The following is a 288358-nucleotide window of genomic DNA, read 5'->3' as shown; positions in this document are numbered from 1 at the left end:
CATCATTACTTTAAGAAATGAAGGTCAGTCAGTCCGGAAAATTGCAAAAACTTTAAATGTGTCCCCAAGTGGAGTCGCAAAAACCATCAAGCGCTACAACGAAACTGGCACACATGAGGACCGACCCAGGAAAGGAAGACCAAGAGTCACCTCTGCTTCTGAGGATAAGTTCATCCGAGTCACCAGCCTCAGAAATCGCAAGTTAACAGCAGCTCAGATCAGAGACCAGATGAATGCCACACAGAGTTCTAGCAGCAGACCCATCTCTAGAACAACTGTTAAGAGGAGACTGCGCCAATCAGGCCTTCATGGTCAAATAGCTGCTAGGAAACCACTGCTAAGGAGAGGCAACAAGCAGAAGAGATTTGTTTGGGCCAAGAAACACAAGGAATGGACATTAGACCAGTGGAAATCTGTGCTTTGGTCTGATGAGTCCAAATTTGAGATCTTTGGTTCCAACCGCCGTGTCTTTGTGAGACGCAGAAAAGGTGAACGGATGGATTCCACATGCCTGGTTCCCACTGTGAAGCATGGAGGAGGAGGTGTGATGGTGTGGGGGTGTTTTGCTGGTGACACTGTTGGGGATTTATTCAGAATTGAAGGCACACTGAACCAGCATGGCTACTACAGCATCCTGCAGCGACAAGCCATCCCATCCGGTTTGCGTTTAGTTGGACGATCGTTTATTTTTCAACAGGACAATGACCCCAAACACACCTCCAGGCTGTGTAAGGGCTATTTGACCAAGAAGGAGAGTGATGGAGTGCTGCGGCAGATGACCTGGCCTCCACAGTCACCGGACCTGAACCCAATCGAGATGGTTTGGGGTGAGCAGGGGCCAACAAGTGCTAAACACCTCTGGGAACTCCTTCAAGACTGTTGGAAAACCATTTCAGGTGACTACCTCTTGAAGCTCATCGAAAGAATGCCAAGAGTGTGCAAAGCAGTAATCAGAGCAAAGGGTGGCTATTTTGAAGAAACTAGAATATAAAACATGTTTTCAGTTATTTCACCTTTTTTTGTTAAGTACATAACTCCACATGTGTTCATTCATAGTTTTGATACCTTCAGTGAGAATCTACAATGTAAATAGTCATGAAAATAAAGAAAACGCATTGAATGAGAAGGTGTGTCCAAACTTTTGGCCTGTACTGTATGTAACATCCTAACACATGTCTGAAATAAAAGAACAACTAAAGTCATTAGCCAAGATATTGTCATCGGTCAGTAGAATAATTTTATTGTTCCAGGCTTTCTAACTGGTTTTAAAACAAATCGTCTAGCAAATGGAAAAAATACTGTCAACACTAAAAACATAAAGATGATTTTAGCTGCATTTTAATTGTGCTAAGTTTAGTTTATCCCCAGAGTGATAGCTGAGAGTGTGGCTGATTTTACACACTGATAACATCACAGCAGCTCAGAACCGCATGTGACACGTGTCTGATGATAATTGGAAATATAAAGCAAAGAATGTATATTATTAGAAATTTAATGTATATGCTGTTAATTGGCTTTTGTGAATAAAAATGCAACATTGAGGTGATTCATTTATAGTTCAGATTGTGTTGCTCCTAATTGATAACCTTGCCTATTTCACTTTAATGTGCTCGTGGCTGAGTAGGCACAGTTGACTGAGCAAGTTGTTAACAAGCTGCGTAATAGCAGTAATCTAGATGGCCAGTTTTAGAGTTATCATGGGTATGTTGAACTTGCTTCATAGTACCAGTCTTAGAACCCACTGGCTATTATGTGATAACAGTAAAGCCTATAGAGAGCTCCAGGGATGCCAGGGATTCTTGTGTAGGCCAACGCAAAAGTTAGCGTCACCCTGCTTCCCTCACCAAAAATTCTAGAGGATTTTTCCACTGGATTTTAGATTATTGCAGAAAAAAGCTCTGTAGTAGGCCTTAACAAATGTTTATGATACTTACACTTGTCCAAAAAGATGATTTTCACAAATGAACACCACTTTTGTGATTTTTGAAGCCTAAATTCAATCATCAGAAGTGAGAAGCTAATATTAGGCTTTAAACAAACTACACCACAGTTATATGACTTAACGTAACCCATTGACTTCAAGATGAGAGAAATGGGAGTGGCAAAAGGTTAACTCATTTCCAGGCTTTAGGACACCCCTGGGGCACAGTATGGGGGCGAGGGCCAATATTTCACTCTGATCCAGTGTATCTGGCCAAGTCTTCCCCTTCCATGTGCCAGTCATTTTGGCTAAACTCTGTAAACAGATATCTGCACATGAATGCAGATAAATTAAAAACAACAACAAAAAAACAAAAAACAAAAAAAGAATCTAAATTGTCATCAGACTTCAGCCGATAGGTTCCGAGACTGCATTTTAGCCAATGAGTTCCTTCTTCTTCACAAGAATGGTTACAGTTTACCTGATTGTTAAGACACGTGAATGAACCAAATCACTCAGACTACAAACGGACTACAAATGGGAACCAGAACTCTTCTGATACATGAATCTTGTTCTGTTGTGTGTTTATGGAAATTATCGTATTACAGGCCTTGGGTCATACGAATGGTACAAGGGTTCAGACTTTGGCATGTCTAGGCTCTCAAAGTAAAAGCTCTTAAAGGCCCAAGACCTTCCAAATGTGAGGAATATGTCCTATTAGTGACATCTACTTTCTGTGTGTGTGTGTGTGTGTGTGGCTTGGCTGTGAGTGTGAAAGTGCATCATTGGATGAGGCTTGCTGACCACGTCTGCTGTTTCTGTTTGGAAATCCGTTTGTTTGAGTCCAAGCGTAAGTACACAAAATGATGCAAAAGAATGTCACTGAACCGCTTTTCATTTTCAGCCTGTGGTGAGTCACACTCTGGAAAACCATCAAAGTGAATGCATCCGATGAGAAGAAAGAGAGAGAGAGGACTATTTATTTTGTGTGTCTGAGAAAGAAACCTCTTCCTCTCTTCGCCAAGTAGCGTTCAGAGTGCCAGGAGGACCTTGGGCTGTTACTTGATATAATCAATGGCAAAGCAAAGCTGTATACACACTCTCTTACTCACAGATGGCAAAACCAGATCTGTACAGTAGATTAAATACTTCACTCAGGCTGCACAAACACATGCATTTTATCACTGGCATACTGCATTACAGTAGTTCAGGCCAGAGGTGCACCAGTACAGTGGCTTTCCAATGTATAGTGAGATATTGGCCTTGTATAGTTAACCAGCCATTGTAGAGGCCACGATAAGATAAACACTTTAGATATATGATTATGTAACATTTTGAGAGTTTCTAATATATTTAGCATGCCTACATTATCCTTACAAACTCACCTGAATTGTTACAGGTGTCATAAATTTGTAAATTGTTTACAAAGATTAGTTCACCCAAGAAAAAACCTGTAGTAGCTTTGATAATAGGTTTTCATTGGAATGTCTGTATATCAGAAGAAAAAGTAAAAACTGTTGATGTGTTGTGTTCATTGTGTCTATAAAGGGTATGTTGTTGAAATTTCAAATCATTGATCACCAAATTCTATTCACATCGGTTGTGTTTGGGTGAGAGCAAAAATCTTGTAGATCTCTAGACCTGGACAAATGAAACCGATGCTACTTCCCAATATGAATAAAACTCTTAAGACCCACAAACACCAAACTGACTCTGGACAACCAGCAGCAATGAAAGCTGACTGCTTTGAAGCCTCACATTGCCCTTGTTTTGGCCAAAAAGTTGCTCATGAACACAGTGCACAGACTGCAGTGTCTGTAGTAACTCAGTAACTCAATAAACGGTCCGTGAAAAAAATATTTTTTCCAGCGGATATCTTAGTTACAACATGATTGAGCTAGCAAAGCAGTTTTGTGTTGCTATGTGTGGTATTTATTCAGTTTTGGGAAATCACGATGTCTAGAAAGCATCAGTGGCTGCAGCTGACAGGGACAGTTAACGTTAACACTAGCAGCAAAGCTAACATCAGGACGTCATCTGTTAAAAGCCTCCCGTTGTCGGATACGACATGAAACTACTCCAGTTAGCTCAATCATGTTGTAACTAAGACATCCGCTGGAAAAAATATTTTTTTCACGTTGACGAGACGGCGTTTTGGGTGGAGCGGTCGCCATGGATGCGGAGCTTGCTGTTTCTGTAGGTACACATTTCCTGGGGACACCTGCACGTCTTGGCCCCACCCCCTCCATTGTGATTGGCTAACGCGCAGCATCGTTCAAATTCAAAGCCCCCCTCCCCCGTAGTTGTCTTTCACACAGGGCTGTCGACAGATTCTACAATGTAAATTACAGAATCTGTCTTAAGAGATTATTGTTTGGCTGACTGTCTGGACCCATGTGACTAAGAACCGTAAAAAACACAACATAGTTCTTTCATTTTAAAAATTATGTACACTGTTTTCACCAGGTTTTCTTAAGTTAGCCAAGCTGTAAATAAGACAGTTCACATAATTCACTATGGAATCAAGGATCAATCAAGTGCTACTGTTCATCAGCCTGTGTCAGTTACCCGGCACATCAAATGAATTCTTCAGCTGCTTTAACTGTCAAAAACAACACTTGATGGAACCTTCCCACTCCCACAAACACAAACACATAAACACACACATCCCCCAACTTATGGATCCTCCATCTTTTCTACTTCATCCACATAAAAGACCCTCTATTGAATCTATTGGACAAAATCCGTCTGTCAGATGTGCTGGATGTGATTTTCTCATTTCATTGTGGTTCTGGAGCGTGATGTGGGATCGTTTCACTGAATGAATGGTTTCTGTTGGAAATGTCCAGGGCTGGTTTGACATTCATATAAAAGTGGGGAAAATTAACTGGAGAAAACACACACACACACACACACACACGGGGCAGAGAATAGTCCGACCACAGAAGAAACTGTAACGCTAACCAGGAAATGTTGGACGATGATGACAGTTTCTGGAAAACACATTTTCTGACTGGCCATGCATCTTCTTACATAATTCTCCCACAGACCTATTGTGTATTGTAATGAGCATCACTTTGAGTGTGTGAGTGACCGAGTTAAACAACACTTTAACTCTTTGGCTGTGTTTCTTATTGGCTTTAAGCAGGCGGGCAGAGCCTCATGGTTTCCTGCCAAGCACAGCCTAATCAGTCTTATAATTGGTTTGAGCCGTCAACAGTGGATAATACAGTCAACTCTAAGTCTGCTCTCTTTTTCTCCAGCCCTCATACACACTCAGATCAGTGAGCATAAACACACAAACACGTCCTGGACAGATGCAACCATATGCAACCATGTGTGTGCACAGCGTTTCTCTCACTGCAGGATTCGTAGCATGTGGTAGTGTTTAAAGCTCTGTCTTCAAGACAAAACTCAGGCACACTTTACACTCAAACAACGCTCTCTCTTCTCCCTCTGTGTATGTGTGTGTGTTTCTACCTCTCTCTTGGCTCTCTTGGATGCCCGACTCTAAAGTCTTCACAAGGTCTCAATTTCTGCACATTCCTGCGTAACAGAGAAAGCAGATATCCCAGGGGAGGTACTGCTTTATAACAAACACTATCCCGGGCCTCAATATTGAAAGCACTGCTCCCAGTAAAAAGACATATGAACCCCGATGCAAGAAGCGTCTGCATGGCAGACAAATACTTCTGCAAACAGACACAGGGGAAGAAAGTGTGAAACTCAAAGTTAAATCCTTCCTCTCCTGCTCCTGTGTATCAGTTGTGTACCCTGTGACATTAGAGTTTCAAAACATTTGAACAGACGGTTTGATACACTTGGCACTGTGTACTGCACTTGAACTGCCTGTTATGTTGGTTGAATTCTCTTAATAATCCACTCAAAGTATCCCATAATGCAGTGCAAAAGTAGCAAATAAGACACCATCACAAATCAGTGAGTTTTGCTTGTTTACTACTTGTTTTTACTTGCTTGTTTATAACTTACGTATAATACTTATCCCACAGTATGATCATTAGTATATCAATTACTCACCACGTATTAACTTGAATCGGTAAAGAAAGCTTTGTTTTTCTTGCATGTGTCCATGGTGAACAGAGCATCCAAAAAAGCTGTGCTCAGTTCTTCCCACAGACATGCATTTTCAACTTGGTCTCACTCCAGAGTCACCAAAATCCGGCGCTTGTGCAGTGACGTGCAGCATCAGGCACAGGCAAAAAAAGCTGTCCTTTAACCTCGGCATGATACACGGGTGTCCACTGGCACCACCGGAAAATGTGGCGGGACAAGAACGACAGTTAAAGTCAGATTGGGGTAGGTGGGAGGGGTGGTGGATGGATCCAACAAACAACGACTTTCACCCAGGAGAGTGGTGTTTGCATCCTCTAAGTCTGTAGAGCCAAATCTTGTTCTTTTCCCTAAACCCAACCATGTGCTTTTGTTGGCTAAATGTAACCTAGTGCGTTTGTTGTTGAAGGACAAAAATGTCTATTTACGGTTGTACCGATGTAGTGCATTTATTTTTGAAAGAGACTGTATGTAAACTGTAAATTTTATGCATATAACATCCCAGAACATCAACAACCATATATGGACATGGAAAGTCCATGACTAAACACTGATATGTGACGAGGTTGGACTGACAATATGTTGGCATTTTTGCTAAAACCTTACAATTTAAAACACTTCTACATACAAGTAGTGCATCTGGGCAAGCATGTGTGCCAGTATATTACAAGGAGCAGACTGCGCTACTCGTCCATGTGTGATTTTTATGCAGAAGAATTTTCTCTGTTTTTGGATTCTTCGCTCAATGGGGAGGCATGCAAGAGGATTTCTTAACCAATGCAGTTAACACATGGTGAGTAATGATATACAAATGATCATGTGGGGCTGATGTATTCCTTGCGGCCTGGTTACACCGAAAATTAGCAACTCATTGACATAGCTGACACCACTGTAGCAGAGGAGCTACCTGCTAACACGCCTGCCAGCCAGGAAAGTGCCAGCACTATTTAGTCCTAAAAGCACAGTTTATTCAAAATAATTATTTGTACCAGCAACTCCTGTCACATTCTGTTTGCAGGCCAGGCCTCAGCTCAGCTAATGAGTTACAATAGCTTCATCTGTTTTGGACTCTTTGGCTCCCTGTTCCTTCAAAGGTCAACACTGTCAGAATGATTTGACCTGAAGTTGATGCAAAAGATTTTCAGAGATTTACTCACCTCCTGAATCTGGTGATTGTGAAGTTTTAATAGAATGGATTGAGTAAGCGTTTGAAGCACTGTGGAAAATTAGAATTTTTTTCCAACAACCAACTGACTGGCCCTGTGTGCTGCTAGTTTGATGTGAGGATGTTACTGTTTGTTTCTCATGAGTGCGTTCTGTTTCCCTGATGGGCTGGGGGGATTTGACTCACCCGTGTGATGTGACGATCTCTTGTAAGGCTGGCGGTGATAGCAGCCGTTCCAGCTGACGAGTCTCTTTCTGGCTTTTGCTCCTAATCTTGCTCTTCTCTTGCTGTTAGCAATTCAAGTTTCATTTCATGGGTGACAGGTTCTGTGGGTGGATGACAAAATCCTAAATTCTACACAGTTCCAAGTAACAAATCAAGTGTGGTGCATCTTCACCAGTGCTCTCCTGTGCACCAGTGCATCCCACAGGTGTGTCTCATCAGTGGCTAATTAGCAGTCAGACCGATCCCCACATGTGTGACATCACTCTTGAACCTCTGACTTGTTATTAATAATGGTTCCACTTTTTTCAATATTTCTATTTTTATTAAATAAAATAAATAAATAAAATAAATCTCTTTTATCCATCCCACGTGATTTGAATGCAGCATAAAACTCATCTTTAATGTTTGAAGAAATGAGGGGTTGTAATGTTCACAGTTTCAGTTACCACAATACATTGCACATGGACTCACAGGTGTCAGATGTAATTTTGTTGTGAAACAGACCTTCCCTATATGTATAAGAGAGTAAGAATGTGTTTTAGTCATTGACACATGTTTGATCCAGGTTTCCCGGCTAGGTGACAGGCTTCATAACCAGCTGACAACCTTGTTGCTGATGCCCAGAATGCAAGATGGGCTGCAGACTTCCTTCTGGTGAAGGCCCAATGATGGAAAGAGTAGCTACTACTGAAATACTAAATTTGAGTCTCTGGCTATTTTTCATCCAGGCTCTTGGCTGTGAAACATTTTTGGAGCCCTTGCTCCGCACCCTTAAAATGGACATCCAGTAAATAAAGTTAAATAAGAGTCTGTCTGCTGGATGGAGCTGCTAATGGACCCAGATTAATGGTCGAGACAAAGCTCTCAAAGCTCTGCTTGAGGCAGGCAGGGAGGAGAGGCAGTATGGCTGCTTCTTGCTCCCTTTAATCAGACTGATTTCCCCCAGAAGCCAAACCCTGAAAGGAAACAACCAGTCACTTTACCCAGAGCTAAAAATCCTAAAGCCTCCATTAACACTCAGCACCAGTATTTTTTTTAAAACTTGAATAACTCCATTGATGTGTTTATGGATATTAATAAGACTTTGGAAAGTGGGCTCACAGATGAATACATTTTGTAGAAATAAATTATAAAGCCACATGAAGGACGCAGTTTGTTTCTATCATAGAACTGAAGTAATTTATGTTATTTGTCTTGTATGTAAGTTCTGAGCGGGTTCGGGATTGGACCTCTCTGGAAGGAGTCAGGCTGGGAGTAGGAGACATGATGAGATTGCCTATCTGTTACAGTGAACGCACCGAAAGCCCATCCAATTCAAACAAACACTTTACACAAAAAAAAGATTCAATTTGATCTGGTGAATGGGCTGAGTGTGTGAGTGTGTGGCCAGTCCAAAGGACTCGGCTAACATGACAGATAGATCAAAAGATAATAGCTGCAAGAGAGAAGAGAATCGAGAGATGGAGTAAGAAAGGGATGACTGTGTGTCTGTTTATGTGTCCAGATAACAGACACGGTTATCCACTTTATTTTTGTACCTTAAGGATGCTCTGTTTGAGGCCGCAGGAGCCCTGAACTGACATCTGAAGTGGGATTCGTACCAGGCTAACAGCCGATACAAAGTACCGCTGTGTGTCTGCCAGGTTTCTGACTGTGTGTGTAATGTCAGAGTCGCAGTATCTGATTTGGACAGCATAGAGGAAATGAAGCCCAATTACAGGTCTAAGATTGGCGCTATCTAAGATCCAAAGCGATTCATTCAAATCATGTGTTTATAGGTCATACTGTATGCAAATCAAATGCATGTGATTACAAGTGTTTGCATGTTTGCATATGACTGTACGCAGACCAAAATTTACAGAGAAGTATCACACCAGAGCACATTCACACTGGCCTCCCAAAGACCTTTTAGTACAGGAAAATAAATCACCTACTGCTGAACATGTTGGTCAAAACAGAGTAGAAAAGCTACAGTAAAAGCTCCACCAGTGGCTTATAAATGCTGCTATATACGTAAAACAGCTTCAGGTTGAGATATTTAGTTTCCAGGTCCTGCGTGGTACGGAGTCAGTGCCAATGGCAGTAATAATGAATCGGCTCGTGTTTGTTAGTCAACTGGGCACTGGGCTGAGAAGGCTGGCAGAGCGGGCTGGAAATGTGGCTGAGGAGGTCACAGGTTCAAATCTCAGGTTAATGAGAAACTGGTATGATGGAGAACACACGCACACACAGTTATAAAGACAGCAGGAGGCAAAGTCTTTTTTGTAGGCCTTCTGGCAGCTCAAATGTAAGATAGGTGCCTTATCAACCCCTCATTCCTTCAAAGTTCCCAGCTGGTTTGAGATCATTTCAGTGCATTTCAGACCTTTCTATTAACCCATCTCACTACACACAATAAAGAGGTCACACCAACCTAATCAATCTAATAATTTTAATATTGCATGTTTCTGCAAACCATGGATATGTTACATTTGTATATTATGTATACGTTTTATGTTTCTTTATGCTTTAACAATGCTGTGATTAATATGTGGTTTGATGGTACTATCTCCACTGGAAACTCAGGGATGGCTTGGTAAGAATTAACTGCTTTTCATGGCACTATAGCTGCTTGAAACACAGGGATGGCTTGGTAAAAAAAACAATCACTTTCTGCGGCACTATTCCCAGCAGGAAATGCAGAAATGTCTCAGTAAAAAACAACCACTTCTTGTGGCACTTTCCCCGCTGGAAATGCAGGAATGTCTCGGCAAAAAGAATCACTTTCATTTCTGCTGGAAACTCAGGGGTGTCTTAGTAAAAATCAAATGCTTTTAGTGGCACTATCCATGCTGAAAATGAAGGGATGTCATGGTGGATAAACAATCCCTTTATATGGCACTATTCCCAGAAGGAAATGCAGGGATGTCATGGTAAAAAAAATAACCACTTTTTGTGGCACTATTCCATCAGAAAAAAAAGCAGTGATGTCCATGTAAAAAAAAAAAAAGTAACCCCTTTATGTGGCATTATCCCCGCTAGAATTACAGGGATGTCCTGTTAAGAAAAAAGTGCTTTCGGTGGCACTGTCCCGTCAGGAAACACGATAATATCTCAGTAAAAAATGACTGCTTATCATGGCACTATATCAGCAGGAAATGAAGGGATATCTTGGAAAAAATAAACAGCTTTTCATGGCACTATCCCTGCTGGAAATGCAGGGATGTCTCGATAACAAACAGCTGCTTTCGGTGGCACTGTCCCATTAGGAAACACAATGATGTCTCAGTAAAAATCAACTGCTTGTTATGGCACTATATCTGTTGGAAATGCAGGGATGTCCTGGTAAAATAAATTGCTTTTAGTGGCACTATCCCTGCTGGAAATGCAGGGATGTCTTGATAAGAAACAACTGCTTTTCGTGGCTCTGTCCCATCAGGAAATGAAATGATGTCTCAGTAAGAACAACTGCTTATCATGGCACTACACTGGAAGGAAATTAAGGGATGTCTTGGAAAAAATAAACGGCTTTCCATGGCACTATCCTGGCAGAAAATATGTGATATCTTGGTAAAAAACAACTTCTTTTCGCAGCACTATCAAGGGGAAACACAGTGATGGGTCACTAAAAATCACATACATTTGGGGGCTAAAACGCTGGAAACACAGCAATGACTTGCTTCAAAACAGTCAGCTTTGTTGTTTGTCTGCCTCAAACAGTGGTCTTGACTGCTGTCTTGCAAAGCTGTCATTGCCATCCTCGACTCCCTCCACTTCCCAGTACTACATCACTTTGGAGCTATTGATATTCATACGTATGAAATGTACAAATGTAACACATTTGTGTTTCACAGAAATGCTTAATGCCAATATTTTTGTCCTGCAGTTGGGCTGCTCATACAGTTTGTGCTAGTGCTGATCCATTTTTCTTCCCCAAAATGCACCAGTAAATTGAATCCTTGAGTCAATCCCCTGCTGTGCACCACTGGAGACAGATATATTCAATTTTAAGTCCCCAGTTTATTTTGAAAGTGTAATGTAATTGCTGTAGAAAAGTGATACTATCATTAGGAAAAACTGCTTTATTCAGTTGTATTGCTCTGTGTGTTCACACTTCTGTGATGTGAAATGTGCAAAATGTGCTGAACTGACATGGGGGAAAAAGAACATAACAGGAAAACAGCTGCTTGTATCCTACTTTTTCACAGTTGAACAAATATGTTGTAGATCAGCAACATTAACTGACGCTGTATTTGAATGTACTTTGTTTATTTAGACTTAATCACGTAGTTTGAGATCTCTTGTCCAAGCGAGACCCAAGGACAAGAAACATCCATTATCAGACAACCAGAATGGCCGAAGAATTAATAAAATCAATTACAAGTGCCATAAAAGACATCATAAAGCTTTAAAATCACTAAGGGGGAGGAACAAATCTAGCTTAAGGGCTGTTTGCAGTTCACACAAAAGGTGCATTGTATCTGAAACCAGGATTAGCGTCTACGTGTGAAATATATAGAGCAGTTATTGGATCGTGTACCATAGTTAAAAGATTTAAACAGGAAGAGTTGTGAGGTAGTTTGGAAGCTGGAACAATCGATTACAGTATTATTTCCTCACGATTATAGTATTCCTTTGTCCTCTCAGAAAGCAAGTCCATCCAACCTTATGATGCAGGGAGAAATGATGAGTACAAAATGTGTCCAAGTGCTGGAAAAAATGGATATTATTCACCTTTGTGTAGCATCATTAGCCTGAAGCCAAAATGGTTTGTTAGTATTACCGCACTTGATTGCTCGCTCCAGGTATGCTGATATATTTGGTGCCAAAACAATCACAAATTAGTCACTGGAGTTACATGAAATACACTTCACATCTTGGACAGGCAAGCACTTGTCAATTGCCTCATTTCCGCTGCATAGTTTGGCTCTACTCGACTTACTATTGGTACCAGGTGCTTTTTCAGGCAGTCAGCTTGAATTTGCTGCTGTACTCACATGACACTGAAGCATACAGTGTATCCAGTGCACTCCTCACATTAGTGTGGTGTACTTAAGCCATTAGAGCCCTGCTCACTTTATTGGCTGTATTCCTGCTGCCACGTCGCTCACCTGAACGCTACATTATGCTGTTCATATAGCAAGCCGCACCTCCATCCTGGCATCCACTTGAGGACTCTAGCCCCTTTCACACATGCACTGCAAACCTGAAATTATTTAGGCGTTACCTGGAGGAGTTGTATGTGAGAACGCAAATGCCTGAATCAGTTAGATTGGACAATAAATGGACTTTACCCTGTCAGCTCCCTAGTACAAAGTCTTGTGAGTTCTATGAGTTCTGTATTGATTAAGTTTCTATCATGCCACTTGCCTGAAACTGAAAAAAACCCAAACATCCGAGGGTGAAGAGGAGGGGATATTTACACGAAGACTGCAACAAAAATGTCTAACTAGAAAGATTACAATAGTCAGGAACTTCTGTTAGAATAGAATAGAATAGAATAGAAAAGACTTTATTGTCATTGTGCATTGCACAACGAAATTACGTGTAGTACCCTCGGCAAGATAACAACACAATAAAAAGGACAGACTGTATATAAATATAAATACAAAAAGACGTCAGTAAGGTATAAAAACAATAAAGTGCGAAGAAACATCTGAAGCCAAATTTGTCACGGAACAGCTAGAGACACTTGTTTATGACCAAAGTACGAACTGGCTATGTGATGGTGGTGTAGTCGGTGTCATGTCCTACCTTTTGCATGCTCTACCGAGGTGCCGAACGTGTCTCACATGAACAGTCTCCTGTTTCGTGCTACAACAATGTCCGGACCTAATTCTCCGGACATGGTCCAGAGTTCGTACAACAAAATGGCTTCTTAGTCTTTGCTCTTAGTTAGTACTGTCACTCCCTGCACCCAGCTCCAGCACCAAGCTATGTTGGTGGGGAGTGAGAGTCGAGCCAAGACACCAAATATCAGCACTTTCTACATCACATAATAATCCATTGCACAAGTCTGCTAACTCAACTCACTATTAGTCCAGTCAAAATGACTTATCATGGGGGAAGAGAGTGCCATTTGAGTGACTGTTAAACTTTACTTTGGTCTCTAATGAATGTGTCATAAAAACAAAACTTGCTTTTTGACACAAGTTTATTCCAATGTAATAATTTAGTTTTATTATTCAGTGACAAATGAGCCTTTTGTGCAAGAGGACCGTGGGGAAGGGAAAGTGTCAAAGTGACATTGCAAAGATGTGACTTTCTGCCACTTTTTACTTGAAAAAGAAATTGGCCAAGCTTAAATGGAGGTTTCTCATTAAAATTTTCCCTTGTAATATACTGTATATTGCCAATGCATTTTATGATCTTAGAAAGACATTTTTGCTCCGTGTGGCCCCTGTTAATTTCTCACCCAGAAAGAAGAACAAAACCATGTCGGTTTATAGCTTTCCAGTTTTGGCAAAGTGGAACAGTGCATAGTAAAAACTCAGGAATTTGGGTGTGTGTGCTCATTCCTAGAATGCGTGGAGATATTGGCAACCATTGTGCAAAATTACCAGTCAGCGCAGAATCACACCCAAGTGTCAGAGCTGTGTTTTATATCTCAATCTGATGCTCGCCAGCGTTGTTACACTGTTCTATTTCTGCATCAATTCAAAACGCTGGGTTCACAAAGTCCTTTTCACTCAAAGATAATCTTTCCTCTATTCGTTTTACAGCAGAACAGCTATTATCTGAGCTCCAAGAAGCATTTGGGAAATCATGGGCCCCAAGTCGGTAACTTTCCAAGCCTGGCTCAGTGCTTGTACTGCACTGCAAGGAATGCAGTGGTTGTTTTAACATTACAATGGCTTGGCAGGACTATGCTGTGGTCAACCACTTGGTCCCAGACACCCTCAGACATGCCCTGCAGGGTGCCTCCAAAAGTAAGCCTCAGAAACTGGAGGCAATCAGAGATGTACAATAAGATATGTTTGAAAAGGTCCTGAGAGCAGATTCTGTGGAGAATAAATCCATAAAGCACAGCAGGGCATCCCACAACCTGTGATAGCTCAGTGATTAATTAGAGCTATTTACTGTACATACACCTTCTTACATTCCCTGTCAAATGGTAAATGCACTCAGACACTGCAGGGCACTGGGTGACTGATTTTTAGGGCTGCCTACTTATGATGAGCACATATTAAATTGATATCACAAAGCAGAAACTTGCATCATTGACCTCCATAGATGACTCTGATGCAAAGACTCCTACATTAGAGTGGATCAGATTGAAATTATATCTTATGCTTATGATTGTATCTTTATTCATTTAATGGTATTTTGATTTCCTCTTTATTGACCACGAACAACAGAGACCAAAACCAACAATGTGTTAGTTCATGTTGTGGAGAAACACTGGACTTGACTTATGAGCAAGGAAAGTAAAGTAAAGTAAAGTGTAAAGGTAAGGTTCCACTGATTGTCACACACCTGAGTGTGTGAAATTTGTTCTCCGCATTTGACCCATCCCCTGAGGGAGCGGTGAGCAGCAGCGGTGCCGCGCTCGGGAATCATGTGGTGATCTAAGCCCCCAATTCCAACCCCTGATGCTGAGTGCCAAGCAGGGAGGCAATGGGTCCCATTTTTATAGTCTTTGGTATGACCCGGCCGGGGATCAAACCCACGACCTCCCAGTCTCAGGGCGGACACTCTACCACAAGGCCACTGAGCTGGTCAGAAGCAAGCAGCAAGTTTCATTCAGAGCAGAAAGTTATTTTTAAAGGCAGCATAGTCAAATGTTGAATGTGTGTGTGGTTTTAGCTCTGCAAACCAACCAAACTTACCAAACTTAATAAACCAAAACATCAACAAATATTGTGCAATAATGAGGCAAATTAAGTATTAAAGGAAATGGAGCTCTAGCCAAAGTTCAGTCAGGAAAATGATGCTTGTGCACTGGCCTGCAGTTTATTTCTCATACCATCTGCCATCCACTCCTTGCATGCATGCTAACTCACAATTGACCTATGGCTAAACCTCGCCCTCAAACGCCATGAGCCAATCACCGTGCGTATAGTCATTCCCATACACTCGGACATTCTCTACCTGGACGTCCACTGAAATGCATTACAGAAAGTCAGTTTTGTTCAGTTTTCTGAGCTTTTCCTGAGATTTGAAGTTTAAAAATGGTCAAACGGTGTGGATGGGGTACACAAGGTATCCTGAGAGGCTGGGCGATGGGGTGTATTTTTTACACTTTAAACGACATCTCAACAGAGAAAAGTGTCTCCTTTGGATGAAGTTGTGTGGTAACGTTAGACCACAACATCAACTCAACATGAATAAGGGCCTGTGTCCACATAGCGCCTTTTCTGGCAGAAAGGTGCTGGAAGGGCGCTGCGGAGCGCTGGGATGAAGACGCTCACGAGGGTTTTCGTTTCTATGACAACAATATCTTGACAATTCCTGTAGCTGCGCAGTTTTGCAGCATCGCCTCTTTTTTTTTTATCTATAGTTTGACATTTCTTTCACAATGAGCACCAACCGGAAGATGCTTGCGCTCATATTATGTTTGGATGAGCTTAATAGTGATGTCCCTGCTGTCACTGCTCAATCTGACAGACGTACACGTAGAGCAAGGAGGATGTGGGTGCATGACACAAACCGTTGGAGGCATCAATATGGTGAATACCACCGCCTCGTCCAATAGCTGCGGTTAGATGAAGACCGGTTCCAGGCATGGCATATAGGTCCACAGTAGCTTATTATCATTATTATTATTATTATTGTTATTATTGGGTCTTATAAGAGTGGGCTACAATGAGTACCGGGCCATCAAATCACAGCATCCGCGGTGAGAGGACACGGAATTGTGTGCGCTTTTACGCACGCGGGTGTAGGTGATCACGGATCTTTGATGTGGGAAAGATGTAGCCAGATGTATTACCTGTTTTAGATACGTGGTTGTCTGTCCGTCCGTCCGTAGCACGAGTCATGTGCGCCACTTCACCACCGACCTGTGCGTAAAAGCGCAAACAGTCCCTCAGCAGGCAGGGCTGTCCCTCCTTGAGGCAATGAATGAGGAAATAATCGCCCAGGCGATATAACGAAATATTAAGTCGTTATCACGAGATAACAGTGCACACACACAAAAAAAATACATGGCCGTTCTCGTCTTCCGTATGATACATATACTGTGTTAATCTTTTAATGCTACAGCTGGTGAAGTCATCATCATGTTTTATTAGTAGGATTTGTGTTAATGTACTTAGTAACTTTGCCACCACTGTATGGGTTAGAATTGATTACATGTGTGTTGCTGTAAAATCTCTCAATTTATATAGGCCTATTGCTGGAAAAATAATTAATTTAACTAAGCTACTATTATATACATATATATATATATATATATATACATATATATATATATATATGTATATATATAAAATTCCACGATATGATTGGTTGCCTGGAAAAAGCGCCGGTGACGACACCAGCGCCCCTCTGAAAAGTTCAGAGATTTTCAACTCAAAGCGGCCGCACAAAAAAGGAGGAGTGGCCGGCAAAACGACGCTAGGCGCAGCGCCTTTTCCCTAGGCGGCCGCATGCGGCCGCAGACGCTCTCTCCTCATTGGGAACAATTGAAAAAAGACATTGGCTTCTTCTGGCACTCAGAAAAAGGCGCTATGTGGACACAGGGCCTAAGGTTAACAATGATGTCTACATCTGTTTTAAGGTAAGTCAACATCGTGTTTGAGGCAACATATTGTCACTTTGCTGGAAAGAAATATAAAGTTATCTTTAACATCTCTAGCTAACGTTAGCTCAAGTTAGCCTAACGTTAGCTCCTAGCTGCGTTGTTCATCATGTCACCTTGTTTGCTGGGAGTTCATTAGCCTATTTTGTTCTAGTTTTGTACTTTGGTGATCGTACATCATTGTTAGCTGTTGTCCAAAGGGCTCTAGTTAAGCTAACGTTAACTTCTGGAGCTTAGCTTCATTAACTTATCTGTAATCGCAGAGATAACAAAGGTTGGCAAACGTTATGCTGAATGATTCAGTGTAAATACTGTAGCAGCAAACTAACGGAGAGACACTCTTGGTAAAGACGGTAAAATGGCCGTTATCCTTTTCTCATATTCTGAGCCAAAAACCTTAACTTCAGAGGCACTTTAACTTGTTGTCTTTGATGGCGACAGCAACCACATGCGGTTCACAAGCGTACACGGTGACCTGTAAATTTTGGCTTGTAATTTAAGCTTTTCATCAACCTTCTCAACAATAAAATGATGAATATATCCCTCCAATGCGTAGTTTAGGTCCTTTTGGTTACTTCTCAATGACATTTGATCGTTATGTCCCCAAAAATCATCAATTGCCTCCTGCGAATGCCGTGTACTGTGACACCTGCCATAGCGCTGGTCACTGAATGTTGATAGTTTGTCCGAGTGAGTGGAGGGGGCGTGGCTTAGCCATAAGTCAATTCTTGCTGTAGCACAGCCCAATAGCACAGCAACAGACCTTCATAGTTAGCCTATCATCTTGCTGCAGTCTTATCAATATGATTCTCTTTACGCATTTAGTTCATTCATGCTGCAGTTGTGTGCACCCTCCACCTCCCACTTACCACCTAGTTATCGTAGACTCGTCAGCCTTATCAGCTTCATCATCCCATCGGTCTCAGCAGAGTCACCAGCCACCACCACCACCACCACCACCAGTGTCTGGACTCAATGAGGGGACTGATCTTGCTGCCTATGGCAAGCAGCCCTCGTCTACAAAACAGTCTATGTGTCAAAAGGCTTTCTGTCAAATCTTAATCATCACAAATTATCTGTTAATCTGGACACCTGTAATCTGTATTAAACATTTACCTTTACTTCATTGACCTGTGTCTTCTGATTGAAATTAACTTACAGCACAAACACATTGTGGCTGCAGTACAAAAGAATGACTAAACTAACTAACTAACTATAACTAAAGTGGTGGTACCTGAGGGAGGCAGTTCTTTTCCAGACAAGAATGTTGTTTTGTCCTCCTTTCCTCAGGTGGGTCAGGTGATCTCTTTCTGGGGACTTTTACCAGTTCATCTCTCCATACTTTTTGACTTCCCCAGCCTGTCTGTGGCCCACAGCTCCAAGTTGAGGGCCTTTTCCTACTTCCTACCGTTTTGCCTCCAGCCCCCTTACTCTGATAACACGTCTTTCAAGTTGGCCTTAATTTTGATCTCAGCTACACAGCTGTAAAGTTTCATAACTGCATCTTGCATGCTTGTGACATTATCACGTTGACGAAATCTTTTTTCAGAAATGTGACTCAAACAGAACCGAATGGTTAATTTGTTGGGGACTAATTTCAGCAGTGGATGAATCCATGTTTGGTGCTCTATTTCCAGCAGCAGGACAGTGTGTGTGGGATTGAGTTGATATGACCTACAGTGTGTTTGTACATAGTAATGAAAGAACACGTCAACCAGTGCAATTCTATAGCACATTGGTGTGTTTTCATATAGTTTTTGGACAACAATGAGTATAAGGTTGGGCTATGCTCAAAACAAATTTGAAACTTATTTTGAAGGCATTTATAGTGTAGCACTTGGTTGGAAGTACAAAAAGCTAATTTTCACTGTAAGCTCTGCTAAATTTTTGCTAAGTTTATGCTACATTTATGCTCTTATGTCTAGTTTGCAAGTCGCTGGTTCTTTCTGTGGGTGGTGTTGGACCATGGATGTGTGTGGCTTCGATCATCAGAATGAGAAAATCAGCTCACCAGTGTGTAAACCCTTCTCTCCTGTGACCATGCTAGCTGGCTAGGTCAAGATTTTCAAATGTAAACAGCAGTAAACGTTTATGAAAAGTCAGAGAGTATGGGCAACAGCCGAACTAGCATCCTGCAAGCCATTGTATAAGCATTGGGTAATAAACAGGATGACCTCCTTGCTGCATCGATTTCTGGCTGGACTCTGGTGTGAGGGGTCCATGTCATTGGTTCGACAACCCATTGGTTCAACATCCCATTAGTCCGACTGTCCGCGGTGCTGAACGGCTTGCGGCGGGCGTATGGTGCACCGCGACCGGCTTGAGGCAGAGCAGGCTCATGGCTTATGTGTTTATCACTTTCTTTTTCATTTTAACCCACACCATGATCTTTTCCTGACCCTAACCAAGTGGTTTTTGTGCCTAAACCTAACCAGACCTTAACCACAGGGCATCATGATGATTTCAGAACGGACTTCGGAACAATGAGTTTAATATGGTCGGAACAATGGGATGTCTAACCAATGGGCTGTCGAACCAATGGGCAGTTCCCGGTGTGAGAAGGTGAGGAGGCATGTGCATTATGGTGAATGAGGACTGGTGTGGGAATGTGAGGTGCTGCTCCATTCATACTCACCTTGCGCCACAGGTTGAAGACCACGTTTGGAAGTAGTGACCACACGGACACCTTGTTGGGATCAGGATATGTAATCAAACTATGATGCATGCCCCGGGGATGGGAGAGATGGAGCCAATCAGAGTCTGGCGCATGTTCCAAGAGACCATTATTGATGTCACCAATGACTTCAGTGGATTCACTGAGTCTGTGGTGGATTTAACATGAAAAACAACTAAAGCAACTGTATCCAGAACTACAGTTAAATCACAGCACAACCAGAAACCATGGATTGCCGGAACCATCCGGGATGCCATAAACAGACACACTGGAGCCAGTCTGAAAACATGGACAATTATAAAGCAGCAGCCTACAATGTAAAAAGAGGCAAAAAAGGAGTAAATTACAATGCACAAGCTGAAGAAGCTGACAGGATCATATTTCACTGGAGTTGTACCATGTATGACCTCATGTGACAAATAAATGGTTGACTGATTAGTTACTGATTGATTGGCATTGGGAAGGTGTGTTGAGAGGGTGTTTCAGATGCAGTTCCATCATCCAACAAGCACTTTAGTTAAAACATACCGATGCCTTTATAAAACTCTGAACACAATGCATCATGTACACTTAGTAGACGAGGCAGTCTGTCAAGTCAGTCAACAAAAAAATGGTGCTAACCTCCAAGAAGCAGAAACCCACTGTAGTATTTGTGAGCACACTTGTCAAAATACATTTTCAGTTTCATTTCTTTTTTCATTCCAGCAGGTCTCAGGGATATTTACTGACCTTGCTTTGTCTTAAGCGGCATGGGATTCCTGGCACTCGTGGCCTGCAGGACATTCTGCAGATGCCATCACTGCCCAAAGCATTTCCGACCCAAAAAAAAAAAGACTATGATGAGACGCAGCAAAACACAAAGACTAGAAAAAAGCAGTAGCCGGTCTTATAAAAGGGTTTCCTCAGCAGTTTTATGAAAGCTCCTCTTTATGAGCACTCACTCTGAACATGTTTTTTTTTCTGTGCTGTTTCTTTAGTTTATTCATATGCCCCCCCTCCTCCATCCATTCCTCCCCAGCCACAATACAAGTCTGTTTACCCTTCAGACAAGTCATAGATGTTCAGAAGTCTCAGTCTTTCAGATTTCAGCACAGATGATACAGTGCCTTTTGAGAAAAACAAAATCAACTAAAACTGAGAGTAATGGCTCTGCCTCTCATTCCCACTCCCTGTGCCGTGGTGTTGCATTTATGGCGTCTGTTACAAAATACAGAGCTGATGAATGATTGATGAAACCCTGACAAGGGAAACACAGTAACCAATGGACTGCATTTCGAAACATCTTTTAGAACAATTAATGCCAGAAAGCGCTGTGGGTAAACCATGTCTAGACAAACAATGTTGATATGACAAACTGGCAGCAGATTGGCTCTTTAGTTGTGTAATCAGGAGCCAGAGATAATCTCATTTGTTAAGGGAAAACAACAAAGCACAGAGTAACGGTTTCATGGTATAAATTAACCCATTATCCTCCTTTAGTAGGACAAAAACACACTACTTGGTTAAGATTAGGGAAGTCAAAGAGACTGGAGACAAGACACAAATCTTGGTCTGTGGTGTTATACAGACAGATTGTCTATTGTTTAATTCACCTTGACCATTTTCCTTACACTGTTTTCACACCACATGCACAAGGTTATATAGTTTGAATGATGCAGAGCACAGTATGAAGAACAATCACAAAATTAATTTCCACAAGGATCCACCTTGGGTCCACTTCTTTTTTCTGTTTTTATTAATGATTTACCTTACGTATGTTCAAACTGTCACACCCATTTTTATGCTAATGTTAGTGACATTTCCAACTCCAATATATCACAAATCTAGGATTCTTTACAGTTTGATTTTAACTTGGTCCAAAATTGGTTTCATAATAACAAACTTGTATTGAATAAAAAGTCCTGCAGCATGTTCACTTTATTGATCAATTAATTGTTTTAAATGTTAGGTCAGAAAATGAATAATTTCACAGTTGATATTACTTATTATTGATTATGCTGACATCGTCTATCAAAATACATCTGACACTCATCTTAGACCTCTTAATGTAGTATGTATTTCTCTATGTAGATTTGTTTTTAAGTGTCCATATTGAACCCACCATTGCTTCATGTATGAATCACTGCATTGATTGTGGCTGAAATCTAGAAGGCAATTTCATTGGGTTCAATTCATTATCAGATGTGTTCATTTCAGTTTCCCCTCCTATTTGAAACAGTTTTTGACTCCATGTATTTCCTCATATCCACTTAGACATGCAACATCCCTTTTTTTCTTTGTCCCCAGGATTTTCAGAAAAGTTGGACGAAGGTCATTCCAGTACAAAGCTCCATCTAATTGGAATAATCATCCTCATTTCTTGAGATCTGTTACCTCTTTCTGCTGCTTCACATCTCAAAACAATTCTAATGCTAATGTTTTTAAGTTGTCCCATTGAAAACTGTTATGTAACTATTCGAGGTCACGGTATCCAACTGTAATTTTTCTTGTACAACAGCTGAGGGCAGGGGGTGTAGGTGGGAGATGGTAAGTGAGTATCTGTGTATTGTAGTCTGTATTTGTTTGTCATGTAATGCAGTTTTGTCTGTATGCTTTTGTTTTATATTTGTGTCTAGAGGACCCCCTTGGAAATGATATAAAGACACAGAAAAATCTGCAGTCTGGAAACATAGCCAAGAACTTCAGCATCCCTTGTGAGACAAACTGTCCCCTCATTTACTGTCACCTCTCTTACTGCTAGTGTTTAAAAAAGACAGAAAAATGCTCTAATTATAATAACAACAAAAACAATCCCAGTGACAATGCAAGGAAACATCATTTCTGAAGGACAGGGCTGAACTAAACACCAGTCTTTTACAGGTTTTGTGAACGCGTGACCGATGCTGGTGGACAGTCTGCTATATAGCCACTTAAACAAATATTGATGTCTGCAGTTCAGATGTGAGCGGGCATGTTCAATCCATAATGTGTTTGGTGGGAACTCATTTGAAGGCTGTTATTTGGTTTGAAGAACACGAAGTAATAAAAATAACTCATAACATTTTAATGCTCCATGTCAAGAGCAGCCTCAGCTCTAAAGAAACACACCATCATATAGTGTTCGTGCAGGTTCCAGTAAATGTACACTTCAGCGTGTGTGTGTGTGTGTGTGTGTGTGTGTGTGTGTGTGTGTGTGTGTGGCAAGTGTGGCATGTGCGTAACCAGACTGCACATCTGTTAAACTGTAACAGATATTGGTGAATGTTGAAATCAGCCAGACTGCCCTCATAATCCAAGGCTTGCCAGATGGAATCATCTGTTGGACTATGATCTTTCCCTGCTTCCTCTGATACACAGTTTAGGGTACAAAAAATAGGTATCAAAGGTAGCAGAATTACATGAGAAACAAAAATATCAATCTATGTTAGTAAATCAGTCTTATTTCACTTATTTTCTTAATTTCATGTCTTGCCTTGGTATTTGTTCTCTTTCTTTCTCAGGTGTGTTAAAATCTTAACATACAGTGCGCTTGCATATTTGAATGTGTGTTTGATTGTTTATATGGCAGGAGCAGCACTTCAGCAGATCGAGACAGAAAAGCTGAGAAAACTAATAATGAAAGTATCTTTTGTTCTTTGCTGAATGAAGTATCCACAGTTTCCTCAGCTTTTTTCTTCTTCTCTGTGGTGGATGCCAGCAGAGGATAGAGGCATTACAGTGTTGTCATTCTTCTTCCTCTGGTTTCTCACACACACACACACACACTGCAATGAAGTATTGAATAGAAACCATAGAAAATACAGAAACAAAGGAGGAAAAAGCTCGGCTGACAGGAACCACAATCACCATCTTCTCCACACAACACAAATGGAAACCAGATGCTGAATGTATACGGTATAATAATGGCAGGATCTCTGTATGAAAAGCAGAAATCAAAAAAATGTGTGTTGCTGTTATGGCAGCCAGTCAGGATGTAATTTACTGTTGCTTTATTTTTAATGACTGGAATCGCTGGCCTTGTGCGCTGCTGCAACTGAGCCCAAACTCTGTTTAGAACACGGAGGTGATGACTTTGTAATCAGTCCCAGTCAGCACTTTGATTTGGGCTGGATGTGTAGTTGCCTGGACGTTTATGTAGCTAGTGATTCAGTTCAATGTACTGCAGTGTTCCTAGGATTTGCAGCTTGACATTTCGCTGCCTTACAATCAGTTGTTTGTTCTGTGGGTGGCTGTAAAGGAGCAGTTTACATGGTTAGTAAAAATTAAGAGGGTTTGTGCCTGTGAGAGAATGTGCTCAGATGTGTAAAATGAACCCTTTGGCTTGAGGGTGGCAAAAGAGGAAATGTGTGTCAGAAGTTAAGAGACATCATTCTGTGAGGGCCTGTTCTCATTCCCAGGTGTCAAATACTGACTGACTGCTCCAGGCTTTCTCCTAACTCCAGTGTAAACGCAATACTTGATGTCCAGAGCAAATGATGTTGTATAAAGTGCGAGAAAGTCTGTGCAGAATGGATTGGCCAACAAAACCCAGACTTTCACGCAGGAGATCAGTTTGTGTCCCGTTTGAAACCAAAAGTCAATGTTGTTTTCATGTAACGTCATGTAACTAATGTATTTACATCCCGTGTGAAACCAAAGGTAACCACTGTATTAACGGGGCGGCAGTAGCTCAGTCCATAGGGACTTGGGTTGGGAACCGGAGGGTCGCCTGTTCAAGTCCCCGTCCGCACCAAAATATGGAGCGTGGACTGGTAGCTGGAGAGGTGCCAGTTCACCTCCTGGGCACTGCCGAGGTGCCCCTGAACAAGGCACCGAACCCCCCAACCGCTCGGAGCGCCTGTCATGGGCAGCCCACTCTGACATCTCTCCACTTTGTGCATGTATAGGTCCAGTTTGTGCATGTGTGTGTGTTCGGACCTGTGTGTTACTGACAAACAGAGTGAAAATTTGAATTTCCTCTCGGGGATTAATAAAGTATATAAAATTTAAAAAAAAAATTAAATTAAAAATTAATTAAAATTAACATAATGTAATTTGTGTACAGTCGCTGTGCAATGAAGTCACTCACATTACATGCTTATTTTAACTCAAAACATGATCCTTTTATGAAACCTAACCAAATAGTTTTGTTGCCTAAACCTAACCATGACTGTTCCCCAACATTAACCACATGTTACAGTTTCTTTCAGGTGTGCGTGACTAAGAGACACGAAACAGCGCCTTGTGTGTTGCTATCAGATGTTGAAGGGTGTGACAAAGCGTCAATATCTGACAACCTGGGAATGAAAAAAGGTTTGTCCATAATGACCATAAATGCACTTACTGAGTTTTGTCGCAATCTGCCTTTTACATTTTAATAATTCTTGTACACAAATGGGAATATCTGGACACATGGCAACATGAAGGGAAATGTCTAGGGTGACCAGAAACTTAAGGGTTCATCAGCAACTTACACTTAAGTGATTCGCATGTTTGATTTGGCATGGGTTTTACGTCGGATGCCCTTCCTGACACAACCCTCTGCATTTATCAGGGCTTGGGACCGGCCCAATGAGAACACTGGCTTGTGTCCCTTGGGGCTGCATAAGCAATTTATACTGAAATCCAGCCATTATTTTTGAGATACCTTGTCTTGAACCCAAAGTATTTGTCAGTGGGAAATTTGGACCCTCCAATGACAACATTCATCCTCAGGACAACATGACTAAGAATACAGAATTGTATGTTATTCAGGCCCCTAGTGCCTGAATAACATACAATTAAAAACATATAAATGCAACCAGGGCGACCATATTAAAGGGATAGTGCACCCAAAAATGAAAATTCAGCTATTATCTACTCACCCATATGCCGAGGGAGGCTCAGGTGAAGTTTTAGAGTCCTCACAACACTTGCGGAGGTCCAAGGGGAGAGGAGGTAGCAACACAACTCAACCTAATGGAGGCTTACTGCGCCCCAGATTCAAACGTCCAAAAACACATAACTGAAACAACAAAATATCTCCATACTGCTTGTCTGTAGTGATCCAAGTGTCCTGAAGCCCCAACATAAAAAGTTGTTTGGAAAAATGTTATTTGAACTCTGTTTTTAGCCTCACTGTAGCCTGTAGCTCTGACTGCCTCTCTGTGCACTACAATCTCTCTGTGTACGATTTGAACCTTGGGGTAGGGGAGCCCTTCTATATGGAGTTTGCATGTTCTCCCCATGTCAGCGTAGGTTTTCACCAGGTACTCCAGCTTCCTCCCACAGTCCAAAGACATGCAGGTTAGGTTAATTGGTGACTCTAAATTGTCCGTAGGTGTGAATGTGAGTGTGAATGGTTGTCCGTCTCTGTGTGTCAGCCTTGTGATAGTCTGGCGACCTGTTCAGGGTGTACCCCGCCTCTCGCCCAGTGTCAGCTGGGACAAGCTCCAGCCCCTTCGAGTCCTTCCAGTACGCTCCTCAGAAATCCTGCTTTACCTTTTGTTCACACTATATCAAGTCAGTTCATGTCTTCATAAACCATTCTTTGCAGTAGTCTCGCCTGACTCTGCTCTCCTGTTTTCCTATGAAAAGTTATTCACCAAAATTCATACATGTCCAACAAAATGATGAGCCATAACTCATGCATAGTGCTTGTGTTTTGGAAAGCTGGAATCAAGTGACTAATGAACTGATGATTAAGCTAAGAAGACAGCAGTCCCAAGCGTTCTGCTTAGAAGACAAGTTGGGCTGGTGGATGGCTCACAAAACAGGATTTTCCTCAGAAACCATGTGAAATTTGAGTCGTCACTGTATTTCTCTTCCTTACCCTAACCTCAGTAATTTTACTTCCCTAAACCTAACCTCTGTTACTTAACATAGATTATGTAACTTAACGCTAAGGATGTAGCATCATTCATGGGGCTCTAATTCGTAGGATATCACGCAAACTGTTGCGTATGCAAGGTATGTGAGGATACGTTGAAAGGTAATACTTGTTTACTTTAATGTGTTTGTACGACAGCGTCTTAATACTTCCTCCATCACTGAAACTGACTGACTGACCTCAACACTCCTGCAGCAGTTAGTGGAACAAGTCCATGTGATCCTGAGTGAAGTGTAGCAGGTAAAATAAATCCATCTAGAGGGAAATTGCACATGTACACAAGAAGAAAAAATTATTCATAAAATGTATTTGTAATGTGTGGATGCACTTGAGCTGATAATGACAGTGACATTCAAAGTATAGCCAATCCACAGAGCGAGTCCACTGACAGCATTCATCAGAAGACATTAGCTACACTATGCAATGCATGTGTTTATGTTTATGTTTATCATTGCTAATTTCAGTGGTTGAAATAATATATTGCAGGTAGTCAGTAAACTGTAATGACATTTGGGATCAGGCACCATCCTAGTTCAGCAATCATATCATCAACACAAAAGTGCACATCTTTCCTTGGGCCATTGTGTGTATATGTGTGTTATGGTATTTTAACTGCAGGGTGGAGCTGTTTGGCCAAACGTCAAATTCAGTCTATTAAAATCAACCTGGGAGGCCCTCTGCTGTAAACCGAAAAAGTCAACTATTAACCTGAAGCAGAGAATAGAGTCCAAATCCTGTTTGGGGGATTTATGGACACGGCGGGATGTCGGCGACACACTCTGTGAATGCTGGACCATTGATATGGCCATAACCCTGCACACACATACACACACACACACACACATACACATACACACACAAAACCAACTACAACTTGCGGGGTTTAGGTGCAACAACATTGTTGGAGATAATGTCATGTACAGTGTGTGTGTGTGTGTGTGCATCCAGCCAAATAAGTACACCGCAGTGGAGTAGATTGCGATACTGATAACTAAATTGCTGGGCATGTTGATGCATAATGCTGCATTGAGCAATTCTTTGACTGTAGAACACTATAATCCATGTCAGCTGTATGTAAAACACATTGAATTTTTTTGGTCTCCTGAATTATTGTTACAGTATGCTATTAGTAGATCCTCCCACATGCTTGTCTCTGCAATATACCACTTGGAAAATAAAGACTTGACACTAATCATAAATGAGTGTACTTTTGAGTTTTACAGTAGACCCAAGTGTCTCCACTGTTGTAATAAAAACCTATGATAATGGACCCAAAGCCACAAAGCCTCTGTGTAAAAGTGCTGCAACCTATTTACTCTCTCATTCCTCTAAACCTGCTGTGAGACATGCACATATATAGTGTTCACTATGCTGAGAATGTTTCATCTTCAAGAACACGCTTTTATGAGGGTTTTAAACTTTGGTACACACGCACTATCTTAGTTAAATGATACTGTTGAACTACAGCTGTAGATTCAGTGAGGTACTCGGTACATACAGGCAGAACATGTGACTTCACATGTTGAAGAAGGATCTATACACACATATCCAAAACTCAGAGAGGACTCTAGGCCAACAATAATAGCTCAATTATCTCTTAGGAAAGCTATTTCCACAAGCGTCAGCCCTGGTTGCCAAATCTATTACAGTATGTGATTTACTGTTTCATTCCAGTGTAACATGTATATAACCTTTGATAAATAATACAAAAATGGAAAGGAAATATTGATGATGGAACAGAGAATGTGCTTTTTGATGATACTATGGTTGTCTTCATGGTTCTGGGAAATGCAACATGCCCTCATACCTAAATAACAGAACAGGTCATTTGTCAAAGACTCCCAGAACAACTTACATGACCGTTGGAGAGCACCAGCAAATGGCACATGCACTATTAATGGTTGCTATTTTAAACATGTGGTAAGGTTGTGAAATGGTTGCAGTTAGGCACCAAAACTACTCGGTTAAGTTTGGAAAAAAGATCATGGTTTGGGTTAAAATACGGCCATTTACTTCTAGTACATGACGTAAGTATGTAACTTGACGCAGAACAACCACCACTCCACCCAGCTTGGTCTTGGCAAGATACTGGAAACATCAATAAGTCCAAACTGGTAGAAAAGCATTGATGTAAGTGTGTGGAAATCTTTTCTACCAGCAAGTCCATAACTTGAAATAAGGGATCTTTTACATCAGATCCAACGACACCTGAACCCAAAGTCAAGTTTGTTGACTAGTGTAAAAACTGTGTAGCGTATCTAGACATGGTACACCAATGGAAACTCAAGTCCACCGGTTTTAACCTTTTATAAAACAGTCTCAATCTAATACTGATGTCGATATATCAGATGGCAGCGTAGCCTGCTGCAGATAGACATGTGTTCATGTTGTCTTCGCTGAGGATGGTCCCTGGAGCAGCAGTGTCTCTCTGCGGCACCCTTTTCCACACTGTAGCACAACAAAAATGTTGCATAGATGATGTCGCAACTTGGATACTGGACAACACTGCTAAAGTGAAAGCTGAGCGGCAGGGGAGTGGGAAGGGGGCCAATCCTTCTCAGGCAACAAATCAGTCGTAACTTACATGAAAACTTTGTCAATGTTGACTTTTGGTTTCACAAACCGGACTAAGACAGTGATCTCCTGAGTCGAAGTCGTGAGTTTGTTTGACCCATCTGTCCCAGCCCGACCTGGCCTCTATGAAGATTTTGATGCTCTTTAAATACCTCACCTGACGTCCTTTTTTGCTTCCATCATAATTACTATGGCTACCAGAGGTCGCCACCTAGCAATAAACATATATATGATGCTTGCACAGATGACATATACATCTTTTTTGGGGGGGGTTCCCGCAGGATAGTCTGTCAAAATGACATGAAATCAGATGAAATAAGATAATATTTTAACAAAGAAGACTGAAGAAATTATTCAATGTGATGAGTTAAGACAAAAAAAATGGAGATTAGATGTAAGAAGATGACATACGACTCAGTTTGGTAGAGTGATAAGGCAAGAGGAATGGTTGTTTGAGATAGTAAACATAAGATTTACAGGGATAAGATGTGATAATATTACATTAAGCATGAAGAAATCACATTCATTGAGAGAAAGTGATATGTTGAATTTCCCTTTGGGGATGAATAAAGTTCTTTCTATCCTCTAATTTTATATATACAGTATATATAAAGATACAGTAAGATAAGACGAAATGAACTCAGATGCTGTGGGATGTGGTCTGAAAAGTGATGAAAGGATATGAACGTTCATGACATTTCCTCTTCCATATTTAAATATGATTAATATGTTCACTGTGTATATTGGCAGGCTTTTCAAATGGCAACGAGAATGAGTTTTCTTTTGTTTCATCAGTAATTGGCTGTATCTCCCCCGGCCTGGCCCGAGTCCTGCTTTGTTCCTGGCTGGATGACAGTGTCACTGACCTGGTGGAAACACTGCTGAGCCTGCCAGCCGGACCACACGCACACACACACACACACACACACACACACACACACGCTTGCTTTATCAGATGACTGTCAGTATCTTGGCCCGTGCTCTGTCAGGTCATCACCACCTAGCTGACACCAACACCAACACACACACAGACACACACACACGCATACATACACACACTGCTTGATGGTCATTGCTCGCTGCTAGGATTAGAGCCTTGGGTTTAGCATCAGCCAACAGTTACATCAAATGAAAAAGAACTTTTTTTATTTATTAACAGCGGACCATTTTACTCATTTACAGAATTATAAGAACCAAATACAATTTTTTTTCTGAAAAATGTGTCAGTAAAGGATCATGTTAATTAGTGTTTTTACCTCTTAAAAATGCTTTACTACAAAGTAGGTATAGTTGGTTCAAGTTTGTAAGTTTAAGGATTCTCTGGTCTCTTGGATCTGACGGATCCATCTGGTCCTCAAGATGAGTGGCTGTATCAATGGGATCCAGATGAAATAACATGAACAGCACTGATAATTTAATTGTTTACCTACGGTCAAGAGTTTATCAAAAATGTTGTAAATCATCTTGGTTGTCCTCCAAGCAGAAAGTGAAGGGGATCCAGAGACTCTTTGTATCACAAAAAAAGCCTTGTTGACCAACTCATTCTCATCCTGACCTTGTCACATATTGACACATGGTCATGGACTTTCCACATCAACATATGACGTGCAAGGTACCCTGGGTGCGTTTGTTGGTGTCGTTCTGGCACTCTTGCCAACTTCAGCCTGTTACTTCCATTGCGTGTTTTCAAAATACAACTATACATACAGTCTCTTTCAAAATCAACACATTACGTCAGTACAACTAAATTGTTTATTTCCTTCAACAACAAAAGCACATGGTAATGTTTAGCCAACACATGCACGTGGTTGGGTTTAGTCAACAAAAGCACATTGTTAGGTTTAGACAGAAATAGCAGGGTTTGGCTCTACATTCATATGAGAAGCGAACATCGGCCTCCTGGGTGAAAGTTGGTGGTTGCTGGACCCATAACCCAACCTTCCCACCCACCATAATCGGACTTTTCACCCCCTTAACTTACGTTGTTGTCCTGCCACATTTCCTCCTGGCGCCACCGGGCACTGTTACACAATAACCGGCCGGATATCATGTAGATGTAAAAAGGTAGCTTTTTTCATCTGTCTGTGATGCCTGGTGTCACTACCCAAACGCCGCTATTCGATGACTTCGGAATGAGACTGGGTTGTGTTGACTGTGACATGCTTTCAGTGCCCTGATGGAATAGCTGAGTCAGTAATGTCTTGCACGTGTAAATGTTATGTTGAGCCCTGTCAAAGGGGAATTTCTGGTACCATTTGGTTCAGACAATAAAGTATCTATTCTATTCTATTCTATTCTATACAGCTTGCAGCATCATATCTACTAGACACAGGAAGGATTCTTGTGCTTCATATGTTGAGCTGCTGAAAGCTGCTGATACTAAATAATTTAAGCCCATCAATTTCTGCAAGATGTAGCTTGGACCGAGCCTTGCCAAGACCGAGATTAGCCCTGACCAAGCAGTAACCTCTGGGGCAGAAAAATGAAGCCAGTCCAAAAACTGCAGTTCCTCTTATGGCCACTTGTGTCTGGCTCCAAAAGTGAGTCAGTCCTCATAGACTCCCATATAACCATGTTGACGGCCTGGTACAAAAAACAGTTTTGGTCTTTGTAGCTAATTTCCTTCTGCATGACAACATTTTTATATGACTCACCCATTTAAATGTTATGTTAAGTTATACATACTTAAGGATGTGGCTGCGATAAGTAATTGGTAGGTGGTATCCTTTGACAAGCTACCACAGCAACAACGTTGGTTAGGTAAGCTAACAGTGGTGTAACCCCAGATTTACAGAGTGTAGGTGTAGCTGTTGCTATTTCAGTATGTTTTCAGTTCATGAACCTTAATTTTAACATTCTGGCCACCTAAAAAAATGTCTCTGACCCTCTAGTCCACTCACTCGTTCAAATACAGTCACCTCTGGCTCCAAAAATCCAAAATAGTGATGGCTGCATGCCAGGTTACAAAACCAGTGGGTGACTTCACTGTGGCTATGTCCATCATTTTATACAGTCTATGGCCCTGACACAAGATGCTTTGGCAATCTTTTGTTGTATTAGTTAATAGTTCCATCTATTTTTGTCCAACTTATTTCCTACAGCAGGCCTCTGAATTGATTCATGAGGCAACATAAAAAATACAATTGTACTAAATGTTATCTGACTAAACTGGGCCAACATTGCCCCTGCATTTTGTGGATAGTGCTAGTGTATATTTGGACAGTCCCTGCTTAGGTAGGTGACTTGGCCTTTGGGAAACACAGCCACTTGCATTTGTTCCCTTTACTGTCATTTAAAAAAAAAAAAAGAAAAAAAAAAAAGACACCACTCATACTTTTGAATTTGCAGCAAATCATGAAAACATGTCTTGCTTAGGTCCGTAGCTGCATGAATGCAATCAGTGTCAACCATTATCCAGCTCCTTTCTTTTTAACAATGTGCTGCTGATGGTATGGCTGTAGATGAATGTGAGAAATGATCATTGTGTGAATGCATCAAGATCTCCCAGGAAGAGCTGGAGGATGCGGTGGGTAAAAGGATGTCTGGGCTACCTTGCTAAGCCTGAATGCCCAAAATCCGATGCGGATTGGTGGATTCACAGAGTCCTGAACACAACTATTTTGATCTTACAGCAGTTAATATATAAAAGTCATCTGTCTCTGAGTAAAGTCACTGGTGAGGGGTAAGAAGAAACTCAAGCTCCTTCAGGTAACTCACTTTCTCATTAAATCACTTTAAACCTTGATGCTGTGCAGTAAACACGGAAGCCTTTATTTACCTGCCACCATCACAGTGTGCTTTTGTGTCAGGGAATTTGTGTGCCCATGAATTCTTACCTTCTTGGTATATTTAGATTACTACTGTATGTGTATGTGTCCAGCCAGCCCATGGCCTCCTGATGGGTTATGAGAACTGACTGAATGTGAGATCCAAATAATGACCTTCATTATTGCAATTTTAAATAATTCTTCTCCATTTGGGCCAAATGACTACCAATAAACACCTCAATTATGGCCTGTCCACTCATGGGACACAACCAACCGCAAGAGTCTCCTTACAAATCTGTCTTTAGTTCTATGGGTGTGGTCTCGCTCTTACCCAGGCGCAGTGTTAAAGAGACTATTGAAGTTTTGACTGGTTTCACTGTCATTGGGTTGAGTGGTCAAAAAAAAGAGGCCTAAGCTGTGTCATTATGCCTATGCAGCATGAAAACATGAAGGGTTTTGCGAGACCGGAGGGCATGCCTTTGCAAAAATAAGTGTTGCTGTAGTGAGCTGTGTGAGTAATTTTCTCCATAACAACAGACATGCAATGACTAATTTACAGTGGTTAGATTTTTATATTAACAGTGTATTACATGACCCATCACTCATAGTAATTTTACCACTCTCATCAGTGTTGATTTGGGTTCTAAAACCCACTATAATCTACCTGCACAGAAGGGACGGAGTCACATGTTGTAAACACTGGGGGCTCAGCCCAAACCTAGGGGTGTGGGGGCATGGTCATTGGGAGGATGTTTTTTCCCCCATTTATAGCACCTCATAAGCACTATTTTTTAAGCAATTTGAAAAAAAGAAATGCAAAAAAAATCTGGACATCATTTGAGAAAAACATGTAGGGAAAAAACAATTATCCATAGAGTCTACATCCTATTTCTGTACCAAATTGTTCTCCAACAATCTTCTTCATTTTGAAGCCATAACACAATGTATGTTGAGGATGACTGACTTACTCCTGCCATCTAAAGAGAGGCAACTGACATTACTATTTTCAAGTTACATAACATAGGTATGGTAGGAGTTTGGAGTAAACACCATTACTAATATTGAAACCTATTTTTTTCATAATATGCTGGGGCAAAATTCAGAAAATGAATATTTAGCTGACAAATCTGCTACTTTTGTATCCAAGCCATAATAAGTAGAAGCCCGAGGATGAGATGACAGATGAGTAGCGTTAGCGGCAATGCTAAAAACAAGCTAGCTAGTGCTAAATCAGGCTAATGTTAGCTGGCTAATTAGCGCAGGGCATAAGCTAGTTGTGAAAACTTGGGATCTATTGGTCCGATTGCAACAGTGATCACGTGGAGAGATCGTGTAAAGGGTAGAGACAGTTTACCAAGAGTATGCCAGTTAAAAGTTGATAAAAAATGTTAAAGAAGGCAATTTTCTGGGAGCCGATCCGACAGAGTTTCGCTAGACGCCGTGAATGCGTACACAACGCTTGATAAATGTAGAGGACAAGTGTTTTTATTTTTATTTGTTTATTTTTATTTGTTAATAAAAAAGGGAAAGTGGAAGACACTGACCATGTGTACATGAACAATAACAAACTATGAACCGGTTCGCTAAAGAGCTCAATGACAAGTCGTGCAACAAATATAACAAGTCCTTTGAGTTGTTTGTCATTGCCACTTCTCCTCTTGATTTTATTCACCAATGGGCTCCACTGTCTCTGACAGCAACTCAACATGCTGAATTGGCCCCATATAAAGCTGACAAGGGCCGATTAGTGACAACAGTGCGGGACACACTGCAAAAGACTACCACCGATAGCCAGACACTGATGACCAACCATTGTCTTTGTGTATCAGGGCCCTAAAACCAAAAATATTTAGGACTTTGAGAATCGGTTGAAGCCCTAGAACCAAGCTGTTCAACACTGGAAGGCCTTTCCTTGGAAAAATCCTCTGGTGACAATACTGAAATCAGAAAGTATTATTATCTATCAAAGAAAACCTGTTCTGCTACAGCAACTCAGAATTATTCAATGGATGACATAACTGCCTGGTAACTGATAAGTAATCTCTGTGATGTGTATTTAAGAACAAAGACTACAAACACAACATGTTCTGAGAAAGTCAAAACAGGGACGGTGATCCAGAGGGGACAGCGAGAAAGATTGAAAAAAGATATCAATGCATGAAAGAAGCTCTCTTAAGGCCAAAACCGGCGGCGTCATATGACGGCGGCGTCATTGACGTGAGTCAAGTGCCGCCTCCAACACACACAAAAAGCGCCACGCTGCGGGGCGTCAACCGGATTTCTATTGCACACTCCAGTCTGCTAGGCTGGGAAGTACAAAATAGTGCTTTTTCAAGGGCGGCGACGCTGGAAAAATAGGACAATAGCGTAAAGTGCCGCGGCGCGGCGCGTCGAGCCGCCGCCGGTGTGGGTTTGTAAATAGAAAATAATGGGGGCGGCTGTTTTGACGCACGTTATACGCCACCGGTGTGTTTTGGCCTTAAGATCACGTCTTTGATGTTTGTTTTGATGAGATGTTAGATGTCAGAGGCAGCTTGCCCCTGCTCATCAGTATGACTCACTCACCACATGCTGTTGTTGTTGTTGTTGTTGCCCCGGGGTTGTTTCTCACGTCGCTTTACAAAAAGTGAGCAAACTTGTAACAACTATGGATTATCTGTTGACATGTATAATATCAGACAAGTCGCTTTTCTGCTTTGGCAGCATACTCCATGTGTCTCCTCTGTCATGCTCCTTAATCAGGAACCACAAAACACCAGCACTTGTCATGTATTCCTTTGAATCTGTAGGGAAGCATGTAATCCTCCCTTCAAAGTTAAGACATAAAAAAATCACCAAAAGAGGTTTTTACAATGTTTTCACAGAGAGAGGAAGAGAGAGTACCAATGAGGTAAGACAGTTCCCATTAAACTCTTCAATTAGCCTCATGCTGTGGCCCACAGGCATTATTTGGAGCCAGAACATTACATTTCATAGCAGCAAACCATTTAACAGAGTTCCCATTTCTTTTATCTCTCAGTCCTTTGCTGAATTCGGCACACTGCATCAGAGGGATTCATTGTAAGCAGCAGCTCGAGACGATCCGCTGTGTGGGCTCTGTGCTGTGGAGTAAATCTGGAGTCATGCACTGTGGAGCAATAAATGGAGCAAAAAACGTAATAACATTTTTTTTGCTTTTGTATCTTCTTCACACACTGGCTGTTACGCAGGCTGCGTTTACTACGGTGCCAGCATTTCTGGTGTCTAAATAAAGACACAGGGTCTGAGTTGTCCTGTGATTCCTGACATTTCTAAAATCCCATGGAACCAAACTGTTCAGGAAACCTGTGCTAAATTTCTATGTAACTCCACTGAGTTACAGTAAATGAGGTAATTTGAGTAGCGGAACAAAGTTGACCAGATGAGATTTATTAGGTAAAAACGCTCCCTTCCTTTAACCCCCCCACGTGTGTATGTGTATGTGTGTGTATAAATATACTGCATACTGCCTACTGAGAATTTCACCCACCACCACACATGCATGAAGACACAGCTTTCTCTCTTTGTCCCACACACACACACACACACACACAGGAAAAGTAAACTTCCCAAGGTGTTCTATGAAAGAGGCTTGTGTTTTGACTTTATTTTCCACCACACTCGGTGAACTCAGTGAACACAAGCCAGCACTCATGGAAACAAGTATGCCAGGAAGTTGAAGGGAAAACGTACCCCAAAAAACAGATTTTGCAAAACTTCATTTATCCCTGAAGGATGATTATCTTCTCTCTGTCTCTCACTCTTGAACGGACATCAGAGGTCAGCTAAAGAAAAGCATACCTGGAGCTGCTAGGAATGTAGTGTTATACACAGACTGCGTAACCACGCCAACCTCTGATGCTGTATTTGCTTACCTTAAGCCACATTAAAGCAGAACTGTCAAAACTATATTGGCAGCATCTTTTAGTGCTGCGCCACTGCCAGTGTATGGGGAGTTTATTTGAGATTTTGCATCAAATTGGACTCAAAGGGATAGTTCTGATTTGTTTAGTGGGGTTGTATGAGGTACGTATCCATAATTCTACAGTAGATGTCATTCGGCACGACCGTTTGGAGAAGCAGGCTGGGGTCAGCTGGAAAGCTACGCACCATACTGCTGTGGAAGGTTCAACAACACAAGGTATTTTAGCCACCTAAAAAATCAATATTAGTTTGAAGGTACGCTACATTTAGAATATTTTCATAGCTTTACCTCTCCGTCAGACAGCGATCTGTGACGTGGAACTGAAGCCGTTATATCGCTTTCTTCAAAGCCAGACTCCATTAAGAAAAACAGTGATTTTAAGATTGCACAATACAGGAACTGCTGGTGTACCGCTGCCTCAATCAGTTATTTTGTTTTTTTAAAGTGGTTAGTTCAGAATCACCAAAGTCAACCCAAACTTACTGATCAAGACAGCGGTAGACCAGCACCTCCCATGATCAGCTAGCCAAAATTACTGTTTTTGTGATTGGAGTCTGGTGGTTTTGACAGGAGCACAGATGGGGAGCAGAACCCGTTAACAGCTTCCCCCATCAGAAGGGGCTGTCTGACGGGCTGAGGTAAAGATTGAAAATACTGTCAATATAATGTACACATAAAGTGATAGTGATTTTTTTAGGTGGGATTCCTTTAGTGGCTAAAAATACGTTTTGCTGCTACCCTCTGTCCGCAACAGTGCATTGTTCAGCTTTTGTGTTGGCACTTCTGATGCTTCTCCAAACAGCTTAGGCCTCCAGACAGACATCTGCTGTGTATAACACACTGACCATGGATAAGTACCCCATACAACCCCACTTAAAGAAATCCAAACTATCCCTTTAGTGTCACTCCAGTGTAAACAAGTTAGAGCCAGAGGTGTGTGAAACTCATCTGCTGTCTCTGGGTCTGTAAGATCAATGTCTCCTTAACTGTCAGTGGAGAAGCTATGTGGGTAAGTTTTATGTGTCTCGTGGTAAACTGGTTGATTGGGAGTGAAATCTGGTATTGAAGTTTAGATTTAGTGTTTTATGTCTTTAATGTGGTTGAAAGGAATAAAAACATATTTTTTGAAAATTCAAGTGGGAATGTAAAAGCGAAAAAAGATGTCTTTTGGTTTCAAACTAAGATTTAAAGTGTTTGTTATTCCTGATCTGCCATGTGCCCCTCCAGCCACATTTTCTTTTTCGAAACCCTTTTCTCCTTCACACTGTGAACTTGAGATTGTCTTCAGTTAAACTCTGCTGACTGTATTGTACCTCCTCACGCCATTTACTGATGCCTGTTGCACACAGGTAAGTGGGATTTATACTTCTGCATCTAACTGACACCGTACCTGTTGCGTAGGTTCGGCATCAATGCAGAGCCTACACCATAACCTACTCTGTGGCTTGACGTGCACCTCCCCAGAAATGTAACTACACATCACAGCGACAGAGACCTCCTGTCTGTTTTTGTAAGCTGAAACCATTTCCCTCAGTGGAAACAAAGCTTTTATTCGACAGATCAGAAACAACAAACTGTGAAGATAATAAAGCCTCCACAAAATAGCATTTTAAGACTTGTGTGTGATTTATCCTGGCTTCATATCAGCCGAGGAAATCTCCCCTAGCCACTGGGCTAATTTATAGAATGTTAAATGCCATAGACTTGTGCTAATAATGTTAGCATGTTATATTTGTTTGGAACGTGTTTAATATAAGACAGTTGTTTTGCTGGTGAACCTTGTGAGCTGTAATGGAACCGAATTTTGTAACATTACCTAAATGTTGCTGTTGTCCCTGGCTTTATATGAATAGAGGAAATCTCACCTAGTTGCGAGGCTACTTTATACAATGTAAAGTGTCACAGGCTTGTGCTAATAACATTAGCATGTTGTATTTGTGGGGAAAATGTGTGCAGCAAAAGACAAGTGCTTTGTCTATGAATTCTGCACATTAAAGTGAAGCCGATTTGTGTACTTGTGTTTGAAATTGTCTCTGTTGAGCCATGTTTAATGTGTGTTTTGGGTGCGATTTGAATCAACTAAACTTGACAGCACTTCATAGAAACCCCATCACTGACGAGTGTTTTGGAGGTGTAACAGCAGAGTGACACAGACACACTGCCACACAAGTATAAATGCTTGCAATGGCGTAGGCCCCATGTTTAGGCTATGGCGAAGGCTCTGCAAAGAGCTGATCTTTGTATCTTTCTGTCCAAACCTAGCCCAAGCCTGAAAGAGTAGTAACTGAGCCCAACCCGAACCCAACACACATTCTGTTTTTTATATCCAAACCCGACCCGAACCCAACACTGTAATGTAGTGTATCACTGAGTTTGTCCCTGTCGGGCTATTGTTGTAACCATGGTTACAGCTTGCCCGCATAGAGTAATTACACATATTGCACCATCAATGATCATCAAAAGGCATTGTTTAATATAGAGTATAAGTAAGTGTTGCGTTCATGTGTTATCATTATACCGATGGATTCAGAGTTTGCAGTGACGCCAATTATGTTCCGCCTCGTTAGTTCACCGCACGGACCGTTTAACCTGGCAACAACTGCAGCCGGCTCAAACGTGATTGGTCAATATCACACGGACTACAAACAGCCTACAACCGGAAACCAGGGCTCTTCCGCTCTTCTTCCGGAGACAGATCTCCGGGGTTTGCCTACAGACTCTACATTCACTGAATGTAGAGGCTGTATATAGAGACTAAGGGATTGAGTACACTCTGTTGTGTAGGGCCATGAAGCAAATTTGGTGAAAGTTTTCTGGAGAATTAATGTGCATCAACAACATGCTGCTGTTGTGTGTGATGTTGCATAGAAAACAATAGATGTGGCTAGGAGAAAATGGCAAACCACTTTCAGTGAGTTAAAGTGAGTTCACTTTGGACAAAGTTAGGTTAACTCAGTTGAACAGAAACATTCAAGTAACTGGCAAAGTGACTCATCTTAGATTGGATAACAAACACTGATAAGGCTCTGTGATTTGCCTCTCCACACCCCGACCCGACCCTGACTCATCACAAATCATGCAGGTGCCATGTTATTATTGAAAATGACAAATTTTGTTCTGACAAATCCCTCATAAGACAAAACTGTATTTGCAGTGTGTGACTCTTGGTCTAACAGACGTTAGTTTGTGTTACAACGTGCTAGGCAGAACCAGATGATGAAAGCGCTAATGGGTTTTCTTAAAAGGTCTCCCGTTGTGTGTAAGTGTGTGTGCTTCTGCATATTTGTGCATTATTTTTTGTGGGGTTTTTTTTGTGCGTTAACTTACAAAACCATAAGTGTCTATGTTCCTGTGTAGTGTGAGTTTGGTTAAAAAGCCGCCTGCTGGGTGCACGTGTGTGATTGAATGTGTGTCACACATCTCTCCATCTGCACAACAGCAGACGCAGCGCGAGCAAACAGCTTTTCCCCCCCACCTCTTGCTGTGAATTCCTTACATTCACAAGACCTGAGGGCAAGTCGGAATGAGAGCGCTCGGCACAAGTGTGTTATGTTTCTCCTGCTCTCGTTTTTACAGCGCTCTCCTGTGCCTTTCAAAAGTGTGTGTGTGTGTGTGTGTGTGTGTGTGCCTCGAATTCATGGCTTCTTTTCTTAAAGTGCTGTTAGAGTGAGTGTAAATAAGTATAATGTAGCCGCAGCGCTCCTCTGTAGCCGTAAATAACGTGTGGTAAAAGGTGGTAAGGGTGGGAGGGTGGTGAATGTATTGCTTTTTATATGGCTCCCATGTGCAGGACTATGCCAAGCCACACATAAGCACACACGTACACATATACATGATTACATAAGAGTGAGTGTGTGTGTGTTGAGGTTAGGGGTCCTTGCTCTCACTGTGGCTACTTGAGACACTGCAGGTACATGCTGACAAAATTAACCCTCCCTACAACCCCCAAACAACTCAGATTTCGTACTTTTCCTAAACACAACTTCCTTTGTCTCTTTCTCTCTCTGGCTCCTGCTCTTCCCATATCATCTCCTCTCCTCATGGATATTACAGACATAGGAAATGAAGCAGTTCATGTTTATAGTTGACATTTTCAAGTCTGAACTAAGTTCCCAGTCCTAAAAATTAACTAGCTTATGTTAATTTCTTTCATTTTGCAGATATTTCTCAAGACTTCAAACTGTGGTTTCAAATTTGTTGCTGATGTGGCTGACGTTTGGACTTGTTTTTTCAGACCCGGCGGGCACAATTTGTATAAAAATGTGACTTCTTTTTTTTTTGTTGGAATCAAGCTGTGTTGTCTGAATTTCCAGTTGCACTAGCCATGCCGGTGTTACTCACTTCTGTGGCTTTGTGTGGGTGAACATAAAATGATGCAGCTCTCGGTGTTGCTACCTTTGCTGAAAGAAAAAGAAAGAATCATTCCAACAGATATTTTTGATAGCTGTCATCAACACTGAAAGGAACTGGACCTGCATGCGAAAAATAGCCTGCAAACACTGACCTGAAACCAGACATTAATATTAACACACACTCACTAAACATTGAACTGTAATGTTACTCTGTTTAACTGGGAGAACACTACACATTAATCAATAACAGTTTTTATGGTTTAACGCTAACTGAGTTAAATAAACTCAATTTCATCTGCAAGCTTTTGAACCAATAGCACACCAAGACACCTAATGTGTTAGCCACCGCATTATTGCAGCTATGCTGAGCACACACCACACACTTTAACATTTACTTACACATGCTAACGTTAACTTCAGCTAACGCTACAGTAACATTACAAGGTTAACGTTACTTCTCTTATATGTAATATTTGCCGATGCAGACCAGAGCATGTGAGCGGAGCGGGGAGCGGGAGGATTTTGTGTTGAGCGAGGAGTGGCTATTTTTTTTAAAGGTGGAGCGGAGCCTTATCTCTCGCTCCAATTTCGCTCCAGTTGCTCATGCCCCACCCAGAATACATCTTTGCACCTGCACACACCCACACTATTTTCTTTCAAAACTATGGAGTTTACTGTGTACTTAAGAAAAAAACTGAGAAGAGAAGCAGCAGTACCTTGGAGAACGGTCCCTAACTGCGGGGAGAGGCGAGAGGGCTTCCCCGGAGGTCGGCCGCTTAACCTGGTCCGTCTCCTCTACACTTTGACTTATTTCCACCCTGCCAGCGGTACCGTGTAGAACGGTCCCTAACTGCGGGGAGAGGGCTTTCCCGGAGAATCTACCAACCAAGCTCATGTTTTACTGGTGCCGCAGCATTGTTCCGACCTCTCATTAGTCCGACGTCCCGTTGTTCCAATATGTGATTATTACTGTATTTGTGTGCCATAGAGAATCAGCAACGCAACAAAAGTAGGCTACTGGTCGAGATACAAGTGTCATAGAGAGGAGAGAGTGAAACACCATAACCTCGTGTTATTAACTCTGGGGTCAGGGTTGTGTGGGGAACTCTCCGCGCTGCTGAACGGCTCCCGGCAGGCGTATTTCTGCCTTGGTGGTGCGCCGCGACCGGCTCTGGGTCAGCTGGGAAAGGCTTGAGGCGAAGCAGGCTCACAGCTTATGTGTTTGCCACTTTCTTTTTCATTTTAACCCACACCATGATCTTTTCCTGACCCTAACCAAGTGGTTTTTGTGCCTAAACCTAACCAGACCTTAACCACAGGGCATCATGATGATTTCGGAACAACGGGACTTCGGAACAATGGGTTTAATATGGTCAGAACAATGGGATGTCGGAAAAATGGGCAGACCCCATTTTTTTATTTGTGAATAGAAGATTACAGGTTAGGGTAGTACGACGCAGTTTTTTTGAGCGGAGTGGTGAGCGAGTGGAGCGGGATAAAATTTATGATGGAGCAGAGCGAAGAATGCGCAGAACCAGGCGGAGGGGACGAGCGGCGCAAAGTGACAGGTCTGCGAGCGAGGAGCGGAAATTTTCACCCGCTCCGCTCACATGCTCTGATGTAGACATGTATGTAATTAGCTAACATCACTAAAATTACTTTAATACTTCCCTCTAAAGTTTACCTTGATTTATGAAAGCTAACTTTGTTAGCGGCGATTTAGCACGGCAAAACCAGGTGCAATGTTCAGTCAGGCTGCCAGTGTAGGTGAGCGTGCTCAGTGTCCTCTGGCTCCACCCCTCGCTCACCAAATATTTGCATGTCTGGTTCCAGAATTTCAAGATGGCTACGGCCAAAATGACGAACTAGAGGCTTCAAAACAGCAGTCCACAAAGCAATGGGTGATGTCACGGTGGCTACGTCCAATTTTTACAGACTATGGTTGAAGTCTGTTTCCCATCTGATAGTGTTTCCTTGCTGTTAATATACGTAGCACCCTCTCAGTGATGTGTAAATGGAAAGGTTTGGTTCAGATTAAGATATGGAGAAACACATATCGACAGGGAAACAGTCTTTGTCACAACACCACCATACCACCATTGTTAACTCGTTCTCGAAAATGGATTAGATCAGTTTACCATTCAGTTGGCATGTTCATGAACAACCCTGCACTATTTTCTGAAATGTTTAAGTGTTTTACAGACAAATGTTTAATTGATGTGGGGACATCCCTTGACATCACGAAAATCTTTGAGGATGCAACCCACTGTTGAACAACAGGTAAAAGAATTGATGTTTTGACTTTTCTCCTATGGTAACATTATTAAGGTACAGAGCACTGAGGTCACAAATGGGGCAAGTCACTATAAACCCTGACAGGTACTTTTAATGGATTAGTTTGTACAAAGTATCATCCAAAGACGTCCAAACTAACAACAAAAGTGCTTATAGCTGTTCCCAGTGGCTGTGTTTGAATAGACTGTATAAATAATGCACTGGGCACCCACTGGTTTGTGGACTGCCATTTTGAAGCCTTCAGTAGAGTTCAGCATTTTGGCCCTTACATTCACCCCTGTACAGTTGTCATTAATGTTAAGATTAGCTATAGAGACCAAATCTGTTTTCTGTACCAGGCATGTTTATTTCTGCTGTAAAGTTTGGCATTTTAACATGAGGTCTATGGGGATTTACTCTGCACCCCAAGTGGCCATTCAAGGAACTGCAGTGTTTGGCACTTCCACATTGGTTTTATTTTTAGCCTCAGAGGTTGCTGCTTGGTTTGAAAGCATCTAAATAAATGGACAGTCTCACATTAAAGGCATTTGTGGAATTGCACTTGGTTATACATACAAAAAGTGGAATAACTAATTGTATGAGAAATATGAAATAAGAGCTCTAAAGAAAGATCAGATCCTGCCCACTTTGCTTCCACAGACCTGGAAAATTTCTGTGTGAAGTCTTTGTGCTTGTTTCAGAAAGTTAAATAAACGGATAGATGCTCAGTACCTTCGTCAGAAAGATTGCAGGGGTGGGCCACACTGGTGTTTTAACAGTAGTGACACTTTGAAAATATGTAAATCAATTTACTCAGAGGTCTAAGAAAACACTCCATGGTGGAAGTTTTAGTTTTGTTGACTGTGACTAAAACACACAGAAACATATTTTTCTCTTGCTCTCTGCTTCTTTCTTTTCTTGGAAATCCAAATTTAAAGGCAGGACCTCTAGCAACAGGACCAGGCTTCCTCTTACATGATGCCTAAGATTCTTTTTCATGCGTCATGGGTTTAATTACGCTTCCATATCAATGGCCCGCAGGCATAACTCAGTTCTTCAAAACATTCTTGTTTGTTCCTCCAAAGAATTTATTAAAGTGATACAGCCTTCCCTTTGGTCTGTTCACGATACATTTATGACACATCAGAGAAATTATATTGTACAATTGACACAATAAGCCCTATAGGACTGAGGTGAAAGAAAAACGAGTGCAGCAGGTTGATTAAAGTGCTTCTTCTACAGCACAAGTAGACAAGCCAGAAACACTACTGGAAGCTAACATACTGACGCCATATAGGTTGAAGGTCTGTCGTGTCTTCCCTACATAAAGAGGACACCACTTGCCTTGGCACTGAACATTGCATTGGACGTAATAATGAAAGATGCAGACTCATCTGATATGGATAGAATTCTTATAGATGCTGGGCTGGTGCAACACTACTGGTAGAAGTATTGGACAAATTCTCCAAATTCTAGATTACTTCCAATGCCAATGCATTTTAACATCCACTGGGAAAAAAGGTTAAGATAATTTATTTCTTCAAAATCTCTGGTAACTTTGGTATCATCAAGGTTAGGCAACTTAAGGTGACCTGACTGGTTTCTTGAGTGAAGGCTGGACATATAACACTGAATCACAGTAATTATTTACAATTTGTGGGCACTGAGCAAATGCTGCCTCAATCAGTTTTTAGCAACCTTAGAAGCCACCAAAAAAAAATCAATATCAGTTTAGCTGTATGGAATATATAGAACATTTTCATTGCTTTACCTTGCTTTCAGACAGCTTTTCTAGCAAGAAACTGAGACTGTAAAGACAGTAATTTAATTTAGCAGAACACTGAGTTGCTGGTGTACCATGGCTTCAATTGGTTAGTGTGTAAAGTAAAGCAGAGCAAATATTCAAATATAGCATGCACTTACACTGATATTGATTTTTTAGGCAACTAAAATACATTTTGCTGCAGCCCTGTCTGCAGCAGAACATTGCGTAACTTCTATGCCGGTAAATTTGGTTTATTAAATATGATAGCAAAGCAGCAAAGTACATTAAATTAGCACAACAGAAGCGTCAGATAGGTTGCACCAGTGTTAAACTATTTATCTTGAAAGTTACAGCTGAGAATGAAAACAAAAATCAACAATTTTGCTGACTTTACATGTCTGCAGTTGAAATCAATTGAAAGTTGGCCAAATTACTCAAAAAATGTAATATATTACATATTACTAGTTACCTTCATTTGAAAGTAATGTTACTTTACACTATTACTTTCTGTGTAGAGTAAGAAGGTATTTATTACACTAGTTTTGCGTTACTTTCACCAAATTGACCTCAGAAGAAATGGATGAGGGTCATGTTGTCTCACAGCAGGTAATCAAAGCACAGAAGCTCCAGTTTATTACAGTTCATTTCAAATCCAGTGCTGCACAGCTCTGACCCATTTGTGCATTCACATACAGTGGTTACTACTTTGTATTAAAATCCCCTGCCTGTATAAATAATAGTGTGATAATGTAGAACACTTAAATAGCCTATAGCCAATTAAAATAAATGAACAGCCTTAGACACAGGGAGGGTCAGGCTGGGGATCACAGTCTCATAATTATGAGATATGGATCAATATTTGTGGGTCAGTGATATGAAACATAATAAACAAATATTGAGGTAAGCAGAATAAACGGAATGGCGTGCAATCAACTCACTATGACGAGCACAGAAGAACCACCTCCCGGTTCACAGTGCACGGTCTGCTACAGCAGCACCGCAGAGAGAGCTGTGTATCAGAACAGGACTGTGTGCCGGCATTGTTCTGCAGTTGTATGGGATGTGGATAGAAACACATCCAGGATATACTAATATCATCCATGTCGATCACTGAGACAAGTTAAAACCAAACCAGAGGCCAGCTCCTTATCCCCGCTGCTTTCAGGCAGCTTTAGGGTGCAAAAGCAAAACAGAATATGGTGTATGTATGGACGGAAACACAGTGCACATAATAACGCACACGATCACTGGCATCCTTCTATAAGGTGACACAAATGACATGACAATACACAACAACGCTTGGGGGATGTTTTTTCCTGGTGGTACACTGGTGGAAGTGGAGTGATATGGATGAATGAAAAATTAAAGTAATCAACAGTTTATTTCAGGTGGTAACACGTTAGGTGACATTGATATTACCCAAAATCCTGTTGGTAATGCATTATATTACTTTGTTACTGCTAAAAAGTGATATATTACTTTGACACGTTACTTTTGTAGCACTTTACCCCCGACACTGCCTGTTGTTGTTGTTGTTCGCTCAAAGTCACGGTGATTCGGTTTATATATGTGCGTATGCAACACCCCAACCTTCACACCTTCACTTTTGCTTTTGTTTCAGTAAACAAGGGTCAAACAGCAACCTCTAGGGCTGAAAAACTAGCCAACACAGAAGTGCAAAAAACTGCAGTTCCTCTTATGGCCACTTGAGGCTGGCTCCAAAAGCAAGTCATTACGCATAGACCCCCATGTTAAAATGACCAGCTATACAGCAGAAATAAACATGTTTACAGCCTGGTTCAAACACATTGTTCTGATCTCTATGGCTAATTTTCAACTTTGTTACAAATGTTCAGAGGGTAATTTTTTTTTATGACTCACCCAGGCTTAAAGTTATGTATGATAGGCTGTCTGTAGATAGCTCCACACTCTCATCCAAATCTGGTCACTTCTTGCTCCAAAAATCCAAAATGGCGACAGCTTAAATGTCAAACTTGAGGCTTTAAAACAGTCCACAACCCAATGAGTGACGTCACAGTGGCTATGTCCATCATTTTTATAGTGTCTGTGATAAGAGCACACATTGTATTGGCCTTAAACTGAAAGCTGCCGTCCAATATGACTATAATTCCTACTGGGCTGCTTGAAGGTCAACAGTATCACTTTCTTTTTCTTTCCCTCACTATTGCCATTCTTGTATCCCACACTGACTATAATATCTACATGTCAAAACATTTGAAACTGCTGAACAAGAAACTGCTTTTATGTGGGCTGCTTTGGAAGATTTAATCACTTTACAGAGGCAATAATAAGTGGAAAAGCAACAGAGAGAAACTAAATCACACACTGGATCAGAAACGCATTAAAAAGGTGTCAGTGTTAAAGTGCTATTTGAAACTTAATTGTGGCAAACACATACGCAATGTTTTGAAAGGGGTTCACACTGGAGGTGAGGATTTCTGCTCTGCCAGTGACAGAGACACAAGAACTGATAATATTATACAGGCCTGCTGGCAGACACACAGACATATATGCACTCACAGACACACAAAAACTTTCACTGACTGAACTCCCACCTCCAGACACACACACACTGCTCTCAGGCAGCAGAATGTGTGTCTTTGCAGTTTCTGTTGTGGATAGATTTTGGTCATCATGGCCTACCCTCAGGGGGTATGACTCATTAGATAAACACATAATGAAGCTAGTGCTCACATTGACACTTTACATCACAGCCTGTTATATGTTCGCCAGAAGAGACTACTGGAGACACAGATAATGATATCAGTATTTGTGACTAATGGACCAAACTCCTCCAAGAGTCCCTTTAACAGCTTCTTTCCTTGCTCAGTGTGAAATTACCACACAGTAAACTGAGAGGTTAACTGTTTGAAGGTGTATGGTTTTCACCTTTCCATAGAACAAAAATGAAAGCAAGAATGTCTGGTGATTTGAAGCTGTGAAAGGAATAACAATTTAGCTATTCATTCTTTCCAAACAAAAGCGAAATCTCTGAAAAGTGAGTTGACAAAAAAAAAAAGGTTTTTGACATTTCTACAGCACAAGGCTATTAATCATTTTTGACAGATAACCTTCACAGAGTTAGGTACGATCACACTGAAAGCATTTAAGCAGCTGGAGGCTGATTTTTGTAATGGTTTTCAATGAAAATGAAGCTTCTTGCTCGTGGTTTTGCGTGCGATGCACCTCACGGTTTTTGCACTCTAGGTGCCTGCCGTTTTTGCTGGAGCACTCTGAAGTCGGATGATTTGAGAGACTGGCCTTCTGTGGTGGTAAACAAGTTTACAGTTGGTAAACAATGGAGGAGAAACTGGTGGTAGCAGTTGCTGGATACCCAGAGCTATACGGCCTGACGATAGACAGCAGGGTGTCAAACTGCCCCTGAGTCATCCTAAAAATATGCCTGTAAATGGCCATTATGGAGGCAAAGCTGGTTGTACTCCCTGTGATCCACCCTCTTTTTTAGGGTCTCATATACCCACACAGATTCACATCAGAATTTTGGGGAGATTTGCAAGTACGAGTTTTATGGGGTGTAACAAAAAAGTTATGTAACGAGTGTGATAAATCACTGTTGGCAGAGAGAAATAAGTAAAATAATATTATTACTTTTAAAAAGAGTAACGAGTAATGCATTACATTTTTGGAGTTACGAGCCCAACAATGATGCTGGTATAAAAAAAAAAAAGCAATATTCAATATTCTGAGGATTTTCCTTCTTAACACATACAACATCTTACCAATGGAGCGTACTGATGTCTTCTTCACAGTCTAAAGGATTTAAAAAAAACTCTGACTGTCCTGGGCTGACACGCTGAAGTAGAGTCACTGCACAGTTACCTGTCACAAATCTCTTTGAATCATTACTCACCCTCTCTGTGTGGGACGCCATTTTCTGCTTACATTACACAGTTGGTCTCATCAACAAGTGGAATGTAGTCGCTAGCAATGTAGCATCTAATCTGATGTGCAGCCTGGGCCTAACTGGAAATCCAAACTTAACAACGACTTTGAGAGCACTTGTTGCGCTTGCCAATTGGCAAGCTTGGACAACTGATTTGCTGATTTTATTTCGTTGTGAAAAAATAACAAAAATGCTAAAGGGAAATGTATTGGAATTCTACATTTTATTTAAGAAATGTAGTGGAGTAGAAGTGAAAGATGATAGAAATATAGAAAATCAAGTAAAGTCCAGATACTCCCAAAGTATTACTACTTTGTTACATACACCACTGTGTGCAAGACAGGTTAAAGGGGCTAGATGCTAGCGAAAAACAGAAGCTCTACACTGGCAAAAATATGACTTCGGGACATGAGATGGACAGTGCTGCGGGCATGCTTTGAAATGTTTTAATGGCAGATACTTTTTTTCGCCATGACTCTAGGTAAGCATTTGGATCCAGCGAACCAGCTGTGGATTCAAGCTAACGGCTGTTGTGTGCGCAGGGGAAGTCAACAACATTTTGAAAACTGCTATGTCAAAAGGGTCACTCAGGGTGACTTTTCACAGAGTCAGCTGCTGAAGTTTGTTAATATTTTGGAGCGCAGGTATTTCTGTCAGGTGTGTCACCAGAAACATGACAGGAGAATGCTAATGCTACTCTGTATCTGCTGGATGGTTACATAGGCAAAGTCACCATATTGGCTCAAGAGATACTGGGCTCTAGTTTCGCAGACTGGGCAAGGCAGGGGTGCAGCTCACCTGCGCTTCGCCAACTGGGTGTGGCCAGGTGGATTTTACAAGTTTGACACACCGTGCGCCTGGCGCAGCTACTTCTCTTTCCCACCTCCGTCCCTCTTACCTGCGCAAGTCGGAAGGAGGGAGGAGAGAAGATGTGGAGTGGGTTTTACACACATCACACCAATCAAATGAGCCCCTCTCCTCGCCCTTAAATGCGCCGCGCGAAGGCGTAATGAGAGTTTACTCAATTCACCATGGCAGAAGAGAGCAGCAGCGTCAGACAGCCAAACGTCTCCCAGGAGGAAACTGATGTTTTGGTCCGGGAGGTCCAAGCTCGCAGTGTCCGAATATACGGAACTGCAAGCAGACCTCCATGGGCTGATGATGCAAAGGTAGCCTGGGAGGAGGTCACCACAATTGTAAATCAATGTTGTGTTTCTCTCGCGCGTGTGCGCTCTCTCTTTCTCTCTCGCAGTCTCACTCTGTTTCTTTTCTTTTGACTTTTCTAAGATGACAGATGCTGAATATATACTCCCTATCTGATGCTGTGGCTGTTTGTGGCTGTCTGAGAGCAGCTGTGTTAATCAAATTAGGTTAGGTTTCCATTACGCGTGCCAAACGGTGCCAATCCCCTTTGATCTGACATCAGATGTGACGGGACAGTTGATATAAAGATACATTTATGTGCTGATTGCAGATAGTTGCATTGAATAGTGTTTTTTTGGGTATTTATTGCATCGTTAATGTGCCTGATATTCTGGAAAACTGCCTGTGAGGTTTTGGTGACGTGTGCGCACTGTCCGCTGGTCAGCCAAACTTCGGCTTACACCGGCTGCGCTCCGCCTGCGCTCCGCCTGCGCTCCGCCTGCGCTCCGCCTGCGCTGACAGTAGACCTGGTTTCAGCTGGCGAGCTTTTAGCGCACCTTCGGCGAAGCCTTTTGGCATGAAACTGTCACTGCGCCAAGCTGGATCTGTCGACACCTCCTCCTGCTGCGCCGCCACACCCATCTCAGCGCACCTCGGTCTGCCAAACTACCAAACTGAGCGCGGCTCTAGTTGCACTGCTCGAAACTAGCTCTGCGCGGGGTTCGCCACCCTGCGCGACCCTGCACTGCGCCGGGAAACTAGAGCCCAATATATGTCAATGTTGTCCCCAAGTAGCAAACCAAATTTATTGTAGGTGTAAGTTAAAGCATTTCATATGGTATTTAAATTCACGGCTGCTAATCAGGTAATTAGCTTTGGGCTAGCTTTCATTAGCTTAAAGTAAAACTGCAATTTATGCTCCCCTGTGATGCCACCGCAGTACGTCACACCAGCTCTAAATGCTTTAAAAGTCTGTATCTGGCGGTCACGCTCCAATCCCAACCTCATGAGTGCCTGGCCTTCTGGCCCTCTGCCCAACAACTCTAGACAGCAAGAGGTGATTTTAATGAAGCAGAACAAACGGGAAGAGAGAGAGGCAGAGAAATGGGAAAAGAAGGGAAGAAGAAAAATGATTGATTTTTCCTCTCTGCCTTCGTTGTAAGTCACCAGTCAAATGTAAAACATATGTTATTGTGGACGGATAGGAAAAGGAAGGGAAGAAAAATATAAAGAAAGAAGTTGAGACGAAAAATGGTCACAGCTGTTGTAACTGAAAATTGCATATATTGCATATTGCATGGAGGCAGTGATGTATCCAGGAGATTAGCCTACCATTCAGTGGGTGGGTGTTTGTCTGTGTGTGTGGGTCACCCTGACTAAAAGAGCTGCTAAATTCATCAGTCTGCATGGGTTTTTAGGTTTGAGTGACATGATGGTCTAAATACTGTTTTAGAGAGATTAATTATATATGAAACAAATGGAGAGGGCAGAGAAAGTGAAGGAGGAGAGCTCGTCTGCAAGGTGAGTTGAGGGCTTGGCATGCTGCCTGAGGGTGATGAATGCTTAAACACTGACAGTCCACTCCTTTGCATACCACACTCCTTTTCAACTGCTTTGAACTGCAGGTTTCACTGACTTCATCGCTCTCACAGTAGGTTTGTGTCAATCATCTCAGTGACAGATTGTCCCCATGCTCAGCTACCTCATGTAGAGGTAATGTTGGATCAGCAAGTCAGAAACATGCTCTTGCAAAGTTTTTTGTAGCCTGCTGCTGCAGAAGAATGGTGGCATAGAAAAGGGAATAAGCAGGGATGAAAGGGGGAACAAAATGGAAAAGGAGAAGAAAAGAAGTCCAATGCATTTCCTTTTCTCAACACAGAGAAAAGGAAATGCATTATTACAGAAGACATTTTGTGTCAGATTTATCGTGATTTATTATGTTTACAAAATCTCCAAAAAGACACTGCAGTTCAAGGCTGGATTACAATCCTGAAAATAACAGGATCACAGCAGGGCCCTTTTTAGAACCATAGACTGTATATAAGGATGGACAACATGATAGCTCCCCAAAAGTGAAGCCAAAACATCTCAATTGCTCCCTGATGCCTGGCTGCGGTATAAGTCATAAACTCCATGTTAGTGGATGGGACATGGGCCAAACTGAAAACTCCAAGTACATGTCAAATAAACTTTTCCCAAAGATGGTTTCTGTAATTTTAGGTAGTTTTTATCACACTGTTTGTTCAAGTGTTCCTTTTTCCTTCAAGAGATAACAAGTAATTTGATGTAAAAAAGAAAGGGGGGTGGGGGTGGGCGGTGGTCTTGATGCCGATAGAGATTGCTACTCCGCAGACCCTGGCTCCAAATGACGTCATCATAGCAAGATAGCAGCAGCCGTAACCGGAATATTTTGGCTTCATTTTTGTACAGTGGGGGTAAGTGAAGATGAAGAAGTGTTGTCCATCTTTATTTCCAGTCTTTAGTTGGAACAGCACCACAGTTAGCATTAACCTCTTCTTCTAAAATAAGTAAGTCTCTCACATGTACTGGTCCAGAGATACTGAACATCAGTAACATTGTGTCAAGTATGACATTGTCAACCCTGGTACTCACAGGATGCACACACAATGGTGAGTGTGGCAACATGGTGAAAATCCCTGGACCATAGGAAAGTACAGGTAAGCTGACTGGAAAAGTCACACTAGCATTGTCGAATGTTAACACCAAGTGGCCACTGGCAAACAAGAAACAAGGATGCAGAAGCACGTCTCGTGGTCAGGGACAGAAGGCTGAGGCATTTATCAGGAATCACACAAAGCAGGCAGGTCAGAGGCAGACGGGGTTGGCAATGGGAATTCAGTCCAGAATAAAGTGCTGAAGCATCTTGCATGAATGGCCAAAAGAATATGGCAACTAGTAACTGAGAGGCCGGGGTATATGTACTGACTGAGAGTAATGAGGAACAGGTGAACTGAGTTGGCTTGATGAGGTGGGCATGGTGGACAAGTAGGAGTGGGAAAAGTATCTGGTGACTGGTTGGAAAGTAGGAGTAGCAGAGAGGTGGCATAAGTGGAAAATAACTGACTAAGGTGCTGAGTGACTGTGCATGTAGAAAAGAGCAGGTGACCAGGATTGCCACAGTGACAGTGGGTGTGCTCCAAGGTAGATGGGTAGGTAACCAACAAGGAAGTGGGTATACTCTCCTATTACAATGGCTTTTTGGCTGATAGTTGGGTTTACAGTAAACAGCTAGAAATAGAGGAGGGTATTACCCTGTATATCCGCATATACCCTCCACTACACCACTGGGCATTACACTTGCCTGAACACAGAGTTTACTTGCTCTGTACAAGCATTAACATTAAGCCTTGGCTCCTTCTGTACCTTCTGTCATTTTGCTTTTTTTTTTTTTTCCCCATTACACCCCATAAAATTGGTAGTTGCGTATCTCCTCAAAATTCAGATGTGTGCCTCTGTGTGAATGTCAGGGTAATCACTGGAATGTGTAGCTAAGGCTAGATAGTATGCAAATAATTTTTTTTTGTTGTTACTGTGACCGATATTTTCCCAAGGTTTTGCCTGGAAAACAGAGAATCACTTGTAGAGCGACATTTCATTCACAATATATCCAGCCACAGGCTTCATTACTTCTTTGTAGCCTGCAGCTGCCCACAATTAAAATCCAGTTTGGTTGTTTAGCTAATTTCGGGCAACAGCTGATGTCCATGGCTAAGGCGGGCTCACCTTTGGTGGGGTGTATTTCCTGGATCTTCACATTGTTGTGCTGTCAGTCATAGTGCGTCAGACCGAAGGTTTGGGGACGTGTTTTGCAGTGGAAAATGTTTTAGTGCGACTACCTGGAGCAACACTGTTCTTGTCTTCTTTCCTCACAACAAAATTAAAGTAACATATTTCCAGTAAGCGTTCTCATCTTCAAAACTAGCTTGCTGCTTCATGCTGGTGTGTCTGCACAGTGCGACAATCCCCAAAACGAGTCTACTGATCTGATGTTGTATTTCACACCAGTAGTGATGTGATAACAAAAGTAACAATGTAAGACATTATTTGGTTTTGGGGTAACTGTAATATTATTACTGGCATTTTATTCATAATTAGTTATACTACTACACTACCCAAACTATTTACACTAACCATTTAATTAATTTCCTCTCAACCAGCTTGAGCATTAAAATACTGCCTGTTATATTACAATAAGTAATAAGATATAATACTAACATGAGGGATTCTACTGCATAGTTTGCTGACAGTACTACTGTACTTATACTCTGGTAGCATTTTCAGTGCAGAACTTCTACTTGTAATTGAGTTGTTTTTTTTAATTGCACACATCTGATCAAACACAGTGGCCTGTTATTAATCCATAGACCTTGCTCTCAACAGTTTTTATTGAAGTATGATTGCTACTAGTCTCAATGGAAACTTTTTTCAGATAAGCAAGCCAAAACTTTTACTGAGGGCTGATGGTTATGTGGCTCCTGATAATCACTTAAACATTCCCCTAAGGCAATTTTCCATGTCTTAACTGCATGAAGTGTAATGCTGTAACACAGAGGCATGTTTTTGATTGAGATCATTTTGTACATAAACAAGCACATAATTTGTGATAAGCTGTGACCGGCTTGGTGCTAAATTGGCTCACTTGGGATCACAGCCCAAACTTGTGTGCAGTGAAGCTTTTCTCCAGTGCAAATGATGATGAGTGTCTCTTTTTACACTGAGCGCTGGCTGCTGCTAATAAACCTGTAAGAGACTGTGACACATAAGACAATACACAGGCAAAGCACAGATACCGCAAAAAAAGGGAGCTGCAGAGTTGAAGTCAGTCATGAAAATGCCACAGCAAGATTCCTGTCAGCTGCAGAGGTTCCATCCTCAGGAAGGTTCTTTGTGTCCACTCATTACGTAGTGTCCTGTGGGAATTATGTAAGACATGTGGGCTCTTTCAAACACATGAATAGCCAAATTGCTGGAGAGTGGACTCCATCACCTCCTTCTGTCATAAATTTGGCTCTCAGTTGCCTGGTTAGCTTCCCATTGTGGACATACAGGAGTATTCCTCCACGTGAGTGTGTATGTGTGTGTGCCTGTGTACAGTATGTAAATACTTACCAACCTACACATTTCCTATGCCTGCTGTACAACATGCAACCTGGTGAGTTTTGTGTCTGTTGAGTGTGTTTCTTCATCTATGTGTGTATTAGAGAGTTTCTCCTGCTTGCGCCCCTGTGTGTAAATGAAGTACCAGTCCCATTGTTGCAGTCTAATGAAATGAACTGTGCTGGCATTTCGCTGGACCTTAGAGACCCATATCAGCACACTATATGGCTATATATGTGCACCAGCTGCCTAGACAATCAGAAGAAAAGAACACTGTGTGCCTGAGACCCAGCTGACATATGTAAAAAACACTTTTTTCTACTGCCTTGAATTATTTTTTCATCATGAAATGCACATATCTGACATGCTTTAGGTGAAAAAAATCCAATGTGTAAAAAAAATATTAAAACAGATGTTACATTTCCTTTGACTGTCAACACTACGTTTCTAGGCTCCTAACCACTTCCTGTAATTCACTTTATGTGCATTTTACACTTACTATAACACCATATAAATCTGTTACATTCTTGAAATGTAAATAAAAAATATAGGGTGGCAACCTCAGTCAATTAATGTGGGAAATTATGTATGAAGTGGAATTTAAACAGATCTACTGTGTAGAATTAAAGCCATATTTGCTGTGCTTTAAGCTAAATGTGAACATCAATAGTATCAGTAGGCTTACATGCTCACAATGACAATGCTAACATGCTGATGTTAGGCAGATATAATGTTTACCATGTTCACCAACTTAGTTAAGTGGTCATGTGGTTCAGCATGGCCAAAAAAGATATTTCCCATAGTCTTAGAGTCGAAAGATTTAATTATTTCATTCCCTTTTAAGTTATTGGAGGGCTAAAGGCCAAATAACACCTGCTAGACAAGCGTCAGCACTCCTGGATGCGCCAGCTGGTTCCAGCCTTGGTTGCCCAAGAATTAAAAGGATTTTCCCCACTCGTTCTCTGCTGGTACATACCAGCTCCCATAGCAACTCTTCTTCTCTGCTCCCGTGGCAGCTCTATTCCTCTCCTCACCATGGATGCATAAAGAGAACTCTGTTGCTGTTTATGTCTCGTGTGTGGTGAAGAATGGATGATGAGTGACTCGAGGTCGAGAAATATCCCAAGCTAAATTACCCTCGATCTCGTCATTATAAAGTCAGTGGCCAAAATGATATTGCCTGGTGAGTCATAACTCTGGAGATCGGCTCTTCAGGTGAGAAATCAAGTTTAATCAGGGGCTCTCCACACATGGTTTTAAGCTAACGCAGAGGTGGAAGAAGTACAGATCTTTAAGCTGCAGTGCAACACATCCACTGTGTGCTAAGGGTGGCACTTGATGTGTGTTACATGCTCCCTTGCCGGGGGGTCATCCCTATGTCTCCCGGGTTCTATGTTCCCCGCTCAACCAAAAAGGGTTCTATGTTTCCCGCTTGGTTGAGCGGGAAACATAGAACCCGGGAAACATAGAACCTTTTTTGTGTAAGCGGGGGACATAGAACCTTTTTTGCGGGGTTAAGTGGGGAACATAGAACCCGGGAAACATAGATACTCTCCCCCTGTTCAATGGCCAACATAGTGCGAAAGCAGTGCCGACCATCCAGGTAATTTTGTAGGAATTTATGGGGCCCCACTTTAAAGGTTGTATCCAGTTGTTTTTATACATGCATGGTTTAGCCTGTTAGCATACTAACATATGCTAATTAGGACTGAACATAAAACAGAAAGTAAACAAAACAAAGCTAAGACTTGGTATTTGGTCATAAAACAAAGCAGACAAATTACAACCTGATGACAGGGCTAGATGAAAAGGTGTCATCAAAATTGTAACAACTGACCCTAATGGGGTAAATTAATGTTGAAAATTGATTAAACAGGACAGTTTCATGGCAATCCAACCAGTTTTAAATGCCCTTCACCCAAAGCCACAAACCACAGTGCAACAAGAAAAGAATGGGATCACAAAAGTAGGATTCATCCTCTAGAACCCATGCCAGTTGTGGCAGTCCAGTAGATGTTGTAATATTTCACAACATAAGTTCAAACTTTGACCCACACAGTGTACTGCTGAGGCAACCAAATTTCCCATCAGTTGACTCAATAAATTTATCTTATCATGTCTTAGGTTTTACAGGTATTTAATCAGAAACCAGTTGGATGAATTGACAAACCCAATACTGGCGCTAAAGACAAGTCTGGGGATCACTAAAGTCAGCAGAATACATCCTACGGAGACCATGAATGCCTGTGTAAAATTGACAGTTCATTCAATAGTTGTTGTGATGTTATAATCTGGACCTATGTGGTAGAGCAACCTACCAACTTAATAAATTGTATTCGTAAATCAATACTATTGTCATGGCCAACAATATGTATTCAAGCACATTCAATGGACTACAACCATGCAATTTTGAGCATGCGAGGTGTCCATGAAACATAACAGTGAGGGGGATAATGGGAAAATAATTATGTTGAATCTGAACTGAAACAAACTAGGCTATCGAATAGAAGACTTGCCTGTCTCAGAACCATCCGTATAGAACATAATGGCAGGATCCATTAAACAACACACAGAAAACAAAAATACAGCTTTTGGAATGATGTATATTGGAACAATATATATGTCCAACCTGCCTTTTACTTTTAAATGCTGCTTGTAGTACAGACAGCACATGTAACAAAGTTATAATTGTCTCAAAGGAAAACCTCAAGTGTTGCCATGTGAGAAAGTACAGGCAGGCTGTGAGGGTAACACACACACACACACACACACTTTTCTCTCTTTTGCTGACAGAATCTGACAGTGAGATTTCACCGCTGTTGCAATGCTCTTCTTACATGTGTTCCCTTTTGTTCTGTCATTCGCATGTTACTCCTTTCTCTCTCAAACACACACATGAGCATTCATTCACACACTGGGTCTGAACTTGGCTGAGAGTTGTAAGCAGTTACATAACAGTTATCATCAGATCCCACATGTCAAATCAGCACATGGTCTGTTGTAGTTTGCTGCAGGGTAACTGGCGTCTGACCTTCAGATTTGTGTACAGTGTCTGTTTCTCCTGCTCCCTCAAATACATTGACACACAGCGTGAAGAGTACACACAGCTGTTGGTCTGCAACTTTGGAGGACGCTGTTTATTTATATTTAAAAATAATGGATAAAGAAATACATTTTATGTAGTCAAAAAATGTCTATTCAAGGCATTCTTAACACAGATTACCAAGCTAACATTTGATGTAAAAAGGGGCAATGTTGAAGGCATTCAGAGGACAAAATGACAGTTTATCATTGCTCAAAAACCATCAGATGTTAAAGCTGCATTAGTCAGTGTTTGGCCACTAGGACGCAGAATATCACAAGGTCAAGCTGACAGATACAAAGCCCTGACATCCTCCCCAGCTGATACACGTCTTTAAAGCTAACATGTTAGCTCAGTTAGACTCAGAGCCACATTATCATCCCATTTGAGTCATTAAATCCTGAGGGATATCTGAATGTAAAACTACTAGTTATGTTCACCAGTCTTTGTCAGTTTTTTGAGCATACAGTAGGTTAATCCTTAGCATCTGATTAGCAACGTGCATCAAAAATCACATTATGTTAATGGAACCAGAACACACAGATGTCATAAACCTACAGCTGGAATTTTAGAAATGTACTGGGGATGTTGCTGTCATTACTTTAGCTGTGGTTTAATGTTTGACACAGGTGTAAACCTGTGTTGTCTCCTGTAAATCACATGATCACTTAAACCCCATTGCTGTGCCCTCAGAAGCTGTAGTTTAAAGGTTGAGTGTGTAGGATTTAGTGCCATCTAGCGGTGAGGTTGCAGATTGCAACCAACTGAACTACGGTGGCCGACACAAAAATGTGAATAAGCCCTATTTAGAACCTGTGTTTTGTTTGTCCGTTTTGGGCTACTATGAAGCAACATGGCGGACTCTGAGAAAAAGGACCTTCTCTGTATGAAGACAAACAGCTCATTCTAAGGTAATGAAAACACAACTATTCCTAATTTCAGGTACACTAATGAAAACATAGGTGTTGATATATATATTCCATTTCTGCCAATAGATGCCCATCAATCCAACACACTGGACCTTTAAACTGCACCTGCAGATTAGTCTGGACACAGTGTCTGTGTCCTGTGCAAATCAAGTAAACTGCTGCAGCTGAAGTTTAACTTTAACCTGCAGCAGACCTGAAGTTTAAAGTTCAGTATGAGGACAGATTCATACAGCTCAGATCATTTTTTCATTGCTCAAATTTCAAATCTTTTACCATGATTTGAATGCAACAAGTGACCAACCTCACTTATGAAGCCAGAAACAGGGTAACTGTTTATCTGACACGCATACAGTAGTAGAAGTAGTAGACTTTTTCTTCTGTATCAAGTTGCTTGTACATACCCAGTTACTGCACAGAGAGCAACTGCTAGTGGCTACCACAGTATTGCAATCCATGATTGGTTAGCCAAAATGTAAGCAACTTTAAACTAAAGGCAGTTCTGATGTAGCCTGAAGCTAACTCACTGACTCCAAAGTTACACATCCTGTGTGCATGACAGGAATTGTACATATTAATCGCAAATCAGATAACATAATATAAAACAGTGGGTCCCTTTTAACAGTGGTGGGTTGTGGGTCCTTTCTATATGCACTGCACGCGACTCTCCAATGTATCAAGTTTGTAAAAAAAAAGCACACCTTATTTTGAAGTACAGTGAATTTCCGTCACAGAGCTTTTATTTCCAAGTGCCTTTTCCTGCTGTAGAGTGAACAACTAACACACAGCTACTTGACAGAGACAACAAACTAGCTTGACAACGGGTCCATGTCATTGGTCCGACAGCCCATTGGTCCTACATCCCATTAGTCCAACGGTCTGCGGTGCTGAACGGCTCCCGGCGGGTGGATTTCTACCTTGATGGTGCGCCACGACCGGCTCTGGGTCAGCTGGGAAAGGCTTGAGGCGAAGCAGGCTCACAGCTTATGTGTTTGCCACTTTCTTTTTCATTTTAACCCACACCATGATCTTTTCCTGACCCTAACCAAGTGGTTTTTGTGCCTAAACCTAACCAGACCTTAACCACAGGGCATCATAATGATTTTGGAACAACGGGACTTCAGAACAATGGGTTTAATATGGTCGGAACAATGGGATGTCGGACCAATGGGCTGTCGGACCAATGGGCTGTCGGACCAATGGGCAGTTCCCCTTGACAACATGTTCAAATGCAAGTATGATGCTGAATATATTAAACTCTGTGCTACTGGAACTAACGACTAAAGAGAAATCTGGACCCTGTGGCTGGACCAGATGGGAACCACTGATGTAAACCACAGAGTGACAACATCTATGAAAAATTGCCTTTTTTTTAACCATCAATACATTTCAAATTGTTAATCAGTGCTTGTTTGCTGTAAACAAGTGCAGCGGTTAATGAAAGTGGCTGAGACTAAACCACAAGTAGCCTCCTTGTTTCTCTCTAGAAATGCAACTCTGGCTTGAACAACAAACAGCAGGAAACTGAATAACTGGTTTATTTATGTATGTCTCCAGTAACTGTCTGACTTATAATCACTATAGGTGTAACCCAAATCTCATTTATCCTGTTGTAGGATCAGTGTTTCCCAAACACATTTCTTGCCTGTGTTTTTTGTTTCGAATAGTAAGGTTTTGGTGAAAATCCATGTGCTTGGTAAGTACTGAGCATACAGCTGGATAACTGAGACTTGGATTATACTGCACGACTTGTGTGAGCATTTTTAAATGGATGTTTTGATTTAGTTTCGCTGTCGTTAAACGTGGACCCTCCTTTACTTTCTCAGTTTCTGGATTCTTTGTTCACTAGAAGCATGAGAGAAAAACAAAGTTTTCCTTGTGAATTCAACGTCACACAGGGTGAGTAATTGATACACAGTGGGTCATCTGGGAGGTTAGTATTCTTTTAAGTTGCCAGCGTGGTATGAGACTAATTTGAGTCTGCTGTTGTATATTCATACATGCTCAGTATGGCAGTGTTTAAGTACGCCTGTTGTAGGTAATTGGTTTCTAGTAATATAAGTAACCTGAGTTTTTTTTGTCTCTCAGATAAAGACCCACAGACATCAACAGAAAAAAGAAGCATCGATGCTAAACCTGTAGACGAGCAGCCAACAGAGTGCAGTTCAGATCCAGATGTGTTGAATTAAATCCTCCTGTTGCATCCCAGAATGCCTCTGAGGCTGCACTCACTCATAAATCAACATGATCTATACCCACAACAGGCACTGCACAGACACATACACAGCTTGCTCCGGCTGTTAGCTGCTACCTCTTTCTTAGCTGCTACCTCTGTGCTTTTTACACAATGACTCAGCAAACACGCTCAGAGGCAGAAAACATTCTTTAAAGTGTTGTGAAGGAGGGGGAGTAATGGTGGGAAGAAAATGAAAGAGTCTGGATGAGGGGAGAGCAAAAAAATGGGGGTGTAATTTCCATGCAAATTTGCCATGTGGTACAAATCTTACATCGACATTTCTCACGTTTCCCAGCTTTATGTTCCTTATGCAACCTTACGGGAAAGACTGTTTCTCTCCCCCCCTGAGCTATATGTGGAAAAAAGTAGACGGACCAAATATTTGAATGAGTCACTTAACCTTACCTTTATACATAGGATTTTATTTTGACCTTTAAAATATATACCAGAAAAGATAATGAAAAACATTTCTACTTTTATGATGTAAGTGACAGATGACTTTATATTAAAAGCCAAGTGAAGGTAATATCTCAGTTCCATAGTAACTTAACGCTGCAATATTTGCGTCATCACTGGCAGGTGTAGAGTTACACAACGTCAGTTTCTGCATCTATAAAATGCAACACTTTGCATTGTGGGATTGTAAGCAGAATGTAGTGTACATGCCATGAAAACAACTTTTTTTTCCTTTCGTGACGGCATTACATAGTGCATAAACACTCAAATAAAATGAAGGAGGGTAAATACAGTGCACTTTCACTAAATAGGGAGTGATTACAGACACATCATTATTACATTATAAAGTTGGCGTGGCTCAAATTTAAGTAAACAGTTGCCTATTTACACAGGAGATAGAAGTGGACTGTCTAGAGCCAGACATGTTACATCACTGGGATTTACTTAATGTTCGGGGCTGTGCTCTTGCCAGTGCTGTTGTATACACTGTGTGTTTCTGGGTAATGTATGCTGTCATATCAGTGGTGTATTCACAACATAATCATTAAAACATCTAATTTTAAAGGATGTGAGGGGGACTCATTTTACAGGCAGTGTTCACCACTGACAACACAGTCAGTAGATTCTCACAGTGGTGCTGTGGCTTAGTTGTGTAAGTGTCAGGCAGTAGATCACAGGTTCAAATCCTTGCGGTTTCTGTTGATCCTCTAATTACAGAGTTTACTGTATCCATTGTGAAATCTTGATATTATTATTTGTAGCACTTACTGTAGTAGTAGTCACTGTATGTAGTGCAAGAGATCTTTCACAGTTATTTAGTTCCAATCAGAGTAAACAGAGAGGTTAAATATATTCACATTAAGCCAGTCTATGCAACTTTGGAAAGAGGACAGCACATTCATTCTTCTTTGCTCAATTCAATACACGTGGCTAAACCTGGTCTGGTGTGACCCATTTCAGTCACCAAAAGAAAGTGTTGGCATACTATGTTTCTGGAAACCATGCAGATTTCATGCGTATCATATCAATGTTTCTAAAGTGCCGTAGTTCTGATTACTTGAATATGAGCTGACTTTGTCTTCAGGAGGTGGAGGGTATGGTGGATGGACTGACACCTTGGTGAGAAGACTGTAGACTACTTTCTGAGACCAACAAAAGCCCGGTTTCCACCAAAGGCATTTGGTATAGTACCTTTGGAAACAAAAGTGACCCCTCAGACGTGGTACCTAGACCCTAGGTAGAGCTTAGATCGGGCCCAAAAAATCCAGCCCGACCCCACCCAAGCCCGTGCATGTTCTGTCCGAGCCCGGTTAAACCCGACATTTTTTTAAGGATACGAACGTGGCTGACTCTCTTCTTTCTATCCATGGCAAACCTTCGTCATGTCCCTCTTAAGTGTCAAGGTCCCCGTCTTTTTGCTGTCATATACCGGTATCGTGCTGCACTTGGTACACTCAACGAAGCTGACACACACGTTGTTACCGTCGACAACTCACATGTGTGCGGCCAGTGCCCACACCCCCACCCCAAGTGTGATAATCAGTTGGTTCCATAGTCTAGGTCTATTATGAGGAGCCCGACCCGTCCTAGCCCAAGGATAGTGGCGGGAAATTAAGGTTGGGTTCGGGCTCGGGCAGAGAATCTAAGCTCTAACCCTAGGTCCACTTAGTGTCCATTTAGTCCTTGTCAGGTAAGTGCAGGGGTTTAGTGTTGACGTTATTTTTCAACGCTTTCAGATCTACTCATTACTAAAAGTGTATGTCATCCAAAAGAGACAATAAAAACTAATGAAATGGTCAGAGTTGTCATATTGAAATTAAAGGTGTGTTGATGGATTTATGTCGTCAGTCAGATCATGCATTCAGTAACATTATGAGTAAATGTTCCACCTTAAAAGTTGCCAGCAGTCGGCCCAGTGAGTGAAGTTATTTTTTGTGAAGAAAGGTGAAGTTTTAGCATATTAGCATATTTCTCACATACTAACGTACAAATATTACATATCCCTGGTTTGCAGAAATGTACAATGCCAACATTTAATCTGGTGACTGGGTTGTTATGACCATTAGTTTATGGTGGCTACTGTTGACTTAAGACAGATGCTCTGCTACTAAGTCAGTTTGCTGACTTTGTGACTCATCTTTACTTGTGCTATTGTTCCGCAACATTTCAGCACTTACTGTTATCCCAGAATTCTCACGTATGGCAGCTGTGGCCACTGTTCAGCTAAAGTTAGTTTCATTTTAATAAATGTATTAATGTATTTTGGTGGTCTGAAGTGCTTGATGTGGTTTGTAGAGAAAAGTGATAGCAGTTGCCTTTCATGTCATCTTTTATGTTAACATCTAATCAACATCTAATTGCTGTTCATTTTTATTGCAGATTAATCTTGCCCAGGCCTGGCTTGAATTGAACATGTTTCCTGAGCCAACTAGAATAACTGAGTTCTGCTGAAGTGAAGGAAGAATCAGGACACTGATGTAAAAAAAGAGACTAAGGGATACTACAATAATAATACAACAACAACAGAAAACAAGTCTTTGGTTTTGGGATTTTATTGTAAATGTGTTTTACGTAAGAACAAAAGCAAAAATATAACATTTTAAGCAACTCTTTCTTTGTAAAGTGTTTACAGAGCACACTACTCATCACGTTTCACAATACTTGCAGCTGTATTGCAATTTGCACCTGATGAAGTGGCTGTGCAAGTCGAGAAAATGTCTGTGAAGGTATTATGAAACATTTCATGAGCCTTTTAATGTGTTGTGTAAAAACCTGACAAAAAAGTAAGTTGCCACATTTTTCACTATATATTTGAATTATCACGTTATGTACTCTTTCTTTACATATTCTTTAAAAAATCTTTCACAATCACAGAAATCACTAGAAGAATATTTCAGTACTCCTTTCAAATGCATATACAGTATTTACATACATTCATGGGCTCACGAATGACGCCCATTCAGAAAAGCGTTTCTTCTGACTGTATGGAAGGAATGCCTGACATCGATAATACACTTCCCCCATATGGCATCTCGTTCCGCTGCTGCGTACTGAACACTTGTTTCAGCAAATCAAACACTTCCAAAAAACATCTTGATTCCAGTTCAAACTTTGACATTTCTTTCTTTAAACAGTTTCAATACTGAATGTTGTCAATTGATCCTCAACTTTATGGCACAGGAGATCACGTCTGAACTCTGTGCAGCAGGCATTTTGCATCCCTCCCATCACACATTTGGTTTAATTCAACTGAGATGCAGATTGACACACACTAAAGCAATCTATACAGGTAAATGTGATATGACAAAAAAAGCAAAACAGTCACTGTTCCCCTACAGTACAAGACAAAGGCATCTCATTTCTTGGCAAGAGATTTGATATGTTCAAGACCAGGGAGAGATTTTAATGTGTCTTTTAAATGCTCTTCAATTTTCTATTTACCTTTGACGAATATGCTGTAACACGTAATAAGACCAGAGAAACTGAAAAGGATTCATAAAGATTTCCTCTAAATTTGTTATTTGATGCTGTAACAGCACATAATTCCAGTCTCAACAAATGGGCAACAAGAAATCCAGTTACATTTAATATGCAGATCGATTCATTTTTCATTTTATGAAATTCATTTGTAGAAGGGAAAGGAAAAAGAAAACTTGATTTGGCAAGAAAACAGGCTTCAGTGTGAGAAAACAGAGAGCCATTGACTTGATGCCCCTTTAAGAAAGCTCCAATATAGTCCTTATATTAAAGCAAGTCTACGTAACTTTTGAAAGAAGACATAGCATATTCATTCTTTTCTAAATTGAAAGCTTAATTTAAAAGCAGTACAACAGTCCCTTTTTAAATTCAACACACTTGGGCATTTGGCTGCTACAGCCTTACTTGGTCTGCTATGACTGCTAGCTTATGGTGGCTAATGTTTAACACAGCCGCACAGACAAAGATGAAATGTACCTCTTAACAATGCATTACATGGTGGTGGGCACGAAACATGTTAAAATGATGTGCTGGCGACACGAAAACAATGCTAATTCAAAGTCCATTATGATCAGTCGCAGTTTGGTTTAGGTCAGGGGTTGCCATTTTTGGCCAAAAAAGCAAAAAAATAAAATAAAATAAAATAAATAAATAAAATTTGCCTAAGCACCATTAAATTCTATTTTTCCCCTGAGACTTTTCCCTTTTGGATTTGGAATCCACAACTAGCCTTGCTAGGAAGACCCAAGACTACTACCAAGAGAAAAAAACCCCAACTGGTTACCTTTAGGATAAGATTAGGGTTATGGTTAAAATAATTACGTATGGGACGTAAGTTACATAAACTTATGTGCTCTGCATAGTTATGTAAAGTACCTATGTAAAGTACTTTGCACAGTTACATTAGTCCATAAAGTCATGTAACTATGTTGACTTCTGGTTGCACACGGGACACAAACGGTAGTCTCCTGGTTGAAAGTCCATGTTTGCTCTTTATTCTTAATTTGTGTGTCCACCATTACAAAATATCCTCAATGATTTTGCAATAGAATTGTTTTTGTGTTGCCAGCATATTATTTCATATCACCAAATATGTCATGCGCTGTTAAGACTTTATGTCCATTCGTCATATTTCTATGAGACCGGGCTGCAATGTTAGCTATGACTCTGTGCCTCTCCTGTATTTATGTTATATTCTTTGTTTTATTCCATTCTCAACAAATGGAAAGAAAATAAATCCTGCTTAAATTTGATATGTAAATAATTTCATTTCATTTGAGATGTAAAATTAGTTTGTATTGAAATTGATCTATGGAGAAAAGAGTGGAAAAGAGACTTGATTTGGCAGGAGAGGAGAAAAGAAATATGATGTGTTCAAGAGCAGCATGCAGCATCCTTTCCTTGTGCCTTTATCGTCTTCTATTATTTTTTCGTATTTTTTGACAGCAGTGGCATGAAGTCAATAAAGTGACATAAAGTAATGATATGGCATCACAACACCAGAAAACACATGTTATGATATAGGTATGATTCTGTAAATAATTTTCAACCTTGGCTTAAAAAATTTGAAGGATAATCAGTGGATGTAGCTGCAAACCAATTTGTTTGATCCAAACAGGCCATTAAACATTCTGCTAAATGGTCTTTCAACCTGATGAGACCAAAAAAGTTTTAAAGAGCAGTGAGTCAAGCCAAACCACAACACAACTACATAAAGTACTTGTGTCGTGTGGGCAGAAAACTAGAAATTTCATGTGTGCCAGTGCAAATTACACAGTGACATGATTTTTGTTTGTGAGCCGTAATTTAACAAGAGCATGAGCATTGTTCTTGTATTTGTGGTAACTACAGTGTTTTTTCCTCTTCCTGTAACGGGGACTCAAAGGCAACAAAGACACGTAATAAAAGCTACAGGAATGTTGATGCATCATTTACTCTGCCATCTATTGAGGAAGAATTAAACCAAGGCCCCAGTAGTTCCCAGTGTCCAGTAAGCTCTTGCTGTTGGGCAACAAATTCAATTTAAGCCATTAAGCGATGCATTTTTGCTATTACTTGGCTCCAGGAAGGTAAAAAAAATGGGGTTTTTAAATAGTAGCAGACCCCTTAGTAATGCATTTTCATTTATATAAGGCTTTTGATTCCAGCAATAACAATAACACACACCTCAAAGTGTAAAAATACTCTGAGTAGCAAATCTGTCTTCAAATTAGATTAGCTAAAAGATTTGAGTGAGACAAAAAAAAAGTTGTAATATACAAGAAGCTTATTCCACCTGTGAGGGTGTGTCAAGTAACAGTTTTCTGTTTTAGTTTAGTTTTTACAGTCTTTTCCTCGCCACCCAATAAATTATAACAGTACCATGAATGTACGTCATGCGTACATATTTGAACATAAACACACACGAGCTCAAGGGTCCTGCACAGACTCCTTTAAAAGGTGTTTGGACTTCCACCCCCCTCTCCCTCCACTGTCTTTCGTCACACACAAGTACACACACACATACAGGAACGCAGCCCCCCTGCTGCCTCCCCCCCCCACCCCTCTCTCCGCTGAGTGTCAGTCTGTCAGAGTGGGGTCAGCAGAGTCAGTTTGCAGAGCGTCCTGTCCTGCTGCTTCGTGGAAAGCGGTGGACTTTGAGGTGTTTCGACAGGTGATCGCTGCGGGCAAACTTCTTCTCGCAGACGATGCACTGGTATGGTTTCACTCCCGAGTGGGAGCGGCGGTGTCGGGACAGCTCGTCGGACCGGGAGAACCTGTCAGAAGGAAAATCAGGATGTGATTTATGGAGTTAAACTTTTTTTTTCTTAACGTTAAGCATCTCTTAAACAATAACTTCCCAGTTGTTTCTTCCAAGTTTTGTGTTTCATTCCCTAATCACAGTTGTCAGTCACTCAACACTACGAAAAATTAACAATTTTACTCTCATTTCGACCTCTTTGCGTAAATTAACTGTATTAACTGACTGTATAGAGCACTTCCTGTATAAAAATAACGGACGCAGTCATGCTTCAAACGGCAAAATAACATAAAAGCCAAGTCAAGCTGTTTTATATGAGGGTAATCTGAGACGTGTGACGCTATACAGTACATGTGCATTGCCCTGCGTCTTCTCCGTGAAGGTAAAGAGCCGTCCCATATTTAGCTCAACACATGAGCGCTGCAAATCTCAGCCAAGTCTATTCCTGGCCTGCTCTGCTCTCGTCTCTATGAGCTCCAACAAGGTTGGATATCATGGCAGTGAAGGGTTAAGTGGATGTATATGAGTGTGCGTATATCTGTGTGTCTATCTGTATATATTATTAAAGCTGGTAAGATCAGATTAATCTGTACCATGGATTTACTTCCAGTAGCAGCAGCAGCAGCAGCAGGCCGAAGGCATGAAGGTGATAATTCACAGAGATATAAAGACGTCACTCACAGTTATTTCAAACCATTTCCACTCTACACATGGATTACACAACCGGCCTATTCATCATTTTAATGGCCCAATAAAAGGAAGATAACTGACAGAGATTATAAAGCTAAACTGTGGAATCTTAAAGGCTTAGAAACTCAAAACAAACACTCAGACTCGATGACTCATTTGGTTAATTGTTTGGCATTGAATTCTTTTTTATCTGGGTGTTGGCTTGGGCTATAGTCAGGTAACTAGAGAATATCTGCCTTTATTCCAATTTATTCACAATTAGACTTGAATATATTAGTTTATAGTTGGCAGCCCTGCATCTATTTGCCTTTCATACTTTCAGGTTGTGTTTTTATCACAGTGGCTCATAATACTTGAAGTACAGATAATTAGTCACCAGAGTGCTGCAGGCATGACCTTTTTTTTGGAAATTAGTTTCGCCTTGGTTCCCTTGTCAAAACTTCTATGGAATTATCCCATTGGATTTTGGATTGTTGCAGAAATTAAGCTCTGGGGCATTCAAAAGTTTACGATATTGACACATCGTTCAGCAAGATAACCTTCATAAATGAACACCACTTTTATGACTTTTGAGGTGTAAATGTAGTCACCAGAAGTAAAAAGCTAACGTTATGCTATGAACAAGCTACACTATAGTTACATGACCTGGTGTCGCCACCACAACAAGGCTGTAAAGACATGTTTGTGGTGATTTTCTATAGTTTCATTTAGCCTGGGGTTTTTACTGATGCATATTATGTTGTAGAACAGAACGTGAAAGTCTCTTAAGTTTGTGTCAAACACAGACCCTATTTCACCCATTCAAAAAATCTACTGTCTTCGAACCAGGAACCAGGAGAGCAAAAATGCTAACTCATTTCTGGGTTTTAGGACTCATTTCTGCAGTACTCTGTGAAAACAAGACTTTGAGTCTACAGCCATGCCAAGCGGCCTAATGAGACTGCACTTAAACACAGTGGTGCTTTGAGTTAAATGCTAATGCCAGCATGCTAACCTGCTGATGCTAAGCAGGTCTAATATTTCCTGTGTTCATGTTAATTTTCTATGTGAGAATGCTAACAAACAAAATACAAAATACACACCAATTTTTTTGTTACAAATTACAGCCTGCTGATGATGCCAGATGAAAAGTTAAGTGATCACCAAAGTTACCTTGTTGTGAGCAGTTTCACTGAGGAACTATTTTCTTCCTACTGAACAACATCCGGCAGCCATATCACAGCGAAATGTAAACATCAATGGCGTCCCCCTTGGCTGAGCTGTAACAGTAGCTAGCTCAGTGGTGCTAGGTGAGCTAGTAGTAGGTGCATGCTTCCTTCAGCACAGTGACACGGTTGGAGGGTGTAGTTTGGTGGAAAGAAAATAGTTCCTACATGGAGCTGCTCACAACAAGGTCTGTGGATTATCTTGAGTAACTGGATTATGATTTTTGGAAAGAGACATTTCTGTTGAGTTCTTCAAATGTATTTTGTTGGCACCACAAGCCGAGTGCCATCTAGTTCCATTATGTTAGAGAGAAGGCAGACATCTCTACGACCAATATCTCCAACTCTTGGCAACTCACACCAAAACAATCTAGGCTGATAAATAGCATTACAGGTCAGAGGAAAAAATATGTATTTAGATTTTGTAGTGAACTGTCCCTTTAATGCTCCATACAGCTGAGGGGAACTGCAGTTAAATGATAATTCTCTTTGGGTTCGCCACTTCAAGTGACCCGTTTTACATTCATAGTCACTTGATCAATTCTAATAATAAATCTAAATCTAAATTGATTAGTTCAGCTTTGACAAAAACAAATGCTTTCCACAAGTGATAAAGCCTCCAGACAAAATGACTTTGTGTTGACTTGCCTGTCATGAGAGTTTTTACAGATGTTAAAGGGATTAGACGGGTTTCCTAATCTACACCAAGAGGCATGTGGTTATTAAGATACAGATCTGAAACCACATCAGCTTTTTTATGCTCTGTACTTTGTGTGACTACACATTTGTTCTTTATGGTAATCTGTGTGTGACGCGCATGCACACATTACACCCTAAAGCGGTTTATTATATCAGCTTCAAGCTGGGGCATGATAGAAACCATGTACAGCTATTCTACTGACTCAAACTGGGCTGGGGCCCAACTATAACATACTGCACCAACGGGGGGATCTTTCAACACGACATGCGTTTAGGACTTACGCAAATAGACAGACTGATTGTTCTTCAAATCCACATCTTTTTTTTTTTTTTTTTGAAAGACCTGATGGTATGCCAGTTCTCTCTCATACCCTCACCACCTGTCTCTCTCATACTTCTATTGCTATAACTCTTCCTCTATTTCTTTATTCCTCCCCCTCCTAATGTAACTTCCTAAAGTTTCCCAGCTCCTTATACTCTAGAGATGGTGGACAAGGTCTCCAGGTTCAAAACTCCACTGTGTTTTTTACTAGCAACTTAAGTCCTTGGGGCAGCTTGGCGTGGCTGTGGCACGACACATAGTATACATATTAGTGTGGGCGCTGTGGGAAACACATACGCAGGCTTTGTTCTGGCTTGTTCCTAAACTCTGCTCTGCAGCCGACGGAGCATAGTGAAAACAGTGAAGGTGGGGCTGTCAGGCTGGTTACACACCTGGAAAATTACAGTAACAGAGATATTGGCAAGCACATGTACTGTACGGAGTTTTATCTGTCATCTTTGTCTCTTCTTGTTTTGTTTATTCTGTCAGCTCAAAGCTCTTTATGTCTCTTGTCACTGTGTTTATGAGTGGCTCACTTTCAACTCTGTTTAAGCTGGAAGGGAAATCACATTAATGCATGACAGCACTAATCAGTGACATAAGTTTGCAAAGCTATATACAAGCAACCATAAAACCTCTTTTGACTGGTTCTCCAGATGGATTTTCTTAAAGCAGAGAAGTTGGATTCAATTCCTCAATTTGTTCTTTAGCTTTCTAGCTCAGTTTCTGGACGACCCCAGTCTCACTGTTCCCCAGTCAATAACATCTCATAATTGACTGACTGTAAAAAAGTACTTTATCTTTACATATGAGGCGAGCTCACAGTGTCCACATCTGATGCTGAATCAATCTGTCACAGCTCCATCACTACCCAACAACACTGTTTTGTTGTAACGATGAATGCATCAGCTGACAAGGACAACAAGCCAGTGCCCTGATGACAGCTGCCGAGTACACACACGTCACAGTGTTATTACAGCAAACTGTTTGGGTTTGAGCCCAGCCGTCCAAACCTCACACGAGAGTCTCCATGCAGGTCCGAGCTGAAAATACAGCGTGCCCCTGTGTGTGTTGCCTGCATGTGTTCCTATAAGCGTTTACATGTGACTCTGTCGGTGCATCCAGAACTTCATGAGCGTAACCATAAACTACAGCCAAAGAAAGAGAGGGAAGAACATCCAGAAAGCTTTAAAAAGTTTGGCAAAGGAAGAAATATAACTTCCACTGAGTTATATAAAGGAGTCCAGCCAATGAAATACCTCTTCTCTCCACTTCAAAGGGGGCAAACACATGGATCTGTTCTAAGGTTACAGAGGGTAAGAGTTGCCTGACTTCTTGGCCCAGAGGGAGCAGAGCGAGGAAAGGGCAACTGTAGAACACAGTATATTTCTGCTGTCATGTAAACACGGCAGAAGTGTATTTGGAGAGGACAGAGGGCATAATGTTTTAGTTCATGTAAAGAAATGCATGGCTCTCAACAGGGCTGTCACAGTGGGGGGGAAAGTGAGACTGATTACCCAGGGCCCCAGTGGGAGGGGGGCCCGTGAAAAGCCTGGAAAAAAATTTTTCCAGTGTTTTTTATTTCTAAGTAATAAGTGCCATAACTAAATTAAAATAAGCCAAATAAATCAGATAAAAGACTGAACTTTGTGGAAAACAATTGTGTAAACTCTCTGAGGCCCCTTTCACCCCTTAAAGGTGCAAAATGGTTTAGTCCACCCCTGTACTACGTATATGTGTGTATGTATGTCTGTATGCATGTATGTTAACATCATGACGTTTTGCAGATGTTGGGTGTTGGTCCCTATTTCTCCCCACTTAATATTGTTATTCTATGTCAAGAGGACGTTGGCATAAAACCTTTGAAGCACATTGGAATTTGGTTACTTGACAACACAACTTAAAACCAATAAAATATCAGTGTCTAACAATGCTGGTGGCCAGCTGGGTCTAAATGGAGATAGAGCCAAGTGAGTGACTGCTAATGCTGCTGGAGCACCAACGTACATCATCATGAAAAATTTTCATAAAGTGCATGAGAGAGACATAGATCAAGACAGGAAGGGTGGGGGGCCCACAGGGACCGCTTATGCATAGGGCCTCGCATTTGGTGCTACACCCTCAAGTTCATAAAAAGGCATCATGTCACCTGCAACAAAAAAGTGTTGCTGCATTACAAATACCCCCCCCCACTCTGACTGACTGGGGTACTAAAGACTCGGCATGTTTGTTGAATGTAGCTTTGGTTTTGGCTACATAATGGGCTTAAAGTAAGGAGAATTTCTATGCCTGAAATATGTTTGGTGGTAAAAGAAAGAATGGAGTGAAGGGCGCTTCACAAAAAGAAGAAATTACCATATACACACACAAGCAACACACAAATGGAAGATGTTAGAGATAGCCTACTTTGTGGTGATATAAGATGCAGGGCTTTTCAAAAGGCCATGGATTTGCCTGCCAGTTGGAGAAAGTAGCCAGCGAGGGGGGTCAGGGAACATGCTCAACCCAGAGAGAAATTTTGGCTGTAAAAGCCCACGTATTGGAATATCTTTATTCCATCATATACACTGATCTTAGTTATTGCATATTATAATGGGTTTGCATACCCAAAGGAAACATGTAGTAAATCATTGTAATGGAGAATTGGGCATCTTGTGCAAGAAGCTTTTACGGACTGATCGGAACTTCTGTAATTAGGAATCACTACATCTTTTTTTATTAATCATCATTATTTTTTTTATTTCTGTATTATGTATGTATGTCAAGGTGCTGCCAGATGCTAAAAACATAGCCTTGCTAGCTGCTGGCTAGTGGCTCATAGATCATGAGGGACAAGTAGCATACCTTACCAAGCATGTGCCTTTAAATTCTGTTGCATTCCATTGAAAGCTTGTTCAATGGCCGGTTGTTCTGAAGTCACTCACCCGCACCTGTCACTTCCAGGCCAGTGAATAAGTTGGAAGTTGTGATTTCATGGAATGCACAAAAAAGAGTTCAAATGTGCTAGTTGTCAGTTTGTGAGACTTTTATGTGGGAGTGTTTTAAATTGTAGGAGATAATAGCAAAAATGCACATGTTTGGGGAGCACTGAGCATATGACTGGATAAATGAGACTGGGACTATGATGCACAGGTTGTGCGACTGTTTGTAAACAGATGTGTTTACCGTTATTGAACACGGCCCCCATTTACTTCCATTCATCAAATTTTTTTGCAGTTATTGGATTTTCCATTCACAATGGAGGCATGCAAGAAAAAACAATGTTTTCCTCACAAACTCAACAAAACATGGGATGAGTGAGTGATATACAGATAATCATCTTGGTAATAAAGTATTCCTTTAAACAATGTATAGGTGTCTAATGACATTGAGCTTTTTTTTTTCCATTTTTTTTCCAGCCCTGTTGAGAGATTTTATCTAACATGCTTACAAATACTTGGATGTAAGCCCAGAAATAATGCACTTGGTGAAAAAAGTGACAGATCTTGAGGGTTTTAAGTGGCTGCAGGTGGAGCACAGCACCCTCACGGAGTGCGGCGTTGCAGGGAGACTGATAAAGCGTGAACTATCTGCTGATTCACTCTTTCTCATACACTATAGCACATTTGCATTACTTTCCTCACCTAAAGGTATTACAAATTCTAACATCACACTTGAACTCACATCCTTACCATAATGGAACCTTAACCATAATGCTTGCCCTAACTTAACCCAGCCTCCGTCCATGTGTGGAAAGACATGGACACAAGCAGACACACACACCAGCAAGACTATGTGCCCCTTAGGCAGTAACTCTTATGTGTAGAGGCATTTGTACTTTGGACAGAAGAGTTTAAATCAGGATTTTCTTACGTAGATGAGAGCAATGATTAAAGGACAGAAGAGAAAATTACACCAGTCTGAAGAAGCCAAGAAGTCTTTAAAAATGTAGCATTGATTAAAAACTAATTCTGGGTGCCAAGACAAAATGACTGAAGTGAAACTTAATTTATCTCTATATCTCTGATGCATGAATGCGTGTGTGCATGTGTGTGTGTCGAGTGGTTGCAGACAGTAAGCAAACAAGTGGAATAACTAGCAGGGGGCAAAGTCTGCCTGCAGAAAACTTCAAAAAGCGTTCTATCTAATCTACAACTTGAGCCATGGTACAAAAACACACAGATAGTGGGGGCACAGCCAGCATGTACAAAGTGTAACATTCTTGAATAGATTGAATGTAGTTTTCCTCAAGATGACCCCTTTCCCCCTCCATCCATAAACTATCTATCTAAACTGAGCCTTCTGAACCCTCTCATTGGATGTTTTACACATATTTTTGTGCCCATAAAACATTTTTCTCTCCTGTAAAACAATTCATTGGTTCTCTTAAACTAAGTGGTGACATCAAAGACACTCTTTGCAATAATGTGAAGGACTTATGACTATTTTCTGTTTCTATGAAAAGGATGAAAACCAACATGTTTCAGCCCTCAGAAAGGCAGACAGTGTCACAGTTTCTTCTTATATCTGTGACAGCCACAAAAATAAGCACCTCCACTGTCGTTTTTTAAACGACGAACTTATCTCTTTAAAGTCTACACACAAAGGAAAAGTCAGTTATCTACAGCTATCTTCAGGTGTCTGTATATGAGTTCGGAAGTTGATAACCCTGGTTACTGTAATCTCTATGGTGTAGATAAACATACTTCACACTGCGAGTGCATCATATATACATTAACACTTTAAATGCACTGTACGTTTTATCCACCCATCAATCTGTCTATTCATATCCGTTTCCTCATCCAACCTTTGATCACTTCCAGATTACAATGTGTTCAGGTCTGAGGCAAGAAGTGTTCTAATAAAGCTCTGATTTATCTCTCCAGTCAATGACTGCTCTCGTCAGCACATTCATTACTTGAATTAGATTTTTCAAAAAAACACACACAGTTCTGCTCACCTCCATCCACAGCCGGGCCACGTGCAAGCGAAGGGCTTCTCCCCCGTGTGCCTCCTCAGATGGGCTTTAAGGTGGCTGCTCTTGGTGTACATCTTATTACAGCCAGGAAACGAGCACTTGTGCATTTTAATGAGGTCTGCTACCGCATTCTTCTGGTACCTCTGACCTCCAGCAAGGACCCCTGCAGTTGAACCTGCGCCTAACCCGCCTTCCCCAAGCCCGATGGGTTTAGCGGCAATGGGCACTGGTGCGATCCGGACAAATTTGGGGGAAACGGTGGTTCCATTTTTGCTCGAGCCAGTAATGTTTGTTGGGGAAAGCAGCTGCGGTACCAAGGCAAAAGTCTGCCCCTGGATGTTGACCAGGAGTTGGGCGATTTTGATATCCGACGGGGCCTGGGTTGGCTGGGATTGGGTTTTTGGGGGTTGGGTTTGCTGGGTGACAGCATCTGATATGGCACTAGGGTTGGGCTCTTGTTTGATCTGTATGGGCTGGATTTGTAGGATGACTGGCACAGTTGAGGCACTGGTACCTTCTGATGAAGCTGGTGGCGAACCACAATCCTCCTGTTTGATCCCATCAACACTACTAGTAGAACTAGAGCTAGCTGCACAACTAACATCCGCTGCTGATGGTGAGCTGTCCATGTCAGATGCACATGGTGTACATTTGGTCTCTGTGCAGGAGGAGAGTGGAGAATGGGCCACTGGCACAGTCTGATCTGAGTTCTGTGACACTGATACGGGTTCCCCTACTAATGTCCTTGAACATTTTGCCTCAGCATCCTCTGACATTGGTGACATTGCCTCATCACTCCCCTCTTCTTCTTTCTCCATTGCCACTGTCATGTTCTCCTCCAGGAACTCCTCAATCTCTTCCAGTGTTGGCTGAAAGAGGAGCGCCGCAGGATCCTGCAAGTCATCCAGGAAGACCGGGAACTCGTAACAGTCCTCTTTGGCGTGCTGCTGGAGACTCAGCCGCTGCTCTCTCTTGGACTCCCAGGCCAGGCCCATGGGTAAAAGAGGGGCAGATGAGGATGAAGAAGAGGCTGGGGAGGAGAGCAATAGAGGGGATGATAGAGGAGAAGAATGAGAGCCGCTGCTGGCGTTAGAGCTTAATGAGGTGGTGAGGGAGGCCTGCGAGAGGAGGAGGTCCAGCAAGCTGTCTTGACTCTCTCCTCCTGAGGAACTACAGCTCCCACTACTGCTCCTGCTGCTCCTGCTTTCGTAGCTGGAGCCGAGAACGTGCCGTAACGTTGGCGACGAGGACTCAGGGCTGGAGCAGAGGGAGGAACGAGGGCTGGAGGAGTCGCTGAGGTCATCCTCAGAGAGGCGAGGGGAAGAGGAGAGCGTCATCCCTTGATAGGGGTGGTGGTGATCATAGATGCATGCTTCAGTTACCATGATGCCTGACAACGTGCCACCGTTTGTGTGGTGACAGAGGCAGTTGTAGTCAGACCCCGGGGAGCCGCTGTAATACAGGAAGGTCTCCTCACCAAGCGGCAAGTGATCCACCATTCCTGTGCGGATGAATGGCAGCTGGGCTCTGAAGATCAATCTATTCCACTGGATGAAAAACTTCTGTCTTCTTCCTGCAAAAGACAAATGAATCAGTTCATCAGTCATGACAATGACAGAAATTTATGTTAAGATTGGAAGGCTAACCAGCAAAACTACATTGTCGTTGTATATAAAAAGGCACTGACCACCTGCTCTGACTGTGCTGGTTTTAATTCAATCTAACTTTACACTTAGCAGGTTTGTGGGATGAAGTCATTTCTAAAACACCAGCATGACAGCACAGTACCACTTATTCAGGCCAGTCTAACCTGGGGTTAATGTTTCACCTGCCATACCTCGAGTTTAAACTGAGTCAGAATAAGTAAACCAGCAGAAAGGCCTAAATTTATGATTATGATTTGGTCTCTATGCACTACCTGCTGTTGGTTTAAGAGGTCTGCAGCTGATGGCACTTCAAAAGGAAAATCAACCACGTGTGAAGGAAGTGGAATTTGAAGACTGTGTGTGTGTGTGTGTGTGTGTGTGTGTGTGTGTGTGTGTGTGTGTGTGGACGCTGCAGCTGCTGGCTCAGACTTCAAGCTGACCATGTGGAATCAGGGGTTCCCATTTCTCACCACTTCTAACATTAAAGCCACATGGTTCTGCTGTCACTTAATGGTGTGTTCCCATTTAGTTCCCCCTAGAGGTCCTTGTTACAGCCTAACCTGATAGAAAATAAAAATAGCCATACACAATTCAAACAGAAAGGTAAATGCAGTGGTTAAAAGGGTGATATTTTATCAGTCATCCAGGCAAAGATCAGCAGATTTCAATGGGATGATGAGTAAAGGATTTAGTGTCTATTTTTATCCAGCAAACAGCCCAGAAACAATGCACCGCATCTACATTTACATGGATTAAAATTCAAATGGCCTTAGACGCACAGAGTGGCTTATGATGATTAAATATGACGATAATATCCCTTTGAAAACCTTAAAAGGCTGCATGTCCACTGCATGGACAACAATAAAAAAGGGAGACTGCAAACAAAATGATTGTGCGCCCTCTTCTGTAAAGATAAAAAGCTGCCTGTTTCCAAAGTGAAGCTCGGACACCTCCAGAGGTCCTCACAGCTGGTCCAGAGAAATATCCATTACTACATTCACAGATTATTATTGGTCTTATAACTTCATTTACTTGGATGTACACAGTCACAGGACGACATAAACAACTGTTCTTGTGAGGACTCGCTGTTGTTGTTCCCCACCTTCAGTGAGTTATGTAATGTGATTTAACGCCAAAATTCGACAGATACGGTTGCCTCTGTGATATCTCATATGGCATCGGAGGGGCCGGTGTCGGCTGTTGCTGCGCTTGGCTGACACCTCATGGGAAAAAAGTTTGGAAAGAGAGTTTGGCAACACCTTGGCTTCCAGTCCAAGTCTTAAGTCACTTGCCCTATGGTAACCCTGCCGCCGTGAAACATCAAAGAGGCTTTGACAGCATGATGCGCTCCTGGTCTCCACCACGCTGCACGAACAATCAGTCATGGAGGTTAACTCGACATGCTTAACAATGTGACAGCTGATACGATCACAGAAAAATTAAGTCCTGATATTAGTTTAACGTGATATAGATAAGGTGGGTAACACAGTGTCGCTACGCAGAAGTGCGCAGAAGGAGTAAAGATACCGAATTCCTCTCCATTCACTCAGCAGCATGCTTTCCACTGCACTCCACAACGAGACAGAAAGCAAGCACGCACAGTGACACAAACACTTTTAAATCACAGCAGTCACACTATTTTGACTCACTTGTATATGTGAGGAATCCAAAACTCCGCTCCTCGGCGACGTGCGCTCTTCGCTTGAAAGTAGCTGTCAGTGCGTAATGGTGCGTAATGGCAATGTAGGTCCACGACACGGTCTTTGCATAGCTGTACGCCTCCACTCTCTCTCTCTCTCTCTCTCTCTCTCTCTCTCTCTCGCTCTCTCTCTCTCTCTCTCACACACACACACACACACACACCCACACACACATACACGCACACACACACTATCTCTCTCTCTCTCTCTCTCTCTCTCTCTCTCTCTCTCTCTCTCTCTCTCTCTCTCTCTCTCTCTCTCTCTCCAGAGGGCTGGTAGTTCGCTTAAGCATCACATGATCGGAGCTGGGTACGTTATATCAGTCAAATTAGGGGGGTCGGCTCATGAAGGCTCGCCTGCTCGGCGCGCCGCAATTGGCTCTCGGTAGAGAGAGGCCGGATCAGGGTCTGGCGTCAATGGAGGGAGGGTGTGTGTGTGTGTGTGTGTGTGTGTGTGTGTGTGTGTGTGTGTGTGTGTGTGTGTGTGTGTGGTGTGAGTGAGACCAGATCATAAATTCGCTTTCATCATACCCTTTTAATAACTATAGAGGACTTGGATAGGTCATGCAGCTCTTTTCATTGTTTTGTCTGTATTTACATTTTGCTACTGGCATAATGTGCCTCCAGTGAGTGTGTTATATGTGACTCGCTGTCTTGTGGTTTAATGTTTCTGTAATTTTAAAGTTATTTTCAGATGTTACATCATTCAGTCATGTCATATAGGAATAAATACTTTGCACCTTAAAATGTGTTTGTTAATTTATATGGACTAATATAGCTTATGATACTTAAATTGCCAAAATACATAAGAAAAAAATAAAGATACACATCTCAGCCTTTTAGTTCAGTTAGTCTTCTGCTGCCTGGAAAGCACACTGAGCTTTTTGCCCGTTTCAGATGGCCGTGGCTGAATAGGTGGCTGGGTGACTGAGTGAATGAGGGAGCCATTGAGTAGGTAAGTGAGTGTGTTTACATGCTGCCTAATAACATCAGTAACAGAAGTTTTGCTTTCACTCCAGCTGAGCAGACCTCATATAAACACCTCCGCTGGGCTGAAGTAACTTTGCTGGCTCCAACCTAATTAGATTTGCCTGCGTAGGTTAGATTACCTTTCAGTGTGTTTGGATAAATGATCCACTCTCAGCCTCCTTGTAAACATTAGGAGTGTTTCAGTGTGTACTTGTATACAGTAGAGGGTCAGTGGCTATTATGCTGTGTAAAAGGATACACAGTGTCACACACTGAGGAGGTTTGTTTTGCATAGAGCTCTGCTACTACTATTGTTACTGCTACTGATACTACTGCTGCTGCTGTTACTGCTGGTGGTGCTGGTGCTTCAGTTGATTATGTTGCTTTCCATTTTCCTTGGAAGTCTGAGCTGGGAGTGACGTTACGCCTGAGTTGACCTCATTCCAGTACAACAAGTCCGAAAACCAAGCTGTTGTTTGCAAAACCAGGTGATAACAACGCTACATGGCATTTTGCACTAACAAACATTGTAGCAATATGTTCACAGTACTGTGTGTACGGGACAGAAGTGCTAATAAGCAGTGTTTTACAACAGCTTTCACCACTGTTGATGTGCAGAGCAGCCATCTTGGATTTCAGTGTTGGGGTTGGCAAGGTTTCTCCAACTTTTAGAGACAGAAATTTGACATCAGGGGGCATTCCAGTTGAATTTCTGACTGGGAACTGGAATGCACCATTGTCCTGCTACTACTTGGCCTACTGTAGTCCTACTACTACCGTTAGTGTTGCTAAGACCACAAAGACTACTGCTGCAACAACAACTACCCTGACAGTTAGTCTAGTACAAATAACTACTAATACTGGTACTGCAACTACTACTACATTTGCAGTTCTGCTAATGCTACCACTAACAGTAGTTACTGCTACTTCTACAACAACTGTATGATACAATAGCTACAAAGACTGTATCCACAAGTACTTCTCTGAGCAGGCCCAGGGTCCTAGTATCATAGATACTGACTCAGGGTAATCTTAAAATCAAAACAGTAATTTAAGCAATGTGTTGTGCCATGGATTTATAAAAAGAGCCAAATACAGCAGGGCTTCGTTCATTTCTATGAAAGTGGTTCAGTGGTGCATGAAGCCAAAAAAGGGCCCACAGAGCAAGTGCACTAGAGACTTCTGCCAGCTGGGCAGATACCCTCTGGGTTAGCCCACTGTTAATGTAAATGGAGATAAGATAAATTAATCATGTGGCTCATCTTGACTTTCTAAATGTACCGGCCAAATTAATTGAATACTTATAATAAATCAAGTCACGACAGGAGTTCTAATGCTATGAAAAAACATGTATCCACTGATTTACAGGCATCTCTTTCACAATGTTAAGCCTATGGAAAAAAGTCTTCTAGGCCCCATGGCATCACATGATAAACGCAGAAGTTGTTACCCACACTTAGGCCACTATTTCAAATTGGCTGCAAAGCCTGGCACTGTTCCTGGGGACTTTTGGGGGGAGTTTGTAAAAGCAGCAGTTCCATCCATCTATCCATTTTCTAACTGCTTATCCTCTTGAGGGTCACGGAGGGCTGGAGCCTATCCCAGCTGACATTAGGCGAGAGGCAGGGTACACCCTGGGCAGGTCGCCAGACTATCACAGGGCTGACATGTAGAGAGTGAGACAGACAACCATTCACACTCACATTCACACCTACGGACAATTTAGAGTCACCAATTAACCTATCCCTAACCTTTATGTCTTTGGACAGGCATCGTGGTATAAATACACTGGGCATGGCCAAGGTGCGATACATCTGCTGTAGCATGCCTGCAGCAGAGCATGTACACAGCCCTCCAACTGTTAAAAACTACACAAAATTGTATAAAAAAACAAGTCCAATCTGTTTTAAAATTAATTAAAATGAACAACTCATCCTACCAGAGGTAATGCATCACAGCTTTGACTGATTGATTGATTTATTTCTGGAAGACGGTAAGACAGTAATCCAAAGGATGACATGCTAAAGTAAAATACTTATTTCCAGCATGGTCCTTGGTGTTTACACATAAGACACAAATAAACAAGAAGCAGGCAAACTCAGACTAAAAATACATACAGTAATTGGGTGGGGGGGCATCACATAAAACAAAATAAATAAGAAAACAAAACTGCAATAAAAACTATCCAGTTCATCAATAAATAGCTGAGCTGAGCAACCACGTCATCTCTGTGCCCCATGTATTTAGGCCTTCATGAGCGACAAAGTTTGCTTAAGCTGGGTGGGAGGGGAGGTTGATGGATCAAACAAAAACAGGACTTTCATCAAGGAGACTGATGTTCATGTTCTTTGTGAAACCAAAAGTCAACGTTAAGTTATTTTAATAACATAACATAGTAGTATGTCGTAGTATATGTCATTGTGACCATTTTAACTGTCATATACAAACTTTTCGGTAGGGGTGCTAATTTAGGAAGCACTACTGTGGGTCATATTAGAATGTAGGAAAATACAGTCTATCTGGTCATACAGGTTGGGGGACTTGTTGGAATAGTTGTGTAACAAATGAAAAAGGAGAGCTTGAGAGAGAAGTCCAAACCCAGCTTACTTCTTACCTGATTGTTGGATGTCAGAAATATGCGTGAGCATGGGGTTTCCAATGTCGTTCGACTGTCCAACAAGCAATTCTCATTACACTGTCGCACTGTTTTAGCTTACTGGGACGTTTATTAGAGCAGAGCCATCATTTATGTAATTAGTAACACCTGTGTGTTTCCTGCTTTGACAAGTCAAAATGTCTGCTGGGAAAAAGGGCCTTCACTTGTGTGATTCCTACCACTGCTGCTACATACAGTGAACACCTCATGTGATTTTGTCTATGATAACAGTTTGAGTTTAAATGTTCTCCTTCTCAATACATTTGCTTTACTCACAGATGAAATGGACTACAGCTCATTTAGAAAAATGTCCAGCCTCTCTCAGTTGATACTGACCTGGAATCAGACAGAGGTCTTTCCTTTTAGGCTGCTGGATACAACGTGTTTAAAGAGAAGCAGGGCGGCTGCTATTCACTGCATCCAGTCAACACTTCTCTGTTTTCCCACACAGATTACATCTTCGCTCACATCAGTAGTGAGCTTGTTAAATATATGAGGAAGTCCTGGTATCTTGTTAGGCTAGGCTCCACAGAAGCTATCCCTATGACTGATTTTAGGTCCCAAGATATATATTTTAAGTCTAATTTGATGTTATATTTGAGGAAATGCAGGGTTCAGTGGGATTACTGACCAACAGAGTCTAATGAAGTCCACAGAGGTTCTTTTCTCTGCCCCACAAACTAATTGGTTTCGGCTGCTCTATTCAAACTCACAAAACACCTACTCGTGTGCATATTACGCAAGCACCAGATGGACCTAATGAGTCAAATTGATTTATTTCCTCTGGTAATGCTTGCACTGTGCCAAAAGTGAAATGGGGAAAACGTGTGCATCTTGGGTGCATTTTTCAAGCTTGTAAAGATTACAGATGATATCCTTAAAAAAGCTGGCACTCTGACCAAGAAGCACTTGAAAGGGGTTAAGGGTGAAGTATGAGTTTCTTATCCATTTTGGACAAGGTGGTTATCAAGAACATGGAGCACCAAATGCAGTTATGGTTGTAGTATTGAAAATCTATAGCAAAGTAAAAGTGATAATGACCATTTGAGTAACAGTAAACAAGAACATGGTTAATAAATTACTCAAAGTGCAAGTGACATCTTAATTCAATAGTTCAGTGTCTGCAGGTCAGTGCAAAAATAATGAACAAAACAGCACTTGTTGATACAACTCTAATGAAGTAGATCAGTCATTAATGTCATTATCATAACATCCAAAGCTAACATTACATTAACACTGCTAATGTAAGCTAGCTAACTACATTTTCATCTGCAGTGTAGATAAAGATAGATAACATGACAGCTCCCCAAAAGTGCAACTGAAGCACCTTGATCGCCCCCTGGTAGTTGGCTGCAGTATAAGTTGCAAAGCCCATCCTCTCAATGTTACCAGATGGGACATGGGCCAAACAAAAAACTCAAAGTACACATCAAATTAACTTTTTACAGAGATGGTTTCCGTCATTTAAAGCGGTTTTTATCAGGCTGCTGTATGTTCAAGTGTTAATTTTTCTTCTAAGCTTGGTTTTAATTAGTTATTTATTGCAATAAAGCTGCGTTTTTACAGCATGACTGACAACTGTGTGAGCCAGTCGGTGGGCTCACATTCAGTGGTGCTGCCCCAGATTGGTCGGATGGATGTATGGGGGGGAAACTTGATGCCACAGAGATTGCTACTGTTGCAGATTCTGGCAGATGGCAGCAGCTGTATCCAGAATAGTTTAGCTTCTCTTCTGTAAAGTGGGGGTAAATGGAGACATGTTATCCTTCTTTATATACAGTCTATGGTGCAATGCAGCGTACCCCCTTACAATGGTTCGTATGATATCCTACAAATTAGCGCCCCACAAATGATGTTACTTACTTAACGTTAGGTTATGTACTGTAGGTCAGGTTCAGGCTGGTAAAGGTACTGTGGTTAGGTCTAAGAAAAGAAACACAGTAAGGACATACCTTAAAGTGAGGTTTACTCAAAGTTCACACAGCTCCAAAGAACGGTCCCCTGAGAAGAGGCCTGGTGGAAGTCCTGTGCTTGTGACCCATCAGCCTCCCCTGCCTGCCTCCTTATGGGGTCCTCTTCCTCCCTAATTCAAATCAGTGCATTGGCCATGTGATTGCAGCCCTCCCAAGTACATGGATTATACACAAATTACTGGCTCATGATTACGTAGGATATGTATGAATTTTGGTGCAATACTTTTTGTTGGAAAATGTACAAACAGAGCATGGGAAGAGTCTGGTCCAACTTATTTCAATGTGCTTGAAGCAGTTAGAAAGGGAGTTTTTGAATGTGAATATCTCAGTGTTTTTTGGGAGGCAAACCGAGCACTTCATCATGTGACTGTTGTCTGGTTTAAATTTTGGTATGAACACAGTGACCAGATGTGGTCAGGGATTGTTGCTGGAAGCTACTTCTTGTTCTGGGTTTTGCTCCTTCATCATCACATCATGGTCAAAAGACAGGTGGTGCTTCTTTGTCTTCCAGGCAGCTGGAACTTGGCCTCAGCAGAAGAGGTACTCTGAATGTTGCATCCTCCCCAAAACCTAATACTGTATTAAGAGCAGACTAGTTGTAGCAAAGGTGTAGATGGCAAATGTGGTGAATTAAAAAGTAGATTACTGGCTCAAAAGTACACTAGAATAAAAAGTAGAAGTACAGTACAAAAATGTTACTCACCTGTGTTACATGTAATGCTTTACCACCATGGATGGTGATGGATTACTGAATTGGCCTACCAGGCACAGGCTCCCAACTTTTCAAATACTGACTAAAGTATCAGGGGCCCCGTACCCTTCACCTGCACAAAATTACCTCAACAAGACTAAAAATGACCACAGTGATTACAAAATGATTACAAAGAGATACAAAACTGCAACAAAAATGCATAATGACTATACAGAGATGTAGAAATACCACAAAGTCTTGCTCATATGTAAGAAAGGTGGTGGGGACCTTTGTAAATCTTTGCCCAGAGGTCCATTTTCTCATGATCCACCCATGGTTATCACCCACCCCTGGTCAAGTACAGTTGGTGATATTGGCACCTGCGACTTTGTTGTGATCCTTGAGCGGAGATTTAAGATTACACACAGTTTTGTTTACCCCTTTTAATCTGTAACCAGCAGCCAGCTGTCCCAGACCCCTGCAGCTTTAAACCCTGCCATGCAAACAGTAAGCTGAAGCAGTTCACTGGGTGATTGGAGCAGGTATGTGGATGAATTTACACTACCGTGTAAGAGCTGATGATTTCCCTTCAGCTGACACTGTACGAATCTGAATCAGGCTTTATTTTATGTGTTAATGGCTGCGAGATGATCAGGTCTGTGGCACAGCAGTGGAGAGAACACTGATCCATCTGTGACCTCCTCGGAGATGTTAAAAATACATTTCCAGGAAAAGTGTTTTTGTGAGAGATTACATTTATTACAGGACACTTCACCCTTTGCCTAAAGTTGCTGTACCCAACACACACATGTACACACATCTATTTTCAGACACTCTCCTGAGACACTCACAGTACCAACAGCAACGTGAAATGTTTGTAAAAACCCAGCTTGTTGTTGGGAACAAAGATTCCCTCCGAGAATTACGCAACAAGTTTTTTTTAATAAAGCTGCGAAGAACCTCAACCCTTCCACCCCCAGCCATCACCACCGCTGCCACCAACACAAACAACCCTCTTGTGTCTAATGCACATCTTAGACAGCTTAGTTGGCTTTTAGTTACACTGGCAAGTCTCATCCTATTTAATGGATTAAGTGTCCTTGCCTTTTGCCTACATACTGATTCGCATTTAAGGGTATAGTGTAATTCATACAGAGCCGCAGTGCAGCAAATAACCTTTGTTGATACTGACTCTCGTTTGTGCGTTTAAACTTTGCAAAGCATAAAGCTGCTCACTTTAGATTACAGCCTGACAGCCTGGCTTATTACAGATACATCATTATCTGTATACAGTGCATGTTGACTGATAAGTCTCAAGATATTTCAGTGCTATTTTTATGCAACTGTAATTGCTGCAACTGCTGAGCCAGGTCTGAGATTCAGTGGCAGCAGGCCTAACAAAAGTAGCCCACACATCCAGCTCCCCCTGGGGGATCTCGAGGTGTTCCAAGGCCAAATGGGATATCCAGCCAGAGTGTTATGCCCTGTGGTCTCCTCTAAATAAGATGTGTCTATACCTGCGCAGGGAGGCATCCAGGAGTCATCCCAATTAGATGCCAGAGACATAGAAACTGACCCTGTCATGCTCTCCATTCCAGCATAACACATAAGCAGTGTACATTAATAACGATGGCAGATTTACCACTCAGAGTTCTTGGTATTTTTGGAACAATAGTTCCTTAATTTCAGAGGGTTAGGCACACAAGAACAGACTTCTCATTTACCAACACATTCTCACTCCCAACTCATCAAATACTGATGCTTGGTCAGTGGTGCACAAGTAGGGTGAACATATTTTGATTTCCAAAAAAGAGGACACTCGGCTGGTCACGACATAGCCTACTTAAATGATACTAGCAGCTTACTCAAAGATGCCTTATCATTTTAATATATTTAAAATTTATATGTATGGATAGAAAATTCAGTTATATTACAAAATAATATCTCTCAAAGACAGAAATTCAGATAGGCCCCAATAGGGACACATACACACACTAGAGTGTGGCGATCCGAGCCCGACGGTACCCGACAGGTCGGGCCGGGTTTGGTCAAAAATGTAGCTATAAATTGTATTCGGGCTCAGGTCGGATTCGGTCAGCTTTCAGTGAAAATGTAGTGTGAAAATAAATAAAATCCTATTGTCTGTCCTGTTTATTGCTTGGGCACTGTTATTTACATGACAACACCTGAACATAACACACATAGACACACATTGGCTGTTTGTTTCTACCTCTCTTCTCGCTGGAAGCGTCGGGCCTCCCGCTCCTGTCTCAAACACGGAGGACTGCCTCTCCGCTGAGCACGCCCGGCCTGTTAAATAGCCTGTAACCGTAACAACTGTGCGACACAAACTCAGTGCTTTGGTCATTAAATAATGTTGGGCTCGGGTCGGGTTCGGACAGAAATATGTGGCCCGTGCCACACTCTAACACACACACACAAACACACGGAAAACCAGACATTATCATCAGTTTATAAAAACGCCCCGGACGGGATGTGAAAAGTGGACATGTCCGGGCAAAAGAGGACGTTTGGTCAGCCTACCCATAAGACCCCACTGAACAAAATAACCACTAACACCCGCAAAACATCTGGTGACAATCGGCATTCAAATTCAGATCAAATGACCTTACCGAAGTCAGAAGTGTTTATCGGCTCCGGCACCAATCAGCATACATGGAAACATCCAGGTAAATGTGCTAAGTTTAGCCCATTTACATGCAAAATGCAATGATGAGCTACCACAAAATATCGTTCGCCTCCGCCCATGCAGCGCTCAAACATCTATCTTAATCAGTCTGCACCAAGTTTGAAAGAGAAAGAAGAAACCACTGAAAAGTTTTTACAGGCCTCCATGCTGCTTTCTACTGTTTACTATCTGTTTTTTGGCCTGTCCGGGACGTGGAACATGACACAACAAAACACAAACACACACACACACACACACACACACACACACACTCGTCTGCTGCAAAGCTGTGTACACAGCTCTGGTCTACTGGCAATAGGAAAGGAGTCTATTGCCTATTTTTCGCAGGTTTACCGCTGGTTAAAAAACCGGCATACACATGCTAATTTTGGTGGAAAGGGGGTATTAGAGACGTAGCATTGTTAGCTAACATGGAAGGCCACTGACCAAGCGTCAGTATTTGCAAAGTTGGGAGTAAAACCGCAGATTAAGATGACAGATTTGATCAATTTTATTTGGCTAGCTAATTTACAATAATTAATGAGTTGGTTGGATAATCTTCCAGCTGACTCTCCTAAATAGGAACCTTGTAATTACATGATTGATGGCTAAATACATGATATGTTGCTAAAACACTAGCAGCTATAGTAGAGCACTGTAAGGAATGCCGCATGCTGTTGGTATCTGACTCCAAAATCAAGTATCCATTGAACTCTACTTTTTATCAGGATTATTTTCTAATATCTTTCCATGATATCAGACTATGTCAACTGTTTTACTTGTGAGTTTAACACACAAATAAAATGACAATTGAATACACTAAAAGTGGAAGATATGTGCATTATTATGGTTGAGGGTTACGGTAACGTTTGGCTCTTGGTGCAGATGGCAGTGGATGTTGAGTGAAGCAACACATGACAGTTTGGTCAGAAGTCCAGGTATGTTTCAAGGTTAAAGAGCGAGAGAGAAAGCGAGAGAGACAGGTTAATGAACCGAGACATCAGACATAATGACGCACATGATATGTGACAGGGTTCACAGTTCCACACAACATTTATTCTGTTTTTAACTGTTTTTTGTCAGCATAGCTGCTTTTGCTCTGTCACTGGACGTCCATACATCCTGCACTTATTTACTCTTCTTCCCTTTTCATTTGTTTAACCTATAAAAACACGGCCAGGCCAGAGTGCACCGCCTGCCTTTCAAGGTCGTGAGCCAATTCTGTCGTCAACAAACCCAAGGGGTCGAGCTTTTACTGGTGGAGATCTGCCTACTTACTCGTACACATGCACTTGTTTGCTGACGGCATTTTGTTGATTGTTTCATCTCCCAAAGCAGATTTCCCTCCTGTTGTGGATTTTTTTTTTTTTAGTGAATATTTAACAATATAAGGCCTGTGTAAATAGGTTAGTCACTATTCAACCTGATATCTGAAACCAGATATTCCATTTATAGGATCTAACAGTGAAGTCTCAACCCTCTCTCTGTGAGTGGGTGTCTGATATAAACCTGATGCAAATATGGAAGAAAGGCAGTTTACTCAGACCCAAACCCACGGATGGCACCAAAATATGCAAAATCCCCATAATGCCTGCTGTGAGATTAATGTCCCTGCTTTGTTGTCTCTGCTAATGCTTTCTACTGGCTGGTGGCCAAGAGGATCAGGTGCATAAAAGATGGTCTTGTTTGGCTTTCATTTGACTGCATTTCTCAGTCAAGGGTTTATTAATGAGGTGGAGTAATGTACTATAGGTACAGGTAGCAAATAGGTGGCAGGAACTTGTTGTTTTCAGTTAAATTAGTGAAATATTGCATTTAATAAAACCTAACCTAATCGCCAGAACAAATGTTGGCATTGTACCTTTCTGCAAACCACGAGTTATATTTGTTCATAATTATGTAGCATTGAAATTTTACATTTATTTACATTTCAACAACATTGTGGTTAAGTTGTGCTTAGGTTTAGAGAGAAAAACCAATTGTTTATGGTCAGGAAAAAATTGTATTTTGGCTTGAAATACCTGCTTTTCAAGGCACTATCCTGGCAGGAAATGCAGTGATGTCCCAGTAAAATACACAACCGCTTTTTGTGGCACTATTCCTGGTGGGAAATCAGTAATGGGTCGCTTAAAAACAACCATTTTTGTTGCTTATTGGTTTTGAACAGAGGTCTTAAATTATCTGCAGCTTGGCAGGTGATCCACCTAGGTGCCAATCCGTCCACCGTCTCCTATGCCTCCTAGTGACAAAGTCAGTTCATTTACTACGTCACATAACAAATACCGATATGATTCGTGTGAAACATATAAGTGTAATGTAGTTGTGGTGTGCAGACATGTACAATGCCAACAGTTTCTTCACCACAGATCTTAAAAGCAGAAGTTCATCTTGTTGGGGAATTTGCTTATTTGCTTTCTTGTCAAGAATTAAGTAAAGGACAATGCCCAACAGGTTGTCCGCTATCGGTTTTTTATTTCACTTATACCATGGTCATTTACCAAAGAAATACGAAGCAAGAGTAGTCATTTAAATTTGTATGTTTTTTGCAATCAAATGTAAAGTTTTTCATAAACCCTGGTAACACCTGAGGGCTTACCTAATACCTGGAACAGTCATTACCTCCCTGTGAGATTCTTATGCAATGGAAACATTATTCACTACTCCAGTTTATAGGACGAACCTTAGACATGACTTAGCAAAGGGAGATATCTCTTGTCTGCTGAGCTCATAGAACCCTTTGGCCCAGCTATTAGCAAGAAAGCTAACATTGTGCTAACAAGATTCAAAGTCAATAACATTGCATACGGCTGACAACAGTAAATACAATTTGACAGTCGACTGCTCTCCCTGAGAAGCCATGAGCTGAGAGGATTCATTGTGTCACTTGGTCTTTAACGTTAAGTATTATACCTTTAAAAGCATGACCTTTTGCTGCTGGGATCTACTACACCATAAGTAATAATAATTTCAGTCATCACCACCATTGTTTTCCAAAACTACCCAGGTCCCAGATACTGCTGTTTCAGGACAGAGGCTGCAGTGTTTAGCATTGCTGTCATGGCTACTGCCATGCTCCGCAGAGAATATTATGCCTCCAAGTCCTGGATCTGTAGTCCTAATCCAAACCGTTTACAGACACAGAGAACAAAGCTTTGCCTTTATTCATACTCCAAAACAAGGGTATTATATATCCCCTTCCTCCTCTGTTCTGTTCTGAGCTAAAAACGGTTTACCTCAGTATGTACACGACGGTGGCCAACTCATGATTTAATGGCTTTAAGTTATGTCTCTGCCTATTCACAGATTTCAATGACGGGAAGAGACCAAGAGATTATGTGATGAGGAAGAAATGTATTGTCAAACATTAGGCTGCCTGCTCACATTGAGATAATCAGTTGTGAGGAGGTTTAAGGGAATTAACTGAAAAGAGAAAAGTACAATGTAAGATGCAATGGTATCCAAATATGCTGTTAGCATAATTGCAGCTGGTGGCAGCATACCAGCCAGTTAGTGGATGATCTTATCCAAACTACCAGCTCACATTACAGTAAGTGAATACCTTTATAGCAACAAGGTGCAGTGGCAGCTTAATTTGTCATTCTGTGTCATAGGCCTACCACAAACTGTTAATCAGTGCATCGTCTTTAATGGTATACAATTTATAATATTAAAATGTAGACGAAAAGAAAACTTCCACTTTTTGGATGTGCATTTATTGCTTTCTTGCTGAGAGTTAGATAAATGGTAAATGGACTGCACATGTATTGCGCTTTTTTAGTCTTCCAACCGCTCAAAGTGCTTTTACTCTATGGGTCACATTCAGCCATTCACATACACATAGCTGAGGCTACCATACATGGTGCTACCTGTTACTCAGTAACCAATCACCTGCACTCACACACCGATAGAACAGCCATCATGGGCAGTTAGATATTCAGTATCTTGCCCAAGGAAACTCCGACATGAGGACTGGAGGAGCCGGGGATTGAACTGCTGATCTCTGGTTTGTGGATGACCTGCTCTACCTCCTGAAACAAGAAAAGACTGGAATGAGGTAGAAACAGGGACTGCCCATTGTTACCAGGGCTTATAATACCAGAGCCCCAGTAGTCTGAAAAATGTGTGAGTGGACTGAAAGCTCATTACTCTGTCATCAGTGTCTTGAAAAACAAACATGCATTGCTTCCAGAGGCTGTTTCTTAGAAGCACATGGCTAATCATGCAGAATGACATCTTCAGACTGAATCCCTGGTACTTTTGGCCTCCTTGGTTGGGTTGGATAGGTTTAGGTATCAGGAGTGAGATTGCAGCGTAGGGTAAGTCATGCTTTTGCCATAGTAATTGGCCATGTGGTTCTGTTTGGTAGAGCGTTTAGCCTTTTTTCAGAGAAATGGCCCCTCGGAGAAATGTGTGTTTGTTTTAGAAATACCGTGCTATCGCACAAATGACTTTTCAGCCCAATGAGACATTTTTGAGACTATTGGAGCTTTGGGATTATGAGACACCGGAACAATGGCATGACACTGGAGAAACAGTTGTTCAAAGGTAGCAAAATGCAGTCACCAGTACCTCTTAAACCCAATAATTAACACATTACATCTTGATGGAATGTACAAAAATGAAAGTGTTGAGACAAGTTGAAGTTTAATTTCTTGGTGAGGTACATTTTTTTCTTTTCTCAGTTTTTGGATAAAATAAAGCCTCCGCTCAAACAACAAACAGAGCTCAGAAATAAAATGGTCAAATCATATTCTAGTTGTTTCTGTGAGCTGATGTAAATGATTGTGTTAGATGGGCATATGATATCGCATCATATCAATTGCAGGCTCCTGAATCGAATCGAATCAAAATCGTATCGTGACAGACTTTGTGATATCGGCAAACATCGCATCATCATCCAGACCCCTTAGGTCATCTGGAATAGGTTTGTTGTGTGTTCCAAGAACAAGAACCAAGCAAGGTGAGGCAGCATTCAGTTATTATGCTCCTCACCTGTGGAACAAACGTCCTGTAGATCTGAGGTTTGCTCAAACTGTCAGCTCCTTTAAATCAGGGCTAAAAACACTACTGTTTACTGAAGCGTACTCTTAGATTAAATACTAACCTGCTGTATTCTACTGCCCGTACTTTTTAACTACACACTGCTGATTTATGCCTTTTATTATTCTACTTCTTTCCTTATCCTGACTGTTCAATGTATTGAGCCTGTTTTTATTTTACATTACTGTATTTTATTATTATCACTATCATTCTCAATTTCTATTTCCCTTTTTAATCGACTGTTTTTATTGTTTTAAATTGTGTCTTGTTGCTGTTAATGTCTCTGTAAAGCACTTTGAATTACCTTGTGTTGAATTGTGCTATACAAATAAACTTGCCTTGCCTTGCCTTACCAAACAAATCAATATAATAGCGTATCGTGATGAAGCTGGTGATTTACGCCCTTAGTAGCTAATCGTGCTAACTGGAGGTTTGGCACTACGCTTTCTTGACAGTGCCGTCCTGATATCTGTGGTAACCACCGTATAGACGCACTGCAAAGTGGCGACATTTGGCTGGCAGGTTTACACACATGCACTAACAGAGGTAGCATGACCTCATTCTCTGATAAGGATGCCATTATTCTTTACATAGCAAGTGGTTTGCTTCTATATCTTATCTTACTATATAGTGACAAAAACTCTGTCTGTGTGTCTGTCTGTGTGTCTGTTCCACGTTTTTCTCCTCACTGACTTGGTCAATCCATGTGAAATTTGGCACAGTGGTAGAGGATCATGGGAGGATGCGGATGAAGCAATATTACATCAATTGTCCAAAGGGGGGCGCTATAGCAACCAATTGAAATTGCAAACTTTGAATGGGCATATCTCATGCCCCGTATGTCGTAGAGACATGAAACTTTGCACAGAGATGCCTCTCCTCATGAGGAACACATTTGCCTCAAGAACCCATAACTTCCAGTTATATAGATTTAACGGCATTTTGAATTTTTTGAAAAACACTTCAAATCGATCTCTTCCTAGGAAGTTTGACCGATCTGCATGAAACTCAGTGAACATAATCTAGGGACCAATATCTAAAGTTCCCTCTTGGCAAAAGTTGGAAAACTTACTAAAACTGAGCTTCTATAAGGCAATGAATATTGCGGAGGGCGTGGCTCATCACATAAAGGTGTATAACATCTCAAGGGTTTCACCGATCACCACGCAACTTTGTAGGCACATGACCACACATAATCTGAGGGGACCCCTCCATTATTGACCCCATCAAACAAAATGGGGGCGCTAGAGAGCTAATTTCTTATCTAGGCCTAACCACCATATTAATTTTTACTAAACTTGGTAGATATGTAGAACAGGTATGGTGTGCTGCTGCAACAAGGGCTAGCCGCACCTTTCCCATGTGAACTACCAGTGCGCCCCACTTTTAAGTCAATACAACATATAAACACTTTAACTATCGGCCTTTCAACGTGCTACCTCAACTACTAATGTACAGTTTTAGCCCACTTCAGTTTACTATTTAATCTACAATTTCCTATGACCTGTATCCCAAACACACACCGTGTGAAACTGTACGTGGGCAACTGTGCACTCAGTGGGTATAAACTAGTTCCTTTGAATGTGACATATAGAAGAAGTGATGGTGGATCTTTTTAAATTTAAACAAAACCAGGCCAGCTGTTTCCCCCTGCTTCCAGTCTTTATGCTAACCTAAGCTAACCAGCTGCTGTCTGTAGCATCATACACAGCATAAATATAATAAGCATATTTCATAAAATGTTCTAAACTTTTCCTTTAATAGGATTTGACTCAAGCCCTCAAGAGAGACATTACATGGATCTACAGAGCGTATGATTGTGCAGACTTTGGCCATGTTTCTCTTTGGTTTAACTCCGTCCACAGCCCCTCGCAGCTGTGACAGCATAACAACAACAAAAAGCTGTTTTATAAAGCAGCTCAGCGATGAGGTAAGTGGAAAAACAGAAAGGCTACATTGTTGTTATTGGTAATACTACTGCTACTTTTATTGAGTCTTTTAAAATTTGACACAGTTACGTCTCCTTGATTATTTACTCAGCATTAATTTGCAGCGTGTATAGCGGAATCTGTCACTTTGAGTTAAGCATATTTATTCTATATGCTCATAACTGATGATATAGCCTTACAAAGCTATATTTAAACTTGGTTCCAGTAAATGTTTGAGGAAACCACTTTGGAACGTGCACAAAACTTTCAGTATCATTTGCTGGAGAACAGGAGTTAAAGCAGTTTTTTTAAAGTGTTGCGCACAATCTCACAGTAGCCTGTCCAAGTCCAGTAGCCCTCAAGCAACTTGCAGCAAACTTCAAGGGTGCCTCTTTTTTTCTTCCTTTTTTTTTTCAAACGTTCAGTTCTGTTTGCCCAAAGTTTCCCTGAGCTAAGCCTCTCTGACCTATTACCCAAAGTCCCACAAAACCGGGTTTGTTCAAGTCCCTTTAAAAAACACACGTTTTTGCCAGATGTTGTTCCTTGTTTCTTTCCACACACTCGTAAAAAATTATGTTTAGAAAGAAAAAAAAAGGTTGTTGTAATGACATCAGGATCAGCTTGTTGTTGTCCAGAGCAGCAAGAGAGTGATGTGCTGCTGGGTGTATGAAAATGAAATCATTTTTGGTGAGTGCACCTACATGAATGGCAGATCAGTCCTTTTGCCATCTCATTTGACAGTGTTTAAAGTTTCTACAATGCGGTCCTTCACTTCCTGAGCTGCTTCTGTCTGAATGAACCGTCCTCCTGTCTGTGTTTGACTCCTGCCTGCTTCAAAACACCTTCTTTAATAGCATGTTTACATCCAGGCAGAGCTATTCCTCTGCCTCTTTAAGTCATTATGTTTAATGGGTCGTAACAGCATGTTCAGCACCGACTGTTCCTCTGAGCGATTGCAGGGATCTGTGTAGTCACTTTTTCTCCCCTTTGCTAGTGTCTACATATCAGCATACTTAGACAATAATAAACAGTCTGTTCGACAATGCTCTGTGCATGTTGCATGTTGTTGTGCATGCTTGAACATGTATTCAAACACATACACATAAGTACTGTATTACAAAGCATTTTCCAAACTAAGTAAAAGTTTTAAAATTTGTTTCCTACTCTCTAGACAGCCATTGTTTTTTAATATAATTCAACATGACCTGAAGACCAACTTGCAAGAATGTCAAATATGATTCGTAATCCATCACTGTCAATATTGTCAATGTCATTACTGCCATTATCATGTCATTATCACAGTAATGTGAGTAGGGACTATTATGAAAACTGTCCTTGTTGGTGCACTCAAGGACAGACAGATCTTATTGTGAACATTTTCAATAGTTCTCAAAGAAAACAATGAAGTCTATGGATTATCTATAGTAAGCAAGACATTGTGCTACTTTGAGGCATCTCTCTTGATTGTCACAAGTAAAATCCCTCCACCATTTGAGCATCAAATCAAAACTATACCACATCTAAACAGTATATATTTTGTGATTTGGCTTGGATTGATTTTTACAACTGCTATAATCAGTATTTTTATATCAGCAGTGGTCACGTGACTGTGTTCTGTAAAAGGTTTTACTTGTAGTGACAAACCTACTTGTTCTCATTCCCAGGTCGTCAAATACTGGCACGTTGTCACACCCTTCAGCATCAGATAGTGATGCACAATGCACCCTTTAACTTATCTGCGTGACACAGAACTGAAACACATTGTAACAAATGGCTGATGTTGTGAAACGGTCATGGTTATGTTAAGGCAAGAAAACTACTTGATTAGGTTAAGAAAAAAGATATGTTTTGGGTTTAAATGAGTATTTAAATTAAGTAATAGTTACTGCATGATGACTGTACGTATAACTTACATTGGACACAAACTGAAGTCTTCTGGGTGAGAGCCCGGTTTTCCATCCTATGCCAATTTTCTCCCTCTTATACTACATCACTTGCTCTCACTTTCAAGTATTACTGCAGATGGGTTTGAATTAGAGTTAGCTGAATGCCCGGTGTGTCTCAGAGCAAAGTGTCAGCTAATGTTGCTTTGTATTTGCTGGATGTTTAAAGAATCAACTCTTTGTTAACACATTTACTACTACCTAAAATGTGATAACATGTCTATGGTATGTCTACAGCCTGTTCCCACTGCTCCAAGTGGCCAAAAAATCAGTGAATGCAGGTTTAATCTGAGTAACTCTTGTATAAATGCTCACAAAGGCCAGTAATCCCAAAGCAGGGACTTTACAGCTCCAAATTCCAGTAAGGTAAGAGAGATTGTTAATGTCAACATCTCAGTAACCATCAGCATCGTCTTTTTCACTGCCAGACGTTGATTTACTGATGCTAGCTACTTAGCCCAGATTAGCCAAAACAGTGTTGTGGGAGAAAATGTAGTACTTGAGGAGGGGCAGAGCAGGTCTGGCATTTCCTGCTCAAGGCACTAAGACAAGTTAGTTTATCCCACTGTGTTCCTTTGTGATGATTTACACAAATGCATGTGTTAACCCCTGTCCAGACCTTAGAGCTATAGCATACAGTTTTTTAGACTATTAATAGTGTGCTACCAACTTAGGCAAACGTTTAGGAAAGTCTCTTTCCTGTTCAAAAAGGACAATGCCCCTGTGCAACATAGAGACATGTTCTGCCCCAGTCTGATATGACAGAACTTTACTAGCCTGCACAAAGCCGAACCTCTAAACCCTATCCACCACCTGTGGGATGAACTGAGACAGAGGCAACAGACCATTACAGCATCAGATTAATGCCCAGTGTTTTGGGATGAAATGATGCCCTGTTTAGCCTCAAAAGTCATAGCTGGAGGCATTGTATTTTTGGGTTGTTTGTCTTCCTGTCCGTCCCATCCTTGTGAACATGATATCTCAAGAATGCCATGAATTTCCTCTTATTTGGTACAAACATCCACTGAGGTTGTCAAAGGTCACTGTGCCCTACAAAACCCATTTTTGGCCCTAACTCAAGAATTAATATGCTAATAATAAAAAATTTCACACTAAAAGGACAAAATGATGGAGTGGCATTTTATATCAAAAATGTCAAAGGTCAACTTCACTATGACATCATAATGTTCTGCAAAAACACATTTCTTGTCATTATTCAATCCCGTAAGTCAGGAACGAAAGGGGAGACATTTAGTCAGACACTGAATTGATGACACTAATCTTGGGTGCCCACCTTAAAACTGTGTTGATGTATAGATCTTCTGTGCTGCCAGGTTGAAGATGTGTATGAAGCATCCATGTTTTAAAATGAATCTATAGCTTCTTTGCAGAAACATATTCATTTGAAGCATTGTTTCTTGTAGTTTCTTACACAGACGCCAATGACGTCAGCATGCTGGCTGACTCTGTCGTCTGTGGACACTCCCATAGGAAAGTTGTAATAGAACTAGCGCTGGCTCCCAGAGGCAATGACGTGATTGGATCCAAATCCGTGTACTTCCGTACTTCCTTGACCAACGGCTGATTAGCTTTGCCTTACACGCCGTCACGTGGTCTGGATATCCCCGCCTATTTCTATTACAAAACGAAAGACGAGTGTCCCCAGACTCCCGTTCGGAAGTAAGGGAGGCTGGTCACGCAAGACTATGTTTCTTGTCACAGCTACATATGAGTCTAGACAGACCAGGGTGTAAACTGCAATTTGACTGGTTGGCGGAGGCATACAACCGAGGCAGTACTTCTAGCTTGTCACATATTGTATTATTCTGTATTTTATTTACCCTTCCTTCACTCTGTCCTTACCTGACTGGCTTCCCACTCATTCAACCAATAGAATGGTGTTGGTTGCTTGTGATGCAGTACATTGTGAAACCCTGTAAACCATCTTTTTCTTTAATAGTTTTTACCTCACTTTAACCTCGACTTCTTCCCCCTGTGAATTCACAGCAAACATAAAAAAGGTGTTATGAAGGTGTTGGAGGTTTCCACCACATTACTGCTTATATTGCTCCCGCTGGCGCAGACAGATAAAGCCACTGCTACAACTTCAGACTTGGTATTACATTTACATTTATATCACAACTCTCCGTCAGGTACTGTATTTATTTTCAACACAAGATGAAACAGATACAGGGGATAGTGATGAACCCACGAGTGCTGTAAATCAGGTATGAGGCAAACATTTTGTATAGTTCTGTGTATTCAAGTACTTTAATCTGTTTACTGAATCAACCATTTAAAAGGCAGAGCTCATTTTCATGGGAGGAGGCTCAGCACTCTGTGTAGTGTTACAGAATGAATCACAACCAGGATTAGAATCAATTTACCACCTTAAATCATCTTCCTGCGGACAAACAACATACAATGTTCAGATTGTGTCGCTTTATGTTTGGTATTACTGTGATGCAGTTCATCATCCTCAAAAGATATGAGTAAACACAAATGGAGTCAAACCTCATCAAAACAATATTTTGTCAAAACAGTTAAGGGGTTTCTAGCTCAAACTTCTACATTCTTCTTATTGGACATTCATAAAAACGTCAACGTACAATATAGATTTATTATTGGAGACACAAATGTAAAAGGCTTTTGTAGCTCTACTGTAAGCAAACAAGTGGGGAACATATTTCGTCATACTGTATATACAATGAAAATGATCATTTCGTAAACACTATGATCAGTGCACTGAATAAACACATAGTTATACAGCCATAAGACAAAGTTAAGAGACAGACAAAAATGCTCTTGTTGTACAAAAATCACACTACAGGCTTTGAGTGCCATCAGAATAGTTTTTGATCCCACTTGTGTCGTGCAGAAACCTAACGTGTCTATTTTGTATGACCCTGCGAGCATTCCATATCATTGCAAAATATCAAAAATACATGTCTCTCAATGGGGAAATTCACAAGTTTCATTTACTGAATACACCAGGTTTCTGCAAGACACTGCACAAAGCAAGTCAGTTCTGAAATCTACTAATGAAAATATACAGTGACACGAGAAAAATGCATATTATTCCGAGATATACTTCTCTCTTTTTTTTTTTGACAATCAGTTGCAATGACAAGGACCACTGGAACACTGGAAGGCATTTATTCCTCAACATGCAAAAACCTGACGATTGAAGTAATTATTGTACAAGGTTATGAAAATCAATATACTTACACGACACATAGAACAGCGTAAACACCCCTCTAAGCCACCATCATCACACTGACATTAACAAATCTTCAAAAAGTGACCGTCACATTTCATGTGAGAACATACGTGTGTTGGAGGGTGTAGTTCTTAATGATGCCTGAATTCACTGCACTTACAGTCACTTATGTTTGTAAGGACAGTTGCATCAGGGCATGCGTCTGCACTGTGCGAGTATAGGAATGTACAGTAGTCATGCATAATAAAGATACCCTGCTATACAAATGATGAACACTAGGTGGCAGACTTTGCCCGCTTTGTACACAACTCCAGTCTGCCTCAGAATAAAATGTCAAGTCATGGCAGGGGAGAGGGAGGGACATGCATAGGGAAAACATTTCACTGGGACTCAGGTATATTGCTTTTCGGAGAATGTGCATTTGTAATTGATCGAGATTTCTTTCTCAAAAAAAAAAAAAAAAAAAATGCACACAAAGACTTATCAGACAGTGAAAAACTCAAAGTAAAGACTGAGCCATAGTCTTCCTCTTGTTACTATCTCCCATTCAGCTTCTCATCTGCCACCATCTGCTTTCTCCCATTTTTCTTTCCCTGCTGACATCAAACGTACTAATCTCTGGATTGTTCCTCCTTACTCTTATGGCCTTGTCTTTCATTTATTTTTCTTTCTATTTCTTCCTCACCATCCTACATTTTCTTTAGGATCTCTTTACACTTTACTCCCACCTCCTCTCTCTGTCTTTCTTCTTTCCTTCCTTCCTTCCTCCTCCTCCTCCTCTCTGCAGGGCAGCCGGAGAGACTGGCATTTCTCTAACAGCAGGAGAGGAATCTGCACCCAGCCTCAGCACACGCTGAGCAAGGAGAGGGTGGGTGTGGTGGGGCAGACAGAAGTGTGTGTGTGTGTGTGTGTGTGTGTGTGTTTGTCTCTGTACCTATGTGTCTGAGTGAAGGTCTGTTACTGTTAATAATGAACATGTGACCGGAACCCCAGTTGTCTGCTACCCTCTGTATGACGTCCACATCAGAGACTCAAAGAGTCTCTTTGAATGCTCCTCCTGGACTAATTCATTTGGTTGGATTAAACCAGGAGTTTCCACTGTGGGCCCTTAAACATAATTAAGACGACTGCACCCTACCAGCCTTGCCTACATTTTAAAATAGTCTCTGTGTCTTACTTTCATTTAGGGGATAATCAGGCTCTAATTTTTAGAAATACAGTTCCTATAATTTGGTGGTTGTAAACCAGGGGCCTCATTACAGAAACGTCTTGAGTATTACATCCTATCTTATCTCAGTTTAGGATGACAATTAGGGGTTTTGGTATTACAGAAACATGTTTCCTGACAGCATCAACAAAGAAATCCTATCTTATCTTAGAACAGGACTTTAGCTATTACAGAACTGTCTCAGTGTAGAGATTTCTCAAGTTAGGAATCTCAAATAAGGATAGCATGGGCCCTGTCCTACATTCAGAATAACAGCAGCACTGTTGTTAAGTCTCTATGGCAATGACAATGAAGATGGGGAGCAACATCAACACAGAAATATAATTATTGAAAAGCTACTCAAACTGTGTGATGACATTTCCCACACTGTATGTCAATGAATATATATCAGCTGCCAGGACGATTCATTTTGAATTTGATAGCCGAAAAGGAGGCATAGAGCTCCGGCAGAGGTGACAAGAGAGAGCCGGTTATCCATTGCCTACCGGTACATTCTAATAAAAGATACAGTCTTGTGTACACTGTATACATGACAGGACGAGTGCCGTACGAAGAATCAAATTTAAAGTTATAGTTTGGATTTCTAAAGATATCTTTGAAACTCAAGTAAAGATAGGACAAGCAGTTAAGGTATTTTTCTGTAATGAGGTCCCAGAAGTATAATGTTGTCAGTCCGCTGTTGGCTACAATTTAAGCCACATTTTTCGGTTATATTTGTTCACATTTTGACAAAGTCACCCTATTAAAAGTATGCAGAATCAGCTATTAGCAGTTTCTATTTGCAATATACCCATGGATGCACAGACAGCTATCACTGGAGTACTCTGTTATTGAAGAAAACTTCAAAATGTGATGATTCTCAGGCAAGTTTTGCAGAGGCACCTTTTTCTATGATTACTAAGGAGATTTGTTTATCTGTTTATTTTCTTGTGATGGACATGACGATAATAATATCCACATAAAGTGCAGGTCACACTGCATCTAAATATATGCGTATCATGTCTGTGTGTTTAGATTTAAATGACTCAGAGAAGCAGTATGATGGTTGACGCAATCGAGTGTTTAAAGGTCCCATACTCTGTACCTGTATTCACCCTCTGTCCGAAACACTCCATTTTTTTCCCCGCCAGAAAAAGCCTCGGTCGGCATTTCAGGGTCTTCTACATCTGCATTCTTGGTGACTGTGACGCCATGGTGGCTGCACTTTCTGCCTTTGTAGAGCGTTTCAATGCTTTTCTGTTGCCACAGTAACAGCTTTGGTCCCTGTTTACCTCCTGTCAGCTACGAAGGAACCTATAAAAGAAGGAAGGGTCATTACCTCAGTGACAGCATTCAGATTTTGCATTGGTGCCAGACTTGTCCTGACGTTAATGGGGCAGGCATGGCAAGTCCCACTATTCACCTTTGACTGCAAAATGCTCTTTCAAAATAAAAAAACACACATTACGTGATGGTGACTGACGTCTTTTATCTAAGGCGTTTATTTTCCTGGTTACTGGTCTCCAAACAGATCATGGCTCTCTCTGTCAGCTGCATATAAAGTTATCTCACCCAAGCCTGTTTGGTCCAGTACATGACGATACATGATCAAACTAGGGCTGTAGTCTCCTGGTCAACTAGTCGTTTATTTGGTCGCTATGCTGTCATCTGACTACATTCTCAATAGTCGAATAATCGCTGTGTTACTTTCATAAGGAAAAAAGTGCTACATCAGCAGCTTTCCAGGATTAATCCATTATTTCTTGTGGCAGGGGAACAGGCTAAGTTACATTGTTGACAGAAAGTTGGACTCGCCCACCCTCACGCTCAGCGTCGCAGTGATGCAGACCTCCTGTCAGTTTTTGTATACTGAAACCATTTCCCTCAGTGGAAACAAAGCTTGTGTTTACTCGTATTTCACAGATAAGAAACAATAAATTGTGAAGAAAGTAAAGCCTCCACTAAAATAGCATTTTAAGTCGTGTGTGTGTGATTTATCCTTCAGGGATTTATACTTCGGGATTTATCCTGGCTTCATATGAGCAGAGGAAATCTCCACTCATTGCTAGGCTAATGTATACCATGTAAAATGCCATAGTCTGGCGCTAATAACATTAGCATGTTGTATTTACTTGGAAAACGTGTTTAGTATAAGACAGTTGTTTTGTCGGTGAATGTTGTGAGTTGTAATGGACCCAAATTATCTACCGTTACCTTTGATTAATGTTGCTGTTGTCCCTGGTTTTATATGAGAAGAGGAAAAGATCACTAGATGCTAGGCTAATTTATACAATGTAAAACGCCATAGACTTGTGCTAATAAGGTTAGCATGTTGTATTGGTGGGGGAAATGTGTCCAGTGTTTGTCAGTTCTGCGATTTATAGTGAAGCCAGTTTGCGTACTTGTGTTTGAAATTGTCTCTATTAAGACAGGTTTAATGTGTGTTTTGAATCAACTGTATAAATAGAGTCTGATTTGAACTAAACTTTACAGCACTTAACACAGTCCTCCACCGCCGACTAGTGTTTTGGAGGTTTAACTACAGAGTGACAGACACACCACCGCAGAAGTAAAAATAACGTGCAGATTTTTTTTTTCCCACGACTAATCGATTAGTTGAAGATTATGTGCGACTTTAGTCAGAGATTAGAGATTAGATCAAGATTTTCTTTGGTTGACTACAGCCCTAGATCAAACAACACATTTCTGACCTGTTATCACTGACCAGACTTCAATTAAACAGATCACAGATCGTCACTGTGCCGCACGTACATCAGCAGGTATGTATTTGATTTTCCTTCTTTTACAGTTTCCTTATCAGCTACTACAACAAACATTCCAACTGCAAATATAAAAGGACCCACTCAGAATGTTTATGTTGTCAAGTTTAAAATGGTCTATAAACTATAGTTGTGATATCACAACTTCACGTCCTGCCAGCTCATTTAAAGATACACTTTAAGAATACAGACTGTGCATTTCTCTGTGGATTGAGCATTTTGACACTTTCACAATACTTATACAGCACCTATACCTGCTTTATAATGAAAAAGACATGGGCATCAGATTTTTTACAAAATGGGACCTTTAAAGAAGAGTAACTGCCTCCATGAGCTGAATGCTCACAGTCCCTGTTGCAGCTCTAACTGCTGACCGTGATAATAAGCAGACAAATCAATGGGCAAAACTACAATTACTGCGTTTAGAACACCGTCGTGCACCTGTCTCTTTGCCCCATGTCCTCACCCCTTTCAACTCTCCCACACTCTGGGGAGGCGCCTCTCACAGTTTGAAAACCCCTGGATTGAACTAATTGTTGGGCAACCTCTATTTGAGTTTAAAGAGATTAGTCACAGCTTAATGATAATGACGATGGTAAAGGATAAATCACAAACACCTGTCCTCATGGTGACCAATTACTCCAATAGATCACAGTGGAGGCTTGGCCAAAAATATCCCCAAAGCACCTGATACAAGCTGGCGTATATTGCTCATCAAGAGTTCTGCTTCCATCGGGGACTAGCTTCAATTTAATTGAGTGTCTTGCACTTTCTGGGACTGCTGCCAAATGTGACTGGTGTCAACACTTGCTGAGCACAAGGACGAAAGTAAAAAGTTTTTGTGCAAAAATGTGTCTGGTGAGGGGAATTAGCAGACAAATTCAAAAGTTGAGCTGTGGATGGTACTCAGTGGGGAGGAGAGGGACAGCTATGGCTCAGTCTCACTGCTCGTTCATACAGTAAATGAAAAGAAAAGCTATATAACAGGGTGAGTTAGAGAAGAAAAGATGAAGAACAGCAGCAGGTCAGTCGGGGATGAGCGCCCGCTGTGTTGGCTTGATGTGCGTGTTTGGCTTCATCGGTGATAAGAGAGGAAGAGGGCAAGTCACGGGTTGATCCTTCTGCTCCTTTTAAAGTGACAAATGACTGTATGGGAGGCGAGCGTAGATAAGCAGAGGGGGGAAGAGAGAGATAGAGAGAGAGTCAGGATGGAAAGGCAGATGCGAGGGGCCGTGGCGGTGTCGGGGTCAGACATGCCGGTGTAACGCCGGTAGCGGCGAGGAGGAGAGGGGCGGTCGCGGTTCAATTCCTCGGCTCTTCATAAAAGACAGCAGCTGGTCGGGGATCTCAGCGAGGACATCTTTGGCCAGCCGGGCCATGCTGAGAACCTGGTTTCCAGATCTGTCGATGTAGTCTCTGAATGGGACAAACTGGAAGCAGGGTAAATATTAGTTTAGTTTTTTTTTTGTTTTTTTTTAAACATACTTCAAATATAGAGAAGGTCTCTGTTTCAAAAACACTGATAACATCTCTTTGGAGGCATCATAAATGACGGATAAATCTAGACTTTGTTCTCATAATATTTCAAAAAGCCCCCTTTTCAGACATGAAATACATTGCTGGCTTCTGTGTGTAAGAGGTCCTGCGTGTGACATTCAGAGTCTTATAACAGCAAACAACTGTTTGCCATGTAAAGATGTAAGTAATGGCATCCTGAACAGAGAAGAAAGTCACATTCCCTCTGTGTGTGTTGCAATCCAAGCTACTCTCTTCTTTGTTGTGGTAGACAGTGTGGCAGTGTATGCATGGTAGTGAAGACCCTGTGTATATGTCCCACTGGCCAGCCAATCGCTGCCATTCTGCACTGCGTTCATCAAGCTGTTTTCGCTGATAACACCATCCCAACCCACAACATCATCGCAGAACAAAATGCTTACTCTACAGTGTTCCCCCAGGCTAACATTGTTAGTTCTGTCAGCACTGTTGCTGTCATTAGCGCTGTTAACGCTGTTAGCACCATTAGCTAGCCAGCCTGCGTTAGTTAAACTGCAGCCGCATTTTGTTTGAGGCCTACACGACACGCACCTACAAACTGCCCACTATCAGTACAAGACGAACCCACCATGTCAACACTTATATAAACCCTGCTACAATGCAATGTTGTAGTGAGCAAATATGAAGCCAACCATAGCAATAACCCCTTTTATGATTCATTGTACATAAAGGTGTGACTCACCTTTTAAGTCACAAGATATAACCCTAACCCTAACCTAAACCACCTGTCTTTTAACCTAACACTGGACAGCTAGCGAAATGCTATCTTAGCATTCTCTTTAGGGCTTCTGTTTAAGGACCAAGGGGCGAAGGTGTAGGTATTGTGGGTGGGTCACATATCTGCTCCAGCCACAGCTATACCTACTTGGCCAGCTCAGCCACCTCCAAGTTTAGAACCGTGTGCAAACAACCTGAATCAGACTCTGAATCATAGATCTCCTCTGAATGTCAGCTCCTTTAAAGACTGAAAGCTTTGTGTCAATGTTCACAATGGCTTCATTCAGGACTGTTTTGGAACAATCACTCAAAATGCTTGCATGATGTTTGGCACCTGGTGTGTGAGAGGGAGCAGTTGGAAAGTAATGACATCAGGGGAGAAAAGTGTTTTCTGATCTCTCAGCGGATGCATTAGTGATAGATTTTGGAACTCACCTTGCCGTCGAAGCTTTAATTTATGACCACCGTCAGCATGAGGGACGCTTGGGCCCCCCTCTAACACTGAACCCCCTCAATCATTTCCTATCACTTTCATCTTTTATTTGCAATTTGTGCTGCCTGCTTTATAATGTCTGACAGTGCACTGCCATAGAATGACCGCACACTGTGTTGTCACTCTTTTGTAATTTGCTTGCATGCTTTATGAAAAGAGTTATGCTGGATGTTCACAAGCTCATCCAAGCAGGTGGCATGGCACCAAAAAGGTGAAAAGATTGAACAGCCTATTATATATAATATTTATTTTTATAAAAAATACCTTTGACAACTTGACGTTGGGGCATTAACGTAAGTATTAATCTGTACATATTTTTTCTTTCTTTGTGCATAATAGATGATTATTAAATCTTTATTTCAAGGGCTGCAACTAACAGGTAATTTATGGTCTTTGTTTAGGTCTATGAGCTAGGAAAAAGAAAAATGGCCAACCAAGTTTCCAAAGGACCAAGCTGACTTGCTTTGTCTGACATTCACATATTCAAATACACTATTGAAATTACCATCATAAAAGTAAGAAAACAAGAAATTATTTTGTTTGACATGCTACAACCAGTGCAGTCTTGGCAATTTTTGCTCAGTAAATTAACAGAGAAAGATCTCCGTCAATTTAGCATTGGATTTATGTATCATTGTCCAGCCTACTCGCTTCCCGAAGTCGTCGAATACTGCCTGTCTGTGTCCGTGTCAGTGATTTTGGCATCAAACACCTGACAACAACGGCATGTGTGACGGCATGATACATGGCAGGGCAGTGTAAGTATGTAACGCAGCTGGATGTAACCTTTCACGGTGTCATGATACACCTCTGGGTGGGGTAAAGTTCAAATGCTGCCGATAAGGACATAATATAAGGAGCTGGAAAGACCCTACAGGGCGGGAGGGGTGGGGGATGGGTGCGACAAACCCCGGATTTGCACCAGGGAAAGTGGTGTTCACTTCCCATTTGAATGTAGAGCAAACTATGTTTTTTTTTCTTCTAAACTTAACCATGTGCTTTGAGGCACCGAACCCCCCCAACTGCTCAGGGGCGCCTGACCAAGGCAGCCCCCTCACTCTGACATCTCTCCACTTTGTGCATGTGTGTGTCTTTCGGACCTGTGTGTTAATGACAAAAGAGTGAAACAATTGAATTTCCCCTCAGGGGGATTAATTAAGTATATAAAATTAAATTAAAAAAAAAAAACAGTCTAAGGTAAGGCAAACACAATGATTCTTATTTTAGGTGACTACAAACTAATGAAAACATAGTTATGCATATTATACACCATTTCTGCCAATAGATGCCACTAAATCCTACACAGTGGACCTTTTAACTCTCTCTTTTGCAACACACTTAAGAAAGGAGGTATTAAAACTCTGTACATGTAAATTTAGATGTCGATACTGCAACTGCAATCAAGAAATACTTCACAGTAATAACATATATGTATTTTGGCCATGACTGCAATCAGACACACGTCTCCACCTGCACAAACTGTTCACAGGTAAATGTACAGTTCTTTAAATAAAGCTTTGTAACTGGCACTTAGCAGGTAGACGCTGAGTACAAGTCAAGTTTATATTTAAGACAATTGTCCAGTTTATGGTACATAAGTGGAAGTCATGGGGAGAAATGACTTTCATTTATAACAGGAATAAAATAATGTCAGCAATGTCACTGCAGTGAAGGCAGTCATCATACCGAATCAATAACAGTAAGAATGCATGAAAATGCAAAGTGAGTAACCTTTGTTCTTTTTAGCTACAAGTGTAAACATCCTGTTTGAATTATTGTCATTAATAAGGTTAAAAGGAATAGTGTGAGCATGCAAATATAATTACTGTTGTTAGGATAACTAAGTGGAGGGACAGGACTGTGAAAATATGATAGCAATATTGGATGAAAGCATAAATGATCCACTTATTAACCTTGCTGGGTCAAGCATATTTTATGTCTTCATTGTAATGCATAATGCATGGATATTTTACAAAACTCTTTCTGTGTTCATTGAAGGCAGCAAAACACAGTAATTAAGTCAAAGCTTTTATCAGAATACACTGAGTATTACTGTCATGAAATATGATATTAATGTTGGAATTAGAAATGGATGATTCTTTTGCAGTAAACAGACAATTCTGTGAAGGAAAGTAGTTGCACAATTGTAGTGTGTTGGATCCAGTAATCTAAAGAGGACTGATATGTTGAATGTTGGTAATTTCTTTTTGTTTGTTTGTTTTTTGCATCATCCCTATGAGTGTGCAGCTATCTTCCTTCACACCTGTGCTTTCATCACCCCGATGACTGAGCACTGATTGCTCACCGTGGTAGGGCGTTTGGTCCGACTGCTCTTTGTGGATGGACATGGTGGCAGACTTGTGTATTCTGTTGGATGTTGAGTGTTTAGATGGAAGCACGAGGGGAGGAGTGGTGTTTTCATCTTTAGTCCTGACTTGTTTATCACACATCACTTACACGTTCTCTGGTTCTCCTTATTCATTTGGTTTAAAACCAAAGAATCGCCAAATAGACATATTTGCGTTCTTTTTGCTAATGAAAGTGGACATTTTGCCTGCTGGAGTTAAAGCTATGGCGACATGGGTAATAACGTACAGCTTCACATGTATGCTTGCGTGTTGTTACTTCTTTTTTTTAACGCTATAGCAATGCTGTGAAGCAAAGAGAAAACAAGAGAATGAGAATAAATATAGTGCAAAATTCATAACAGGCTCAGTTTAAGATGGGTATTGTTTGAAGAATCACAACACCAGTACCCTTAAAGCGATACCAATACCAATAAAGTACTTGATTTGATAACCTTTATGTGAATGGAGTAGCGTGTTATATACCAGAAAACTGTAATTAATTATTTGCTTCAATCACTGAACTCGGCCAGTGTATATTTGGGACAGGCATCTATGGAACAGTCCTTTAATTCATTTTGCACAAAACACTTGCAAAAACACTATCAAGTTGTTTATTCAAACCAGTATGAATATTATTTTCTCATTCGATCTAGCTCCGAGAGATAGTACATCGGAGAGAGAGAGAGAGAGAGAGAGAGAGAGAGAGAGAGAGAGAGAGAGAGAGAGAGAGTTATGATGCTCTGTTTATGGCACCCTGCTTAGCAACACAACACTTCTCTTTATCCTTTTAAAACAATATCCACAACTTGGATTCATTTTTATTTTTATTGATACTTTGATTTGTGGACCCTAACGGACTTAAAGAATATTAACATGGACACATAGAAATCTGGACACATTCAACAGGGACTTCACTAATGTGCATGAGCTGCGTCACCGTCAAGCACAGAGAAGCTTGGATTACAACACACACAGACGACATGTGACTACACTACATCTTTACATAGCAAACAGTTGTTTGCTGATATAATAAGCCTTTGACTATCACATACAGGACCTTTAACACACAGATGAAGCCAGCTCATTCACATATTACTGCCTCAGAGGTAAGCTGTCACCACCTTTGTTGTTTTTCTTGTTATCCATGCTGGTAAATCTGTATTTATTCCTGTATTCTTTGCTCATGGTTTCAGTTCAAGCTAATGATGTGTGTAGTATCTCCATACTGACAACAGTTTAAACCTCTATATTTGTATAACTAACGTTAACTCAAGCAGGTAGCCAATGATTTTGTGAGCTTTAAGATGTTTTAAATCCCAAGAACTTGACAACAAACTCGGCAGTGGCAACCAAACTTGGACGTCTAATTGAGACCAGTATTTCTTTTCAAAAACGTGTAGCCACACCTAGTTAGTAAAAGGAACTCTGCATTTCAAGGGGATACATTTTTAATTAGAATTTTAGGGTAGCCATAATTTTCAACGTTTTCGTGGCATCTCAGCACACTGATCCTCTAACTCCTTCAGACACACTTCTTGACCTCACCAGACCCCCGGTGCACAAAGGATCGAATGCAGATATCGTTTGACTGGAGACTTTTTTGATACTACTTTGTCCTGGGTTATTTCATTTAGTGCCTTAAAAGGTACTGAGTACTGATAAACACCCCAAGGCATTGCATAATTGAATAATGTTCACACCACTCAAGCCTACACTTGGTGTGCGTTCTTCCTCTCTCTCATCCAGTAAATAGCCACTGCCACTTTACTGGAATTACATTTTTGCTATCTTATATAATACACTCACACGCCTCCTTTCAACATCTAGGCACTACACTGTACATTTATCACTGTAAGCGCTCATTTATCATTGCACCGTATGCTCTGCCAGCTGACTGGCCAGTCTTCTCCGCTACTCCCCAAAAAATTCTGAAGTACATGGTTATCAGAGGCCATTGTGTTTTCTTTCTATTTGTGTTCTCATATCGGGCTTTCTGAAATTACTATTTACTGTTGCCAGATCTAGTTTTATCAGTCCCTGATGGGGTTACTGCTCCCTCTTATAAAACTCATTGCTAAACAATTAAAAAAAAAGAGCTGCTCTCTCTTGTTGACTTTAAAAGTAATGATGGATGAAGTGTCTTTGAGGGCAGACTCAGTGAGGAAATGTCTTCCCAGTTTTGTAGTGACCAGTAAACCCTTTTTTTCCAGGCAATGAAAGCACTTTTTTTAGCCTTAATAACTTTAATTTTAGGAATAATTACTATCAGCGTGTGGTGAAGAGATTTGAGTAGTGTCATCAATTTAGTAATGACATAACAGCAGCTGTAAATGTGCTGGGTTCAATTTGAAGTGAAGATGGAGTCATCAAAGAGGCACAACAGGAGGTTTCTCACCTACAGTATGCAATCAGTTAGATACAATGTTTCACAAGGGTTGAGATGCGCCTTACAAGAGTGCTCTAGTCTTTTTTGCTGCGGTGACCAGGAAAAAGTATAGTGCAGCAAGGGGTGTTCAAGAGATTCAAGAGTCTGGATTTTTAAATGCTTTGATTTACATACTGAGGCAGTACAGACAGTGAAAAACTGTGCAAAAGTACAAACATTTCAGTCAGTTGTCGACTTTGCTCGGTGCAAAATGAGACAAGCATGATGAGTCACCCTATATGTGGGTTACTCTACAGGTGCACCCAGTCAGTCATCAGGGCTTGATTGAGCTCACATGAAGCCAATTGCCAGGAGGTCAAGTCATTACAAATGTACCAATATAACTCTAGCACTGACACATTCCCACACACATACTGGTAGAAAGAGGAAGTAGAAGAGATATATCTGAATTCACACTGGAGTAAGCTTTGATCCACATTTCCACCATGACCATCAGGAATCATTATGTCAATGCTACAGAATGCCAAATCCTGTGTAGTAATGTGTAGAGTCTTGCAACAGCTGACTTAGGATCAGCATGGCAGACAGCACTTGGATGTTCATGGATTCTGATTATAAGTTGTCTCCTTGTTTTTCCTACATATTAGATGCCACATTTAATACAGGCAAGAAGGTAGACGACATTACTAAAGCTGCATGTTATCAGTTTTGTACTCTATTGTCACATAGCTGGTAAAAGTGTTGACCTTTTTACAATTAGAACATGCAGGGTGTTTTAATTTGCAATGCAAATGATTCAGATACAAAGCATTTTTGTAGGTATAATTTTGGAAGGAGCTAGTATTAATAAATTATTTCAAAGAATAAAATGTGGCCCATGTTGTGCATCGTATTAAGAAGTACAATACCGGCCCTCTATTGGTATATAAATCTATTTCCCTGTCCTATAAATGATTTCTCTCCATTCATTTAGATTGACTTTGAGTCAGGTTCACATCCTCTTTGAGCCAAGAGGCAAAATTACAGGACCATTTATCCACAGTGCCATGGTGCCACAAGATAAGATAAGCCAGTTATTCCTCTTTTGTTCCCTGGCTTTTATCTTGGCACCATGGCTTGTGGGTCACTCTTCGGAGATTACATGGTGGTGTTCTTGTTACATTGTTCATTGGTTGCTCATTCAAATGCTGAAAATGACAAATGTTCATATCCTCTTGCATACTAAAAATATTCACTCTCTCTCAAAAGCAATTTTGGAGGTGGCATGACAACACTAAGGCCACATCCACACCAATGCATTCTTATTTTAAACAGCGTTATAAAATGAAAACGATCGCAGTGCACGAGAATTTTAGCACAATTTCAACAATAAAGCTGAAATCCAATGTACTCAGAACTCAGGAAAAACGACCTGCAACTTGAAAAAGTGCAATGGAACAGTCACTCAAGTTGGAAGTCCGGGGTAAAATCCATCTCGCTCAAGTTTGCCGACATACGTAATGTCACAGCAACATGGCGGTTCACAGTAAACTGGGCAGAATGACATTTTCATATGACTAATAAGACCCACTGCGAAGTGAACATCTGTGCTCGTGTCATTTTGTTGAAAAGTCTCTGTTTCCATCCAGACTAAAAAATGACCCTTGAGTTTCCAAACTAAAACAGGATCAGCAGCAATTTCAAAAGGTCTCTGTTTAAGGGCTTCCAAAACAGCGGAGTAGTGCGTATGCTAGGCGTACACCTAGCAATAGTTATGCATCTAAAACAAAAATGTATTACTGTGGATGTAGCTTAAATTTCTTGGGAAGTAAGAGAAATATGTGACTTTGCACTGGAGGCCACTGTAGGTGTGGGAGAAAAAAAATTCACATCAGAACTGCAAATCTTATTTACTACAATTCTATGCCATCACCCAGAGACTTATCGTAGTGGAGGACCACACTCCAGTAATGACAAACAAGCGGACCAACCAACACACACTGTAACACTTTCAGTCAGCTCTGGTCAGTTGTAACAGCCTTTTCTACGAACATTTACATTGAATTAAAGGTCCAGTGTGTATAATTTAGGGGGATATACCAGCAGAAAATAAATATAATATTCATTACTTTGTTAACATTGGTGTTTTATCACATGTACATAAACATCATTGAGTTTTTATTACCTTAAAATGAGCCGTTTACTTCTACAGTACATACCAAGCAGGTTTCTGCCATGGAGTCTGACATGTTGTTCTACAGTAGCTCAGAATGGACAAACCAAACACTGGCTCTAAATAGGGCCAATAGCATTTTCGGTTCGGCAACCATAGTTCTCCTACACACTTGGCACACGGGAGAAAGTTCAGTTGGTTGCAATCTGCAACCTCACCACTAGATGACACTAAATCCTACACCACAGACACAAATATATATTCTGTTCTGATGCTGCCTCATTCATAAAGTATTTAGGAACATATCTTAGAAGACAGTGGGATTGAATGGGTTAAAACTGAACCTTTGATTTTATATTAATGGATAGATTTTAAGTTGTGTGTAGGGTAAAGTCAGAGTCACAGTATTGAACCCTTGATCAAGACACTGAGCTTGTTCCGTGACCCACCGTAGATGGGTATTGTATATTTTATGAGGCAGTTCCCAGTGTGTGTTTGAGTGTGTGTGTGTTTGAGTGTGTGTTATGAATGTAAGCCATCCCCCTTCAGGGAAAATTCCCCCATGCAGCTGCTGTTGACAGAAACATGCTCAAGTTCAACCTGCGACATTAACCAGAATTATGATGAGTACCTGTACAATGTCTCTCTCAGCAAGACGTCCTCTGGAGGACACTCTCACCTCATCTCCATCCAGCTCCTCCATAGCTAAAAGGAGAGAAAACGACAGAGAGAGAATGACTCAATACTGGAGCCACCCAGGGAGAATTAAAAAGGGAACAGGATGCTCTTTTGTATTTTCATAACGTAATTGCCCAAGTGGAACACAGCATGGGGAGTAGGAACAGGTATTCAGAGGAGAATGGTTAGAACACTTTGTGCACCTAAGGTGCTATTTCTTAAGCAAAAATGATGTGCAATTACACTGCACGTCAGAAAAAGAAAATAACTTTAGCCACACATGGAGAGACGTCAATAGCTTAAAGGTGTAGCTGCAGGAGTACTTTCACAGAGCCATTGCAACTGTGGCCAGACATAGAGGTGCTTGCTCTAAAATTGTGCTCTGGTGGAGATGAGAGGTCTTCAAAAACAGAACCTGCACAACAGTGTGTATCCTGCATCTGGAGTCGCTCTGGCAAAGGTACAAAACAGCCTGGATGTGTGGTGCTGCCACTGAAAAGGTGGCTGAGCACAACGTGAGGTCAAATCAGCACACAGACACACATGGAACCAGAATGCATTAGAGGATAAACACCAGAAATGACAGCCTAGTACTGACAGTGACAAACTAGAGATTAAAAAATAACCATGTTCAGAAATGGAGTACACAGAGACTAAAAGAGCAAATAACAGAGGCAATTAGGCCTGGCAGTAAAGTGTAGACACACACACACACACACACACACTGAGCACACACTCTGAGGTGCTATTGAGCCAGTTTGACCTTGTGACCCCCAAACATGCCTGAGCGCTTTCCCTATCAAAACCACCATTCAGCGGCTTAAACAAGTAGAAAATGATGGGCCATCCAACTCAATGATGAGGCGTTAAGTCGTTACACCCTGCTGAGCACCAACAGACTGCACACATACACACACACAGTCCCCACTTTAAAGTCATTGATCTGTGGACTGTTAAATGACTGCACACTTGACTCCATTGACTTTTGGCCCAGCTTCCCCAGGAGGTGGAGCAGCATACTGGTTTATATGAAGAACCAATTATGACACAGCTGCTGTAGTGGCTTCCTGTTTGCTCGAAAGAGTTCCATCAAGTCAGGTAAAAGCCAAGGTCAGAGTTTCAAAAAACACATCACATATTTGTGTCTTTACAGTGTCAAGGATGTTGGATTAATTAAGTTAACGTTTCAAATGTGTTCAGTGCACAAGGCCTTTGCTTCCTGTTGTGAAATAATGCTCACCTAAATGCCTTACTCAAAGGCAGACAGCGTAGAATTTGACCACTAGTGGCGCTATAGTGCAATATCTTGTTAAGGTCCCAAGCGGTAGCCTCCGGGGCTGAGAAATGAAGCCAGCATGGAGGTGCCAAAAACTGCAGTTCACTTGAGGCCACTTGAGACTGGCTCCAGAAGCCAGTCAATGCCCATGGACCCCCATAGTAAAATGCCCAACTTTACAGCAGAAATAAACATGTTTACAGCCTGAAACATAAAATTGTTTTGGTCTCTATAGCTCATTTTAATATTCATAACCACTGTGCTGAGAGTTATTTTTAACATAATTTAGCTGTTTACATTTTATTAAGGCTTAAAGTTGCACATAGTTAAGGGCGGGCTGCTTTGAGTGACAGGTCCAGCCCAAACAGAGGGTGTTTCTCAAAGTCAAGGAAGGATCCTCAAACAGACTTTGAGAAACACCCATAGTCACTTGTGGCTGCAAAAAACCAAGATGGTGACAGCCATAATGCCAGACTCGAGGCTTCAAAACAGAAGTCCACAAACAGTAACAGTCCCTATATTAACTATGTGAGAACCAACATTCAGCATTTTTGTAAGGAAGAGGAAACCTTCAACTGAATTATTGCCTAAACCCCTCCCTAAACACCAGTGTCTTCTTCTACCTTCTATCTTCTTCTATCTTGATGGGTTAAGCATGGCCATGGAGAAGTGGGTGCTGAGGGTGCTGCAGCTCCCCCTATTGACAAGGAGTGGAACAACAGTCTAATAGTTGGCTATTTTATCATAACCCTTGGTATTTAACATTTGTTTTAGATTTTGAATATATATGGGGGAAAAAGTTGTTTAAAATGTGCTAATTTAACTAATTTAACTAACTTAGCCAACAATAATAAAAACTGAGACGTAATCTATGCTTCATTTTCGCTGACGAGACAGGACGAAAATGTTCATGGTGGAATATCGGACAATAAAAGCCAAGAACAGCTGTGTTTGCAATTATCTTCAAATGCTGAATAAGTGACAGGCTGGTAAACTCCAGTAAACAGTTGGCACCAGGATGTTTCGGCAGTGGAGCAAGCAGCCACCGGCCACCGACTGCTGGACTTCACAGCTAATCCCTATGGGACTCAGTCTACACTTGAAAAGGTTCATGGTTTGATGCTGTTTGACAGGCAGGTAGGTGACTCAGTCATCAACTACCAAATACAACTACTAAGTACTACAACTATTAACTGACAGGGGCGGAGCTGAGCTAACAGTCAATTACCTAATATCAATTATGAAGTGTTATTTGATTAAAGTTGACAATATGCTGCAGTTTACTCAAAGAACAAAATTTCAGCCCTTTTAAATGTAAATGACTACTTTACACACCAAAATCAAGACTCCTTATAATTCTAACACTACAGTCATCGAATATTCAGTTCTAATAAGTTTGTGTGTAAAGCTATTTAAATATATATAAAATACATAAGGACATGTTTCCTTTCATTTATTTTGAAAACACCGTTGTGCAAATGTCAAAGACAGACAAAGTCCTCTTGCTTGGATCAAAGGCAACTTTGGTAAACTATTCGCATTATAAAACAAGAAAAATTTCAAACACAAACACTTCCCAAAAGGCAGCAGATCACATCAGGCTATACAACTGAAAAGCATCTCTCATGCTTTGAAGTTAAAAACTCAAAATAAAGAATAATAAAAATCAAAACTTGTACATTAGGAGGAGTGTTTCAATTTGTTCCTCCTTGGCTATATGCCAATGTAAATGCCAGCTGCTTCAGTAACATTTTATTGCATTCTGCTTTTGCATCTCAAGGCTGCTTAAAAGCTAACCTCAGGGCATGCTGCTAACAAGTGCTTGTGAATTTTGCAATGCATTATGTGCATCAATCTACATACTGTGTATTCCTTGTGCATATATGCTCGCGCCAAAGGGGCTGAAAAGAATCTGGGCGGTGGCTAACGTTAAGCCCTGGATCTACCGAGAAGGAATATCTTCCTTTATTAAAGTGAGTTTTTAATGTAAATCCTCCACATCATGCAAACACATGGTGCATACTGAACATTTCATGGATTTTCCCACTGAAAAAGAATACAAAATCAGGCCGTTGATAACATGCAACACAAATAATGTAATATATCTTTGCTTTTGGCCATAAAGATAAATATTACATCCATAAAACGTGAAAAAAACTTGAACCCTGAAAAAACAGGTTTGATTAGAAACCATTAATATAGATATAGACATGGTAAAATTTAAAATGCATTGGTGTTAAAAAAACAGGTGATTTTGACTAGAATGTTTCTGGATATGTACCATTAAAATCGAACACTTTAATGGCCTGTAGTTTGCCTTTGGACTTTGGGTATCAGCTGAGTAATAAATGCTTCTTCGCCTGATGTCCACAGTGTATTGTAGATATTGTACAAGTCCTTCCTTTCTTAATTTTACAATGTAAACACTATAGATGAAGCTGTAAGTGTTCAGTGTTTTTATAAGAATGTAAATTAACATTTGATATGTGAAGAAATCTGATTAAATAGTCACATTTTTATTTAAAGCCACAGTGTGTAGGAATTTCTCCCATTTAACGTTGAAATCATATATTGTATTCAAACAGATGGCGCACTCTTGCGCCTCAATGTTTCAAATGCGTATTGCAACAACTGTAGCCGCTGTGTACCAAAAAGCTATGATAACACTGATGAAACCATGTCATCCGATACTACATGGAGTATTCATTCAGGCTCCTACACAGACACACGTGACGCAAGTTGACAAACCCCCTCCTCACCATGCTGGCTGTGTTTACAATGTATGATTGTTGGGGTGGGTGTAAATCGAAACAAACCAATCACATCTTGTCTTTTGACAACTGACAAGTGGCTCAACCTCACACACCTCATCCCTCTCCTCACATCCCTGCGCCATTAACAACTGTTAGTGGTCAGCATCGGGGTAGCCTTTCCCAGGTGGAGAGAGCTGCTGAAGGAGAAAGGTAATGCAATTACAGCTAACAGTGTTAACAGTGGCTAACAGCGACTAACAGCTGTTATTGGCCAGCACCGCTGTTAGCTGTTAGCGCTATTAGCGGTGCAGGTCGCTAACAGCTGTTAGCCCCTGTTAGCTGTGATTGCATTACCTCCCTCCTTCAGCAGCTCTCTCCACCTGGGAAAGGCTACCCCGATGTTGACCCTCGTTTTTTGAATTCGCCGGTCACGTTGCCTTTTTGATTCCCTTTTGCGCTTTCTTGGCGACGAGGATTCCATCTCCCGTGATGCTGCATATGCATGATCCTGCGTTATGCTCAAAGAGTGGGACTTTGTTTCAAATTTGCCAGGGTCGTAGCAAAGAGCCTCTTACTCCTCTCCTTCGGCTTCTCAGTCACACAGCGCTGGCCTGGCTCTCAACGAAAATGCCGAAGCCGGGGCTGTATGTCCCTTGCTGGCGGATGTCTTCTCAAGATGCACAATGTACAAACAAATCTGAAATTCTCCTTTTACGAGAATAAGTCAGATTATTGGTGGAGGTAATAGTACACCAATGATGGCATATTTATGAATGCAGACATCGATTTTTTGCTGCATCACTGTGACACTGACTAAACATTTGGTCCTCTGTAGATTGAGTGACTTCTTGACCTCTCCTCTGTCATGTTTACTCATGTTGACATGAAAAATGATCTGTTACTAAAATGGAACACTCACCATCAAACTCAGCAGGTCCAACACCTACAATGATTATGGACAGGGGGAGTGATGCTGCCTGTAAAAGGAGACAAAAGGAAAGACAAATAACATTTAGGTCAGTTGATTCATTCAACTCCTAATGGTGCATTAAGGCTTCTATAAGGCTTTCATTAAAAGTCAATTATTTTGTTGTAGGGAGCATTCTCTTCCAAAAAATAAATTAGGTGTTAACTTAAACTTGTTATTCATTATTTTAACCTGAAAGGTAAGTCTATTAACCTGACACAGTATCCTCCACTCACAGCAATTACCTTTATTTCCCAAACCTCACCTCTCCTCGATGCAAACTCAAAAGTTGTGCACCTGGAGGATTTAAAGCAAATATCTAGGACTTCACCTGTTTTGCACTTTTACACATGTAAGATAATTAGGAGGGAGAAAATAAAAAAAATAACTTGCATTTAATATTCAACACTGTCTGTCACAAGAGAAATCACTCAGAACTGACTTAACTGGATAAGACACCTCTCAGAAATGAATTTGACAGGTTGTTGAAACAACTGCTGACCTCTCCACAATTGTAAGATCAGTCACAATTAGAGCAAAAATTAATTTTCCTTCCCTTAACTTGAATCTTAAAGAGAGAATTTTTGCTTGGTATTTGTACTTATTTGCTTATCACAGAATGCTGCGACACATCAAGTTGTTTTATCCAAACATCATAGAAAGCATTATTCTTGAGAAATATAATGAAGCTTTGGGCCGCCCACACAAAGGAAAACATGAGGCTGAGATGAACATCAGTAACAGGAGAGTAAGTGAGGGAACAACACTGCTATCCATCAGTCTCGCATACATATGTGTGTGTGTGTGTGTGTGTGTGTGTGTGTGTGTTGACTCACATTGACCACAGCCTCTTTGGTCTGGACCATGTCAGATATCACTCCATCTGTGATCATCAGTAGGACAAAGTACTGAGAGCCATCTGTAATCTCTGCTGCACAGCTGGGGAATGTGCACATACAGACACATGCACAGACACAGAAACACACACGTACACACGTACACACACACACACACACACACACACACACACACAAATGTAGCAGGGTTAGAGCTAAAATTCTGCCTGTGCACCTGAATAACAAACTACTAATGAAAACACGAAGCACACCTGCCTGTTGGTCTCTCACATTATTCCATAGTCTGTGATGGCTCAGGATTACAGCACAGGGTTGAATCAAATGTATACAGTAACTTATTTGTCTGACTCTTTGAGCTTCATGACAATATGTTTGCCATATTTGGTCACTTGCATGGTCTCTAGATGCTGGATTACAAATGACTTTGGAAAATCAGCCAATAACATTGTGAAACAATAACTGAAGACTGACCACAACGTCATGCATGCAACTTACCTCACAACATGTGGTGGCGTATGTAGGGCAGTTATCTAGCATGTAGTGCAGCTTAGCTGGCACTGTGTTGTGTTTACTTCATTAGGAGGGCAACCAAAAAAGTACTGTCATGTTTTCTCCACTGGTAGAGCACTAAACAGGGTCCTGTGTCATGTTTTCTCCACTGGAAGAACTCTCTAGAGGGCCCTGCATCACATTTTCTCCACTATAAGAACTTGCCAGAGGGCCCGACATCACGGTTTCTCCACTGGAAGAACTCCCAAGAGAGGCCTACATCACATTATCTCTGCCGGAAGAACTCCCGAGAGGACCCTGCATCACATTTTCTCCACTGTAAGGGCCCTGCATCACGTTTTCTCCACTGGAGGAACTCCCTAAAGGGCCCCTGCCAAGCTTTCCTCACATGCTGATGCAGTGTGCATAAGGGCTCAAGTAAGTATGACAATTGATATATAAAGAGTTTAGCGTTTTTTCCCCTCTTTTTTTCCTTTGGGAAACCAAAAACGTAAGAGCAAAATGGAGTGGATTAAAAATTGTTCTTATCTGCTGTAACATAAGCTTTAAATGCCACCAGCTTGCTACCAACAATAGTGACTTGTTACTTCCAATGCCAAGGAGCACATCAGAGCCAGCATCTCACCATACCGTACTAGCACTGCAGTATTTGCACTACAGGATATCAGAGTTTAGAGTAATATCAGCTGCTCTGTCCTGCTATTTTTGCATACGTAGCGTTTAAAGTCCAGCAACCCCGGCCAAAATAGTTACCTGAAGTAGTTTAACTGTTCTAATAATGCTTATAATGTTGTCCCGCAACACTAGGATTAATGAGCTATTCTGCAATTCACATGTAAATGCAGTGCAAATGTGATTACATTTTTTTTTTTACATGTGAAACAATAGCTTCACATGTTTCTTTATATATAGGCAGATAAACATGTAAGAATTTCAAATATTCATGTTTCCCAACATTAATATTGAATCACTACATAATGTAGAATATAAATAAAACGTGAAAGCCATTATAAATGCCCAAAAGTGCATATTCAACTTTGGTATCTCTGGGATTAAATGTAATATAAACAAATCAGTTAAAATGGATTTGATCTCCTTCCACCCACCATAGCAACCCCTTTGTTCTAGGATGCTGTTTCCATAGCAGACCACAGAGTTGTTTACTACCTAAAATCACAACCTTCAGCAACAGAAAGACCCTTCAAAAATAACAAGCACCAAAAAAAAACACAGCATGAAGAAAACCGCGTGACCCTGCTTCTTGTTTTCCCACTGCTCTTCATTCCCTTTCAAACACAAGGTTCGATGAGAAAAACAAATGAATATATCCACATCTCCAAACTCATCTGGCAACATATAAAGCCAGAGCTGATATTTGGCAGTGTCTCAACACGTAAGTGTGTGTGTGTCTGTATGTGTGTCCTTCACCTGCTGTTTGTGTATATTGCAACTAGATAGAATCCAATACCAACGACTTAGCCGTTCCAACTGGCTGAACACGTCATTGATCAGTGAGTCTATGTTTCTCTGTGTGTGTGTATGTGCAGTATATGTGTATATGCATGGGATTTAAACCCTTATGTTACGATGGGCCTGTGTGTGTCATAGCACCTATGTCTTCCTGTGCCTGTTTTTTTTTCTTTTTTTTCAGTGGGCGATTTATGCCACCTCAATGCCTCTTGCAGCTTGACACAGTGGTGTCTGTGGTGGGATGAAAAAAACAGAACTGATAATTCAGTGCAGTGACACGTAGGCTAAAATGTCCAACACGGTTCTGGTCTAGCAACCAGGTTAATCCATGTTTTTCAACAACACAAACATGGAATTACCTGGGGCAGCAAATCTCTTTTTTATTAACCCTATATTAATCTTTTAAAATGTCATTTACCAAAGGTCTTAGCTTTAAGGTGCAAAAATAAAAGAGATCATCGAAAAGGTTTCTGATAGAAAAAATTATATTCGCAATGATGCACAATCTGGTTTTAGGTCAGGACACAGTACTATAACAGCAGCAGAAAGACCACTGTGTTAATGTTGATTATTGTAAACTCTAAGTCCTAAAGATCACAGAAGCTGTACCACAGTGCTCTAAAACAACACCTGCTCTCTTTCCATTTTCATAAACAATAAAGGAAGGAACAGTAAAGATTCAAATGTATGCAGATGATGCCATAATTTATACAGTTGCCCCATGTCTAAACTGTTGACTTTCAGAATGCCAAAGTAACCTAACATACAATGTTCTTCAGAAACCATGCGAATTTTGTACAAACGGTATAAAACATTACTCTTCCACAGCTAGAAATGAAGGTAGCAAAGGTCTCTTCATACAGATATCTTGGAATAGGGCTGAATGACAAATTAACTTTCCATACTTACTTTGAAAACCTTACCTAATTAGATATTTCATTCATTTTTAAGAAATGCTTTTCCTTTGCAACTAAAAAAATCTTCTTTAGTCCACATTTTTATCTGATCTGGATCATGGTGACACCTCATAGATGTATGGATTGCACTTACCCCTGCGTAGACTTAACACTGTAGTCTTGAGTCATGTCTATGCTTTATGTTAAAGCATAGACATGACTCAAGTCTTTAAATTACAGTGATGCGTTCATGATCATTATGAACTCATCACTGTAATTTATGTGTTAACCATGGACCTCACTAAAAACACAGAGGAAGAGTTATATTTACTTTTTCCTTAATGGCCATTCTTTGCAACCCCCCTGTCTACCATTGTAAAACTTGTTCTCATTTTTCAAACTGCTATCAGCCCAGGTCATAAAGATCAAAAACTTTTGTACTATGGCCTGAAATGATTTACAAATTTTATGAAACACATAACTGTTTATTTAGTCAAGCTCTCTTTTTATACCTCTTAGAACGAGGTAGTCTTCCTCCAAAATACAACCACACAGGTTGTTTGTACAAGCAGCGTATTACACAGATATTTACATTTATTGTTAGGTGGTAGCTGCTAGTATATTATTATATGGGTTGACGAGGATGTCAGGTGACGTAGTATAAAGAGGGACAAAATTCATGAACAGAGGAGGTCGGAGTGGATGGATGGATCAAAAAACATAGGACTTTGACCCAGGAGACAGCGGTTTGTGTCTCTCGTGAACCCAAAAGTCAGTATAGAGTTATTATAAGCAGCTAAATAACTTCATGTGACATGTCATTAAACCTTCCTACATAAATTAAGTTACTTCATAAGTGTCGGCTTATTTATTTTTACCCAAACCATGATCTTTTTTCTAAACCTAAGGAAGTAGTTTTGTTGCCGAAGCCTAATACGTTACATGTTAGAACTGTAACTGCTAAAGTTCATTCATATTCAACCTATTCTGTCATTTAGGTTTGAGGATGTGTTGATCTCCTGCTGTTACGGGTGCATATTCAGGAAACGCTCCTGTGGGCCTTATTAGAAGGTAGAAACAAACAACCTGTGTGCTCGTATGGGTTGGAGCAATTGATGCGTCGATCCCATTTTATTATGATATATGTGAGTATTGTAAACTATGATATAAATGATGCGATTTATGTCTGATATGTCATTTTGTCAATTCAACTTTTTTTTTTTATACTAACACTTCCACAAACCTAAAATGCAAGAAACATGTTATAGGTGTCCATAAAACTTCAAAAATCTGTGGTGATAATCACTTAGCACATCACTTCAGAACAATTTAAGGTTGTAAAAAGTATTTTTTCACAATTTATATTCAGAAATACTGACAACAAATTTAAGGAACAAAGCTTTACAAAAACTATATAGAGCCCCACACTTTCAACTATTTTTTTTTCAACTAGTCTCACAGAAAATTCCCTTGAAGCCAGAATTTCTAACCACACAAGGGAAATGTCAGCAGCAAGCAGTCATTAGTTGGCAGATGTATTTTGACAGTTTGTCTGACACACAAAATTAGCTTTGGGTTTTTAAATGTGAAATTAAATATACAAATAACACAAATCCTAAATCAAGCCCCTTTTCCATGAAATATTGTTTTTTTCTGATGCCACACTTAGAGGCATAAAAAATGACTATTAGTTGACGGGATGCTGTAACATCCTTAATCCTACACATGTTGTCTTGCCCCCCACTGTTACCATTTATAAATAAAACAAAATCTCTAATCTGGTGGAAAAGATTTCTCTGAGTCATGTCACTAATAAGCTTTGATCAAGGCCTATAAATACAAAAATAAATAAAAATCTCTCAGGTCTGCTTGACAGAAAATAGAATGTTGTAATTATACCCTTAGTCTAAAAGGTATGGTTGTACCTCAGGACTAACAAATACGCACACTTTTAAACTTACTTTGCCACTTTGTTGATAACAGGTGCAAAGTTGGTGGGTCCATAAAGCTGCACTGTCCTCAGGCTTTGAAAATAGGCCTCCAGAACCCCCTCTATGCCAACACAGTTTGGATTCTCAGCATCACCACTCTGCAACAGACAGCATACAGCACAATAATGAAGAACACAGTGTACATCCACACATCCATTAGTATAATTAACAGGGCAGTGCAATAAACAAGGAACATCAATCCATTCAGATCACGTAACTGTTTACATATTCAACATAGTTCTTACAATTAAAGATAAATACACATCTTAAATATGCGGCTATTAGCCATGATGATATGCAGTCTATCTGCAATTAATGCACCATTATCCTTAACACTGAGTACAGGGAAATAGTGTCGGTGTGATACAACGGGTAGTCAACACCAGAAAAGAGAAGAGGAGACTCAAGAGGCTACTCCTAATTAAATGTGTCTCTTCTCAGACCCACAGTAGGAACAATATCAAAAGTATGTCAGTTGAACTGGATTTGGCTGTTCAGTACAAATATTTGACTATTTGTTTAATTTTTTTCCGTAACAGGGTTTGGTGAGATGTTCAGGGTGACATTCATGTAATATAGTAAAAAAAAACAAGAAAGCCCTCCAAGCTAATGCTAACTATGCTAACAACAGCTTGGAAATGTGGAACAACCAAGCGGCAACCTCCAAGGCTGAGAAATGAAGCCAACGTGGAAGTGCCAAAAACTGCAGTTCCTCTAATGGCCACTTGAGACTGGCGCCAAAAGTGAATCAATCCCCAGAGACTTCCATGTTAAAATACCCATCGTTACAGCAGAAATAAACATGTTTACAACCAGGTACAAAAAACATTTTTGGTGACTATAGCTAATGTCAACATTCATGTCAACTTTAGAGGGGTTATTTTTATATAACTTTATTGTTTACATTTTACTAAAAAGTTACGCATAATTATGGGTGAGGTGACTTGATTGACAGGCTGTCTGCAAGGCACAGCTACAGTCTATGAGTCAAATCCACCTCCTCCACAGCTCTACCTTCTGGTCCAAATATGGTCACTTCTGGCTCCATAAAACAAAGATGGCAACAGTAGAAATGCTGAACTCAGGGCTTCAAAATCGGCAGTACACAAATCAGCTGGGTGACGTCATGGTAGCTTTGCAATTATTTTATATAGTTTATAGCAGCAACATTTTATGACGACGGAAGATATTAAACAAAAGCCAGATGCTATATCATATTTAGTTGCTGTGAGCTGTAAATTCACTACTTCTAAGCAGAGGCCAGTAGATTACTTTATCTCAGAGCCTGACCTGGCAAAGCCTCTCTTCCTACAGGCAGCTGCCTCTGTCTGACTCAGACAGTTGCAGACCTCACTCAGCTGCTTGAAAGCAAGGAGCGCCCACTCTGCAACTACATCTGGGAACCAAAACGTCCCCTGAAGTACAATGCACACTGACTGACAAAAAAAATAAATGAAGAATGCTGCTCAATTTAAAGACATTGTGCAATTCACTGATGTGTCTCAGATAGATGATTTGAATCTTTGACTTTCTATCTATGGGTTCCATGTGTTCTATGGGTTTGTCTCTGTAAGCTTGCGGAGGGCAATGTTAGTCTGTTTCTCACGCAAGTTTACACAAGTACAGAAAGTTCATGAAAGTTCAAGGTTTTTCATGTAGTTGGTGTAAAAAGCAATGTGAAGTCTAGAGGGTACTGACAGAGACTCATTGAAGCTATAATATTAAAGTAATAAAGTTTAAATGAGTTTTTAAAAAGACATTTGTGTGATTTAGTATTGCCCTTTCATAAATTACAGGGAATTATGAGAGTTTTACAACTAAAGGTCAATATCAAAGCAGCAGAGGCCATACTAGTGACTCAAAGTCAGAGTTGGCCTCACTTCAACTTAGCTACCAGAGGTTTCTAACTGTCCTGATCCCTCAGGAGGATGCAAGGAGGAAGTGGAGGAGATGCTGGGAGATTCCCACTGGCAGGCAGATGAGCCAGCTTCTCAACTTGCAAGACCAGATGTTGTCGCAGCGACGACTCCTGGTCCAAACCACACCCTGCCACGGGTGGACTGTGTGTGCCTTGTATGTGTGAATTCATATGTTTCGTGCGTGCGTTTTAAATGTGTGTCTTACCAGCGGGAAGCCGTGGGAGATTTTGCCATCAGGGGGCAGCTTAGCTCCGAAACCATAGGCAGGAAAGAGCTTGTCACTGTCGTAGTCCTGGATAATCTCACCCACTGCTTTCAGGGCCATGGCATATGCATTCATCTGGTAGGGGCTCATATAGTGGAGGGAAGTGGGCTGGGAGGGGTTACCTTGGAAGATGACACACACACACACACACACACACGCAACACAATGAAGTGAACTATGGAAAGTCTCATTCCTTCTCTCTGTGTTGTTTCAGCTATGAAATACAAAGTGAAGCATGTCACCAGCTGCGTACAGGAGGTGATTCATGCTAAGAAAATACACATGCTTCATATCCTTCTTTCAAACAGGTTTTCACAAAACTAGTGTCTAGCATTTGCATTTAAATTGCAATAGTGACAAGCTATGGCTTTGATGAACTACATTTGGAATCATGGCTTTAACAGTCAAATCTGATACTTGAAGGGAAGGAAATAAAATCAAAGAGTCATGTAAACAGGATTATTATGGGGAGTTATCAGTTTACGCAATCATGCAAATGTCTTACACAATTAGAATTATTGCACACATGTTAACACAGCCCAATATGACTAAATGCCAGCTCTGACTTCTCCCCTTGGGATAAGCAGGTCTGGAGTGTCTCCTCCATAATAAAACAAGTGCCCTGCTTTAAAGGGAATGAAAGGAGGTGGATGATTTGATTAGCCAGGATAGATGCCAGCTAATGTATTCCTCCTAATCCCATCTAGCTTCCAACTGCGCTGCAGGTGTACCCCGCGCCTCTGGCCATGAAAATACCACACATTCACATTCACCACGCCCTGTGCACCTTGCACGGTCGACTGCACTTCCCATCATGTGAAAATAAGAGCCTAAATGTAACAATCTATTCAAGACAGCAGTGCGCTGATAGCCAGTGTATCTGCCATGAAAAATGAAGAAAGGTCATGTTATATTGCAGAGGGGAAAAGGGACAAGTGCTTTTCATAGTGAAGTGTTACATTTGAAAAAAAAAAAACCCTCTTTCCTGTCTGTGATAAATTGAAAAAACAAAACTAGTTGTAATTTTAATAGTTTCAGACAGAGAAAAATACAGGCTTTTATTTTATTTTACTTTTTTTCACAGCAACTGATATAATTTGAGGGCACACTTACAAAGTGGAGTGACGATGGGTTACACACTGTCTGGCAATCATGAGTTCTTCGTCTCTTGAGCAACAATTAAAACAATATTCAGTTGAATTGCTTACTTCTGTGCCATTGTTCTGGACTGGCATTTAATAATTTCCTCAGCAAGATCCAATTGTACTACATAGGCAGACAGGTATTTTGTTAAATGCCACTGCTTTGCAAACTCACCAACAACTGTTAAATTGTTTCACTAAATTATCTTATTCAAGCTTCTTTTCAGTTGGTGGTATTTTGCATCAGCAAACTACATTTGGATCTTTCAGACCATTGATTTCCTTACAACATCCAAATCACTGCAGCCAGGGGAGCACTGTCAGGAGAGGCAGACCCGATAAATGTACCCCCCAGAGTCTAGGACTACCACTGACTGCAACATAAACAATGTAGCCCATTACCATCTTGATACAATAAATACCATATTGTCTCAAAATGTGTTTGATTTTGAAAAAACGGAAAACTTGAGTGGGCCCAACTAGTTACCTTGCGGCACACCACACTGTAGACGTCTGACACTGTAACTGACTGCGTAAAAAACACTTAACTTTCTAGTAAGCTAGTTTAAAACAGTGGACTTGTTGGGCTGTACAACTGAACTAACTAACATCTTATACAGGTTTTGAGATTTCTTTTAATGTGGTCATAGCTGTTGAATACATTAATCATTTGATATGAGAGGGATCATGTACAAAAAACAATTAATATGAGATTAATCCCAGATTAAGCTACAAGCCACATTACATTTGCAATGCTTGGGCAGGTAAACATAAACACTACAAAATAAAAATTTGGCAATTTATTTGCTGAAAAAGAAATAGTTTGAGGAAGAGAAAAATATGCTCATTAGCTTTTTTAACCTGGAGCTAAAGAAGTAGGCTGATACTAATATAAAGCTAGAGCCAACAGACGATTAGTTTGGCTTAGTAAAAAGCCTGGAAGCAAGGGAACTCTCCCGCTGGTGCCCAATTAAGCTCAAAACTACACCTGTAAACCCCCCTGAAGCTTACTTATTAAGATATATCTTGTTTTTTGTTATTCTTATCAAACAGAAATGTAAAAACGACAATTGAAGCACTTATTTTAATAATGATTAATCTTTATCCCCAAATGCTAAACAGTGATGATTGGTTATAGAAGACAACTGATTCATTTCTGGGAGATCCTAGGTGCATTCTGTAGGCTGCAAAGGCCTCGTTTTATGTAATATTGTCTGTACTAGTTGAGAGATCACATCTGGTCTAACTGTGTTTTGATGCAATGGCAGGGAGCCAGTGAGGAGTTATGCAACACACGCACACACTTCAATGAATGAAAACACATGCGAGACAAAGGCATGTGTCTGAAACACAGCAGTAAGTGACTTACCATTGGACGCTGTGAAGTCAATTGCCACTGTGAAGTTCAGTTGTGTTCTGTTGCAAAGAAAATGGGAATCAAAGAGGGAAAAAGGAAAACAAAACACACTTCATGTCCAACACACATACACACCAACAGCATTAAGTTCAATATAATCAGTTTACTGGTTCACTGACTAATTAGTATGGCAGGACAATATTCCCTCCACCATCTTGAAGGCCTAATTAGGTAAAACAAATGGAACCAGTAATTAAAAGTGAATGAACTGAATAAATTAGGTATTTACCAACGAGATTTACCATCGCGAAATTCCCCCAATAACTTCACCCCTTCACAGCCGATATGCATTCAGTGTGGAGCTCACAGAAGAGCTTTTGGGGAATTCAATTGAGTATTTTCTAGATAACTACATACACACACACACACACACACACACACACACTCAAAAAGCAGCCAGCCAAAATGGTGGCTATTGACACTCACTGAGAGAGAGGGCTAATTATTATTCCACTCACCCTCCTCGGATGAAATCCACAAAGGTATGCTCGGACTCCACTTTGAAGGACAGCAGAGTTACCTGGCGAACACACACACACACACGCGCGCGCACACACATGCATGCGCACACACACGTACAGTCACACATGCAGGGTGATAAACAGAGGAGGAGGGTGGAAAAGGAACCGGGGCCAGGTAGACGGGAAGGAAAAAGAAAAACAGGTGGCCAGTCTCAGTCAGTGAGAGAGAAGCAGATGTAAGAGGTGATGATACCTATATAAATATATAAAACATAAAATACCAATACAGAGGATATGGAAGAGGTGGGTGTACTCACAGTTCCAGAATTGATGTATTTCTTCTTTTTGCCTTTCTTCTTGGGATTTAAAACCTGCAGGGGATAGGGGGAAAGCAAGTTAGGTATTGAGAGGGTACTTGTAAAACCACTTCATACCCTGGAATGATGTTCAGTAATGAACATGAATAATTCAACAGATTCCTGATAGTGGTGGAGGCCAGAAATTGAAAGTGATATTGTGTTTAACTGTGCATAAATAGACAGTAAAGCAGATAAAAATGAGAGGTGAAGAGATTAATCCATCCGTCCATCCATTCGTCTATGGTCATTACATCAATAAACTTTCTCTCCTCCTTTAGACCAGTTCATTATTACAGACTTTAATGATTATTTTATTCACTGTGCTGCAATTTTATTAATAATTGGTTTGCTTGGGTCAAATTATTACTCTGTTGAACAGATTGTAATAAGATGTGGACATTCATGGGTTTTTATTCCCAGCACATCTAATAAAAAGGTATTGTCAGTTAATGATTTTGTTTTTAGCAGTTTAATTAATTTTGGTAAGAATGACATTTATATTATATTGTGAGGGTACATTGTATTTGCCATGTCTATATACACTTGGTGTCTCCATTGACTTGTGAACTTAAAGTAAAGCCTAAACATCTTGATTGCCCCCTGGTGGCTAGCTGCAGTATAGGTCATAAATGTTTAAGTTTGGTTTCAAGTAGTTATGTGATGCTGTAAAGGGTGGTTTGATGTCATAACTGACAGTTGTATGTGCCAGTTAAGGAATTTTACATAATTGACCTGTTAACATTCTATTAAGGCATAAAGTTACACATAATTCAGGGCAGGCTACTTTGAGTCCGTGTTAATTTCATTGATGAAAACTATGATTAAAATTTGTCGTCAACGCCCTATTTTCCATGATAAAAACCAGATGATGACGAGCTAAAAATAGATTTTGATTATAAAAACTAAGACGAAATCTTTGTTTCATTTTTGTTGACGAGATGAGACATGACAAAAAAATTAGTGGTGGACTATTGGATAGCCTGTAATTATCTTCAAATGCTGCATGAGCGACAGGCTGGTTAACTCCAGTAAATAGTCTGCACCAGGATGTTTCACTAGCCAGCAAAAACACTCACACTGGAGCAGCGTCAGTCATTGGTATGAGTTGTGAGCTGTAATTCAGCAGTAAATAAGCAGTCATGTGTGTCTGACTGTGGATGGTGGAATGAATGGATTCTTGGAGTTTGTTAGTTACAGCAGTGGCTGTTAGCAGCTCTGCTTGTTCGCCGCTGAACAGCAGCAGAGCAAGCAGACACTGGCTGCTGGACTTCACATTTGATTCCCGCAGGACTGCACCCAAATCTGGACTGTCTCATTTTTGTCTCAAGACTAAGACTAAATCTAAAATAGCTATCAGCTTTGAGTGACAGGCTGTCTGCTGATTGTTTACTTCACAGTCAGATGTACCCCTCGCTCCTACAAAGCTCTAGCCTCTCGCCCAAATATGGTCACTTCTGGCTCCAGAACAGAAGGATGGTGACAATCAAAATGCAGAACTCAAGGATTCAATACAGGAGTCCACAAACCAATGGGTGATGTCATGGTAGCTGCGTCCATTATTTTATGGGCATAATAGATGTTCATGTTTTTTATCTTATCTTTACGCCCCTGGCCTGCATTGTTTTAAGTCACAGATCTCTGTATCTGGTGTATTCAATCTAATTCAACATTTCAATTACTTATCTTGTATCAAAACAACAAAAGAAACCAAAACATTAAAAACTGAACATGATAGGACCTTCTATACTTGTGATTTTATTTATCCATCTGTGCTTCTGTTTGTGAAACCATCCATTCCTCTGAAGGTTGCATAATTTTGATGTCAGGGGAAAGAATTAGCTCTCCAAAATATTTTCAGCCTTTTACTTTAAGAGCACCTGTTTTATCACCTATTACTACTTCACTTTCTAAAAGGCTGTACTTGCCTTTGAGAGGGTTATAGAGGGTTGTAGAGGTTTTCAGCCTTTGGAGAGCTGGCCAGCCAGGGTCAAAATATCAAAATCATCTAAACTGGAGTTTCAAGGTTTACATATTATGACAAAAATGGTAGGAAACAACAAAACAAACCCATGTCACGTCTCACCTCATAGACATTGAACTGGTTCTGCCCCCGAGACAGCTCTCTGTAGCTGGTGGTGAACTCACCAATGAAGTCATGGCTGCAGACAAACACCCATGAAGACAGGCAGGCATGAACACCGATTTTATTATCAGAGAGAAATTGCCATGTCTTTGTCTCCATCCACATCTGTTTCTCCATTTTTGTCTCTGTCAATCTCCCAGTATCTGCCCTATCTCTGTCCTTGCTGCATATTAAGTTGTTTTGTAGCGCACTAAAACACTTCAAATTTCCAACCACAGAATGTACACAAGACATTTCATTTTCTTCTGACATTTGAGAGACATTAATGTGAATCATGGGGCCACAATGAGTGGTTATCCACAGATGAGTTTACCTTCCATCTCGGTCCCAGTCATAGACATCTACCTTCACAGTCCTGAAATAGACAAAGAATATCTTATTTCTGAAGGTCTCTTTACCAGATCATCTCCTGTCGGAAAAAAGAGAACCTGAAGTTCTATTGAATTAAAAAGAAATGTCTTTTCACTCCATCACACTGCGAACAGTGCAATTACACATTCCCCGATTCAATAGTGTCACGCTGAAGAGGATTAGTGGCGCAGTAAGTACAGGTCCTTATGTGAACTCTGAATTACAAGGCCATTTTGTGTTTACTGCTTTCAGCCAGTGAAAATCATCAAATCCACATGCAGGAGAGAAAAGCGAGTACAGCTTTTAAGTTTGTATTCAGCACCTCGAAGATATATTTACAGCCATATGTGAGTCGCCAGTTCTTTCTGTTATTTTCCTCCAATCTCTCACATTTTTCACTCAAAGTAAAACATTGCCAACTTGCAGAGATGCCTCAGTTCACACCATATTGGGTGAATTTTGGTTTATCTGCATCCACTTGCATCCTTCCATTGATTTTGCATGCAAGGTATAAATTTGCATACAGAATTCACCCCATGTCTTGTCTGAACCTAACATAATAATGATACATCTACTGATGCTACTGTACGTGCACTACCTGCACATGAACTGCTCCTACTAACAAGTGTAGTCTGTGTATCTGCAGCTTGAGTTGCAGTTGTTCATTTCTCTGACACACCATCGTAAATACACCAAATACTTACTAGTGCACCAAATAGATAATAAAATAGTCCCCAGTAAATGCAATACAGTGTAAAGTCCTCTCGGAGTGCACCCTCTGCCTATTGATAGTAACAAATGGACTTGGGGTTGAGTGTAAGAGACAGGGTAGATAAGCAGTGTTGGACCTAGCACACTTGGCGACCTAAGCAGACTCCCCCTGGCCCCCGTATTATCTTGAATATATATATCATACAAACTAAATCTAATGACAAATCGACATTAAATTCTTTTGTCTTTATTTTGTACTGCACCCTCGATGGCTTTTGCCTGTAGATAGGTTGCAAAAAGAGCACTGAGAGCAGGACTAATGTGGTGTATTTTGGTCTGTTCATGGAATTTAAATGTGATAATGTCAGCCCTATCCTTTAACAAGATATCAAATGATTATTCCTTTTTTGTCTCTTTTTAATCTTAAGAGGAAAAAAGCCTAAAGAGGAGTTTTTATCTAAAAGTTCCTTATGCAGATAACCTTAGTCTAAAGGGATGATAAGTCACAAAAACTTTTTAAAATGTCACAAGGAGAAATAGAGGATAATTGCTCCTACTTTTGCAAAAGTGGCACTGTACGCACTCCTGTACGTATGCACACTGTATCTGGTAGCAAGTGGCTATCACAGCTGCACAGCACAGTCCAACCTGACTCTGAATGCATAACAGAGTGCTGTGTGACAACTGAGTCAGTCTCAATAACACCAGTGCTGGTCCCTGGGACAACATGACCGACTGCTGGCATTATTCTGACCGCCCCAGCAACAGGTGATGTCATCCGCATGAGAGTCTGCCAGTGCCTTAAGTGTTCCCATAGAAGTGGTGGTGGAAGAAGTATTCAGATCTTTCCACTGAGTTAACATAGCAATACTGCACTATAAATATACTCTGTTAAACATCCTGCATTCAAAATCATACATACTGTAAGTAAAAGTACAGTACTCAGTATAGCTTATTTCAGAATCACATAGTTTATTGAATTTTAACTATTGACGCATTCATATGTAAATCACTTTAATGTTGCAGCTGGCAAGAGTGGAGCTAAGTTTAATTATTCTATTACTTAATTGAATGCTTTACCTTTGATAATACAATATATTATAATCAATTAGTGTATTCATATTTTGTATCAATAATCTAAATTTGCAAAGTAACTTAAGCTGTAAAATAAAAGTGCAATAAAAAGTACAATATTTGCCTCTGAAATGTAGCGAAGTAGAAGTAGAGCATAACATTATACTTAAGTACTATACTTGAGTAAATGAAGGCTACTTAAGAAGATTAAGAATTTATACTTGTGCGGCAGACCCTACGCTATAGCCTACACATGGGGCCTACGCCGTTGTGAGCATTTATACTTTGCGGTGTTGTGTCTGTCACTCTGCAGTTACACCTCCAAAATACTAGTCGGCGGCAGAGGTTTCTGTGGAGTGCTGTAAAGTATAGTTGACTCAAAAACACACCCAAAACATACATTAAACATGTCTTAACAGAGACAATTTCAAAAACAAATACACAAATTGACTTCACTATAACTTGCAGGGTTCATAGACAAAGCATTTGTTTCTTGCTGAACAATTTTCCCCACAAATATAACATGGTAATGTTTTTAGCACAAGCCGATGGCATTTTACATTGTATAAATTAGCCTAGCAGCTAGCGAACTTTTCTTCTACTCATATGAAGCCAGGGACAACAGCAACATTTAACAAAGGTAACATTACAAAATTATAGCTCACAAGGTTCACTGACAAACATCTTTCTTATATCAAACACTTTTTCCAAGATGCTAATGTTATTAGCACAAGCCTATGGCATTTTATATGTATGAAGAAGCCTAGCAAGAGCTGAGACTTACTTCTGCTCATATGAATACAAGATAAACCGCACACAAGGCTAAAAATGTGATTTTGTGATGACTTTATCGTCTTCACAATTTTTTGTTTCTTATCTCTGAAATTAAAGTAAACAAAATGTTTTGTTTTCACTGAGGGAAATGGCTTCAGCTTGCAAAAATAGACCTGAGGTCTGCGTTGCGGTGACGCGTAGTTACATTTCTGGTGAGGTGCATGTCGGGCTAAGGCGTAGGGTACAGCATAGGCTCTACAGTGACACAGAGCCTAAGGCGTCGATTCGACGCAAATATATAAATTCCACCGTAGTTGCATTTCAGCAATGCACCTGCTTCAGTCAACCATAGAAAGTGACGTGTGTTGCAGGACACAGTAGTAAACAGCAATGAAATCAGGTATCATCTTCGCTGTGTTTATTATGCTGTTTCATACATGTTGCTTCTAAACAGAACATAAATATCTCACAATGACACTAAATAGAGTTGTGAAAAGCATTTTCTGACCTGTCGTAGTCGCCATTGCAGAGAGCTCTAACAGGGATGGTGAAGGACTGCCACACCGGGTTCAGTGTGTTCTTGATCACTTCTGTCTTGTGGCAGATGGTAAACCTGCCAGTAAAATAACAGACACATGGCCACTAAAGAGAGAGCACAGTCATATTGCTCACATTGTACCTGTGAAAATAATCCCACATCACTTATCAGCAGCTTCCTCTGCAATGCCACAGAATGCTTTTGCAGGTTGTTGTGTTCTTTTTATATCTGTTTAAGTATATCTGGGGGACATGGCAGAATTGCACATTGAGTTTTTGAAAATTGCTACGAAAATCTCTCCAAGGCAAAACAGTGGAAAGAGGTAATAATCTTTAAGGTTGAGATAAGCCTCAGGAGTTAGTGGGGTATGACTGATCATACAAAAAAGTTGATTTGTATAGAAAACAAGTGAAAACTAGATGTGAAAGTTGATATTGTCTGTCTAAACACATGTGGTTTTCACCTCCAAGTACACTTCTTTTCTTTGTGCAATACATTGTTTAGAGACTTAGGCAACAACCAACTTTACACTGAGTATTACCAATCTGCAGTGCTTTGACCAGCTGTACCAAAGAAGCAACCTCAAAACAAGGGCGTAGCATCAGATTTTGTGGTCATATGCATAAGCTTTCTCTGTGGCCCCCCACCTTTCCTGTCTTGATCCATGTTTCTTTCACGCAGATTTTGAATTTTGTTTCTACAAAGTTAATCAGCAACAGCCATTCACTCAGCTTTAACTGTATTCAGACACAAATCCTAGTGCAGGGGCAGACTAAACCATTTTGCACCTTTTGCGGGTTGAGAGGGGCCCTCAGCGAGCTCCAGTTGTTTTTTATAGAAAAGTTCAGTCTTTCAGTTGATGTATTCAGCAAGTTTTAATTTAGTTGTATCACAAATTCCTTAAGAATAAAAAAATTGCAAACACACGTTTCATTGCAGATTTTTCGAGGACCCCCCTCCCATTGGGGCACTGTGTAATCAGTCCCACTACTATGTTGCCCCTGCTTTGGTGCTGAAAAAATGAAGCCATTGTGGAAGTGCCAAAAACTGCAGTTTCTTAAATGGCCACTGGGGGCTGGCTTAAAAAAAAAAAAAGTCAGTCCCCATAGACCCCCATGTTAAAATGCCTAACTTTACATCAGAAATAACATGTTTACAGCCTGGTACAAAAAATGGTTTTGGTCCCTATAGCTAATTTTCCAGTTCATGACCACTGTATGTGGGGATTAGTTATATAACTCACCCATTTAAATATGATTAAGGCTTAAAATTAAGCATATTTAAAGGCGTGGGAACTTTGAGTGACAGGTGGGTGCTGTCCATTGACAAATCACTATCACAGTGACAGCACTGGTAACGTATCCATAGTGTAACCCCAGATTCACAGAGTAAAGTCGCAGCCATAGCTGTTGCTATTTCAGTGTGTTTTCAATTCATTTAAATGACATTGTATTGTTATAGTCAGCTAATCCAGGTCTTGTCCAGTGTTTGGTTGAACTGAAAGACCCCTAAGGAGTCATATGTTTAGTTTTTCCCTGAAAGTACATTTGATTTTAAGGATTCAAGCCTGTTTTTGCTAGCAAAAAATTAAGATTGACATTATCACAGTTAATGTAGCTGCACCGTGCTAACCAAGCTAACAGCTAGCATGAGCACTAGCTCCACCCTCTTGTCTAAATATGGTCACTTCTGGCTTCAAAAATCCAAGAGAGCAGCGGCCAAACAGGAGTCCATAAACCAATGGGAGACGTCACAGTGGCTAAATCTATTATTTTATACAGTACCTTCATGCTGCATTTTACCCACTTCGGAACGAGTGCTGAAAAAGGCTTGTAGCAACAGCCATCCTCATGCGATTCAAATCTTAAAATAAACTAGAAGGGCACTTGGAGAGCGCAGACCTCCACCAAGGCCAAATGCCCTATTGTGCTATGTTGACAAAAGTGAAAAAAACAAACAAAAACATGTATATCTGTCTTGTGATTCTGATCCACTCCAGAATTTAATGGGTTCTCCCTAGGCCCACACTACATCCTTCGACCAAGCCAATTGTTGTTCCATAATCCTGCTGACAAATGAACAAACAAACCTAACTGAAAAACAAACCAGCAAACAAACAACCCTAATGGAAAACATGACCTCCTTGGTGGTCATGATGCACTGTTCTTTGTTACATTTGGACATAAAGTTTTCAGGGACAAATGACATTGTTAGATGGTACATTTTGAGGTTGCAGCTTGGAATTTCCTTTTGGGGTCTAACACGCTTTAGATTTAAATGCATGATTTGTATTTGAACCTCTCCTTTAAAAAATAAAAAAGTAAGTGATGGTAAATGAGAGACTTTAACAATAAGAAACCATTATCAGAATCACATCTGGCCACATCGCAAATCAAATCCTAAAACTGGAGAGTGTATAAGCAATGGCAGGAGGCTCGGATGGTGGTGTGAAGTGTCTGAAAAAACAGATTTTTTTCCCAAAAATGTCAAAGGCTCTCCCATTTTGCATTTGCTTTTAAGACTGCCCTTAATTCAGGCTTCAATGTCTGATGTAACAACTGTGGAGCATTGACTCTGTTCATGTCTGTTCAGAGCACATTATCTGTTTATATCTGAATCATTTATTTGTATTTGTTTACATCCTACAAGCCATCCATGAAATGTTTTACATATTACTACCATCTCCTGGGAGTTAAAGTGGGTGGTAAAATGCTCAAACTCACGTCCCGTCCTCATTACTCCGGTAGAAAACCAAGAAGGGGTCGGATTTGCCAAAGAAGTCTTTTTTGTCCAGCTTGTTGGCACACAACTGCATGGTAGCAATATCCTGTGAGAGAAGATGAGCAGCTTTAGTTGAACATCAATACAGTCATTCTGATGCAATTTCATTTCTAAGTCAGCAATTTGTTTTCTCGGGGAACTCATTTCTTGGCGATGGAGGCACTAGGTTTTCACAGGACACGGCCACAACAATCGTGGAGCTGAGTATCCCTCTGAATGCAAAGTAATTGGCAGTGTAAAAGCTCGTGCATATTGGCAACGCAAATGTGGATCAGGATCCCAAACACCAACGGTCGGAACGACTTGATAAGCAATGCATACATAGATTACAGTGATTGCAATCCAGCGTTTCTTTTAAATTGCAGAGTTTACTAGTGGGAGATTGTGATTTTATTATGTGCTGTTTGAAATATAGTCAGAGAGGGAATGGCTTCATACATATAAATGGATAGTTACTGCAGTTGATGAGAAACGATGTTATTCTGGCTTCTGTGGTGAGATGGCCATGAGAGGGTGGATGGATGGATACCCAGCATTGTCGTGGTAAAAGACACCTGATATCAAAGTCAGCTCATATACTACGTTACTTTACACTCACTGGCCACTTTATTAGGTACACCTTGCCAGTACTGGGTTGGACTTCCTCCTGCCTTCAGAACTGCCTTAATTCTCCGTGGCATAGAGTCAACAAGGAAATATTCCTAAGATGTTTTGGTCCATATTGACATGATAGAATCACACGGTTGCTGCAGATTTGTCGGCTGCACATCTGTGATGCAAATCTCCCGTTCCACCACATCCCAAAGGTGCTCTACTGGATTGAGATCTAGTGACTGTGGAGGCCATTGGAGTACAGTGACCTCATTGTCATGTTCAAGAAACCAGTTTGAGATGATTTGAGCTTTGTGACATGGTGCGTTATCCTGCTGGAAGTAGCCATCAGAAGATGGGTACACTGTGATCATAAAGGGATGGACACGGTCAGCAACAATACTCAGGTAGACTGTGGTGTTTAAATGACGCTCAGTTGGTGCTAAGGGGTCCAAAGTGGCCAATTATATCACCACCACCAGCCTGAACCGTTGATACAAGGCAGGATGGATCCATGCTTTCATGTTGTTTACTATTAATATTCTGACCCTACCATCTGAATGTCGCAGCAGAAATCAAGACTCATCAAACCAGGCAAACATGTTGTTGGTTCAGAGATGGTCTTCTGCAGACCTTGGTTATAACTAGTGGTTATTTGAGTTCCTGTTGCCTTTCTATCATCTTGAACCACTCTGGCCATTCTCCTCTGACCTCTGGCTTCAACAAGGCATTTTCACCCAGAGAACTGCTGCTCACTGGGTGTTTTTTCTTCTTCAGACCATCCTCTGTAAACCCTAGAGATGGTTGAGTGTGAAAATCCCAGTAGATCAGCAGTTTCTGAAATACTCATTTAAACATCCATGCCACATTCAAAGTCACTTAAATCACCTTTCTTTCCCATTCTGACGCTCAGTTTGAGCTTCAGCAGGTCGCCTTTACCATGTCTACATGCCTAAATGCATTGAGTTGTTGCTACATTATTGGTTGATTAGGTGTTTGCATTAATAAGCAGTTGAACAGGTGTACCTAATAAAGTGGCCGGTGAGTGTAGATGCATTGATATGATAAGTATGAAATGTACAAATGAAACGTATCTGTGGTTTGCAGAAATGTAGAATGCCAAAATGTTTGTCTGGTGACTGGGATGTGGATGGATAGATGAATGGATGAATGGATGAATGGCTGGATGTTGGCATTGCACATCTCTGCAAACCACAGATAGATTACATTTGTACATTATTAAATACTGTTAGAGGGCACAATCCCTGCTGGAATGTCAGCAATGTCTCAGCAATCTAAAAAAACACCAATGCCTGGTGGCTATAAAGCTGCTAAAGAGGTGTAATGGCTTTAAAGCCAAGAAAATGAGTTCTGTTGTTTGGTGGTTTCAAACAGTAGCCTGCAGGGGTCTGCAGCTTGGCAGGAGTCTAGCCTGGTTGTCATGCCATCCACCATCCCCTCCACTTCCAGGTGACAAAGTCAGCTTATAAACTATGTCACTGTAGAAACGTTGATATGGTAAGTATGAAATGTACAAATTAAATGTATCTGCGGTTGGCAGAGATGGATGGACGGATAGACGGATGGACGGACGAATGGACAGACGGACGGACGGATGGATGGATGGATGGATGGATGGACGCAGTAGATTGCTCTTAATGAGGTCCTTTAGTCATTGCCTCCAGTAGGATGGCAACATGTCAAACCTAAGTCTGTCATTGGCAGATAGGGGTTATCAGTCCATACACACACACACACACACACACACACACACACACTTATCATAAGTTCCGAAGAGCATTTGGATTTTGTCAAGAGTAAAACCTCCCAGAGTAACGATGGTAAACACAACTAGGAGAAGCCTGTTCACATAATGGTCTCTGGAGCAAGCACACACACCACACACACACACACACACACACACACACACACACACACACACACACACAGAAACTGTGTTAGTATCTGACTGCCTGGTTGGTAGTAATATATTATCGTGGCTGGGGAATGGCAAAATTGGAGGAGAAAAATCACTTATTTTATAGCAGGAAACCATCTTGACAGTTAATTTTACACATATTTAGAGAGTCTGGGTAACACAGCATCGAGCATTTATCAGCGCTGAACACTGAATACAATTAACTTGGGGGTGTGTGCATGTGTGTGTTTAGGGGAGGGTTATTTACTGGTTTAATTTGTTACATTTCATCATTATGATTTTTGAAAGATTGGCCCCTCATTAAATATTTTCTGTGTATTTGTGCATGGCTGTGTGTGGAGGTGTTTATGTGTTGGGGTGGAAAGGATTGCAAGGTATTACAACAACAGTATCGGGGCAAAGACAGAATGCAGGCGATAAGAAAATATGCCAGCAACACTTAGGTTGTGTGCATGTGTGTGTGTGTGTGTGTGTGTGTGTGTGTACTGACCCTGCAGTTACTGAGCTCCTCTGCAGTAAAGATAATGACTCCACACTTCTTCCCTGGAATCCCACTGAGAGAGAGAGAGACAGAGGGAAAGATTGAGAAAGATTGAGAAAGAGGGTAATTGTGGCACGACATAAATAATACAGTTGCAAAGCAGATGTCATTCATGGCTTCAGGCTGACGCAGTTATTGTGATAGGTGACAGCCAGACATGCAGATTGTCATATTTATGAAATAAAGAGCTGACATTTGTAGTTCTGCACTTACTTTTATGAAAATTGGGGCCTTTTTGACTAAGTGTCAATTTAATTCTAAGCATTCATTTTTTTTTTACTTAACATTCACATTTAACTGTAAGAAAAAGGCACACCAATTCAGTTCAGGTACCTGCTGTTAGCACATTTTGGACACACCCTCCAAAGCACATATAGGGTCTGTTATATACACTAACACAGTGTATTCAAAGTGATTTTAATGTATGCTCCTTAAACTGCTGCCATAAAATAAGAATTAAATATCTCATCTGCCATAATATCAGCTTGTAAAGCAATAGTTATTTAATAAGTCACTTTTTACCAGGGTAATTGCTCTGAGTACAAATGCTGGCAGCTACCCATTACAACAATCTAATTTGGCCACTGAGGAGCTCTACTGGAGCAGTTGGAGCTGAAGTGCCTTGCTTAGGGGCCCTCAGAGGTGGTAACAATGGAGGGGCACCACCCTTAACGATTTATTCCTCCAGTCCACAATATCAAACCAAAAGCTGAGACAGGGAGTGTGCTGACTGAAATAGGATATTTAGTACATAAAGTATGGCAGTACATAAAGTATACCATGGCAGCAAGAGTCATAAAGTCAGTAGATGGATTCAGTAATGTTAGTGTTTCCATAGTGTTTTTCTTTGGCAGAAAAGCAGGGGGCAGGGCACTGGGGAGCACTTTGACCAGCGCATCATATCAAAAAGGTGCTCCTAGTACTTTTTTAACTGAGCTTGAGAACTGGCCACACAGCTAACAACAAGCTAACCATGCATACACAGTGTTGGTAACTCTTTTCCAATGAAAGTAGCTAGCACTAGCTCCAAAAGTTGCTTTAAGTCACCAGGTGATGTCATACGCTCATTTGCATGTTGATGATGTCATCGCACATTGGGTGCAGCGAGGGAAAGATCAAAAGAAATCATGTAAACAGGTAGATAGAGAAATCTCACTTCAGTCACTTTTGTATTTCAGAGACAGCGGTATGTGGGTGCTACTACATGTGAAAGGAGGAAGAGAATGGTGGTGGGGCAAAATGTTCTTTATTATACTCTGACAGAAATGGCATTTTACTACTTTGCAAAATTAGATTTAACAGAAAAATCCTAAATAAAGCACTTGAATGGCATGAGAGCTACGAGGTGAAATTACTATTTCTGTCAAAGGAGGCTGGTGACTGTGAACGGGGGCAGCAGCAAAATTTACTTTGGCCGCACAAAAACAGGACCGCCTAAAAACTTCAACATTATTTTAAGTGTATGTTAAATTTTGACTGCTTCATCTTGCTGTCAGATGGCCCTTTAAAACTGGAAACTGATGCCATTACGTTATGCTCTCCTCAATGCCACCAGACTTCACTAACAGAAACAGTAATTTTACCTCAAAGAACACAATGGGTCCTATTTAGATGGTCTAAAGCGGATGGCGAAGGGCGCACAATCCATGTTGTAAGTGTCATTGCTATTTAGATGCAGGCGCAGTTGTCATTTTCACGCCCTGTGCCCTCATCGTCTAACTAGCAAATGAACTTGCACTTCTCTGGGTGTGTTGGTCTAAAAATGAGGAGTGGTCAGGCGCAGTCATGGCGCGTTGCTACTTAGATGACGTTAAAAGCAAATGCACCAGTGACGAACGAAAACCTGGTCTAAAGTCAACGCCGCAGTATTTCGCTGTTAAACAAGTTAGTAATATGCGTCTCTAGGCGGGTGCACAACGCGCGTGCACTCTGCTCAGACACACACGGAGCAGCCACACTTATGCAAAAGATAACAAATAGAAATATGATTACAATGTGAAAGGTTATTATTGTGCACATTAAAATATTTATCAGAAACATGTCTGAATGGTCAGTCATTAATCAGAATGATCTAATCGCAGTAATAATGATCATCATAATTTGTAATAATGACAAATGAAATTGTGAAATTATTTGACCAATCATGGCAACACGTAGGTATTTAAACGAGGAGATCCGTCTCCTCAGCTGTAAAACGCTCACTCTTTCTAGAGCTTAGATCGGGCCAAAAAAATCCAGCCCGACCCGGCCTGAGCCCGTGCATGTTATGTCCAGGACCGGCCCGGCCCGTCCAATTAACTGTAATTAACGGCCCGAGCCCGATTTAAACCTGACATTTTTCAATAAGTTGGCTGTTATAATTAAGAGTATTAAACCACAATTCTTGTTATTTGAATGACAGAAATATAGGATCTTAATGAATGGCGCAACATGGAAGCATGATTATGTAATAAAACAGGTGTTTATTTTAGGATCCAGGTGGTGAAGGGCTGTGTGCGTACAATGTTGCAACATTGTAACTAACTTTGTTGTAACTTTATGTGTCATACAAAGTGTGGTTTAATTTTACTTTTTATAATACTGTAGCGCCCGACAGGACGTGTGGAAAGGATGACACAGTTATTCGGCAAACCACCGTTTATTACTGAACAGTACAGGTTACTGTTGGCCATAACCACGCGAAAACAACCAACAAACAACAACTTAGCTGTAACTCCAACTGTGCACTCCTGCTCTCTCCTCCAGCTCGCTCATACACATACCAGCACGCACAATCACACAGCCCTCATCCCCGTCACACTCACCCCCCGCCCCCCTACCTATACTCATTCAATCCCAAACATGTCATTAACTCACAGAACATTGACATTATAACAGAACATTTACTGCAGGGTTGCTACAATACATAGCCTATAACATTATCAAATCATAGCTTTAAAAAAAAAAAAAAAAGTCATATCTGACAGAGAATCTAAGCTCTAACTCTTTCAGGTTGGTAGGTCTGCCATCTAACTAGCTCTCCGCCATGTGCTCCAATCGCGCCTCTTTTAAAGGGAATGAGAGGTGACACTCTGATTGGCTTATTGAATGATACGCCCAAAACACACCCATGACTAATTCACAGAGTAAGTCCAACCCTTTTAGACTCTCCGCCATGGCGCACAGTCTAAAAACGCGCTGTCTAACTAGCAAGTGACTGGGACACGCCCATGCATTGCACGCCTGGCGCTTCGCGGTTTAGACCATCTAAATAGGGCCCAATGAGTCACTGGTCTTCCCCTTAATCAGTTGGTTAGTTTGTGTAATGAGGTAACTTCTGGAACCAATCTAACAATGCAGGTTCAGTTGTCTGCTTCTCCAAATTGTGGTGGTAGATCGATAACACACAATTCTCAATGAAGGCTCAATTAGGACGCTCAGCTGTGTCCTCATAGCCACGCAATATGTGCCTGCCCCAGGCCCAGCCGGACTGGCTGGTCCAATCAATATTTTCTGTCTGGCATAGATGGTAAAGGAACAACACTGACGACAGCAAGCAACTTGTGTTTGTCGTGGACTGTAGCTTTAAAATTTCTGAGTACAATGAATTGAACGCGCGCACATGTGCACACACACACACACACACACACACACACACACACACACACACACACACACACACTTTTGAAAGAAAATGAAGATCGTTTTTTTTTTTCTTGTTTTGATCAAAAGTTGCATCATCTTGCTTAAAATTATATATACAGTACAGGCCAAAAGTTTGGACACACCTTCTCATTCAATGCGTTTTCTTTATTTTCATGACTATTTACATTATAGATTCTCACTGAAGGCATCAAAACTATGAATGAACACATGTGAAGTTATGTACTTAACAAAAAAAGGTGAAATAACTGAAAACATGTTTTATATTCTAGTTTCTTCAAAATAGCCACCCTTTGCTCTGATTACTGCTTTGCACACTCTTGGCATTCTCTCCATGAGCTTCAAGAGGTAGTCACCTGAAATGGTTTTCCAACAGTCTTGAAGGAGTTCCCAGAGGTGTTTAGCACTTGTTGGCCCCTTTGCCTTCACTCTGCGGTCCAGCTCACCCCAAACCATCTCGATTGGGTTCAGGTCTGGTGACTGTGGAGGCCAGGTCATCTGCCGCAGCACTCCATCACTCTCCTTCTTGGTCAAATAGCCCTTACACAGCCTGGAGGTGTGTTTGGGGTCATTGTCCTGTTGAAAAATAAATGATCGTCCAACTAAACGCAAACCGGATGGGATGGCATGTCGCTGCAGGATGCTGTGGTAGCCATGCTGGTTCAGTGTGCCTTCAATTTTGAATAAATCCCCAACAGTGTCACCAGCAAAACACCCCCACACCATCACACCTCCTCCTCCATGCTTCACAGTGGGAACCAGGCATGTGGAATCCATCCGTTCACCTTTTCTGCGTCTCACAAAGACACGGCGGTTGGAACCAAAGATCTCAAATTTGGACTCATCAGACCAAAGCACAGATTTCCACTGGTCTAATGTCCATTCCTTGTGTTTCTTGGCCCAAACAAATCTCTTCTGCTTGTTGCCTCTCCTTAGCAGTGGTTTCCTAGCAGCTATTTGACCATGAAGGCCTGATTGGCGCAGTCTCCTCTTAACAGTTGTTCTAGAGATGGGTCTGCTGCTAGAACTCTGTGTGGCATTCATCTGGTCTCTGATCTGAGCTGCTGTTAACTTGCGATTTCTGAGGCTGGTGACTCGGATGAACTTATCCTCAGAAGCAGAGGTGACTCTTGGTCTTCCTTTCCTGGGTCGGTCCTCATGTGTGCCAGTTTCGTTGTAGCGCTTGATGGTTTTTGCGACTCCACTTGGGGACACATTTAAAGTTTTTGCAATTTTCCGGACTGACTGACCTTCATTTCTTAAAGTAATGATGGCCACTCGTTTTTCTTTAGTTAGCTGATTGGTTCTTGCCATAATATGAATTTTAACAGTTGTCCAATAGGGCTGTCGGCTGTGTATTAACCTGACTTCTGCACAACACAACTGATGGTCCCAACCCCATTGATAAAGCAAGAAATTCCACTAATTAACCCTGATAAGGCACACCTGTGAAGTGGAAACCATTTCAGGTGACTACCTCTTGAAGCTCATGGAGAGAATGCCAAGAGTGTGCAAAGCAGTAATCAGAGCAAAGGGTGGCTATTTTGAAGAAACTAGAATATAAAACATGTTTTCAGTTATTTCACCTTTTTTTTGTTAAGTACATAACTCCACATGTGTTCATTCATAGTTTTGATGCCTTCAGTGAGAATCTACAATGTAAATAGTCATGAAAATAAAGAAAACGCATTGAATGAGAAGGTGTGTCCAAACTTTTGGCCTGTACTGTATATTTTTAAACAAAGTTAAGTTTGCAATTGTTTCTCATCAAATACTGTGTGTCCTTCAAGCCGAAAATGTCAAATGCATTTCCTTCTTCATAAAACCTTTAAAAAAGCCACTTTACTCTTAGAAATCCTGCACTGTCCTCATCCCTATGTGCTAACTGGAGGTTTTTCTTCTTCTCTGTCTTTCCTGGAATGCTCCCAGATTTCTTGGCACATTACAGCCACCTACTATCAATCAGTGGAATAGATATTTTTCACAGGAGACATTTGACATGTCACTGCAGAAAAAGCACAGGTGTGAATAATAATGATAATAAAAAAATAATGATAGCCGAATTCCATTTAACAGCTTTAGTTCCAGGTTCCTGGTATTTTGCGTTCAGGCCCACGAGCCAGTTTCTATTCAAATTTAGTGCAAATGGTGAACACATTTCCAGAAAATCTGATGAAAGAAAAGAATTAATGCACGCTTCCATCCTCTGCTTTTATGGGAATATTTGGGGTTGGGCACATCAACATAAAGAGTTAGCGGTGGTGGTAATTCCCCACTTGGGTGCCATTAAACCACAGCAGATGAAGAAGATGTTGTAATCAAAAGAGTCAGTCGAACCGCAAACAAATGGAAATCATGTGGGAATTGTGTTGGAAATATCACATTCATGTCTGCTTCATGTTCATTCGAGGAATGTGCAGTCTCATCACTCCACACAGATCTGATGTTATATGGCCTTTTTTGTCTCTTCAGTGGTGTTTTAGTCACATGCTTCATATGAGTATTACTATTACTTTACTATTACTTCACTTTGCCTGTTTTCACTGACCTTAGTTGCACCTTGTTTTTATTGATTTGCCAGCTTTTCTACCTTAGCCAAGAGGAAAACAAAAAAAAAAATGCAATTGTCAAAAGAATTTCTTCATAATGACTTTTAAAGCAACAGAGATCGGAGCCGAAGTATCAAAGTTTAACAAAGTTTTATTTTCTTGTACAAGAAGGAGCGTTTCACAGTGCAACACACAAAGTGAGGTTACAGAGAAAAAGGCTCGCTGGAGGAGCATTTGCTATCAGCTAATATACAGCACAAGTGGGCGGGGAAGCTCGGATGTTTCTATCAAGTACACACTTGTAGATAACGTCACAATCATCTTCGGTCCCTCTGTTGGAACAATACCCTGCCTGTCTGGCCATCCAAAATGGCCTGTCCTTGACTTGTCTCCGATCCGAGCCTCCCTGTCCTTCCTTACAGATACAGAGCTGATGAATCTGCTGACGTTGTGGTGTTTAAGTAACAGTATCTTACTGACTGGTACACAGTATACATACACAGCGTGATCATAATTTTTATAACAGCAATGTTTAAGTTTTTGTTTTTCAAATTTCTGCTGTTTCAATTTTGATTTTTTTAGGTCAAGATTGTAAATCTATAAAAAAACAGTGTCATGGGTTACTCAACGGGCTGTCGCTGAAAAAAAATTACCGCATAGGTTGACTGTGCAAGCAGCTTATTATGACACATACTTCCTTTATTGTAAGGCGGCGCCCTCTAGAGGCTGAAGTAATTTTTAGAGGCATAGAGGAGAAAGTGGCATGAGGTAGCATAAAAAGCGACAAAGCCCACATAATGTTGTACAAATATCACAGAAGCACCTAAAGGGAGAGAGTGGTGGTGGTCAAACAAACACAGGACTGTCACCCAGGAGACTGGTTTTCACCTGCCAAAGTTGAGGTTAATATTTTTTAACAACAACATCGCCAAGTATGCCAGTGTGTGTAGCATGCTACGCTAGTGACATATGTGACGTTTCGTATTTGACTTGTGTCTCATGATATACATCAGGTTACAATAGCCACAAAAGTGCTTATTTAAAACCAAACCACGATGTCTTCCTAAACCCAGCCATGCAGTTTTGGAGCGGAACAACGATTCACGACCATGAGATGTGTTAAAACTATGACTGTTTGTCATATAAGTTGTTTTGGAAGTCAGTGGAAATTGACCCGCTCTGTTGGGCTTATTACGATGCTTGCATTATACAGAGCCATTGTTAATGTCATCAGTAACATCTGTGTTCTCCTAATTAGACAAGGTAGAATGTCTGCTGTGAAAGGCCTGTTGCATTAAACCTTCAGCAGGAATGTGTTTGTTTCGTCTGTGTGCTAGTGTGTGTGCTTGTGCGTCCTTGTGCAGGAGAAACAAACAAAACACTACAAAATCTTTATAATGCCGCAAAAAGGTGAAAAACTCCACAGGGTTCTTTAAATGACACGTTAAGGAAACAATTAAAGCAATCAAATATTTATTCAAGTGATTCAAGCTGAGTTTGACCTCTATTAGAGGCTGAGTGAAAGACAAAGGAAAGCAGTTAGTTTTAATCAACAACAGGATATAATCTCAGGTAAAATTAGGGATCTAATAGAGGAATATGTTAAAGCCTGAATGTTTTTCAGGGTAGCAGTTGGTATTTGATTTGTAAAAAAAAAATCCATCACACCCTGAGTCCTTTCTTTTCTACAATGTATTAGAGGTCAAAGCTTGTAGCTAAAGTCTGTTTTTCCTTTTCTTTTGTTTCACTCCCATTTAAACTTACAATAAATTTGAAGACTTGAGACTGAACTAACTGCGGTGAAGGAACAATTCACTGAACCATCACAAAAGAGGGAGAAATTGGACAAAAAAAAACAGAGTGGATATCTGCAGAGTAGACTGAGTGAAAAGGAAAAGAGGAACAGAGGAACAGATTGGGAATGAGAAAAGAAAAATGAGGGGTAACTCTGTGACAATTGAGGCACAAAAGGGCCAAGCTTGGCTGCTGCTTCGTCAAACTTTCCTGAAACGAAAGATGAGGTTAAAGAGAGGAGGAGGGGAAGCATGGAGGATGAGAGAGAGAGAGAGAGAGAGAGAGAGAGAGAGAGAGAGACAGAGACAGAGACAGAGAGAAGAAGAAGAAATGACACATGAGGATGAAAAGAGGGAACACTTAATGGTCACAGTATAACATGTCAGGTAAACATCAGGGATATCAATCTGTCCATATAGGAAGCACAAGTAATGGTGAATCAGTCTCATCTACTGTACTTAGGTGCAAATGAAAGCAACAACAGGTGCAATGAAGAGGCAAAAGCAAGACAACCCCCAAAAAGGGAGTGGTTTTACACGTGGTGGCCACAGACAGTTGCTCTCTCCTTATCCTTCCTGACTAACTCTTCTCTAGTTTTGTCTTCTGCTAGTGTCCTTGTCACTAATGGTAGCATGAAGCGGTACCTGCAGCCCAATCAGGTTACACAGTTAGTCAAGCCCTTGTGGACGTTTCTGTGCATGTTTCTGACCAAACTGTCTCCCTGAGGGTGGCATGAGGGCCCAACATCCTCTGGGACCTGTGCTCACAGCCCAGCACCGTGCTGCTTGACTGGCATTCGCCAGAGAGCACCAGAATTGGCAGGTCCACCACTGTCAATCCGTTCTCTTCACAGATGAGAGCAGGTTCAGAATGGGCACATGTGACAGGTGTGAAAGAGTCTGGAGACACAGTGGTGAATGTTAAGCTGCCTGTATCATCATCCAGCATGACTGCTTTGGGGGTGGGTCAGTGATGGTGTGGGGAGGCATATCCTTAGAGGGTCACACAGACCTCCATGTCACAGCCAACAACACCCTGACTGCTGTTAGGTACCAGGATGAATTCCTCAGAGCGACTGTCCGACCTTACACTGGTGCAGTGGGCCCTGGGTTCCTCCTGGTGCAGGACAATGCCTGACCTCATGTGGCCAGTGTGTAGGCAGTCCCTGGATGATAAAGGCACTGATGCCATTGACCATCCCCTTGTTCCCCTGACCTAAATCCAACTGAGCACCTATGAAACATTATGTATCGGTGCATCTGACACCAAGTGCCACCACAGACTGTCCAGGAGCTCACTGATGCCCTGATCCAGGTCTGGCCAGAGATCCCCCAGGACAACATCCGCCGACTCATCAGGAGCATGCCCAGATGTTGTCGGGAGCGCATACACACACTACTGAGTCACATAATGGGTTGCAGTGATAAAATTCATACAAGTTGGATCAGCCTGTGATTTCAATGTTTTACTTCGATTTGCAGTGTGATTTGGAATCCAGCCCTCAAGAGAGGCAGACTGGGAATAAAAACTGGCCCTGAGATGTAATGCTGGCTGTGTGTGTAAAAGAGGGGGATTGTGAAGAGTAACAATTCAACTGTACTTATTTACTTACTTTCTTACTGCCTTACTTCATTATTTACTTACTTACTTACTTACACTTTCCCCAAAACAATAACACAAAGTTAGCGATCAGTGCAGCTGCAGACCAGTAACTCCTATGTTCTGGGAGATTAAATTACTATTTTTGTCACATGAGCCTGGCGGCTTTGATGAGAGCATAGATGAATAATGGATTCAGTTCCCCATTGAAAATCGCTGTCTGAAGTGGTGCAAATATTCTAAATATAGCTTAAACTTAAACTGATTGTTTAAGTTGGCTAAAATCCATTTTGTGGCCACGGCAGAACAAAGCGTAGCTTCTGTGCTTGTACTTCTGCCTGCTTCTTCAAACTGTGAGCGTGCCGACTGTCATCTACTGTAGGTAATACACTGACTATGCATAAGAACCTCATACAACCCCACTTCAAAATTCCAAATCTTCTCTTTAAGCTCAAACCACACAGGAAAACTAGAAGCATTTGTGATTTCGAAAAATATATTGGGAGACATCCATTGTTTCCACAGCTGACAGCTCCTGTGAAAGCCAAGTCAAATTGTATGGCACGGTCACAGTGTGTTTAGGATTGATATCCAGACTTCTCTTCCATCTTAAACACACATAAGTGCACAAGTATGTGTGTATATGTGTAAAATGTAAATACTTCTTACGAGTTTATGGACACGGCACAATTGAACACAAAAACCAATGGTACGGAAGACGCCATCCAAATGTCGACTCATACAGTTCAGCTTGATTTAAATATTATGATTATTAAAATAAGAATGAATGAAAGTCCTCGGCTTTTGCAGTTTTCATTATAAGTAATTATTCTCTTTTATAGCTGCACTTCTTGGGCTTTTTTGGGGAGTCATTTTGTTTCATTTTCATCTGGTGCACCAAATTCAACTTTTTGGAAACGAGGAGCCTGAGGCAAAGCCAGGAGGCAGAGCTGCTGTTCACTGACCCTGAATATTTCAGCTGTGTCCCAGTTCAGTGTCACAATAAAGCAGAATGCAAAATAATAGCTCCATCAAAGCACCACTGACACAGACTTAGTTTGCTTTGATACTAAAGAAAGAGAAGGAACGAAGAGACTGACAGAGGGATAAGAGAGAAATGAAAAAGAAGTAACCGTATAAGTTAAATTTCTTTAAGGTCACGGAGGAGAGAGGAAGAGAGGGAAGAAAGAATGTCCGCTGGTCACTCTAACCTCGTCTTCCATGACGTATAGTTTGAAAGTCGATGGATTCTCTTGCTCACGCTGCCTGCCAGCTGTAAAAGGCAGCTACAGTGAGAGAATTATTTATGAATTTATCTACACAGTGTGTCCGACTGCACGCCAAGCCAGCCCACTGGACACAAGAACTGCCTGGACTCTGGAGTAGTTGTCCAAGGCTTGACTGCTCACTGACTACAGAATAATAATGTTCCCCTAATACAAATTAAAAATTTTATGACTGTTTTGTTTCTCATCATTTGATGCATTTCAGGCTTGTGACAGAGCTGTTTTCAAGATGTGCTTATATTGCTGTAAGCTTGAATAATGTGAAAGCAAACACCTAGTTTATGTGTATTGCTTTGGAATTTTTTTTGCAAAACTCTCCCACAATACCTATGTAAAAAACCATGAAAGTGAGGCAGCTGTGAGCTATTTCATAAACAGCTCACAAGAAACACAACAGGCTGAGCTGCCATCTGCTATTAATGAAGTGAAATAAAGAACAGTCTCTTGACAGAACACTGGTTAACCTTGGGGTCTCAGCTATCATTTGATAAGTTCACAGAGTGCCATGCATGGGCGTATTGGCCTCTTGTTTTCTGGGAATCTACCCAACAATCATTTTTTCTGGCTCGGGCCGGGCTCTCTGACTCAGGCATGATCAAACATGGAAGGCTCAGTGTGCAAATTTTTCATTCTGACCAAACAATGCAGAATGTGATTTCAGTGATTAAGCGTCAGAGATTATTTTCTCAGCTTGTTTGTGGATGCATGTCTCGCAGCATTCAGAATCTCCTCACCAAGTTTAAAAACAAACCAGCCTGATTCTTTTTTCTTCCCTCAGGCCATCACACTGATGAACACTTCCAGTCCGTCAGACAGTCAAACAGCCACGTGCTTCCATTAGAGATTATATTTTTACAGATAAAGTTCACACCGTTTTTAACATGTACATATCATCATGCACTGTCAAAGTCTTTAGAAATCCTACATGCTGTTAAACACTGTATATAGACACGTATACACGTATAAAGTACCTGTAGGGCTGTCACAATAGCTATTTTTGTTGGATGATATATTGACATAGAAATGCAATAAATAATATTATTGTCATTTCGTGATAATTTTATATGATGGATATGATGATAAGCTTTTAATTCTTAAGAATATTCCGATATTAAAATAAAAAAAGTCTGGTAATATATACAAAAAAATATCTCAAATTATGGTACCTTTATAGGAGTAGCCCAAAATTACTTAGTTTGAGACTTAATACAAAATGGCCAACAACAACAACAACAACAACAACAACAGAACAAGTGATGCCTCTTAAAACTAATAGACAAGCTTAGCAAAACTCCAGGAACACTGCAGTTGGCTTCCGGGGATGGACGACCTGGAAGCCAGGCGGTTAGTGGACGATGAAGTTGTTAGAGGGTACAACTACATGTGACAGACTGGCTCGTTGTAAAGCTAACTACTATTAAGACTGTGCTTCTTCCGCTCCAAAAGTGCAGCTGCAGGCTACCAGTAGGCTACACTGTGTCATCTTTTAAGTTTTTTTAATCGCGCAATTAAACCCAGTCTCACTCTGTAGTTGTTGAATACCAACATTTGGTCAGTGACTCCTGGCATGAGACACCAACAAAAAAAGCCATCCTTTCACATCGGCATGATATGCAATTGGACCAGTCAGGGGAAACATGATGGGACAACAACAAACGTTAAGGTGGCGGAAGTCCGTGTAGGGCAGGAGGAAGGGTTGGTGGATGGGTCCAACAACCACTGACTTTCACCTAGGAGGCTGCTACTTACTGTTGTTACTTCCAGTATGATTATGAAGCCAAGCCCTGTTGTTTTTGTGCGTTTGTTGTTGAAGGAAAAAAAATGTCAATTTGCGGTGTTGTACCGATGTAGTGCATTTATTTTTAAAGAGACTGTATGCAGACTGTGCATTTCCTGTGAAAACAGAAGTGTACTTTGAAAACAGACAATGCATGTAACAGGCTGAAGTTGACACAATGTCCCAGAACGTCAACATCCAACACACCCAGGGTATCTTGCATGTCCTGTCTTGACTTGGTAAATCCATGACCAAACATCGATATGTGACAAGGTCAGAGTGAGAATGTGTTGTGGGGATGGAAGGGAAAAAGGTAATAAGTCCCAAGTGTGCCCAAGTCTTACTGTGGTCAAGAAATCCCTGGTGTTGGCATCATGTTGGCTAAACTGTTGGTGCCATTTGTATGTAAATGAACACGCATGTAAACGCAATTGGGAAAATCAAGGTCAGCAAAATGACCAAGGTCATATCCATATATTGTACCATAGATTGATCATGTAATTATTGTGACAGACCTAAGTACAGTACATGTATTCACCCATTCAATGTATATTTCTTTGCACTATTAACATTATTATGTATATGTGCTAGTGCAGTGCCTGTTGAAAATGTGCCTGTTCGGAAGGGGCCGATTGCTTGGCCGCTATTATTGCTGCTTGCAGCTTCCTCGAGAACCACTCATACAAACAACTTCACACTTGACACTGCGCTTCCTTGGGTGCTGACAAATATACCTGGCATGACGTAGTTGCATCCCCTAGTAGTGCTAGTGTCATTTGCTAAAAGCTAGTTATTTGGGAACAGGCTATTTCAAGGAACAAAAGCGTTTGTTCCAAGAGTTACATCACTGATGCTTGCAATGTTTGACTTTGCTTCAATATAACATCTCAGGCCTCTCCTTCTTCATCTGCTCTTGAATGTACTGTAGAGAGTGACAGAGAGCAAGCTGTACCCAGCATGCCATTCAGTGGTGTAACAGTTAATTGGAGCCTCCTCTCAACACATTACCCAATCTCAATCGTAGACCTCAGAAGCTTGCATTTGACACTGCACTTCCTTGGATTGATCAGATCAGATTTTTATATATTTTTTCTACATACTACTACTTAGTCCTGTATGGTATCTCCCACCTACCTTGGTGCTCCTACCTTAATTTAATATACCTCACACCCCCCCTTAACCACCCATTGGACATGGTGTATGCATGACAATAGTGAGTCCCATACAGTGACCCCTGAACTCCATCTATTTTGGAGAAACCAAGGTCTTTTCAGCTCCAGGATTTCATTGTCAAGTTACTTTTAATCATCAGAGTTTTTAAAGTAAACGGCTGCCGTGCCACATTACTGATGTTATTCTGGCCACTGCTGCTGCTGTTGTGAAAGTCAAGGTTTATTTGGGAAGATGGTCATTAATATGCATATGCTGCTAATGCTGGCTGTATGCGCATTGTGATCTGTGTGTGTGTGTGTGTGTGTGTGTGTGTGTGTTTTGTAGGCTTATTAAGTTTAATTGTTTAGGATGCGTGGCTGTCATGCACCCATATTGTTCTGGAATGCACACACAGCTTGTGTGATGATGGGATTTGTAAGTACGATTTGACTCTTGCTTAAAGAAATTAGCTGTTTGTTTTGGTGATAACTTCCTCTATGCTGTTTGCATTGGCTCCAATAGCATACACTAAAATTCTGGCCATATCTTATACATTGCACCTTTAAGAGCAACCAGCAGAATTTTAAACAGGAAGCCAGTGTACAGGTGTGTAGCTAATTTCTTCCTTTTAATATTCAGCGAACACCTCCTGCTTCAAGTTATAAAAATGGATGGATGGATGAACTTACTGCTACAACCACTCCCGCTAATGAAGCTTTAGCTAAAGATCAACTGGGAAGGTCAGCTCACATTGGATTTCCCCTTTAAATCAGTTTATTCCACATTCTCCCTGTGCTTAGCCCCTAACCACCAAACTCATTTCTTATGCATTTTCTTTCATCAGTGCAATTCCTTCTATCTCTATTACTCTCAGATCAGTTAACCTATCTGTTTGTTGCCCTCTTCTTCCAAGGTCTCCCTGGATCTGACGATAAACTCTTTGTCAGAGCGTATAAACACTATATCCTCATTATCCAACTGTATGCTTTCCCTCCTTCACACTAAAGTTCTGAACCTTAAATGTTTCCAATGGTTGTAAATAGATATGTTCTCATTCAGTGTTACTCACTTATAAACGTTCCTGTTCAACCTTCCCCATAAAATGTTTGTGAAAATGACCTGTGAAATATTTCAGATATAAGATTTTTTCCATCAGTGTTTTCAAGTTAGCAGTCTTCTTCTTCATTGCTTTTGTTAGCACATTGTTACATATCTAAAATTACCGTTGATCGATCTTTAACATCACTTAATTATCAAATGTAAAATGCATCTGGGTTTGCAATAAATCCTATATTATTAATAATGTTTTTTTTTCTTTTTTAGATGTGCAACCCAGTTTAAAGGTCTAGTGTGTAGGCTTTAGTGGCATCTAGTGGTGGGGTTGAAGATCGCCACCAACTGAAACTCCTACAGGCTGACACTAAAAAGGCAAACAGCCCCATAGAGCCAGTGTTTGGTTTGTCCATTCTGGGCTACTATAGAAACAACATGGAAAAGGATGTGCTCTGTATGCAGATACAAACAGCTCATTCTAAGGCAACCAAAACACAACAATACTTAGTTTCAGGTGACTATAAGCTACCATTTCTGCCCATATCTTACTATATAATGACGAAAACTCAGTCTGTGTGTGTGTCTGTCTGTGTGTCTGTTCCACGTTTTTCTTCTGACTGACTTGGTCAATCAATGTGAAATTTGGCACAGTGGTAGAGGATCATGGGAGGATGCGAATGAAGCAATATTACATCAATTGGCCAAAGGGGGGCACTATAGCAACCGAAAACTTTGAATGGGCATATCTCACGCTCCGTATGTCATAGAGACACAAAACTGTGCACAGAGACACCTCTCCTCATGAGGAACAAATTTGCCTCAAGAACCCATAACTTCCGGTTATATAGATTTTCCGCCATTTTGAATTTTTTGAAGAACACTTAAAATTGATCTCTTCCTAGGAAGTTTGACCAATCTGCATGAAACTCAGTGAACATAATCTAGGGACCAATATCTAAAGTTCCCTCTTGGCAAAAGTTGGAAAACTTACTAAAACTGAGCTTCTATAAAGCAATGAATATTGTGGAGGGCGTGGCTCATCACATAAAGGTGTATAACATCTCAAGGGTTTCACCGATCACCACGCAACTTTGTAGGCATATGACCACACATAATCTGAGGGGACCCCTCCATTACTGACCCCATCAAACAAAATGGGGGCGCTAGAGAGCTAATTTCTTATCTAGGCCTAACCGCCATATCAATTTTTACTAAACTTGGTAGATATGTAGAACAGGACGCCTCAAGGTGACTGGAGAAATTTACTCTAATTGGCAACTGGGTGGCGCTATAACAACAGAAAATGCTTAAAAATGGCTAAAATGCGACCGATCGCTGTGGCTCCCCCTGTGGACCAATGTTTGTTTTTTCTTCTAATTTTTGGTATGACTAAGTCATGGTATGGTATGCTGTACATAATCACAGAAACTGTCAGTCAGTCATTCTGTCTGTCCCACGTTTTTCTACTCACTGACATGGTCAATCTATGTGAAACTGCACATAGGCATTGAGGATTGGCATAGGTAGAAGGTGACAAAGCTTCCAATGGGTATGGACTAGTATGCAACTAAATCATCCACAATGAACCTTTAGATTTAAGAAAAGAATTTTCCTCCTCTCCTCAATGAACGGCAACTTGGTATGAAATATAAAATTGGTCCTGAAAGTAAAGATACATAACCTGTGTAGTCTCCATGAACATTACATCCCAAAAACTATCAGTAGTACCACCACTAATACTTAAAACAAAAACTAAGAGTGCTTTCACATGTGTAGTTGGATTCATTTGGTCTTGGACCAAGGGGAAAAATGATACATTTTGCATTTTAGTGCTGGTCTGCTTCCTGTTAACGCTGACATTTTACAAACTAACCAAGATGAGTAAACATGAAGTTATACAGACTGACAGGTAACTTGTTCATTGGACAAGGATTTTCATCCTACATCATCAAGACCCATGTGGGGAAATCTAATTCCAGTGACTGAGAGAGGTTTGCAGCACTTTAAAATGTTGTGTGGTGTCACAAAGAGCTCATTAAGAAAAAAAATGATTATAAGCATTATCATTATTATTATTATTAAACTGTAATTAAACTCATGTAATGAATAATGACTAACAGGTAGAGACAGGAAGAAAAAGCGTCTTGAACAGTAATGATTTTGAACTCATTACTGTGTAATCACAATCACACACTTTTTAATGGACTTAATGAACTGACAAAGTACACAAAGTCGGATACAAGCACAACAGTTTTTTTTTAACAGCTTCTGACCCTATTAATCAGGGAATATACCTGCGCTGCACATGTGTTCCCATGGTTACCAAATGATTTGCATAAATATACATGACTTATACTATGGACCAACTATAAGCTTGCTTCCTGAACAGATTCCACGATCAGCAGATGGATGTATTTGTGGTTTACAGTAGCTTTTGAAATCATGCTAAAATATAATATCTCCTATCAAAAGATCCTGTGGTAGGTCTGTTGGTTTTCAGTCGTGGTCAGTTTGATTGACAGCTTTCACATCAGCCCAAACTAACCACACTACCCCAAACCAAACAGGTTTGGTGTGATAGCACCCTCACATAGCACATGTGAATTAAATGTGGTCAGTTGTGTCCACAGAGCATGCCAGTGCGTATCTAGGTGCACACCAGTCAGCACACATGGAGCTTCGTTCAGTAAGCACTGTTGCATTGCATGCCTTGGCATGACCAAACATGTAAGCAGGAACAAGCTGTGACAGAGAAGCCAAGAGGGGGGAAACATCACCTTAACCTGAATCTGACATCACTGGTATACAGAGGGGACCACGTTACCTTCTGCCTGTCACACTGGATATCTGCTGAGACGAACTTCATAAACAGAAGACATGACTTACATTGCATTGTTCCTGATTTTGTATTCACACAAACGCCACAAAACTGGTATAACAAAGAACCTGCGTTCGGTTCCCTCCTGAACACCACTGTGTATAACTGCAGCAGGATTTATGACATGATCGTTTTTACTTACATATTTTTCTGTTTCTGTTGTCAGATAATAGAACAAGAATGAAATTTGATTGTGGCTCATAAATACTTTGTTGACCAGCAGTCATTACCGAGCTGCTGAGCCACAGATAAAGTCGTTATTTAATGATCAGGACATTGTCAGACAAATTAAACAAAAATACAGCTTAATGACAGCAGCTGGGATCAGCTGTCGTGACATTTAAAATGAGCGATGACTTAGAAAGTTAGAGGCAACAAGAGGTTGTCATATTTAATAAAGTGACAAGCCATGTTTCCACATCTAAATGAGCTGCAAATGTGCATCTATGCTTGTAAAACAAAATATGTCAGCTAAACAACAAATTATGAATGTGGCTGCTAAATAACAGGCGCTCCGCTTCTAAAATGTTTCCAGTGGACATTAAAATTGCATCAGAGCCGGAGCAGATTTGGAATATGGTGCTGCAGGATGCTTTTGGTGCAAAAGTGTTCTTATCTTCAACAAGTGCAGCACACATGTTGAACCAAAAGGGTTGTGTCATATTGGGGTCAATACAATATTTAAAGCATTTTAAAGTCGCAAATTCTTTGATTGACGTCTCAATACATTGATGCATCTACTTTACAAGTCGCCCATGATATTACGTATAGGTTCTCTAAGTTCTTAAATAATTCATTTGCAATTATTGTTTTTACCCTGAAAGTGGCCGGGGCCTAGAAATTCCTCATCACTGCTATTTTACCTAGCGATAAGACACTATTACTGCTCCCACCATTATTTCGGTGTTTATTCGTGGCTTTGATTTGAGCTGTATTTTGATTTGTGCAGACAGAGAAAACCAGTACAATGTAAACATAATTACGGTGGCCCTGAGGGCTCAACGCACTGCAAATTAAGAAAACACATGCAAATACACAAGCAAGTTTGGAAACATCTGTACTGGCTTGGCGACACACGAAAACACCAATTTGATGACACGTGCATAGCATTTAGAAAGAGCACTGGTTAGCACTGTCGCTCACAGCAAGAGGGTCTCTGGTTCGAACCCAGGGTGGGGGAGCCCTTCTGTGCGGAGTTTGCATGTTCTCCCCATGTTAGTGTGGGTTTTCTCTGGGTACTCCAGCTTCCTCCCACAGTCCAAAGACATGCAGGTTAGTGTTACTGATGCCTCTAAATTGGCCGTAGGTGTGAATGTGAGCGTCTCTATATGTTAGCCCTGCGATAGTCTGGTGACCTGTCCAGGGTGTACCCCGCCTCTTGCCCATTGTCAGCTGGGATAGGCTGGGATTATGAAGGCAATGAAGTCAGCTATCCATCAGCGGTGTTGGAAAATGGCCCAGATTTGTTTTTCTTGGTTTATTTTAATATTGTAGTGGAATAATTCCAATATGATTACAGTTATCAGCTGTTAACCTAGTTTTAGCCTTTTGCTTGTTATCATAATATCTAAATCATGCGATCACAATTACAGTTGGCAGTCTTCAATAACGTCACAATCCAAAAACAGCAACAACAAGTATGTTCCAGCCCCGTGAATCACTTTTTAGTTTCCACAGGAAACAGCTTTTGTTGTGATGTCACCTTTCTACAGCCCTTTTTCTGACTTGATCTCACAAAAATACGTGTAATGACCACAACCTCTTAACATCGCTTTTCATGGTGGTGGCACATATTGTGTTGAAATTACATGGTGGTGGCACAACTGGGTTTAGGCATCAGAACTACTTTTTAGGTTTAGAAAAAGATTGTTATGTTATTTGTTATGTACAAGGTGCACGTCGTGTAACATTATCTACTGCCCATTATGTGAGGTTGTTAAACCAGCAAACTTGTGCGTCCACCACAACAAAGGATGCTACCGACCTTCCACTGGCAAAGTTCCCCTGGTCCCGGCATGTAATTTTAAGACATTATGTGCCAGCACCACGTAATGATGTTCAGACGTCGTGGTCATTTCACTTCTGTGAGATCAGGCTTTTCATGTGTTGATAAGTTGGTGAAGCTTTTTGTTTATTTACTTGTGTTCTATCTATTTGGATGTGTTTTCCTAATTTGCAGTGCACTGAGCCTCAGAGCCTCCGTAGATAACACTGTATTTCAAAAGCAGAAAAATGACTGAACCACCGCCACACACACCTGAGCAAACAATGACATTAACAAATAATTAAATCAAATGATGCAAGCTATTTCTAAATAAAACAGCCAAATGTATGACATCATCAGCGTGTGAGCTCTCTTTCATCGACACCTCTGATGATCTTATCCAAAAAATGTATTTTTCTGTACCAAATCCATTCTTGTCTCAACAAGTGGTGTTGCTAACAGAATGGAGGTGTTGTCTGAATCGGTGACTGTTACAGAACAACATTGTCACATTATTTGCCAAGATGCTCAAAGCTGGCAAGTATGAAAGTAGCTCTAAGCTAATTTTCTTGCTCAAACAGAGCCAATTGCAAACATACTGTATCTTTGGTTTACAAGATAAAGTAACAACTAATTCCTGCCAGTTGGAGGATACACATTTGTAAATCTCTGTGCTGATTCATCTGCTGTGGAAAGGAAGTCTGTTTTTTCAGTAGAACATTGGAAGTGATAAAACAAAGAATGGTTTCCTTTTGTATACATTTTCTGTACACATTTACAAACACAGCAAGAATCGTTGGATCAGGGTGGTATTTGCTGAGGAACCTTGGAAGTCTGGCAATTCGACACGGACAAGGATAGCTATACTTTTTAAATCACATTTGCAGCAGGGGCAAGATTAAATGTCACATATTTGATTTTCAGGTTGATAAGGTTTAACGTTCCCAACAGAAGAAGAGCAGCAGCAGCGGCAGAAGTGTTTTGTCTTCGTGCCTGTCACGGCAGAGCGGGCCAGATGAGACCTGAACCGCCACACCAGATGGCAGGTGACGGTTCTGTGGGACGCAGACCACAGGGGACAGACAATGACGACACAGTTGTGTGTGTTAGTGCTGTGTGTGTATGTGAGGGGGAGGGAAAAAGAGAGAGCGATTGAGCATGAGTTTCATTGTCCTGATTGGAATTTTTGTTTGCAATATAGACTCTAAACTACTCTGATGTCGAAAAATGAATCTCACTGACTTTTTTATTGGGTATCTGGCAAACCTAAAGGCAAAAGACAACAACACAATTATCTAAATCAAACAGACAGTACATGTGTGACCATGAAATTCATGACCTTTAAAGATCAGTAGGTTTGCTGAGTAGTTTCTATGGTAGATAGCTCTAAGCAAGCGAAGCTATTTAAGCTTGAAATCCAGCTCACCTTAAAAGGGCTTTGGTATGGATCCACACCAAACTAAACTTTAATGTACACCCAAAGCAAAAATTTCAAAGCAAGCTGACCAGATCACTGCCACTGAGACATTTCTACACTATTATGTTACCCCCCCCCCCCCAACACACACACACACACAATGGGAGGTAGATGCTGAAATTATGAAAGTGAAGGGTGTGTCCAAACTGGCAAATGTAAATAAAGGTTGACTCTGAGAAATACCTGTTCAAAGCACAACACCAGCTTCATTTCAAATCAAACAGAGGCCATTGTAAAGAATGGTAAAACACCACAATGACACCAGACGCCTGGTTTTAACAATTTTGTCCCCCGAGCTCCCGCAGAGCTTGCCAGTGCAAGTGGCAACCTTCATGGCTGAAAAATGAAGCCAATGCAGAAGTACCAAAAAGTGCAGTTCATCGAATGGCCAAATGAGGCTGGCTCCAAAACTGAATAAATCCCCAAAGACCCCCCCATGTTAAAATGCCCAACTTTACAGCGGAAATAAACATGCTTACAGCCTGGTACAAAAAAAAGAAAAGTTTTGCTCTCTATTGCTAATTTCAACATCCATGACAACTGTACAGGGGTGAATTTTTTTTACCCGTTTACGTTTTATTAAGGCCCAAAGTTATGCACATTTAAGGGCGGGGTCACTAAAGTATGTGAGTCAGATCTACCCCTTGCTTCTCGACAGCCCCACCCTCTTTTCCAAATATGGTCACTTCTGGCTCCAAAAAAAACAAGATGGAGACAGCCAAAATGCTGAACTTTAGGCTTTAAAACAGCAGTCACCTCTGTAGTTATGTCCACTTTTTTTGTATAGTCTATGATCCAGTGTGATCATTGTAAAATGAATGACAGCAGCAGACAATCAGCATTATCAAATACAAGTGAAAAACTTTACCCAGGGACCTCACTAATAAACATATCAGCGTCCCTGCCTGGCTATCACAGCTTTTGTGAGCTAACGTGGTTACACAACTAAGATGTCACTTGTCTCACTGATACAGAAATGTGTTTTGTGCACATAGTTTTGGAATATCAGTCACTTAATGCACCCTCTCTGAATCTGTGACACCGTGAAAGGTTTGCAAATGGACCTCTGAAGCTTGTATGTGAGTACTGCTGACCTAGCTAATTCAGTTTGACCAGATTCGTAACAAGAGCACCTGGCTTCACAATATAAACCTCCACCTGTGGACCTACTTTTTACCCTGTCACAGATAATCAAAGGGTTAGGGTTGGGTGGCACTGGTACCTTGAATTCAGTACCAGTACCAAATGGTTCCTTTTTTCTTTTTCTTTGGTACTTTACCATCTTTGTGAAAACAAAGATGTAATTTTCAAATAAGCTGCTGTGACATAGTCCCACTCTTTCCCTCTTTCTCTGTACTCTGCACTAATAAACAAGTGATTATACTCTGCTCTTTTCTAATCACATGTAGAGCTTATCTGTCTCTGTCTGTCTTCTTGTGTGTGTCTGCTTGTCTCCCTTACTCTCTGACTAAAAAACATGTGGAATATGTAGGTAATTTAAAAAACACAATCACAAGCAGCAATGATACTGGGCTTTTTCACAAATAAAAGAAAAAAGAAAATAGACTAAATTCCGAAATGTTCACTGCAGATTGGCGCTACAAGATTGTTTCAGCTGCCGGAGCTCCATGACTAGCAGCCTAGCTTTGGGGTGCTTTGTGGCACCTCAACTACTGAAATTTGGCACTGTTGATTAACGTGAATTGGTACATGGTAGTACGTAGACGTAATACAGTTGGTACCCTTAAAGGACAACTTCGGTATTTTTCAACCTGGGCTCTATTTCCCCATCTGCATGTGTGCGTATGATTCATGGGTACCACTCGTTCTAAAATTGGTTCAGTATTGAGCCGCGAAACAAGCTAAAACGGTAATGGGGGCAAATGCGTCCTGTATAAAAATGCTTTTTTTCACCACTGACCGGTTCAGATCGCCAGTGTTATCTCTGTAAATAGCATATGGTAGCGGCCCTGGGGCAGTGGTGAGTGTGAATGAGTGGAGTCAGCTGTCAGTCAGCGCTGGAGCAGAAAGGCTAGAAGAGTCAGAGTTTGGGACGGAGTCTTTTACGTGCTACCCCCTGGAGTGTTACCGGAGTTTTTGGAGTGCTCAAATAAACAGGCCTTTTTCCCAAACGCAAGAACAGGATGTCGCACAACACCCCGTACAGCTTTCATAGGCTGCCTTTGTCGGGCGGCGAGATGCTGAAGTTGTGGCTAGTTGTGCTACAAATGGATGCTAACACTCCTCTCCAGACACTGCGCCTTGCAGACCATCAGGTCTGCAGTGCTCACTTCTCCCAAGAAGAGAACTGCCAGCCAAAGAAGAGAAGACATCCAGTCCCGAAACACCTCTTCCTCAAGAAAACGTCTGTCCCACGAGTAGAGAGAGCTACAGACACAGCGGAGCAAAGCTCGTGATATCACACAGCCCAGAGCTAAGTTAGCATGCTATTTACAGAGATAGCACTGGCGATTTGAACCGGTCAGTGGCGAAAAAACACACACTTCACACACACATACTTATTTACAATACCGAGTGGGGACACCTTCCGCCTTTCTGCTCCAACACTGACTGACAGCTGACTCCACTCATTCACACTCACCACTGCCCCAGGGCCGCTACCATATGCTATTTACAGAGATAACACTGGCGATCTGAACCGGTCAGTGGCGAAAAAAGCACTTTCATACGGGACGCATTTGCCCCCATTACCGTTTGAGCTCATTTCGCGGCTCAATACTGAACTAATTTTAGAACAAGTGGTACCCATGAATCATACGCACACATACACATGGGGAAATAGAGCCCAGGTTGAAAAATACCGAAGTTGTCCTTTAAGGCTCATTTATGCTCCCTTTACGTACGAAAATGTACCGTCACTGCCCACATACTTCCATGCGCCCTTTACGTTGGCATGGATGTTAACCAATATATCCACCAGGGGGCAGCCCAGCGTCAAAAGTTTATGACAACAACAAACTCAAAAACAAACATGGTGACTGTGGAGGAGATATTGATTATGTACCTCTTGTATAAAAGACAAAAACAGGGGCAGCGTTGTAGGAGGCGGTGGTCGGTGAGGCCATTAAATACATCACGACTGGAGGAATGAGAATTCTTTTCTCTAGTACTGCCGATGAAAGAAATTGAATTGTTACTTCTTCTTCGTGTCTCACTAGAGCTACGTATCGGGTAGTGACAGTAACACTGCCCCCATGGTTCCCGGTGGTACTGCTCCGTTTGGCCCGTATCCGTAAGCTTTATGGAAACGTGCAGAAATACGGACGAAATGAACGCAGAGCACGGACAGAAGGCTCCGTCCATATCCGGATCCGTATTTAACGTTGAGCATAAATGAGCCTTTAAAAGTATAGAGTTCCGTACCAGACCTTTTAAGGTGTCCTGGGAATTTAAGATCTACATGTGTTTGGTATTCTGGAGAATGTGCAACCATGAATAGTCTGTAAGAACTGCTGCAAGAGTGAAGAATGCAGAGATCGCTGTTGAAAATAAACCACATAGAACTTTCCTTTTTGATTCAAGCACATTTAGTGTAGGTCTGACAAGGGAAGTGCCTTATCACCTCTCCTGCTTGTGATATTTATGGATACCACTAGAATACCAAGGTCTGTGTTTGGTGTTAATGGTGCTGCTATTTGGGTATGATGCTGTAATTTTGGATTCATTCACCCCTGAACTCTGATGTTTACAGCTGAAGGCTCAGAATGAAACCAGTTTATACAACGTATGCAACCATGCCAGAAGGTAAGCATTTGTAGTTGTTCCCAACAGCTACACTAAAACTCAAAGCGAACAGCCAGCTGTTGAGAGGCATGACACAGGTTGTTCAAATGAAGGTAATTGCACACAAATTTGGACAATCCTGGGCATTCTTGTCTGACTGTATTCATTCTATTCATTCAAATCTTTGGCCCGTGACCAAAGGAATGACACTGTGGATGCAAGCAGCCGGGATGAGGGTTCTCAGCAGTGTGACTCACCTCACCATTAACACCTTATGGGGAGACAGATGAGGTTTTTGGCCACCTATAGGGATGCCTCCTGGCAGAAAGGAAAGTGTACCAGGCCAGATCTAGGGATTTCTTAAATTAAAAGACCTAGAAGAAGGTTTTTGCTTCTGGACAGAGATGTTAACACTCTTCAGCTGTGCTGGTGTTTAATTGGTGCACTGTCAGAAAAGTTGACAAGAGTAACTTAATTTAGCAAGATTAACAAATAATTGCCCCGGAGTTAGCAATATGGATATCACAGTGCACTTAACTTGTAATTGCAGTAGCACTGAAGCCATGACGTTTCTGGATAACAATTTTCTGGATAAAATAATCACATAGGAACATCTGTTTTTGACTAAATCAGCAGACTGAATGCCTGACAAATCAAGGTATCCCCTTGATGCAAAAATCATAAAAAGAGACTAAGCATCTGCAGTCATGCTAGTGGCTCTATGTGGCTGTACTTAGGCACAGCACCCTAAATGCTAACTAATCTTAGTTTAGTGTGTTGGCATGCTAACATTTGCTTATTAGCTTGCTTATTAACTGAAAACAATGAGAATGTCAATAGTTCTGCAGGTCTTTGATCATAAACAAGCACTGACCAAATTCAATTTTGACCTGATGATGGTGCTGGAGGAAAGGTCAAAGTATCACCAAAGTTATTATAATTCATCCTGAGGGAAACATGAATGTCAGTATTAAATTGAATAGCAATCCATTTAAAAGCGGACAAAACATTTCACTGGTAAATGCAAATGTCAACCTCATCGTTGCACTGAAGGCAAAGTCAGATCATCTAAAGATATTGGAATTCATCCTCTGGGGAGTCTGAACGCCTGTACCTAATGTCTTGCCAATCCATCATGTAGATTTTGAGATATTTTTCTTGATAACGTTGACTTGCTGGTGCAACTGGAAAAATCCAATCATCACCAAAGTCATTAGGGTTCATTGTGATTATCTGTACCACATTTCAATAATATTCAACCAATAGTCTGGGCCAAAATGGTGGACTGATCTACTGATAGAATAACATTGCCATCCCTAGAAATACTGTCTGTATTAATTTGTAACACTGCCTCATAGCCTCATTCACCCACATGACATATGGCAACATTTCTGACAATAGTATACATCATTATATCGTCCAACCACAAATAGTGCTATAATTAAATGCAGTGGACATCTCTTCAATTAAATAATTGGCTTAACCAAAGCAAATCTAGGAATTCTGTCATGGCTACATACAGCAGAAGCCACTTTCTAACAATGTGTTCCAACCTGTCTGTATTGTAGTGTGTGGCAACAGGATAAGACGACATCTGCAGATGCCTCCTCTGGCTCAGTAACATAACACTGCCTGCAATCTGCCACTGTTTGTTACCTCTCACAGAGCAGAAAATATCTGATTTTGTGTGTGGCTGACAATTTTTTTTTTCGTTGCCAAAAGTTTGTGTAACTATATGTGTGTGTGTGCTGGTCTTTCTCTATATAACAACAGCCACAGAGCAGAAGGCATCCCACCAACTGCCCCCAATTATACACACTGGCCTCTGACACACTGCGCCGACAGACTGACCAATGTCTCGCAGCGAAATCCAGACAGGTATAATTTCATGACACAGGCTGGTCTGCCGTCACACACCCAGCAACCATCCCTGAGGACAGCTTATTTAGTCCACCATCCACCTCATCAATCTACATCTGGGCGACTGGCAGCATGTGGGATTGTTAATAGATCAGCCTAATTTTTTTTCAGATTACATTTACAAATGGGTGATTTGTCTGGGTGCTGCTCGCTTGTCAACTGCAAGTGTTGATGATGTGGTAAAGGTAAAAAGTTTTAACATGTTCTGTGCTGCTTTGTTTCCAATATAGATGAATTCATACATAATATTACAATAGTGTTTTTACAGTGTGTGTGTGTGTGTGTGCGTGTGTGTAACGGGTTATGTGCCTCTTGACTAACATCAATTCAAGTTTAAAAATGCCATGCGGTCGTATGGGTGGCTATATAATACATCCCGCTGAGCTCCCCATTTATTTTTCAAAAGGGTGTATTTTGGATCATTGTTATACTTTTACCGCCTCGGCTAATAGCCCCCCTCAGTTACCATAGCAACACACAGGTAAGTGGAAAGGAGTGCTTAGTTCGCCACGCAGCATGAAGCCCATTTCTAAAACTGTTGACCTATAAAAACATACACCCACAAACATGAGGAGGCTACCAGAACCATATATGTTTCGGACGCTTTGTGCATGTGTGTGTGTGTGTGTGTGTGTGTGTGTGTGTGCGTTTGAAGAAAGCAAATGCAGGAAAAATCAATAACCCAAGTTTTTTATATACACAGGGTCTGTGTTGTCTTTGTCCAAGCTTCTTGTATTTAAGTTGTCTGTGTGTGTGTGTGTGTGTGTGTGTGTGTGTGTGTGTGTAAGAGAGTCTCTCACAGCTTGCTCCACAAGTGCAGAGTCTTCTAAATGACAGCACATATTGTAGGACTCTGCAGTTAGGAAAGTAAACACAAATCTGTCTTTTTCTGTCTCTCTCAGGAAATTTGTCCTCCCCTGCATCCATCTTCCTTTTTGTATCGCAACACCTCCCTTTTCCCAACTTCATCACCCTCTCCTCTCTTCTATCTTTTTCACCTTCTCAATCTCCTCCACATATTTCTTTTCCTTCTGGTGAATTGCTTTCCCTTTCTTCGTCTCCATTCCATTCCCCCTCTTCCCTTTGTCTACAGAGTTGTCTGTCACCCTTCACATACCTCTCTTTCACTTTTTTTATCTCCCCTTTACCTCCCTTTCTCCCTTCATCTTCCCTTGTTTCTCCCCCCGGGCTTTGCTGTGTCTGATCTATCAGAAGCTCCAGACAGCTGTCTATTCCCTGCAGGCAGCCATCAGAGACACTGACCATATGGGAGGAATAGTGATTGCGCTCTGTTGGTCTCTCATTGTGTTGTTTCCCTTTTCATTTTTAGCCTTTTCCTGAAACACTCCTTGTATTGCCGTTCCTTTTGGTTCCTTTCATTTTGCTGCTCGCTAAATCTTTCAGGCCGTCAAGAGCCAAACTGCTTGCTGAGGAGGGAGGAGGGGGCGCGGAGGGGAAGTAGGTATTTTTGTGACAAAGCCACGGACACAAGGTGTATCGAGGGATCATTAGGGAATAATGTGACAGTTATGTATCTCTGCTGTATTGTTTGGCTTGTTTGGGCTGTTTTTTAAATTCAAAACGTTTCTCTTTAAAGGGAATTGAGGCCACCAGGTATTTTTGTCTCTGGTATTTTAGGATTTTTGTATGCATGGCAGAGAACATTTGAGATAAAGAGGAAAAAAGGCATTTTGTTGGGATTATGGGAAATAAAATGTCAGCTTCATTTTGATATTTGACATTGTACATTTCAGAACAGTGCAACGCTGGTACAGAATGTGCCAGGGTGTATTAAGATTTCTTTCTCTCTTTATGTCTTTATGTTTGAGTGTGGGTATAATATTAAAGCTGCACTTATTGATATTTTTACATAACCAAAGGATGAAATGACTATGTACAATGCAGTGTTGGGCAAGCTACTTGGAAAGTGTAGTGAGCTAAGCTACTAGTTACTCTAATATTAAATGAAGCTTCACTACATCAAAGCTATCACCCTCAGAAATGTAGCAAGCTAAGCTACAGCAAAATGAAAGTAACTAGTGCAACTACATCCAAGCTTTTTACTAAATTGAACCAACTTCAGTGTTATCTTACTGATCAATAAAACTGTCAGTCAAACAGATAGGCAGGTAAAAAAGTTAAGTTCAATTGTTTATTGAACAGTGAGCTGCACTAACTCCCAACACGACTCAAACCACAACAGCAAGAATGAAGACCTGCTTCAAACAGTCACAACATGGTCAAAAACGTACATGCGTGTATGTATGTGTATGTACACTGCAAAAACTCAAACTCTTACCAAGAATATTTATTTCTAGTCAAAACAAATTTCATTACAATTGAAATAAGACTCATCACCTAAAAAGTAACTTGTTTTTAGACAATTTTGACTTGTTTCAGGAAGATTTTCACTTGAAATAAGTAGAAAAAAAATCTGTCCTTGGAGCAAGTTTTTTTTTTCTTACTGCAAGCAAAAAAAAAAAAACTTGCTCCATGGGCAGATTTCCATACTTACTTCAAGTGAAAATTTGCTTGAAACAAGTATTTTTTAAGTGTAAAGAGATTTGTTTTGACTAGAAATGAGGCTAGTAAACACATTTTATAGTGAGCAACATACACATGTATGTCCCCTACAAATCCCAACCGTGTTTACAAAGTTTGAATGAACGAGACGGACGCAAAGGAAACGGAGGCTGCGCATTGATCCTTTTGCCTCTGTCTGCAGGAATGAATAAAAATCCCATTCATGATGGGGTCAAATGGATTATGTGCATAATAAACCACAAAACAAGCAAATATACTTCATCTTAATGACATATAACACTCATTATGCTTCAGCTGAATCCTCTAAGCAAATGACCATGTTGAACTGAAATTAGTTTATCACGTTAAATGTCCGAAATTGTATGAAATTGCTCCAATAAGTTAAACCAATCTTTGCGCATAATCACACAGCCTGATATGCCCTGGCAAACACAGTGGGACTGCTGTACAGACCGTTGGTCTTTCTTACCCTAACCCTGGTTATTTTCTGAAAGCACAGAACAAAGAAATGTCTTTTTTTTCTCCCCTGGTCTGCTGTCAGCAGGAGCAGCGGCTGCAGCGGGGATTTCAGCACCACGGACGGCGCGCGTAAAAAGACTTGACAAGTGTCTCCTTTAACTGTGTTTGCTGCTAGTGAAATTATACATAATAAATGAAGACAGTGACATATTTTCAATAAAAACCAATGAGTTGAACGTTCATTTCAACCTTTTGTAGTACAACGAATTTCAGAATTGTGTGAGTGCGGCCGGAGAGCGGGCGGCAGTGTTTGATGCAGGAAACTCGATATGGACTTGAAAATTAATTTCAGAGTGGGGTCGTTCGGAACGGCAGGGTTTCGGAACGGCGGTGTTTCGGAATGGTGGGCTGTCCCCCGTCAGGTTCATGCGGAAGTGACTCTGTGTGGTAGCGGTGACAGTTTTATTTCAGTCCATAACAGAAATCCCTGCCTCGTTTGAGCTTCAGAAATGATTTTGGAAATGTAGCTTGTGTGGACGCTACCACGCTAAGTGATCAATAAAAGAGCTTATACTGAGAAGTTACTTGATTCAGAAAACAGTGACGCTACCACCAAGCTACTGAGAAATGTAGTTAAACTACAAACGTCCACTACTGTAGTGACGCTACTGCCCAATACTGGTACAATGGGATTGTGAGCTGTCACTGTCAGAGTGAGCTGACAGTGAGGGGTTGCTTGTGGTGACAACCCCTCACTGTCAACTCACTCTGCAATCCACCTTTGCTACATGCTTTTTCCTGGGATTGCAAAGCTATGACACACCCTGCTCTCCCTCTGATTGGCTAGTACTTGTTGCCTTGTTTGGTTGGGTTGGTTAGGTTCGAACTGCAACCTCAGGGACTTAAAAGTAAAGCCAATGTGGGAGTACCAAAAATTGCAATTGGCCACTTGAGGCTAGCTCCAAAGGCAGGTCAGTCTCCATTGATTTAAATAATAATCAGATATGGGCGCCTATTGATTCCAATGGAGTTGCTTGCCAGTGTTTCTTCCACTGGCCCTGCCTGCGAGTTCCCGCTTTGCTCATAGACTTTACATTGTGATGAAATCATAGATTTTTAAATCACTCTTCTCGGCTTGAGTAAAGTTATACAAATATCAGGATAAAAAGACCCATTACTGACCTTGTTTACCATTTGAGGTGTCCTGTCAACAGTTTTATAGACATTTCTTTTACAATGGTGGTCAATGGGGAAAATGTTTCTTGGCTGCAAGGGATTTTTTTCACTGCAATACCACAAGTGGCCTCCAGGAAAAAAATTGCTTTAAGGTTGAGCAGCTTTCCTGGGGGCGTGGTCAGTGTCCAATGACTCCTATGTTAAAATGCCCAGCTTTACAACATACAACAATAAACATGTTTACAACCTGGTACAAAATGGTTTTGGTCTTAATAGCGACTGTCCCTGTTCATGACAACTGTTAAAGGAATACTAGTTCATGTATCAAACCTCTTCTAAAACGACTAAAACGGACTCTCATTTTTCAAATTAATGTTTAAACATGTTTATTTTAAATGCACATGCAGAAATGCCAACTTCAGGGTTTCTATAACGTTTATTTGTTCACTTTTACCGTAGGCTACTGACCCCCTATAGACTTCAATTGTATTTGCTAAGCTAAGCTGCAATGCTAACCGCTGAGACCCAGCCACTGGATGTACAGACACAAAAAAGGTATCGATCATGTTGTCTCAATATGAAAATGATAGAGAAAGGCGTAACTCCCAAATCGTCGGAGTATTCTTTTAAGGGGCAGAATTTTTATATAACTCACCCATTTAAATGTCATCAAGGCTTAAAGTTATGCATGATTAAGAGAGCAGCTGCTTTGAGGCACAGATGGATGCCATCCGTTGACAGGTCACTACCACAGCAACAACACTGTTTAGGTAACGTACCCTAGATTTAAAGGGTATAGGTGTAACTGTAGCTGTTGCTATTTTCAGTTAATGAAAGATAATCGTGATGTTTTGATCATCTAAAAAAGTCTTGTTTTGTGTTTAGTTGTGTACTGAAAAAAAAAAAAAAAAAGTCTAAAAAGTCAGATGTTCAGTTTCTCCAATAGGTGCGAATGGTAAGTTCAAGTATGTGGTGAGCTCAACACTCTCATCCAAATATAGTTACTTCTGGCTATAAAAATTCAAGATGACAACAGCCAAAAGCCAGACTCAAGGTCTTCAAAACAGGAGTTCACAAACCAAAGGGCGAGGTCATGGTGGCTACATCCATTATTTTATACAGTCTATGGTGAAGGCATGAAGAGTAAGATTGGTTATTGTTAGAGTAAGAATGTCTGGGTAAGCCAGTCAGAGGCAGAGTGAGGCAGAGTAGGGTGGGTCATGCCTTCACCATTGTAGGATAAAAAAAGAAAAAAACGTTTTGATTCACTCTCACTGCAGTCATCAGCGCTGTTTACAGCCACAGCAGCAGCTGTTTTCAGTAAAGGTGCTCTGATAACCCCAGAGTATGCTACCTGCCCAGCGCCAAATGGCACAGAGTAAGCCACTGGCTGGTAAACATAGGGAAGCATTTAGCATCTAATAAGCTATATTTTTAACGCAGCAGTTGGTGTGTTTGCTTTTTTATGGTCTGATGAGAAGAAAATGTCAACTTGTGGCTGTCTATATCTTACCTCTGATGGCAAATACCTGAAGGCACTACACAACTCCACTGAGAGGAAACAAAGAATACTTAAACTTAATAAAATTCAGATTTCGCTTAATGGCTCTTTAATTCATAAAGCAATAGCTTGGGGAACGTCACACCACCTTGTTCTCTCCCTGAGGTGTCTCTACGCTGTAGATCTGTAATTTTCATCTACACCACCAACTATGAGAGCAGCAGACATAGAAAACTGACAGGGTGAAACAGCTGATTTTTGCACCACATTGATTTTGCAGAAAAAATTAAAGAAAAAAAAAAGAGCAAATATGATTTATAAGGTTGGTACATCCTGTCACATATTTTCCAGTGTTGACTTGCACATTAAAATGTTGTAAGTTTTAATTCCAGCATGCTGCCAAGTCTTTTCCCACAGGCATACAGTGAATTGATGGATAGATTGGGCTGTTATCTGAACGCTGTTGGAGAATCCCCCTTGTCAGTGTCTTTAAGCTTCATTGTCCCCCATTAATCACAGCATGAGTCATTATGAAAACCCTTCAGACAGAGGTCTTATTGTATGTAACCTTTTACTCAGGTCACTTTTCTCATTTCTCTCCTCAAGGTGAATTCCATTTAATGGATACGGTGAAAAGATGATTAATCACATGGAACTTATGGCAGGTTTGTGATGAGTGTGAGTAACTGTCCCAGTCTTTAAAAGTCCATTCAATTAAAATAGGGGGGCATACATCTATAAATCTCGTCTATGTTGCCAACATTTGTGTCTGACAGTGTGCAGGGTTAAAAGAAGACATATTGAAGGCTTAAAAAAGGAACGTTAACTGAGTTTTGGCTTGGATGTCACCCAACATTCATTTCTTCATCATTTTGATGCCAGGTTTAAAGGCTATTTTTGTATCTGTTGTGTATGTGTCTACAGACACTGGCATCATTTTCACTTTACATTTCAATGATGCCAAAATGTAAAATACTTCATTGCTGTCCCCTCTCTCTCCGCTCCCTTTGTGTTTTTCTCTTCTCCCCTCACTCACCCAGCCCTGAGGCATTTGGACCATTGGACCATAACCCGTTGATTGTTTGGTCTGTCTGAGCATGATAAGCTCTCTAAAACATGTCAATAGTGCCACTGGCAGGGGACAGCTGCAGGGGCCCCCAGCCGACTAGACTCATCACCAAGTCCAGCTGAAGCCAATGGCAATGAGTCATTTACTGTACTACCATTCCAGTCACAAAACTCAACAAACCCAGACGGACTTGCTATTGACAGATTGGAGTTTTAATTATACAAGTAAGCAGGGCTGTTGCTGTTGGTTGAGCTAAACCTCCTTGAACAACGCCAAAGACATTTTAGGGAGTTCGAATTAAGTGACTGGCAAACTTGGATAGCAACTAGAAAAATTATGAATAAAATATAAAATGCAAATGATTCAAGTTTGAAACTTAACTCATGACCTTGGAAACAGTAGTTGTAGGAGTGAAACAAACCTTCAGTCAAGGCGCACTTACAAGTTTTTTCTGATCTTTCAAACTAGTCCACACCCATTGAGTGCAGCATACCATACCATGACTTACTCATACCAAAACTTAGAAAAAAACAACAACATTCGTCCACAGGGGGAGCCACAGCGATCGGTCGCATTTTAGCCATTTTTAAGCATTTTTCTGTTGTTATAGCGCCACCCAGTTGCCAATTAGTGTTAAATTTCTTCAGTCACCTTGAGGCGTCCTGTTCTACATATCTACCAAGTTTAGTAAAAATCGATATGGCGGTTAGGCCTAGATAAGAAGTTAGCTCTCTAGCGCCCCCATTTTGTTTGATGGGGTCAATAATGGAGGGGTCCCCTCAGATTATGTGTGGTCATATGCCTACAAAGTTGCGTGGTGATGGGTGAAACCCTTGAGATGTTATACACCTTTATGTGATGAGCCACGCCCTCCGCAATATTCATTGCCTTATAGAAGCTCAGTTTTAGTAAGTTTTCCAACTTTTGCCAAGAGGGAACTTTAGATATTGGTCCCTAGATTATGTTCACTGAGTTTCATGCTGATCGGTCAAACTTCCTAGGAAGAGATCGATTTTAAGTGTTTTTCAAAAAATTCAAAATGGCGGAAAATCTATATAACCGGAAGTTATGGGTTCTTGAGGCAAATGTGTTCCTCATGAGGAGAGGCATCTCTGTGCAAAGTTTCATGTCTCTACGACATACGGGGCATGATATGCCCATTCAAAGTTTGCAATTTCAATCGGTTGCTATAGTGCCCCCCTTTGGCCAATTGATGTAATATTGCTTCATTCGCATCCTCCCAGAGTTTTCCTCATTAGATAAGATGCTTCCTATGGCCTGACTCAGTGGACGTAGTTTGGTCAGTTGTCATTAGGGACCAAGTCTGAATACGTTATTTTGGAAAGCACAAATGATGCGACAGAAACAGATATTTATTCAACCCGAAGTTGGTACAGAAAATAAGCTGTGATTAACATGTCTGCTTCTTCAAATCAATTAATATTTTAACATGTAGCGTGGAACGACAGACAGGAAGTAGCTCTCAGTAATTTCAGCCCTTTAATAACATTCAGCACAGAGGACAAGACCTCAAATAACATAGGACTTAGATTTCACTGAACACTCCTTTCATTCACTACACACTAATGAAAAATGATTGCTATATTCTGTAGTCACCCCCATCCAGTCAGCACACAGAAAGCAGCGTGCTATGGCATTAGCAAAAGAAAATGTCCCTGAAAGAAGTAAAAGTAGTTCTTTTACATTTGTCTAATGTAAAGTAACTTCAGTTTAAACATTACCCACTTCTAGGCTTTTACAGATACATGATACAGATACAGATAGTGATGACTCCATACACCTGATGTTTTCATGGAGATAAAGTATTGGTTTTTTGGTTTTGTGAAAACAGAGACAGCTGACAAGTGAGCAACACCCTGTGCTGAGGCTAACAGTGAGATGTGGCTGAAAACTCTGGATAAAGCTAGTCAGTGGACTTTGAGTTAAGGGATAACTTAAAAAAAATATTTTTAGCCATGCTGTTGGTTAGTCGGTCCACCACTTTGGCCAAGACTGAAATATTCCAACAACTATTTGGTTGGCAATAAAAACGCATATTCATAGTACCCAGAGTATAAATCCTAATGACTTGTTCTCCTAATGACAGAGTTTTACTTCAGTGCCAGGTTGACACTTACTGTTTTGAGTAAAATGTCTCACTGATTTTTGAATCGATTGTCAGAATTTTTTTATAACTTGTTTGTTGTCCCCCACAGGATGAACTGTTATAACTTTTTATCCAGCACCATCATCTTGCGAAAATGTTAATTTGTCCAATACTTTGGTTTATGACCAAATACCTGAAAAACTAGGAAATTAAACAGCTGTACTTTGTGTTTAGTACTAATGAGCAAATGTCAGCATGCTAACACTTTAAACAAAAAAGGTGAACATTGTAAACACAAGCATGCTAGCATTGTCATTGTGAGCATATTAGCATATTGAAGTTAGCATTTGGATAAACACACCCCTGTGCCTAAGTACAGCCTCACCAAGCTACTAGCTGTACATTGTTTACCAAATTCATGTGATTTTACCATGATATTCAAGACTCGGAGCTTCCGGTATAAGTTAGCGCAGTTAAGGCAAGCTAGTGGGTCAGCTAGGCTAACATAAATAAGTGATAATTAATCAATATTGAGAACTTTTATTTTAGTTTTAAGTGAGTAGAGCTGAACCTATTAGTCAATTAATCAATTACTGGATTGACAGAAATGTAATTGGTAGCTGATAATTGTGATTATTAATTGTTTTAAGTCCCTTTTCAAGCAAATATGCCAAACACAGCTTGCCAAAATGTGTGAACTCTCTGCTTTTCTCTTTTTTTATGCCATTAAACATTGAATATCTCTCGGTTTTGGATTGTTAATTGGACAAAACCAGACATTTGAATCAATACTTTGCATTCTGGGAAAGTGATGTGTTTTTCACTACACTAATATTTTACTGACAAAAGTTACCAAGGAGATAATGAGTTGTTGCAGCCTTACACGGGAACACAAGGTATTCTAACTCACATATTTAGTGAGTTTTTTTCTTACCAACCCAATCACCAGGGAAATATTGGCATTGTACAATTCTGCAAACTGCGATTCATTAAATTTGTACATTATTAATGTAGTGGATTGTTAATGTAGCACATTCTTTAAAACATCAAGTTTCTTTTTGTTTCAACAAGGCTGCAGTTAACATGTGATTAGGTTTGGCACAAAAAAACACAGGGTAATGATTAGGAAAAGATTATGTCTTGGCCTAAAATAGCCAGTGTTGAAGTAACAAAAGGCAGGAAATGCATCAATGTCTGGGAAAATTTCAAAAGAAAAAAGGTTGGGGCGTCGGTGGCTTAGTGGATAGAGCAGGCGCCCCATGTACAAGGCTGTTGCCGCAGCAGCCCGGGTTCAAGTCCAGCCTGTGGCCCTCTCTCCCCCTTTCACACTTGGCTGTCCTGTCCATTAAAGGCAAAATGCCCCAAAAAAAAGAAAAAAGGTTTTTGCTGTTCCAATAGGAAATGCAGTGCCGTCCTGGTAAAAGTGGGTGGCTAAAAATGACTCACATTTGGTGCCTAAAAAGCAGCTGGAAACACAATGATTTCTTGTTTTTGTTGTTTGTTGGTCTAAAACAGTGGTCGTCTGCAGCCTGGAATGCATCTCATCTGAGTGAAAAACCATCCACCATCCCTACCAGCTCCAAATGACAATGTCAGCTCATGTATTACGTCACTTTAGAAATAATGCAATACATAGGAAACATACAGGTGTTACATATTTGTGCTGTGCAGACACATACAATACCAACATTTTCTTCTTGCAACTGGGCTTTTCCTACTCGGAATAGCTTACATATATATTTTCCTTGACATATTTAGCTTTTGCTCTCCCCAGAAGTGTCGCAGGTAGGGGTGACCACCTGACAGCATACATCTCAACATCAACTGGAGCACTTCAGAGGAAGGCAGCGCTGCAGCTGAAACTGTCAAGGTAAACAGACAAGTACACTTGCCAGTATGAAGCTACTGACTAACAGAGCCTTTCAAAATACCATCTACTTTCCTGTGTCGCTCTTGCTCATTATTCCATTTCTCTTAGCCAATTAGATTATTTTTGCCCCAGCGTTTGGAGAGTATAACCTTCAGTCTCTTACAAATTAGTTCATTCACCATTCAATACACAGCATGAGGAAATAGTTTGTCACTGAGTTCATAAAGCCATAAAACACATCAGCATTTCCTGTTACTATTCCTGTAAAATGAGCCTACACTGCCTACCCAAGGCATACCCAGAGTAAATTAAAGTCTCTTCTTGAACCAGTCGAAGTGCATGCATGCTTTTGTAACTTTAAGTTTAAATTTCCCTTCAAGAAAGTGTTTTTGATAAATTTCCTCCTCCTGACAGAAGGGGGGTCAGGAATGATTTGAATCAGTTTTCATTTGCTGCAGCGATGGAGCTATGAACTAAAGAGAAAAAAGAACCAATCAAATCATGTTTTATTTTAGTCATGCAAGCAAACATGCTGCCTTTGCACACAGCTTCTGATACATATGCTGCGCTACGAGTGTTACTGTGGAGAATTGTTTCCCTGCACCCTGTATAATGAGCTCCACAGTGGATAGGCAGAGATGGGGGGGATACCTTGTCTTTGCAATTAAATGGGTTCAAATCTGGCTTGTGACTTCTCTGACCTCACATCTCACTCTGTCTCCCAGCATTCCTTTCACTCCTCATAATACAGTGTGTTATCTAACACTGCAGAGATGGGTGCAAAGTAGAATTTTTGTCCTCACGATGAATGCATATTGCTCCTTTTACTGTGTAAAAACATTGATTTCTACTATTCACACATAACCAAGCAGAAAATACAAGAAAACCTACTGTTACAGGCTTCAGACACTTTTGTTTGACATATAAACAACTCAATACCACTTCAGCAACAACAGCTCAGTGTGCAATGATGCAGCAGGCTGATATAACCTCTCACACTCTGATCCAACAATATAATAGATGAGTAATAGATGAGGCTGTTTAAACTTGGTGAATCTATACACATTGCATTAGTGTGATGACTCATAAAGTGCTGTTTTCCACAGCAGCCATCAATAAATATGGAATGAAAGTCGGAGGGGGACTCATTTCATTCTCATTTTGTTTGGTCTCAAGAAATTATTTATGTGCATAATTTATATCATGAATATGATTCAACAACCTGAACAAAAAAAAAGAGGGCAGACATTTCTCACTGATACAATGACAGATTTTAGGATGTTGTAGGACTTACGAGAGAACTCTCTCCAGCCGCCCTCCCGTGGAGCCGATAATTTCTCCAAGGGTACAGAAGGTCTGGCCCAGAAAGTCCTTAGTGAGGTAAGAGATAGAAGCGAGAGGATTGATAGCATTACAGGGCCAAGATGTAGTCCAGCCAACACAGAAGTACCATAAATACAACCTGCAGATAAGGTAGATAAGAGCTTTGGGTTGCTGCAATCATTCCTTCTGTTCATAATGGCCCTCGAAGCATCCTTAAGTTTTTTTAATGTAAGTGATTAAGGACATAATCCTTAGTCCTTTACCCAAGGCTGATTCAGCCATCTGTGTTAGACAAATTATAAGGATTTCCTCAACACTTAACGGCCAATTCAGACTTTCCCTGCACAGGAACTCTATGGGGACCTCTGTGTGCAGCCTAGACTGTACGTGTAGCAAGCATTCTGATGATGCATGCTCCAGTTACCGGTGATGCTTATTCAAAGAATAAGAACACAGGAGCTCTTCTTGACATTCATGAGGTACCATTTTCGCATGCATCTTCTTATTGATTACTCAGCTACACTCGTTACTGTAAGTGACATTAAACCTTAGCAAGTAAGAAGCCAATACTTTATCAATACATGTGTTCAGCAAGCATGAACATGTAAACATGTAGACAGTGATATTCAGTATGCTTCATCCGCAGTCTCTCATCCACTGACACTAACGTTATGTCTTACACAAGGACAGCACGCTAGTTCAGCTGATAGCGAATTGTTACTAATAAGCTCAAATGACAGCTGTCTGTATGTAGACTAACTTAGTTTGACACTTATCTTAAAATACTTTTTAACTTGGCTGCTGGCTGAGACAAACAGCCCCTGCTCTCTACACCAGCACGTAACCAGACAAGCTGGCAGAGCCAAATACAGGGCACACGCCAAATCATCTTCGTCATCACGCTAATTTGAATTAATTTTCCGGAACTTTGAGGTGCGGTGGAAACGCAAACCACAAAGATTACCAGGAATTCTTTTCCCCAGGTAAATAAATTCCTGGTAATAAAAGTTCCTGGAAGTGCTAGTGGAAAAGGGGCTATTGTTATATCTATTTCCATTTTCCATTTCCATCCGCTTCTTTAGGGCCGGGTCATGGGGGCAGCAGGCCAAGCAAAGCACTCCAGACGTCCCTCTCCCCAGCAACGCTTTCCAGCTATTGTTATAGCTAGCATTATATCGTTATAGTTATTGTTACAGTGATACTTACAGTAATCATTATTGTCACAGTTATCATAAGTTTAGTAATAGTTATATAGTTAAAGTTATCATTATCATTGTAGTATTGCCGTTACAGTTGTAGTTTTCCTTATAGTTATAGTTATCATTTTCCTAGTTGTGTTGATATCGCTATAGTTATTGTTACAGTTATAGCTCTCAATACAGTCATCACTGTTATAGTTATCATTTATATAGTTATCATATTATTGTTATAATTATCACAGTTATCAACGTTAAAGTTGTTATTATATTGTCAGCTATCGTTATCATTAGTTATCATTGTTGTTATAGCTATTGTTATACTGTTAAAGTTATTGCTGTTGTCACAGTTATAGTTATAGTTATTGTTATGTAGTTAAAGTTATTGTTACACTTATTATTATCGTTAGAGTTATTGTTATATAGTTATAGTACATTATAGTTGATGATTTCGTCTCCCATCACAAATATTGAAATCACTTATTCAAAGGATTTCTTGATGGCCAGTATGGACAGAAGGAACAATTACAGCAAGTCAAACCTGTGTCAGTGTTCATATAGGTAAAATACTATTGAGACAAACTTGAAAAAAATGGGAACCTTTCCTTTAACAATGCCCTGCTTGATACAGCCATGGTACAATTTTTAATTTAACTCATCTATGAGAAACCACAGTGTGCTCAGTTCATTACAGATTCCCATGTATTTGAGGAGCTCTTAACCTTTTTCAATATATGAGTTCATAAGTTAGCACAGGGGAGCCACCTCATTAAAATAACTCAACATTAAACTAATTACTCTACACATTTCTGGACCTAGTGTGCTTTCATAAACATGGTTACTGCTGAAGATAATAGGCTCAATAGCAATTATGAAAGACTATAAAATCAATACGGATAGTATTAGAGATATTAAAGTTATTAAAGTTCCATTACAGTTTAATCTCATCTTTCTGAAGTGTCACTTTAAATTAAACATTAAATTTAAGGTTTAATTCCACCTATTACATAAGCATGCATTAACCCAACTAGGTCAAGCCCGAGAAGTCCTGGTGGGTTGCATTATTCAGGCGCTTGTTGACTGATTATTCTTAAAAGCTCCACACTGTGCATAAGGCAAACGTCCTCATGGTATAAAAGAAAGAGTTTTCCCCTTCAATCAGCGTTTTCATTGAACTACAGAGTTTGAAGTTTACAACCAACCACACTACAGAGAATAACATATGGCAACATAAAAAAGCAGAGCGATGACACGACACAATAAAACTCCTGCACAGCAACAAGGGCAGAGCACTATGTGTTGATGTTTGTCATGCGTGGGCGAGCAAGTGTAGGTGTGCGTACCACAAACTGAATATGTGTGTAGCTCTTGTAAATGTCCTGACGTGCACAATCTGCTGTAGTGTACTGTCTCAAACAACAACAGCTGCTTTCACTTTGAAGTCGAGTTCTGAAAGTTGCTTTACCTGAGCGAATGATAAAATGCAGACAGAAAAAATGAAGAACACAGACTACGTGGGAAGCTTTCCTGGTGAAAGCTGTTGGTGTTTGTCCTTGATGAAATGAGATAAAAGAATGGGAGGAAAATACAATAAAATCAAAGTGGATGAAACAGAAAAATTACGAGACTCTTCTGGGGACAGTGAAATAAATTGGAAAATAAAGAGCGAAATGATTGAAGGATATCATAATAACAGGACTCATGAGGATAACTGCATATTAGCCACTCACCTTCTGCTCTCCCACAAGTTGATTTGTTAGGAGGGAAAAAACAGAGTTAGTCACAAGACGGATTAAGAGTATACTAAATAGATTTATTCATGCTGATTCATCATTGGCTGCTGACCTCATTCACTGTAAATTAGCTTTAACAGTGTGAGTAATACAGTGCGAGACATTTGAGGGCTGATGGAAGTTGTCAGCGCTGAGCCAAAACTGTCATTAGAGTTCGACATACTGTACTTACATGTTTGGAAATGTTACAGCTTCTGGAGTCCACATTGTACCTACAAGAAACAAATGTAGGTGATAAGATTTAAAGAACGTGTGATGCATTTAAAGGGATTTAGTGCAATTACACATGATCCAATGTTATAGTTTTGGAAAGCAACAATATTCTTGCTTCATTTTTGTGTTGGGCAGCAGCACATAACTGAGTAAAGATTCTGCAATTATATTGCAATTGCTAATCTTAGTAATGCTATATTACCTATACCAACCTGCTCTCATTCTCAGGTCATCAAATACTGACACTTTGTTATGCCCCTCAGTGTGTGACACCCTTTGGTGTCTCTATGACACTAATTTCCATCCGCTCCAATACTTGACTCTGAGAGACATTGTATAAAGAACAAGAATGTCTGTGTGTGGTGAGAGGGAGATGTGGGGGAGGTGTCAAACAAACATAGATTTACACCTAGGAGACTGTCGTTTGTGTCCTATGTGAAACCAAAAGTCACTGCTGTTTTAACATAACGTTACTCACGTCAATGCTGTTTTGATATAATATTATGTAACTTTCATCTATCCATTATGTATATCTGTCATGTGATGTACTTACGTCATGTTACATACTTCTTTTAACTCAAAACTTTATGTTTTTTTGTTTTTGTTTTAATTTCATTTTGACAACTTTAACCATATGTTTCAGGGTCTGGCACCCAGGAGGCAGCTGTGCATCACCTACAGATGTTAAAGGGTGCATCTCCAACCCAGTCTCACTCCGATGTTGTTGAAATCTGGCACTGAGACAGTGACTTGCGGTGTCAGACTAAAGCATTGGTTTTTGATGAACTGGAATAAGAACAAGTTGCCTCATCATAGGGGGTCAGTGTAATTGCTGACTTAGTTGTTGAATGTCAACAACTAAACTGTATTTAGTTTCCCAGTTAGCCAGCTGATAAGGCTACATTCAGGAATCACCTGTGTTTGGTTTGAATTGACCTATGGCTAAGTCCCGCCCTCAAATGCGATGAGCCAACCACAGTGCGTATAGCCATTCCCATACACTCGGACACTCTCTGCCTGGACGTTCATTGAAATGCTTTACAGAAAGTCAGTTTTGTTTGGTTTTATGAGCTTTTTCTGAGATTTGAAGTTTAAAATGGTCAAACGGTGTGCATGGAGTACATGCAACTCCAACACAAGGTATCCTGAGAGGCTGGGCGACAAGGTGTATTTTTTACCCTTTCCTAAACTACATCTCAACCGAGGAAAGTGTTTCCTTTGGATAAAGTTGTGTGGTAACGTTAGACCACACAAGTCAACATCGTGTTTGAGGCAACATATTGTCACTTTGCTGGAAAGAAATATAAAGTTATCTTTAACATCTCTAGCTAACGTTAGCTAAAGTTAGCCTAACGTTAGCTCCCAGCTGCGTTGTTCATCATGTCACCTTGTTTGCTGGGAGTTCATTAGCCTATTTTGTTCTAGTTTTGTACTTTGGTGATCGTACATCATTGTTAGCTGTTGTCCAGAGGGCTCTAGTTAAGCTAACGTTAACTTCTGGAGCTTAGCTTCATTAACTTATCTGTAATCGCAGAGATAACAAAGGTTGGCAAACGTTATGCTGAATGATTCAGTGTAAATACTGTAGCACCAAACTAACGGAGAGACACTCTTGGTAAAGATGGTAAAAAGGCCGTTATCCTTTTCTCATATTCTGAGCCAAAAACCTTAACTTCAGTGGCACTTTAACTTGTTGTCTTTGATGGTGACGGCAATGAGATGCGGTTCACAAGCGTACACTGTGACCTGTAAATTTTGGCTTGTAATTTATCCTTTTCATCGACCTTCTCAACAATAAAATGATGAATATATCCCTCCAATGCGTAGTTTAGGTCCTTTTGGTTACTTATTAATGACATCTGATCGTTATGTCCCCAAAAATCATCCATTGCCTCCTGCGAAATGCCGTGTACTGTGACACCTGCCATAGCGCCGGTCACTGTTGATATTTTGTCCGAGTGAGTGGAGGGGGGCGTGGCTTAGCCATAGGTCAATTGGAGGTTGATCAAGAGTTTTAGGAATTCAATGTGAGTTTTGGAGTGCTACTGTATGCACCTCTGTGCCATCATTAGGCTCAGTGGCGGCTCCTACCAAATTTCTCAGGGGGGGCAATTGTTGTGATGATTGCTGAGGTGACCCGTTCAATGGGTAAATTTGAATTAATTTAGCTCTACAATGACTGAACAATCCACTGTGGTCATCAACAGCACTTTTCATCAGTTTGCCCACATAAATACTTTTGAATGTAAACAGAGACCTGTTTTACCATTAATCTAATAAAAATCTGTTAATTAATCTGTATTTATAGCGTGATGGGATGACAGCACAATGATGTGTGTGATCACTGGAAAGCTCCGGTCCTGCGCTCCGGTTCCGCTGTTTCACGTGATATGCATGGCTTCTCGCTAACGGTCGCGGAGAATATCCATAGAGAAGAACGGGTGTGAATTTGGACGCACTATGTGTCATTACTTTATAACCTATATGGTTAAAAAGCCTCTTGGATCAGCTGGAGACGATAGTCATGTTGATCTTGGATGTGACCGCTGCGCAGTGGCGCTGCCTCATGTGATGTCGGAATAATCGGAAAAATGAGTTTCCGACCGTAAAGCAATATTTCAGTGGAAACAGTTGACGACGTGTTTTTTAAACATTTTGAGTGATAAAATACAACACATCTTCTTTGTAATGTCCATGTTGTCTCCACATTAGGACTTAAACGCTCATGAACACACAATGAAGTAAGAACGACTTCCCAACTTGGGAAATCGGACCATCTGAGGAGCACATGAATGATACTTAGTGGTTTATGTATGACAAAAACACGCTGGGGCAAGTCCTCCCGGAACCCATAGAGATTGCATTGGAGTACCTGCATTTAGAAAAAAAAGCATTTTACATGGAGGTCTGTGAGAGTGAGTCGGTGTGATTTCCCGCCAGGCTGATGTCGCCCCAAAGGGCCGGAACGTGACTTCACACTGCCTCTGATTGGATATTCAGAGGCAGGACGAGCTGTTTCAAGTGAAAATGATCAGAATAATTAATATATTGTGTGTATATATGACAATAATGATGATGATAATCATACATTTATTATCATCATCTTTCTTTTCTTTTGTGGCTCAAGGAGGGGCGGCGCCCTATCGCCCTCTATTGGCCAGCCGCCTCTGATTAGGCTAAGCTAGCTGCTGACGTTCAGTAGCCTGAATACCGATAATGGGGTGGCTGTGGCTCAGAGGTCGTCGATCATCGGTCCGATCCCCGGCTCCTCCAGTCTGCATGTCTAAGTATCTTTGAGCAAGATACTGGACCCCAAATTGCTCCCGATGATGCTTCCATTGGTGTGTGAGTGTGTTAAAAACTAGTGGTGGTGGCACCATGTAGTATGGTAGTCTCGGCCACCAGTGTATGAAAGATGTGTGTGAATGGGTGAATGTGACTCATAGTGTAAAAAGTGCTTGAGTGGTTGGGTGACTAGAAAGGTGCTATAGCCTATAAATGCAGGTCCATTTGCCACCTTCACACCATAGGCTGTTCTTGCTCTTCCAAAAATGATATAAGGAACATTTTAACAACAATCAGGGAAATATTCTCTCTTTATCTCAGACAAAGAGAGATTTTGGTTTGTGTACGGATGAAATAAACTAGATAACAGAACATATTAATGCGTATCTTAGATGTGATGTTAGACATGTTTTTGGACTTTTTGAGCCAGCTAGTTCCCTCTACTTCTACTCTATATGCTTAGCTAAGCTATTCAACTCCAAGCTCTAGCTTCATAATCACAGACATGAGAGTTGTTTCCATCCTGTCGTTCAACTCTCGATACATCTTTTAAACTAACCTGCCTGGCATTATTAATCATAAACCTTTCCCATTTTTATCTTTTAGAAACTAGGCTATTTGACTTGAAAGAGCCAGGAATAAAAGAATATCTGAAAGTGCTGTTATCTTGAAATTCTAGGCTACTGTAGCCTCATATCTGGGTTGTTTCACAAAGCTTGTTATTTGGGTATTGAAAATATGAAATTACCTTGCAAAGCAGGAGGGATGCTCTTGAGGTTTAAATTATGTGCAACAGCAACATAATACTATCATCACAAACAACGTTCCTGTTCCATTTTCATGTTCAAACTGTAAGCTTCTGTCCTACAGATCTCACTGAGCAATACAAGCACATTCCTGTGGTTTGATTAAAGCTACAGAGGCATGTAAGTGCTCTTTCCCTGTTATTGATTAAGGATAACAGGTAGGTGAACTGAACAGAATCGCCAAGTGGGTATACAGACACTAATGTAATCAGTGGGGCTATCAAGCAACCTTGGCAAGTGACCTTTTTTTCTTTTTAAATCTCCTTTCATGATTGGACATCCCACCATTTAATCTTAGCATTGATTAGCCTGTTCATTTATCCTAATCGGGCAAAATTAGCTTTCACTAAACTGAAGACCTGCAGAGAGAAATCATTCAAATGTAATCAAAGACACAGCTATTTTTTTGGTTGGTAACTCTGAGGCATTTACATTTAAGAATTTATCCAAGTTTACAATTAAATAAATTCAGATTTATTCATAAAAAATGTCAGACTACTTACACATCAAACCTTAGATTTTGTTTCTCTTCAAAGAAGAAATCCAGGACAAACTTCCTGACGAAATCTGGATTCCGAGTGTTATCGATTACCTCTGTCCTGCCAAACTACAAAAAGAGAAAAAAAAGTGATAATTGGTCATAATAGCAACATTGATTTAAGAGTCAATACATGCTATTAAGCCCACATAAAGAAAAATACACCACATTAAGACGTGAATAAAATTCATGAGATTCAGCAGCAACACATATTACCCTTCTAATATTTAATACAAGACTGGAATCCATAAATCCAAATCTCCTGTGCAAAAATAACACCACACTGTATGACATTGAAATTCACTGTGTTATGTGCTGAATCGTGTGTCCCCTGAGAAATCAGACAGCCATATTAGAGCTACAGTCGAATCACCTCTCTAACCTGCGAGCCCACAGAGTCCCAGGTCCAGCCTCCCTCCTGGGCCAGGCCTTCTCTCCATCACCCCGACAATCACATCGGTAATCCCCTCGGTGGACTCCCAGTCTCGCCTCCGTGGCTTGGCCCGACAGCACCATGTAATGAGCTATTGATCTTGGCACTGCTTCACCACAGTCACAATACCTCGATTCATGTCTTTAGTGCCCAGTGCACATAATCCGTGCTATCAACTGCGTCCCCAGCCTAGCCATGACTAAGGCCACGCAGGGGGGTGTAGTGGACCTCAGAACCTACCTGGCGTATCGACCCAGTGGGAAAATCCCATGACATTTCCTTGTATTGTTCTATTTTGGGGGCTGGAGGCCTTTGGTTTATAATCTCACTCAGGCGTGATTGGGTAATAGGTGCTGGGGCATGCGTGAAGGTTAGGGAATTGCTTTTTAACTGGTGGAGATATTTTTCATTGTCCTAGAGTAAGCAGAGCAGTTGGAAGGACAAGTACTGGTCATGGGCCAGGCTGGGCTGTACATAAGATTATGTAATGGGTCCGTTACAGATACCATGTACTTCTTTCAACTACCTCTAACTTTCCCCTTTCATTTACTGTTTCTAAATGCGAGGTATTGGGCACATTTTCAGGTTCATATTCGTATTTTGGCTTTCTGCTGGAACATGTTAACATGCTTTAATGTAAAATAAACAAACAAACCAAAAAACACTTTATTTACCTCATACAGTCTGTGCTGAACACCTACTGTATAGTCATCCTCTGTCTCAAACATTATGTTTTAGCACTTGTGTCTTTAAGCCACCCCCAAAAAATGCCCAGTGCGCCCCGATTGCTCAGCAATTACGGGTCTTCGGTATCTGGGCTTTCAGCGTCTCTGCACCGTCATAACAGCTGTATAACTGCACTTTCTAAGATGAAAAGCCTCTAAACAAAAATCATCACAACCAGACATGTTCCAACAGGAATCTGATCTGATATTGGTGAGAAATTAAAACATCAGTAACTAAGGTTGCATGTTTCCCTGACATAAGCATGTACCAGTGTAGGCTACTTAATGTAAATGAAATCTGTCACGAGCTGACATCAACTTATCTGGAAACTTCAGAACAGTGTGAATCATGAGGATTTTGTTTTACATATGTTTACCCCATTTTCTGAAACTTTAACCACCTTAAATACAAACATCCGTTATTATTATATTATTCATTACAAGGCTTAGTATCTCAGTAATTCTGAAGAGCAAACCATTGCTATAGATAACCGACCGTTGCTATGGATGCCTAGTGGAAGCAAAATAATCATTTTTAAATTTAATAAAAATCTATATTTTGTGTTAAATAATTGATATCTTGACTAAGTAGCAGTGTTAAAAACAAGTTAATGTACAGCAATAATTCAAGGGTCCTGCTCACCGTACGTTATCCCATAAACAGAGGTGGGACCAAGTCACTGTCTTGCAGATCACAAGTCTTAAGTCTTTGCACTCAAGTCCCAAATCAAGTCTCAAGTTAAAGCTAACAACTTAAAAGCTGAGTGCTAAGTTTTGGGTCCTAAACAAGTCATAACGTTCGCTTCATCAAATGTAATGCCATTTTGACAACAGAGTAATAAAACACATTTACAAATATCATGAATGCTTTTAAAAATTTGTAATTCTTCGTTAAAACAAGTGTGGCTGAACTTCAATCAATCAATCAATCTTTATTTATAAAGCACTTTTCATACATAAATGTGCTTTACAAGGTTAAAAAGATAGATATTTAGCAGGATAAAGTCTCCTGACACCAGGAGGGCTTTAGACACATATTTATACACAGCTAAAGATGTCAAACTACATTAGATAAAACGCTTTCCGTAAACCATATGCTGTAACAATCACCCCTGCACATGGGGGCAGATGTAACATTTGACATCTAGTTTTCAGTCAGTATTGTGACTCTAACATTATTTGTAAAAACAACTGATTGACTATTAACAAGTAGAACACAGGTTGCTTTAAGTTACCTGCATGAAAACTGTATCCAAATAGTTAGGGAGGTTTTTGAGTGATGACATTAAAACTAGGCATGTAACGATAACTACTTTAGTGTGTCCAGGAATAAGTGCAACAGTGTTAGTGTAATTTTGAGACCATTTTATGCCACTGATAATATTAGAATAAAATTACATATTAATGCAAGTGCACCCTTTTAAATAGCAAATAACTTTAAATTCCTAAGAATATTCAGACATTGGAATTAGAAAATTAAAATACAAATTAACATATGTTTTTAAAAAGTAATTAACAAGAAAGTATATATAAAAATATATTGCCTTATTAGGAGTACCCCAAAATTACTCAGTTTAGAGACTTAAGACAAAATTTGGCAAACACTAAACTAAGAGATGCCTCTTGCAACTAATAGCCAAGATTAGCAATGCCATTCAGCATGTGTGGAGAGGATGGACAGCCTGGGAATCGGGCAGTTTGCTGGTGAATTAATGGAGTGGAGGGTGAAGTTGTTGGAGGAAAAAAAAACTCCAAATGATGGACTTTTTGGCTCGTTGCAGCCTCTGTAGAAGCATTCAGTGAGGTGTGTGTGTGTGTGTGTTTGTGTGTGTGGTGAGCGAGGAATGAGAGACGGTATGTCTGTACTCAGGAGAGGCAGGTGAGCTGGACGTCCGGTTAGCAGTAAACCATGAATGTGAGAGTGAATGTTCAGTGTAATCTACAGTTAGTCATATCTGCCAGACCACTGAAGCTATTGTAGCGTTGTGTAGAAAAATTGTTTTATGTGTTTTGTCACCTGAACAACTCTTCTGATTGGCCTTCAAACTATTTAGGATGAATACAATCAGCGGCCAACTGATCAGAGCACCCTCTGTGGGTGTTTAATTAATAATCCTTGCTCGTCACCCACTCTGGCTGCTTAAGTAGAGATAGCAAGTTAATTGCATATAGGGAGATTTTTATGTATTGTAACAGCAGTGCTAATCATTTGGCAGCGTCGGAGCACTGCTGCCAATTACATTAGGAGAAACACATTTCAGGAAATTAATTAAAATGTGCCACACTTTTTAAATAACATACCTTTTAATCTTTGGACTTGAGGAAAGGTAGCAAGTACTTTCAAGTCCGAAGTCACACGTCATTGTTTAAGTCCAAGTCGAGTTGCAAGTCTTTGTGATTTTTAGAAATCTGAAGTCATCAAATTTGTGACTCAGGTCTGACTCGAGTTCCAGTCATGTAATTTGAGTCCCCACTTCTGCCCATATATGACAGAAAATAAGGAAAAGCCTCCCCTTTAAGTAAACCTCTGAGCAGAAGAGGAACAATGCAGTGCACAAAAGAAGGATTTGTGTTTAAAGTTGTTTCCCATGTGCATATGCGCACAGTTGTTGTGTGTTGACTTGTAAAAGATTTGCATTCATTGTGTTCAGATAAATGAAATGGAGTTCATGCAGACCACAGTACAATAGCTACATGAGCAGAAAGCATTTTTGAACTGGTTCATTGTCAAGGTTTTACAGAGATTTGTAGCAGAGGAAATCTGCAGGTCTGGTGGGTCTTGTGGCTTCTTTGTGGGGTATTACAGTAAAACTCCAACAGCACAGCCAACCCCATAATATTCATTTTGTATGGTATAATAATTGGATAGCAATTTACTATTGGCTTTCAAAACTTGAGGTGGGTGGGTCATCTGTGTTCAACGCTGCAGAATGAGTGACCTGCACTGAACCTGCCAGTGTGTTATGCAGCATGACCTTGATAGAGTAGACTCAGATTCTTGAAAAGAACCCAGATTGAGATGTATTCAAACTCAGAGTAATGTGAAAGGCTTATGAGAGATACAGCTAATAATTTTGATATTTTACTTTTATTTGACTCTTTTCTCTAACTATTAAACAGTCATTGTGACTAAATAAGCAAAAAGAGTACAAAATAAAATTAACAAAATTATCAGACCTGGTCACACCAGACTGTGCCACAGCAAAAAGCATCCATTTGCCAAATATTTTGTTCTAGAAGCCTGGTGACATGGGGACTAACCACAAGATAGGTTTGTGAACTTCTGCAGCTGATGAGCTAATAATCTCTATGAACAGATTCTGTGTGCATAATCTGTAGGTGACGGGACAAGATTTTGGTATCCAAAGTGTTCTGATTTTTGTGTGTAGCCTGAATAGTATTGACCGATCAAGTTTGGAGAACTTCAGTGTAAAGAGGTGGAACGCATTGACTGAAATGCAATATCAGAACCCAACTATCAACTGACGATGAGTTAGCTTTATATTAGCTTTTTAAAAATGTATCCATGTTTATATGCTGACAGGAGGACGTCTTGGCTCGGATATCCACTAGCTACACCTGATTACCTTTAAGGCCCCTAGAGCCTGATTGTCATCAGGCCGACAGGCAATGGCTTCTGAGATTGGTGAGATAACTGTTAACATGGTAGCCAGCCTGAATATGCTAACTCAGTCATAAAAGCTCCCAGAGCTTCTTCCTTTCATCTTTGTGCTGTGCTATTTACTCCCTCCCGGCATTTTGTTGTGGGGATTGTAAACTGTTCATTTAAATAAAGCGTGCTAACTAACAGTGGACTTGTCACTTAGCAACAGTTTAAAGTTTCCCCAAAAGACATATTTGTACCAATGACTCGGTCTGTCTCAGAAATGTGTGCAAATTATTTTGTTTTGTGAAGCATTTTATACTCCAATAGTGGAGGTTAAATAAAAGTTGATATTGAGAGAGCTAATAAGCTGCAATAGCTTCCCAAAATTGGACTCTACAGCTCTATGCTCTCTCAAAGTTCAGCAATATTGAGATAGTTTGCTTTTGGTCACTGCTGCAAATCTGTGTGTCATAGTTCACCAAAGTTGAAGTTGAACTTGCTCATATTTACTTCACCTCAGCAGGCAAATGGACTGATCAGTATTCCATTAAACATATCTTACTATATAATGACGAAAACTCTGTCTGTGTGTGTGTTCCACGTTTTTCTCCTCACTGTCTTGGTCAATCCATGTGAAATTTGGCACAGTGGTAGAGGGTCATGGGAGGATACGAATGAAGCAATATTACATCAATTGGCCAAAGGGGGGCGCTATAGCAACCAATTGAAATTGCAAATTTTGAATGGGCATATCTCATGCCCCGTATGTTGTAGAGACATGAAACTTTGCACAGAGATGCCTCTCCTCATGAGGAACACATTTGCCTCAAGAACCCATAACTTCCAGTTATATAGATTTTCCGCCATTTTGAATTTTTTGAAGAACACTTCAAATCAATCTCTTCCTATGAAGTCCGACTGAGCTACATGAAACACAGTGAACATAATCTAGGGACCAATATCTAAAGTTCCCTCTTGGCAAAAGTTGGAAAACTTACTAAAACTGAGCTTCTATAAGGCAATGAATATTGTGGAGGGCGTGGCTCATCACATAAAGGTGTATAACATCTCAAGGGTTTCACCCATCACCACACAACTTTGTAGGCATATGACCACATATAATCTGAGGGGACTCCTCCATTATTGACCCCATCAAACAAAATGGGGGTGCTAGAGAGCTAATTTCTTATCTAGGCCTAACCGCCATATCGATTTTTACTAAACTTGGTAGATATGTAGAACAGGACGTGTCAAGGTGACTGGAGAAATTTAACTCTAATTGGCAACTGGGTGGCGCTATAACAACAGAAAAATGCTTAAAAATGGCTAAAATGCACCGATCGCTGTGGCTCCCCCTGTGGCCCAATGTTTTGGTTTTTTTCTAATTTTTGGTATGACTAAGTCATGGTATGATATGCTGTACATAATCACGGAAACTGTCAGTGTGTCATTCTGTCAGTCAGTCATTCTGTCTGTCCCACGTTTTTCAAAAACCCTGTCTGAATACATTGCTCTTCCTAATGGGTTCAGTTGACTATTTAATCTGCAATTTCCTATGACCTGTATCCCAAACACACACCATGTGAAACTGTATGTGGGCAACTGTGCATTCAATGGGTTTGGACTAGTTAAACTGATTCCATTAAACTGAATTAACTTCATACATTTTTAAATGCTGATGCAACCAGGCCATTTATTCTGGTTTTAGAGCATGTACAGTCTGGAGTCATCCATGAGCAACCACAAATGATTTGTGGGAGCCTGTAAGTGGAGGATCATGTGCATTGGCTGGGAAAATGGAACCTCCTGTGATCAGAAAACAATTTGGTCCACAGCCTGATGCAGCAGAAACAGCAAACAAACAAAAAAAGAAGCACAACATAATAACAGTCTTACACATAACACAAAAACAGAAAGAAAAAGAGACACTCCACAATGGAGGGTTGAAGATGGACTAGTTGGAGACATCATGCTACTGTACGCCTTCAGGATATTGTGATATGTCAGACCAAATGCTACTTGCAGATATGGTTTTTTTTTCGTTTGCTGAAAAAGAATGCAAATGCACGATGTCTCTCTCAGAGGACAAAATTTCATTTACAAATTCAAGTATTGCCACAATGCAAAAAAAATTATGTCAAAAGAAAACAAAGGATTTGTCAGGTTTCTGTGCAAGCACAATAATCTGCACATGGCGTGTATGGCTGACAGCAAGATGTTTACTCTACTGATTGCAGTGCAATTCATGCCGTGTTTTTGATTAAGCACTGTCACACAGAATAAAAAAACGGTGTGAGGCGTCTTGAAGTGAGGGGATCAGTGGAGGCAAAGCCCTCACTGACACATCAGTGTTGACTTTGAATTTGCAAATGTGTAAATACACCGACTAAGGACAGAATGTCATCGGCAAATAAGATGAGGGGGAAATAGGGCTAAGAGATGACACGAAAATGTGTCTGTGTGGCGGGGAGATGCAAAAAAATGAAAATGGGAAGAAATTCAAAGAAGCGGTAATGAATGGAAAGTGACATAACCCCACCTTAAAAAAGTGACAGAGGGCGAGACAGCAAGAAGTCGTGAGGAGCAGATGGTGCATATTTGATGAGACCGAAAAGGAATCTCCCTTCTCTTTCTCCCAGCCCTGAGTCATGATATGAATTTCTTTTGTCTAACATCTGAAACCTGATATAATGAGATCCTTTTTATTTATTTATTCCTCAACCTGTACTATTAATTCATCAGATTGGGTCAGGTATATGAAGTTTTTTTTCCTCCACCTGAGTTCATTTCAGACAGCGGTTACACTTCTGTGGGTAAGTGAAGAGGTTGACGCTTTCAATTTTCTACAACAATGTTTTCAGGATTTGCAGTGGGTTGCCTCTGGACTCATAATAACCCCTGCTCTTATTTCTAACTCAAAGTTACCAGCATCAAAGAAAACTCTTGAAGTTAATAATTTAGCATTCCTAAAAGAAAAACACATATCTGGCAGACAGGTAGACACAAATATTGGATACTTATATTGAAGAGCAAAAGGTTGCTTAACTTACCTCTCTCCATTCTTTGGTTCCCACGGCCTGCAAATACAACACGACCACTGGAGGGGACAGACGAGGAGAAGAAACCAAAGGGGAAGCATGAGGAAAACGAGAAAAAGGGAAGAAGCTATTCAATTTCAGCCCAAAGTCTTTTACATATCAGCACTTGCAGCAACAAATAGATATTAAAACACTCAGATGAGAAAATCTATGTAACTCAAATCCATTTTCATTAAATCCTGCATGGCTAGAAGCAAAGTCAATAATTCCTAAATAAAAGCTATTACATCTCATTGTCAGAATTAGAGACTCAGGACAGTCAAGGGACTTGAGGTATATTTCATCTTTAATAGATACACTCACTCTAAATATGGCAAAACAGGAGTATTTTTGAACGTAGGGATAATGAAAAAATACTCTCTAGCTCTATAAACATATTTTTCTTAGGCTCCTTCTCACTTTTCTGCCAGGTATACCAGCATAACAATATAAGAGTAATAAATCTCTGCATTTCCTGCCTTGGAGATATGCTGTCACCACCTTCAGCCAGGCCTCTCCCTGGCTATCAATATTTATGATTAGAAAAGGGCAGAATTACTGTGAATACGACATTATTCTTAGGACCAAATGAAACATATTGCCTGGGTCTCATTGCTAACTGTCCTCTGAGGGGAAATGACAGAATAAGTCATTTCGCAAAGTGTCCCAAAACAACATGTGTTCCAGGCGACAAAGCCCCCTAGCAGTCCTAGTAATTATGACTACTGTCTGTTGAGAGTGAAAGTTATCAAGTGAAGTTCTTATAGACAAATGCCAAACTTTAACATGAGACAGCACTGTTCATTTCTTGTTTCCTACAACAGTCACCGTTGGTGTCTCTTAACCATGAGCAAGATCGTTCCCTAGTATGATGATTAGAGATGTACCAATACCACTTTTTCCTTCCTGATACCGATTCCGATCCCTGAACCTTAGGTACCTGCTGATACCAAGTACCGATCCGATACCTGTGCGTAAAATAAAAATGGATGGGATATGAATTGTTGTATGTCTCAACTCCTAAAACTCTATGTAAAATATTAAGAAATAAATACATAATAGTAGAATGAATGCCATAAAACTTTTTTTTATTATCATTATTATCCAGTGTTGACACAGATCGAGACACAGGTTAAAGTGCAGCCACGCAATTTGGTAAAAAAGACATTTTAAAGGCTACAGTAAAATGCTTTTTAAACTCTGTTTCCTTTTCGTTTGCCTGTAGCGTGCATATGCGTAATGACGTGAGGCATTTCATGGTATCAGATTGGTCATAGGCTGTACTCGCTGATAACGCATTTTAGGCAGTATCAGAGGCATTTCCGTTACCGGTATCGGTATTGGTACAACTCTAATGATGATGAGGGTCCCCTAACTTTAATGGTTTCTTTTTTATTTTGATTTTCCCCTAAACCTACATTAATGTGTTGTTAGGTTAAGGCACAAAAACAACTTGATTATGATTGGGAAAACATCATGTTCTGGCTTAAAATACCCGGTTTGGGGGGCACAATCCTGGCAGGAGAAGCAGCAATGCTTTGGTAAAAATGCCTTTTTGTGCCACTATCTCGGCTAGAAAAGCAACAATGTCTTGGTTGAACACTGCTTTTTATGCGCCCAGGTCAGCTGTAAAAGCTGTGATGTCTCAGTAAAAAGCAACTGTTTTTTGTCACTAAATCACAACTGGTTTTGTTTTTTTGGGGCTCAAACAGTGGTCTGCAGCTTGGCAGGTGTCACGCCTCGGTGACAAGCCATCCACCATCCCAAGTAGGCTTCTATGCTATAGCATTTGACAAACATTGATACAATAAACATGCAATGTAAAGTATTCGTGGTTTACAAAAACATAAAATGGCAACAGTTTCTTCTGGCGACTGGGCTGAATCCGAATCAAGTAATCTTTGTGCCTAAACCGAACCAAACCTTCACCATAGCCTTGTCACATCGTAACACAGAGTTATTTTTCAACAGTGATTTCAACAATAGTTTTTTAAAGGCACGTACATATTATGTTCTTCTGTTCTTCTTTAACCACCATTTGGGTGCAGACTAAAATCAACAAATAACGGATTGCCGTTGAATTTTGTTATGACATTCGCTGTCCCTAGAGGATGAATCCTACAGACTTTGGTGATCCCCTGACTTTTCCTCCCACTCCACGAAGAGGCTGACCTTTTTGGTTCAGAGTGAAATGTTGCAAAGAAGTAAAGAAGTAAAGATATTCACAGTGTCCAGAGGGTGAACCTATGACAACCTTCATCCCATTAGTTTTCATCTAGCACCATCAGCATGTGTCCAGTGAAATATCTCCAAATCTACATGACAGACTGGCATTTGATTTTGGTACAGTTCTTCATGTTCCCCAGAAGATGAATCCTAAGACTTAGACGACCGTCCAACATTTGAATTTATTACCAAATGCCTTTAAAGACCCTGGGTAGAACCAGAACATGCTGGATAGATTATATATCTCATCTGGCCTGGGAACACCTCGGAATATCCTAGGAGTTGGAGAATGCTGCTAGTGAGAGGGACAACTGGACTACCTTGCTTAGCCTGCTACCACCATTACTGCCTCGGATAAACTGAAGAAAATGGTTGGATCGATAAATGGACCTTGAAAATTAGTGGCACACCCAACAGCCTCAACTGTACTTTGTATTTAATGTAACTTTCCATTATAACATACCAACACACTAAACTGAAATATTAATTGATATTAAATGGTAAATAGATGATTAGAAAAAATATAAAATTTAGATAAATAGAACCAACACATTTCATGTAACAAATAACAAAACCAAGGACTTTGTTCTTAAGACTTATTCAAGATGCATGTGACTTGAGCATCTTCTCTTTCTAGCAACCCATTTGTCATTATTTGTACATTATTTATGTCTGACTTTTTTTTTTGTTATTCTGACACCATCCTCTTTACAATGAACATTACAGCCTCACAAAGTCATTAGCATGGCAATGGACTCCTAGTACTGTTAAAATAAAAGTAGCCCCAGTGCTTATAAGTTAAAGTATGGGTCCCCTGACAAGCCATTATTTGTGCTTTACCTACTGAGGTTTGTTTACCAAACCTTACATTTGTCTTCTGGGGAGAACATTTTGTGAGTACAACTGCAAAAATATGCAATAAGGCAGAGGCAGGGCAATTATAACCAACAAATTCATCATGTTGTCATGTTAGGATCAAACATATAAGTTCTTGCATAAACACACAAACATTCACTAAAGGCTCTTATGGGATGTATTAATAATTGGCCGAGTGTTGTTGTTTATGTCTAGACGGGCACCATAAGCCACTGTGTGCCTCTGTGAAGTTTGGACATTAGCTCTAATGAACTTCAGACTGTCTCGACCGTCAGACAATTAAAACCACATTTTCCCTCCTAATGAGCAATTAACAGAGGGGAGATAATAGAGAAAGGGCAGCAAGCAGCAAACCTTTTGGGCATTGCGTCTTTAGAAGAAAACAATCTTTTCATTGTCAGATTGTTAGCCATACGGGAAGCATACAGCGCTGCTTAAAAGGGTATTACAAGGTAATCACTTTGTGAATAGTATGTTAGCCTTCAATTAGATTACGGAAGAGAAGACAATAAAGGCAAACACACTCCCGGGATTAAATGTGCTTGTATTAAAGTCATACCGTAATGCTTTCTTTGGCCCAACTAGTGAAATAATGTAGAGAGTATGTCTCTTTATCAGACAGCAAAGTCACAGGACCTTGATGTTTCCCCAAGGTTGCAGTGTAACAGCGCCAAAGCCCGACAGTGGGCTCAGACTAATCCGCGTTGAGGCTACATCAGTGTCGGCCGTGTCCTACGAACCTGACTGATTGCCTGCTTTATGGAAAGTGACTGAGAAAGGAAAGAGCCCATCTGGTCAGCCACACAGCAGCCAAATCATCAGGCAATTCGTTGTCTCTCCGATCCCTACTCCAACTACAACTCCCGACAATAGTCTGGCTGCAGAATGGGTACCCAGGTGACTCTGAACATGAACAAATCGAAATTGGGCACAAATCATATTAAGTTCTTATGTGGATCCACGTCTTAACAGTATACAGTGAGGAGAGTTCTGCAGTGGCACAGAAAAAAGAAAGATCTCCTGCAAACAGGGGTGTGCACAGACATTATGAAGTGCAGTGAGGACAATTTTTTTTTAAAAAAAAGGGCATCCCCACCCCGCTGTATTGTCCCCATGCCTCCTCCTGAATGCACCTGCAACTGCATATTTCCAGCTTTTAGTAAAGATATGGAGACAAACCTATCTGTTCTCATTCCAAGGTCATCAAATACCTTTGATGCTTTGTCACATCCCTTGGGGACTGACAGCGACACATTCTTTTTAGCTTCTTTTAGCATTTTTACGTGATGCATAGCTGAAATATTAACATTGAATTCGTCACATGTGGTTAATGTTGTGAAACAGTCACGGTTAGGTTTAGGCAACAAAGCTAAAGCTAAAGATCATGTTTTAGGTTTAAATAAGTACGTTCATTATGTGTTGTGTAGTGATGTAAATACGTCGTGTGAGTGAGTGCGTGACAACTGTTCATAGGTATGTAATGTTATGTTAAAACAACAGTGATTTGATTTCACGAGGGACGTGGACAGCGGTCTCCTGGGTGAAAATCCAGTTTTGTTTGACCCATCAGCCTTCCCTCCCTCCAACCCTATACTGATTTTCTTATTCCTTATACTACGCTAATTGCTCTTGGCATCAGGTATTGCAGGGGATGGGTTTATATTCCAGTTAGTTGAAAGCCTGGTGTGTCCCATAATGATACTAGAGGCTGCCTTCAGCGTTGATATCACACTGTGAAAGGCGTGGCAAAGCATCAATATTTGACAACATGGGAATGAGAATGGCTGAGACAAACATATTTTCATGACTTTCTTTTGCTGCCTACAGCTCTGTCTCTCTGTCATCTCTTTAAATGGAGCACTGTAATATGCAACATTATATAATCTGCAAAACTGCCAATTTGCTTTCAGGTATTATTCAATTACATAGCTTACTTGCACAGAAAAGATCATAAAGCTCCATATTAGAAGGAAAGCAGTGGAAAATAATTGCCTAGAATGTATTACACCTAAAGCTTGTAAGGATTTCCAATGTAAACATTACTATGTGGCTATGTACAATTGATATATAAAGCAATATTGTATATACGCCAGCAATGCAATTTCATGCAAAAGGATGCTATTCTAATATTCATTATCATTATTACATAAGACTAGAAATTAGACCACAAAAGAAGAAAATACTGTCCTAAAGATGTGTGTGTTTTATGACTTTGGTCACTGTCGGATAAGGACATACAAATATACCTAGCAGAGGTACATATTCAAGTCTCATGTCTTGGAATCGAGGCGAACTCAAGTCGCAAATCTGATGACTTACACAAACTCAAAAAAGACCCCAGTGACTTGTGACTTCACTTGGACTTGAGCCTTTTGATTTAAAAATACTTGATAACTTCCCCCATTATTTAAAAAGTGTGCTATCGAATCAACTGACATTAACACTATTTATTCCCCCTTGACACTTAATTACCCAGATCCATTTTGTTTGAACCACACAAACAACTTCTGATCAAGTTGCAGGAGAGAACCAAGAAGAACTATTGTACATACCTGAGCACCACTTTGAAAAACTGATACCAAAAATGATTTAATTCGAACATACAAAAATTACGTACTGGTCAACAATAAACAAGTTGCAGTAGGTTATGCAATATAGATCAGAAATTACTGAGAAAGATGCAACATTTTTCTACCTTGTTCGACATTTGAAATTACAGAACTGTAAGTAAAGGCTAATATTAACATAGTTGGCAAGCTAATGCTTAGCTAATATTAGCTTAAGGGCTAAGTAACTTTTTAACAAACCTGTTATAATAAATCAAATTTTAAAAAGGGTCGATTATTTTTGTAAATTTGTAATATTTTTTGTAAAATTGCTTGTGATTTGCAAAATAATGACTCGCTCCTACCTCTGATACCTAGCTAGCTTTAGCCTATCATTAATTTTTTTGGTTTCTTCTTCTAAGTATTCACTGTGTTGTGACAAGCAGATGACCACTGGCAACTTTTTGGTTGCCCTGATCCCCAGTCATCTGATAATTTATATTTATTCATTTGGTCCAGACTGTTTAACATACATACTGACATGGACTGTATAAAAATTATAAACAACGCCACCGTGATGTCACCCACTGGTTTGTGGATTCCTGTTTTGAAGCCTTGAATTTCACAATTTGGCCGTAGCTATCGTGGTTTTGGAGCCAGAAGTGACCGAGGTGACCATATTTGGACAAATTTAAACCTGTAAATTACATAAACATTTTCTCCCAAACAGGTGTCATGAACAGGGAAAATAGCTATAGAGATCATAACCTGTTTTTGTACCAGATTGTGTATATGTTTATTTCTGCTGTTAAGTTGGCCATTTGGAGACTGACTCACTTTTGCAGCCAGCCTCAAGTGGCCATTAGAGGAACTGCTGTGTTTTGGCACTTCCACAGGGCACTTTAGTGAGAGAAGACAATGGGGTAGTGGCTCGAACCACTTACACCACTATGTGTGCATGTCCTTGACAGAAAATATTTCCCGGCAATGGACTTTTTCCCCATCAAATTTATCCTTGAAAAATTGTTCCGAGACATAAAAAAGAACAGGTAATCTTCAGAATATACATATGTTCAAGTATACTGAGAGACATTTCAATCCCTTCTATATTAAAATGTCCGTCCCGTCAGTGTGTTGAGCCTAATTGAAAATGGCACAGGGTACTTTCGGACTCATCTGGCTAATGCCAAGCGAGCTGACAGCAACAGTCACTTGTGTAAAGGCTTTTTTTTTTTTCCCAACTGGGGATTTCTTGCTGCCTGCCTCTTGGATTTGCACTACAGGAGAATATAATCAGAGAGTAGGCAGACATAGACAGGATGCCACAGGCTTACTTGCAGGCTGGGGGCACAAGCTGCTCAGTGTGAGGTGAAACAGAGAGGTGGTCAGGTGGCAGGAGTGTGGGGTGGTGGAGCTGGAAAAGGAGGACTGAAGGAGGACAAAATGGAATATCAAAGTGAAGGACAGCGAGGGAAGGCGAAACAGGAATGATAGAGAAGTTGGGTGGGAGACAGAATAGGGAAATAGATAAAGGAGGCATGAAAGAAGAGAAGATGAAGGTAAAGAGATGAGCTGGATAGACGACTGTTTGGGAAATAAAGCAGAGTAGAAATCCACTGTCAGGCGGTGGCAGATTTCAGCTGGAGAAGAAGGGCTTGGCTGGCAGAAATCCCTCACAGATACACCTTTCACACACCAATTTGGAGGAAGCAGGTTGGGCACACATCCCCGCTAATCTATTGATCTGCTGCCAAGAGAGGGATAAGGTGGGAGAGCCCCATACCTTTGGAGACCAATTCTTGAACCTCAGCGGAGCAGCTATGACAAAGCTGCTCAGCTGGGAGCCAATATAGGGAGATAACCTGCACTGCACAGGTTTTTTTCTGTGGAAATTCAGCCCTCTTAGGAGCCTAAATCACAAAGTTAAGCTGCAGTGGCAAAAATCAACCCGATCCTTATTCTTGTTCAAGTTCTTGTGTTAGGTGTGGATTTTTATTTGCAGAAAACAAAGTGTAGAGTCAAGACATAATTCTGTGTGGATCCATTGTTGAGTTAAAACATGGATAAGGGCAATATTTCTGCTTTTGTTGCAAGACCTAGAAAGAGGAGCAATACCATTCTCATGGGTGAGAGTTTAAGAAGTATTTCACTACTAGAAATATCGTCTTTCTCATAAAACTAGGCTCTCTATGCAGTAGAAAGACACAAATACTTTTGAAATTGGTGCCACATGACCAGAGAAAACAGAAGAAAAGAGTTGTGGCAATTGCTTCTGCTCAAGAAGTAGAAACTCTACAATTACCAAAATGCACTGCACCACACCTGACCAATAAATGTTCCTGCTGGTGGGTGATGTAATGTGAGTTTTGCCTTTCCTCCGCAGGACACAATATGTTGGCCGGCTGGTAACGAACATCCTCGAAGGATCTTGAATTACAGTTAAACCGTAAGGTAAAATAGGTAAAAAGGTTCATATTTGATCAATGCTGCTTAGTTTTACTATTTGATCTCAGTTTTTTCAGCCTTTATTTACAATTCATTACAATAAAGAGTATGAATAAGTATGGCTTGGTTTATATTTCATCTGCACTGCTTAATTTTACAGTTTGATTTGAGTTTAAGAGAAAGGGGCAGTACAGGTCTCTTTCTTTAACAGCTCCTATATTTTTTGTGCCCATGCATAAGGAATACGAAAATGCATTAGTACAATCTGTCATTAAGGCAACAACCCTAAAGCCAGCAAAAATTCACTGGATAAGTCGAAACGCATGCGCTGGGAGATGAGCAAGGAGATCATGGTGCTGGTAAGATGAAGGGAAATTTACTAGAGTTCATTTACACATACTACCCACATTGTTATGATACAAAGCTGGCTGAAAATAGGCAAAGTCGGCTAACCTTTTAAAGTATAGAGCTGTAGACAGTTAGCCTACCTTAGCATAAAGATTGGTAACAGGGCAAACAGAAATCCTGGCTTTGTCCAAAGGTAAAAAGAAATCTGCATATCAACATCTCTAAAGCTCAGTAACACTGTGTGTTTTGTTTGTTTATTCTCTATACAAACAGGAATGTAACTTTGTCTAGTCTTGATGCTAGTTAGGCTAATCGCCTCTTGGTCCATCTTTGTTTTTAACACACAGACATCATTACTGCCAAAAAGCAACCAGCAAAAGCAGACTGCTGCACCCGGTTTTATTTCATACATTTAATCTATTCAGTTATTTATCATCATCTGTTTATTTGTAAAGGGGCCATGTTCAAGCTTAAACAGGGTGTTACGTTGCTCCTTAAAGTCTACATATCTCTGTTCATAATGGACAGTAAAAGCTAAACATGTAACAGCTGAATGTTGCTTTGTCGTGCGTATGAACCATAGAGTGTATACAAAGATAGACAACATGACAGCTACCCAAAAGTGGAGCTGAAACATCTTGATCGCCCCCTGGTGGCTGGCTGCAGTATGGGTCATTAGTCCCGCCCTCTCCATGTTATTGGTTGGGACATGGGCCAAACTAAAAACTCAAAGTATACATCAAATTAACTTTTCCTAAAGATGGTTTCTGTCATTTGAGGTAGCTTATAATCACACTGCTTTTGCTTGCGATTGGTTGGGCGGGTGTATGGGCAGGAAACTTGATACCAGCGATGCCACCAGAGCAGGATGGTAGCAGCCGTATGTGGGATATTTTAGCTTCACTTCAGTAAAGTGGGGGTAAAAAGAGACGTGTCGTCCAGCTTAATCTACACAGCACATCCCTGACCCAGAAGGGATGCAGCCCTGTCATCTAGGAATTACATTTATATATAAATACTTATAAACAACAAATACATTTTCAGGGCAAGTTACGTTTTCCATTAATGTAATAAGGAAATGTCACTATTTAACATACCTGATAAGTCACAAAAATTTTGATACTGAAAGAGTATCAATAAAATCGGTCAAATGTTGACAAACAACGTATTTCAGTTGCTTTCCGCCAAAATTGGTAATCTTACAATACACCATCCACTTGTACTGACCAAAGCATTGTTTTTTATTATCAACATTTAACCGAAATCATGATCTTTCCCTAAACTTAACCAACGTGCTTAACCTAAGACAGGCTGGACAGGAACCTGAGCTTCTGGTCTCTCGGTCCTACACTTTGTACACTGCCATCCTCTTTCCAAAGCCGATAGGGTACATGAAGTGTTTTGTTACCTGACCGAAACCTTGTGTCTTAACATATCCAGGCAGGGATTATGTTGCCACAACAACGTAAATCAGAAAGCAGTTAACTAACATACAAATGTAATTTCTAAGGGGACAAGGTGGAAAATGAATACGGCCATTAAATGCTGTGGGTGTGAGATGGACGACTGTGAACATTTGACTCAACGGGGGTTGCTCACTCTTTCTTCAGATCTCATCAGGAGACCTCGGGGGTAATTAGAGACCAGTGACCTTTATTTGAATGGTATGACTCAAGCCTTGCCTCTGTTCACCTCTGCCACTGAGCCTTTATTGAATTATAATTGACCTGCTTCTGCGAGTGGAACTTGTCATCATCATGTGTTAACAATGGATGAGGAAACTTATGAAATAAAACTCCCTGCCCTCCATTATTTCTTATGTCTGTGTGAAAACTGGAAGATGTGAAGCAGAATTTCTGAAGACAGTTTTTACTCAAATACTTACAGTGACCACCCGCATAGAGAGAAAATTGCAGCAGTACTGGAAAAGTAATAAAAAGGACTTGATTGTGAATCACATCAAAGCAGCCTAAATCATATAGTTTATACATCAGAATATAGTCTTCCAGATGAGTCATTTTCAAACCACAGCAGGCACTAAAACAGATTTTTATAACAGGACAGGGAACAAAACTCCCAACTAAAACCACACCTGCTGTGCTATAACGAAACATTAACTCCTACCTGCCTGTGAGTCAGAATCATCCCGAAGCAGATACAACAAAATGAATGTAAAGAATGATCACATAGTGCATAAAATTTAATAGACTCACTAACTTCCCCAATGAGAGAAGACGAATTATAATTGATTCAATACACATAATTGTATCTCAATTTAAATACTGCTGGACTGGTGGGAGTGGGGAAGGCCGTCTCTCCTACAGATTTCTAATGAAGTGAAACACTCGTGTGTGTGGATGGAAACTGTCAGCACTCCACTGGCAAATGATGTTACATAAGAGAAGTGGGATGTTTCATATGGGAGCCTGATAGCGGTTTAGATGGTGGTGGATAGAAATACAAGTGTAAGTAGTGTGTGGCTTCAGGAGCTGCACAGTGAGAACATGAGGCAAAAAATGACTGCCTGGATTTTTGAGAGAGTGAGAGTGTTCTCTCTTAAACTTTCCGTTTTAATGAGCCAGTGTCATCAGTGATTTTCTTATTACTTTAGAACAGGAACGATATCAGTATAATATCACATTTGAATAGGAATTGGAGCCGGAAATTACGCCTTTTGAAGTGCAAAGGGTCACTTCTATGACAGCAAAACAAAGAGGTACAGTTATAGCTCTTGGGAATGAGAGAGCAAATATCTCATGAATTCCATTATTTTAATCTGGGTCCAAAGGAATGTATCGTACAGATGAGTTTGTCTCTGACCAAATGACAGTACTCCTTTTTTCCCTCATTCCAACCCATAATCTCTTCAGTGATTTCAATTCTTCTTAGCTAGTTCAGTTCAAATAGAGAGGAATTTTACTCGCTCGGGGAAATGCATGAGAGCTGTTTGCATCTCTCCAAGGGCGACATCAATGTGGTCGAGGTCACGCATGCCTGGAATATGTTAGAAACCCAGTCAAGACTGGACCGAATAAGACAAAGGGGCCAGCATAAGTATCCAGCTGGCTAGCAGCAAGGCAGAGCATCTTGTATGAAAAGAGCTTTGTTCCAAAATGAAACATCCATCATTTAAAAAAGTGACACCTACTCTAAAACACTGACTGACAGCGCAAATTGGTACACAGCATGCATGAGTACTTTCCAAAAGGGCTTACATAACTTCAATAATCAGTGAACAAAATATCAGTGTAAAATCAACCACTGATTGATTGACTCGATTATTATACTACACGTTGATGCCAAGGCTGTTGCCAAGACCTACTTAGTCAAGTTATAAAGTTCAGCTTTATGATGTGTTAACAGACATTTTACCATCCTGCAGTCACAGAGCAACATTAGCATTCTTCTGGAGTCGTGCTTTTGGCAAATGTAAGTCCAATATTCACTCCCCTTTAAGCTCTGTTTTGGTCTCAACTCCTGAGGGAAATATCTGGCTCTTTAGCTGTTAAATTCTTCACTGTGTTCACAAACCAGTTGCTCACCGTGTTTGTCTACTGCAGTGCAGGTTTATCAGAGCTTTTTTATTGAAAACAAATGCTGGCCGAAAAGGGGGTAAGTTTGGTTTCAGAAGTAAGGGGCACAATAAAGTCAGAGGGCCTTCAATCAAAAACAAAATAGTAAATATTGTTGCCTGCATTTATATAAATTTTAACCAGTAATCTAGCAGTAACATGATGAAATTGATTATCATGCTTTTTACAGTAATAGAATCATTGATAAAAATGCTATGTAAAGCAATTACATATCAAAAAAGATTCATGCACTACCTAAAATCACATTTAACTACTGTAATAATTCTGGATAAAGTTTGTATTTACATCTTAAAACCTGCCTAGCCTCTTTGATTAATGTTGTTTGTCTAAGGGACATATTTTTCACCTGGTGCAAAGTAGCACAGCACAACTGTCATTTTCAAAGCCAATGCCAGTGTTGTGTTAGTTGAAAATATACTTTCGCCCGTCTGTGTGCCCATGGGCATGTAGGTCTTCAAATGAGGTGTGATCAGGCGCATTGTTGGTTTACTATTTTTAGGCAGCAGATAGTGATTGTGCCATTGACCAACAAAAACCTGGTGTAAAGTCAGAATACCGCAGTATTTTCCTGCTATTTAAAGGGTGTATTATTCAGATAGTATGATGTGCCTACACATCTTGCTATCCTAGGCGGGTTCTGCTATGCATGCCATTGTTATACACACAGGGGTGTACTGATGGGTTGCGGTTGGGTGAAATGAATCATTAATAAGGAAAATACATTCTCTAAAATGTGAACATAGCAGAGATCAGAGCAGAGCTGCACATCTGCTGTCTGACTCCCTTCTAAGGGAGCGATCACACCGAGATGAAACGCCAGAAACGCGACGCCAGTAAAACCATTGTTTTCCTATGATATGGCGCATCTGACCGGCGTTCAAGCGTCTTTTTGGACGGGCGTTTTTCTGGCATCTTTTTAGGCGTGCATTTTTGTAGACGCTTCTTTTTAGACGTGCGTAGACGCTGAAAAGTTAAAATATTTTCAACTTTTTGAGCGTCAGATGCCAGTAGCTAGCGTGCATTGAATAAGCGCTTCCAGTGTTTCAAGCGTCTTTGAAGCGTCCGCGTCTCATTTCTGTGTGATCACCCCCTAAGAGAGTTGCTGTGCACATTTACACACAAGGAGCAGCATAACTTCATTGATTTTCTCAGAGGCAAAAAAGTTTTGTTGTATTTCCTCTGTCAAGTTTGCCATTTAAATGTCCAACAATATTTGCTGCAGTGACATCACTGCATTTTACTGCATAACTCTCAACACGCCAGGTGCAGGCAGACCTAGTTTTAAAAGGGAATGGGAGATGACAATTTGATTGGTGGAATTCACATTACGCCCAAAAAAACAATCGCTTCTGCAGTTTTCCTTTCAGACTATATAGTCCCAACAACCTCTATGAATACGGTGAGTCCTCTATGTTGCCTGAAAAGCTAAAACCAGGGCAAAATGTCATGGGTGTGTGGGAAATTAGACTGATGAGAGTGGTGGGACAAAGTTGTGGGCCATAAAACCAAAACAATGAACAGAAAACTCTGCAGAGTTGGTGATAAATCTCAGTGGGTGTCTAACTACAAGAAGATACCTCTTTCACATTACATGTAGTGCTTTGAACCCTTGTTGATATAAAAATATTGATTATTGCAGCTTAAATAGACCATTTGTCTTTGAAAAACTGACAACGGCTTATTTGGCAAAGTTGAGCAGTAAAGGCAAAAAAAAAAAAAAAAGATAAGAGACAAAAATCTGGACTCAGTCAAGATCACAGACTGTTAGAGAACAGACGAGTGTCCATAACTGAGATAAGAGTTTAAAAAATGATACCAAGAGCAAATATTAGCACTGTAACCTTATACTGTATACCTGGAGTTCACATAAAAAGACAACTGCCAGTGTCAAAAGTGTAAAAAATAGGATTTCCAATGTGACCAAGAACAAAAAATGAAGGTCAAACGAATAAGAAAAGTGAAAAGCTTTATTGCTGGCAAAGAGGAAGGGCACTGAACTAATATCTCTGCCATCTCTCATTGTGTCCATCTAAAACATCAATATGAAATCACTGCAAGCCTGCTTCCTAGTTCTTCACTTCAGACACACATCGATCGCAAAGTTATACATCCTCCGTGTGTGGGTTGGATACGGAGGCTTCAGGTAATTTGATGGTGGAGTAAGAGAAATAAATTTAATTTACACAATGACCAGGCAACGTGATACAACATCCCCAAGGACAAACACTGAGTCATCAATAAATTAGATAAGGAGGAGTGCTTCAGAGTCTTTGCTGAGGTATCTTGGCACATTCTTGTACAGAGCCGCAACACACAAGTGCATGCTACAGCAGACGCACCACACACACACACCTTTAGTTCAAAAGGATTGATGACTAAAACTCTGAAGAGGGGAACACAGTAGAAAAAAAAAAACTTGATATCAATTTTCCCATCGCATTCTTGAAGAAAATCTAATCATGGCCAAGGTACAGCTCTGACTACCTCAGGTGTGAGAAACAAAACAGTGATTCAATACTGCACTGAAATGAAAGTAAAGATATCTAACTGGGGACCGTAAAGTACCATCTGATATGAAGTGCCATCAAAGAGAAGAAGATTTTAGGTTCTGCCTCTAATTTGCTCTTTCTTTCTATTTTTGTATGTGTCCCAAATGTGCAATCATGTGCCTCCATCTTTCATGTCGGTGTTGTTATCTCTCTCATGGTCTCTGCACTGTGGATCTGTCATTGATCACTGACTTTGATCCCTGAGAATCTCACATTATAATATGCACTCTAATCATCACAGTGTCAGATGCCTTTGCAGGCTTTTTGACGCATGCTGGCCTCACACTAAACAACTTTTCAAGCAATTTCACTCTCGAAGACAAATTTCCAATGTCGAATAAAATCCTGAGAGTTTTATCTCAGTTGGTGCATGCTGCCATGATCTTAATCATTTGGCACAAGGTGGTCATTAAACCCAGTCTAAGCTGTAATAAGTCAGTCTTTTTCTTGTCTTGACATTCTGACCAAATCAAACATGTTTATTATCTTAGGTTTAAAGCCTGATCTTCAAATGAGGTGTGATCAGGCGCATTGTTGGTTTACTATTTTTAGGCAGCAGATAGTGATTGTGCCATTGACCAACAAAAACCTGGTGTAAAGTCAGAATACCGCAGTATTTTCCTGCTATTTAAAGGGTGTATTATTCAGATAGTATGATGTGCTGTAATAAGTCAGTCTTTTTCTCAAACACACTTGGCTCATGCAAATAGTGAAGAATAGCTGCGCTCTCTCCAGCACCAAACAAGAAGCAGGAAACTGGGTAGATGGAACTCATTGGTGGGGACTCTGAAGAGGCAAGAACGTGAACAAGTCTCGGTTCTCTTATGCCTGGTTCACACTACTCAACATTTCTGTTTGTTCTGACAGTCACTTTGCCAGATTACACGATTGTGGAGTCATAAAATCATGCCATGCCTTGGCCCACAGACATGACACACTACGCGATGGTCCACTCCAATCGTAATTGGTGGCAACCAAGGCAACAGGAGCAGATAAAAAGTAAAAACAGAAAAAGACAGAGAGAGAATAATAAATAACTGCCCGTTTATAATTTAGTCTGTTTAAAATGAAGCTGGGAGCCTCTGCAGTTGTGGTGAGCAAAAGCCATGCTACTATTTTTAAATTTTATTACTTTACATCCTCCATTATGAAGAAATAACATTTTGTGCTAGCCTAATGCAAATGGCAGTACTCAGCGGGTTGATAAAGGGCCTCTGCTGTTTCACACCATCATTTTCCCCTTTTACTCTGTCGTGGTAACATCCCTAGAGGAAATATTAAAAATGTTGGGGTGTTGTTGTCATACAGGTGTCCATGGCAGCAGATCATACTCTGTCTATTGGTCAGATTGATGGCTGTGATGGGAGACATCATGAATGACAAAAAGTCGTCAGGCATCCCAGACACTGCGTCAGTTGTCATCTACTATGAAACACTACATGAGATGAAACAATGGATTATCGCTTATCACACTAATTATCCTTCACAATCCGGGCTGACACCGTACGACGCTGTGTTGGGCTAAAATGGGGCTGATATTGTGTACACTGTGGAAAAGGAGGAGAAACCGTTGGAGTTATGGAGTGAATAAGAGTCGCTGTTTAGTTCAGCATGTATCTGAGCACTTATTTTAGTGGGAAAACTTCATTTTTTAAATGGTTCACATCTCATTCCCAGTCTCCTCCCACTATAATAGCCCAGCTAACCAACGGAGGATGGTAAAGAGTTGAGGTGACAAAATCCAATATAATTAGGCGTGGGGCTACAAATCCATACAGCATAGTATCACAATACTTTTGTGTGGCAATATCGTATCGTTACACAGACACCAAGTATTGATTTTTTATTATATAAATTATTCATATTACAAAAACAAATTAAACTTTTGGTCGACTACTAGAATAATATAATCAGTTGCTTTTTCAGTCCACTAGATACATTTTTCTGCAATAAAAATGACTGAAAACTTTTATTTGATGAAATTGTTGATGTTGACAAAGTTTTCCTTTGGGTACATAATTGGCAGTTGAAAAAAAGTAATAAATCACAATAATATTGTATCGTGATGTATCATGATAATATCATATCGTGGGGCCTCTTTAGATTCCCACCCTAATTATTATTATGATTTCTAATTGACAAGTGTACTGTCGAAATATGAGCCCTTTCATCTTGTGTTTCTAGAGCTATGTGTACTTGTGGACAGATTAATATTTCTTAATATGTCAAATGTCATTATGGGAGTTTGGTGTAGTATTTTCCACCAGGAGCAGGATGGCAAATATCACAAAAGTAATCAAGTTATCCTTTTGCAAACAGTGACTCTGAAAGATCCCCAGTCTTTGCAAAATCTTAGTGTGTAGTGTGTGACTAAAAGCTCACATTGTCTTTAGATGTCAGAAGGTGTCAGACTTTAGATTTTCTAAAGTCTTTTCAAAGTCTTCTAGTCTATGGTCGGCATTACTCTCTCTTAACCTGCAGCGTACCTCCCAGGAGCTCAGTTTCTCTCTTTAAGTGTGGCCTTGAGTGTGAGAGTTGACTCTTGAGCTCAGGAATAGACCGTGCTGAATGAGACTGTGAGGTATCATTGAAAGCTTGAAAGAAAAGTTGGTAAGTTTAAATACTTTCATCAAAATCCAGTCTTGTTCCAGCCATTTCAGCAGTTTAACTCTTCTTCACACAACTTGAGAAAGCTCAGTCACTCAGTGCTGAGAGGACATAATGATGCACACCTGTTTTCACTCTCACTGATTGAGCAGCTGATCTGCACACACATCACATGCTTCAGTGGATACTTTTAACACATTGTAACCCTGTGGAGCACAAACAGAAGTTTAAACAATCTTGTTCTGTTATTTACAGAGCCCGCCTGGTGGCTATGAATTAATAATGTGTAGAAACAAGATCATTAAGTCTTGGCCATGATTTAATAAGTGTGGGAATTAAATAATTTTGCATGGCCACGAGAAAATTATTGTTCGTCGTCTCCATGGAGATGACAGTTCGTTGATAAACTGGCAGGTGTATCATCAGTAGCTTCAGCTGCTTGCAAACATGGACACATTTAAAATGATTTGATTTTAATCTATGATTATACAACAAGTAGATGTGATGATCAAATCAGTGTGACATCACATTCAATAGTTTACAATATATATCTTTTTCTTTTTCAAACTGATGCCGGTCATGTGTTTTTATGGGACTTTGGACCATCTTCTCTGTTCAAAGTACCAGCAAGCATTTATTCACAGCATAATAAACACCGTGTCTCCAAAATTGACAATCAGTCTACCACGTAGTGACGTTAGATTCACGAACAAACCCTTTTTTAACAACTCTTTAAGAGGAGTGAGTTCATTCGTTTCCATCCAATTCAACTTCCTGCTTCTGTATGGTGCATGTACAGTTCTGCAAACCAGCCAGGTTAAATTTTGACTTAGAGTCTCTAATAATTATTGGAATTAATGAACCAAAAGAGACGTTCATGACTCAGTTCACCAGTGGCAGGCTAACAACACAAACACTCAAGCCCAGTTCAGACCAAAGATTCATGACGAGTTGAAGCAGGCAGCTACGGGCTATGTGTTGTTCTGCATCGTGTTGAAATCCTGTCCATTCACACCAATGAAAGATGAGACGGGGAATCATCTCTAGGCAACAACTCTCTGTACTTCCATTCTGTTTACAAGCCTTTAAGGCATATTTTGTGGCTGAATATAATTTGTAGCTTCTTAAAAAACTTCCTCTATTAGTCTTAGAAATCTATCCAGACATATATAGTGACTGCCCTTGCAAATTTGCACATCATAGAAGAACGGACTTTTGGCCCCATGGCAGATATCTGCACTCTCTAAGTGGCCTTCTAGGAATGTATCGAGATTTTATTTCTACTCCAGGCTGGTTTGCTTGTTATTTTGGTCAGGGCTCTCCCTGAAGACACATTTAATCATGTACATATGACAATAAAAGCTTAAAATAAAATGGACTCCTTTTGTTGCTCGTCTAGTTTCATGTTACTCCCGTCAACTAACTCAGGGTTGTAATGTACAGCTGACCTATTTACTGAGTGATATCTGTTAGCTCTGAATGATATCCAAAAGAAATTCTTCTTTGGCCTGATTTTATATTGTGTATTTTTTGCTCTCCCTGTCCTCTGAAGGCACTATATTTAGCATTTTACAGTCTACAGTAATTCCTGCCATACAAGTGGCTCTGATTAAGCATGTATAATTTGATTAAATGGTCTACATGAGAAGTGGAAAAAGAAGGACTGATTGATTAGGTCAATCTTCCCTCTCCTGTACGGCACCCACACTGTTAATTACTTCCTTCCTGTCATAAACTGCAGTCACATTACTGCCATGGCATTTGCTCCCATGTAACTTTGCTGCCAGATATCCAACAGCTGAGACTCGGCACTCGTAAAGGCTGAGCGCAAACAGCAGGGAGCAGCTGCGACCGTAAACATGTCAGTTAACCAAAGTCTAAGGTTTTGTGGTTCAACTTATGAAAACAACTTGGACAAGTGTATTCAGACACATGTCCAAGTAACTCTCTGCTAAGTGGATACAATAACAGCTCTCAACATTCTGTGATATGGACAGGAAGTGTTACGATTATGACGGTGTTCAGAGATGTTAGTTCAGACAAAGGCGTTAGGGATAAATGGTCTGTTGCAGAGCAGTTACTGCAGTTTCCAGGACATTAGTGAACATGTAGTCAGATAGCAGGTTGTTAAGCCTGTCAGTCATTTCAGCTCTCAGTGATGGCCTCGCCTTGAGAGCTACTGTGCGCTTGTTAGAGCCAGTTAGATCAGATGGCAAGTGTTGCAAAATTATGCACTTTATATGACTGTACTGTATGAAATCTCAGAGTTGTCAAACCCCCGGCAGAGTTTGATATAGGAATGACACAAGTTTAGCCCCCATTAAAAGCTCTGCTTTGTCTATTTTCTACCATGCCCTGTTATCCTGATATGGTCACCTCTTTGTATGACTTCCGTTTGGTGTTCACAATTACCTGTGGGTGGCCAAGCGGCAGAAGTTGAGCCAGGTTCAGCATCAAGGTGACTTAGCATTTTTTCTTTCTTTCTTTTTGTTTTTTTGGAGCCTTCAGTGTTGGCCAACCCCAGTGGTCTTACTTAAAAGAAGAAGGAAGGATGCATTTTTTTCACAAATTATTAATGTGAAAGTCTGAGAGAGAGGCCAAGGTTGTGACTGCCTTTGCCATATTGGCTCACTGTATATTATCTTGGCTCAGATCACAGAGTGAAGAGCAACCACTGGAATACAAATAGTAGTAATAATTAAGTACTACCTTAAAGCTGGTGTTGATGGGTACAAATGCCCAAAATAACTTTTAAGAATATTGTAATTCAAGCAAGAGCACTAGACTTTAACCAATCACAGGCCATTTTAGAGAGAGCAGCTGTAAAATATGTCAATCACTGCTCATAAACCGTCAAACTAGACAGTGCTGATCAAATATTAATCACTATTCTGTCACTGAATTGCCTATTCCTCACCTCAGTTGCTTTCAGAAACATATTTTAGTGTACTGTTTAGCTGAAAAATGAAAAAAGTTTATGACCTGCCCACCACAAGGCAAAAAGAAGCATCGCCCGCCAACTTCCTCATGTTACAGCTACATGTTTCTGAAAACATTAGGGTGAGAAATGAAAAATGCAGTAACAGAATCTTGGATCTCATATTTGATCAGTGCTGCCCAATTTTTGTTTTTTTGAGCCGAAGTGACCAAATTTGGATGAGAGGGTGGAGCTGTGGAGGAGCAAGGGGTGGACTCATAAAATGTAGTGATGCCTCGCAGACAGCCTGTCACTCAAGTGGCCCCTCCCTTAAATATGCGTAACTGTAAGCCTTAAAAAAAATGCTGAAGGTTGAGTTATGGAAAAATTCATCACCCTTACAGTTGTCATGAAAATTTAAAATGTTAAAATTAGCTATGGAGACCAAAACTGTTTCTTGTACCAGGCTGTAAACATGTTTATTTCTGCTGTACATGGGGGTCTATGGGAATTGACTGGAGCCAGCCTCAGGTGGCCCTTTGTGGAACTGCAGTTTTTGCCATTTCTGCATTAGCTTCATTTTTCAGCTCGGGAGTTTGCTGTTTGACACGACTTAGCGCATTCAACACCTTTGGCAAGCACCCCATCCATTGCACCTATTGCACAACCTAAGGTAATTGTATTACCGTTGCATACTTGAGGTGCAGATATACGCATATGTTTCACGTCAAACTTATTGTGCGGTCATTTTTTCAATGGATTTCAACCACAAAGATAGAAAACAAACACATTTTATAATATAGTCCAACTTGTTCTAAAAAATGAAAAATAAAAGCTCTGGATATTGAATCTCTACCTTTCTTCTTGCCTGTGCTGTCTGTGTTACTTCGGTTCAGTTAATAGTGTCTCTTTTATAACATCTTCCAGCTGCAGATTATATAGCAACAGGCAGCTCCAAACACTATTCACCATACTGGCTTCCATTGCCTGGAGTGAGGGCAAGGCTCATGCACCACTTCTCCCTGTCTGTACTGGTTGGAGCCCAGTAGCTCTGAAGGCAGCCCTCACATCTGCAGCCAGTCACAGGCATCATCACCCGAGCCTTGAGACCGGCCTGGTGAGGAGTCAGACAGCTGTGCTCTCCAGCTGTGATTTGTGTAACTCATTGAAAAGCCGTCTGGCTGATTTGGAGGTAACATTTGTCTGGGAAAGTTGGACTCTCAAAGGTAACACACTGCTTTTGTGTTTAGAGGCTGCTGGACTTTTAGTTGTTAAAAGGTAGAAAGCTTTAGGATCAGGAGGGCAAAAGGGATAAACACCTAAAACTTGTAACAGAGCATTTTGGATTGCCAGGTGAAGAGAAGATGCACGCCCTGTAATTTTCTTTATAGGGCTCTTTGGCTTTTTGTAGTCTTTTCAGAGAGACAAATGCACTCAGTCTTGTTGTCATCACATTTCCAACTAAAGCTCTTTCTTGGCATTCTTCTACAGCCTTGTCTGCCACACTTTTCACTGTGATCACTGTGTTCAGAGACATTTGTGAAGCTAAAAATGATTATTTTATTATAAATTTAAACATAGCTGGAGCTGAGGCAGATCTTCCATATAATAAGTCTTGAGAAGTGCGTCAGTTGATTCCTTGTAAACCGCAGTTCAGTTTGATTGGTAATGTTTCAAAATGACTGCAGCACCGCACTAACATCCTCCGTCTCACTTTCCCTCTCTAACACTTCCATAGTCTGTACCGTGCTCTTTTTGTGTTTATTCAATGCCGTCCAGTCCTTTTCGTCTTTCAGCTGTCTTCCTCTGCTCCGCATGCTTTATTCCATTATTTTCTTGACTAGGAAAGATTTTGTGCTTTTAAATTAAAATGAATATTTGAGAGCTTCGCCGTGACACTTCTTAGGAGTTATTGAGTGACAACTAGAGTACTTCCTGCAGAAAGATGACTGGCCTTGAAACATCAACAGCATCAGCCGACTATTCACATCCCAGCATCAAGCATTACACAAAAAACATGACAGTGATAGAGAGCTGTCCTGCTGGTGGAGTATACATAAAGACGAAAGAATGCAGCTCCATTGTCCATTGATGTCCATCCAGTATCTTCAAGTTCTTTTCTACAAGTAACTTTAAGTTCCAGTGATTTTTTATCCTCTCCTTCATCCTTGTCAGGATGTAAAAATTCCTAGCCTTGTGAAGCTGAGATGAAAAAATTGTTGTTTAAACTCCAGGGAAAGCAAAAATAAATATATGTAATGAGGTTGCCACACCACAGAAAATGTGTTATAAACCACCCAGCCAAATTTGAATGATTAAAATATTGCCAAGTATATAAAATTAGATTTCAAAATTGTGGGGAAAGAAAAAAAAAAAAAAAAAAAATCGAGCCACTGAAAGATGACGGACACTCATTGGTAGTCAAGCCAATAGCACAGTGACATAAACACACCCTGAACCGAATAACTAGTCGCCACGCAGCAATAGACGTTGTTAACAGCTAAATCAGTAGTACAGCACACAAGCCCCCCACGAGATTGAGCCACAGTGTAACAACAGACACTCGGGAGCTAAGCTGGTAGCCCAAAAAACCCGGTACAAAAAATGGTGAAAAACAGTTCTAACTCCACAATTCAGTACTACACAGTTCTCACTTTTCTCATGTTTTCAACAAGTATTTTCTGACATGTATAATGTGTTTAATTTCACCACATATGAAACTGAGTTGGCAAGTGGCCCTGGTGCGATATGGATGATGCCCTCCAATTTGTATGTTCCATGATTGTAATGGATTAATGATGATTATCCCTTCTTTCCAATGTGATCACACAGAAATATGTAAAATGACCATGAACTCTTAACACTGCAACACATGATGATGGCACAGTTTGGTTTGTTCTCTGTTATAAAAAAAAAAGACTAAGTTTGTCACGTATGGGGTGTAAGTAAGTTGTAAAGTGACGTAAGTAGCCTATGTTACATTACCTAACTATGTAAAGTAAATAAAGTCAAAATAAGTTAACGTTGGCTTTGAGTTTCACAAGGTACACAAATGGTGTTCTCCTGGGTGAAAGTCCTGTATTTGTTTAATCAATTCACCATCCTTCACTCCTCCTTCAGCACATCCTCATACAACAGTTTGTATGGTATCTTACAAAAATGCATGTTTTCGTAGGTATTCAAATGAAGAGTGCATGAGAATAGCCTGCCTCTCTATGCTGACTTTCTGGCTCTTTATACCACCTACTGGGTCATAACAATAACCACTGCCCACTGCGTGATGCCATTGTACCAGTGAATTTGTGTTTCTACTATGACAAAGGATCCTAATTGACCTTCCATTGCCATTGTTTGCGGGGGCCCAGCATGCAATTTTTACACATTATTTGCTACCACCATGTAATGCAGTGTTAAGAGTTTGTGATCATTTCAGGTATTTCTTTGGCTTCAGGTTGCAGGTTCTGACACTGTTGATGTCTTAGTTCACATTTCCAACTTGATGCTTGTTTCTGGTTTCCATGAAAACATTTTATAATTCTGGTCTTTTTATTTGTTTGCTGGATTTTAGGTTGAAAAAAAACAACTAATTATTTCAAGATCACACACAGCTCAGACACCTGCAGAGCACAGAGTCCTGCATCAGAGCAATATCCTTCACTAAATACCTAAATAACACAACCAGCCTTGTATCTTTATTGAGACAGTATACAAGATGTGAATGGCCACAGGCTATAGAGTGGGTTTATACTGTTTCAGAGGCATTCTTTTTAACTCCTGCACTGTCCAGCTCTGATATCCTCCCTCCCTAAATTCCTTCCCCTGTCAGTTTTTGACTACAGAACACACTGAAACTCAACCAGCCTCACACCCAGACCTTTCTTCAACCTTGACTTTTCGATTCCTCTTTAGTCTTGTCCTTGCTCTTTATTCTCCCTTCTCACTCTTGTGTTTTATCCGCAGAGTTGTCACCCGTCGATAGCTCTGACCTTCTGGGTTATTTACCAGTGCCAGAGCCAGAGGAGGGTACACCACCATTCATTATTTCTTACTGTTTTTCCTTGCTGTAAGGTAGAATGCTGGCGTACACAAAACATGCAGAAGCCAGGAGGGCACTTGGAGAGGACAGACCTCCACCAAGGCCAAATGCCCTATCTTGCATTGCTAACAAAAGTGAGAAAAAAAAGTTAATCCGCCCTGTGACTTGGATCCACTTTAAAATTGCATGGGTTCCTCCTTGGCCCGTGCTACACCCTTTCACCAATTTTCATGAAAATTCATGAAAAGCCAGTAGAATTTCCAAAATCCTGCTAACAAACAGACAAACCAATGTAATCTCATCCCTACTCGTCATATTTTGATGCTTAGGCTGAAGCCCCCAGCATTGTTATAATGACTGAATTGCATTGTATCTTGACACAGCTCAAGTCAGTTGGATTGAGGCAACAAAACTGCTTGGTTGGGGTTAGAAAAAGATTTGTGGTAGAAGTAAATCATATTGGTCGATTCACATGACAAAATAAGGGACGTTTTATAACTAAGTTTGGGAACAAAGACCACGCCTCAGTCTCATCCATTTCTGCACCAAAAGTATTTAAGCACACCATATCCATTTACCTCCCCTTCGACTCCGTTCTCACATCCCTCCCCCCAAAAAACCCCTTTTCTTTGTTTTTCTTTTTGTTGTTATCTCTCCCTTGTCTCTCTCTCTCCACAGAATAAGGGAATCACCATAGGGCTCTGTCCATAGTAGACTGTCCGTGACCCTAATTTCTCCGATCATTTCCCCCCACCTTCCTTCCAACTCTGTCTCTACTTCCCCTCATCCCTATACCCCTTTGACCCTCATCCCTTCATCCCACATCCCTTGATTCTCATCCCTACTTCCCTCGACCCTCATCCCCATCAGCCATTATACGTAATAAACTAATTGCAATCTATAACTCCATTGGCATAGCCTTTGTAGGTGAACTTCTCATGGGACACAAACACCGGTCTCCTGGATCAAAGTCCTGTGCTTGCTGGACCCACTCTTGTAATCTTAATACAACGTCCATTGCTCTTAACGTCTAATAATGACAGATGGGTTTACGTACGAGTTGGTCTTAAGTCTGTTGTGTCTCAAACAGACGTTAAAGGGTGCATTGTTCATCTGTATCTGATGCAGAGGTGCCACTGCCCAAGCAGCATTTTTTGACACCCTTGGAATAAGGCAAGGTTGGACAAACAAACCGAACTAGAAAGCATATCCTCCATCATTTAAAAAAAAATGCAAACTGTAAATACAGAGTCAATATTCCACTCAGTACCTAAATTGGGCATAAATAGTTTATTCTCTAAAGCAATTATAATCAACATATCAAACCATGGCCTATCAATACTAGATATTTGAAGACTGCATACATACCAGGATCTGACTTGGAGAATGTATCCACATCCAGCAGACTCCTGTGGAAACAGCAAAAGTGCAGGTAAAAATGGATCCTTCCAGACCTTTCTTAATTGTTTTCAGACAATGTATTCACTCATTAACATTTCCTGAATTCCATTTTTATCTCTTTTGTTTCTCCCTCCCCCGGGTGTTTCTAGAAGTCTCAGCTAAGCCCCCAAAAGTTAGGTCATGGGCAGATTTAAATTGCTCCCTAAGTTATTCAGTGAAACTAAAAATACCATGCTGCCAACCCTTTCCTCAAAATGCACGCACAGTAAGCCAAGTAAAAATAATGTACACTAGGTTACTAGTCAAAGGCTGATGAAGACCCTCAGGAAGAGGAAGATGAAGAAGGGATTAATGTTAGTGTTAATGATAATTAATGAGCTGTAAAGGTGCTGTTAGGCAGATTTTGTTACCTTTGGACGGAGACAGGCTTGTGCTTTCCCCTGCTTCCAGTCTTTATATTAAGGTAAGATAACCAGCTGCTGGCTGTAGCATTTGTCATTATGTAACTTAAGATCTTACAAAATAATTTAAGAGATGGAAAAAATGCCATGAATTTACAATACAGTGTTGTGCAATACCAGGGTTGAATAATGCGTAACACGTCTGACATGTAATTCAAGCTGCTTTTAAATCTTTCGGGGCCAAATGGAAACACACACTCACACACACACACACACACACACACACACACACACACAAAACTCCATCTATCCTCCAATCTGAGCCAACTCCCTCTCCCAGGTTGGGGCTGTCTCTCTCAGGTGTCTGGCCACTTCAAGTCTTGCTGATCTCAGGAGGGACCATACAGGAGCAGCAGCCATTCATTATTCAAGAGTAGATTGGAGAGCCAGTCAGCACACGGCCAGGCAGGCAGGTTGACGGTCTGCAAAACCCTGACTGAGTTTTAACTGCTCTGTCAGTTAGTCAGCCGGCCAGTCGGTAAGCAGAGCAGCCGACCGTTCAGCCGAGGCAGCCTGCCACCAAAGAGGAAATTCAGGAATGCTGCTTTGTTTTGGGTTTTAAAATCAAAATGTATTTTAAGAGGATTATTACTGTGCTTACTGACATTATTTCCACATTTTGTGTAACATTTATGAAATTGCATCACACGAGCAATCTCTCACCTGATGTGTGACAATTTGCCTGCAACATTAATAATCAACCATGCATATCAGATAACCACTGGCAGGACATGTTGCAGAAATCAAGAGATTCAAAGGGATTTTAAATTGCTTTGATGCATATTGTAGGTAGCTGATTGGATTTAATATTTAGCTGAGAGCAAAGGGCATCAGAGAGTAAAAGGTCATGATAGATAGATAGATAGATAGATAGATAGATAGATAGATAGATAGATAGATAGATAGAGCAACAGAGGAAAAACACATCTAATTAACTTATATCACTTTGATGCTTGCTTGTAAATCTGAATCCCACATTAGACTGATCTACCTGATGCTGATTTTTTATCTGGGTTGAAACATCTGTAGGTATGTGTAGGAGAGTTTGACCTTACCTGCACGAAACGGTAACTTCTATTTTAGTTGCAGGGACTCTGGTGTTGAGCGGATCGAAATCCCCTATTGATGCCATCATCTCGACTAACGGCACTAATGAGCATCCGCGGAGAAAGAAGAAGAAGAAGAAGAAGACGGAAAAAAGCTCTGATCAGTCACAATAGGATCGTGATAGCAGTAAATCCATTGTCGAAGATCTTGTGATGTTTGGCTTGTGGAGCAGCAGCGGAGGAGGGAGAGCCGAGAGAAACGGGCTGACAGAGACAGAGAGGGAGAAACGAGGAGAGGGAGGGAGAGGCAGCGAAAGTTGTGAGGCAGATTTAAAGTTCATTCATCCTTCATGCGTTCACGGTGCGCTCCCGGTGTCTGTCCGGTGCTGAGGAAGAGGAGGAGGAGGAGGAGGAGGAGGAGGAGAGCGCAGCCAACCGGAGGCACCGGTAACAGCACGGTGCTTTCTGTCTCTCTTTCCCTCCCACTGTGTGTGTGTGTGTGTGTGTGTGTGTGTGTGTGTGTGTGTGATTAATTCCCTTGCATGTACTCACCTGTTACTCATCTATTAACGCCACTGTTCATCAAATATTTTCCATGGCTTACATTCACCATATTGGTCAAAAAGCTTGTATTTCAGTATTAACCTAAACATATATAACATATGTTATTGGTGTTTAGATGTATAAACAGGTGGTTATATATACTGGGATTACAAATCAATGACCATTGATCATTTGTTAATGGCGAGCAACAGGAACTTATGATACACCCTGCAGTTGAATTCATGCATTAAATCACAATGACTCATGTTTTAGCTCAGCATTACCTAAGAGTATGTATATCCTTATTATAAAGTGTTGCTGCTGATGCATTGCCAATAAAATGTGCAGTGGAGGCCAGTGTTAGAATGATGATAATTTATGAGTAACATTGACAGTAACATTGACAGTAATATACAGAGAGCAGCTTTAGAGAATGTGAACAATATTTCATTGTGAGCCTCCAGTGACTCACAGGAAAATGATGATAAGATATGACAAGAGGAAAGAGTGATTCTGGAGGTGAAAATCTCTGGACTGCATGGTCACCCTTTTATTACAGCTATTATTTTAACATATATTTAATAAAGTGTGTAATATGAAGATAGGTTGGGAATATAGTTTGCGACAAAATATTCTCCAGTTCTTAATATACATGTCAGGATACCAAGTTTGCCTTTGGGTTAAAGAGGAGGTTTTATGCTCTGAAAAGCTAGCGTGTTCATGTAGGAGACTGCACTTAGTGGTGTTGAAACATTTGTCAGACAAGGACAAAACTTCTTACACAGAACATTACATTAAAAACAAAGAATTGTGTCCTCTAACCCAAGGTCGACAAATAAAATCCACCACAGAAAAATATTACCTTCATAACACACTGCCCAAGTTTTTTATTATTAGAATTACCCAAACAGAGCAAGTCACCAGAAATGAATATTTTACTAAAAAAAAAAAAAGCTCTGAAATTGTCACATAATGAGCAATAAAACATGAAATGGACCTCGTCCTCAGTCTCACTGAAGTCGCCTAACAAATGAAGCCCTTTCTCCTCAGGGAGAAAAGTAAACCTACCACTTTCTACTGCTCCTGGTAAAGTGCCTGAATGTCACATATATTTGTAATTTATTATAGCGAATATCAAAAGCCCATCTTTCCTCATATGTAGGAAACATATTTCATGAATATTACTCTGAATATGTCTTGAAAAATAAGAACTACACATTTCACTGCACTTGCACAAGGATGTTCATGCAAAACATCCCAAGGAAAGATATTTTTAGTAAGCTGCTGCTCAGCTCCAAATCGTCTCACATTTATGTCTGACTGGTGATGGCAAGATAAGGCATTCCTTACTGCTCCACCAACTTTTGGACAATAAATCAAACAACTTATTATATTTTGGACATATGAGATAAAACTGCAATCCCTGGATTCATATATAAACAGAGAGTGTGTGTGCAGGTAAAAACTATACCTAAATATATAGAGTGTGCCAGGACTGATGTCAGAACCCGGAAGTTTAGCATCGCGCTGGTTCCCGGAAGAGAAAGTGAATGTGATTTTTACACTGCGTTTTGGATTATGTCAGAAAATAAGCTCTGTGGCTAACACAAGTTTATGATACTTACAGGTTTTGTTCAGTGAGTTCATGTTCACATATGAACACCTTTCATACCGCATTTGAAGCTTAAATGCGATCGCCAGAAGTAAAAAGCTAACGTTAGGCTTTAACGGACTACATGACTACTCCACGGTCGTATGACTCTTGACGTCACCGCCACTAAGCTTTCAACTGATTTCGGCCGCTTTATTTTAAAAACATTGTATAATGGGGAAATCGGACTGTTTAAGCTAAATAAGAAGCTGTAACAGGCGGACTGCCAGCACTCTCGCCTGTTTGGGGGTGATGTCATTTAATGTCCCCGACAGGGTTTGTAGTCGTATTGAGCAACTTGTTAGCAACCGCCTTTTTTACGACACGTAAAAGCTTCAAAATTCACAAGTAGGGTATTTACTGACGTGTTTTATGTCGTAGAACAAAACCTGAAATTCGCTTAAGCTTTTGTTAACCACAGACCTTATTTGAGGCATTTTACCAAAATCCCATTCAAAAAACATATTGACTTTTAGACGAGAGAACCAGAAGTGCTAAAAGCACTAGCGGAGTTCCGGGTTTACTGGCACACTCTATACCTTATTTATCTTTATCTCAGGGTGTAAATCAGGTTTGTTTACTTTCAGACATTGTCTTCAGACCGGCTGTATGTAATGGATCATACGGTATATAATGTATCCTCTGTGTTCATGAAGCACAAGCAGCTCATTTCTGGAAGAGTTGGTGTGCAGCTCTGAAAACCAACTGCCCTTTGGTGACATTTTCTTTCACCAAAGGTTGTTAACTTCCACCCAAGTGTGAGATGGACACAGAGTAGCCATACCAATATGTCACAACACTGGGAAAATACTGCCATTGTTGGAAAATGTTTCAAATAAATATGAACACATGTGCTTTTTTATCCTGCTTGTATTCCATATTTCTGATTCTCATCATCATTATTTATAAAAATGTAATGTAGTGTATGTGTGTGTCTTAATGGCAAAATGTGGCCGTGGAGACATATAGATATCGTAGCAGGAACTACCACAGAAACTGTTTTGAGTTCTATGGCAGGTGGTTATGTGTCTGTCTCTGTCTGTCACCACGGTAGTGTCACAACAGTGTAAGACGCAGTCACAGAAGTTTAAAGGTCTATTGTTGGGATCACAATGAAGGCCGAGTTTGAAGATGGTTGTGTTTTGAGCAAGTGGCCTGAAAGTAGGGAGGTAGGAAGAAGGGAAGTCAAATGTATTAGATGATAAATCCACAGGTGGGAGTTGCCATTGTTGATGCCACACCCCATGCACCACAGCAACGTATCCTCATACATGGGATATCCTACGAAAATGCACACAAAGATTTGTTCATAGGATATCTTACACGTTTGTACCCCACAAATGACATAACATATTTAACCTAAAGTTACAGAGGTTCGGTTTATGCAGGAAAAGAAACATTGTGAGGACGCACCTAAAAATGATTCAGAGTTCACATGGTTCCAAACACCAATGTTCTGGGTAAAGTTCTGGCGGCATGTCTTGTGTTTTGTGTCCCATCCCCTGATTAGGTTCAGAGGCAACATGACTTTGATTGAAGAAAAAGCTACGATTCAGTATCACAAAAGTACGTAAGAGACCTGGGTTCACATCCTGACTTCAAAATGTGCTTCTAGGCTTAGGCATCAGAAGGACTTTGGTTAAGGTCAGGGAAAGATCATTGTTTCAGCCACTGTTGAAGCCCATGATCTTTTCTTAATTGTAACCAAGTGCTGTGATTGCCTAAACATAACCACAAGAAACATTAATAATAGTTGTTATGAGCAGACTGTATTGCGAGAGTAGATATTTTGGTAATACATTTCTCTTAAAAAACAATTTGCTGTTGTAGAATTTAAAAGTAATTTATAGAAGACAGAATTAGGCTTTGTCTTACTTCCAGACACTGTGTCAGGATTTATTTTTTGAGATCTTTATTCTTTTCATTTATATTGGTGCATATTTACAAGTTGTGTTTAATGCAGCTAGGTGTCCCAGTGAAATACATCCATATGTTCTGCACCTTGTGATTTATGCCCACTGTCAGCGATGAACAACAAAACAGGAAGTAGTGCACTTTATTTGTCACATCAAATCATACGTGGTACATCTCAAGTGAAAAGTGATCCTGTCAGCTTCTTCAACCTGTGCCTTTTAATTTAGACCTTTTCTGCCTCTTCTTACACTGTTGGCTGCTGCTTTATAATTTTCCATGTTTCCTGATGGTTCTGGTAATCCTGGTTGTGGAATGATTTAACTGTGGTTCTGATGCTTCTGCTTCTCAGTGAATTAATTGATTTTATTGGTGATGATGGGGGTGTTTTGGAACAGGCTCCAGACTCTGATTGGCTCCATCTCTTGCATCACTGGGAGCTTGTGTAATAGTCATAGTTTGTTTTCATATCTTGACCTCATCAAGATGGTCGCTGTAGCTGCCTCTGAACGGCGTTTGGCAATGATTCAGGACAAGGCTATCATTCCCACTGTCACTACAGTCTTTACTCACCATAAAGCCTTCTTTGGCCAGAGTCCTCTGCTCTGTCAGATCGCCATAGAAGAAGAGTCATATGGTTGAATAACACTGTCCAGGATTTAGCCGGGCTTATTTTTTATAAATAATATTAAATAATATATAATATAAGTTACTGATATCATTTTGGAAACTGATGCTACACAGAGATTGTCCAGTTCATTATCCCACACCTGTACAATGGCTAGCAGGATGCTAGTTCAGTTGGTGCCCATCTTCTCCATCTTTTCCTGGACATTTACTGATGTTTACATTTGAAAACCTCAACCTGGCTAGCTAGCAGAAGTTGGCAGGAGGAGAGCTACAGACTGGTGGGTTGATTTCCACATCCCATCGGGTGACTCACAACCATATGCCATCACCGTCCAACACCAGCCACAAAAAACACCACCAACACTTGCAAAATAGACATAATTATGGCTAAATTTAGGACAAATCTAGTGGAGCTAACAATAAGGTGCCTGGAAATGTTCACGCCTTCATTGTACCTCTATCTGAAAGTCAGGGTAGCATCGTGGTAGTTCAAAAAGGACACTGAAGTCATACGGCCGGCTTTAATCAGCTGACTAAATCAATGTCTCTAATCAGTCACACACAAATCACAGCCCATTCTCACAGCAGGGCGGTCCATTTAAATATGGCGTCCTACTCATGGACCCTTGCTAAAACAGGCACACACTGCTGCTAGGGGCAAAGCCTTTCCTCCACCACCCAGCCTCCACCTCTCTAATTCAGAATCCTAACATAGCTCAAAGGTCAAAATTGTATTGATCTCTAGCTTTGAGCCCATTGTTGTATACCCACGGCGGTTTTCTGCATTGCGCTCCATGTTTTGGTTTAGCATGCTGCTTGTCTAATCCCAGTCTCACTCCAAAGTTGTCGAAATCCAGCACTTGGGCAGTGACTTGTGGCGTCAGACACTGACGAAAATAGCTGTCCCTTAACGTCGGCCAGTCACCTTTATTGTTTGCTCTGCTGTGTCAGGGGAAAACATGGCAGGACAAAAACAAAAGTTAAGGCAGCAAAAGTTCGAGTAGGGCAGGTGGGAGGGGTGTCGGATGGGTCCAACAAACACCAACTTTCACCTGGGAGAGTGGTGTTCACATCGTGTGAGATTATAAAGCCACACCCTGTGCTTTTGTCCTAAACCTAACCATGTGCTTTTGTTGCCTAAACCCAACCATGTGCATCAGTTGTTGGAGGAAAAAAAAAGTCAATTTACGTTAGGGTTAGGGTTTTGAAAGAGACGGTATGTAGACTGTAAACTTCCCGTGAAAATGGAAGTGTATTTGGAAAGAAGACAATGCATCTAACAGGCAGAACTTGACATGGTGTCCCAGATCGTCAACAACCAACGCACCCAGGGTACCTTTCAAGTTGTATGTAGACATTGAAGGTCCATGACCAAACATCAATATGTGATGAGTCTGGAATGAGAATATGTTGCTAATCAAGGAGGCAGCTTATGTGTGGAGCCAGGGTGGAGTGTTGCTGACTGAATCAAAGCATCTGCAGTGTGGCTGAGTTTCATGCAAGAGTTTGCATCCTGTTATAGACCTTCAGTTACCTTTTACATTTTATTAAATGGATCTTCGACCATCTCCTAACTATAACCATAGTTTATTGTCAACAACCACATTTTTCCCCGTAATAACCCAGTGTCAGTGTTCTTTTCTGATGATATGGTTGGTTTAAAGGTGAAATGGGTAAGATTTTGAAGGATTTAGTGGCATCAGAATTTCAGATTGCAACCAAATGAAACTTCTCCTGGCTAGAATTCCTTCAGTGTTCATTGTTCAGAAGGTTTTTACCATAAGCCAAGAGGGCTCTTATTCTCCAAAACAAATGGACCGTGTGATTAAAATCAGTAAAAACACTGAATAAAACAGTTTCACATCAGAAATCAATGTATCTCTGGCCTTGTTTGGCATCTCGGAAACAGCGACACACCCACTACATGCTGCGTGTGCTCTCCTTTTTCATATCGGGGGGTATTTACCATGAGCTGAATCATATGCAGAGGTCTACCCCTTTCCAAAACAAACGGAACTGGTGATTTAAACCGTTAAAAACTGTGGTGTTTGGACCCAGTTGCAACACACTGACAATCAGGAACAGCTTGTCATGACTTTTACTGTGCCAGGTCAGCAGGTACAGAGCAGGCCAAATTAACAGCACACAACACAGTTCAACACTCCAGCAAAGTCTCTCCACAAAGTCTTTGGCAGCGCGACTGGTTTGGCAGAACCAAGCCAAAAGGCAGGCGAGTGAGCAGGGGCACTAGCCCAGCAACAAACAGTTCAGTTCAGTTTAACAGCAGGCAACTACACTGTGGAGGAGCAGGCAGGAAGGCAGAAAATCCAGAACCAGAAAAATACACAGTCAAAACAGAAGGCAGTTTGAGGCCTGGCAGAGTGTCGAGAAGCCAGCAGGTGAGTATTAACAGGACGCATGCACAATGGCGAATTTGGTGACATGGTGCAAATCTCTGGGCCACAGAAAACCACGGGTAAGCAGACTGGAACATTCACGCTGTAGGATGAAAAAGCCAAGAAGCCACAGGCAAACAGGAACAAAGGACACAGAAGCAGGTCTTGTGGTCAAGGACAGAAGGCTGAGGTGTTTACCAGGAATCAAACAAAGCGGGCAGGTCAGAGGCAGGCAGGCTTGGCAACTGGATATCAGTCTGGATTAAAGTGCTGGACAGTCTAACATGAGTGGCAAACAACAATCTGGCAATGAGTCACAGAGAGGCTGAGGTGTACTGGCTGAGAGTAATGAGAAACAGGTGAACTGAGTTGACTTGATGAGGTGGGCGTGGTGGACAGGCAGAGGCAGGAAAGGTATAGACAGGTGACTGGTTGGCAGGTAGGAGTGGTGTAGAGGTGGGATGAGTGGAAAATTACTGACTGAGGGCTGAATGACTCTATAAAAAAAATCTATAAAAAAGACTTGATGGAAGAAAATCTGACCCATGCTTACGAACATTTTGGAGACGAGAATTGGCGGCGCAGATGGTGAGGTGGAACCCTGATTCTATAAATTGTTGTTTATTTTTTGGTGGACGCCATTTTTGGCTTTTGGCTTTATGTACATTTTTAATATGGATCCTATGTGTTGTTTTATAAATGAGACCCGAGGTGACCAGAAATGCAAAACTGTGACAAAAACACTGAATAAAGCAGTTTCATGTTTACAAGCCAGTGTCACTCGAACGTTGCTTGTTGCAGATGTGAAAACGCAAGAAATGCAAAAGTGCAAAAAGTCAAAAATGCAAATGGCCCGATCTGGAGCCAGTGTTTGGTTTGCCCATTCTGGGCTACTGTAGAAACATGGTGGTGCAACATGGCAGTCTTCATAAATGAGGACCTGCTCCCTATGCAGATGTGAGTAACTCATTCTAAGTTGACGAAAACACAACGATTCTTATAATCAGGTGATTATACACTAAAGAAAGCATACTCATTATATGATACCACCCTAAATCCTAGCTGGGTTTTTAATCTATCTTAGGTGTACTGGTTGGTGTCTGTATCAGTGGACATACGATGAATCTGCCATGAACAGTATAATCTGCTGTGCGCACTGTATGTACTTAATGGGAAGTTGGAAGTGACAGAGCAATAAATAAAGAGTACCGGGTGGAGACTGGGGGTCACGAGGGGCCTTACTGCTATTTTTTACCCCGGGGCAGTTTAATCTGGCTATGGCAATGAACCTTTGCACACCACATTTCCAGTGGATATATGAAATAAGCCTGGGAACAACAGTCTGACTTATTGCACACCTAGAAACCGAAGCAGTAAAAGCCTACACTCACTTAAAATTCACCTGTGGAAACCCTGTACAGGAAACACCATCCCACCCTAATACATGCTCTCCTTCTTACCCCATTCGTGTCTAACACCCACCCAGGCTGTACTTATCGCTCACCTTGTAACAGCAGACATGGGCGGTTACATCATATACTGCATATATTCAGCGGAGCAGGTAATCGAACAGTCGGGCTCACACGCCCATGGTCAATTAGCTTAACAGAAGAAACAAGCTGTCATCTTTTGATGAGATGTCTGCGCTTCTAAATCTGGAGGGGCTCCTCTGTAATTTCCTATTAATCAACTCTCTTGAAAGCATCATGACACACTCTTTAAAGCCTCCCACTGTGACCTAATCACCAGAATTACATTTCAAAGCTTCTGCAAAAATAGCTGTGTTTTGAAATATTGTATTTTTGGAAAACAAAGCTGCAAAGGTCTTCGAGAATCAGACAAAAGGGAGGAGGAGTGTGTAAATATGTTACAAGAACAATAGGAAGAAGGCATTCAAAGGCAATGTTAACATTTAGTATAGACTAAAGGTGATGCAGCTCCATTTCTTGTAAAACACAGGTTTAATCTTTATGCGTTTAAAACAGATTCATCCCTGAGCTGGTTCAGAGGTGATGGACAGTGAGCGTGACTGTCTCAGTTCTTCCTTGGCCTTGTCACACATCAATAATGACAAATAGACGTTATACGCAGCTATGTGTCTGTGTGTATGCGTGCAGATCTACTCAATTTTGCAGCTGATCAGGCAGAAATTGAAATTTTTCATGGGCTGAGAAGAACAGCAGCGAGAGAAATGAGGAGTGAGCCAGAAATGGAGGGAGGATAGACGCAGAACAGGAGTTGGATAAAGAAAATGTGTGCGTGCAAGAGAGAGCGAGAATGAAAGAGAAGACCAAGAAGATATAGAAGAAAGGCTTGTTATTTAGCCATTTTCCACTCTCCCGTCTCGGGATGATCTATAAATAAAGTGGTCAGACGATAAAGCGGTCAGCAGAGTGTGTGTTTGTGTGTCCGTGTGTGGAGTGGCAGCTAATTATTCAAGGAGGAGAAATCCTGTTTAGTTTCAATTTCACTGCAAAGCAAAGCAGACGCCAGACAAATCATCAGAGCCTCCAGCAAAAAAGAAAAAAGATTTCTAATTTGTTGATGTTCTTCACGTATTTTCACTTCCTTTTTCATTCCTCATTTCATCTGCTGTCCCACCTGAGGTCACTGCACTCTGAAACCCTCTCAGGGAGAAGTGGTAATAAATACTGAGTCAAGGTAATCAGAAAGTTTTGGCCCCCGTTATTTGTAGTAAAAGCGTTAGTAAAAGCAAGAAATATTAGTGAACAATCTGTCCCAACCTTACCTAAGGTTGTTGTTGTAATTACCCCTATCCAATGAGTAAAACTGGTCCTGAAATAATATATAGTAAAATGTATACCACATTTTGTGTTGTGGTTTTGTGTGTACCTTAGTTGTACTTAGGAGAAGCCAAATACAAATTTCCTCTATAGTGTACAGAACCAAAAATTGAACAATTCATGAACAAATATTTAAATATATATGCATACATGCATGCACTTATTGATGCACTTCTACACACTTGTATGTTATACATATCATGAACAGAGTAACAAATTAAATTGATTAATCATGTCCACAAAGCATTTTGGGATATACCGCCAATATTTTTGTAAGCGTCTATAACATTGTGAGAGTATTATTTAAAATTAGAGGGCCAGAAGAAAGACTAAATCTGAGAGTCACACAACAATGCTAACAGTTCTGTGAGGCTTTACTTAGAGACAGTGGTAAATTGATCCATATGCGAAATTTAGCAACTTATTGTGCTCACAGTCACAATGCTAACATGCTGACGTTTAACAGATATAATGTTTACAGTGTACGCCATCTTAGTTGAGTTACTTAGCACACAAAGTACAGCTGAGGCTGATGAGAGTCTCATTACTTTTGTAGTTTAATCATAAAGTAATGTGACCTAAACTAAGTGTTGGACAAATTCAAATTTTGACCCAGTGGTGGTGCCAGACGAAAAGTCAAGGGCTCACCAAAGTTATTACAATTCATCCTGAGCGGAATGTGACTGGATCATGGCAATCGATCCAATATTTGTGGAGACCTTTCACTTTTACTATTAATGTAAACATCATTAAAGTAAAAGTCGGGGGATCACCAAGTCACAAAGATACACAATCTGGGGACCATGAATATCTATACAAACTGGCCACCCATCTGACAGTTGTAGAGATTTTTCAGTCTAGACCCAAATAATGTTACACATTTTCCTTGTAATACATGCTCTCTCTTTGCAGACCAATTTGAAGTGTTTCGGTAGCATGTCATTTTTTTATATGTTAAAATTTCTAAATAATTTCAACACGCTCTCCCAACTCATCAAATACTGCTGCTTTATCAGTGGACATATATGTCAACATATGACATGCTAGGTACCCTCCAGCGTCTGGTTAAGATGTTCACAGATCGCATTTCGGTTACTCTGTAGTATTTTCACCTTAAAATATCAGTTTCAAAGTCTATCTATTGGTGTGCTGGATTATTACAGAGAGAATGGCACCTCTCCCATTCCCACAGAGCGGCCCCGGTGTCCTGCATTTAGACTATGAAACTTTTGGCACCGGGACGCGGCTCTCTCGTGAGAAGTACGTTCTGCTTTACGGCACACAAGGAGCTTTTGGATAAAGAGAAGCCGGCTAGCCCTTCTAGTTAGTGTTTAGAAAGATGGCTGAGGCTAAGAGACGCAAGAGGACGATGTCGGAGAAGGCCAGGAATAAAAAAAGAGAGAGTGACCGAGCACGGAACAAAACCAGAGTTAATATAGGACCGGCTTTTTCACGCTGGAGAGAGCTAATGGAAAAAGAGGGCTGCAAGTCCGACGCCAAGATGGCTATGTTGCTGATTGAGAGGTGAGTTATATGCTCGTTTTCATTCCTTTTTTAATTTGTCACACATTGTTTTTGTTGGCTCTGTTATCGTGTGTAGTCACAGTCACTATATATAATTACCAAAACGTTATTGTTTCAACCATAACCCCATTCAGACATCAAGCCAACATTTTGTTTACATACTAACATGCTCCACATGCAAACATTATGCTAATAACAGGCTAAAAATGCTAGGAAATGCATATTTGTGCCAAAATCTGGTAATATTACTGTACCTTGTTGGTAGACATTGCTCCTCTTTGTATTTAGCGCTTTGTAAGTCTCAGGTTGCAAACAAATACACCGTGTTTTTGAGTGGGAGGCGATGTCTCAGCCGGCAACAGCGCTCTGTGTGTTTTACGACAGTGGTGTTGTGCTTGTACTTGCTCTAGTGGCCTTTAGTGGCCGCTAAAGCGCACAGAACTGGATTTCTACATAATGGGGCTTTAAGCTTGTTACTTGCATTGTGTCTTTTCAAAATACACTTCTGTTTCCACAGGAAATGCACAGTTTCTGCTTGTTAGATGCATAAAATCATTTTCAAAATAAACTTACAACATAAGCATCACTTCATAACACTTTGTTTTTATGTTGTTCTCCTTAGGTTAATGCAACAAAAGCACATGATTAGGTTAAGAAAAAAAGATGGTTTGGCTTAACATTCTCACAGAAACCAAACAGCTGGCTCCTGGGTGAAAGTCCGCAGTTTGTTGATCCCATCAACCACCCCTCCCACCTGCCCACCTTGTCACTCTTTTTATTACTTGAGAGCAGTGTTACAAACTTTTGTCGACCGAGGCGTACCATACATCAGTGCATCTGTGTCTGAGGCCAGCGTCCACTGACAAAGAGGTGGTATTTGACAAGTTGGATTGTTCGCCTGCTGTCTGTGAAACTGACGCACATGGTGTATATCAAAATGTGCCTCTCCGTGTCAGTCTCTTACACCAAAACAACTGACAATATGGAGGTTTTGATGAGTTCAGAATGAGAATGGGCTGAATATTTATATATTATACATTATACATAATGCAATGTTTATGTTTATGTTTATGAAGCCCAAGTAGCCTGAAGAAAAGCTTGTATTCAAATGGCTCTCATTTGTACGATACAGGGTTTGCATATGTTTCCTTTTTACCATATCTCTATGCAATATAACTGTAATAGATAAGAAGTGTTTTATGTAAATACTTTACAGATTTTTCAGACTATACAGACCTGCATATAGCACTCTTGTAAACAGCAGCATGTCTTGGTCCTGCCACATTCACAAGTCTCACTGATTAGGATGTGATAAGCCAGTCTGAATGTGCTAAATGAGGTGCTTCATGGTTCAAACGTACAGATCTCCCTACTACACACAAGCTGATCCCTACACAAGCACAAACTGATTACAGCAAAGCAAGCAGAAACACATAATATATGACTGTGTGACTCAGTCTAAAGGGAGCTGGGGAAGTGATGAAAGTTGCTGTAGAATCTCAAAAGTAATGAAAGTCAAAAGAAGTCCCTGAGTGCATATCCAGGAATAATGGCAGAAACCCCAAAATGAACCATGTGGCGCTCCTCAAAAATGTTTCGTCTGAAAGGGTAGATGATGACTGCGTTTCTGAATGTGTCTAGCCTTGCAACATGTTACCATTTCCAATTCCCGGCTCAAGTCACAGTCTGAAATATCTTTGATGATGTGACAGCATATTTGATTCACAAGGCTTGTGTCCGAATGGCCCAAACTCAGCACAGCCGCTGCCAATATGCAGCCTGTGATCAGCTGGACCAGCATTCTGCAGAAGAGACAACTGGAACAACAGCTCACCACACTTTGATTTCAATAAACCATCTGAAACAGAGCGTAAAATAAATATTGAAACTGTGAGACAACCATCTCAGTCTAAGCCACAAAGGAGGCAATATACTCATGGTTGATTCTCAGTTATTGTTTCAGGGTTGAGGGGTCAGAGTGTGATGTGAATTTTGATGATCTTACTTCACAGTGTGGTCCACATGTCAGCATTCTTCACTGCAAACAAAGAAGTCAAAACACTGACACAGCAAATCTTAGTAATTTAATGATTGCTGGAAAAAAAATGCTTTGTAGATGATTTGAGTCCATTAGCTTTCAGGCGCAGAGTTATGAGGACAGCTGTGAATGATTATGAAGAGCAGAGAGTCATAACACGATGGTTGTGGCTGTATAAAGGGGGGAAAAGTCAATAGCAATGAAGAGCAGTGTGTACTACAACTGTACCAGGTTTGATTAAATGCTTCCTTCTAGTGTTCAGTACATGACATTGCAACTCAACTGTTTTGTATAGAAATTGTTTTGACCTTAAATATTGGCATTTAAAATGTTTTGTCAACACATTCATGTGTATCTTCTCATACGGCAGGACAATCATGAACAGGAAAACACATTTAAATACGAGACAGTAAGCATGAACATATCAAAGCAAGCATTTTTACCAGAGCAGTGTGCAGGAAACTAAAACTGTCCATTCCTTTATGCAAATCAGTTTACTAGTTTAGGTTTATGGTTTATTGTGGCTATAGGAAAGCCATGTTTTGATGTTAAAGTACAGGCAGTTTTAAAGCAGTGTGAGTGACTGTGAAGATTAATCACCTCAGCATAATTAAACCCACAAATTGTTTGTCCCTCCTCCCTACTAGCAGGGAATAAAGGAATACTTCACCCTCCACATGATCATTTTTATATAAATTACTCACTCCATGTTATGTTGAATTTGTGAATTAAACTTTGATTTTCTGGCATGCCCCCACAGTGAAAGAAGAATCCAAAAACAGAGAAAATCCTTGATGAACTGAAGTCATAGGGGTCCATGTTTAACAACAGACAAACTAGAATATCCATTTTCAAATTCTCACACAACTCGTGCAGTATAATCATAAGTTTCATTCATCCAGTCGTATTCTCGATACTTTCCTTTCTGATGTGGAACTGAACTGAAAGTAAAAAGCCAGCCTTGTTTTCCAAAAACATAAATTTTACCTCACTACTGGTCCACCACTACCTTGATCAAAAGTTTGCTTGTGTTATTGTGTGACTTTGGTGTTTTAAAGGGTTAGTTCAGATACGGCAAAGTCACAAAATAACACAAACAAACTAGCAGATCCAGGCAGCGGTAGACCAGCAAGGTAAAATTACTGTTTTTGTCAATGTAGTCTGGCTTTTAAGAGAGAGTATATCAGTCTCAGGGGCTCATTCAAAGCTAATGGAAACCAAGTGGCAACCTCCGAGGCTGAAAATGAAGCCAAAGCCAAAATACCAAAAACTGGAGTTCATCAAATGACCACCTGAGGCTGGCTCCAAAACAGAGTAAATCCCCATCGACCCCCATGTTAAAACGTCCGACATTACAGCAGAAATAAAAATGTTTACAGCCTATATACACTGCGTCTTTAAACATAAACATCTGCGTAATATTAATTCTCTGTTTTTTGTTGAAGAATTTTGCAACACATCCTGGTGTTCAGAAAAGTATAATTCAAGTTTCTTAAACATGTTTTTATTATCTTTCTCAGCACCACAGACAGCAGAGATTAATACAGTGGCTGTGTAATACAGTGTGTGCAGCAATTGCACTTATGCATAGGAATACCAAAGTTCTGAAGTTGAGAAACTGTAGTGTCAACGATAAGGGCTATTTTAATTAGCTAACCCCCATCCACAGCAATACATTGCTGAGCTTTTGCAGTGGTACTATGTTCGTTTGTTTTTTTATTGTCAACAAGTTTGTCTGTCAAGGCAAGTACTCCCTCCCACTGACTGATAAAGAGAGCGTTGAAACAGCTATCGTATATTTAATAGTATTGTCACATGATCAAACACAGACTTGATGCTGAACATCAACATACATATTACCAATCATAACTGCAAATATTTATATGATAAAAATAACAAAAAAAATTCTTTAAATTGATTTTTAAAATAGTTAATTTATAGTTTATTTAGTTTATGTAAAACTAGCATATCATTTTGTTATAGATTGCTACTGACTATTTCACAAGACAGATATTGGTTTGCCTTCTTAAGGACCTATATAACAGATGACAGCATTTGTATTTTAACATGTATTCATAGTGTGTGTTCTAACATGTGAACACAGGTGCACAAGTGTATTTCTGAGGTGGCAAGTTGAGTCACTCACAACTGTGATTAATACTGTGATTATCACACCCCTGCTTGTACCTTGGTAATTTAAGTATATTTTGATGCTTGTAATTTTGTACTTTTACTTAAGTAGGATTTTGAGTGCAGGACTTTCGCCTGTTATGACCCAGGTCATTAGTTTTTGGTATTGGTGTGCTTGTATTGGTGTGCGGTAATCTGTCAAGTGTTCTCTCTTCTCCCCTCAGAGTGTGTGCATGTGGATGAGTGTGATTAGACGTTGCAAAGCAGGTGGTGCTGAGATTGCTGTTTGGACCAGTGCAAGAAGATTTTTAAAGCACCAGCTGACGGAAGCTCTTCTCCACAGTTGGGACACTGGCAATACAGGACGACACTTGTATGCAATACTAGAGGTAGGCACAGTGAGAACAGCTAGAGGATGCCCTAAAGAAGAGAACATTTTGGATAAATAACTCTGGTCCCAACTCCAACATAGTAGGTGGTGGTAATGTACCTTAATGCTGGTTGCCACCTGCTATAAAACCTAAAAGAAGCCCAACAGAGCCCGAACTTAGACTGTGATTGTGAAATTGGAGGCAAAAACTTTCGATTTTGGTAAACTACTGTTTATATTCTGATAACCTTGTCATTTAGGAAAGTTATTTGGTCATTTCTGAGTAGGTGAGTTGAGTTTTGTTTAACAGTTTACTTCTTAGTGATATTAATGGGTTCTCTTGTATTCTTTTTTTGAGCACTTTAAGCAGTTTTAGTAAGAGTGTGAAGCCCTTTTTTGGCATTGCCATGTTCTTGTCTCTTGTTTTGAATGAGTAGGAGATTAGGTTAGAAAACTGTCTTTTGTTTCACATTTGTTTTGCTAGGGAAGTTCAGGGACCATCAGTATATTTTTGTTATAGTATTGCCACTATTACCTTTAGTAAAACATCTGAATACTTCTTCTATCACTTCATTAGCTTTATCTCCTGGTTCTAAAAAACTGTTTTAGAAATGTGTAAAGGTTTAACTGTATGGAGCTACATTAGGGTCAAATGTTTTGTACTTGAAAAAATAAAATTTGAAACTGAAAATTCATGTGTTGAGCTTGAATTTTGAAAAATACAACAATGTATTCAAAATAAAAATAAGTGTATGAAACGTTTTTTCTAACATTTCTCACCTGTGTGCTGGATGTTTGGGCTCCAGCAGATTGACCCGACCGACCAGACGCCATCATCGCAAGCAAAACGGACACTACGCTGCGTTCACAGTGCTATGTGGAAATCGGACATATCAGCACTTAAAATGTGGCTGTTGATCTGCAAAATCTGGCATCATTTATCGCTCTTATACTGCAATTGGTGCTCAGTACTGTCTAAAACAGATTTCTAAATGGAGGTTTGTCACTGGCATCAATTTTTACACTGCCAGTCACATGAATATGGTGTATATAAGTGTTGAGTCAGAATTTTTTTAGTTCCTACGTTCCCTGAAGGCACTGTCACTCATGATTCCACACCCCTCTCAGTTGATGCCACGCCCCCCATGCCACATCAGGGTCAAAAGTCTGAAACCCCAAAAAACAGATTTGAAACTGAAAAAAGAAAGATCTGAAAGTGAAAAAATAAGATTTGAATCTGAAAAGATAAAACATGTAACTGAAAAAAATAAGACCTCAAATGTTAAAATACATATGGAAGTGAAAAGTGAAAATAAATTATTCATTCAAAAGAATTACCAAAGTGAATCAAAATTATATTTAACCTGAAAAAACGTTTCATACACTTATTTTTATTTTGAATACATTGTTGTATTTTTCAAAATTCAAGATCAACACATGAATTTTCAGTTTCAAATTTTATTTTTTGAAGTACAAAACATTTGACCCTAATATAGCTCCATATAACTGCACTGTGGACAGTTAGCGTCTCACATGGATCATTGTTGGGAAACAACTGTAGACTTTTCCCTTTACACATTGCAGTCCACTGATATACCAACAGATGGCGACCTAAGACAAGCTCATGTGAACAACCACGCAGCACTGTGTGCTGAATTGGAAACATGCATGCAAATACTGAGTGTGAAATACACAGTATGCAAGATCTAGAAATGTGTAATAAATGATTGATATAATGAGGTAACGAAGGGAAAAAAAATCTCACGTGGACAAACACACATATGCACCTCTTCCTCTCATGAGCTGCATGAGGCCGACATGTCCTCAAATCAGCTGGCACCGCCTGTCTTTGAACGCACTCATGCAAACGTTCACACACAAAGCTCCCACATCCTGTTTTCTTTTCTCTCGCTGTCTCTCTGAAAACACCTCTCATTCCTCAGGAGGCGTCCCCTCGCTGTGTACAAGTCTATTTTCTTCCACTGACATGTCCTCACTTCAGCAGCCACGCTGTACCTTTTTGCTCTCACTCTGCCAATTTTAGCACACACACACACACACACACACACGCACGCTCAGGCTCAACACTGGCACACATAAATCCCCACACCCTACATGTACATGTGAAAGTACACACACACACACACACACACACACACACAAAGCTTGTCAACTCCCCTGCTGCTGCTAGCAGATGACAGGAGGCCTCGGGATGAAGAAAGATAGTCTCAGTGCTGTGAAAGTAGAGGGCAAAAATACATGTTTGTTTAGACAGCACCCAGATGTGCTACGCGTGTTCAGGGCGAACAGCTCGGCCAGAAGGTACGACAGAAAGAATATAGCTTATGCATTATTAACTAGATTTCTGAATGAACTGTCAAGGATTCATGAAAGGATGTGCTTTGGATCCTCTATGATCTCTGCTGCCTGTTTATTTTGTCAAACTCAAAACCAACTTGCTTGAAGACCAAATTTGGGCCCCATAGTGGTCATCTGCACATATGCAACAGTCTTTGCATGTTCCACCTCTAAAGCGTGCACTCTCTCACAGACCAGTGTCTTGGCCTAGTTTTCCATGAATGCACTAGCTTGAGGGCAGATGTGTTTCTCCCCAGAGTGAGTAACAGAGCTTTTAATGGACAGAGAATGAAGGCTTCAATAGTTCAGGCAACATCTGGCCCTGAAGAAAAAAGGCCTGCCGAATACAGAACACACAGGAAGTGAGCAATGTAATGCACTCGGCTACAGAGCTGTAATTTTACAGTCGAAGATATTCTGTTGTGTTTGCCAATAGCCAGTTGTTCAAAACGTTTAATCTGGGTCAGAATAATCCAGATTTGAGAATACTGTGTTTTGCTACCCAGGACAGCTAATCCATTTTACTTTTGTGCCATTTTTAAAGCAACATTGGACTGGACCACCCTGATCCAGATACAAACTTTACCTTTACAAAAGTTTACCAAATTCAGATAATAAGTGCTCTAAATGGGACACAAGGTAAACTACTAGCTATGTAAAGATCAAGAGATAGAACAGACAGCACATAGTCACTTTAGGTGTTTTTATTTGAGCAGACAGAAAACCACATGGGAGATGCATTTGTATCAATGTATTTGGGTTTTATTTTATGGGGATTTTTTTTTTTTACTTAAATGTACAGAAAGGCCTAATAGGTGGCCTAATTGCTACTTGATCTCCTTTATCACTGTAATGGTTAAATAAGTCAAGTGCAAAATATAAATGAATGTATATATATTTGACCATTTTAAAAGTTTCTTGAATACACTTTTTTTTATCAAAGGTATACCAGTCCACCTAAAAAGTTTTAACTTTGACTTTTCCTCTACCATCACAGGTCAGTTTTCATGTATTGTGTCTCACAGGTGGATTGGCAGCAAAATTTGATGTAGACATTAATGTTTCCCAGGGTCCAGTTGTAATCAGGTCAGCAACCTAATGGCTTGCTCAAAAGAAAAACAGGATTCTAAAATCAGATTCGATTGCATGATACGGTTTTCATCTGGATCAAACCTTCAGTATGTGTTGTTCAGAACATTTTAATAGGATAGGGATGCGTTTTTTTCCAAAAAAAAATATGATTCATGGTGGATTTTAGGAACAAAATGTAATGGCAGAGTACAGTGAAGTAAAAAAAAAGAAAAGAAAAGAGAGAGATTATGTCCACATAAAATAATCCCCCAAATAGCTGTCAACATTAAACTAAAAATATTTGAAGTTACAGTCTCAACATTACCATTTCGTTCTCTTTGGGGACACCTATGGCAAGTGGTGGTAACTGCAGTATGTTTGTTGGCAGACTTGAAACCAGGCTGGTGAATTTATTTATGTCAGCTTGTTTTATGAGTTGGCAAGGTGAAAGGGTTACCACAGCATAAATGGTGTGTGTGTGTGTGTGTGTGTGTGTGTGTGTGTGTGTTCACCATGCTGTTTTCTGTCCCTTTGAATGAAAATGCTTTAAGTGACTGGATGCTGGATGTTATCCTATACACAGCTAGCAGTTTACACTATGATATGTAGTCCCATTTAGAGCATTGGTTATCTGGATTTGGCAAACTTGAAAAGTTTGTATCTGGATTATTCTGATTCAGTCCAATGTTGCTCTGAAAAACTGCCACAAAAGATGGATAAGCTGATCCTGGAAAGCAAAACATGGGATATCCAAATCAGTACGAGTCTGATCCAGATTAATCTTTTGAACAAGTGGGCGGGCAGCATGACTTTCATCAACTTTAATCCCCTGCCTTTTCCTCTAGTGCCACCACAAAGTTAGTGTTTGTAGTTTTTATTGAAATGTCTCAATTACTACAGTATAGATTGCCAAGACATTTGGCTCTGACATATATGTAGCAGAATGAATTTTAATAACATTGCCAAACTGCTAAATTTTTCATCTAGTAAAAATCTGGACAGCTTTGGTTTATGACTAATCATCTGCAGATCTGATGACATTTCCATCAGCCTCAGCTTTAGTATTTGTTTATTGCTTATTAGCAAATGTTAGCATGCCAACAAGATTGTGAGATTGTGAACCTGGTAAACATTATAGCTGCTCAACATCAGCCTGTTAGCTTGTATCTTAGCATGCTCATGCTAGTATGTGTCTGGACTACTGGGGCCCTATCTTACACTGCACACAGCGCAGCGCAAGTAGTATTGCTAGTTTTTGACGGACGCAGTTTCCCAGCCAGTGCCCATGAGTGTAAGTATGTCCCTGTGTCCATCCATGTCTGCATGGGCGTGTAGGTCTTAAAATGGGATGTGGTCAGAGGCATTGTTTGAGGCAGCAAGAAGTGATTGCGCTACTAACCAACAACAACCTGGTCTAAAGTCAGAATGGCGCAGTATTTGCCTGCTATTTAAAGGGCACAATATTCAGATAGTAAGATGCACCTACATGGGTATTTTCACAACATGTGTACACTCTGTTTGTTACACACACACAGGGATGCCAGGATGCAGGTAGGTGAAATAATCTTATTATATAATGAATCCATGTGAAATTTGGCACAGTGGTAGAGGGTCATGGGAGGATGCAAATGAAGCAATATTACATCAATTGGCCAAAGGGGGACGCTATAGCAACCGACTGAAATTGCAAACTTTGAATGGGCATATCTCATGCCCCGTATGTCGTAGAGACATGAAACTTTGCACAGAGATGCCTCTCCTCATGAGGAACACATTTGCCTCAAGAACCCATAACTTCCAGTTATATAGATTTTCCGCCATTTTGAATTCTTTGAAAAACACTTAAAATTGATCTCTTCCTAGGAAGTTTGACCGATCAGCATGAAACTCGGTGAACATAATCTAGGGACCAATATCTAAAGTTTCCTCTTGGCAAAAGTTGGAAAACTTACTAAAACTGAGCTTCTATAAGGCAATGAATATTGTGGAGGGCGTGGCTCATCACATAAGGGTGTATAACATCTCAAGGGTTTCACCGATCACCACGCAACTTTGTAGGCATATGACCACACATAATCTGAGGGGACCCCTCCATTATTGACCCCATCAAACAAAATGGGGGCGCTAGAGAGCTAATTTCTTATCTAGGCCTAACCACCATATCAATTTTTACTAAACTTGGTAGATATGTAGAACAGGACGCCTCAAGGTGACTGGAGAAATTTAACACTAATTGGCAACTGGGTGGTGCTATAACGACAGAAAAATGCTTAAAAATGGCTGAAATGCGACTGATCGCTGTGGCTCCCCCTGTGGACGAATGTTTTTTTTAAACACTTTAACTATTTGCCTTTCAACGTGCTACCTCAACTACTAATGTACAGTTTTAGCCCACTAACTATCCCACTATTGGCAATGGTACTATTGTACTTACAATAAAGCAATTGTACTATCAAATTAACAAAAACTCTGTCTGAATACATTGCTCTTCTTAATGGGTTCAGTTGACTATTTAATCTGCAGATTCCTATGACCTGTATCCCAAACACACACCATGTGAAACTGTACATGGGCAACTGTGCATTCAGTGGGTATGGACTAGTACGTCATTGATAAGGAAAATATTAATTACATTCTCTAAAATGTGAACATAGCAGAGAGCAGAGCAGAGCTGCAGATCTGCTGTCCTCATGTTACACTCAAATTACACCTTCAATTAATGAAGGAACTTAATACAACCCCTTTGCTCCTTGCACCTTACTTTGTGAGTTGGATACACCCTTACTGCACCTGCGCATTCACTTTAGACCATAAGCCACAGATAATTTAATTTTGCTCAGTCTTAGCCTTACTTACAAATCTTTATCTTAAAACATTATGTAAATATATTGTTGTGGTTTCAACTTTTCAAACATTTTGCACTAGCAAAGTTCCAAGTAGGACCAAAATGTCTTGAATAATTTTTTGTGTCATAGAGTAAGTGTGCAGGCGTTACTTCTCTTCTTTCTACTGCCAACCTTATGTCAGAATATATGTTGGCAATGTATGTTTCTGCAAATCACATTACTTTTGTACGTTATTATGTAGATATGTTGAAACCTAATGTTTCAACAGCACTGGAGTTAAGGTGTGGTTAGGATTAGGCACAATTAAAAACACTTGGTTGTGGTTAGAAAAAGAGCACGTTTTGGCTTAAAATACCCAGTTTTGGTGGCATAATTGTGTCAGGAAACACAGCGATATCTCTGCAGAGAACAACCACTTTTCTTGACACTATCCCCGGTGGAAACACGGTGACGGGCTGCTAAAAAACATTTGTGTTTGTTGGCTAAACAGCAGCTGAAAACACAGCAATTACACATTCAAAACAACTGGTTTGGCTGCTTGTTGGTCTTGAATAGTGGCTTGCAGCTTGGTAGGTGTCTTGCCTTGGTGACACTCCCTCCACTGACCAACCACAAAGTCAGTTCATATACCACGTCACTTTAGAAATGTTGATATGATATGTATGAAACATACAAATGTAACATATTTGTGGTTTGCAGAAACATAAAGGAAACAATGCAAACATTTTCTTCTGGTGACTGGGCTGGTACTGCATTACATTTATCTGACAGGTGTGGGTACTAGTTACTTTCCGGATTAGCTTTACATACAAACCATACGACCAGTTGTATTGTTATGGATGAATCTACAACCAGTATATAAAGTATCAACTTCACCTCCAACAGGTATAAGCTAACATGAAAATGCTACTTTAATATACATCAATAATAATAATAATAATCCAATAATATTACTATACTATAGGCCTATATTAATATGACACTGACAGTAGGGGTGGGAATCACCAGAAGCTCCACGATACGATATTATCACGATATTAAAGTCACGATACAATATTATTGTGATTTTAAACATGTTGTGATATGCTGAGTATTGTGATAAAATATATTGCGATATATTGCAATTATTACCTGTTTTGAGCTTGGTCTCACTCCAAAGTCATCGCAATCTGGCACTTGGGCAGTGACTTGTGGCATCAGAAACCAACAAAAAAAGGCATCCTTAACATCGTCATGATATGCAGCCGATAGCCATTGCAGTTTAACTGCGCCCAGCGGCGATAGGGGGAACACAGCGGGACAAGGATGAAAGTTCAGGTGGATGGGCGCAATTTTCACGTCCTCTAAGATTCTAAAGCCAAACTCTGTTTTTGTCCCTGAGCCTAACCACGTGCTTTTGTTGTTGCAGGGGAAAAAAACGTCAATTCGCGGTGTTGTACGGACATAAATTTCCTGTGAAAATGGAAGTGTATCTTGAAAGAAGAGAACTCGACATGGTGTCCCATAACGTCAACAACCAACACACCCAGGGTACCTCGCGCGTCATATGTGGACGTGGAAAAGTCCATGACCACAATGTCAATATGTGACGAGGTTGGATTGAGAATGTGTTGTTTTTCAACTGTCAAAGGAAAACTTCTTGATGTGTTTATCTCATGTCAGTCTTTTTTTTTTTGCAGCAAAATGTATGTAGTGAACTGAAAAAGCAATTGATTACATTATTCAAGTAGGAAAACTAAAGTTTATGTTGTATTTATACTATTAATCATCCATATAAAAAAATATTGATAGTTGGCACTGGGAGGCGATACGACATTGCCACACAAAAATATCGCGATTCTATGCTGCATTGATTTTCCCCCCTCCCCTAACTGTCAGGGGTTATTCTTATCACAGCTTAGCATCTTTGCATTCACTAATTACAGTATAGCAGCGATACAACAGGACTGTAGTATTTTGAGTTCAGGAAGGACTCCATCCACTCTCTCCATCTCACACAGTGACACACATCTTCCCACACTGAGCTCCCTGAGTCAAACAAGGGCGCATCATCTCGTGCGTGTCTCTGTGAGAGGTCCTTCACATCCAAACGCTCATTGTTGATAAAAACGTGAGGGAATATTTGTTGGTGTAATTTCCAATTCAAGGTGAACACGAGCGGAGACGCGCTTTGATGCAAATTTCCCCCTGATACTGCTGCTGCTGCTGCGCCCGCGCACGAGAGCGCGCCCCATCGCTGTCATCAGTACAACATCAGCATCTTCCGGGGGGCGCGCAGAGAAACGGGAGGAGGAGGACAGGGAGAGAGAGAGAGAGAGAGAGAGAGAGAGAGAGAGAGAGAGAGAGAGAGGAGACATACTGGATAAAGGCTACGACAAAAACCATGATGATAATGGAGTCGAGGCGGTGGAGGATGTCGGATTTACGAGAAAGGACTGTTGAAATTTGACAGAGGGCTCGTGTTGAAAACCCGTTCTCGGTTTATTTTTTTCTTTCATTCTGTTTGATTTCCACATGCTGCGTGGACACTGAAGGCGAGCAGAGGAAAGGGGAGCACCCCACGGATGCCTCGGAAGGTAAAAACGGGGTCCACCGCTGGCGCTTACAGGCAACAAGACGCATCTCATCTCACGGATGGTAATAAAGGACATCCTGAAGATAGCTCTGGACTGATGGATGAGGATGAAACACAGCTTTAACCCCCCCTCCACCCGACCACTGTGAAATAAAGAAAATCCTGTTTTGATGGATTTTTTTAATCATTCATGGTGTAGCCCCAAGGAAACGAGCCTTAGACAGCAATGTTGAATCACTGGTCTTGGTAAATTATTCATTAGTGGTGTAGGTAGGCTATGATTTTGTATTGCTTTAATGTAGCATTTCCCCTCATTCATTTTTACAATGTTTAGTCTTGTGAAACCATACATATATTTGCAGGTTACATTTTTATCGTGTGGTTATGTAGGCCCATTTAATAGCCTTTAACAGCCACATAAGAAAGAGTCAAAGCAGGAGCGCAGGAAAGCTTTCATATCAAGGAAAAAATAAAAATATCTGTGTAGTGAGCGGTTGTCGAGCTGTCTGGGCTTTCATAAAGATTTACATATTTTCTTGTAAGAGTCTAAAGAGGGGGAGGACGGGGGTGGAAAGAGAGATATAAGGAGAAAAAAAAAACGACCAAACATGTTGCCTTCCCAAGAAGCCTCCAAGATCTACCATGACAATTATATGCGCAACTCCCGAGCCATCGGGGTGCTGTGGGCCATCTTCACCATCTGCTTCGCCATCGTCAACGTGGTGGTGTTCATCCAGCCCTACTGGATCGGCGACAGCGTCAACACGCCGCAGGCCGGCTACTTCGGCCTCTTCCACTACTGCGTGGGCAGCGGGCCGTCGCCCAGCCGGGAGCTCACCTGCGTGGGCAGCTTCTCCGACTTCAGCTCCATCCCGTCCGGAGCCTTCAAGGCGGCCTCGGTGTTCGTGCTGCTGTCCATGGTGCTGATCCTCAGCTGCATCGCCTGCATGGCGCTCTTCTTCTTCTGCAACACCTCCACCGTTTACAAGACCTGCGCCTGGATGCAGCTGCTGTGCGGTAGGCACTCTTTACATTACTACAGCAGGGACTGTGTTTTGTCTTTTCAGGCATGCAGATGCAGAAAGGCCCAGGCCAAACCCACCCAAAGCTCATCTGACCCGTCTGCTTTAATTGCACAATTAGCCAGCTTGCAGGTTGCAGGCAGGAGTGTTGGTGCTATATCACCAATGAGGCTACAGTATTTTATTTGATGGAGCCTTCTGATGGTCAGTCATGCAGTGTACCCATCTTTACACCCCCTGCTTTACTGCATATTGTTTCAGCCTGGGTCTCTAGAAGGTATAATGAATAAGACCCTCATTACATTTCAAAATCCTAAAAAATGCCACAGAAAAGTGCAAAACTGCACATTTCCACATGGAGGCTACTATAGTGACATCATCAAACATCATTACGGACACCTGAGGTCAGTATGCTGAGCACCACTGGCTCACGTTCTCATAGAAATACCACATCACGTGACTTCTGGGCTGTAGGAATAAGATGAAATGTGTTTATGAGGCCGTTTCACTGTCTATTACTTGGCTTAAATCAACACGCTGTAGTCTACAGGGCACAGGCCATGTTCTGTTACAGTTAATTAGGATGTTGTGCAGTCTCCAGTCCGGCAACAGCAGGACTGAGACAGCAGGAATACATTTAGCGATTATTCACGCACTAAAAGCAATAACAGGCCCCGGAGCTCCCCTGGCTGTTCTACCATTGATATTCCGAGGATACACCGCATCTCCAAAGACAGCAGCAAGCAGCTGGGTCATAGCTTTATGCTGATGAAATGCAAATGTCATTCATTCATCCATTTCAGATCATCGTATGGATACGCTGCGGTGTGATGTGATGTGGTGTGATGTGGTGTGATGTGGTGTGCGGGCTTACATCGGGCCGTACCGCTATTTTGAGAGATGATTCCAGGTCGATTGGATTACTGTTTTGTCTCCTGCTCTTGTGGGTAGATTACAGTGCTACCTTCACGGACAACGGAATAGCTTCAGTAATGGCGAAAGGAGGGTCTGTAACATTTATACACGGTCGCTTTGGTGGTTCACTTTCGGTTTGTGCAGGTGCCAGAGCCAAGACCGTTGTGGAGGTGGTGTTGTATTAGAAATATGAGATCTTGTGAGCACTTTAATGACACCAATATGACAGTATAGGGAATGGCTTGTAACTAATAGTACTATAAATGAAATATACTGTATGTCAAATATAGGTTTCATTTCATGTCCTGTAGAGTGAAACTAACATTTATTTCATTATCAGTTATTATACAAATAATATTTTTGAATAACCAATTGATTGTTTGGGACGTAGAGAATATCATCAAATAGCAAAATCACAAGTTTTGTGTCCAACATTGGAGAAAACCACCAAATATTGACATTTGAGGAGTTTTTATCAAATCTTTTTTTTTTTTTTTTTTGCCATTTTTGCTTGAAAAATCACGTAAATGATCAATCAATCAGTTTTATTTATAAAGCCCAATAACACAAATCACAATTTGCCTCACAGGGCTTTACAGCATACGACATCCCTCTGTCCTTTGGACCCTCACAGCGGATAAGGAAAAACTCCCCAAGAAAAACCCTTTAACGCGGGGGGAAAATGGTAGAAACCTCAGGAAGAGCAACTGAGGAGGGATCCCTCTAATGAATCAGTACTGAAAATAGTTGCAGATTGTTGACGCTCAACAAACTGATTAATCGACTAATTATTTCAGCTTCACATTCTCAACTTTTTTAACAGTTTAAAAATTATGCTTATATCGACTGATTATTCTGAATAGCTCACACAGGAGCATTATGAATCTTGGTCTCATTTATTTCTACTGATCTTCAGTGCTGGAACTCATGTTTTTTGCAACAAAATATTGTAATTCATTTGAGAAAAAAGGCTAAAATAACAGTTTAAGCAATGGTGATTAGATGCCACGAGGGCAAGTGAGTAAAATGATCGTGTCAGCAGGACTTAACCTTTGAGTAGCGAGAGCAGCACCCATCTCTCAGAAGGTGCAAAAAAGAAAAAAACAATCATGATCTCTCTTATACACACATTTCTAGTGAGCCTCCTGTGTATATCCGACTTCTTTATAAGCTGATCAATGTGATAAATAGGCCAGGCAGAATAGCGTGGGAGTCAGTTTTCTGTACAGAAACAGTCAGCATACTGAATGAGAGGAAGGGAGAAAGGAAGAGAGACAGAGAGGGAGAGGGAGAGAGAGAGAGAGAGAGAGAGAGAGAGGGAGAGATCAGCACTTTTTTCCTTCTGTATTGTTCTTTCCCTCATCCTCATCTGCCCACTCTGTCCTCTGTTCTGCCGAGTGTGTTGAAAGGGCTCGGTGCTCTACAATCAGCACGAATCAGACAGAATAGCAGAGGTACAGATTTTGCTCTCTTTATCTAAATCTTCATGACTTAACAGGAATTGAACCCAGGTCTCCTTCCACGAACCATTAATCAAGCAAGACACTGGTAAAAAAAAGAAGTGGAGGAATAATTCAGATCCGTTACTTAAAGGGACAGTTCACCCCTAATGAAAAATACATATTTCAGCTCTTATCTGTAGTGCTATTTATCAGCCTAGATTGTTTTGGTGTGAGTTGCAGAGTGTTGGAGATATCACCTGTAGAGATGTCTGCCTTCTCTTCAATATAATGGAACTAGATGGCACTCAGCTTGTGGTGCTCAAAGTGCCAAAAAATACATTTGAAAAACTCAACAGCAATGTCTCTTTCTAGAAATTATGACCTGGTTACTCAAGATAATTCGCAGACCTTGTTGTGGGTAGTTTCTTGTAGGAACTATTTTCTTCGCTGAACTACACCTGTGAACTGTATCACTACACAGAAGGGCGTGTGCATCTGCTGCTAGCTCACCTAGCACCACTGAGCTGGCTAACGTTACAGCGGAAGAGGACGCCATTACTGTTTACATCTCATGCTCTCACAAGCACGAGCCTCTCATCCATGAGTAGATGCACGCTTCCTTCTGGGCAGTGATACAGTTGGCAGGTGTAGTTTGGCAGAAAGAAAATAGAAAACAGTTCCTACATGAAACTGCTCACAGCAACTCACGCCAAAACAATCTAGATTGACAAGTACTACAGGTAAGAGGAAAAATACGCCTTAGATATGGGGGTGAACTGTCCCTTTAAGTAAATGCCTCCCTGTTACAAATGAAAATCCCGAACTTCCTATCCTCCTTCAGTCAAAGTACAGAAGTATATCATCACAATGTGCTTAAAGTATCAAAAGTAATGGCATTGTTGAATTGTAAATGCTGCTACATCAGCGTGTAAGCGGCATTTGACTATTGTAGGTGGTTGATTAGCTACTTTATATGCACATAGGTTGTTTACTCCAGTGATTCTCAAATCAGGGTCAGGCCCCCTGCATGGGGGAGTAAGGAGTAAGGAAAGCCCCCAACTAGAAGAAAAGGAATTTCTTTATTAATCCCTGAGGGGATATTCAAATTTTTTCACTCCATGTTAATCCACACATGCACACACACACAGGCCGGGAATACACACCCAGTAACCATAGACATGCAGTTTGCAGCTCACGGTGAGACACTTCCCTAGCAATTATGGGTTTGGTATCTTGCGCAAGGGCACCTCAGCAGTGTCCACCAGCCCATTCCACACTTTATACTTGGTCCATGCTGGACTTGAAGCGGTGACCCAACCGTCCACATGGACCAAGCTACTGCCACCCACACACAAAAACAAAACAAACAAAAAAGAAAACAGTGAGTTGTATTTCATAACTTTATCATATGATTTTTATGTTCAAATGTATCGCTCTATAATTTGCCTACATTTATGTGTCAGCTAGTTACTTCTCAGATTCAAAAGCACAATGAAATGTAGAAGAGTGGAGGTATAAAGTATAAAGTAGAAGAAAGAAGTAGTAGTCGAGTAGTCTTGAACCTCACCAGTGCAGCACTTCCTCTCCCACTGATGAATTGGAGGAAAAAAATAAACATGATGAAAATGAGGATGAAGCATATGTGATGAGGAATGTTGCATTGATCCATGAAATTACAGTGAATGTGACAACTTCATTGAATCATGTCGGCTCCTTTCAGTTATCAATACTCTTTCATCCCCATCACCCATCATCATCTGGCTATAAAGGTTGGAGGTCCATCTCTGCACGACAGTTTATCTATGGTTCATATATAGATATAGATATAGATATAGATAATTTAAAATCACAGAAAGTCACATTTTGATTCCAGATTGTCAAGGTGTTCAACAAAATCTCTGTAAGCAAAGAAAAAAAAACATCTAGCATGGGAAACATCTAGCAACTATATAACTTATAAAACTTATAAAATCTCATTCTCAGCCTTCTTTTCTTCAAAAGTAACATTGCAGAAAAATAACAGCATGTCTTTTTAATTTGGATATTTTGGCACCCCACATATGCTCAGTCCTGAGTCTAATAAGATACACCACTTTAATTTACCAATTTACATCCACATTCCCTCTGATTTGCGAGTACATGTCAGAGTTTGTGAGACTTCACAAGGTTTTGTTGTCCTTCCAGCGGATGCGTACGATGCGTGGCGGAGGTAAGTTGTCTAATGGGCTTGGTTGGCAGACAGCCTGATGCTGCTCACCACCTTGGAGATGATCGTTTAATCATCCACTCTGCCCTGCTGGGTGTAGCAGCAGGTCTCCTGGCACTGCATAGTAACACAGTATACCACAGCAGATACAGTAAGGGCCAATTTGAACCGATGGCGACCTAGATTTGGCTTAATGGACCAAAAGTGTCAATTAGGGAGCAGTTTGCATCCTGATCATGATGGTCTACTTGCATGCTACTGCAACAAGAAGGTGATGTCTGAACATCCACATAGGACGAGGATCTTACTGTCAGAGCTACGTGCTAGAGTTCAACCCAATCGCGGGAAAATTATGGCATTGTATGTTTCTGCAAACCATGGATACATTACATGTGGACATTGTTATGTGGTGGATGCACTGAAACTTTACATTTCAACAACCCTTTGGTTAGGTTTAAGCACAAACAACACTTGGTTATGGTGAGAAAAACTTCATGTTATGGCTTAAAATCTCTCTTGGTAAAGAAGAACCGCATGGAAACACAACAATAACTCGCTAAAACACAACCAGTTTTGTTGTTTGATGGTCTGAAACAGTGGTCTGCAGCTTGGCAGGCGTCTGCCCTAGGTGTCACGCCATCCACCATCCCCTTCACCTCTAGATGACAGTTCATACACTATATCACGTTAGAAACATTGATTTGATATGTATGGAACTTGCAGTGATTTGCAGAAATGTACAATGCCAACATTTTCTTTAGGAGACCGGGCCACAGAATTCTCAGTGAGTGGTTTCTCCAGTTGGAGAGACGCTGCAACAATCACGCCAAAAAATCATTCCTGTGGTGAACTAATGGGACTTATTGGTTTAGTAAAGGTCAAATAAAAGATGAGAAGAAAAAAATGGAACAAATGCCAAAACACAGGGATGCAGACCTCTTGGCAGAGCAGAGTGACACAGTGTGTCTTGGCTTCTACACACTGAAAATGGGCCAAAGTTGGCCAATAAGGTTAATCCACTTGAAAAAGGACTTTAAGATGCCACTCATAACTCCTGGCAGTAAATAGTGACTGTATTTACCAAAAGGCCTAAAAGCCGCAATACTGACCGACCTGGGTAGCTGTGGGACACCAGCGAAGCAAACCCAAGCCAAGGTAGAGTCTGCAAAAGAAAACTAAAGCACCAGCAGAAATGCATACACACATGCTGCACTGCTCCTGCATTGCTGTTAGAAATTCAAGGGGAATTGATTGCGAAACCCTGCAGCAGGGGCCTGTATCACGAGGCAAGATTTGTGGGTTATCCACTTATGGGCTTAACTCAGGTTTTCTGGTGTCACAAAACTGGCTCACAAACTGAGGAGGGTTTGAACTTCTCTCTCATGGTGTCCTTTATCATTTTTTGATTTCTGTCTTTTGTGTGTGTGTGTGTGTGTGTGTGTGTGTGTGTGTGTGTGTGTGTATAAATGAAAGCAACACTATGGATGCCTTCCAGGAGAGAGTCTGAAAGAGTGCCTCATTATCCCCATATTCAAATGATTAGCACATTTTGCCCCTTCCATAAGATTTCTTTACATACTTCACTCATGGTCTGGAGAATGGTCCTTGTAATAATTTGTATATTTTCTGACCCAGATGATAAACAGCTTGATGACACTAGCTAGCCAGGATCACCGATGTTAGGCGCAGCGAAGCCAGGTAGCTCAAAGAGTGACAGATGAAGTTAAACTTGGTTTCTGATGCAGACCCCAGGACAACAGGGACAAAGCAGCAACCATAGCTACCAATGAAATGATGGACAGTTTAAATAAGTAAGTTAAAAAGTGGACAAACAAATGTTAAATGTTAAATGTACATTTGGTAGTTGACAGTAATGGGGCCAAGGAAGGAAGGAACAAACCAAATGTGGCTAAAAGTGGCAGCCTGCTAACAGGTGACCCTCCTATTGTCCCCAAGTTATGTCACACCTCGATGGGAAAGAGACTAATGGGCTCATTTTACACTCAGAATCTAGACTAAGCAGCAGTTTTTCCACACATGAAAAGAACAAGAGGAGGGCTAGATTTCCCAAAAGCACCCGAGGTCTGCGAGGAGCTTCGCTGCTCGCACCTTTGCTTGGATTTAGATTAATTCAGTGGAAAAGGCTCCTGGGAAAACTGCTAGAGCTTTAGTTTTAATTCACCTTTTCTGAACAAAGATGAATTTAGTGCGAGAAAATGAATTTCTACCTTCCCACATAGAAGTCTGTCTTGTTTCTTTATGTTCTCCTCTGCCCTCTTATTCTCCTATCTATCCTGTCTTCACTTTGTATCATTTTCTTCCATCCCTCCAGCAGAGACAAATGAGGTACCAAAGGAAAGCTCAGTAGCCCATAGGCCAGCTTGATGACTCTCTTTGTCCTCCATCAGCTCATGCCTCCATCTCTCCTCCATGTCTTTCCCTGTCTGTTGCAATATTAAACAGAACTAAGCAGGACATGGGCCGTGGCACAGGGGAGGAGCTGTCCTGGGAGAAACGACCTGTCAGTGACTGTTCGGTCTCAGTGTGTGTGTGTGTGTGTGTGTGTGTGTGTGTAAGAGCAAGATAGAAAAAAGATGGAGATAGTGTTGCAGGAATAGAAAGCATGAATGAAAAACCATCTACTGCTAAAAGGATGTGATAGTATGTTTTACATCATATTATAAAAAGGTTCTGTAATTTATTTTTTGGGCCACTAAGCGGTTGCAGAACAAGCTGAGGACACATCACCTTATAAAGTTGGTGCAGTTAACATGTAAGCAAACATACAACATACACAAAGCAACATTAGCGTTTACTGGTAATCATGTTTTTGGCCACCTGACAAATGTATGTCCAATATTCACCCTCTTTTAGCTCTGTTTTTGGTCTCCACCAACCTCTGAAGACAATATCTGGCTCTTTTCTGATAAATGTTCTGTTATGTTAAGCAACTGGTTGCTTACTTTGTCTGTTGTTTGGTGCAGGGCAGGTTGTTACTATAGGTTCATTAGAGCTTTTACAGCAAACAGGCTTGATAAGAGCAGAGTTGTGGGTCACAAGACCAAAACAAAAAGCTAAAAGAGGCATCAAGGTTCTGTAGCACTTATAGATGTACTTAGGTGTACTGCAGGCAAAATATTCGTGTTTTGAGCAACACTTTTCATATTATAGCCAACATAGTAATTTAATCATTAGTTAGTATAAAAATATTGATTAATGCAATCTCTAGGGCTGAGAAATGAAGCCAACACAAAAGCACCAAAAACTGCAGTTCTTTGAACGGCCACTTGAGGCTGGTTCCAGAAGCCAGAAGTCTGTCCACACAGACCCCTATTTTGAAACACCCAATATTACAGCCTGGTGCAAAAAAACAATTTTGTTCTCTGTAGCCAATTTCAACATTCATGACAACTGTACAAGGCTTTCATTTTCACCTCTTCACATTTTATTAGGGTTTAAAGTTATGCATATTTAAGGGCGGGTTGCTTTGAGTGACAGGCTCTCTGCCCATAGTGTCCTCGGCTTCTGATTTAGATCTACCGCTCACTCCACCACAGCTTCAACCTTTCTTTCAAAAACTGTCACTTCTGGCTCCAAAGACCAACATGGCGATGGCCAAAATGCCAAAACCAAGGCTTCAAAAACAGGAGTCCACAAACCAAACGGTAACATCATGGAAGTTATGTTATTTTTACAGTTATTGACGGCATAGTGGAGCAGTGGTTAGCACTATCGCCTCACAGCAAGAGGGTCCCTGGTTCAAACCCAGGATGGGGGAGCTCTTCTGTGCGGAGTTGGCATGTTCTCCCCGTGTCAGTGTGGGTTTTCTCCAGGTACTCTGGCTTCCTCCCACAGTCCAAAGACATGCAGGTTAATTGGTGACTCTAAATTGCTCATAGGTGTGAATGTGAGTGTGAATGGTTGTCTGTCTCTATGTGTCAGCCCTGTGATAGTCTGGCGACCTGTCCAGGGTGTACCCTGCCTCTCACCCAATGTCAGCTGGGATAGGCTCCAGCCCCCACGTGACACCTAATGGGATAAGCTGTTACGGAAAATGAATTAATGAATTAATTAATGTTATTGCCCTGTGGCAACTAGCCTGTTATGCAGTTTGATTAACTGTTACCAAGATACACTACTTTCCTTTTTTTGCCATAGATTATATTTATCTTTTTGACAAATTTTAGGATTGTATTCTGAAAGCATAAACTATATTTTTAAAAAACATTTAATATCATGCAATGGGCTATGCACCCATGTACTCTGGTGCCACTGTGATGTTCCTACATTGCTGTCTGTCTGGTACCCCAAGAAGGACCCCCTGACCTTCATTTTGCCATCCTAGGTGGATTTGGTAATTCAGAAAAAAAAATTAGGCATAGAAGCTTTAAGACCGCCAAGCTTTTTGCATGTCGTGTGTTCTTCAAAGTCATTGGCAGGTTTGTAAGTATATAACATCTACAACTGGACATGAAGCTGTAGTATTTTGTTGTTTGAGGTAACGGAACAATTTATCAACTTGAGGTTGAACCAGGGGTCACTGAGACACAGTGTGTGTGTGTGTTTCAGTGTCTGAAACTAGTTTAGTGTGGTGGATATTTGGTTGCAAACTGCTCTGTAAATCTTAGAGCAGAGGATAAACTGATTCCTAATTGCTGACAGTGAGGATGGTAGTTTTTGTTGTTAGTTTTACAGAGTAAAATCTTGTCTAAACTGTTACGTGCGCACTCCTTGACACTGTAGTGATATTGACGTTGTTGCTGTTTGGCAGATTATTGTATGGATTATTGCTTTGCATGGCCTCACTTCTTGGTCCTAAGCTTTTAGTAAAGGCCAGTGACATGGGGCAGGGTGTGGTAATCCTGACGTGGGTGTTTTAATAAATATTCTGCCTTCTCTGTTCATATGTGGCTGCTGCAGACTACAGACAAATCGTTTCCCTGTTATCTGAGACTGGACAGGACGCACAGATTTTCTTCCCTATATTTATTATACTTATATGATAGAAAATATCAGAAATTCCCTCCTACACGTTATTATTTGACATGATACATTAAAGATAATGTTGTATGCCATGAGGTGTCAATCCAGCACAGCAAAATCCCAAGTTACTATAAGAACCATGGCTAAAAGCTATCGGTGCTAACTCCAAAAGCAGTGCTAAACAAAGGCAACAGTGCTGACAAAGCTAACAGTGTTAACCAGGGGGAACCAGAGTATGGGTACTACGCTTCTGCGACAATCACCCGATATGAGTGGTAATGTATGAGCACAGTGCAGAGCAGCGGCGATGAGCTAGCCAGTGGGATACACACATGCACTAATGTGCATATGTGGCCAGACCAGCTTACCACAACAAACCACACAGAAGCTCGTATTAAAACACACGTAGAGGTAGCATGACTTCATGCTCTGCTCAGGAAACCATTACTCCACTATATTTTACATAGCAAACAGTGGTTTGCTGCGCTGTTAATGCTATTAATGTCACATACAGAACTTTTAGGAACAGATTCCTAGTTAGTAAGTGGCAACATATCTGTGAATCAGCAGCATAGTAACACTTAATGTCTGTGATTAACTCTGAATCACCTGTTAAATAACACTTGATATAACTAATCATGCCTTATAGTGCCCTTATTATTACCTATTACTATATTTCTGTTGCATCAAGTGACATAAGATTATTTTCGTGCTGAGCTGTTACTAGGAATACATCATGAATTCATGATTATTGGTAACTATTTTTGTGTCGCCTTAAGTAGATGATCATTCCTCATCTGGGAATCCACACTTTGTTCATGACTGACACAAGCCAGAGAGAGCAGCAAAACTCTAGTGGAAAAAATGTAAACTTATCATATTCAGAGCACATTTACATTAACATTCACATCCATACGCCACATTGCTAGATACTATATAGGCTCGATGCCCCCAGAGCAGCTCTGTCTCTAAGAAATGCCGAACTAAAAATCAGCTGACACTTAGTTGCACCCTCTCCTCTTCTTGGGGAGTGAAACTTACTGTACATGCTTACGGTTTGCATTGTGAGAGGGTCGTAGATGCAGGTACTCTTGAGGTGCTTAAACAACACTTATTTCACTGACATCATGTTCTTGTGATTTCATGTGACAAATAAATTGATTGATTGATTGATTGATTGGTGTGCACACCAACATGCCATTTTGACTTAGTATTTTGACTTAGTATAGCAGCAGGAAGATTCTGCAAAACCCAAATTATGCCTTTTTTGCCAACATTTTGAAAACTCTCACTGCCTACTGTGTCTGCAGATATAGACCATCTCTCTATAGGAAATGACATTGTTGTTCCACTTGAACTTCCAGTCCAGCTGCTACTGCACAAAGACAGCACAGGAAATGTTGAACTTTAGTCCTCTTGAGCTGCAATAGCCTACACACTTTAGGAAATTGGAAAATTAGTTTCAGGACCCTGATGCTCAATAGAAAGTTGTTCTCTTCAACATGGCCGGTACAAACTTGATGACAAAAATAAAAGTCTACTGCTTCCCGAAAGAAACAAACTAGTGCAAAGCGTGGATTGCAGCGGTTAAAACAAAGAAGTGGACACCATCAGAAAACCCTGATGTCTCTAACACTCATTACATTTCCTGTAAGTAAGCTGGTTCAAGCTAATGATCGTTCCCCAACATCAGTGGTTTATTCAAGCCATCAATCGAGCAGCTGTGCTTGTGTGTGCTGTGTGTCTGTCTGGTCATTTTCATTTTCCAAAAAAGTGCGACATGTATTAGTAATGAAAAGAGTGTTATAGACCTTGGAGTTTTCCAGCGGTGTCCAGTCCTTTCACTTATTAACTGCTGTTTGTTTCTTTAGGGAAATGGTAGACTTTTATTTCTGACATCAAGTTTGTACCTTGTCGAAGGGAACAACCTACCAGCAAGTCGTTAAAACTGACTTTGCCATTTCCCACAGTGTGTATGTCAGCTCAGGAGGACTGAAGCTCAGCATCTCTTATGCCGTTTATGCAGTAGTGGCTGGACCAGAAGTCATAGTAGAACAATGTTGTTGTTTGCTAGGGAACCAAACGACACCTTGAAATGATCTTCAGATATATGGTTAAGGTGGTTGAGGTCCAGGAAAAATCATTATTAATTCATCAATCATTACATTAATTGTAGGTCTGTCACAGGATGCAAACTCCAGTGTCCTGCATCAAAGTCACACGCCTATCCATGTCCCTGACCTTCACACCCTTACCTTCTACCTCACTACATAGAGACCCAGACACACCAAACCAACATCAAAGAACTACTGGTGACTGTTGGGTTACCTAAACACCTACAAAGACTACAGCCAACAGCCAGCTAGAATGTACGTTATGCACCTGCGTTAGAGGGAATAACCCTCCATAACAGCAGGTGGCGGCAGTCTGTATCTATCATTCAAAAAGGGAAAGTCAGAAGACCAGCAGGACAGATTGAAGACGCTAGTTAGCCAGTTATCTCATGAACAACACAGCACAATGTTGAAAGATCTAAGGATATTTACCCAGCGCTAGCAAACAATAACAAACAATTACAAACAGCTTCTGGTAAAGAGCTCAAAATTTAAAAAAAAAACAAAAAACCTTACCTTATATAAAAAGTGTGTTTTGATCTCACACCTTCTTGACTTTAGTCATTTGTTTGCTTTCGTCACTTCCATTTCTCTTCCCATGCACTGAGCTTAACTACCAATCAGAGGGATATCTTTCATCAACAGGCTCCACAACTGATTTAACATGCTGAACTGGCCAAATAGCCACCACTAAGAGCTAACTATTGCCAATGTGTCTGACACAGCACAAAGACTTGGGCAACAGACCCTCACCAGCGACATTGACGATATTGGTTTCCTTGTCTCTTTTTGTAGTTGTGTTTTGCAGGTGCTAAATAGTCATTAGCTGTATGAGCTACGCCTGGGCCTGGTGTGCTCTGCTCTACAAATACCTCCAACATGTTGTAGTTTGTTTCTGTCTAGGCACAAAGACATTTGGTTCGTCTCTCTTGTGTTTGGTTACCCACATTCACTGCCACACCATACATGCTCTACATTACTATTGGACTGATTTCTACACGTTGGCTTATGTTCTTTGTAAATAAATTACTTCTTGTAGCAGCCAGCTTGTGTTGTCTCCCTGCTTTGTCACAGCCTTTGAGTTGGGTTGTGATACAGAGCACACTACTTCCTGCATGGGCACAGAATGTTGGCACTGGATAAAAATGCTGAAGTGTGAAATGGTCCAATATGAACTGGATTCCAATGCATGCTGGGCAGGTGTATTATTCCATTCATAAATATTCCAAAACTTCATGGCCAGCTAATTGCCTAGAGCTCTGTTGTTTAGTTTGCAGACCAAACAACAAAATAGGACATCACAGTAACACTTTAATATAACTATCATTGATAAATGGTAAATAGATAGTAAATTAAACTTTAACTAATGTTAGGGCTGTCAGTTTATGTTTATTTTGCTTTTGACAGCCCAACACCCATTAACCGGTAACACAAGGTTAATTTTTAAGAAGAAAAAAAAAAGTGATGTGAAATACAAGAGGCCTTTCCTTTCAGTCTGGCGCCCCATTGACTCAGCAAGATTTAGCACCACATTTTGAAACACTATACATTTAGAGGTGGTGAAATTTTTGTCTTGTTTGTTTTTTGTTTTTGCCTTTGCTGACAAACAGCTGTCTAGCCACGTCAACATATGGAAACATAATGTTCACTGCCCACTCTTTGGTCTACACTGGTTACCGAATGTTTGCCTCAGCCGGTCTGCGTTGTGCACCACTCGGGTTGGGTGGGAGCCAGCTAGCTGTGCTGCTCATCCTGCGATTATTGCTGGTAGCATCGTCCCAGTGCTAGGAAGGCATTGCTCCAGAAACAAAACCCCTTTAGCATTTGTAACTATTTTAGCACCATTAGCCTTGTTGACACTGCCAACTGTGCAAACAGAGCTCACAGTGATAACACAGTTGACAATGCTAAAGGGGGTTTGCAGCTCAAAATTAAGCTCTGTACTCACCGGGGCGACATGGGGGAAACTGGAGGGTGGGCACAATGTTTCTGGAGCAACGCTGTTGGTACCGGACAGCGTTACTGGCAACACATTCTGGCTGCCTGGGTGTGTCTGGTGTTGACATTCTGAGACACTGTGTCAACTTCTGCCTGTTACATGCATTGTGTCTTTTCAAAATACACTTTTTTTTACAGGAAATGTAGTTAGCATACAGGCTCTTTCAAAATAAATGCACAACATCGGTACAACACTGCAAATCAACTTTTTTTTTTTTTTCCTTCAACAACATTCGCACATGGTTAAGTTCAGGCAACAAAAACAAATAGTTTGGTTTACAAACAAAAAAAATAGCATGGGTTGGCTTTACTAACAGGGAAGTGAACACCGACCTGCAGGGCACAAGTCTGTGATTGTTTTAATGATCCACCAATCCTCCCACCCTACTCAACCTTTTTGCCCCCTGAAGTTACGTTGTTGTCCAGCTGTTAAACACTGACGGTGCTCAGCTGCATATCATGCTGACGTGAAAGGATGGCTTTTGTTGTAGGTGTCTGCCGTGGAAGTCACTGCCCAAGTGCCAGTATTTGATGACTTCGAAATGAGACCAGGTTCTTACCAGCAGGAATCCCCAAATCCCCAGCACTGACACATAACAGTAGCAAAATTAACCAATAGACAGACATGTGTAACCAATCTAAAATATTCTCACTGCACTACACTGACATGCCAAGTTTATAGTTATTTTACTATTAACAAACAATTAGATGATATTAAATAATGGTTGCTAATCACTAGTAATTTTATAACTTGTGGTATTTAAACAGTTTAATATTTATATAATATATAAAGTATTTGTTAATATATAATATTAGGTTTGTAAATCATCTATAAACATAGGTTGTACCTGATTATTACAATACCTTGTTTAATGGTTAGTAAATACTGTGTAGTGCTTCTATAAACATTCAGGTTGCCATTTTAAAGTTGCAGTGTTTCTAGATGCACTACACAGTACTTATTAACCATTTAACAAGGTCTTATAATCATCAGCTGCAACTTTATTATAGCCATCCAAATGTGTTTATACCTTCCAAAATAAACCTTATGAACGTCTTATTTCTGAAAACGACAAACATGGTGTGAAAAATTACAAATCTTGTCACTGTCTATTCTTTCACTTTTTCAAACATGCACACACAGACCATACTTTCTTGAGGCATTTTTGTTCTCACAGGCAGTGTGAAGTATAGAGTATTTCTTACTGCAACAGGGAAGCAGCAGAGCCATTAAAAGAGAGCATGTGTGAGAGACACAGAATGAGAGTGAGTGAAACCCAGCGAGTGAATGAGCTTGTGTGAGCTTCTGCTCCAATGTGCGAGTGTGTATTAGCCCAAGTGTGCGCGTGGCCACACATGCGTCTGTTCACGTGAGCATGTAAGACAGCGGGTAAACGCGTATATGATGGTGTGAGAGTTGAATTATTAATGAGAGTGTTTTCTCTCTCCTCTCTGGAGCCACTGTGGTGTGTTTATGGTTTTTTTCTGCACTAGTAAATGCGTAAAGACCGTGTGTTTTCCTGTTTTTGTCCATGTGTGCAGCTTCATATGTGTGGCAGTGCGGTATGTCGATAAATGCGCCCACATGCATGTGTTTCCAGCAGGAGCTAAATAGATGCTGCATTGGTCGAGTTAAATATAGAACTACAGAGAGAGAGACAGAAAGAAGAGGTTCCCCGAGGGATATCCCTGCCTCTCCCTCTCTTTTTCTCGCTCCCTCTCTCTCCGAGATTTCTGGCCAGCTTTTCCCAACCAAACGTACATGTTTTAATTATCAGGCGCTTAATAAATAATTCCAAAGTCACCAGGGTGTTTCTAAAAATATCCTGACAGCTGAATAATGGATTCCTTTGACCCTTCTCAGCATTGTCACAGTGTGTGTGTGCAAGAGAGAGAAAGAAAGCAGTAGAAGGAGAGAGAAAGCCCCTAAAGCATGTTGATAAGATGTATAAGTATGAGGGGAAATTTCTCTTCCATGCATCATCCATGCTTCTCATTAATATGCTATCTTTACTGAATAACATATTTCAAAGGGATATATATTGTTCATTCTCTTTCAGTGTATGAGGTTTCATATTAGGCTTTGAGACTGTTAAACAAGCTTTATTCTTTTGAAGATGACCATGATGATTTGCAGCCGAGGGTTTCATTATGATCACATTATGATCAGGGTGTTTTTCACTCGTGCATGTAGTGTGCGGAGCCATTAATTCAGTGGTTCCCTCCTTTTGTTCCACTGACCAGGAGCCATTTGAATGCATTTTTTCTTTTAATGAGGTAATCAAGTAAAATAGCTATTTATGTTGATATTTGTGGTGTTTTGCTGATGTTTTTTTGTAAAGCAATCTGCAGTGACTGGGTATGCCGGCGAATTTGTTTTCTTGATTGATTCTGTGGGGCTAGAACCTGTCAGTGTGTCCTAGTTAGGGTTGGGGGATATGGCCCTAAAATGATATCACAGTATTTAACAGTGTTTTTGCGATAATGATATTCTTGACAGTATGACAAGTTAGTAAACATAATATTTTATTATTCATTTAAGAAAAATAGAATTGCAACAAAAAAAGTGATATAGTTTTACAGTTTGCCTTCAAATATTCGCTGTAACTGTCATGCTATAATAACTGTCGCACATTCACATATATGTAGTTTTCTGTCAAGCCACAAGCCTCACATAGGTTTACATTACCAAAAGTTTATGACAAAATCACTTCATGACTCCCGTGTCAGCATGGTGAGAGAGGAGAGGGAGATAGGCTGTGCTGCTGCCGGAGGAGCCACTGAATGAGTTCCCTCTGAGCGCTAAGTCACTAAAAGAGTTCGTAAAAAATTCAGGACACCACAGTTTATTCCACACTACTGAAGCTGCTCTTCTTTTTGGAACCTCCGTGGAGTCTGTAATAATTTATCTTTCAGCCATGCTTGTTGTTGCCGTGGGTAACAGTATGACATCAATATGTCAACGATATGTTATACATATCATATCAATGCTTCTAGGGTGATGTGGTGTATAAGCTGAATTTTTTCTTGGGTGGTGGAGGGGATGACGGCATGACACCTGGGCGAGATGCTTGCCAAGCTGCAGACAAATGCTGGCCACTGTTTGGTTGCTTTTTAGCGAGTCATTGCTGTATTCTCAGTGGCTTTTTTGCCACCAAATGTGGGTGTTTTTTTAGCAACCCAACACTGAGTTTCTACAGGGAAAGCGGTTGTTTTTAACCCAAACATCAGTGTTTCTTGCGGGGATAGTGTCACCAAAAGTGGCTGTTTTTTTTTATACCAAGACATCACTACGTTTCCTGTTGGGATAGTGACATGAAAACATTATTTCAGAGACATCGGTGTGTTTTCAGCCAGGATTGTGCCACCATATCCAGGTGCTTTAAGACAAAACATGATCTTTTCTGAAGTGTTTTGTGACTAAACCCAACCATATGTTAACCACAGCCTTGTTGAAACACAAACAAACATTAAAGTTTCAATGTATCCACTACATAATTAATAATAATGTTTAAGCATAACGTATCCATGGTTCGTGGTAAACCATGGATACGTTATGTGGCCGCCATTTATTCTGGTGATTGAGTTGATTATCCAGGAAAACTTGAACATTGTTTCCAGAATGTCGCTGTAGATATTTTATTTTCAATGCTGTAACTATATGATCCACTGTGGTACAGTTAAATAAAATGTAGTTTCAGTATCAGAGATGGTTCATAGTGATACTCCTCCTCTAATTGTGACCTAGATGAATTGCCAGAGCAATGAATTGCCGCTCAGTGATCCCTCAGTATATCACAAAACTGCTTCGCGTGGCTCAATGAAAAACGATGCTTGAACTTGTGAGATGACACATTATATGGATATGTGGAGACTCTGTACGCCTGCCAATCTCTTTCCAGATTTGGGACTTGTGCCAGCAACTTCCTCCTCAGCTGCTGAAGGACATGGGGATAAGTGAGGGAAAGATAAAGGAAGAGAAAAAGCAAGGGGAGAAGGGGACGCTGGGTTTTAACACCCCAGAAATGATTTTGGTAGAGGCATTACCTTTAACAAAGTAGGTAAGGTCAGCAATTTGGTATAATTTGTACACTCATGAATATAAAACAAGATGTTACATTAACCTGCTGTAATCGATAAATGACAAATATGTAACAAAAAACCCACAGAGATGATTTACAGTAGATAGTGGGAGTGAAAGAGTTCAAAGATGGAATGAAAGAGGGAAAAAAGAGTGAAAGCTTCATGCCAAGTGGGCCAGTGAACCCTGGCGGCAGCAACATCTTGTAAAGTGTCCCCTCAGCAATATACACACCCTCACTCACACACACACACACACAACAGGCTTGATCCCAACTCCAGTAAAAGCTCTGTATATCAGCGAGGAGGCCGTCCATTAGATAGATGGAGGACAGCAGGCCAAGGTCTAGACACAGTAGCAGAGGGAAGGGCAGACCTCAGACAGCTTTATTACATTATAGACTGGACATGGTGATCTCTTAATGAAGTCATGTTCACACCTTTCCACTCCGCTGCTCTGTGTTGGACTTCAAACTGCTTCCACAAGGAGGCCAACAGTACATTGTTGTTAAGGAGTTATAATATAACACTGTGTGTGTAAATATATATATATATATACATATATATATAGTGGGGATAACGTATGAAATGGCAGGCATGATATTGGCAGAAAATGAATATAGTATATTATTTTTAGTGTGTTACTACCTGAAGATAATAATTGTGAATTGTGTTTTACATACCTTAGAGTGAGTGTTCACCACCATGTTTCTACAGTAGCCCAGAGCAGACAAACTAAACACTGACTCTAGATACTGTAGCTAGAAGCTCATCTGCAACGAGCTGCGTCAGAAAAACACTAGTCTCGCTCACCAGACCTTTTTCAAGAAAAGAAAGGTCTGGCTGGGCCAACTCTCACTTTAAGATTGTAGAAAAAAACACCCCGGCTTTTTTTATTTCTTTCAACCAATCACAATCGTTCTTGGCGGCGCCAGCAATGGTGCGCTTGCAACAATATTGCCGGGGGGAAACAGGTTTTGGTGTAACACGCCCACAAAAATATCGCCTACAGGACGTGAATCATGGCAGAAAAATGGCTACATCCCACAAGATCAAACACCGCAAAAGTTAGTAAAGGATGTGTTAAAAACTGCTACACAACTGGAGGGGGTAGGGCGGGACTGTGGGTGGCTCGTTCCGCCCAATCAGAGGCTGATCTATGCAGCGAACGTCCACCCACTCAGACCAGACAAACACTGATTTGTAGTGTGAAACTGCTTTCTTCATTGTTTTTACTGGTTTTAATCACCTGGTCCATTTATTTTGGAGAGGAGACCTATGTTGATAATTTGGCTCCTGGTAGAAACCTCCTGAACAATGACAGTAAAAGAATTCTAACTAGGACAAGTTTCAATGTGGTTTCAATGTGCAACCCTCACTGCTACAGTAAATCTTCCTAAACCTTACACTGAACCTTTAATGCTACATTATCAGGAAACTCACAGGTGAAACGAACCTAAACATGGTTTAAACCATCACTATACGTCATCAAATGCACCATTGCCCAATTCAGCACTCTCACTGGTTTTGCTGCGACAGCGTCATATGGTCTTGTATCAGCAGTACCATATGGCGTCTAATATTACCAATCCTCCAAATTGAACAACAAATGAGTTGTTTGCAATTGCCCTCCAGAGCAATACATACAATGATTGTCTGATCTGACGGCACTATCGACATGATGATGGTGTTCGTCTTTGTGTCTCTCTACCAAAACTGGTACAAAAAAATAAAGTTACGTTGGTTAGGTTTCGGAAAGAAACATTTAGGCATCATCAAATTACGTACTTATCGTAAAGTTACATACTTAATGTGATGTTATGTAGGTTAGGTTTGGGTAAGTGAAGTTATTTAGGTTAGGTTTAGGAAAGAAACATAGTTGAGCATCTTCATGTTATGCACGAAACATAAAGTTATATACTTAACGTAAAGTGACATAGGTCACATTTGGGCAAGTAAAGTTACGTAAGTTAGATTTAGGAAAGAAACATAATCACATTACATGCTTAATGCAAAGTTACATACTTAACATAAAGTTACATAAGTTAGGTTTAGTAAAAATAGTTATGTAGGTTAAGCATCGGAATGTTATGTACTTAATGTAAAGTTACATACTTAACATAAAGTTACACAGATTAGGTTTAGGAAAGAAACAGTTAGGCATCATCAAATTACCTACTTAACGTATAGTTACATAGGTTAGGTTTAGGAAAGAAACAGTTGGGCATCAACACGTGTACTTTATATAAAGTTATGTACTTAACATAAAGTTACATTGGTTAGGCTTACAACCGAAACAGTCAGGCATCATCACATAACGCACCGAAGATAAAGTCATGCACTTAACGTAAAGTTCCGTAGGTTAGGTTTAGGAAAGAAACATAGTTCGGCATCATCATGTTATGTATTCATCATAAAGTTATACACTCAACATAAAATTACATGGGTGAGGTTTAGTAAAAATAGTTACATATAGGTGAGGTATAGGAAAAGAAACATGGTGACAACTTTCTTTAGTTTCACGGTTCTGAACACTAGTCTCTTGGGGGGATGTCCTGTGTATGTCTGACCCATCCACTACCTCAACCTGCCTCTGTATATGAATTTTCCCTCTTTATACTGCTTTCCTCTTTGTTCCCTCCAGCATATTATTGACGTGATCTCAGCCTACCAATTACATGGGTTATTCGCAAATTACTGCCTCATGATTATGTGGGTTATATATGAATTCTGGTGCATTAGTTTTAGTAGGACTATGTACTGTGTGAGAACAGACTGCACCTGTTCATCATCTATTGTGGGATTTCTGTTAAAAATGCAGAGTCCATTGCATGAATTTTTGTCATAGTGATTCTGGACACAGTTTATGACTCCGTTAGAAAAAAAAACAAAACAAAAAAAAAACGATGATGATGTCACCACTTTATTTTTGCCTTAGTAAACCGTTTTTCACACTGGCATGAACAGCAGCAGCACTGGGGTGACAATACAGATGCTTGTCTCATGATTGGATATTTGATCCATCAGTCTGCATTTGAGAGGAAGTGGTGTGTCGATGTGTGAGTGTGTGTTTGTTATTGCACTACGGTGCACAGACTGAATGCTCTCATAAAGTAACTTAGTCATAGCACATGACACAGTGTCGGATGACGTCACAGTCTTCGTGTACACAGCTCACACTGAGTTGAGCTGCTCAGGAGGAATACTGTGGGGCCTGGATCTGCTCCCATCGAAAATACTTCACACTTATATATAGCACGCTGATGGTATTTTTAGAGCCCTTATGTAATCATTTTTGGCTGTTTGTCTAGAATGAAGAAAAAGATTTGTGTGGACATGTAGATAAGAAAGTCTGACAAAACTGTTATGTAATAAGTCTATAAATAACTTTAGGGCACTATAAATAAATTGGTTCACAGTAATTTTACCTAGTTGGATCACAAACGTGTCCTGGCGGCGTATGTCCAAATGTTTTCATTAGTTTGATCTGCTTTGATGCCTTGTTTCTAACAGCTGACGGGCTGTGAACGCTGCGATGAAAAGAAATGACAGGGAGTGATGAACTGAGATGAGAAAAATGACATAATGGAGTGGAGCAGCAGTAGCCATCTTGCTTTCTTTCTCCTTCTTCATACAGCTCGTTTTTCCCTTTCATTCTTCAGCTCTCTCCGTGTCTCTTCGCTGCCTCCCATCCTCCCTTTCTGTTCGATCCCTCCTCTTGCCTCCTTTGAAGTTCCTCCCCTCCAAGTTCAGAATGCAGTGTCTTGAGAGAGCGGAGGGGAGGAAGGAAGAGGAAAAACCCCAACAACTTCAAAGGGCTTTTCTTGGGTTGTAGGAAGGTGGGGGTTATTTTTAGCCCTCTTGTGCCCACTTAAACGCTTGAGTTGAGAATGGAGAAGAAGGGCAGATAGAGGAGAGGGCACAGGGAGAGCATGTCACATGGTCATTACTGTCATACTGCCCTGCAGTACACAAAGATAGGGGTTTTCTACAATATGCTACATATATACTCTTGGTATGAATGCATTGTTGAATCTCTGTTAATACAAGACTTTGTTTCAGAAAAGTCGACTGGATGTGTTCAGTACATGTGTGTATCATGCATGTATAGTTTTCCACGAACCTACAAACTGAACCAACCACACTGAATTGGTAGATTTAGCAGTGGAGCTCCTTTCACTGATGTCTGAGAGTGCTGTTGTTACTGCCTGTTTAAGAGCTTCCTAAAAATAAAAGTTAAAGCCACAGAAAAAAATTACAGATAGACATTGCTTATATTAGTAGTCTTGTTTTGTACTAAACCGAATGTGACAGGTTAAGCTAGCAACCATGTGAGCCAGCCACTGAATTGAAGACAGTCTGAATCAATCAATAACGTCACAGCTTTATTTATGTCAATACATTTGCTTATTGGTGTATTGATGTACTTTGGTGCATTTGAATGATCACGTGTCCACTTACTGTTATATGTATTGATCACTTAGACTAAGGAAAAATTAATAAATAACACAGTCAGTGACTATGATGCATTTAACTGAACAAAATTATTTGAATCAGCCAAGTGAAAACTCTATATTGCTGACCTGTACCTTTAGATCTAATGGCACCTACAGGTTTCTCACTATGTATCTTGTCCATTCATTGGCTGTAGGTCTTAGCTGCTGTCAGCAACAACAACAACAAATTTCATGCTACAGGATTTGGACGTGCAGACAGGTCCAGATATCTAACCTAATTTCTAGGACATCTGTGACGCATGGCGAATATCTCACTTGTCTGAAAATTCACACCTAGCAATCATTGCCCAGCAAACACGGACGGACCTGGACGTGTCCGAGAGAGCCCGATTGGGTCGTGATCGAGTCATATCATGACCAGTCACATCAGAGACTATCACCCTATCTCTATTATATATATGTATTAATTAATTAATTTATATTATATATTTATTTTTTCCAGCGGATGTCTTAGTTACAACATGATTGAGCTATGTGTGTTGCTATGTGTGGTATTTATTCAGTTTTGGGAAATCACAATGTCTAGAAAGCATCAGTGGCTGCAGCTGTCAGCTAACAGCAGCAGCAAAGCTAACATCAGGACATCATCTGTTAAAAGCCTCCCGTTGTTGGATATGACATGAAACTACTCCAGTTAGCTCAATCATGTTGTAACTAAGACATCCGCTTGAAAAAATATTTTTTTCACGGACCGTTCATTGAGTTAATGAGTCATTACAGACACCACTAACTGGGCTAACAGCTAACGGTTAGCCCAGCTAATCTACAATAACCATGTTATTAATTACAAAACGTGCACACAGAAATAGTAACGTTTGTTCAATCATTGTGTTTATAGACTTTACAAACATCAGATTAGTCTAAACGGTGATATAGTGACGTGAAATATGTGAGCTATATATATAGCGCTAAACTCTGCTGGTTTTCTGCCCCGAAGTATTTGTAAACAACAACAAGACGATTTCCTCTATAGGGGGACATTTGGACGTCATTTCCAGGACGTGGTCACTAAGACGTCCTCTCGATGACATAAATTGTACGTCTTGGTGACGTCTTGGTGAGGATGTCCTGGAAATGACGTCTAAAACATCGCCTATTTGGCCGTGCTTTAGACTAGTCCGGAACGTCACCGAATGACGCCAACACGACGTTAACCAGACGTCATTTGGCTTGCTGGGTGCTAAGGGGAGCAAGCATTGATTTGCGTCTGATCTGGGGCGATCTCCAAAAAGTGTTGGTGAGTGGAAAATCTGGCTAATATTGGGTAGTGTAAACTTGGTATAATCCATAGAGTGTATATAAAGATGGACAACACATCTTAACTTACCCCCAGTGTGCAAAAATGAAGCCAAAATATCCTGGATACATCCGCTACCATCTTAAGCTGGTGATATCATTTAGAGCCAGAGTCTGCACTGAAGATCTCTGCCGGTATTGAGTTCCCACCCATCCACCTATCCGACCAATCGCAAGCAGCAGCATTTTTACATTAAATTACTAGTTAAAAGCACACTTGACACTTGAAACATCAGCGTCATAAGACCTACCTAAAATGACAGAAACCATCTTTGGGAAAAGTTTTATTTGACATGTACTTGGAGATTTTAGTTTGGCCTATGTCTCATCCACTAACATGGAGGGTGCCAGCTTGCCTTCGCATTCAGGAAGCTTTTATGTTGTCCATCTCTAATATACAGTCTATGGTCAACACATTCTCACTCCGACCACGTCACATATTGACATTTGGTCATGGACTTTCCACACATATGCTGTGCAAGGTAGCCTGGGTGTGTTGGTTGTTGACGTGCTGGGACGCTGTGTCAACTTCAGCCTGTTATATGCATTGTCTGATTTCGAAATACGATTCTGTTTTCACAGAAAATGTACCGTTTACACACAGTCTCTTTCAAAATAAATGCACTACCTTGGTACAACACTGCTTTTTCCTTCTACAACAAATGCACGTGGTTACGTTTAGCCAACACAAGCTCATGGTTGGGTTTAGGTAACAAAAGCATGAGTTGGGTTTAGGAAAAAAGAACAGGGTTTGGCTTACAGTTTTACGGGAAGCAAACACCAGCCTCCTGGGTGAAAGTAGGTGGTTGTTGGACCCATCCACTACTCCTCCCGTCCGCCCTACTTGGACTTTCACCCCCTTAAGTTACGATGTAGTCCGACAGCGTTTCCCCTGAAGCCGCTGGGCGCTGTTGAACAATAACGGCTATTGGCCACGTTACCATGCCGGCATGAAAGAATGGCTTTTTTCATCTGTGTCTCATGCCAGAAGTCATTGACCAAGCGCCTGTATTCGATGACTTCGGAGTGAGACCGGGTTGCTATTGTATAACCGGTCAGGATGTGGGTTTGTAATGGCAAAGGAAAAAATATTTTCTTCATGTTTTGTGAATGTACAAAATACGATATTGCAAATGTTTTCTTTCTGACTCTGGAATTTCAGTTCTTTAAAGACACATGTAAATGGATCTATGGAAAGAAGTGTGTTATGAGTAACAGTAGGGTTTGCATGAGAGATGACTTACACACTTTCCAAATCTCAACATTGCTTTGCATGTCAGACATATTGATTAACTGATCTCCTGTTGTGAGAAGAGTTCGTAACAGTGGGGGGAAAAAAATACATGAATGTTCTGAGATAGCAGGAAGAAACAGCCTTAGAGGGGAAGACTACCTAAATTAAGAATTCAAATACGTTATTTCTATGTCCAAGGAAAATTCATTCAAATGTTTGTGAACATAAGCTACACTCTCTCAATGCCAGAAACCAGAAGTAAGTCTCAAACTTATGAGGTCATCAAGTATCAAGTCTGGAGCTGCTCAATAGACAATGAATGGGAGACTGATTTTGTGGACCCACAGAATATGTTTTTTCTTTTTCATACCCAAATGTACTCTATTGTCGTATTTTCAGCTCTGAATCAGAGCCAAGATCTCAGCAATGACTCTGCTGAGTGCAATTTTGTAAGTCTCAAGCAATCAAATGGCCAGAGCAACGAAAATTAAACCCGATTATTATCCATCACATGAAATGATACCTCATAGTCTGGTTTAATTTCATGCCAAAACGTGATTTGATTCAGAAAATGTAATTTCATTCGCTCACAGCACAAACACATGATAACTCCTCGTGTGCTTTGGGCCAGTGAACAAAATAGGTGTTCATCAACCACATATAGTGTATTGTTAAAAAAACAAAACCAAACAGGAGTTAATAACATTTACTACAAAGGAAAATTATTGGTTAATGAGTATTTTGCACATCAGGATTCTTGTGCATGCACATTTTCACAGAGCCCACATTCAATAACTTTGGATGAGTTTCATGCCAGATGGGGGAACATTCATCAAAAATCCATAATACATGTTACCTGACACTCATGACTCACTTAATGATTTTATCATCTCTCATCTATGTTAATATCTTGTATAAAGGTCATAAAAGAAGCTAATAACATGATGATTTCCCACGATGATTGCTTCCATTGCTCGTCTATTCTCTCATTACTTACTGTATTATCGTTATTATATTCTTTCTCATTACATTCTCTCATTACGCCTGCAATCATTTTGTCAGAGGAGCGGTCACATTTTCAAATGGTGTACGTCCCAGCCTGAAATAAGACTCCTCATATTTGCATGGTGTTCTGCTTTACACTGAGAGGTGGTGACTAATCTGATATCCTCCCTCATCTGTTGCCATGAGTTCACCGCCCACCGTTTTCTCATGATGGATGGATAGTGGGTGAAACACGGGGTCTTCAGAGGGAATCACTAATGTGACAGGGTTCAACCATATGACTAATGGACTTCACTTTAATACACTCAGATTCTTCACGTTCAGACCCCACAAGCAAAACATTTTCCTGCCGTTCTGCACTTTGTTGAAATTTGTTCTTTTTAAAGTCCAGATAAAATTAAAATTGCATGTTTATTTTCTGCCACAGCACAAAGGCCTGCTCTTTAAAAGACCTGTGTTCTCTTTTCAGAAAAATAAATAAATAAAACGATTGAGGCGTCCAGACCTGTAATATTAAATAAAAATGGAATTTCTTGCCCAGGACCTTTGTCATACAACATTCACCCCCTGCATCCCTGTCTCCTAGAAATTACATTGTATGTTCCTGAACTGCTTTCCTAATTATGTTGTTATGGCAATGTAATCACTGCCTGTATTATGTTTGCAGACAATGTTTCTAAACACTACATTTATGGTGTACCACACAGGCTTTAGAAAGAGGTGGTTGGGGAGGTTGGTGGGTGTACAAAGTGCAAGATCTTGGCACTAGAACGTTGGGTTCACATTCAAACTCCTGTCTTAGGTTTGGGCAACAAAAGTACTTTGGTTAAAGTTAGGAAAAGATATATATTGTGTCTCAGTGTGCCTGCAGGCTCAACTATCAAGCAAACACATCCACAGGCCCACCCACTCTAAAAGAGCATTTCAGATAGAGTTGCCACCCTTCCCGTTTTTCCCAGAATTGTTCTCTTTTTTCATCAGCTGTCCCGGGAAAAAAAAAAATCTCTCCCGGGACACAATTTGTCCCGTTTTTTGGGGAAAATGCAGCAGCAGCAGGCCAAGGAGTCTATCCAGAACGACGCATAGTGCATCCAAATTCACACCTGTTCTTCTCTATGGTTTTTCTCCGCGACCATGCGTCATAGCAAGAAACCACGCATATCACGTGAAACAGCGGAATTGTAGCTTTCCGAATGTTTTCACAGCGAAAAAAAATGATAAAGTTACACTAAAATGGCGTATAACAGAGCTTTCATACAGCTTTGCACACACATTACTCTTGGATGGATTACTCGCGAATGCAGGCTCGCACAGAAATGCCACACACATCACATGAAAGCACAGGACCAGAGCTTTCCAATGATACCACACACATTATTATGCTGTCATCCCATCATGCTATAAATCCAGATGAATTGTCTACCAAATAAGATCCTGACGAATTTCTTTACAATCCATTATACAGATCTTGTTATCAGTCACTTCATATAGTGAGGAATATCGTATCTTACCACGTCTTAGGCTTGCGTGTGTTTCTCCCTGTCTATCCACATTTGTAGTCCAGCTTTCAAGATGCAAATATCTCCATATTGTCCAGCTGACACTCCATCAAACTTTGTATGACAAGACCAGCCACTTCACCTTTGTGCACCCAAACAACTGCAGCCTAATTATGCATACATGACAGGGCCGTAGTCACCATATACATTGAGGGGGACACGTGCCGCCCCGAGTAATGTATCAGTACTATGTCTAAACTTGTTGACCTTTGAGGCTTGGATGCCACCCGGAAACATTCAGCTTCATATGTTTAGCGGCCGAATTTACTAAAAACCCCAATGCTATAATCCTCTGTTTCACATTTCAGTCAGTGATCCCTCTGTGTTAGTGTACGCCTCATTCCACACGGCAGCTTCTGTTTTTGGTTGCTGCCCAGCATCCTAAAGTACACATATAACACACATGGCACTTAAAATATTTACAAATGCTCACCAATGGAGTTCCAGACATTGAATCTTTTGAACATTTATTGGACTGAAGCGTAATAATCACCAACTCAGCCAAATCTGTCTGACTTTTCATGTGTATCACAAGTGATGTTGCCCATGGAAAAGACATGTCTAGTCTGCAATGAAGATCCAGTGTGACGTCTGCCATGTATGTTCCCTATCTCCCAGTGGAGCCCACTGCTTTACTTACATCCCCTCAGGCACAGGCTGAATGCTATTTAAACAGTGCTGGTGAGCAAGGAATACGGCACAATCAGCTCCCCAGTGATGCTCACTTTGATGAATGAGCAAAGGTGTAAAGTATAGATTACCATTTTTTGTTGCAGTGTTGGAATTGCATGTAAGCATTTCCCTAGAGGGCTTTGTACTGTACAGTATGTGTCTGCAGGTATGTGTGTTTGTGGGTGTGAGTGCATGCAGGTTCTGCTGTGATCTGTATGTTTTAAATTCTGTCGCATATACAATTATCTTCAGGGGAAAAATCTATACAGTGCATGTATTCCATCTTTCTACTGTCTCACTGTTAACCCCTTAACACCTGAAGAGATGTTGGAATTCATACGTATTTTTTCCCTAATCAGTGTGTAGCAAGTGATATCCCACCTGGATCATTACTATTTGACACAGAAGCTGTGCTTGTGGTTGTTAGGAGATGTTCACTTAAATCATTAAGGAAATACATTGATATTGTTTCCAACATTTCCAATGGGAGAGACTAAACTGACTCACTGGGCATGCCTACCCAGTATGCCTTGCAGGAAGACTCACTCCTACTCTGTAACTGATTGGCTATGTTCTTCCAGGTGTTTTCTAAATGCTAATGTTAATGCTAAGATGTAGACAGGCCTAGGAGAGAGCGAAATAGCCACGGTAGCTTACTGTTTCCCCCCCTGGATATTGGAATGAAGTTAATGCTAACCCAGTGTGTGCATCCATAAAAACAGTCTCTTGAGAAAGCTCCAGTCAGCTTACAGCTGCCTGTGTAACAACACAGCTTGCTAGCAAGCAACCCCTGCAGGTGCTCACATGCCGTTACACCAAACGCTAATGTTAATGCTAAGAGGTAGACAGGCCTGGGAGGAGAGCGACTTAGCCATGGTGGTTACATTTTTGTTCCCAGGATACTGGAAGTAAGTTAATGCTAACCTGCAGGTGCATCTACAAGATGGGTCTCTTGAGAAAGCTAGCTAGCGACCCCTGCCGGTGCTAGCATGCTGTCATACTAGTTTGTGGAGCTTCTCAACTCCAAAAACATATTGAAAATGGCCAATATTTGAAATTACACAGTCGATTTTTAGCTTAATAGATTATCAGAAGTGAATGTAATGATAAAATAGTTTATAAAAATTGTAAAGACTTACTGTTGTTTGGACTGGGTAGCCTATCTTCGGAGCATGGGAACAAAAACATGAGCTGCCAGTTTGAGTTGCTCTGTTCCTGAGTCTTTCTAGTTTGTAGCACCAGTTAGCATCTTAGCAAGACTAACGTTAGTGTTTAGCAAACACCTGGAACAGTATAGCCAATCAGAGGCAGAGTAGGGACGGGTCTTAGAGCAAGTCAGGTCTACTGGGTAGGTGCACCCAGTGAGTCAGTTTAGTTTCTCCCTATTCTCAAAGGAAAGTAGCTAAAGCCTGATCGAAAAGTCAGTAGATGTTGTTGTATAACCTTGCATGCTAATGAGCATATCTGTGATGTCATAATTCATGTTTTTTCATAATGTATACAGAAACTAAAAAAAAGACTCATACTAAATTTAACTGGCTACATTTTCAAGATATGCTCATCTCATCAATAAGAATCTAAATCTACCTCTATCTTTTATTTATTTTATATACTCTGTTACTCAATATTTTTCAATAAACTCTTAAAAACTCTGTGTATTTTGGGGGAAGAAATAAGTTAAATCAAGGTCAAGTCAAGTTAAATAATTTACAACAAAAACAAAGGAGAAGTTTCTGGGACAAACAATGGTAATCATTGATTGGTGGTTATGTACACACATTCACAGCTTATTCATGTTTTTGTCTGGTTGATGATTGGTTGTCTGATAGCTCTGCTGCCTTCCCCAGACTGAACACAGTCAGTCCAGAGAGACACAGCCACATGAGAGCACTGCCCAGAAAGAAGCTAAAAAAAGACACTAGAGGCACTAAATTCTCAAAAGTCACCAAATCTAGTGAGAAAGCCACTGAATTTGTGACACTGCAACCTGCTATGAAAGATGATGTCTCCGTTCTTCATCACACCTGTGAAACACTGATTGGCATAGGCGTAGTCCTGCTTGAGTGCACTGGATTGACACTGCACAACTTTTATTCTCCAATTGAGGAAATAGCATATTTGCAAATTTCATAATCTGGTGAAAATTCGTATGCACTTTAGTGATGATTGGAAAACCATTTATGTCATGCAAGAGAGACAATAAAAACGGTGGTCCGAAGTTGTCAGTTACGATATTAGCTCATGCTCCCAATCGCAATTCTCACTTTAACCTTGCTTCTCTCCTCCTCTGTGACCTCCTGCAGGAGTGTGCCTGGTGCTGGGTTGCATGATCTTCCCCGACGGATGGGACGCCGAGGTGATCCGGGACATGTGCGGGGAGCAGACGGGGAAATATTCCCTGGGTGATTGCTCTGTACGCTGGGCCTATATGCTGGCCATCATGGGCATCCTGGACGCCCTCATCCTCTCCTTCCTGGCCTTCGTCCTGGGCAACCGGCAGACAGATTTCTACCTTGATGATTTGCAGACAGACAACAAAGGTTAGTGAAGGAAAAATAGGCATCATCACCAGCTGATGAGCCATGCAGGAGATCAACCTAGTTGCCATAATAACATGTCGGCATCGTATGTTTCTGCAAAACCAGGGATATGCTACATTTAATTGTTTCATATGTAGCTCAGATTACATGTAGGCCTATATGAGCTGAGTTTCTCATAAGGAGGAGGGGATGATGGATGGCATGACATCTAGACCAGATTGCTGCCAAGCAGCAGACAGCAGCAGACCGGCAGAGATTTGTTTTTATGAGGGTTAGGGATATATCTAGCAATTTTTGTTGCAACAAAAGCAAGTACTTTTTTATCAATAGTTCGGGACATGTCCAGCCGTTAGTGTAACAATAAACCTGGTTGAATTATGACGTGGAAAAACCATGGAGGTAAAAAATACACATGAATTTCGATATGACTGTTCCCATGGGGACCTCATGCCCAGTTATTGGATATGTAGTGGATTTAGGACCCTGCATGAAAGTGGCCCTGATCTGATTGGATTGGATCAGATTGTCTACACTATGAAAAATTATATTAGTGTTACATTAGAGCAAAGAGAGCAAAACAATGGATTTGGGCAACATTTACTTGTCATGTAAATATACAGTTAGTTGTAAACCTATAGGCAGGGCCACTGACCAAGCAGCTGTATTTGACAAGTTGGAAGACAGAGTACCCTGGCCGATAGATAGATTATTCATATCTTTTCCTTATGGTTTGTCCATAGCCCTGAAACCGTGAAGTGATTCTACTGACCTATAACAATATATGGTATAGGGTCCTCTTTTTTACCTAACACTCCAGACTTTCGTCCATAAATACTTTTTCTTCAGTGATTGGTCAGAGGTCGGGATGTTGACAGGCTGTGATCTTACACCCTAAACATAACTTACCATAATCAGCGTAAGTTGCCACCGTGATTTATTCCAGGAAAAAGAGAACCAGCTTCATAGTACTTAAAACCCAGAGTTAACCCAGAAGTTATCTCGCTAACTCTAAATCCTGCTTCACAGTTAGGGCCTCAGGACTTGCAAAAAAGTCTAAAGAAAACATGTACTGGAGGGTTTGAGGTGGCAGGTGAGAGCAGAGCACATGGCTGTGGACAGGGATGGAGAGCTAGGCCAGGCAAAACCACTGGCTAATGTGGGGGTTATTCAGGAATCTTTAATGGGGGGCACTTCTCTAAATCTTGAACCCATGACCTTTCATTTGGTAGGGGGAGGTTTCCCGTATTGATAAACCTGTTATATGGGGGGGCATTCTTCTTTACGAGTGCAGCTGGTGGGTGCAAACTGGGGTCAGAGCTTCATTTTGTTATAAAAGTCTGTGCATTCTGAAGGCTGGCAGAGAACACTTGGGTCTTCTCTCCATGCTGCAGGCATTAAAGAGACTCGATTCCTCACATCGAGTCCGTCACTTCTTTAGAGAGGGCAATTTCCTTCACATTAAAGCCATAGTTGGTAATGTTGGAGAGCTAGCAAGATTTGAAAGCGGCACCTCCTCTAAGCTCGACCCCCTGCTCCCCCTCCCGTCAGTGCTCCGTCCAACATCACGAGCCCAGACATGCCTGAACGCGTATCCTGCAGTCAGCAGAGCAAAGGAGAGCCCAGTAAAATAACAAATCCCCCCAAAGCAAACAAATAATTACCTGTCCAATAGAAAGACAGCGACCTCTGCATCACTTTTCAGGCCCTTCAGCTCCCTCAGTTGTCTCCACCATTCAAAAGCTGGACTGCTGTTGATGTCTGGTTTCTCCTCTCGCTTTATCCAAAGCCTTTTTTGTCGCAGCCTTTTCTGCCTCTAACTTTCCTTTCTCAGCCTGTTTAGCGGGGCGAGCCGTTACAAGTAATGCTGGAAGTGTTGCTTTTGGCTGCATTTTCTCTGCCATTGTGCAGCAAACTCCTGCTAACTCGGTATTTCTGCTGAGGAGTGTGCTGAATATTTCCAGCAACGGTGACATGTGATGAGTGCATGCAGGGAGGAGGGAGGGAGGGACGGAGGTGGGCTTGGGCAGGACGAGACATGAAGGCATCTGACTGGTTTTTTCCATTCGCACCGAATGGCAGGGATTGGTCAGAGTTTGTACAGGCCTGCAGCTGCCACAGGATTTTTTTCATTCCTTTTTCTGAACACATTATGTATTGACTACTCTCAGGATGGAAGGACCATTTCACCCAGTATAACAAGAAGTGTTTCTGAACAGGATTACCAACTATGGCTTTAATTAGAAAGAACTCATGATAGTAGAGCACACAACAACACTTTTTACGGCTCTAAAGACACCACCTTCCAAACTCTTGAGATGTGAGTATCACTCACAACCCCCTGCACAGAAAGCCTGGATGTCACTTTTCATGGCTGTTGTTGTTGTTCTGATGGATATATGATGAAACTGAAAGATCTAATATGATCAATCAAAAGATAACAACTTTTTGCACTACTATCTATTAGCTGCTTTTATCCAATTCATAGTCTGTAAAAGCACATAATCATAAACCTGAATAAGAATATAAATGAAACAGAAAATAAAACAGAAGAGCACAGTGTGTTATACAGTAACACAATGTCCCTAAAGGTAGGTTAGACAGTCAACCTTCCTCCGGCTTTTATTTTTAGGCTTTAACTGTGAGGCCATTAACACAAACAAGATTTGCCCAGTTGAAAAATGACTCCACTCCAACCTGACCTCAGTAACTCCAGCCAAATTGCTTGCAGTGCTGTATTCAAGAGTGGGAGAACGTCCTCCAGAGGGTTTCTGACAGTTTGCATGATGTTGCATCAGGACACTTGAATTGCAATTGTTTCAGCCGTATGAAAAGAGAGGGAGAAGAGGAAAGGGATGGAAGAAGAAGGCAGTGGAGGGGCAAGAGACAATGCAAAACAATAAAAAGTCTCCTTACATAAGGTTTATGTTTGATTTGACTCCATAAGCTCAATGTGCAACAACACAAAAAGAAACAGAGCGAGGGTGAAAGAGATAGAGAGAGATGTGTGACATAAAACATAGTAGACTGAGAGATATACAGACAGATAGAGAGCGGGATGGAGTAAAGGAGAGAGGAGGAGTGTGAGGAAGACACGGGGAGATAAAGAGAGAGAGAAAAGTGACATAAGATGTCTCGGTTCTCCGACGGTCTATCTCCATGATGGTTTCCATGGTAACTGGAGATATTCCAGAGCGGGGGCGTGTCTTTCTGTTCTTATCTGATTAACCTCATTGATAGTCTCAGTGATTTTACACATTTAATGCACCTAATGCTTTGCTCACGTTTCTTTCATAGAAATGAATGTCCCTTTAGCTTCTTTATATTAACGGATAAAACAAAACTGTGTGTCACCCTATGGACAGTGCATGAAAGCACGTGTTGTTCATGTAAGTGACAAAGGGTAAAAGTAACTCAGGATTAGGTCAGTAAGAAAGTTTACTGGATTTCTACATATGTTGTCAAGAAAAAATAAATCACCTGTGAAAAAGAAATGAAATGACTGAATTATGTGGATTTTGGCTGGACATAGGTCAGACATGAATGTTCTTTTTCTCCACTAAGTGATGACCTAAATGCTTAACTCATACTTACATAAGCAGATTCCTGTTTTACACAAATATGCACTTTTCCTGCTCTTGCTTCATTGTGTCTATGCCAACACTTTTGTTCTCTTTTGTCCTTGCAGATTTTGCTGTGTCAAGGGTAAGTTGACTTTTCCTTTATACTTTTCGTGTGCATTATATTTGAGGAAAACATTCACATGTGCCTGTGTGAAGCTTCATTAACTTTTTACCAAGCAAAGTGGTGGTGAAGGAGGGTGTCCTGCTAGTATTCATCAACAGTCCCACAGATTGTGAACCCAGCCGACTGGATGGTCATTTATTGCTGAGAGACAGTAATATCTGTGATTTATTCTTTTTATGGCATTCATATGCACCCCGCATAATTAACATATGATGTAATGATCTATAATCAGTTATGAAATAATTAAGGCTTACTCAGAGTTAGATGTTTTATATTGCTGTGCAGATAAATAATGAATTAAAACTAAACATTAAATCAAAATTAAGATTAATTAAAATTACATTTATTTCTCTCAGTTTAAAATTAAATTTAGTTTAAGTTTTACAATTTGGGGGACAAAATAATAATAAAATAAACACCCACAAATGACTTTATGCATGAATTCTATTTTTCATCTATACCAGTCACTTAAAGTATTCAACATATCCTCATACAACAGTTCATATGATGTCTTAAGAATTAGCGCCAAAAGAATGGTGTCGTCACTTTACTTACTTAACTTAAAGTTACATTCTTAATGTAAAGTTGTGTAGGTTAGGTGTAGGAAAAGAATCATTGACTGGCGTAGCCATGTTACGTACTTAAATTTACGTACTACGAGTTAGGAAGGTTAGGTTTAGGCAAGGAAACATAGTGACAACATACCTTAAAATAACTCAAAGTTAAATTGGTATCACACAGGACACAAACACCAGTTTCCTGGGGGGAAAATCTTATGTCGTTTGACCCACCTACCACCATAAACTACCCCTTCATGTGGACTTAGGCTCCTCATACTGCTTCCTTCTTTAATCCTATCAGCACATTTATTGTAGTTTTCACAATTACATGGGTTATATGCAAATTACTGGCTCATGACTAGTGGACTTTACGAGTTCTGGTGCATAACTTTTCTTAGATATATGTATGAACAGTGCATGACAACAGCCTGAAGTATTCAGTGTCTTTGTTTTGTCTACCGATGTCTCTGAAACCTGCCTGGCATTGTTGTATTTCATAGTTATTTGTGCAAATGAGGTGAAAAAAAAGCCAGCTTACACTATCTACAAAAAAAAGTTTTCAGCACAGTTGGACTTAGCACATTGTGTTACTATAACAACCAGTGTAAGTGTCATTTACACTGGGCACACGTCCCCATCAGTTTTGAAATGTTTTTTTGGCCTCATCATTATCAAAAGCATAATTTGCTAAAATTCTCAAAAAATAGCTTTCATCATTAAATGGTAACCAACAAATGGGAACCCTTCTAGAAAGGTTTATTTGCATAATAAGAAAACATACAATCCACCGTAAATGTAGAAGCAACAAATGTGCTTTTCATTCTCTCACTGTGAACATGACAACACATATGAGCTATTATTAAAATCCAGGGGCTGGTTGCACAAAACACCTTAAGTTAAGATTTTCTTTAAAGTCTCATTTAAGGTTTCCTCAAGATAAAATCAGTTGCACAAAACACCCTTAAGTCTTCTCTTTAAGGTTTCCTTAAAGTGTTCACTTAAGTGTATATGCTTTTCTCCTTGTCTTGGTGATATACTTAAGGATTCCCTAGACCGTTGCACAAAGACCTTAGCAACCACGGCAGAATTAAAAAAAACTTAAGGTACCTCTGATTCCATCGTAACTGCAGCATGACGGAATTTATGGTGATAAATGAAAAAAAACTAACACACTCCAAGAAGAGTGTTCTGCAACCAGGAGAACCAGACGGATATGCTTTTGAGTTTACAATATAGATCTGACAAAATTAATGTTCGTTGTAATTTCCTCCTACAATTGTTTTCTTTTTTTCTGGTATTTGGATCAAATTTACTTTGTGGTCTGTGCTTTCTATGATTGTATTCCTCCAGAAGTATAATCCTGTCCTTCTCTGACCAATATGGTATTCTTGTCTTCTTTTCTTCTGCCATAACTATAAGCCAAATTTGTGAGATGATACCAGGCATCACAAGCCTGAGTCCAGGCAAACAAACAGTCTCCATAGAAACTTTTTTCCATTAACTAAGGAAACCTTTTCAGGGATTCTGTGCAACTGTGTAAGTCCCTCAGCTAAGGTGAAATTAAGCCTTAAGTGTCATACCTAGGGAGAAACAACCAGTGCAACTACTAAATTAATTGATTAATTAATAAAAGAAAATGTGTCACTGCTTTAAAAAGGTGTCACATGCATGTTAAAAGGTTACTTTCCCAAACGAAAACATGGTGAACACGGTGCATAAAAATTCACCTGAATGCAGGAAATGACGTTTTTATTTTCAAAATCATGGAGGATCCCCAGACCTCTTACTGCATATGTGTCCCCACCAATGTTAAAATCTAGCTTAGACTTTTGGTAGTAGCCTAGGCTTTTGCCCCTTTGATGCTGTTATGCAAAAATGTTCCAGACCCATTGTAATTGTGTACTCTGACCTCATGGTTATATCACCCATTACATTGCCTAAGATCCCATTTTTCATCTGAACCAACCCTTATGTCACCACTACTTCTCAACACAAAAGGGATGATCTTGACAATGGCTAGCCACCACGTCCTAGCTGCACCATAATCATATGTTACCCAGCATTTTCTATATCATGATTTTGATGTGGCCTATTTCTTTCTTTTTTAAATGTATGAAAATGTAATATTACAAGTTTGTGAATGTAAATATCACCATGCGGTTAGATGAGATTAAATGTTATTAAGTTGTACAGTGGAAAAAAATTGAAACAAATCTTGTGGCAACCTTCACCTATCCTCAAGGCCCCTCAGGGTGCTGTTGGGTCACTTTTGGAGCCACTGCTTCATAGATGAACTATTACATTTCCTTTTGAGGGACTTGCAAGACACATAATTAAATAAGAAAGGTCAAAAGTGATGCAATAGAGGTTGAGATAATCTGTAATGTAGGTCATGTTCCAAATACACCAGATCCTACACTTCCCATGACGCAACTCAACAGTAGCTTTTCATTAGACCTTCCCTGCCCTTTATCACCAATGTTTTTAAAATTCCACACCCTCAGTTTGAAACATGTACTTTGGGTAAACATTTTTTGTTGAGCTAAGATAACCCTTGTAATGTCAGGATGACATCACTTGGGATATTTTCTGAGACGAGAGCCACAGAAAACCTTATATTGCTGTTTTCACTGAGTAGTACGTCCCTATAATGTGTAACATTGGTGGATTTTTCCTGTAAATCTTACCTATATGTTCATTCATGATGTTTCATTTCTTTGGCCTGAGTCTCTAGATCAGTATAATAAGAATCCCCTGTGTTTTTTTCTTCAGATTGAGGTGCGGGACAGAAGAGAGCCAAGGTACGGAGTGCAGCGTCTTCACTGAGGGCAACAATGGCACTGGACAACTTCTCTCCTCTTCTCTTCTCTCTCTGTTTCCTTTCCTCTCCTCTCTTCTCCCCCTCTGCTCTCTTCTTCTCTTCTCTCCAATGATCAGGATATCATCCAATCTTAATGCAGACACCAAGTGTACAGGATTCTGTAAGATAAAAAAAAAAAACAACAAAACACACTGGGATAAACTATATTTTGAAAAAAAAAAAGTATACAAGGTTGTACAGTGCATTTAACACTCGACTTTCTCAACGAATACCTTTATGATGAAAAAAAAAGATTTACTGTATTTAAAGTCTTGATTTGTGTGTGAAACTCAATCCTTAAGATGAAGAACCATAAATTCCATCTATGATTTCACGATGATTTATTTCAAACCTTGCTATTTAATGACTTTGAGTTTGTGTGTTGTG

The 288358-nt window shown here is 40.6% G+C and overlaps 3 protein-coding genes across 3 annotated transcripts; 1 reads left to right on the top strand and 2 right to left on the bottom strand.

Moving 5' to 3' along the window:
* Window positions 1–64700: 64700 nt before the first annotated feature.
* Window positions 64701–79800, bottom strand: LOC117258375 (uncharacterized). The gene is made up of 3 exons (XM_078170228.1): window positions 79550–79800; window positions 76237–77827; window positions 64701–68397 (listed from the first exon to the last, which is right to left on the bottom strand). Exons 2-3 carry the CDS (start codon window positions 77751–77753, stop codon window positions 68229–68231), a joined length of 1686 nt encoding a protein of 561 aa, XP_078026354.1. The 5' UTR covers window positions 77754–77827; window positions 79550–79800; the 3' UTR covers window positions 64701–68228.
* Window positions 79801–99601: 19801 nt separating this feature from the next.
* LOC117257868 (copine-9-like) lies at window positions 99602–224777 on the bottom strand. The gene is made up of 20 exons (XM_033628235.2): window positions 224387–224777; window positions 222838–222878; window positions 197300–197346; window positions 189450–189553; window positions 184816–184854; window positions 181625–181705; window positions 142699–142762; window positions 139621–139724; window positions 136868–136972; window positions 133763–133804; window positions 133390–133465; window positions 131265–131318; window positions 130945–131006; window positions 130439–130485; window positions 127868–128049; window positions 125714–125841; window positions 120856–120958; window positions 119972–120029; window positions 114977–115050; window positions 99602–106125 (listed from the first exon to the last, which is right to left on the bottom strand). Exons 1-20 carry the CDS (start codon window positions 224464–224466, stop codon window positions 105943–105945), a joined length of 1674 nt encoding a protein of 557 aa, XP_033484126.2. The 5' UTR covers window positions 224467–224777; the 3' UTR covers window positions 99602–105942.
* A 24209-nt stretch (window positions 224778–248986) lies between these two features.
* LOC117257828 (LHFPL tetraspan subfamily member 4 protein-like) lies at window positions 248987–288154 on the top strand. Its single transcript, XM_033628166.2, has 4 exons — window positions 248987–250241; window positions 280571–280807; window positions 284493–284509; window positions 287884–288154. Exons 1-4 carry the CDS (start codon window positions 249833–249835, stop codon window positions 287935–287937), a joined length of 717 nt encoding a protein of 238 aa, XP_033484057.1. The 5' UTR covers window positions 248987–249832; the 3' UTR covers window positions 287938–288154.
* Window positions 288155–288358: the final 204 nt, after the last annotated feature.

Source organism: Epinephelus lanceolatus, chromosome 8 (assembly GCF_041903045.1).
Source record: "Epinephelus lanceolatus isolate andai-2023 chromosome 8, ASM4190304v1, whole genome shotgun sequence".
In the NCBI taxonomy this organism is placed as follows: domain Eukaryota; kingdom Metazoa; phylum Chordata; class Actinopteri; order Perciformes; family Serranidae; genus Epinephelus; species Epinephelus lanceolatus.
This window is presented reverse-complemented; position numbering and strand designations above follow the sequence as displayed.

Excerpts from the sequence above, each read along its gene's own strand:
- LOC117258375 (XM_078170228.1), bottom strand. The coding sequence starts at position 77,753 with ATGGTGGATCACTTGCCGCTTGGTGAGGAGACCTTCCTGTATTACAGC. Across the intron at positions 68,398-76,236 it reads TGGCCCGGCTGTGGATGGAG|GTTCTCCCGGTCCGACGAGC; the intron begins GTGAGCAGAACT and ends TCCTTCTGACAG.
- LOC117257868 (XM_033628235.2), bottom strand. The coding sequence starts at position 224,466 with ATGATGGCATCAATAGGGGATTTCGATCCGCTCAACACCAGAGTCCCT. Across the intron at positions 184,855-189,449 it reads CAAAATCTAAGGTTTGATGT|GTACAATGTGGACTCCAGAA; the intron begins GTAAGTAGTCTG and ends TGTTTCTTGTAG. Across the intron at positions 133,466-133,762 it reads GACTGGGACCGAGATGGAAG|CCATGACTTCATTGGTGAGT; the intron begins GTAAACTCATCT and ends GTTTGTCTGCAG.
- LOC117257828 (XM_033628166.2), top strand. The coding sequence starts at position 249,833 with ATGTTGCCTTCCCAAGAAGCCTCCAAGATCTACCATGACAATTATATG. Across the intron at positions 250,242-280,570 it reads CTGGATGCAGCTGCTGTGCG|GAGTGTGCCTGGTGCTGGGT; the intron begins GTAGGCACTCTT and ends GACCTCCTGCAG.